At 36.8% G+C, this 288,358-nt stretch overlaps 2 protein-coding genes across 2 annotated transcripts; one reads left to right on the top strand and one right to left on the bottom strand.

The window, feature by feature from the left end:
• Positions 1–63,504: 63,504 nt before the first annotated feature.
• Positions 63,505–150,490, bottom strand: SPATA17 (spermatogenesis associated 17). Its single transcript, XM_063152219.1, has 10 exons — positions 150,384–150,490; positions 146,609–146,698; positions 144,333–144,414; positions 138,701–138,751; positions 132,875–132,978; positions 115,742–115,865; positions 97,609–97,812; positions 92,337–92,488; positions 83,862–84,000; positions 63,505–64,209 (listed from the first exon to the last, which is right to left on the bottom strand). The coding sequence occupies exons 1-10, from the start codon at positions 150,488–150,490 to the stop codon at positions 64,129–64,131; spliced, it is 1,134 nt and encodes a 377-aa protein (XP_063008289.1). The 3' UTR covers positions 63,505–64,128.
• Positions 150,491–150,800: 310 nt separating this feature from the next.
• Positions 150,801–270,028, top strand: GPATCH2 (G-patch domain containing 2). The gene is made up of 10 exons (XM_063152217.1): positions 150,801–150,936; positions 159,004–159,717; positions 164,935–164,996; positions 172,830–173,012; positions 174,116–174,195; positions 235,033–235,097; positions 237,745–237,784; positions 240,560–240,630; positions 254,342–254,424; positions 266,316–270,028. The coding sequence occupies exons 1-10, from the start codon at positions 150,881–150,883 to the stop codon at positions 266,483–266,485; spliced, it is 1,524 nt and encodes a 507-aa protein (XP_063008287.1). The 5' UTR covers positions 150,801–150,880; the 3' UTR covers positions 266,486–270,028.
• The last annotated feature ends 18,330 nt before the right edge of the window (positions 270,029–288,358 follow it).

Genomic DNA, 288,358 nt, shown 5'->3' with positions numbered 1-288,358 from the left:
TCAGGACAGGAAGGGTGAAGTGTGCGGGGGGTGTGTGGGTGAGGAGGTGATCTGATTTATTGTGAGGAATGTTGGTGAATAAAAAGGAAGTGATCAAATTTATATTAATGTCTTGACCTATATTCTCAGTGCTGCTTTTTTCACTGCTCAACCCCAAAGTGTCTTTCCTTCTGCAAGAGATTTCAAAAAGACTTAAAAAACATGAAGGTTCAGTGTCTTGATATGCATTTACTTGCAGTAAATTCTTTGAAATTACAATGTTGTGCAGTGGTGAGAGCTCCCGGGGAGATTAATTAGTCGTGAAGTAGAAGCCAGGTTCCCAGTCTCTAAAATGGTTCATGCATGATCTGCACATCCACAACTGGATGCACACAGGAAACCAAGCACTGAACACAGTAAAACACAGAATATTGCAGAGTTACCTTGTTTACACACTCACCTGCAGATCCTATGTGTAAGACTTGCTTGAAAGTTCATTAGAGAAAAAGCAGACCTTGGTGTATACCTTACACAGGAAGTGCAATACCAAGCCGTATAGATATGTTGCACAAAGCTGATTAATCAGCAGAACTCAGAAAAGCAGAAATAAGATTTCTTGCAATCTAACTTTAGTGTCTTTTATTTAAGTCTTCCAATAATAAATTCTTTAATGCAATAAAGTTTTCATCCAATTGCTTTCATGGGGAACCTGCTCTGGGAATGAATCACAATGTTGTTAAGAAAAACCTTTCCTGTAAGAATGCCAGCTTTGTTTTTCAGAGGACATTGACCACAGTACTTGTGTGGCATGTGCTAAGTTGTCTACACTTATATACTGATTTCCAAGTAGCTCCATTGAGGTTTGGAGGTCAGGGTGTTAAAGAGTGAAAAACCACAATTTTTTGAATGTCTCTCTTCTGCTGAGTGAAGCGGAGATAATAAAGCTACCTTAGCACTAATGTGATATATAGTGGAATTGCTGTAGTTTTCTGCATCTCTTAATCTGAGAGTTAGAACTGCGTAAATAATAATTTTGTGTCATTTGCATAAATTGTTTCTCAAAATTAATAACTGTGAATCAAAAAGTGGAAAATAGTCAATTTATGGTAAATAGACTGCTTCATTTCTGACTGTTTTTTTTTTTCAAATAAAGTTCAAGTTTGTTGCTATATGAAACATTGCTTCAAAGTGAACAGCTTTGTACAGAAAGCATTGAAATAAAATTATGTACTTTGAAGCATCTGTTTCTGATATTGAAATGGACTATTTTGACCCTTCATTTTAAAGAGAGGTTTCTTATTAGTCTTTAGTTTTTAACAGTAGCAATGGTCAGAAATTGGTACAAATTCACTAAATGTTCCTGGCACCAAGAAGAGATGTTTTTCAGTATAGCAAATGTTCTGATTGTTGTTCTGGTCTACCTGAGCTTCCTTGAACCATGACAATCGTTGAGGAGAGGGTATAGCCACAGAAGAAAACCAAATGATTCTTCTTGTTCTACAGCAGAAAAGACATGACTCAAGCACCATAGTGGAACATGAACCTGCAGTCAATGCAATATTGCAATGAAGCACTAAGGCAAAAAACACCATTATGAGAACTGCCCAGTGACCCAGCAAGTCAAGATCTCTCTCCTACTCACCTCAGATGGCTGGTCAGCAGTAAGTTAATGATATCTTTACATTTCTGAAAAGTATATGCAAATAAGTCATTTACAGTCCATTAAATATATGCTCTTGGTACTTGAAATGCATGTCTTTGTAATGACTTGAGATATACAATCTAAAATCAAATGTGTACAAAACTTTCTTCCACTCTCTGGCTTCTGCCAGATTGTCACTCTTCTGAAAGGATTTGGCAGGAATGACACCATGTTTCCCCAGTTTCAGTTAGTGAAGCCATGGTACTTAGCTACTGACCTTGATTCATTTGCTGCTGTCCTCTTCTATCTGATTTCTAGCTCAGAAGGCCTATCAGTATTTGCAAAATTTAATTTTTCAGATTTTTGATACATGGGGATAAAAGAATATTTATCCCTTAAATATGATTTTGGGTGCATTCATTTGCACTTAGATTTATTGGTGATATTCAACCAACACATTAAGCATAAACTAATACCACAGCTGATTACCATCAAATCAACAAGGCATGCACTAATGCACCATAATGCCTTTTTTGCAGTTATAAAGTTTTCTATAAAATGCTTTAAAATTACTTATGTTAATTTAGTTACAAGGCTAGCATGTACTGAGCAGAAAATTATGTTGTATTAATTTCAGCATTCTCCTCTCTTATTAGCCAATCATATCACTCTTCGTCTTTCCATTTTATAATTATCATTAATTACCAGTTTATAATAAGTTTATTCAGTTAATTCAGTGCTGTTCATGCCCTGAAGCATAAACCAATAATATCATTTGAACTTGCAACTAATTAGAAAATTATACTACCATTAGGTAACTTGTTCTGTAAATTATTTCATCCTTTCAGGTACTCTAAGCTTTTTTTTTTTTTTTTTAATTATGAACAGAGAAGACAGACATTCATGATTAATTCCTTTGAAGTTTGACACATCAAGGTTTTTCATGGGCTTGTTTTGCAACCAAATTTTTACCAGCAATAAGAAAATAGACTAAGCTAGAATCATTGAATCATGGAATTGGTTAGGTTGTAAAAGCCCTTTAAGATCATCAAGTCCAACCATTGACCAAAAGCTGTCAAATCCACCACTAAACCCCATCCCCAAATGCCCCATCAAGATGTCTTTTAAATGCCTCTAAATGATGGTGACTCTGCCACTTCCTCTGGGCAGCCTGTTCAAATGCCTGACAACACTTTTGTGAAGACATCTTTCCCAATATCCAATCTAAACCTGGCACTGTGGAACTTGAGGCTTTTTCTTCTTGCCCTTTACTTACTACTTGCAAGAAGAGACTGACTCCCACTTGCCTGCAGACTCCTTTCAGGCAGTTGTAGAGAGCAATAAGGTCACCCCTGACCCTCCTTTCTCCAGGCTGAATTACTCCAACTGCCTCAGATACTTTTCAAAATACTTGTGCTCCAGACCCTTCACCATCTCCATTGTCCTTCTCTGGACACACTCCAGAGCCTCGATGTGAAATAACCAAAACTAGAAAGTAAGAACCAAATGTGTTACCTACACATTTATATTGTCTGCTTGCATAGCAGGAAAACTCAAAGACACAGACATCTTCAGGTAAAATTTGAGAGTAGAGAATTTCAGGCAACTAAACAGAGTGTTTTATTGAATAATCTTTTCTTGTACACTTTTAAATGGAACTAGAAAATGTCATTGATCAAGTACTGTAAAGGGTCATCTTGTACTGTACAGAAAAGATAGGTTCTCTTCTACCTGTAATTTCTTTATGGAATTTTTAAAGAGATTCTTTAAGAATGACTTCTTACAGTAATTCTGAAATTTGAGCTGGAATTTTGATTATGATTTAACAGCTCAACCTTGTAAAAAATATTTAACAGTAATGCTACTAAATAATATCCCTTTCTGCAGGAACAGTGGTTAAATTCCAGTGCACTTTAGATACAGTTGCAGGTTTTCATATAGATTAATTATACAGTACCTAATTTAAGAAGTAAGACCTGCAGTAGAAGTACTTGTACATTTTTCAGATGATGGAGTGAAATACATTTTCCCTTTTATAAGGAATACTTGAGATCTATTACTCTTAGCTTAGTTAATTCCACAACCATTCCCCAGAAAGTTCACCTAAACATTGCACTTTTAGTACTCCAGATGCAAATAGACATTTTTCCAGTGCTTTAATCCAAGACAGCAGGTTTTTGCACTATTATCCCCAATCTCAAAGCACCCTTGTAGCGCCAAGTCTTAGTGAGGAGGCAGCTGGTCATTCAGTCACTTTAACTAGGACACTCATAAGATGTGCACAGGGATTTAGATATCCCAGAGAGTCTCTTCTCTGTATTTTCTGCTCCTTTAAAAGAAGCATATGTCCAATCTCAGCCACAGCTTTTGGCTTCCATAACCTTAGGTTAGGCACTCCTGTGGCGTTATGTCAGTCTACAGAGTTGCCAATTGCTGCCCTACCATATATGCCATGTGACTCTTCATGATGTTGTCTCACATGTAGGTTGTGGGGCTTCCAAAAGAGTCATTGCTGCTTTGCAAGTAGGCATGGCACAGGTAGGAGCACTGAGAGTAACAAGGCGAGGTGTTTCTTCCTGCTCGTCTTGATGACACGCTTCTAGCCAGCAGGTTCAAACACCTTCCACATCACAAACCTCAAATCACAAAGCCAGTCTTGCAGGACCTGTGGTTTAAATCTGGGCTAACTCATTTGCCATTTCTTATGAAACTAGCTTGTGCCAGCTGTGCTGCTGCTTGATCACACTGCTGCTGGGAAAATTTCCTGGCAGAAGAACCACATAAGGAGTGACAGACATCATCTTGTGCCTCATCATCTTTAGGTGGTATGCCACTATGTTCATACCATGAACAGAGTGCATATGCAGAAGTGTATTTTAATCATAGCCTGAGCAAGTGCAAATCACTTCTGCAGTGTGAATGACCATGAGGCCAGAGCCCTGAACTACATCAGAGAGTGACTTGTTCACAGCATACCTGTGACATCTGAGATCCAGCCTGATCCTCTCAACCTTTCTGTTGTGTCCAATTCCTCCTTTCATAACTCCAGTCATAGCTACTTTCATAGCATCCAGTGACAGGATGATCACTCTCTTATGTGCTCTTGACATCATAGAAACAGTCACACTGATTAGGACCAGTAGTTCTTTTGAGTCAGCTTTCTCTGTTGCTAAGAAAAGACTTCAAAGAGAGTAGCAGAAAATTTCAGATGTTCAATTATGGAATAACTGATACTTCACAGTGTTTCTAGCTCTGAATGAGATTTAGATTTTATTTGCTAAATATTTCTTATAAAATGGATTTTTCAACCTGTTCTTCATATTACTACAACCAGTGCAGAGTGATTAAAAATTCTGATCTCACACAGATGGTTACAAAACACAGTTTTGATTAACCAGAAAATTGTTTTTATCTTTTGTTGCTTGGAATAATAAATCGATGCAGATGAAGTCCATACTGCTGTTTGTTGAAGTGTGAGTCTGATATCACAGACATTCAAAATGTGGAAAATTCAGAACTACTTATATGAGTAAGAATATTTAGCTGTACGCTGGGTCTTTAAGTCCTCACTGCTCGATTTTAAGTATTTGAGATGGTGTCCAGCTGTATCTAACATTTAATTTCTTTTCATATTCACAGACAGTAAACAAATATTTGGAACTAATGTGGCGAGGCATATTAATATTATTAGCTGGCATTTAGAATAATGGAGTCATGATGAAATTCCACAATGGAGAGGGACTCTGAACAAAGATAATCAATTGTCTACAAACTTTATTCCAATATATTACGACTTTCTTACTTAGGTAATAACTCTGAAATCCGTGCTTTAATAATTATTTGATAGTTATATATTGGATGTCATCATGGCTCAGCTGTACTGTGCTACTTCAAATACAACTATCAACAGAAAGCAGGATTTCACTGATGTTGCACTTTTTTCATTATGCACTACATATCACTCATATGCTTACAAGACCATAAAACACAGAACCTTCATTTCCTGCATACTTAATAAGTCAGAAGACAGGCTGAAAAAATAAACACACAGAGAGAATGCTCTATTATGGGGGAAGACTTTCAGGGGTGAAGAGGGTTTTACATGCAGCAGTATTGGTAGTGCTTGGTAGTTCTGAGGTCTTAATGTGGTGTGATTTGAAGAATGTCCAACGAATAATTAGATTTTGTACGCGTCAAACATTTATTTTCTAAAAATATGAGAGCTAGGATGTGAATCTGTAGTTGTGATAGATCATGAATTGCACTGAAAATTCTCTTAGAGTCACTTTACTTTGCAGATCAAACTGATTACTGGCAGATCACACCTATAACCTGTAGTCAGGTGAGTAGACCCTCCTCACTGCAGTAGTCCTGTGGCTTCATGTGAATGCAAATGGCAAGCTTAGACCTACTCTTTAGTTGTGTTGTGTACTCTCACTTTTAATTAATGAGCCATTATTTCATATCAATAATACAAGTGCCGCTGGGTCCTTTCTTATTTAAAACCAATAGGTTTACACACCACACACACACACACACACAAAAAAAAAAAGCTCCCTTTCAAATAGAAAAAACAGATTTCTCAGTTACTCTCAGTACAGTTCTCTGCAGATGGACTTCAGCTCTTTGGAAAATGAGGTGTATTGAAGAAAGGAAACATGTAGCACACAGAGCTCTCACCTAGATAAAAGTCAGCTGTCAATATGTGAGTACAGGGTCTCAGAAAACTAATACCAACTGTAGTCATATGTCATGTACCTTTATTCAGAGTTCTGCACTTCCTGTGATGGGTCAGCTCTGTAGAAAAAATAGTCAGAAAATCAATAAGTAGAGTAAGAAATGAAATAAAAAGTAGATCTTTTTTAGGCAGGGTGTCTTCATCACTGACATATGTAAGCATTTTGTGACTTATACCCTTCTGCTTGCTGCTGAATATGTTTTCTGCATGTAGTGTGAAGACTTTCAATCCCAGAAGAGGAAACCGAGTACAGAATTCACTACAAGGTTATTCTGAACCAATAATATTTCATAGAGTTTTTGTGTGTTTTACACTAAGATCTATCAGAGCATGAGAATGATCTGAGTAAAACTTGCATTTCCACATTACAGAGACTTGAGGGGTAGTGTGGCTCATGAGTCTTCTATTAGTTTGTGACACAAACATTCTCTGATTTACACACTTGAACCATTTTTAGCCATGTTCTGTGCATAAACAATGCTCAGCTGAATCCCTCTCTGCAGAGAGGGGAAATCCACTGACACACTAATCTCTGAAACTGTTAAATTAATTCCTCCCCTCTATTAGTTGTCTCTTAGATGTACTGCATCCCAGATGTCCTAATCCAAGTGATGATAACCAGGGTGTGAAGCAGCACTCCAGCTTCTTGGAGTGACTGGTCCAGCACAGTAATTTACCAGTCCAGCTGGTGAACTCTGCTGAACTGAGCTCTCATCTCTACCCTACAAACATGGAGCTTCAGCCCACCCATCATCACAGGCTTATCTGCAGCCCTCCGCCTTCAGTCTGTGCCTTTCTGAGTGGGCCCTCGTACCTAAGAGATCTGTGTGTGTGGAGGGATTTGTGTGGAGTAGTCTAAGGACCACAAAGGATTTAAAAATATGCATGTATGTAAATGCACTTAAGAAGGAGAGTGTGGATACAATTTATTGTGTGATTTAATTATTCTGACTTGATTGATAAACACAGTTTAGATTTCTATGGGGAATTTTGTTAAAATTTCTCAAAGTCCTTTCCAAATAGTAATGAGATAGAAAAATGTTATTTGTAAAGAAAAATTTATAAAGGAGGAAATTCAAAGATAGGTTAAGTTACTTAATAAAACAGAAATTCACAGCAGAATCAAGACTTGATGCTACATCACTACAATTCAGTCACTCTGGTAATAATGATGTTAGTGCTCCTCGATTTCACTTGAACATTTATTCTATTCTGGCAAATTTCTGGCAGTTTAACTTCTCTGTATTGCTGGAACCTGAGCTTCTTTCTGCACCTGAAGTTTGTCACTGTGGCTAAGAAATTCAGGCATCTTGATGTATTCAGCATCAGTTCATGGGTCTCATAAAGTTTTTCAGTTTTCCAAATGTAGGAATAAGTGGTGCTAAAAAAACCCTATTAATGTTCAATGCCAAAAGGAAGGGATTTTAGTGTTCTTATACAATTTCTTTTTTTTTTCATCTGTCAGTGGTACTGCGATGAACTTTTATGTTGTGGATTAAAATAAAAAATGTAGCTAAACAGATTTTGTTTCTGGGTCCAAGACTTCACAAATATGCCAACTTAAGTGTGTTAGAGAGATGTGTTTCATCACATCCATTTGAAAACCAGTACTATAAAATTTGACAGACATGAAAATAATTAATTTCAGATTGTGGAAAACGGAGAAACAGTAAGTGTCTTAGAATAAGCAGCAGGACAGTGATATCAATTTACTTTTTGTGCATCAAAAGAGAGAGGTGAGCCAAAATCCTAAGCAACGTGTCAAGAACTGAGACACTGGGGATAATTTATGAGAGTACAATCAACCAAAAATAGCTAAATATTTTGATCTTCGATATCCTTCTATTAAAGTATGTTCATTTCCATGCACTATTTAGTTTACAAGTATTGATGGAGTGAATGAGTTTTAAGAAACAGCAGGGGATTTATGGCCTTCTGATTTGTTATCTGGGTCATGAATATAAGAATTTCATTCTAATGTCCTGGAGCCATATCATGCCATTGATTTTTTTTTTTAAGCAGATTTTGCAATTGATTTAAATGGGGAGTTCTGCTTAAAAATCAATGGCACAATATGGCCCTGAGACATTAACGCATTCAGAATATTGACGGAAAAGGAAAATAAAACCTTTTGTCAAAAGCTCTTTCTCTCAAAATATTATCCTTTCCCTAGAAGGCTAAGGCATTCTACTGGATGTTCTAAAATTAAGTATAGACGCTGTTGAAGGCAAGTTAACAATTAGATTTTTTTCCTAAAAAACCATATGACTGTCATCCAACCTTTTAATCAAATAATTGACTAATCACACACTATAGTGCAGCTTCACAATCAAGTCTTCCAACTAAACTCATATCCCCTGACCCACTCCTTGCCACTTTCCTCTGCACTTCACTTCAGAAAATGTTCAGTACAGCCCATTAAGGAACACTTTAATTCAAGAGGGTCTGGCTGATCAAGAAAAATTAAGCTCCTAATAACAGCAAAATCGAAAGAAATTTGGACAAAATGACTCTCCGCATCACAGATTTTGTTTACTAGTGGGTAATTAATTCTCCACATATGTTGGGAACATCTGTCGCAGTGACCTGCCACCGTATCTGCGAAATGACTGCTGTGCAGCTCCTCTGCAGATCATTAGCAATGCTCTGAAAGGAATCTTCCTCTCTCTGCCCCAAATGGCCACTGCTCTCTGGGGTGTCCACATCCCAGGAGCGGCCTAGGTCTCTGTGACCCTGCTCCTCACCTGCCTCCAGCACCTACATCTCCTTCTGAATGATGCAGTGCTCAGAGGAAGATCTGGTGCCTGGTAGAAGGATGTGCAAGTGAGACATTACAAGAAAAATCAGATGGATTTTGTTATCTGCTGCATGGGTTAGCTTCCTTCTCGGCTAAGAAATCATCCTAATTCAGTGTTTTAGCAGCAAAACTGCTTATTCTGTTTCCACTTGGCCAAAGGGCTTTGGTGAATGGAAAAGAGAAAGGGTGCTTTTCTCTCTTTCTGTGCAAAATTTCCCTTTCTGTCTGCATAGGGACACCAAGACAGAACGAAGATGTGCCAAAGGAAGTAAAACAGAGGCCAAGTTTCCAGGCTTCATCTTCTATGTCTGTATTAAAATATTCTGTAATATCCAAGGGATGAGCTGGTATAGGAAATCTTCCCGATTAGAGAAGGGAGATATCAGTGAATAGTGACACATGTGCAAATCCCTTTTCTACCATAAGTAAAGCAAAAAGCATAACAAATAAAGGCAAACACTAACGGAAAAGCCCAGCATCTGCACTTGAAAACCACATTTAGGTCATATATTGGCCAAGTACTGCTCACATGCCAAGGCATAATCACATGCTTCAGAGCTTTACACATTATTTTCAAGGTCATGCAGAAAATATTTTTCTGGTGAGACAAGTTGCCCTCCCACCCTCCCCCATACCCATAGGGACTAGAATAAGCTGAGGAGGGTGAACACCTGCAGCTCTCCCAAGACACCTGTGTTTACAGCAAATGCCACAAACCCAACAAATCTTCTTTCACATGAAACAAAAAAAGATGCAGACATCAAAGAAAATTAATCTGATATATCATTATACACAAAACAAAGCACCTACTGTAAAAATCATGTATCTCTCTCCCTCATATTTTATTATCTACAGGGATTTCAGATCCTGCCATTCTCAGATTTCCTTTAATTTTTAAGTACCTTTTCTAACCTTCCCCAAATGTGCATCGTACCCCAAATCTATGACTAACTGGTACCTTTAAGTAATTTTCTAATTTTATTTTTTTCAAGGGACGTTGCCACATTAGAATTCTGGATAGATCTGAACTAATGATGAACTCCACTGGCATATGAGCAACAATGCTGATTTACACCCACTGAGATTGCTGAACCTCTCTATTTATTAAAAAACAGCAATAACAAATCTTTATCACTGTTATCTGTAACAGAAAGGAGAAATCTGAGTTTAAATATTTCCTTTGAAATTAAAAAGCAATTTCTATCTTCACCATAAAAGCTGATCATTTGTAGGCTGAAATAAAGTATGAAGAAGTCAATCTGTAAATCATAAAACATATATAAAAATATACAATAAATGTCTTGCTATTGAGCACAATTGGTTGTATTCATTTTTCAAGATGCATAGTTTGTTCTATGAATCTGTTTGTTTGTTGGAATGTACAAATCACACCAAAGGAATTGTATCCAGAGCACAGGGCTGGGAATTGGGAGATGGGAACTACTCCTTACTTGGCTGAAAACTACCTGTGTGACCTTGGAAAACATCTTGGGACTCATAGGACTGATGGCTACTTAATGAGATAATCTGCTATGAAAAATGGGGGTAGGGGTATCAGGTAAGAACATATGTGTGCTCATGAGAAGAAGAGAAGGCTTCTGAGGCAAATATTTTTTTAATTGGGTCGGTATTTTTAAAGGTTTTGAGACATCTTATATACAAAGTCTGAAATTATCAAGACTCCAGGAATGAGAGCAAATGGAAGAAGTACAGCAAGAGATTTGCCTCATGGAAAGTGACAGGGTCAGGAGGCAGTTTGGAATGAAACCACATTTAATGCTGGATTTGGTCTTGCACATAAGAAGAGAACAGGCTGCCTGGGCAGCACAGAAGAAGCTTTGACAGCAGGGGAGAAAGCAAAGTTCAATCACTGATCCTTAACAATATGAGAAATACTGAAACACTTTTATGAAGAGATGCAAACTTGTTGATTTGGTTTTACCGTGGAGATTTATTACAGAGGAAGTGTTGCATTTCTAGCAAGAATAAGATAATGTGTCTGGGTTCCCTACAGGCCTCTGGGGCTCAAGGAGACAATTTGGAGGAATACTGAGAAACAGAAAATCTATTAGCAATGAAGGGTCTCTGAAAAAAAATCTCAGAAATTGCAAGGCCTCCAAAATACACCATTCTCATGTATTTATGTATATTCATAACTTTTCAATTCTTATGTGGTACTAGTGAGAGCTATATCAGATGTGTTACTGCAACATGGCAAGGTTCACAGTTGTTAAAGGACTACCTGCACTGCATGCCCAGTATATTTCCAGTTAGGACTTTTCAGCAAATTCCCCAAAGCAGATCTTCTCCTCATGGATCACAAAAATAGCAATGAGAGGAAATTGCCTACCAGGATCAGCATGAGCAATTTGTAAGTATTAAGTAATACAGATGAGTATCATCCCCATCTCCTTCTCTCAGTCCAGTTCCATAAATTCAAGAGGATCAGGGCAGAAGGGAGACAGTATTATCTCAACCTTTATCTTTGAATTTCACAACAAATCTACACACAAGCACTGCACCTTGTACTGTCTTTAGTCCTCCTGTAATCCCTGGCAGTGTAGATTCTTCTGCATACTTTCAACCTAGAGAAAGCATAGAGAAAGTTGTCTGTGGAAAGTCATAACAGCTTTGGAAATTAACAGTGCTCCAAAGATGTGGGGATGTCAAAATGGCTGTGGCCACCTGTAGACAGTGTCTCCAGACACCTTTTCAAATGTGATCCAAATGACCGATTGATTCTGCAATAAATCTTGCAAGTTAGATTTTTGTGAAGAGACCTCCTTCATCCTTGCATTGCCCTCCTTTCCACTTCTCACCATTCTTTCACCCACTTCCCCACACTTCCCCCTTCCTTCAAACTGGAAGAAGTTGGAAGGAATTCCTAGAAGGTTTACTTCCCACAAATTCCTCACATGTAGCATTCCCCCATCCCCTCCATGGCAGACCCTGGCCTGAACCAATATGATTCACTGTTCCTTCTGCAGGCTGTAATATCCAGCTCTCCCAGGGGAGCGAAACCAGCAGCCAAATATCTACTGACAGCTTTGCATGTGTAAATCCATAGCAACTTCATTGAAATCGCTGGAATTAGTTTGGCTTGACACCAGTAAGAAGAAGAGCTGGATTTGACTCATTAGCACAATAAGGGAGAAATTAGTTAGATTACACTAAGGATTTCTTTGATAAAAAACATTTAGTTTTCATTTAACCAGTGCAAAGGTAACAGCACAATTCCCTTAAGGAATGTTCAGAAATAGTGGCCTATATGCAAGGAAGGAAAACCCTTAAAGAGGAGTATGCTGTCAGGGAGAGTGATACTGATGCCCAGGAGAGCTGTATCTAATTAGCTGTCATCATTTACATGGTTAGTTTCTTCACCACATACAAAATATACATAATTACAGTTCACTTACAAAGGATTCATTTGCTGTTTTCCATATCTTATGAATTTTTATGGCACATAAGTCAGTAAGCATTAAGTTAATATCTAGGCCAAAATTTCTAGAAAACTTCCAAGCAACAATCTGTTGTAGATTGCAGGAGAACCAGCTATGACTGCTTGGTATTACACTAGCTAATCCTTCTAAAACTCAGTGTTTAGTTATTTATAACTACATCAAATATTGAGATTGTTGCTCATTTGACTAAGTTACAAACAACTAAAATTTGACACTCTTGATACATGTTAAAAGCTCAGAAAAGGCTTCAAAAAACCTTAGTCAAAATAATTCAGCTATTTCAATTAACATTAATAGGGAAAAATATATTTTATATATTTGAAATTATTTACTGAGAAACTGTACTGAACTGGAATTTTTAAGGCCAGTCTTCTTGTCAGGAATGGGAATGCACCTTTAGGAGAGCTATGAAGTTCTGCCAAATTTTTGTTCTTCTGTAATCTGCAGAGACTCTAGCAGGTAAATGGTCTGAGGAGCAGAGCACAATAAAAACGTTCCCAGGAATTAGATATGGGGAAAAAAGCAGTACAAAAACATTCCCAGTGTTACAACAGACCCGAATATTTCTGAGCCTGATCATGCCTTTCCTGCGAACAAATTATTGTGATGTTCACTGGCCATTTGGAATTTTCATCTCCCCTCTTTTTATGGATTTGGAGTTGCTAACAAATTATTATGAGTATGAAGCCGTTTGATTTTTAAAAAAAATAAATCAGCAAATGAAGGAGCTGAACTAATTTCTATCTGTAACCTCTGTGAGGAAGGCGAAGTACAATATTTTTATAAATAATGTTAATCAAGGTCTGTTACTGTAGGGAGAAAACACCTCCTCATTGGCCTATGTATCTCTACACTAATCAACATGAATTTCTAAACAAAATTCTGTAGAATAAGACTGACTCTAGAGTGATTGACTAGAAATCAAAACCTAGTTATTAGCATGGCATAAAGTGCTGGCTTAGTAGAACCATTCCCTGTTGGCTCAAATTCGTTTTAACAGCACTTAAGAGGGGGAATATTGTCTTATCAAAAGCTATACTGACTGCATATACTCTGTTATATCCCTACTAGCGCAAGAATAATTGTGCTTTATGAGTAATAAAGTTCCTTCTTTCTGTGTTTTTCAAATTCTTGAGCTGCAAGACTCTCACCTTCCTCAAAACTTTGGTTATTGGAGAGGTTGATCTTAAGTGAAGGTTGAGAAGGGGCCCAATACTATGGTAGCCCTCTGAAGAGAGAAAAAGGTGAAACCTGGGAAAAAGGCACAAGAAAATAGAAGTAGGAGAACATTTTTACCATGTCTAGAGTAAATTTAATGCAAGTTTATGAAATGTATACATATGCATATATTTGTGGACAAAGTACTTTCTGGAGCTTGATCTGAAGCCCATTAAAAATGACAGCTTAGAAACAGCAGTGAAGAAGCCAGGAACAATAAACGCAGTGGATATTCCTGGAAAAAAAAATGCTTCACAGTAATTTCCAGACAAAGGAAGAGGAAATAGTGAAAAACACACCAACCATCTCTGGAAATAATGTTTAGACTCAATGGGTAAATGCCTCCAGGAAATGGCTGAAGCTTCTAACATGTGTATGATGCAAAGGAAATGGTCTAGAATATGCAATTGGAGCTTCTTTTAAAGGAATTAACCAATATAAAACCCTCTGTGTACTCATGCAGAAGAATAAGACTGCAGACTGCCTGTTTGCCCCAGAATTTGACACTGGCTTGAGGGCAATATTCAAATTCCATCCACTGTCATTTCTGTGCTCAATGTCCTTCAAATTTCTCAAATCTCTTTCAGCTTTGCCCTGCACAGTGACTGTCAGTGCCCTTTCTGTAGACGTTTGTATGTGAACTACAATCAGGAAGTAAGAATCACTGATGAATATAGATATATAATTTTTTAAATTCTGCTTGGATATATTTTGGACTGGCATTTGGATGCTGGTAACTGTGGTCTACTGGGAGCAATTGAGAAACATTGTTTTAACTAAGCTGTCTTTCTGCACCTTGGTTTGCTAAAGCACCCTTGGTTTGCTAAGCACCCTTGGCACATCTGGAGGCAGGTCTCTGCCTTGGGAAAGACAGGAAAATAGAGGAACTGTGAATTAATTATTTTAAAATCACAATTAAATATTGGATTATTTTCTGAGAGTAGTAAAATGTTTGGAAAGTTTGACCACAGGTTGCTGCTAAATTTCCCTGTGTGGTCAAACACTGAAGCTTTAGCAGAGCTCCAGCTTCTTCAAGCAAATGTTGTGAGAAACTAACATCTGCTCAAAAAATGTGACTCACATGGCGCTTCAATAATGCATTGAAATTGCTGAGGGACATGGTTGTAAAGACTTGCATGTACCACACCTTCCCACACACTGTGTGCAAGATTGCATTCAAAAATTTGCGAGGTCTAAGCAGATGCTGTTACCATGACAAATGACTTTTTAATCAGTCATAATTTTGCACTAAGTGCTGTAAAAGTGCCCTTTGTTTCACTACTTAAACTGTCAATGGCTAACAATGGAAGTCACAGACTAGTGCCTGTCATTAAAAGCAATGGAAAAAAATCAATACAATTTTTAATTAAAGCTGCCCAATGACTTGAGCTTTTAAGGAAGGCATTCTCCTTATCAGTACATCTTGCCTTCAAGCCCTTTCTGGCACTTCAGAATCTAACACACAGGCAAATTGTGATATTTCCAACATGCTCCTGAAAACAGGGAGAGAAGGGAGCATGAGAGGAATCCAGGGAAAATATTTTCCATTTGATTGGTACTGGTAGGGTAGGGATAAAGTACATGATGCCTGTGGAAACCCTAAAGCATGCTTTTTATTAGACCTTTGAAAATATGGAATAATATATAAAGAGATACCCCTGACAGTAAAAGTTGCAGTATAGATTTTTCTGTATAGACTTGTGAAAAAGCAGCATGAAAAGGCTTCCTATTGCTGTCGTTATTATTGGAGTATTTGTGCTATTGACTGCCTCAAGCAACTTGTCTTTGTTTAGTCTTTTCTTACCCCTGAGTGCTCAGGTTTTTTTCTTGTTGTGTTTTTTTCTAATACCTTCTGTTTCTCTGTCATCTGCAAATGTGTTTCTGAAGAAGCAGATGTATTTTCACTCATGGTAATAAAATCTTTACTGGTGTACCTTTAATGGCAATAACATACAACTGTAGAACTGAACTCAATTTCTCAACAGAAGAGGAATTTCACAAGAATAAATATAAGGGCTGGGGGAAACAGATGATCTTTTTGGGTACTTGCTGGATGAATAATACTTCTAAATGAGCATACTTATTTTGAAATCAGAGAAAAATTTTTGGACTAGGTAAACTTGTATTGAAAGGCATAGAATATGAGGCAAGAGGACACTTGAGTACTATAGTACATGTTCACTTATGTTACTAAATGTTGTAGGATATGTGAACTTGGCATGACCTGTGAAAACTTGTATTCCTTTTGCATTCTAGAGAATGTTATAGTCTCAGTAAATAGAAATGATAAAGAGTATGACCTCTTTTTTCATATAAACAACACTTTCAGGTTTTCATAGATTTAGATTGTGATTATTTTGTTTACAAACTGAAGGCTGTTAGATAATGAACCACAAAATTGGGTGTTAAAAATTCTCTGTTTCTAGGACAAATAGCTGGAAGTTTCTGAATTATACATTTGAATTAATACTGAAGCAATAAAAAGAATAGAATTCAGGACTTCTGCAACACTTTCACCAAGCATATGGCAGTATGAATAAGCTGATCCTGTGAGTATTATGCGGTTCATGGTTTCTACTTTCTTACATGATGTTTTCATAAGCAATACTTAATTTCTGACATAAGTTGTATTTCCACTTTATATTTCTGATTTAATCACCCCTGCTCTTCTCCCCTTTTATTTCTCTTTCTGTGATATGTAGAGGGTAGAATTTTGTCACAGGAGTAGCATTTGGAATGTAGCATTTATTTTTCTTGCTTAAATTATAGGACTTCTATAAGAAGTAATGAAGAAGAAAATGGCAATGGGAAAAAAAAGCACCAGCTGTGCACAAGATAGATGTACAATTCTAGCAAATGAAAAAGATCAGAAGTAATGCTTTGGGATTTGACAGTGCATTCAACATTCTTGGATAGAACCAGCATGGTTTACCTGCCCTGACTGAGCTCCAGGGACTTCTTACTCTGCTTTTGTCCAAGTCAGTCTTTCAAATTTGCTCTCTGATCAAGATTCAGATGTCTGGACTTCTTTAAAGGGAAGCTAGAGATGTGGAGTAGAAGTTCCTGAACATCATCTTCCCTCTTCTCTGCTGGCAGCAGCAACAATCCACAGTGACTGGTCCCTCAGTGCAACTCAGGAGCACGTTAAAGTGTTCTACTGAGGACATGGCATTTCTTGAGCTAAGAGGTCCTATTCAGCCCACTTTCCACAACTGCCAGACAAGGTGCGATTGAGATGTGATGAGATTGAGATGAGATTGAGATGAGATGAGATGAGATGAGATGAGATGAGATGAGATGAGATGAGATGAGATGAGATGAGATGAGATGAGATGAGATGAGATGAGATGAGATGAGATGAGGGGTGTAGACTTCACTCTCAGGACTGAAGGAACGACATCAGTCTGTGTGGATTGAAGTAACTGAGGGCAACCATTTAAGCTGCCTCTGTGATCACTGTGTCCCCATAGAACTGGTAAAGGAAGGCTGCTGCTGGAGGGTATTGAAGTGGACTAGGCTGTTACTGTTTTATAAGGCAACTGGCGCACATTCCCTTGTGTTCCTTTCCCAGGGTATCCCTGCTGAAGCAGAGAACTCAATCGAGCTGTTGCTTCCAAGCTGAAAGGTTTCCAGAAAAAAAGTGCCTATGGAAAAGAAAATGGTGACTGAAGCACTAGAGCTCTGTAGGTAGGACCTGTCTGGCACTTGGAGTATCGTCTCCCCCATGGTTCTTTTGGTGTCCACTTGCTTACACTTGAACAAGTTGCTTAGTTTCCATCCTGTCTCTGTGCATTGGAACCTAGACTGGCCTTGCAAACACCAAAAGCTAAATAGGCAAAGTTCAAAGAAAAAAATTACTGCCCTTCCAAAGTGTGTCTGGTATCTACCATGGGTCTGTGTCCTCCAACAGTGCACTTTTCCCATTCCTGTCTCAGACAATGAGCAGCAGCATTTCTGGGGAGTTTTTGCCTTTTGATCTCCTCTCTGATCTAATGCAATTGTCCACTGGCAGAAGCGCTGTGAGGTGCAGAATAAAGTAATGAAGCTAATCTGATTTCCAACCCCCAACCCCAGTATCTACATGCCCTTATTATATTAGATTCCTAATGAGATTCTCTGTCTGCACTCCAGAAACCAGGCTGGAAATGTATGTATATGTGGGGAGGGGGGGATGTTGTGGAAGGTTGCCTCCATTTACATCCCATCTTTAATGGATAGAAACTGCCTGTCCTTGAGTTGCAAGGAATCTGCCTCCAAGATTTCTTGTGGGAGAAGCTTTTAAAATTGCCAAGAAAAAAAAATATATATTTAACACTAATATGTCTTTGGTATGGCAATAAATGTAAGCACAGGAGAAATGCAGGGAGGAATCTTCTTGGGAAGGTCTTGTGCACCTGCCTGATAAAGCTGGAAGATTTCCTGAAGTGAGAGTGAGTTGGAGAGGTGCACTTGAGCCAAAATTGCCATAAAGAACTAAATAAACTCTGGAAAGAACTCTGAACAAAGTAGATTTGTGTTGCTGAGCAGCTAACATAGTTACTTTTTTGTGAGTAGGGAGCATGTACACTTTTAAAGGTCCCATCAAATGTGGTCATCCAAGTCATGCAACCCACAGTTAATCTTCACAAAAAAAAAGAGTTCTTATCTTTCTCAGTTGTACAGAACCATTTCCAAGCATTTTTTAACAAAGAAGGTGGGAGCTGCTGGATATTGCAGAGCTGGTCAGTAATTGGGCCATCCCAGGCTAAAATTCCCACACCAGAACCATGTTTGGTCATAAATAAGCCTCTCCTGCTATACTGAATTCAATGCATCTTAGAAAACAAAGATCTATGACCACCATACCCTCTCTGAGTATTACTCAGAGAGTTTATGGTGGTCACAGAAGATTTTTACTTTTCTTAGAGGCCAAATTGTAACTTCAATTATGTCACTGAAATGTACCTGCTGTAATGCAGTAACAGAATAACTGTCCCCTAACAGAGAAAAACCTCTGGCCTCCCCTCAGTTCAGTGAAACTAGATTCAGCAAGGCTTGGTGGACCCAAACTTGGTCACTTGAAAACTGAGTTTGCCACTTTGTCCTGAGGAAGAATTTTTTTGTTACAAAGGACCCTCCTGACTGCTGAGTGTTTATGGATAAAATGCCTTTAAAAGCAGTTTAACAGCCTTGTCTGGCTCCTTCATGGACAAAGGTCCATATCACAGAAGCACTATACATAATTCACCACAAGAGAGCCCCAGAACTAAGCAAGAAAGCTAAATTACCTGTCACTTCCAGAAGAAGTGTTCCCTTTGGGTCAAGGTTGAAATCATTGGTAAACCGATGTGAAGAAGATCACGTTGGTCTCCGCATGGATTCCTTCCCTGTGTCAGGACTGCAGAGAAATAAGGGAGGCAGAATGAACACCAGCTACAATTTCCAAGTTATTCTCAATTCTTATTCACAAACCAGCGAGCCTGTCCCTGATCAAAGTTTGAGGAATGAAGCAGCATTGATTCTTCCTCCAAAGCCAAACAACGCGTGTGGCAGAGCACGTACTCTGCTCACAGGGGTGTCCTGTCAGAGGTGCGAGGCACCACGGCTGTGTCTGAATACAAAAAACACCTCATTATTACCGGGATGGGAAATGCTGCTAGTTACAGGGAGCGACTATGACTTCAGGAGTACAGTTCATGAGAAGTAGATGCCATCTGGCTATCATTAAGGGGCTGATTGTGGCTTTCTGTGATTGACTGGTGGTTGATTGACAGGTGGCAGAGAGGAAATGGATATAGCGTGTCAGCCAGACCCACCAGCCTTTTGTTTCAGTCCTCTAATTTTTGTGGTGTCTGTAGCTATCAGGGGGGCAATTTTTCCTTCAGTCCTACTCGCATTGCAGCCTCCATGTCAAGTAGACCTGAAGTCTGTAGAGAAGAACAGGAGAGTGGGGAGAGCATTCCGCCAAACACATTTAGACTCCTGCAAAGCTTCACAGTTTAATTCTATGAAAAAGGTGTGATTTAAAGAAGATACTTGGTACTATCTTCCCTTTCCCACATGCTCGTATTTCCATAGCCTGTAAGAAATAAATTTATGCTGTGTCACATTAAGTTTATAACAACTTTAAACATTTTGACAGTTTAACTTTTTAGTAACTTCAGAGATTTTAACCTTTTCTATATGTTAATTTGAAAACCTGAAGCTTAACTGATAGGACACAGAAAAATATAGTCAAATTAAGCTTCCAGTGGTCCACAACAAAATATTTGTGACTGAAGTATTTGTTTCCCCCTCAAAATTAAAGTGACTTAGGCCTATGCTGTTCCAAGCAAGGTTTGACTGTTATATATACCTAGATTAACTGGTTTATGGGAGTGTAAGCACATGGCAAAGGCTTTATTCAAAGCTGGATCATGAACAGTCTGTGTGCAGTCTCTACAAGGAGTGTGTGCCATGGGAGTGGGTGGGAGTTGCTCTGCCTCCCCATAGCACTTACATGGACTATCACTGCCAAGCTCCAAATGGCTCAGGTTTATGGGATCCCTGTTAGAGTCTGAGCTTGCAGCCTAGGCAGTGCCATCCTGAGGCTGGGAAGCATCCCAGGAGAGGTGGTGGTTGCAGTAGGGGCTGCAGTAGGGGCTGCTCTGAGCTGGGTGGGTGGAGCAGTCTCTGAGGAATACTGTAAGGTCCATAAATGAGTGAGTAGAGTAAGAAATGGGAATGCAGCTCAGGATGGTCAGTGGTATCTAGCTGACTGTTCCTCAATTTTCAGAGATTAGCAATGTGTCTTTTCATTTGCAGGGGGATCAATTTTGCCCCAGTGAAGGCTTTGGGAATGGGCCAGTCCATGCTTGCAAAGGGACTTGACCATGCCCAAGTTAGGCCTTATCAGGTCTGCTTGGTTACAGTTTACTCATTTGTCTGATATGTTTCCTTGGGCAAAATCTTCTTTGCTTTCAGCACTAAGACTGTTGCTTCCAAACAAAGAATTAAACTAACTTGTAAAACCTCAACAAAGATACTGGACCAGAAAAGTTGATTGATATTAGTGTTGATATGTCACTGTTGATATTAATGGGGATTTCTGCTTAAAACTTGGAGCTGTGCTTCCTTACATTTATATGCAGAGATTTTACTGAAATCCAGGTTTCTAATATAGCTGAGAGAGCTTTCAGATGAGAAATCATTTTTAAGCAAGTTTCTAAATATGCTTAGTAATTTTGAGAGAAAATAAAAGAAATAACTTCCTCTGCTCTGATTATCTGGAGTAGAAAAATAATGCAATATCACTTAGTCTGGAATAGATTTTTATCTAAAGCTCATTTCTTGCAGAAATATGTGAAACAAAAGAACAATTAAAATTACAGTGATTTTCAGGTGCAAAAATATCTATAATACAATGTATAATATCTTAATATATTTAGTAAGGAATTGACTACATAGGACATAACTAAATCCACACAAACAAGTTTTAATAGTTCCCATGGTAACTATATAATGTATAAGAATCACCTAAGTAGACAAAAAATGAATTCATATTTAGAAGACTTGATGCCTAAATACCTATTACTTTACTAATACAATTAAATAGGAGGAAATTTTTCACAGGAAAGAAAAACATAAGATCCTTATTAGATTAAGACTGAGTTAAAACATTACTGTTTTGTGGGACTTTTTTGCACTTGTTATGCTTGTGCACTGATCAAACAGCTCTAGAATACAGTGCAATCCTTTCTACACAAAAAACCGAGCTTGCATTCCAGCACACACCAGCAAAGAGTGTGCTCTTACAGGAAGGAAAAATGAAGTACATAGGATTTGCAAGTTCATGCACGCAAGATGGTATTTTATTCTGGGACACAGACAAGACTACTGCTGCTTTAAGGAAAGATGGTCTCCAAACAGTTTATGAAGTGATAGATCATATATAAATAGGTTGTTTGCTCTCAGTACAGATGCCATCATTACTAACTACTTCCAGGCTCTTTGAGAGCTAAATAATTTCGTAATGCATCATTGAACATTTAGTTGCTTCGATAGCAGATGGTTTCAGGGGTCCATCTGCTCACAGCAATGTTTTCAACAAGCCCCCTTCACCTTCACCAAAAGGTTCAGAAACATTAGAATATTCATTCCTCACCACAGGTGCCTTTCCCAGAGCCTCCCCATACACAGGCATAGTAGGTTGCTCACTTGGAAAGACAGAGGTGGTTACTGAAATATGTGACTTAATCTATTGTGTGTAGATTACTTCTGTCAGCAAATGGAGACAGCAACAATATTGGGGAATATGAAGCATCAGGTTACCTGGAACACAGCTTTCGTTTGTCAGGAGTAGCTTTTTAATAGGCTTGCATCTAAATAGAAGGAGTTGAATAAATTTTAATAGTATTAATAATTTTAACTTGCACACACAGTTAACTGTAACTGTAACAGTGTGTTCACAGAGTTATGAATACTATTAAAATATGTTCAACTCTTTACATTTAGATGCACTCACAGTTAAAAAAATCAGTGCACAGCATAAATATCCAGGTACCAGCTGCTGAAGAGAGAAATCTGATGCAGTGGAATACAAATACCTCAAGTATGTATTGCCTTGTAGTGCTTACAAGTGTAATAGCAAAAGAATAAGTTATAGTTATCCTTTTTGTAAATTGCCTGTCTTGTATTAACTCTTATAAAAGAAATGCAGTGAAGAAACTCAAGATTGATCTGTTGGCTCTTTGTTACCAACAGAAAAAAATAATTACCAGGCTCCGGGCTTATTTTGGCGGAGGAAATAAACATATTTGATCTGTTGATTAATAGGAGATTCATTTCTTTAACTTCTGTTTTTACAGTGGTTTTCTGAAGCCAGACAAGAGGGCTCTTTGAGAAGGAGAGCACTTCACACAGGCTGATCTGTTGAGCACAACTGGGATACAGGAATTAGAAGAGTGTTTGTATCTGAATTACTGTCTCTGTAATTCCCAGGAGAGCTATCTAGAGTTGCTTGGTTTTATCCTCTCCAAAGGCATATATTTCTACATAGATTTCCAATTTCATAATGTGTTTAAAAATAGAAATTAATCCTGAATTACCTGAAAATAGCTTTGAGCATTGAGCATCCTCCTAAGAGGAGCTAAAAGATTTGGTTTATGCAAGTGACAGAGTTTATTAATGATCTGCAAGAAATAACATGCTACATGGCATGCATACACTGGGATAGGGAATGGTTCAGCTGCTGCACTTATACCAGGTTGCTAATTTTTTTTGCATATAAATCAGGGTACAAATACACAGCCGTCATTCAGATGTTCCCTGCCTTAAAAACATGTAGTATGTTAGGTATACAAAGAACCTAGCACAGCAGTGAGCTCCACTTCATCAGTAGCTTGAACCTGTTTTGATTGCTGCTCAGGACTTCCTTTACCTGTATAAAGCTGAAGAAATTCTCATTTCTTAGCAGAATGATAGGTTTGACATAACAAAGCAGACAGTAAGGGTTAAATTACTTTTGGTGTGTCTGCCCCCTGCAGTTCCAAGGCTCCTGAAAATGTACATTGCTAGGCTATCTCAGACCACTGAAGAGCTGTTTCATGATTTTATTTTGGCCCATGTCATAGACTCCTAACCCTGAATATGTATGTTGGTAGAAGTGCCTACAAGCAAAGCATCTGAGCTGAAAACTTCAATTGTCATTTAGCCTCACTAACTCCATTCTGTGATGAAGAGTTGAACAGACACTCCCATCAGTATTTGAGACAATCACTGCCTTCTGAATATTAGCAGCAGACCTAGAAACCTGAACAAAGGCAAGTCAGCTGTGTCTCCTTGGCTGAACAGAGACACAGAGTTCAGTCTCCTGAAAGATGAACTCTGAATTTTGCAAGTTGTAGGATCATCTTGGTGGCCTCGTGCAGGTCAGCTCCCAGAGAGGTCGTTCCTGCACTTTTCAGGCAGTGAAGCAGGATAACAGGATAACAAGTTTATAGGCAGTGGTTCCAGACAAATCTAGGATGGGTTCCTCTTTCTTTCTCCACAAAACTTGCTTATTTACACAGAAAACTTTCATATTTACCAGACAGGAAACACAAGGGCTCAGTCTGGAGGTCAGAGAGTTCAGTTTCTGCAGCAATCTGGGCAAGAGAAGTGAATTGTGGCTTCCTTCTAATCCCATGACCAGTGAACAAAACATCATCACTGCCTTTCCATGTTTGTCAGTGGCCCATATGGTTGTTTTACTTATCTAAACTCCTTCCATCCCTGCTGCTAAAACTCTGCTGAGTGAGCTGTTCCAAAAACAGGTATTTATTTTGCCTATCCAGAGTTAGGATACAGAGTCAGATTTGAGGGGAATTACTTATTTTGGTTAGCTGGACAATAAGGCTTTGGTCTCCTATAATCAGCATTCTGATAAAAGGACCTGTATTACATGCATGCAGATACATCAGTCATTGAAATACCAGTTGAATCTCAATTGCATTTTGAGACATAAATGCTTTTTTTCTGCATAAATATACAGTTGCTTTTTTAATTTTTTACCATGTAATATAAATCACAGCTGCAAACAGCAATTATAATAAAATATCTGTCATGAAAAGTTATTTTATGAAAGGAGAGGTTTTATTTGCACTGTGATTAGGAATTAACATGTCAATAAAAAGTTACTTTTCCTTAACTATAACCAATGGACTGCGTGTGCCAAAGTAAGTGTCACATCCCACCAAAAAACTGGAATTTGTGGAGAGATATTGGCAAAAAGGAAAGTTCCAAACATTGAAAAAGCATTCAAAATGAAAAATTAATACTTAAAAAATATAAAAGACTCTTCAGTAGTGCTTACTAGCAAGGGTACTGTACACAGTACATGCATATACATCCACAAAATAATAAAAGCAAACATTAATATATTCAAAAAGAAGATCAATGAGAAATTCAGTTTTATTCTCAGAAGTAAGGGATTGGATTTATACTGTGGCTGTCATTCCCATCTATACTGTCTACTTTGCTTTGTTATAGCATCACATTATTGTTTTAGATGGCTGTGTAAGGTTGTGATGCTGCAATCTTTCTCCAGTGAGTAGCATCACTGACATTTTATGGGACTGCTCATTTCATGAGACTGCTCTATTTTGCAGCTGCAGAACCTCAGGCTTGATAGCAGATGATTATTTTTTGTCAGTTATCACATGCTCATCACAACAGGATTTCATGCTACGGTGGACAAAAATCTGACAGTTACCAAATAATTAGTTCTAACTTCTCTATGCCCATTAAAAGTAAGAGGGTCAGAAGACCACAATCTAATCAAATATTTTCTCTTCACACCCTTAAAAGATTATGTCAAAATCTGTTTCAAAAGTGCTCATAGTGCTTTTCCAAAACAATAGGGAGTTGTCAGCTCTCTCAAGTGTTTGTTCTGGTGCACTGTCCAATCAAAATCAAAAGTCCCTGAAAAAAGCAAAGCCTACAGACAGGCTGTTACCTTCTTCTCTTATGTGTCACTGCATCTCACTCACCAACTACTCTAAATCCATTTTTCATTCTCTGCTCTGGAGTCCTTGAGGTGCCTTACATATATGTTATCTAAATTATGTGGTCCTCACAAAAAAAAACAAACAGTGTAACTCTTGTGGATTTTTTGACACTGCAAGCCCAGAGGAACCCCTCTCTTCCCTCCTCTGCAGTGTCTTCCAGAATTAAGCCTCTCTCAGACCCTGATTCATTGATATAAAACATCAATAGTCTCATCCTCTCAATACCTTTCAAGCAGTAGCCATGAACATCAACCAAAGCAGGAGAAAAAAGGGATTAAAGCCCAATAGTGTGATATAGTTGGTCTAAATATCACAGGGAGTAATTAAGAATAAGAAATTTTAATCTAAATATGTAAAAGTGAAGTGGTGGAAGTAATGTAATAGATCTTTTAAAACCATTCTGGAGAAAATTATTTTAAGTTTGGTATTGTGATGGCAAAAGAATGGTTATGATACTTTTTACAGTTCTTGAGCATCTCCTCACTTCTGTGTATTGAACTTACTGATTTATAATTCCATCACATTTGATTGAGTTTCTGCTGGATGGCTCACCAGATGCAGCTTGCTTTAGGATGGAGCTTAAAAATTTGCAGCATGAGTATGGAAGGGTTTTAAAAGAGAAAAGGTACCAATATTAGAACATGGCATTTCACTAGAGTTAGGAATCCACATTTACACTGTGGATCAGGTCAGCTCACACTGGTTGGTATTGGCTTTATGAAAGACTTTCATGCAATATAGGATGAAATAGTACCAAGTATACCCACACTACTGTATTTTTTGAGATTTACCAGTAATTTTCCTCTGGGCAGGAATTTTATAACACCAGTGGAACAATCTGGCTGCCTTTAGATCAGAAGAAAATAAATTAGGTTTTTTCCTCTCTATAGAGAAGGAATGATGGCCCAAGCATTGATGTGATTTCAGAACCAGTTCTGCAAGCCCAACTGCACTAAGTACTCCTAAATTTTTATCTTATCTTGCAGTGCAGAATGCTGGACTAAGGGGCACATGAAAACCCCAATTAAAAATAAAATCAACTAAGATTTTTCAATTTTAACCTTAAACTGACTTGATCTGTAGTTAGGATGTTAACAAAACTCCTAATCACCCCATGTTAATTTGGTGTCAGATTTATATGGTTATATGAAGACATCTAGCGAATCTTAATACCCATTCAAAACATGGGACAGCAAGTGTTATATTTCTCATTCTCTTTTAATTGCATTTCTCACTTTGAGGCTGGAACAAACCAATTGCAATTTAAATACAGACATTAGAGGAATAATTTTCTGGTGTTTTATAAAGACACTGCAGCTACTTAACAGCTGACCCATGATTTTAAAGTGTATAGATTATAATAATTAAATCTAAGACAATTTAAGCATTTCTCTAAACATGAAGGTTCGTTCTGGTATCCATGTGTGTTTTCTATCCACAGCTAGCTGAACTTTCTTGCTTTCCTACTACCAGTCATAGTACTCATAATTCCTCTAGTTTAGACTTTCATAAACACCTATTTTAGTGAACACTAAAATATCTGACTTTACTAAATTATGTTGATAAGTGTATTTTCTTATAGGAGATCTTTTAGATATTTCTCTAAAATTTAAACCAGAAATATAACTGGGAGAGCATGATATAAAAAATAGTATAAAGTAACTGAAATCATAAAATCTGAGCAGGTAAAAGAGAAAGAAGGCTGGAGAATGAAAGGGAAATGCAGTTACTTATATATACAAGGATTTATATGCACATGCACATACATACCTCCATATATTCATACATATACATACTTTTTTGAAAAATTAATCACCAAATGGATGAATTTTCTTTACAGGAACCTTATACCATGAGACTCTCCTCTATGCTTCAAATACAGAGCAAGATCTATGTAATCACTTCTCAAACTTTAGACTTACTGTACTAATTTCCTTTCAGTGGATGTCCAGTATGCCTTGACTGATAGCTCTTCCCTTCTGCTGCCTTCGTAACACTTCTAACATTATTTCACAAAGGATTTGAGCCATTTCCTTTCCTCACTGCTATGCCTCTCCTGCTATCCCTGCTTGTGCATCTAACAGACCACAGGATTCTTCTTCTCTCTCTGGCCCCTAGGCTTTTCTTTAAAAGAAAAAGCCAACAAACATGCCAAGTTGTATAAAAAAGTGGGATGTCAGTGCTCTAGTGAAATAATGACATTCCATGTCTGCAACCCCAGTTTTTGAGGCAGTGTATAAGTTGGAAAACCACCAGTGGCAAGAGCAGTTGCCATTTTGAATTTCACTCTGACTCTCCCAGTAATGCTGTGGAAGAGACTATCAAGCTTTTAATTTCTGTTTACAAATGCAGGTAGACAGTGGTCTGTGTTGGAATGATACAAAGTATGCCAAATCAATTACTATGTTAAATTTGGGGCTGCACATCTTTTATCTGTATAATGAAGGCTATAAGCCCACCAGATATCTTCTTTAAAAATATGTTATAAATAAAACCAGAGAAGTTAGCAAATGACTGAAGGAAAAATTTAGTCTTTATCAGTTTGGAAAGTTTTGTATTACAAGTGTTTAATTAAAAGTGCACATCAAGCATGTGTTTTGTGAAATAGATTCCTGATTATGCCGTGTTTAAATTCCGTCTTCAGTTTATCAGTATGCAGCTGCTTTTTTACTAAGGAACAGATAACAGTAAATAATAGTAAATTTAGCTTCTCCATTACTTGAAATATGAAGAACTTTCTTATATTGTTGTGTGGATGAACACTCCCCACAGCTTCAGATTAGCAAGTATTTAGTTTGTTTCATAAGACTGGGAATGATAATATCATATTTTAAATTCATTTTTCTTTAGTCTTTTTTCAAGTGTGCGGTAAACTAGTTGTGCATATTTATCTAGCTAAAGTGCAAGTCCAGTGCAGCACATTAATCTGCTCTGGAACATTAATATCTTCAATGTCTGTGCCTGAATTTTAAAAGTAAAATTAAAATACTAAATTTAAAGTGACTTCTAAATGTAGTTACAAATCTGTATACCATTCTAAAAATAGCATGTTAATTTTAAAATGAAGATGCAATTGTCTGTAGATAAAGAATTAGAGGGTAATCTCATTATTTCATTAGTAGGACTCTTACAATTAAAAGATACCAAAACATTCCATAAAAATGATTCATACAAATTGAGTAAGTTTTATTATTCTTACAGGAAGTTTGTGGCGGCAATAACTTCCAATTATGTTCCTTTTGGTTTGTTCAGGTGCTGAAACTCCATTCTTGTTGACCATGGAGTTTTATTGATGTGGTGGGATGTATATCAACATTTAAAATCAAACAAGCAAGCAAGGAAAAGCCAACAATAGATAATCATTTTAATTTGATTCATTTATTATTTCAATGTATAATTAGATTATGGCAGACTTATTTATTTGTGTCATCCCTGCAATAAATTAATGTATATAATTTTTTTTATTTGAGGATTTGGCCAGGTTACATAAAGTTTTTTTCTGAATAAAATTGATGAGATTCTTTGCATAGAACTAGGCACAAGGGGTGGGGATTTGGTTTGGTTTGTTTTTTCTTTCTTTTCTTTTCTTTTCTTTTCTTTTCTTTTCTTTTCTTTTCTTTTCTTTTCTTTTCTTTTTTTTTTTTTTTTTTGTATACCAGCAGGATTTTCTGAAAAATCATCAAGAAAATGTGTGATTTCTAAAATGGCAGATTACAGTGCAGTATATGAGAGTATTCACTCTTCCTATTGTGAAAGCTGATATTCTGGGAAATAATTTCCTTCCCTCTGATGTCTTTAAATCTTTTGTGCACAAAAAATGGCTCTGGAGAGGAAAATATAGTGTGCAAAAATGCACTTTGCAGAATGGTGTAGTACACTTAAATCCCAGATGAAGATTTTGGACTGACCAGCAACGTGGCCTGTATTCAGTTAATTATTTATAAGGACAATTATTTATGAAATCTTAAATGTGTCTTCAAGAGGTGTACACCTTAATTTGATTTTTCATCTTTTCAATATAAACTTGCCTGCAGACTTTCCAGTTTACAGACAGCACTTTTGTTCAGTTCAGAACACAAATTGTAAAGTTTATGATTTTCCAGAAGAAAGGGAGACTTTCTTTGTTTCTTTCCTTCTTACCTGGAAGAGACATCTCACCTTTGAGAAGGATCATGGTATGCTGAAAGTGTTACAGCAACCCTGTAAGCACCATCTTTAACTGGTGCAGTTTTCCCTGTTTACATGACTGATTATTTTCATCCTTTGGAATCAGATGATTCCTAATGTTGGCCACGTGAGAGCAAGCTTAGTGCTATATTTTAAGAAAGGGTGCTCAATTTCACCTAAAAAAACATAAAATAACATCATGTTATTCTGAGGGAGAGGAAGATGGAAGAAGATGGTTGTTCAATGATTTAAACAAGTGCCCTGTGCTTATTTTGGAAAAAGACAGGGCCTCCCTGCACCCATTTCTACTCCAATTTAATGAAGTTGTTAAAGTAGCAAGACTGACAGGTTAATTATCCTTTATAAAAGGGGGACAAATTGAACTGTGTCTTTCCATCATTTTTTGATATATCAAGAAGCTCCTGAGGTGCTCAGGTGCCACTCTGGTGAATAGAACAACTAATCCACTCTGCTATTCTTTGCTGACCCTGGTCCCCCCATCGGGGCCTTGCAGTATATTGCAGTTGCTTTTTGTTTCACATTCAACAGATTCCACTTTATTATAAATTCAGAAGGATTTTTTTTCCTCCATATGTTGGCTGACAGCTCCCCTGAAATAACTGATGGCTAAATTTAAACTCTGATGAAAATTAACCCGAGTGTTAAATGCAAACAGGAGCTGCTTGGAAAGAAAAGAGTTATCATGGTAAATGCCAAACAGTGGAAAATGTGTGTAAATTAATGGAGTCTCACTGGTGACAAGCTGTCAGGCAGTTTGATGGCTCTCGCTAGTGCTTCAATCCCACTGAAGTTGGCCAGAGGGCAACATGGACAAGTCCTGCTTTTCAAAAAGACCGCGGGATGCTTGACAGTAACGCTAACTAGATCATCTAAAGTTCATGGTCAAATAAGATATTTTTTTTTCCTTTTTGCAAAGCTTTGCACTAAAAAGAGTTCCTGCACAGCTGGGCTATGAATGAGATATCAAATCACAGTTTCGCTACAGCGGTCAAAACAGAAGGATGATTTTTAGAGACCAGAGTTGTGGTGAAAGGAATTCAGAGAAATTTAATTTCAAATAGATATTAATATGGTTTTGTTGCTGTATCTGCTGAACACAGAACAATGCTTGAGGGATTTCTGGATGAAATCTTGTATTTCTAGATGTATTTTAAAAGATTTTAAAAATTTATATTAATTTTAGTCTTTTATTGAATCCTTCAATTGAATCATCTTCATTTCCAAAGAAAGATTTTATATAAATGGTAAGATACACCTTATGTCCTATTCCTTATCCTTCTCTGTTATTTTATTTTTCAGCATTTGTATGTTGTACATTTGGAAAATTAATTAGTGGAGTGTTGTTTTCAGGTCTTGTTATTTACTTCTATGGAAGTAATGCTGAATCTTTACAATGTCTAAATAGTCTCCTATAGTATGTTCTATAAATTTTACCATGAGATAAAGTAATTTAGTGGAAATTAAACTGAAACCACTGTAATGTATCTGAGCATGTACTAAGCTCTACAGACATGAAGGAGTCTGTTTCTGGCTGTGTTTTTGACAGCACAGTCTTGCTTAAAGGATCAGTTTTAATATTCTAAAATTAATATTTTTAAGATACAGTCTTAGTCCAGTTAGCAAAGCTGTTACCTAAATCGTCTCTATATTGGGCATAAAGTGTAAAATACAATAAAAAGTCACTCTAGTTGATAATTCACAATTTCCACGATTTACATGAGATTAAAATAACAATATGTCGTATGAAAATATCTGTCCATTCTGGTCAGGATAATTTCTCCTAGGCCAATGCTCAAAGGCACCACTTTTAAAATCTTAACAAATGTGACACAATGTACAGAGGAATTATATTTGAATAATACCTTGGAGAGGACAAAGGACAAAGTGCAGATCTACTCTCCATGATCCATCTAACTCAAGTGACCTCACTATTTCACCTCCTGTGACTGATGTCATCCATCCATTCTCTCTTTTTCAGCATTTCAATGCTATTAACAGTTCAAACAGCACCAGGTTCTCACAATTCTCCTTTCCCCTCTGCAGACCACTGGCTTCTCTGTGCAAATGATCTCTGACAGGGGTGACAAAATTATGTCCAGAGTCAGTAACCTCTTTCCTCTGTAGGAAAGCATCTCTGTCTTGACTCTTGATGTACTGTGACTCTGGACAGGTGGATGAATTCAGTGTGTATGCCTTGAAGTTTGCATCTAGCACTGGGAATTCTTAGTTGGTTTAGGTGAAAACCAACTAATTGTCTTGTAAATTAAGATGCTTGTCTTCCACTGTATTTTCCTTTCCTTGAGCCCCGTGCACGAGGAAGGGTGATAACTGATGTCTCATTACAACCAGGTATTAAAACATGGCTTATTGATTAGCATACAAGTGGTTCAACCAAATTCTGTGGGGTTTCTAATATAGCTAAAGTTAGTTCACTCTGTGCTAGAGGGTATGTGCATTGTGGTGCATAGTTAGGGAAGAAGGAAACTGTTCAAATAGTCTGAATTCTCTGCTTCCTTCACTTGTACAGGTAGATGAGGAGTAACACAGGAATCTTCTGTAGGTAAGTCAATACCACACTGCATGAGTCATTGCTCTGTATCACACCCTCCTTACAATTGCAGCTCAAATGAAATAATTAAAATAGAAATTAATATTCAATCTCTGCCTTAAATAAAAATATAAATGTCACAAAACTCAGAACCGACATAGCATTGGTTACTATTTAGATTTCTCTCATCTTCCTGCAGTATATACACTCTTGCCTAAATGGGGAAGATTTTCTTCTCTTTAGCTGCAAGCAGTACCAGAACTTATTCTTATAGCTACTATTTAATAGCTAAGTATTTGCAGATTTTTCTCTGTTTTTCACAAATATCCTGTGTGGTGCTGCCACAGATAAAACTGTGTGGTGCTGCTTTACCCTTTCATAATTCAATTTCAAAATTTAAATTATTATATAGAAGGTAACACTCTGGTCATGTTCATAACTGTGAGCCCTTTAATGAGAAATCTTTTTTTCTGTAACCTATACAATTTAATCTGTGGAGTTCATCAATTTCAAGAAGTCTTTTGATTGCACACTACTATATCAGAGCCTGGAGTAATTTCTCTTTTTTCATTTAAGAGAATGGGCTTTTTATTTCTACTTCACTGATTAGAGGATTTCATCTGCAAAGTTTCCTGGTGTGTAAAGGCCAGAATTTTGAGCTAGACCTCACAGCACACATGTGGCTACAACAACACAGTGTTTACTCTCCTGGTGTGCTTTCACCACCCTTCATTTACCACTGGGAAGGCTGAGAAGAGCCTTACCCAACTCTGAATACCCAATAGTTTAACAAAGAGGGTAGTCATATGTGATGCATTAAATCCATTACTTCTGGTTCCTGCCCAAGGGGCTGTGGCCATGTATGTATGATGTATTTCCTTTCTTGTGCATCCCTAAGTGCTGACATGAATAAACACTGGCATTTGTGCATTTCTGATGCATATAGAGTTTGCAAAATCTTCTCTTACGGTGGGGTTTCAAAATAAATTATGTTTAGAAATTGTTATGCTATCCTGATCTTTGAAGGTTTGGGTGATATTCAAGTCCATGAATTTGCTGACAAGAATTCTTGCCAACTGGAGTTGAGCCCAGGCTCAAGCAGGAGTGACTGCTGCTGCTAAGAAACACCAGAAGATACACAATCAGCCCGTTCCCTTTTCTAATTTTATGACATGTGCTCCTGCTCCAAAACAGTGAGGTTGCTGGACTTCTACCTTTGGGGCTTTGGCTACACATAGTGTCAAAGAAACTGAACCTTGGCTTTTCTTGAAGGAGGAGAATTACCTTTCCAGAGCCTGTAGCTTCTACTGAAGCTTCAAGGAGACAGAACAAGAGCTGATCTGTGTATCAGCTCCTCTTTTCCTCTCTCTTTTCAAGTCAAAAGTCTCTTTGTATGGTAAACAGCACATTTTGCACTGCCTTTGTCATACCTTGTAGGTTGCATGGAGTGGACACCGAGGAGAGGGACTGCAAGAAACATGATTTGAAACCAATGTTAACAGCTCTGTGATTCAAGAGAAGAGCCATTTTCTATTTCACAGATAGCACCCTTTATCTAAGGATAGTTTGTTTCCTGACAAAAACCCAGGTCTGCGAAATCAGAGGGTAAAATGACGTGAAGTGCTGGAGAAACTGGAGGAGCCAGCTCAAGGCTGGGTGAAGATTTCAAGCAAGCCATGCAAGCTGGCTGTGCAGCCAGTGTGGGAGTCAAGCAAGTCAAGGTTTGAGCAGAAAGAGTTTTCCTAGAAGGGACTAAAGCATGGGGTCCAGCAGCAGTAATGTGAAGCTGCTGCCACTGCAGGTGTGCCTCTTCAGGGTGTTAAACTGGCAGCAGGTGAATATAAATAAGGTGCACAGACGGTGTGTGGAGGGAAAGGGGAAATTAATGAACGGTCTAACTGCTGAGCTCAGGAACACAAAATGAAAACATGTTGAACTTGACATGTCTGCACTGCTGTTTTTGTAAATGCTGATGGCCAAACAGAGTGTCTCTGTGACTTAAAAAAAAAAAAATAAACAACCCAAAAGAAGCTTCTATGTATTTTAGGAATGTTAACAGATAAATTTGTTGCGCAGTCAATAAAATCTTGGTTGATTATCAAGTGTGACTTTGACCCTATTCCTGAACAAGGGCATTTAAAGAGAAAATATTTTGTAGCTATGCAGTCTTTTGTTGGGGAAAAAAGAAAAATTTCTCAACTCCTTGGGGAGCTGTAATCTTCAGTGTCCAATATTATGCTACATCTTGCAACTCAGGGCTGTGCAGAGTCACAGCAAGTCTGTTAAGCTATCTCCAGAACAAGAAGCAGTGGAAATCTGTCAGCATGGTCCTGTGTGAGTGTTATTTGCACAGCTGGAAGCGTAGAGCAGATCAGATTAAAAAACTTTTAGTCCTCAGCTAATGTCTCTTGCACAGGGCTTTGCTGTGCTATGCCCCAGCCTCACTGGGAGCTGGCAGAGAGATTGCTAATGCAGCTCATTTCTGCTTGGAGCTGACATGCCCCTGTGTCTACAAGCAGAGTTCCCGCAGTATTTACCACTCTGTTGATGCTTCTGCCCAAAACTGCTTCCAGTTTGGCAAGATTTAAACATGTCAGTAACTATGAAATAACTAAATCCTGCCAGATATATTCCTTAGACTGTTTGCTGGTCAGTCTTCCTCTTTTTTTAGTGACTGTGGAAGGGAAACTCATAATTGCTCCTGGAAGGGGGACTCAAAGATGACCCTTATATCTGAGATGTAAAATCCCACTCCTTTCCTCAAGCAGACTTGTAGCTGTTTCATGCAAAGGACTTATCAGTAGCATGGTGGGGGGTGACCCACCCAGAAGATGAGGCTGATTCTGACATTTTCCACACTTTTCTTCTATCAACAAACAGATGCATGAGCAATATTGTTTATTTCTCTGAGTTCACCTTTTGGTGTTGATTTTTACATTAGCATAGCTTGTTTTACTTAAGAGCTGTGAATCCATTAATCCATAAATGCATGGATTAAAACAGTCTTCTCCCAATTCTTGCGTCTCTGTCTCAACATAGGAAGCAGAGACAAGATGTGGATACAAACAAAGCAAAATGGAAATACAGCCTGAAGAACAAAGACTTTTTAACCCATAGGAGAGCTTGTGGTGTAGATACATCCAAAATCTCTTCATTGTGTTTTTGTTCGTGCTGCAAATGAGAAATATATAGGCAGTGAAATATGCATATGTAAGGAAAGACAGGAGTTCAGATTGATCAGATGTGGGACTCAGCTTTCCACTTAACAAGAGATGATGGATAATTTGTGGAGAGATTCTGGAAGTGGGCATAAGTGATGAATCTGACACAACAGAGAAAATAATGTGGCAATAATCAGTATATGAAGTGAGCAGATACTATCCAAAAGTTATCTTTATATTGATTGACATGAAAATCTATATAATGGAGATGTTACACAATAAATATCTCCAAGGCTTAGACACAGTCTTCTATCTATGCTGTGTAGTAGATAATGCCAAAGATATGCACTAGAACAACTGATAACGACAAATGGGAGAAAGCAAGGAAGTTTGCATAGGAAGTCATATGTCAGAAAACATAACAAAGTTTGGGTTATTGTGTCATACTGGGCTAAGGGCCCACGTGGCAAACCACTGGCAAATATGAAAGGCATACACAAAATTGCTGTGGTTACTGAGAATCAACTTAAATTTCTGCAAAATTTAGACAGGGATTAAGAGAATCCCAAGCCCTGTGCTAAGGGAGGTGAGAGGAGAATACATGTGCAAATGGCAGGTGTTAAGACAGGGAAACACAGCTGCTGTTCTGCTGATCCTTCATCATGGATGCTGCAGTGTGAGAGGAAGAAGGATGGCTGGAGAAGAGAGAAGGGACTGTCAGTCAGAATCAGAAAGAAGTAAGGGGAAGAACTGAATGAAACAACTGGGGGCAGCAGACTTAGATGGGGACTGAGAAGGAGAGAAAGGTTTACTGCAGCCTCAAAAAAAAAAAAAAAGGACACAGTGAAAAGTTTGGAGAGGAATAGGAAAAGTCTTTTACATTCATGGGACACAGCATCTAAGAGGAAAGGAGTGTGGGCTGGGTCCTGGGGAGGAGCTCTTGTGCCTGCCAACATTGTTTACCAGAAGGAAGGAAAGCTGGAAAGGTGTTGGATAACCTTGTGTAGAAAGAGATAGAAGAAGAAACTTGGAGGAGTGGAGGATACACATGACTCACACATGGGAGAGATGGTCAAGTAATACAAATTAGGTAGGTGAAAAGCTGACAGGCTTTGTATGGATGTCAGTGAGGGGTCAGTAAGAGGGAGGGAAAAAGGAAGTTCTTCCACAGCAACAGCCCTCAACAGCCCTTGGCACCCTGCACAGAATGGGCTCTAAAGCTTGTCTTTGCCTGGGTATCTCTGAACGGATGGCCACAAGATTTACAGGAGCAGTTTAACTTCAGATCTGTATCTTAAAAGTACTGGGAACCAAGTCTCTTGAATCCGGTGTTCTTAGTTGTGAAGGCAGACACCAGTTATTCGGTTTGTGAGGAGAGCATCACTCATCTTCTCTGAAGTCTGTGAATCTGCTTCTGTGATAAAATCTGAATCTGTGATAATAGTGACCCTCTGCTTACTCACCTAATGAATCAGTGACTCACTTTTATAATCAATTGGTATTTTATTACAGTTTCTAGTCAGGTCTGAGTAATTATTAAACAGAGGAATCTGAGAGAATTCTGTTACAGACATAGGGAGGGTTTGTAGTTGGGGAGGTTTATGACACAGGATACGTGTGAAGTCTTGGGAATTAATTTGTTAAAATGTTTCAGAGGACAGGGATATATATGTTCAGGAAATTAGTTTTCTTGCCTTTTCTAACTCCTTCTTAATGCTCGAAAATGCTGCTCATTCCACTTAACCTCTCCAAATAATTTTTTTCTTTTATTCTTTTGTTTAAAAGATCTACCTATACCACCTAGAGAGGGAGAGAAAGAGACTGGGAGAGATCTGCTCCCTGGAAAGCACTTACCTCTCCAATTAATATATTAAAAAATTCTACACTTGCTACTTGCCTGCAGATATGTCAAATGAAAAAGGATTTTAGACCTCTCCAGAAACAACTTCACTAATAATAATATTAATAACAACAACATAAAAACTCATACCAACTAAGATGCCCCTGGTGTCGTTACCTTTTTAGGTGTCAGGGAACATTTCTGTGGAATGTGTTGGTACAAGTTGGGCTGAACTGCTGAGAAACACTAAGCAGTCTCTGCTGAGCTGCATTACTCTTGCGGGCCTCTTGTATAGGTGCTTTATCAGACAGATTTTTTATAGGCATGATTTTGTTTTCCCTTCCTTCTTCAATGAATAATTGGACGAATTGATTTTAAATCGCCTCTTCTTGTGTATTTGGGAATATATTTTTTCTCCAAGTCTTTGCCTACTCTTGAAAAGGGATTTGAAAAACAACCTCTGAACCTGCTAGGTTTAGATAGTGTTTTCAGGAGGAGTTATCAGTCAATTGGCCAGGGCTAGGAGCAAACAGAGGTCCTTGCTGGTTTAAAGCAATATCCTAAAATATCCTGAATCCAAGGCCACTGTGCAGCACCTGACTGGCGACCACCTTTCATGTCCCTGCCGAATTGGAAACAAGATGCCGAACCGTCCTGTGAGGCTGCCCCAGCCCACAGGTAACTGACACCCCCTCTTCCTCCGAACGGCTCTGGCCCCTCTTGCTTCTCCATCTTCCTACCTTCCCCGCCATCTGTTCCTGCTGCTCCCGCAGCCTCCCCGCTCTCCTCCCGCCAGGGCCTGTCTGAGCAGACGGGTAAGAGAGCCTCTGATGAGGTAGGCCTCAGGCCCCTCCATCACTCCTCGCCACGAGGAAAGCACCAGCTGTCTGGCTTCATTTGCATTTTCTCTCCAAAATAATGAAATTAGCCATGAGTATCCTGAGGTGATGCGAGACGCAAATTTAGGCTGGATGTGTCAGCGTGTGCTGGGAAGGGAGAGGGAAGGTCACAGAGGATGCTGGCAGCATTGAAATGGAGGGCAAGGCTTCTCCTGCCGGCTGCCAGGGCCCTGTGACCTGGGCAGAGGCCTGACGGGTGCCTGGCTCTCCTGGGCCCCTCAGCCCACACCGCCACCGCCTCACAGAGCCAAGACGTCCAGCCCGTGTCCCTGCAGACACCCGGAGAGGACACGAAGGTGGTTGAGGGTGGTTGAGGTGCCCGAGGCCGGCAGCCAGCCCGGAGTGCGGCTGGGTGCTGCTGCAGCGAGCAGGAGCTGCGCCATGGCCGCGTCTGGCCAGGCTGGCCTGGTCGCCCATCGTGCCTTTGCCACAGCGCGACTGTTCCTAATTATTTCGGTGTTTGCTCAGTCAGGGCTCGTCACAGGTGCTGCTCAGAGATCCTCATCTCCTCTTCACCTTCCTGAATGCGTTTCAAAGTATTTGCTGAAGTGTTTCCCGCAGTACAGGGAATACATCTGAACACGCTGGAGTTCCGGCCTCACAAGCTCTTGTTTTTATGAGGATAGTCACTGCTTCTTCTGTTTTTGCTGTTGTTCATTCAGGTAAACAATTATTTACTGCATTTGTGTTTATATAGAATATAATTGTTTTTAAAGCACACAGGAAAGCTAGCTTTTCACACGCTACTGCAGTTTCTTTGTCTTAATTATTCTCCAGGTATATATGATAATCTATAATATATATCACAGCTCTTTAAGACAACTCCAGAATAGCACTACCTAGATGAAGAGTTAAAATACTTAGAGAAAAAGGCATTCTGAAAAAGAAAATTTAAAAGAAATTTACCTTATTCATGCACATATTTTCTCAGGTAAGATTATTAATTAGCTTATGAACATAAACAACTTCTTTTGAGACTATATTGTGGAATAGTCTTGGAAAGTAGAATTTTTTTTCTAAAAAATTAGTGTTGTCACAACTGGACTCTATTACAGACTTACACCAAAACTAATCAGTGCATTCTGATTTCGCTATCAAATGCTCACACGAACCTCTTCATGAAAACAAAAGATTAGCTATGCAGAAAAAGAAAATTCCAGCTACCAGAACAGATTTTGTCACTCGTGGCATCTTCAGGCTAGGTGAAGATGCACTTACTCTTGACCGTATGGAATGATCGAGTTTCCTCACAGGTATTTTTTTCCTCTGTTTCACATACATAGCGACAGTCTAGGTTTTCTACCCGAGCTGGTTTATGGGTCATGGGGTCTTGAGCTGAGGGCCACCAAGACAAGACAGGGTGCTCTCCATGTGGTCTAATGTGTGCTGGGGTGCACCCATTAGGTAATAATTTAATGAGCAACTTCCTGTGCTTTGTCAGCATACAGGTTGTGACCTATAGACACCTATAAGACCACAGATTTTATAGCAGCCCCCTGTTATATGCTATCAGGTTGCATGCTCACATTGTCCAAGAGACAGTGGGAGGGTCGGGCCATACAATGGACTAGCTTGAAAAGAGGGTACATTTCAGGAACTGAGAGGTTTGTGGCATTTTCCTAGGTACTTGAGGATGAAGGTGCTTTTTCCAGTTTGTTCATATGTAAATCTAACCTGTACTCTGTAGGCAATGGAAATATGTACTAAGGTTAGACTGGGGATAAGACACTCAATTCAGTTGATCAGATTAAGATTTTCCCTCATATATTTAGAATTTAAACATAAAAATGCATTATGTGGTTTGAGTATAATTTCACTTGTTTTGCCCTAATTGCCAGGTTTTAGTTATATCTTCAGCTTTAACTAATTCCTCACTTTCATCTTCAAGCATATTCTACATTGTAACCTGCTCTATCACTTTTCTCCACTTGTGGTTAAAAAGTAAACGAAGGCAGAATGAGCCAAGATGGTCTTGTCTAAATTTTGTTGTCTTCCCTTTACTCTGAAGTGAAAACAGATGCCATCAGACTGGAACAAGATATTTTCAAGTTCATGGGAGTTTCCAGTGTTTAGAGCAAAGCAGGTTTTGCTTTTGAAGTCCAGCATAACTCTTGCCAAGAGTGCATCTACAGTGGTTCTCAGATATAATTTTTTTACTTAAAAAATTATAAGGGGCAGGTAAACAGACAATGGCAAATCTCTACTATGTCAGTCTTGTCCAGACCCAAGTAAAATTACCTTCCTTTATTTCTTAATTTATTGCAGTCTGGTTCTCACCTCTTCTTCTATGACAAGTTATTCTTCCAAACACAGCAGTGGCTCAGATCTATCTCTTCAGTGCTTGCTCACCACTTAGAATGATGTGCCTTGTCTGACAGCTCTTCATGTCAGTCAAAAGTCTGGGTCAGTCACTTATCAATTGACCCTGTGTTAAAGGCTGGCCCTCATTTCTGCTCCCGTCAATAGCAGCTTTTGATGCATTTTCAGCCAAGGCTGTGTCAGTGGAGCTATTTGTAAGTTAGCATGTATGTACTTTAAAGAAAGGGAAACGTTGATAAAACTGTGAAAGCAGTTTGGTGTCTGTCTTGTTGGTATTTAATGCATAGATCTTCTTTTTGTCTTTGTCTGGAGGACAATTCTCATTACACCAATATCACTGGGAGATGTGCTGATAGTGAGAAATGCAGCAAGTCCTACCAATGTACACAGCTAAAGCCCTTGCTAATCTCACATCCCTTTTCTAACACAAATTAACACAAATAAAAGGCTGGTCTCTTGTACTTTGCTAATGTGGAAGGAGAACCTTTTGATTATTAGCTGCAGTTACCATGAGCTCCCAACCTGGGATGGTGTCTACGCTTCTTCTGAGGTGTTAATCACAAATCTGCCAATCCTGTCCCACTTACAAGACAAGGAAAGAAATGTGAACATGTAAAAATTCACAGAGGGGCCCAGGAAAATTTCTCTGACACACTCCTGCTGTGACACCACAGCAATTGAAGAAGGCCTGTCATTTGGTTGTCAACCTTTGACCTCAGCCAGACATATTTTGAAATGATGTGAAAAGAATTGCTGTGCTGTACGCCTGGCTCCTTACAGCTTTGCATGTCTGTCCTTGATGTCAGTCAAAAGTAGTTAACTGGCACCCATGGAGTCTAAAAAAAAAAGCTCCTTTAAAATATCAGTAATGACTTCTGTTAGCAAGACTAGCTCTTGTCAAGTAATGACTTTATGACATAAGGTATTGTTTATCTAGGCATCGTTCTCTTACTTGCATTTTAATGAGCCTAATTAATAATAAGTTAGAAGTCCTCAGCTATTTCTTCACAGCTGGACCATATGCACTAATTACACTGAGTGTGCAAACTTAGGCTAATCCCTTCGTCAAAAGAAATATTTTAATTTAAAAAACCTCAATGTACTTTTTTTTCACCTGATTGCTAAAGATGTAATCTTTTCATTCTGGCAAATTTGCACAGAATCAAAGTAAACCTGGGAGTGGGAGAATTCTATAATTTATAATTTTTCTAGTGGTAGACTTCATTCTTAAAATAATTGAGAAAGATCATTCAAGAGCAGAGAGGTGTCAGGTTCATTTCGGATGTACGTTAGGTTCCATAAAAGTAAGGGATAATAATTTTTAAGTTGAAGGATAATCACCAGTCTCTATGAAGAGATCCTTCCTGAACAGCAGTATAAAGGATAAATATACTTTGGTACAAACAAGTTGGGAGTTTCTATTCTCAAAGTGCAACAGAATACATAATGCCACTCATACAATTCCCCAAAAGTGATGAGACACTGTTACTTCCAGTCTAATAATAATAATATAGCCAATATTAGATCAAGTGTTATTGTTTGAAAAGAAGCAGGGTGATTTTGCCATAAATGTGTACATTTTCAAACTAATTAAATACAATGTTTTTTAATAATAATAAGTTCTAGGTTTTTTCTTATATGGTAACTTGCTTGACTTATATATTGGTGTTTGATTCTTTTTTCAACCAAAGAAAGACCATACAATATTTTTACAAACCTTGGACAAGAAATACAACTATATAGCTGTCCACAGATTATAACATCAGGGCACATAAGGAGCTAGAATCAGGAATTATAGTTAACTTCAGACTGATTCAATCATTATGTGAGATCATAAAGTACCTTGATATCAAAATAGTAGTGGTATTAGGGATCTAGTTACTAAAAAAGGGGTATTAAATAAAAATTCAGTAGTAAAATCCTGTTGGCAGATATGACAATACCAGTCATCAGATGCCTATGTTTTCTAGCTCCATACCAGTTCAAAGCCACATTTGTCTGTCTCCACAGGAGAAGCACAAATCAAAGAACCACCTTGGATGGCAGCATTGTTAGTCTCTTCTGACCTTTTTTTTGTTTGGTTTTTTTTTCCAGTTCCAAGTTGCTGTTCAAATGGGGTTGGCCTGCTGACTGAAGAACAATGCTGGTGACTCTTCTTCAATAAACAATGACTTCTTCTCAACAGTGCTGGTGACTTCCTTTTCAGGCAGCCAAAAGGGCAAACTGCAGTTCTGCCTCTTCTGCATTTTGCCTATAAGGCTTCTTGAACTGGACAGTGACAAGTTTTCCTCAGCAGCTTCCACAGCTGTGTGTGTAGACATGTGAGCATGTGCCTTGGGAACACATCCTTAGTGTTAGATTCTGCTGATGGAACCAACAACTCTCAACCTAAAGAAAGCATTTCCCTATTTGCAAAAGGAATAAAATGCTCCTGCACATGATCCCACATGAAGCCACCACAGAGCTGAAAAGTCATCCCTTATGGTATTATCCCTACTCCTTCATATCTTCAGCTCTTACCACTGTGCCAGGCCCAAAACAGTTTCAGTTGTTTCAATCAGCTCCCCAACTCCTCAGCTGAGTTCTTTCTTAGTAGCTATTCTGTGTGCCTGAGCCCAAATGCCTATTCTTAAAAAGTTACACTGCTGTGCATGGCTAGCAGCCCTATTAGCTGAGGTATCCACAGGTATCCTATTTATTGGCAGATGGTTTTCAGTGGCAGAACTTGAATGAGAAAATTGGAATGAGCAAATGTTGCTAGCAGAAGGGAAAAACTTTGGTCATAAAGTAAACTTACTCTATGTACACATTGAAAAGGTCTTTTCTAAAGTTTGGTTATAAAGGAATCCTACATTGACAAGACCATTTTCCAAACAAAATACGACAAGGCAGTTACCTTAGCATGGGTGTGCATAAAGAATATGAGCCCTTTAAGGAAAGGAAAAATTGACCTGAATGTCATGAAATTTGGTTTGCCAGACAGAGACCCAGTTTCAGCCTGGAAATTTACTGATGTGAACTAAAAGCAGTTATTTGTGGAATTTCTGCCCTTTTGGGCTGGTCAGGGGCCACATATTGTTCAGAAGATTATGAAGGAATTTCAAGGTTGGGGATTTTTTTTATATGTATACAGAAACAAAAACTACATAAATTTGGATTTTTTTTTTTTTTTGTTTGTTTCATCTTCTTATTCTGTTCCTCCCACCTACATTTTGGGGCTTTCACTGCAGTGTCAGGCCAGTGCAATGAATTGAAGTAAGCAGGTGACCATAGGTTGACACTCCTTCCTCAGCACCAATTCTGACACTGCTCTTGCCACCATGGTCTATTCTATTGTATGAAGGTTCATTTTAGCTATTTCAGAGAATTTCAGCAATTCCAACCTATCTCTTGGGAGGCTGTTTGGCAATGTAACAGATTTTTCCAATAAATTTTTTTCATGATGTGCCCTAAGTTTTCTATTTCTTATTTTCATTCCAGTAATCCTTGTTGCACTTTACTGTACTTTTATATAAATCTTTATTCCTCCAGTTTATCCGTCCTACAGACCATTGCAAACCATTAGCTCATCCTGCCTTCCTTGTTGTTTAGCTAAGCTTTCACTTCCTATCTTCAGACCTTTCAACCTTTGTTTCAGTGAAGTGCTACAAACCTTTCAAATATTGACTTTGCAAATATAATAATTCTTTCATAATGAGTTACTCCATCCATAGTAGTTTGCATGAAAAGTTAATAATGATGCTTTATCTTCTATTTAGAAAAACAGTCACAGTCAAAGAATATTTTTTACCAAACTGTAACAAGCTATTTCATAATTTGGAACAGAGTGAAACTTTCCAGGAAGACAATTAAATGAGTGTGAGGTTTTTATTCTATTTTTTGTTCTCTTTGAATTCTGAATGCAATTGATTACTTGTCTAATTAGTGGTATTTCCTGGTTCTTATCAGACAGTCTCCCCTCTCACAGTTAAGCACTTACAGTCTAATCCTTTGAGTCTCTCCATGCAGAGAAAGCCTCTGCCTGCTCTATGCAGCACCATTCTCTATGAACAGAATTCACTGCCCTAAAAGGCAATGTGCTGCTGGCATAGACATTTTTCAGAAAAGACAGTCCTCCCTTCCTGTTTGGTATTGGCCTACATTCGCCCTCTTTCTTGTGGAGATGCACATTTTTGGAGTTTCTACAGTACATCTAAGAGAAGTCCTTGGTCTCTGGAGCTAGATGCTGTGAGCTCCACTGAACTCAATGAAACCTAATGCTGAGCAGAGAGAAGGCAGAAAGGACTCTGAGCAGAAGCTGAAGCTCAGGTGAAGTTCCTTCCTAAGGAACCTATGGTGTTCAGGGCCTGACCCAAAGCTTCTGGAAATCAGCCTGCTTCCCTTTTTGATGCTGTTATTATCTGTGACAGCAGAGGAACTCCAGTCTTGGACCAAGGCACAGGCAGAAAGAGGCTAACTGTACCTAAATTACCTTCTCTGTACTTAATTTATGCTGATGGTAAAGTTTGTTCTCTGAGGATCTTCCAAATATAGACATGAGCCCCTGTTTCCTTTGGAAAGCTGAGAATATCTCCCCTCCAGAAGGTTAGTGCTCCAGTTTATAACCTTGATATATTGTCTGATCCTAACCTTGTTATTTAATTAAGTCTGGGCTCTGGAGCGGTGCAATTCCGAGGTGCTAATACCGTGTTCAGCGAAGACGAGGACATTGCTCTGCTTTTTTCAAGGGAAAGCAGCAGCGTAAGGATGAGTGTTTAAACACAATGCTAATTATCAGCCACAGGAATTACTTTTAGTGTTATAAAGCCTTTTATTCTTCTTTGCTTCTCATAATAAAAAGATTCAGCTAATTTAGGTACCTACACAATTATCTTTAGCAGTGATTAATGGATTAATCTAACCATATGGAATTAGTGTATTAGTCTCAATATTGCATCAGATGTCAGATTATTTTTCTGGCTTAGAGTTTGGATAGTTCATAGAACTGTTCTGGTGAGTAGGGAAGGGTATTTTCCACCTTTTTTTCTGTTTTTGTTGTCACTCTTTTTTGTTTAGGCTTTGGATTTTCATTTTTTAGTATAGAGTACTATTTTTGGATTATGATTCAAGCCTTACCTCTCCTCTCAGTCCCACCATACAGATTTTTCCAGGGATTTTTCCAGTAAGATCTGGAAAGCTGGTAAGAGCTATGGGAAGGGCTTTTCTTGTATTGTTCCACTCTTTTTTGCCATTTATGGCCCTTTAAAATGACATGAAATAGGTTAGCTGAAGGTTGCTGACATATCCAGCATTTACTATGCTTAGATAAACCTGCTTTATGTATAGTGGCAAGTTGTTTTGTGTTTTTTTTTAAGGGAGCTATTTGATGTTGATCAGATCTTTTAAATGATAGAAGTGGTCCCAGTGGAGATGGATTAGTAAGCAGAGGGTAGATGAGGCAGTCAAAAGCACAAACTGCAATTTACCACATGGTCTGTGTAATTTATCACACAAACGTCTCTGACACATACATGGTACGTGTGTATCCTACAAGTTTGATTGTGTCGTGCTTATCTACTTATTTAAGATGCTAGCCAGCCTTCTCCCAGTCCTGGAAAAAAAGCCTAAGTTGCACTGGAAGTTGGCTACTATTTGGTCTACAAAGCACAGTGTAATTAAGAAAATATTTAAAGCAGAAATTCTTTGGGCTGAGGGTCACAACAAAATTTATATTAAAACAGATGTTAAAAAATAGACTCTCCCTCAGGTTAAATAGAAATGCACAGGAAAGAAAACATAACCTTAAGAACCTGACATAGGTTAATTTAATCAGAAAATACTCTGTATATGCCCGCACAACCTAAAGGCAGTACTGCATAGAGGTATCTGTGCTAGCTAATGCATAGAGATGTATTTTTCGTGGTCTGCAGATAGCTGCATGGATATTAATGAGATTCAGTCATTTGTGCTAGAGGCAACATTTCTCCTAGATCATTTTATTTGTTCCATATTGTTATCTAGTGCTGCATCAAAAGGGTTTATTTTGCTGGAGTTTCTTCAAAAATTACATCGTGAAAACAGTGCAGGCATCATGCTGTGTGCACCTGATAATGTTCTGCACCATCAGTAATTCCTATAACACTTTGTCTTATTATAAAAACACTGAACCAGAATCAATTCTTTCATAGAAAGAGCCTATTGTTTAAAAAAATAACATATATATGCTCTTTTTTTTCTACTAGGATTATAGATCCCATATAACTCCTTCAACAATGAGAATATTACCAGTAAATTGTGAGTAGTCGCTGCTTCTTGTTTTCACTTATTTTTAAGTGAAAAATACATTCTCTACATGCTAAGACATGTGTTCACATAAAGAAAAACATGACAATAAGATACAAGTTTAAAGATAGATTTTTAGTGATGACATAATTTAGAAGAGGATTAATAACATTTTGCTATTTGTTAACATTGCCCAATTATTAATTGTAAATGTTTTTATGTGCAGCAAGGAGGAACTACAAGTTCTAGGATGAAAAATATAAAATATTTTTATTGTCTGAGGTTTGACTAAAGGGCTAATACCCAAGACAGATCGAAACAAAATAGCTTGAAAAATGCATTAATTACTACAACTCTTTAAATACTTAGAAATACAATAGCAAAAAAGAGGATGACTCCCAAAACCTCAGTGGAGGCCAACAAGAGGATTTGTTACTCCTTTCTCTGGGTACATGAGCAATAAGTTATTTATCATCCCAGCTAAATTGCTGCACCTCATTCTATTTTGAAGGAATTACATTTTGCATAATGTTCATATTCAATTTTGCAAACCATGGGAAAGTTGGATTTTAAGAAAAAAATTCACATTTCAGATGAGTTTTTCTTTGTGGAATGTTGTGAAAACGATGTATGCCAGTCATCATAACTGGATTCCACTTCAGATTTCTGCATAAGCCAAAAGATAGATTCCTTTATGAAAGTACTTTTTGTTAACTGTGGTACAGCTTGAGCTGGGTGCTCCTTAAGAGGTAATCCCCTCCCCCCCCCCAAACAAACAAACAAACAAACAAAAAAAACCCTGGGCAATTCTACCTTTACAATCCAAGTTCCTTGCCTCTCATGCAGTAAATTGGATGAATAGTGATATTTAGGTCTGATCCTATATTTATTTCCTGTTTTGTTCCTAAACTGTTCTGGCTGGTTCTGTAGTTACCTATTCAGTTGCAGTATGGTTGCTGATGAACTGGTACTTAAGAAACCTACTAGAGTTGCCAGAGGAAGCCTGTGACATGCTGTAAGTTTAATTATGTTCAATTCATTAACACAATTAGAGCTGTGAACAAATCTATCGACACAGCCAGAATCACTTAGAAACAGCTAGTAAGTCATAGATTACAGGGACTTGTTCTCCAACCCTACATGTCGAGCATGATTCCCTGGCAAAATGCATCAGTCAGTCATTTGGGAACATAGATTTGATGCCAGAGGTTTCCTCTTTTCCCTGGATTAGATTAGTCATGTTTCAGCAGGAAGGCCTAATAATGAAAAACTATGTGAAAGCAAAGTCCTTAATGGGCACTGACATCATGTAGTTGTGAATGATTCCTTTGCTGGATTTACCTAATGATCTGTTTGTTGATAAGGGGGAGATGCATTTCAGGTACAGTACTTGGTGGAAATCAGAATTCATGCATATTTTGGGGGAGCCCCCTTGAGAGCTTTAGTTTTCTTCTGAGCATGCGTTTGTAACAAAATCAGTAAGGTGACATATAGGGGATTCAAGGAGAAATGTATAGGAGAGGCGTAAGGAAAAAAAAAATCTTCCTGAAATTTCTGTTCTGTATGTTTGCCACAGTACTAATCCACTCCCAAAAATTTCTGCAAGGTCAGAATACTCTTTGTGAAAATCTTTTGATGCCATTGAAACTTCAGCTACTTCCTAGCAACTGGACTGCTCTTGGGCAGGATTGCTTATAAATCCCCTGGTTGTTTTCCCAGGCCCACTGTGATAAGTGAATCAAGCAGATGGAAGGAACTTACATGAAGTATTTTTGGGCTGTCTTCCCCAGTCTGTAACACCATTTCTCTTCTTTTCCTCCACCTCACAGGTTAGGAAATTTAAGGAAGTGAAGTAAGGTGGAAAGTGTATCTTCACTTTTGACTGGGACAAGCTTGTGTGAGGGGTCTCTTGTAATCACATATTTAGGAAATATGTTCAGGTCAAGTCTGTGTAGTACCAAGTTATTCCTAAAGATTGTTGAATGGTCCCACTTTTGTAACTTGCAGATGATGAAAGAATCGTGTGCTTATTGATCTTTTTCTTCTATTTTCTTTAATATAGCTTTAAAAGCCCTTTCACTTGAGCTTCAGGGTGTGGAATAATATGAGCTAAAATAGTATGTTTCACACAGGTTTGCTTTTATCAGGCAGCTAGGAACAGCCCAAAATTCATAGCCACTGGAAAAATCTACTTACAGAGGTGTGTAGTGGGACATTGCAGGCATAAAATCATGTAAACTTTTTGTAGGCACTTACAATATGCTAATTGCAGAGATGTATATAATAATATAGTGGAACTGTCTGATCTACCTTAATTGCACTATTAAAAAACATATATACTGTACATACACTATTTCCTTAGCAATCCATAGAGCATCTGAGGGCTTTTAATAGCTATCATAAAAATAATAATAAAATATGTAAAGGATAAGCTACCATGAAAATTGCAGAGGAAAATGATGACCCGTGTATTTTGAGATTAAGTATCTCACATGTATGTTATGGTATTACTTACATTTTACTAAACAAGTTATTGAAAGGATGCATTTGAGAGTTAGGTAACCTGGTGGGTTAATGCACAGCCTTTCACATCAGAAGAGTGAAGCCAAATTTTATTTTGGCTCTAAGTGGTTTGGGTTTTGGTAGGTTCCACTTCTTAATGAATCTTTCAAGCAGCAAAACTATGATGGATTTTGGTATAATTCATCAGAATTAATCTTTCCTGCACAGAAGAAATCCAGGGTAGGTGTACCTGATGAAAGTGGTTGCAGTGGAAAAGCTGAACTGCAATCTGACCAATCTGACCAACACCTTTAATGTTATTAAGCAAATAAAAAATAATTCACTGAGTTGCTGCTATGAGCATTATCCCAGAGCCAGTAATGGCCTAGTGATAACAGGCAGCCCTTTTTAGCATTAACTGAGAGACTGGAGAATGTGATTATCTGTAATCACACACACATCTCACTGTGCAGTTCCAGAAAGAGGTCCCAAGCCAACCCCAGGCTAGTTGGACCTAGCACTTTTAGGTACATATACTCTAGTGTAGGATACTCTAGTGTAGGTTCATGTGTCTAATCTGGGAAGCAAAGCCATACTCTGTCCATGCCATCTCTGTTTGGCACTGCACTGCACTCTGCTTTCTTGGACACACCTGCCTGATTTGTTCATCTTCAGGAATTTCTTCTACAGTGCTAAAATGCACCAGCATAAATCAGTGGTGACTCCAGACACTGCTTTACCTGGTTTCTTAAAAAACAGAAAGCTAAAAATGCTTTATATTTCTAAAAAAACCAAAGCTTTCAGTCTGTAATTATGCTTTTCACTGTCTTAACTATATTTTTTTTCCCATTAGCTTTGTGCTTCAATCTGTCAGTGCAGAACAGCAGAAAGTCACTGTGGATCTCCCACTGCCTTAGCTGTGGTATGAGACTTCCCTCTCATGATCAGGGATAGAGCTCTGCCCCTGGCTGCCCAAATTCAGGCTAACCAGCCTCTTGCCTACAGCACAAGAACTGTGTCTGCTTGGAGTTTGCATCAGCAGAGTGGCTGAGACCAACTCGCATGCACAGAAGCTGATTGATGAAGCATGATGCATCCCTTAATTAAGCAGAAGCTACTAATAAAAATGAACTTACTGGATGATTTGTGTGATTCTTGCAAGGCAGCCATATGTGCTGCACACTGGTAGTGGGAAGGGGTGGTATGCAGCTGATGCTGGGAAACTACAAAAGAGGAAACTTGTTAAGGGAGGCAGTTTGGGCGCTGTCACTATTCAGGGCAGTCCATAATTAATGCCCTCCTCGCTTATCCTTGTTTCTCTGATAAGTTGTCCTTTCCTCTCTCTCTCTGCACCCTCTCAGCTTTAGTCCTTGCCATCACTGCTGCTCCCACAACTGCATCTATTTTTACTTCTTCTTTAGCTGTGACTGAAGCATTTGGGGGGGATAAAATTCCTTGAATCTGCACATCTGTTCCCCTTACCCTGAGCCATAAGCATGTGTGTGTTTGTCTCAGCAAACCTTCACAACAGTCGGGGTCCAGATGCCTCTTCCTGTGCTTCTCTACAACACTTCACTACAGCATTTTCCAAGGGAGCTGGAATGGGAGCACACTTGATGCGTGGGATCAGGAGGAGGCTCCTGGAAGTCATTCTCTCTGCCATTGGCCACCTGCAGTTGCTTTTCCTAAGTATGCTGTTCACCTCTAAGATCCAAAGTGGTTTCAGTAAGATGGTACAACCTTGTAGGGTTGTGTTGCCAACTAATCAACTAAGTAACAGCCTAGAGGTCAGGATGTTGAAAAAACATGGCGACACTTCCTTGGTTACTGTCCACGATCCGCAAGAATTCCTGCTACGCACCAGAGATACGAGCGCAGAATTTAAAGGGAGAAGTGATGTGTGACGCTCGTATCCTCAACCTCCCCACTCCATATGTCTGAGAATTAAAATATTCCTTCCAGATGTGCGTTCCTCTAACAGGCTGAAGAAAACTGACTCTTTCACCTCATTTGCTTGGGGGACATGATCACATCTTCATGTGAATAAATACTCTTTTTCTGCAATTGTCTGCAGTAAAAAACAGCAAGGAAATCCTTTCTTCCATATAGTCGGTCAACTTTTATTAAAAGCAAGCTGGAAATGAGCTGTGTAGAAAAAAATGTGAATTTAGCACAAAACAAGATATGCTGTCCTTAACACATGTGATAACAGGCCTTTCACTCTGCAGGTGCTAAGGGTGCAGCTGCACTGTTCACTTTCCAATGCCATGTTTGACAGAGATGTGGTCCTAACAAAAGGAAACCAAAGGGTCAGAAGTCTAAATGGCAACAAAATGAAAGAACTGGGGTTCATTGGTCTAGGAATATTTTTTTTAATTGCAATGATACATAGGACTCATCTTTCCATTTGTAAAAGGTACCTGATTGGAAAAAAGAAAAAGGAATAAAATTATCTCCATGTCCTTGTTCTATAGAACAAAAAAAAAATAGCAAGATTAGACTGTAGCAGTGTTGATTCAGAGTTAAGCATTAGGAAAAACTTTCAAACAACAAGGATAGTTAAACACCAGAACAGATTGCCTAGGGATGTTTTGGAATCTCTGTGATTGGAGCTTTATAAGAACAGGTTAGACAAACATCTGTCAGGAATGATTTAGGTATAGTTGATCTTGCCTTGGGGTAGGGGGTTGAACTAGACGACCTCTAAAGGTTCCTTTCAGCCCTCTTATGATTCTATAAAAAAATATAGGAAATGATTGCATGTAGAATTGAGTTTGGCACCTTTTAGTAAATCTCATTGTTTCTGCTTTTCTGTTGTTCGCTTTGCAGCTCAGCCATGCTGAGGACTCCAGGTTCTAACAAGAATCTTAAAAGGCTGTTTGATGCCAAATAGTACTCTGGTTCTTTTACACTGTTACATTTAATTAGGGTTTCTAATTAATCTTCTCTGTGTATTACACTATATCCAGCCATCGATGTTAATAAAATCTTTGCTTAGTTTAAAGATTCTCTGAAAGTTTTCATTTGGAAAGTAAGACCATCTGGCCTCTTTACCTCACTAGGATTAGATTCTGGGTAAGGCATACTCCATCTGTTTCTGAGATTCACATACATATTACACAGGAATGTGTGCCGGGGCAAGGCTGCGGAGGGATTTCATTGCAAAGATAACTAAGATACAGTCAGATCTGTCTAGAGAGTCTCTTTGATACTCTTGATGCAAAAAATAAGCAAACTTCCTTTTCAAAATGTTCTCAGCATCTCTTCAGAGAAGGGTTATTATTGCTTCCCATTGTGTGAAGTGAAGTCCTCCACTGAGGATATACTTCAACCCTGAACATATGCAGCACAAAATACTGAAATGGTAAACCCTGTTTGGCAATCACTGGGGGTCCCAGGAAAGATTCCTCAGCCTACCCTGGTGTCACTGAGGAGTCCCTGACATACTGAGAGCTGCGGAACCGTTCTCCTGGCCAGCAGTACAGTAGTGCAGATCAAGCCCATACATTTAAAGCCTATATATTTAAACACAGTTTGTGTGCTAGCATGAGCCTGATCCCACATCCTTCTTCATTCATTCAGGTCTTCCTAGCACCCATATGTAGTGTCTGGTGTTTTAAACAACCAAATCAAATGCCTTGGTCTACTAAACTACTTGGTCTACTAATCCTGTATCTGATTTGGTATTGAACCACAGACTTTACATTGATATGCAACAGGAATATCACTTTTCCAGGTCTTTTAATTCAAATTTGCCACATTCTATAGCCTGTATTGTCAGAAAAATGCCCATGCTATTGGATTGTCTTCCTTCTTGACTGAAACCCACTGAGAGAAGAGCTTTCAAAATAAAACCACTTCATTAAAAATTGCTGTCAGTGTGTGGAATTTCTTCCTCTTTTTTAGCATGTCCTGGTTTTCTTCATGTGCACTTTACTGAAATACACAGCCAAAGAAGCAAACAAAAACTAAACAAGAGGCAGAAGAGTTTTGAAAGGGGAGAGTATGCCAATCTAGCTCCTGGATGCAAAGAACCATTGCCTATGGCTTACCTTCCTTAGCACGGCCATTTAGAACCTCAGCAGATAACAGTGACTTTCATTGATACTGGCAGATTTATGGGGCCATCATTAAAAAAGAGCAAAGTGGCCTTGATCAATGTTTTCAATGGATGAGGTACATACTTGCTTTCCATCAATATCAGACATGCATCACTACTTTTCCTGCCTGGTTTTTTTTTGGGTTTTTTTTTGGTTTGTTTGTTTGGGTTTTTTGTTTTGTTTTGGGGGGGTTTTTTTTTGTTTGTTTGTTTTTTGGTTTTTTGGTTTTTTTTTTGTTTTTTTTTTTTTGAGAAAAGATATAAATTGTGGCCAAGAGAACACTAGATTTTTTCTTGAGGCTCCCTGCTATAGTTTTTCCATGGAACAGACAGAGATCCACACAAAAATTTTCTCTACTCTAGATGTAACTCTTTTCTGATAGGTTCCTCTTCAGGTCCCCAAGCAAAGATTATTTGGGCATCGATACTGGTATTTTGTATTTTGGAAAAAATCAACACGATTATATTTGATGCATAAAAACAGAGAGGCTATCTGTCTTAGAATCCATCACTGACTAACAAATACAAGCAGGCTTCATGATCAGAAGGGGCATCCCTGGGATCTAAAGGATAAAAAAAGTATTTTCAGCTTCTGATTACAGTTGACATGGAAATAACTTTTTCATTTCCATAATACTGGGGCATAGGTGCACTTTTTTTAAAGTTTGCTCTGTCAAAAATTGCAAAGTGTTAAGAATATCTAATTTTGCAAACACTTTCAGCAACCCACCAAAGCATTATTATGGAGAGCTGTAAAACACACACCTGCTCCCTCTGAAGTCCAAGGTGTTGTTCATAGCAAGGGGTGGCAAACAGTGCCCAAACAGCCCAGTAAACCAGGGCAACCACAGGACTGGGGCCACAGACCAGGGTTAGCCCCATCACTCTGACATCCCTTCTTAGATGGATTTTAAATCTCTCTTGTAAAGCCACTTTTTACTACTATAAAGTTCTGAGTAGAATTAAAATAAATTTTGAGCAAAATACTTTTGCCATCTTTAACTACTTTCTCTTGTTAGTGAATATTGCTCAGTTGTTTCTAAGAATATTCATTTAAAAATTCTGCATAGCAAGTGCCAAGACTGATCCCTCTAGTCCTTGCTTCTAACTCCTAGATAGCAATAAAATTCTTAATATTTGAATTGATTTGCTAATTCTATGTGACAATCTGAGTAACAGATGTATCAGCTAAATGTGTTCTTGCTGTGAAGAGACAGTTTATCAACATATTTTGAGAAAACAGCATGGCCAGACTCCTTTTATCAGTGTAAAAACTGGGGCAGCCTACTAGTTCTCAAGCTCAGCAGAAGGTTAGTAGTGACTTGTTCAAGGTGAATCTTCTCTCCATCTATCTTTATGTACATATAATGAGGACAAAATCTGAGTCTTCCAAATTTCAGCTGTTTCTATGAGCTCTTCATATTTATAATAGAATCTGAGATTGCCCAGAAGAAAAATTCTCAAGAATCATTGCCACAGACATTGTTATTTTCTTCCCAAGTGGACATAAACCTACAATTATATTTTAAAAAAAAGTAAATTATTATTTCTGCCTAGCTACTGGACTTTGAGAAAAATCTAATAATAAAAACATTATATCAAACATTCACAAGACTGAAACACAAGTTTCACTTTGTTCTAATTTCTTAAATTATCAGAACAATTTTTTTCACCTGTTAATATAATCAGCTTTTTAAATAAATACTTGTACATCCTTTGCCATCTCTGCATCTGCTCTTAAAAAACCCTATGATGTAAGAACATATTTTTCCAGCTTGAATGTTCTCAACAAGAAGAGCTGTGAAAATCTTTGTATCTGATCCCCTTTACAAGTTCATCTATATCAGTCAGATTTCTGCAGAGCAGAAGCAACCACATGTAAGAGGTGAGCGGGTACCGTCTATATCTTTTGATATTTGGAGAAATCATTATTGAAGAAGAACCAAAAAAGTGAAAGAAAATTACAGGAGACAGAAATGAAGATACTCCAAAGAGCAAGATTTTACATTTGTCATTTGTGGGGATCTCAAGATGGTATCAAGGCAGAGATTTTCAAAAATTGTAATATTGTCTGAATTCAAGAAAATTGTTGATGTTCAAACCCCCCTCACATATACCTTCCCTTACTCAGAGCTTCTAAAACCTCCCACAAAATGTCTGTGCTTGCACAAGGTGCTTCTTTGCATTTTTAGATAATAGATAAGTAGATAAGTAAACCTGCCACAAATATTTTCAGACAGTGGAGATACTCTCCCAGCCCAGATGTGACTAACAACCAGGCTGCTACTGAACATCAGATGAACTTCCACATGCTATCCCAAACAAAGCCAAGAACTTTTAAGTCCATACACGTGGAACTATTGCAGCACTGCTAGCTCCTAGTCGGCCACAGATTTATAACCTTTTCTTTGTTATCATCGCAGAGATGTAAATATGTTAAATTTTGGTGCAGCAAAAGTACCTTGTCCCTTTTGGTACAATTATACTGGAGAAGAGATCATGCTGATTCCACTGTAAAAATAAAGTACTGAAAAAGAATATGTAAAATTGGAAATCTTTCAAACATCTGAAAAATAATTATTAGACTGATTATTATTAGGTGATTTTCATGCCTTAAGTTTTAGCTTTCATATATTGAAGATTCTGTACTGCATTAGTATGTAACTGAACTTTATCTATAAAGTCTCTTCTAAAGTTTAGTTGGACAAAATAATCCTTTTCCAGCCCAAGAACCAAAGGCACTGTGGCAGCTATGGGCTCAAAAAGTACAAACAATGGAGAATTGAGGAGAGCAATCTGGGAGGATGGGAATTCATAACCTGAAGCTGTAATTGGACAATTAATCCCAATATGTAAATGGAACAAAACTTATAAAAGTGTGAAAACTCCTGACTGGTTGTTCACCTTGCATCCGTCTTGGGTCCATCTTGGGTAGAGCCACAACCAGGCTCTTGTACTGCCCAGGATGTGTCTTTTGAAGTCCTTTTAATTAATACCTACTTTATTCCTTTAACACTGTTTAGCCTCTGTTCCAGGGAGCCTCTTTAGGCATCAATTTCTTCTCAACACATAGGAGCTGTGAGAAATAAGCATATTGACAGTTTTTACAAGAAATTAAATTCACCATTATAAACACACCATCTCTGTTTTAACATTTCTAGAATGTGCTGGTGATTAAAAAGAAATAAAAACTTCAGAGCAACAGGAGCTCTATTTTTTTACAAGAATCAAAACTTGTTATTGTAAATGACCAGATCTCACCATTTGATGATGCATTCGTATAGAGTCATCAAAAGCCTTTCCTGATTCTTGGTGTTCAGCAACAGCTGTGAGATATATGACCATGAATAGAAAAGAATGAGAGCTAAATCATGTGTTAATCATTGCCAGAAGTAGGTCAGACAGAAGCTCTGTCTCGATGCTCACAGACACAGCTGTCTGTCACAGTCATCCTCCTCAGCTGTCATTAGACTGCTAGTGACAAACTAACAACTTGCAGGAGCTGTGGCACCAGGCAATGGAAAGTGGTATCAGTCAGAATTCCTGTCTTCTCATGGGCAGCGTGACTTTACAGTGAATTCCTTACTCCAGAGATCTGGCTTTGAGTGACTGTGCATAGAATGAGAACTTTATTCTTATAAAGGCATTACTGCCTTGCACCAAGCACTCAGTGACTCACACCACTGCCCAGAGCAGTCTTTTCTCTTCCGTTTTCCAGTTTAAAGCCTAGATAAAGTGTTCCCAGTATTTCCAATAAATGTCACTAGCTGGGTCTACTTGAGCAGGATGGTTTCTACAGTTCTTCCAGTCACTACTTGCTTTGCTCCTTTGCCATGGCTCTCAAATTTCTACTCTCTTTTCCCTTTTAATTTCTTTCCTTTTTCTTTTAATATCATAAATAGGAGCAGCAAACAAGAGGCTCTATTCTGAATAAGACACATGAAGGTTTGTGAAACTGTAGCAATGTCTATCCCTATAACAGACCCCTGCAAAAATGTAATGGGCAGAGAACTGGACAAGCGTGTATGGCTATAAACATATATACAGACACACATGTAACACTAAACCAAACCATAACCCTAGCCCTGACTCCCAGTACATCCCAGGTGCTCTCAGCATGCTCAGTCCAAATCATCCCAGTTGCCCCAGCATGGTTCCAGTTGCCCCCAGTATGATCTCTTTCACTCCCAGTATATCCCAGTTGCCTCCAGCACACACCCACCATTCCCAGCTGCTCCCAGTATCCCCCAGTATGGTCCCTGTGTTACAAAAGAGTGTTTGAGCTCATTTAAAGAATCACCAATGAGGGGATTGGTAAAAACCTGATTTAATATTAAGCAACAGCATGACAGAGCTCGTTGGAAAGGTTCGCTCTGCTGCTTATGAGATGGTTTAGGCACTCGGAGGGAAACAAAGCAACAAAGAAATTCCAGTCAGTCGAAACAGAAATAAACTGAGAACTCGGTGGGGGTGTGGGTGTGTTTAGGTGCATGTGACAAAAGGATAAAAAGGACAAGGACAAAAATGAATACGGCCTAAAGACTTAATGGCACTCAAAAGTACTTAAACTTGACTTATAACTTAAATTTAACAGTTTAGCAAAGAACAACCCTTAACAGCATTTAACTTAATTTATAACTTAAATTTACCTTACCCACACGCCTAACTTACTTAGATAACTAAGGTACTTGAAAAATAAAAGTAATCATCTGGACTAAGTAGGATTTAGAATTATTCTAAATTTTAGAAAATATATAATAACATACATTGATATATTCTGAGTGGAATTAAGATATAAACTTAGACTAAGGGTTCCATAATGATTATGTTTATGGCACCGTTAAAGGTTTTTTCTGGGGGAAGTCAGAAAGCCCCTTCTGTTCAAAATAAATGTCCAGGTTTTATTTAAGAGCCACACAGACTGCCTCAGAGTACTCCATTTGCTCTGCTGTCCAGAGCAAAAGATTGATGGCAAACCAATTCTCCTCTCATCCACATATGGCAACACTTGGTGGTGGAGGAGATACAGGATCTTAAGAGGGAGAGAAATATTGCAAACAGAAATATTTTTAAAAATTGAGCTTTTTACTCCCAGTTGATTTTAACTAACTTCTGTAGAACATTTTTTATGCTGTTATTAGCATATAGTAGGAGTATCCTATGATGCAGGGGAAATGGATCTAGTGAGACGATAAAAGCAAAACTCAAACAAAGAAAGAAAACCATGGGGGTGGAATGATCCCTAGCAGGTACACAAGAATCCTACCTATCTGACATGGATTTGAAAAATAAGAAAAATGAAGTTCAGAAATGCTTTCTGAACTAAAGAGAGACCCGTGTCAGCAGCTGTTCGGTCAGCACCAAAACACAGGTGACTACTAGGCATGAGTGAAATTATTACTGCTGCAAAAGCATAAAGTATGAGCAGCCCATTTTATTTTTTTTTTTTACAAGCTGTGCTTATTTTCTCCTTTTATCACTCATTCACTGGCCCAGATTTTGGTAAAAATACCAATGAGAAAAACCAAGAACAATCCTACTTGAGCAAGAGAAACTACATTAAGGGCACATTCAATAGAAATTTAGCTCCTGTTCTGCTTATGTATGAGTGATCCCAGCTTGCTTTCTTTCCTTTCCTTCTTTTTCTTTCTTTCTCTCTCACTCTTTCTTTCTCTCTCTCTATCTCTCTTTCTTACCACCGAGTAGCTCAGACTTTTTAAATCTGAAGAAATGTTAATAGAAGTTGACAGTAGGAAACGATCTGATGGAATCAAGTGAAGCATGTGGATGTGGAATCACCACTGTAGCATCCTACAAACTTTGAATAAGTGAAAAGGGGACTAAACTTGGCCTCACCTTCTTCTCACAACAGTATACAAGATGTATCTCTCTCAAATTTATAATCACTGTCCCTTCATAAAAACTGGGCCATTGTGAGCATGTCCAGACTGCAAGTACCCCTTATTTGTACCATGACATAGAGAATGTAAAAGGTTGGGATTTGAGATTGCTGAGTACTTTCAGCCAAAACAAGAACAACTGTAATTTTCATTAGACAGCAAAAATAAGTTAAGTGTAAGAAACAGGGTTCAGTTTGGGGTAAATCTGATATAGTTTGTACATGTTTTAGCTGTTAAAATAATATAAACTTGCATTTGAGAATGTGGCCATGTCACATGTACAATAGCACCAGTAAGTGGATTTTTTTAAACTAAATGATGTATACATGGAATCTCAACATTTTTCTTGAAGTGGCTGAGTGATTTATCTCAACAGATTTCTGCACTTGGGATTTTCTTTACTCAAAGATGCTCAAAGGAAGCAGTTTAATGCAAACTCTCAATATGTCACATTTTGGCAGTGATTGCTTAATGCAGCAGTGCACAAATGAATTGCTCCACTGCATCCTCTGATCATGAATATGAATCGGAGTACTATAAACTGAACTCAATGTACTGATAAGTGACTGCATCTGATTGTGCCAGCAGCCAGATGATTTTCTCATTAATGAGCTGAACTATTAAAAGATGGAAGAATATGAAGCCAAGCCAGCATTGCCTGAGCCTCTTTGCTGACAATTTTCCAGGCCTACCAGAAAGCTTTGCCAACCAGTGAAGAAAAATTCATCCCAAAAAATGTTTTATGAATGAAGACATATAAAAGCTTCAAGGCTCAAATTCTGTTTCAGATTACATGGATGTGACTCCCTTGTAGTTGCAGTGTTTCTGTTTTAGTATGGGACAATCCAGATTTTGATATTAAGGAATTACATTCCTCCTTTGCTTTTCAGCCTCTGCTATTTGTGTATGGCTCATGGCTGCTAGGAAAAGACAGACAACCTCATTCAACTAAGCAGAGCTTCTAAATTCGTTAAACTGAGCGACATAGATTTATGGAAGGCATGTAGCAAACACATCCTCTGCAATAACAATAATATGTTAGAAATATTTTTAAATTGGATATTTTCAGAGTGTTATTCAATGTCAAGCAGTGATGTATAAAAATCCATTATTGTTTGCAAGCATCACCATGTTGCTTTGCAGTTTAAATATGGCCCCATCTCAGTTGGAAGCACCTTCAATACAAGTCCAGAATGAGGTATGTAAATCACTTGGATCTTTTCTCCTACAGAAATGTGACATGTGGCTAAAAAAAAAAAAAAAAAAAAAAAAAAAAAAAGAAAAGTAAAGAGCAGGTCTGCAGGCACCACCACTGCTACGGCAAATCTGCCTCTAGAGGGCATTGCAAGCCAAATGTTTTCCCTGACAAGTGTTGAGAACCTCTTGGATCAGCCCAGAAGGCAGTCCTTAAATTGCCTAAATTAAAAGATTTTGCTGTGTTTACAACATCAGCTATGTAGCAGTCAAAAAAACTATTGGGCAGCAACAGAGAAAGATCTTCAATCCACTGAGCAATAGAAAATATTTTTGGTAAGAATAGATGTTACCAGACATTTTCTAATATACCTGAAGCCTCTCAGGACAAGAGAGGCGGTACGCCAATTTTTGCACATAACTGTTCCCTTTTAATGACTTTGTTTTCATCCTTGTACGAGTGCTGCCATCCCCACAGTGGCTGAATCCAAAGATCATTCACTGGTCATTAGCAAGGAGGCGCAAAGAGGCTTTGAATGGTTAGCACCTGGAATGTAGGCCAGTGCATCTGATACAAACCAAATAACATTATTATTTGACTCTCTCAAGATCTATGATCTGTAAAAATTGCTCAGATAAAATTATGTTCCAGGCTTTTTGTATGTAAGACAAAAATATCTAAGTGACACATCATGAGATGGTAGGGAGCTGGTAGGATGGGCTCTTCCCAGTATGGGCTGTTTTCTAAAGGACTTACTGAGCCTCTGCAGACATGCAGTAGGAAAAATCCAAACTTTTTTTTTTTCTCCTCTGTACATGTGAACTAAACCAGTTCAAATTACAAAAACTACTTTTCTGCTGCTGAAAACCAAGGAACATCCTTGTCTTGCTGCATGCTGAAGGCAATATTTTGTCATTGCAGAGAACAGCAATCAGGTCCTTTGCTATAGTTTGGCTATGGATGTTAAACTATTCACATTTGTTCAATTACAATCAACTGAAATACATTCAATCCATTCTTCTTTTTCTGAAGACTGATATTTGTCTATTTCCCTACCATGACAGTGATTCTTTTTGATTTTTAGGTATCACTGTGAGAGTTTTGCTAAATGTCATAGCGAACTACATTCCTAAGAGGCTACAAGTCTTGCAGACTCTTCAAGGTCCAAGGAGTCCCTTGCAAATTTTCTGAGTGCTCAGCTCATTTCCTGGTGCCATGCTGTGTGTTAAGATTTTATACAGTGAGAATAGATATTAACATCCCTTAAAAGGCAGAAACGTCTTCTCGGAAACACATAGCATGCTATAAAACAACAATTTTAACAATAAGAAAAAATTATTGTTAAAATATTATTGTTAAAATAATAGAATAGTTAAATATACTAGAAAAAGCAATTTGATAATTAAAACAGAAGGGTAAGCTATATCAGGAAGAAAGTTATACAGCAGTAAAGTAAAACCACTTACACAATCAGTATTTTTACTGACAGTTGGTTACACAATGATAGCATAAAAATTCTTCCTGTCCTGTTCATTATATCACTGCAGTGAATAGAAATATCAAAATTTCAGCTTTAATGGGCTTTGGCTGAAACTGCAAGTTTGCCACTTGTAAACATTTTGATTTAAGCAAGACAGCAGAAAAAATGGTCCCTCTAGAATAATTATCAAATGGTTTATGTAAATATAAATAAATGTTTGATGCACTTAATGAGAAATGAAAGGACTCTGGGATTATACTGTGGCTACACAAAATAGTTTGGATGCTATATATCCATGAATGACCTAAATTCTGTTTGAACTCCAGATACAGAATATTGGATTCCCTGTGAAATGAAACTTGAAAAAGACACCCAAAATCCAAACCTCACTTTGTGGATGTTTATTTGTCAAATAAAGTAAACAGATCTGGTTTTGTGTAAGAACATTTCTGGTTATCTGCTTAGAAACAAAAGTTTTGGGCTTTTTTTTGGCAAGAGGAGGAAAAGTGTGTATGTATCAAACAATTCCCGTTGGAAGCATTGGGTTTAATCTCCCTCTGTGCTCTGGCCCCTCAGCCATGAGCACTACCACCCTGCAGTACAGGCTGCATGGGAGGCTCAGCTTTGTCCTGGGGGCAGAGACACTGAAAGGAAGAAAGAGAAAGAAAGATTAATCTGATAAAGGCATTGCCATTTCCAATCGGACTGATGGGAAACTGTGGTATGAAGTTAAAGAGGCAACGCAGGGTGAATTACTGTGATGAGCTACCTTAAAGCTGAAGCAATCAAATAGATAGCTCTCACATATAAAAATTACTGTGCCATCTTTATTCATCAACAGTTTTGCACAAGTGTCTCATGTTCAATCCCTTCCAGGAACAACTAAAGCACTCTGATACATTGCATCAGATTAAATCTTATCTGGGAAACTCAGCCACTGGGGCTGCTGCTTCCCGCTTCCCAGACTTCATTTCTCATAACAGAAATAAACCTTTTAAAGCTTGAGAATAACAAACTCCAAAAAGTAATACCAGTACAGCACAGTGCCTGCTCTTGCAACCTGCTCGAATGGAATTGGAAGGGCTTTTACTCTGGTGTGTGGTAGCAGTAAAACTTTTTCACATAGCCTGACAGGTGAAAACCTAGAGAAAGGAAATTTGTGACTCCTAGTTTATAGAATCAGAGAAAGGCTGGGGTTGCAAGGGACCTTTAAGATCATCCAGATCCAATGTCCATGCCATGAGCAGGCACACCTTCCACTAGACCAGGTTCAGAAAGTATTCATACAAACACTCATGGAAGTTTTATTCACATTTATAGGGGCCATAAGAATCACATTTAAAAATTAGTACTAAAAAGTACTAAAATAGTACTAAAAAGCCTACCATTGAGTAACAGATAAACAGTCAATATTTGATTAAAATATAGTCAAATGACATGAAAAGCAAATATGGTATCATAGAAAATTCAGCATAAAATTCCTGTAAAAATCCACTCACATGATTTTAAGAATTAGCTTGTAATTTGATCTTTAGATATCAAAGTGATGCTGAATTCTTTGAGCCTTTTGAAGTGGATGGGCTCTGAGGAAACTCAGTATTTTGCAGGAATGAACAGAGGAAACAAGGATAAGTTTTGTGTGCTCAAATGTGTTCTTCTGACCAAGCATCACACAATTTTGTAGTCACGGCATACAGGACAAGGAGTTAATGCACAGGTACTGATAAAGACAATTAAATGGAAAAAGAAAAACTGACCTAGTAATAAGGCATATGTGTTATCAGAACTTTTATTTTTTTAAAACTCAAGTTCTTTCACCCACAGAAATGCTAACAGGATTTAAAATATGTTATCTTCCATTTAATGCCTATCCTGCACTTCTGAAGTCACGGATCAGTCAAGGATACCTAACACTGAAGATGATGAACAACAGTGATGAACCAGATACATTTATTGTTGTGAGGGGCAAAAAAAGAGATAAATTTTACACTTTTTTCCTTTTTTAGTGTTAACGTCATTTACAAATGTGTAATAAATAAATGTGATTCTGAGTATTTCACTTGATGACTCTGATTTTGTATTCTAAATTATTTATACTAAATAAAATACAGTTTTTTTCAGAAATTATTACTTTAAGATAAAACTTTTTTTTTTAATTCATTTTTTATAATTCTTGGAAGCCATATTGCCTAAAGTTCAAGCAAAATCAATTAAAACAACTTCAGACACAGTATCCATCACAAAAAGAGTATTTTATGCAATATTTAGTCAACATACGGCTGTATATTTGCTGAAATGCATTTATTGACTACTTTTCATGTGTCTCCAGGACAAATATAATGCTGTATATTTGCTGAAATACATTTATTGACTACTTTCCATGTGTCTCCAGGACAATTACAGTATTTGCCCAGTGCTGGAGTAAGTTTTTCCAAACTTTTCGAAGAGAGCAATTGATGAAAACAGTGTTTCAAAGTCCTAAAAAAAGAGAGAAAAAAATTATGTTAGGCTTCGGTGGGTTTGGCTTTTTTAAAAGATATTTTAGAGTTCTAAATATTGTCTTCTAGTTACATTTCATTATATAGATAGAATGCAAATTATGCAAAATAGTGAATATTAAATATACAGTTTTTACATTGTATGAATATTGCCTTGAAGAGGAGCAAAAGAATGGATTTAATTGAAAGCAAATATGTATTTCAAACTCTCAGCAACTAGAAGAACTGCAGAAATTTCCTGCTCCAGAAATTATATTTGCAAAATATAATGGTATACATGGTATACAAAAGTTTATTCTCTTCCCTGGAAACCAGGCAGGGTAAAGAAAGCACAATAGTCTTGCTATATTTAAACTTTTCTACCCTGGTTCACTTTGAAATAGAGGTATTAAAACAGCTCCGTAGGAAATATTTTCAAAAAATTTATATCTATTAATTAAGCACTAGTTGCAACAAATTGTTTAGGAGAAGCAGGGTGATTCCTGAACATGTTTTTTCCCCCAAGGTAAATTTCTTGCTTATTACATTCAATTTTTTAGTGCAAATGTTTGAAAATCTAAATTGAATAAGGGAAACACAAGTGAAGCTGTGCCTTAAGAGTACAACATAAATTCAGCCAACAAACAAGATAGTAAAACAAAGTGTTCTAAATCATATTTTGATTTGTCTACTTAGTAAAAAATACTCATGGTAAATGATTAGCAAGTTCATGGTATTTAAAATAAAGGTATTAAAACCTTCTTAATAAAATTATTTTCTTGAACCTGAAGTACTGAGGATAGTATAACAATAGAAAATACTTGGTTTGCTTTAAAATTGTTTTTACTTTTAGAAAAATGCCACAGCTGAACTCTCAGCATTCTAGGATCTGATTATTCATTTTTAAGGAGTTGTTCTGAATATTTTGTACTGTTTTCTACTGCCAACATGTAGCTCTGTGAAAGTGGAAGAAATTGAAACATCTTCATGGAATGTCTGAGGCCATGAGTTAAAGAAAGGGAAAAGTTTTATCTTTTCAACACATTTCCCAATCTGAAAGGTTTCATTTCATCTCTAAAAGAGAATAATTTATTTTTTTTAAGGACATGAAACAGAATTATCATTCCCTGGACAATTTGGATTTAGCTACTTCACAGAGCACAGTTCAGCTGTATAGAGCACCTCTGACTTCGAGTAAGCTTCATGCAAACACTGACTGGGCCCACCTGCCTTTCATCTGCATTGCACTTTGCCAAACTGAGAACATATAATTTCTTAAATCTCACACTTAAATTTGTTTACTATGATTCCTCCAAATTTCTGGTGCATAAATCTTAAAATAGCAAGGTAGGCCTACATTCAAAATTAAATAATTAAATAATCCGTGTAGGGTGTGAAAATGAGTATCCCATTCCTAAAGGATTCACAAGATTTACTTTTTAATGCTTCTCTATGCCTTATACTGGCCAATTTTTTATTCAGGAGAAATAGCCTATTTGCATATTTTGATATTAAACTTTTAGAATGGCACAATATTCTAAATTTCAGTGTCTATTCAGCATCACAAGCACCTTCTTACCATAGGAAACTTTGTCCATATAATTATTCTAATAAATATTATAGTATCTCCAATACAACTGCAAATTGTTTCCTTCTAAAGCAAAGCTAGTTATATTTAATTCAGTAAATTAACCAGACTAATTCTGTTCATGGGAAAGGAAAAATCAACAAACCAGCTCTAGTTGCTGAGAAAGCAAGCAGATAATCCAGCAATAATTTAGGATTAAGCAGTAATTCAGAGCAGAACATGGTATCTATTATTTTTAAAACAGAAAGTATCTCATTAATTTACATGCAGGACAGTTACATACAGCTTAACAAATTGTGAACAGTTTAGCAAGTGGTGAGCTTTGGGTGAGACAGGGAAATCAGTGAAACCTGTGCAGCCCCTATCAGGATAAAATCAGGAATGGGAAGGCTGATCATGGCAGAGATCTTTATTTGCTGGAGCAGACGGCTTTTGCTATTAGGATTCCTGGCCAAACAAAAACAATTGGCTGCCAAAATTAGCTCCTTGGGACGATTTAGGAGCCTTTGAAGTGAACAGTGGTTTTGAGCTGGAACTAAGCCCAGGTCCAGCTTCAAACTCAAATCAAAATGACAAAGAGGAAATTTCTTGTGCCACACACCCCCTCAGTGTAAGATTACTTTGGTTTGGCAGCTGTACTGTTTATCTTGTTATTTAAAACTATTCCACTAGATACTCACAACTGAGCATTTAAACAACTGGCTCTGATTATGACGACAGCAGTTATGTTTGACCACATTTAGGGAACATTACAGAGTCTGGTGGATAAACAAAAGCATTCTTGTCTTTAGAGTTACATTAATTAAAGAAATTTAGGAAGTATACTAGGTAAAAATTGCATAGCACACATTTAAATTCCAAATATATTTTGGGAAAAAGATCTTGTTTCTATCTTTTCTGTATTTGAAGATAAAGATTTTAATCAGATTTCAACAGAGAAATAAAGTAAGGCCTGAAATCACCACCTGGCCTTGCAAGATCTTCCTCACATCACAAAGGGAAAGGAATTAGAGGCCAGGTTCTTACATCCATCTAATGGAATGGTGAAATGACCACTGAAAACATGAAGAGAAGCATAGTGATGCACTGCTCATTGATTCTGATGGGAATCATCTTGAATTTAGGCTGTTTGGTACATAGCATAGAAGTTATGAAGCTATGTAAATAATCCTTTTGAAGAACACAGGTTGTGAATGGAGAAAAACAGGCTTCGTCAAAATTATTTTCACCATAAGTTCCCGTCTGCTGGCAGTTGGAATGAACAGACTTACAAATATGAATTCACACATATTGGTGAGCTCAGTCTATAGTTTTGCTTTTGGGAGCACAGGAGCATAGAGCTGAGCTTTATGAAATTTTTCCACAATGCATTCTTAAATCATGCCATATAACTCTCAGGATCAGAGAGCTGAAATTCTCAACACTGAGAACTACTTTGAAGTTCCCAAACAAAGTTGATATAACACTTCCTTTTTAAATTTGTCCAGCTTTGACTCTTTTCACTCTAGTAAATTGTAAGTGACTCAAGTTCAGCTGACAGAGCTTCACAAGACCCTTTCAATGTATTATATACTTAAGCTTGTGAGCTCATCAGTTCGAAACAATGGAGTCAGAAAAGGTGGCATAAAGCCACCAAAGATTTGTCTCAATCAGCACTCTGATGTCATAGATTAGACTTGCCAAATGGTTACATAGTCTATATTTGGAATGTTATTAAAGCAAATTCCAAAGACATTTTTCATCTGACTATGCAGACTTACATAAATACAGATCACGTACAAATGCTGGCAAATGAACAAGACCTTGTAGACCTTCAGATTGGTTTGGAGGCCCTTGAAAATGACTTCTGTGATATTCTAGAAACAAATTTGTACTAACAGTGTTTCTTTCCAAGCAATTTTGAGAGTATTGTACAATATCCTGTAATATAAAAATGCAGTTAAAAATGAGATGGGAATTATCATTGAGTATCTTCTTGGAAATTTAATGAAGTAGAAAGTAGCTGCCTCAGACAAAAGCAAGAACAGACAAACAGCAGTAGCAGATTGACTCTCAGATTCTAAGGCCAGAGAGCACTCTTATTATCATTTATTCTGAGCTCCTGCATACACACTTCAGGGTAATTTCACTTATCAAATCTCTCAAGTCCATAATAATTATGAAACCGTTAAGTGTGTGATAAACTTGGAAAAGTAAGTGTACAATAAACTCATATTATCTGGCTTACAGGATAGGACAGTTTTTCCTTTCTCTGTAATGACAAAACTTGTGTTTGCTGAACAAGTAAAGATTTGGTTGCATGAAATTGAGACTAAATTTGTGTTAGGCTGTACAAATATAGAACTCCTTCATGGGTTAGTAGAAGCAACTTGTGCAGAAGTTTCAAATATAAATTGCATAATGACAAGTATTCTCTGAAATGTATAACATTCCATCAACAGCAGATATTCAGAGCAGTGATTCCTCTTCTGAGTCAATCGAAAAACACTAAAGGGACAGTGTATAAATGCATTTATCTCAACCATGGCACCATGTGCTGTGTAAAAGGCAAACCAATCCATGAAAAGTTTGCATCTGAGAAAAACTTTTTTGTAGTGCTGGAATTGTATCTGTTGCTCTTATAGAGACATTAGGCCTCTTCTGTTCTGCTCTTTATAGAATACCTATTCTGAAAGTAAATTCTGTTAGGAATTAATGGCAGAAGGAATAACTGAAAAACAGGCACAGTTGCTGGAATAATAATTCTATCTTCGTGCTACTGGGGAGCAAAATCAGGAAACAATACTTTGGAACTAATATCCACAAGTACACACCAAGACCTTATAGGATGGGAAATTCTGTACAAATGTCCCTGCAGCAGGAATGTTCTTAGTGTAGGGTAAGTCATTGAGCAATCCTGCTTTCCCACAAAGTCAGGAGACATCTCATGTGCACAGCTCCTTTGGAAACCAGGCAGTACTGCCAAGTGTCACTGCTCAGCTCTTGTCCACAACCCCACCTGCTGAACACTAAGTGGTCATATTTAAGAGTTTCCTATGATCCTAATGCTTGTAATAGTCAAATAAAGTTTTAAATGGAGCTGTCATAGTAAGCCTCCTGATCTGCTAATATCCACAGAGGTCTCTAACAAGGAAGCAAACCAGAAACAGCAAGCTCTTAGACAAGTAAAATGTTGATCCAGCTAACTTTTATTCTCAGCAAATTTATCAATACTGGTTAACAATACTTCCAACTAGTACAGGGCCCTCTGACATGATAAAATGAGTGTAACAACCCATTCTGTCAATACAACACAAATGTCATTTCAAGTACTCAAAACCCACTAAGCTACCCTAAAAAAGATTGATTTATCTGCTCCAGTGTTTCTTTGGGGCAAACTTTTCTCACAACTGAAACCAATTAGTGGGCCTGGCACTTGTAGTGCAAAATGTAGGTCAGCATCAAGTAATAAAAAAGTATTGACTTTTCTCTGTCTGTAAGCAGCATGAAAGGGGTGCCATGGCCTTGTCGTATATGAAAAGAGCTCCATTAATTTCACTTATTTCAACCAGGCCTGTCAAATACTAATGCTTCTATTGCACTTTTCACACAAAGTACATTGACACCAATCCTGGCCCCAGTGTAACAAGTTTACAATATTTCAGTCAGTGAAAGGGGTACTATAATTTTTAATTCCCTGTTGTACATTTAGTCCCTTTAAGCAGCACTGCTCATAAGACTTACTAAGAGATATGAGCTGGGACATTAATAACAGCTTCACACTACTTCCCATGGGCAACAGAACCTATTTCTTGGGCACAGCTTAAACAGCTAATTAGCCATTAAGTTCAGGACACAGTTGTTTGGCATAACTCTGTTTCTGTGGCTGGTGAGCACAGACTGCCAATTTTACTTTCTGCTGTGAAGAAAAAAACCCAAAATCTAGGAAGAGGTCTTCCATGACTTGAGGCCATAAAATTGAAAAGCTAATGTGTTAACCAATTGGGTCAACCAGCCCCTTCATACACGAGATAATAACAAACGCCTGGAGCGTGCCTTAGGGACTGGATCTCACTGTGTCAGCACAGGGGTATTGACTCCCAGGGAAAACCCTATCAGGGCTCCTGCCCCACAGCTGACAAGTGACCACTGCTGTGATGAAGGGAGTAGAACTGCACCTTTCCCTATTCAGCTGACCAACACCATGCAGAGGAGGAGAAGGAGGAACTAAGCTCTGCCTCCTCCTTCAACTGTCCACTACTGCTACCAGGATGAAAATCTCTACATTTTGCTCTTTCTGGTAGGAGCAATAAAGTTTTCATGGAAGCATACATGCGTTTCTCCATATTGTGGGTAGACACAGCAAAGGTCAAACTGACTCAAAATGCTATGATCCTGTTTCCCTCTAGTCTCTACAATTTGTCTTCTAACACTGATTTTTCTTTTTTTCAAGTGAAGTTTTATGGTTCTTGTTGACAAGCTTGAGGGCTCTGAGTGTGATGCCTAACTCATTCCCTAATTACCTCCTGCAAATGCAAACATCACCACCAACAATAAAACTCTTTGATTTAAAAAGACTGGGTGACTATGGTAAAAGGCAATTTTCTACTTGCTTTAATGACTTTGTAAGCCTTACCCTTTGAATCAACTTGCTATTAGATCTTAAAATAAAATGATATTGTATAGCTGTCATAAAAGGCAAATGTATAACCTTCTGTGTTACACTTACATCAGGCAAGTTTCTTTCTATTTGTTAGTTTTAGTCTTTTATTGACATTATGATAATGTGTTGTAAAAAAGAATCAGGAAATTATGTTCACAGTAGGAAATTTAACAACACTGTTTTAATATCCTATCTTCCAAACAGAAAGAGAAAACATTAATTGCTATTTAATTTATGTAACAAACATTTCATTATTTTTACCCTTAATTTTTCATGGATATTTATAACTGTCACTGACTCTTACATGTTTTTATTTTATGAATTAAAAATGAGGAAGCCGAACTCAAACAGTGCTTGCTAGAAATTGTGAAAGATTTCTAATGATGGCTCATGAGTTTGAAAAACCACTGACTTGATAATCACATAGGTTTAAATGCTTTTTTGTGGGATGTGTCAACTATGAGCAGCACAGCCACGTGTGCTCCCTTGGGACAGCCAAACATGGAAATTATAACTCCATTCCTCCCTTTCTGGAGTATTGGAGAAAGGAGTGTTCTGCTGCTCATCTGTGCTCACTGAAGTTTCCTTTCATTGCTCTGCATCTAAATTGTGCTAATTTGTGCTTTGGAGATAGTTGGAGGCAACTGACAATCAAGCTCTAAAACTTGTCCTCATCTGTGCAAGGTAGGAGAGGATGTGTTCTAGGCTTGAGAAGAGCCTATTTTAGCTCCTGCATGGTTAGAAGCAGTTCGGAGAAAGGAACAAAAGTGTATCCCCTTTCATAGCTGCACAAATTAAGCTATGACATGTCAGAAAATAATGATGCTCTTCAAAATGCAATAGTTTAAGCCACTGTACAAGGAAAGCACAACTATTCCTAAACAAGTAAGGTATTCTGTGATAGCCATGTTCATTAAGGACTACAAATGTGTCAACCCTTAATGTCCTTTCTCACAAGCAAATTATCTCTGGGATCCAATGAAGTTCTGCGTAAGGAAGGACAAAGGAAAAGAGAGGAAGGACTTGGTCCAGTAAATTATTTTTTCCTGTAAGTATTGCCTCTGTAAAATTAACCTGGGATCTGAAACTAGGCTGTCCTTTTTGTCATGTGTAATATAACCAGCAATGAAGATTTGTGGTCCAAATTTGCATTTGTTACATTTACTTAGTACCCTGCAGTCATTGTGGTTGCCAAAGGGGAAGGAAGGGTGGAATTCCCAGCTGTACCCTCTACGTTCATTGATTCCATTTATTAATGATCTGCAAGCCAAGGCACTGTCTGGTCCTTCCTCTCAAACATGGACTAGCTTTGCAATGCTTTAGAAAGAAATGCAGTCTCCCTTATAAATAAATGTTCGGTTAATTAATTTCTTTAAGTGTAAAAAGCTAACCTACAGAAGAAGAAGAAGTCACCTTGATGTAGACACTTTCCAGGTACTTTGAGACCTGTTCAGAGTCAGTTTCAACATTACAAGTAGAGTTTCCTGCACAAAGATACAGTGCATGCTCTACCACACTTTAGGCAATGTTATAAAACAATATCACCCAAATTCTATTCTGAATGTCTGTATATGAACCAAAATTGCCGAAGATAATACTCTATTTTTTCACTATGTAGCCTTTTTTTTACAAGTAAATTAAATTAAGAAACCAATGTGAGTTTCCCTGCAAGCTATTTCATACTTGGATACCCTTGAACTTTACTGAATCTGGGCTAAAAAACAAATGTGCAGTTGAAATAGTTCAGTAAGTATTCAGAATCCCAAAAGGCGTTTATTTGCTATTGTCATGCAAATATCTACCTCTTACAGTGTATTTTAACAAAATATCTCTGAAGAGGGGAGTAGAAGTTCATCTTAATCTATTTAAGATTTATAAATAACATTGTCAAGAACAAAAACACTCTAATAAGAAATATATAGGCCTTTAAAGAAGTTGTTAAATCTGAGGTGGAGCCTAACACACATTCCTGTGTACAAAAAACCCACAGACTTAAAAAGCATCTGATGAAAAAAGTAAAGGACATATTCTTACGACAGTATTTTTAAACCAGCTTCTTGTCCTGACCGTCACACACAGTCCACTAGCAACAAGACTTGCATGAGAAACTACTGCACTTAGGGATGAACATCTTGACTTAGGCCATTTGTAAGCTGCCCCCTTCATTGTCTAATCTGTTCAACTACCACATTCTCTTTTCAGCTGAAAATAAGCCAGTGCCAAGTGTTCACTGCCAAGAAAAACTCAGAACCACTTTTAACCTGCTAGACTAAAGCCAGAAAATATTTAACCTGCCAAGATCAAGTTGCAACTCTACATGACTTGACAAAATCGTGCCACCAGGAGTTAAGGAGGAAAAATTCTGAGTTGAAATCCTCAAAGGAAAGTATTTTTTATCTTATTTGGCTTCTGATATGTGACAAAACCAGTACTTCAGCTAGACTTAATCTGGTTTCCCATGGTTCTGGATGACACTTTCTAACCTGATTATTTTCTGTGATTAAATTACTAGATATGCAGATCAAAGGAGAACAGTGGATGATGCTGTCTGGCTGAGCTTTAACAAGGCTTTCAACACAATGTCTCAGTGAATCCTTTTAACCAAGCTGGTAAATTATAGTCTAGATGTGCAGACTAATAGATGTAATTGCTGCCTGGAGTCTCAGATTCAAAGGGTAGCAATAAATGGCTTCTCCTCAACTGGACCTGGGTACCAACATATTTCCTCAGGCGCTGTCTTGGGGCCTATCTTAATATCTCCCTCAGAGACCTGGAGGTGGACATGGAATGCACTCTCCTCAGGTTCCTGGATCACACCAACGTAATGGGTGCCATGGAGACACTGGAGGGCTGTCACTCAGAGCGATGCAGACAGGCTGGAGGAATGGCCTGACAGAACCCTACAAAACACAGGATGGACAAATTCACCTGGCACAGACTCATCCTGGAGGAAAGCAGGCTGGAGGCTCACATCCTGGGCAGCAGCTCTGCAGAAAAGGAGCTGCTGGTCCTTGTGGGCGAATGGCTAAACATGAGTCAGCAGTGTGTCCTAGCACTGATGAAAGCTAAAGAGAAAACCAGCTTTTCTCCTCCAGAAATACAAGCTACCTTCAGAAGAGATACAAATTATCAAACATGAATATTTCCTCATTTTGCAGGAAGCTTACTTTGCAGATGGGCTAACACTAGAGAAACTACTCATCTCCCATCCAGTGTTTACACATGCTCTCATTAATCAATAAAATGGGAACAAAAGCTTTTAGACTAATACCTATTGCTATTTTTTTCTGTCTGTATTTACTCTTATATGATAACATATCTTCTTTATGCGTCATGTTTTCAGTGGCACTTTTTCTTCTGTGTAAATCCACCAGTTCTTTGATACAGTTCAGGAACAGCATCACCTACAGTGATTACTCACTCTGGTGCCGCAGACTTGTTTTGGCATCGACATGAAGTGAATTTGGACAAACTTGCTGACTAGAAGCTTTGGGGAGAAGAACAGCTAGTATTTATAGCCAAACATTGCTACAGATTAAACATTATTCAGAAAAAATTACATGGATTACACTTATTGGCACAAATTTTAAAAATAGCTTGCTAAGCAATTCAAAAACTAAAGCCGTGCTGCCTTGGTTCTGACATGAATACATGTTACGTGGATATTAAATGCAACAACTTGTGCAGCAACAGTCTGTGGGGTGCATAAGCAAAAGTTTGTTTCATTTTTCAGCTGGATAACTTCTGAACTAGATTCAACTCTGCTGGCCATGCTGAGGAAAGAATTTAACCTGAGACTTTAATATCTATGCCTTTAATGTCTATACAGAACTTTGAATGTATAGCTGAGTATGATTATATCTTATAAGTGAAGAGGAACTGGGAATTTTTACAATGTTATATATGCTAATTTATTCATTGACAATGTAGTAGCAATGTAAGTTATACTGTAAAGTTTCCCATACTTCTCTGAGGACTTCAGATTTGAACTGAAGTGTGGAAATTCTTTAAATAGCAACACATTTTGGCCTTCCTTTTGCCAAAGGCTTGGGCATCTGCAAAAACTACAAATCATGCCAAACCCTTTGAGTGATATATGAAGGACCACAATCCACTAGGAAATAAGCTAAGACGAAGTCATTCATTTCATTTAGATCTTTCAGTGGGATTTGAACCATCCAGCCCACAAACCATGTCTCAGGAGATTGCAGTGTACATCCAGCCCACAGTAATAATGATTCATATACATATATGTGTATATGCTTTATTGCTACCTTTAGCTGGATTAAAAGCAATATATCAAATTTTATATTTCTGCTTCTTTTATTAGCTTTCTAGCACTTGATCAGCTGATAGAGGCAATAATGAGATGTTTTTTTTATAAACTGGAGTTTGTAAGTCCTGTCCTGAGAATGTAATATTTCAAAAAATAGCCTAAGCTTTGGGGAAAAAACCAATTACAGAAACAGCATTAAAAATGCCAAGCACTGGGCAGAAGCAATTCTGGATCAGTTTAAAAAAGTGATTGATGAAACTCTAATCTGAGCTGAAGGAACAGTTTCACGACAAGCTGTGACCATTCCACACACTTCATTAGCTGCCATAATTAGCCTGGTGTTTCAATTTGTTAGAACTGGTGGGGACAATTTTACTCAGAATGCAAACATCAAAAAACAGAGTGCCTCAGACTTCAGAAGAGGCTGATGAGAAGCTTTTCTAGTCTTTGTTAACTAAAAGATTAATTACAGCTGATGGGAGGCTGTATTCTGATTGTCACTCTGTCTATGTGCATTACTTTTAGCATTAGAAGAAAGACATGGTTGACACTACACTGCTCAATCAAGCAGCTTTGCATTAGTGCACAAAGTCTGTCAATATGCAATGTTTTTATTATTTCTCCTTTTCCTTCCCCCCACCCTCTAAGTTTAAGGCTCTCACATCTAACAAGTTATTCTTTAAAGAGCAGGGTGTTTGGTTGGTACATGCTGCCATTCCTTAACATGACTACAGGTGAGAAATCCTGACATGTCTCAAAGCTATAAGCCAGGAATATTATTACTTTTTATTACCACAATCAGAATGTAAATACCTTCTCAAATAATCTCATTATGAGAAAAAAACCCAGGACAGTTGTGAAACTGGTACTGTGTGCTTCAGCCTTTGTACCCTACCCCTCTACCTCAGGTGTGGTTACCTCTGTACATTAACTCATCAAAGCTTGTAAGGTTGTTATATGGATGTGAAGTTCGAATTTGAACTCGAAAGGTTAGTCCTGAATAATTCCATAACTTTCATTCTAGAACATTAACACATGGCAAATCACCTACTCATAAAAACACTCCTCATGTGGATATGCCTTTTACTTTCCCTACAAGTATTATCAACAAAAGCTGTAACAGAAGAAAAAATACAGCTTATCATGGTAGAATATCCTTTTAACCTGAGTTGGTAAAGGGCATGTTGAACCCAGCTCTTCATTGCATTAAATGAATAAGCACTGAAGTGTATTACAAAGTGGATATCATTCCATGATTTAAAATGGGGCAAATTAGTCCAGAACTGATTCATAATATAAATTTTGAAGAAAGAAGCAGTAGAATCTTACGTCAAACCATTAAGACAACAAACAGTCTGTGCTACTTCCCATGTCTCATTCATTCCAACATAACAGCACAAAGCTGTTATTGTGGTTTTTCCTGTACAAGGAATGCAGGTTCCTCTAAAATCCATTTTTATGCACTGAAGTCCTACTGCTCTGAGAATAATGTACTTTTGCTCCCTAGAGAGAGCATCAAAACAAACAAAAAACGCACAAACTTACAGACTTTCTTTCAACCTGGGCCCATATCTGGCATAATATCTTAGAACACCAGTAGGTGTTATTAGCATTTAAATTATAAAACTATACAATCATAATGAGTCAGTGTAGCAAAATCTCTAATTCAGACATCATTTCAACAGTCTGAATTCCTATGTGAACCTGTTGCAAGAAAGTCATCCAAATATGTGTCTCTCATCTTAGACCTCAATTTTCAAACTCACCAGCAATGTATGTTTAAAGATGAGATTTTACAAGTCAACTTTTCTGAGAAAATAGGTAACACCATTTTTCCTAGAACATTCTGTCTGAATGGCATGAATTTACATGTTGATTATGTTCATTATGGGTCAGATCCTTATCTCATGCCAATTGGCCCAGCTCCATGGATGTATCCCAGTTATGCTAGGGCTGAGGACCAGCTCTCAAACCTGAAGCTTTCAACAGTTGTATGGCCCACGTAATTCTCAGAGGATTGTGAAAAGCTTTTGGCTACTCTAATTTCAACTCCATTTAACAAGCACAAACAAGGTCTCGGTGAGTATTATCAAATAATAAGTAGCTTGCTTTTGCAGATAAATTCCATAAAGAATTTTAAGTGATTTCAAAATATAGCCTTTTTAATTCAATATTTTGGCAAATTGAATTGAGTTGAAATACATTATGTTTGACATACATATAAAAAAACTACTTAATTCCAAGAATACTGAACAGTCTATGCAAAACTGATATGAAAAGGCAAGGGCATGGAATTCCCAGTTTAGTGTATGGATTTTGAACTCCAACAAACAAAATCATGTCCAAACAGTCAACACCTAAAACCAATATGAATAAATTAGGTGTAACCCCAGTATCTACTCTTTCTAGATTAACTGATTTTTTTGCAATTTAAAGTTGTGCCACAAATTATTGTAATGCACACTAAGCATATATTGAAGGAATTGGGCAAGATACTCTATTTCTAAAGTGTATCTGATTAAATAAGAGGCTTTAAAACGTTTAAGCAATGTGTACAATGGGAATTATTTATAAAGCTTAAACATACATACATCTCACTCACAGAAATACTGGTTAAAGTTAACTCTTACTAAAAAATGCGAGGTTTTCTTTTATAACACTAAATGAAAGTTACATTATTAAATGAGGAAGGTAGGCAAAGCAAGACATTTATCATCCAACAGACAAATGACAGAGGATTGCTAGTTAGACAGAATAATAAGTGCCATCTAATTTTCCCCTTCGAATCAATTTATTCTTCAAAGCCTTGGATCATCATCAAGGGACTGCATTTGCCCGCTGAGAAATTACAGAACTGAAAATCAGGTTTTATAAAATATTCAACTAGTTGCCCACAAACCCTTATAAATAACCACTAGAATGGATTTGATTAGACTAGTGGTGACAGTATCTCTTCCTATGCAAAAAATTGAATGGTTTGACTCTTCTCAGATACCAATTTGTAGCATTACTTCAAAATCAGACCTGGGTCTGTTACTATGCAATGTTTATATTATTATTTATTATTTTTTTATCATTACAAAATGATATACATCGGACCCTGTGACTCATCAGCAACCACTAGAAAGTTTTCTCAGCCTTCCAGTTATGCACAGATTCTTTTCTGCATTTAGTTGAACATTAGCCAAGGGTACATTTTGTATGTTTTTATTTGCTTCACAGTGTTTACCATCTTTCTACAACCAAGAATATAATTTGAAAGCTCAATGATAGTTAATAATAATTATTAATTTTATATCAATAATAGCATTTTTCAAAAGCAACACAACAGTGGTGATTTTAAGGATTTTCTCAAAGGAAACAATCTACAACTCAGAACCTTTCCAGTGAGAGCTCTGAAAGTGATCTTCACAACAAAATGTAATTCTGGAAATAAGTCAGAATCACAAGGAACCTGGAAAGATCATTATGTAAACTGTCAGAAGTAGGAGTTGTCGTTTGCGTTCCTGAAAAACGAAATGGGCGCATCTCATAAGAGAGACTTCATTCTAGCCTGTGAATGAGAGGTAATGTCTGCTGTTCCCATTTTTGAACATGGCACACTCCCACTTCTGCTTTCCTCAATACCTTTCCTTCTCAACAGTACATTATGACATTTACAAAAAAAATTTAAAAGAGAAAGAGATCAGAAGTAGAAGTTGCAAAACTGACTTTAAGATACTTTTTGTTACCCAGTTTCAAGGACCGCCTGCTTATTAAGTTCTTCTGTGATATTAAATTGGGCAACACTGCTCTTTTTCTGTACTATCTAATCAGAGAGCCAAACACCCGAGCTCCATAGAGCTCACAGCTCTAAAGAGTAATGCTGTTGAGGGAATCAACCTATGTGGAGGAAGGTAATCACTATTTACAGCAGCATTCCGGCTCCAAGTGGTTCTTCTGAGAGCAGAAAATATATGTTACAGGGTAGAACAGACAGACTTTTCATTTATAGTACAGTATATATTGTTATTGGACCAGATCCTTAGATTTAAATTATTTGTTTTGGTTCAGAACTCAGAATACCAAAAGCAAAGTGAGAGAAATCAGTGTTTTGTTGGAAGCAGATAGTTGATAACTCAAACTAAGGGTCCACTTGGAGCATCTGAATAGATACCTCAACACATGCCAGCAGTAATAACCATACAGGAGCCATGTCATGGGCTGGGGGCCACTGGAGTGCATCCCACTTTGGCAACAACCCTTATTATCCCTGACATGGCTCATAAGGAAACGAGGACTGGGACAAGCAAACTTAAAGCCCATCTAATAATTCCCTTCTGGCTGCCACATTGTGTGAGATCTGTATTGCCTAGGAAAACACACTGAGGTTGGCTGGAGAACTAGGAATCTGATATTCCAAATATGTGCTAGCATTTCTTGTGTACATTAGTAACTCCTGTCACAAAGCACACTGGTAAATATGGCCTTTAAAGTTTAAAAAGGTAATAAAGCTGACAGTTCAGATGCACATTCATTAGCCAGTACCACACCATACTAGAAAATGTTCTTGGATAATAGCTTTTTCTAATTAAAATGAAAACAACCAAATTCCTTTGATAAAATGAAGTCACAGTCTGAGCAAGAAAGAATTTAAGACTTCACACAAATCATACCTATGATCTCAAGTCAAATGACTGGGAGGTTAGAAAAATGGAATTAAGGTGGAATTTAAGTAAATTTCAGTATAGACAGGGATGGAAAAGCAAAAATAGTGTATCAAAAATTCTGCCTCATAATGAAATCATCCACTAGACGTGACTGTTTTATGTGTTGGCCTTACAAGAGATAAAACTAATTTTCAAACAGACAAAATCTCTTTCCCCCACTGTAAGAATTTTTTTCTGTTTTCTCTATTAACCCAGATTGAAAACCTGTCAGTTTTTGGACAAAGAGCCAAATTTATGCCTAGTGTAAAGCAATGAAACTATACTTTTCATTATACTTATGTTGTAACATTCTTTATATGAATTCTGGCTTGGAATATATAGTCATTTTTATCTGTTATATGTGTCATGATTTAATTAAATACTTCTGCAACTTCATGCAATCACAGTTGAAGGCAATCACTGTTCAACAAAATCGACTGAAGCTGTTGATTGTGCCTTTATCTACCCTGGCTGAATCTGAGCCTGTAATTCACTGCCTCTGGTGACAAAATGGAAGAGATATAATTTATACATGGAACAACTATTGCCTGCTCTAATGGCTACACAGTACAGTGTGAAAATGCCAGCAGTGTTGACCACACTCCTGCTTCCATTGCTCCACCAGAAGTAGAATTGTGTTGGTGGTGAATTACAAGAGCTGTGTTTCCTAGCCCAGGCAAGGCCATGATAATCAGAATTATTTGAAGTTGATATTTGATTAATGCTGGCAATATTCTATAAGTGGTTTCCACTAGACAACATCTAATTATTTAATTATTTCCCATTACTAATGGAATGAAACAATTCAAAACAAACAGCTAGAATGAATGTTTTGTTGGAAGCTCATAAACATCAATTCATACATGTAGAAATCTTACTAAAATTATATCAAGCTGGCCTGTTGAACTTGAAAGGCATATTTTATCCCAATCAATGCATAAAAGTAAAATTATCTATAACTAAGGCATGTTTCTCTGCTGTACAGTTCAGCTGTAATGATCCCCACACACTGCACTTGCACATCAATTATGATAATCATAATCACGGTCGTTAAGCTGAATGTTCATTATTATCAGGATGCTGGTGACAGCAGATTCAATCACTGGCTGCAATGGGCAGGCAGGCACAGTCCCACCCAAGTTTCTGCAGACAGCGTTGTGCCACATTAAATCTACGATGTGTTCCACATCCCACTCCATTCCAAAAGCTGTAGACGGTAAAGGTCAACTTTATGTTCTGTGCAATATGCTTAGGTTCTCTAAATTAATTCTTTGCAGTCCTGGGTATTTTTATGCTTTGTAGATAATAAAATCCTGTTTCGGGCCAAAATGCCTGTGCAAATAATGAAACTGTGATTCACTTGTACTGTAATTCACCTATAATAAGGCATCAGAGGGAAGAATCTATCAGAATGGAACATCTTAAACCATCACTTCCTGATTTTTACAAATAAGAAAACATTAAATGCTGTCATTAAAGTCAGTTTTCTAAAATGCATATGCAAACTAATTCCAATACCGATTAAAGACTGTAAGCTATTATTTCTGCCTCAGCAAATATGAACATATGTGAGTGTTTTGATAGCTGAAAGACTATAGTTAGTGTATTTGATCCCTTGGCTGTCCATCTACACTGGAACCTATCATTGTAGATTAAAGTCCTAGTGACTAGCAAATTTTTTATATTGAAGCTTCTTACATAAATCCTATCAGAGGCATTCCAATGTATTTAGTTAGATGGTGTAAAACTTAAAATATATAAGCAGTTTTATGTTTTAAACTGATTTACTGAGGAAACGAACTAGATTCAGTTTCACTAAAGGGATAGTATTTCCATTCCTTGTTCATTTATAATGAAGAATTAGAACAGAACACTTTTTCCCTTAACTCAAACTTCTTTGAAATGTAAACAGAGTGAGATAAAAATTTTCAGATTATAACTAGATGAAAAAAAACTACTAACTTTTCCTCACATAGATATGGTAATTATTATGTTTAGAGGAAGCCTATGCTAATATCCTTTCATTTTCTGGAAGAAATGTAACAAGGTAATATTTTTCATTGTTGTTCATTTTGCTTCTAAAGTAATTATATAATTTACATACTAATCTTTTTGTGACTTGAATTAAATTGCATAGTTATAAACACATGAAAACCTCTGGAAAATACAACTAGGATGTGCTAGTGCACACACACACACAAAGAAATTTTCTGTATTTAATATTAAAAAAGCCACCCAATATCAACATTAAATAATACCTCAGCAGCTCAGACAGGTCACTGATCGACTGACCACTGACTTGACTCCTAGGAAGAACTGACACAGCCTTACCAGCAACAACACAAGAAACTTGTGTAGCATAAGACTGTCAGAAGCTGAACAGATACCATGGCAGTGTTATCAGTTATTCAGGTTGTAATAGAGGCTGCATCCACAAAGATATAACCTTGTGGTAAACTCAAAAGAGGGTTATGTTCAGTAGACAAGCTATTAAGCAAAAATCCTTTTTGTTTTCTACTATTTTTTACATGCCTGCCAGTCTTGTGATTCATTAGAACAGATAATTTTGTTCATAGCATTGATATAGGCAAAGGTTTCATAGAGTTTAGAAATAAAAAAGTGACACAGAGTTCTGTCAAATTTAACAGTTAGGAAAGCATGACCTCACACCTGCCTATAGGCCTTTGTCCATTAAACTGCCATGAGGAGCTTGAGGTTTTGAGGTTCTTTTTTGGATTTTGTCCTGATAATAATGACCCATTAAAGAATTAGGTATGTCATAAATAGCCCTTTACTCCTCTTATCTCTCTGCTGGGGCAAGGGGCCCCTAATGGAAGCTTCATATTGATTTAGAATTGGGGTTGGAATGCTCTGTGTCATGTTGGGTTAATGTATACAGCTATTCACCACCAGAGATTTAGGCTGGTATCTATCCAAGATCACAAGTAAAGTGAGTTTTTTAGTTAAGCCCATGGTTTATATATGTGGGATATGATATACAGTATAAATATCGTCATCTGAGCCTGAGCAAGAACTGCTAAGAACTGGAAAACAGTCTTTACAGGACATACAAGTACCAGAAATAAGACATGTAGATAGTTTTTTTGTATCATACTTATACTGTGGGACTTCAGCCAGCCATATCTTCCACTCCTTGACTTTAAAATTCGGAAATATTTTTGTTTGATTTTTGTCGTTTTATTTGCAAGGAGATACAGTTAATGCATGTTGAAATACCAAAACTTTACTCTGAGCTCATTTTTAAACCTTAAAGTTTTGAGGAAAAATCTTTTCAAAATGTTCCTTTTCAAACTAAGATTCCTTGCAACTTTTTGTATATTTACAAAGGTTAAACTTCTCTCAAGGAAATAATTAATTATATCTTACAAAATTCCATAATTGTTTAGGTAGGAAGAGACCTCTTGAGATGACCCTCTATCGCCCTCCTACTCAGCTAGAGCAGGTTGCCTACACCATGGATATATCCAAAGATAAAGATTATCCAACCTCTTTGGGCAACTTGTGCCAGTCCTCTGTCACCCACACAGAAAAAGAAGAATAAAAAAAATAGTGTTTTCTTGTGTTCAGATGGAATTTCATGCACTTCACTTGTGTTCATTGACTCTTGTCAGTGGACACTATGGAGTCTGAGAGAAGTTTGGGGTCCTGTTCTTCCTTTGCTCTTATCAGGTGTTTATGCACTTCAATAAGATCTCCCCTGTGCCTTCTCTTTTCCAGACTGAAGTGTTCCAGCTGTGTCAGCCTCGGCTCCTACAAAAGATGCTCCAGTCCCCTAACTGTATGGGTAGAGAGTGCAGCACAGAGCCAAAGTCCATTACCGTTTTTGTACTCAGAAATTTTAAAGTGAGATTAAGATACCTAATACAAATAGGAGTAATGCAAACACTACACAAACTTGTGCTCCTAGAAAAATTACCTCTTACAGCACTACAAAACCAGACATATATGAGATGGTCCTGACAAAGCAGGCAATTTAACAAGGTCTTCTTAAAATTAAAAACACCTATTCACAAGTTTTAACATTTTCCCAAAGAATGTAAGCACTAAAATATTGTGCTGTTTTAATCAAGTTTTCCTATAATTTCCTGAAGTTTATCCTAATGTGTAAGATCAAATAGACAACCTCTCTTAAATCAGAAAAGGCAATTCAAGCAGAATGAAACTTAGGAAAATGCATGTAACTGAAGCTTTACTTAATCAGGGTCTGTCTTAAATCCTGATCTTGTAGGACCAACAGTTGTTGAATTTCCTCAAATTGAATTTACCAGAGAGTCAAGAAATTTCACATCTCATCACAGCTCTAACTACATGATTTTATAACATGCTAGAAGGAATCCTGTTGGACTCCATGATCACTGGATCATACTGAAATTCACTTAGTTCTAATAAAACATCAATGTAAAAAAGTAAATAAATTCTCGACTTTGCAGTGACTTACCTTGTCTGCTATCCACTTCTTAGGATATACTTCTCTGAAATATTTAGTTCCATAAGCTTCTTGGCCATATTTGCCTGATGTAAAAAGTGATGGCTCATACTTCTCATGATTTTTATGATATGAAGAAAATGGCAGAAACCTGAAATTCAAGAATATTTTAGAATCAGTTATGCTCTTCTCTAGATGCCACAGGATTCATGTAAATCAGTTCTGCAGGTGTACATATGCTCCTGATATTTTTCACTATCTTCTTAATGTTCCCTCTCAGTATTGTGAGAGGATTACTGCAATTTCTCCTCTAGCCTTTTGTGGCATAAATTTGGAGCAAAGAGACAGTGAGTTTCAACAGGATAAAATGAAGACTTTGTGCACAAGGATCTAACTTGGTTCACTTGCATGAGTAGATTATTACTTTGTGTGTATCTGCACGGACAGCTGGTGGGATGTGTGCAGGACGACCGGGGGCCCCTTAGCTGGGAGGTGCCTGCTGATGCCTCAGGTCCTAGCAGAGAGTGCAGCCTGTGCCAGCTGCACTCCCCATGCACGGGGACAGACATCACCTCTGGAGACAGGCATCCTTGCTTTGTCATAGCCAAAGATAAATAAACCATATTCTCATTAGCAAAAGAGAAACTTGCTCGTATTTGTAAGCCACCAAACAGAGAAATCGTTTCTTCAGAATTCACAGACGGTGCACTTTACTCTTAAGTTATAATTATGTCCTAATTAGCAATCTTTTTGGGCCAGGTTCTTTCATTTTTGGTAATAATGATGATGGACTTGCTGCTTAGATAGTGCCAGCGAGCAGTGCAGCTCCAGCTACCTGCTGGATGGGGTTTTCAGATGGATGTCCCTAACTTCTAGGGACAACCACAGGGTTTTTGGGTAGGTTCCACAGCAAAATGTATGAAGGAAAGTGAAAAAACATCTTATATATAGAAGATCTGCAAGACACCCTACAAACACATCTTAGTTCCATCTATTTCAGTTTCCAGGAGAGTCATGAGAGCAAACAAGTACATGTTACTATAAAGCAAAACACTGGAAATGAAGTTTATCATTGCTGGTATTCTGAAAAAAATCAGCAAGTGTTCTTAATTTTAGAAGTGCAGGAAAAAATAATTCTTGGTAAAATTAGAAAGATATGCTTCAGAAGTCAAAAATATCCCTTTTAAATCCTATGACAAGAAGTGTAGTTAATTAGAACCCTTCCTCAGCTGAACGCTTTTCACAATCCAGAGTCCCCATAAGAGTTAGGTAAACAAAGTTTTTATAAAAATGAGGATTAAAATACTCTTCTTTGTCTCTCAGCTGATACAGATGCAGAAAACTATTTATTTTGATTAACTGATTTATCAACAACTGTTTGAGTGGTTTTAAAAATTATTTTTCTTTCTTTCCACCTCATAAAAAGAAATGGTTTGAGAATCTGTCCAGCTCTATCAACTTCTTCTACCACGTACCACAAACAAATGCCATGTAAAGTTAGTGAAAGGAAAACCCTGAGTTAGCAGACTTTTAAATAATTAAAAGCTATAGTAGCATGTGTATACCCATGGGAAAGGACACCCTCACACAAGACAGATTAGGGTACTTGTAATGCTAATTTGCACATGGGATGGACATCACACACACACAAAAATTAATGTGGCCCCAGTGTCCCAGAGAATACATCGAAGGTGCTGTGAGCCGGCTGCTCCACTTGCAGTTTTTATCACTTCTGAATTGCATTTTAATAGTACATTTTTCTTTTGTTCAGACATGAAAGAAAATTGGCTTTCTCAGGGGATTGGATAGCTGAGAAGACAAGGCTTGCAGTTTTGGGATTTACCCATATATGCACAGAATTTAGTTGAGCCAGAGCATTCATAATTTAATATGAATACCATGTCTGTAAAATGCGTTACAGACAAAATAATTTAAATCTTAAGGAAAGTAGAAGTAAATTATTATCATTTTCCTAAAATAAAAAATTCTACATAGAGGTTTTGATTTTACTGTGAATCAGTTAAACTTTGTCTTTTGGCAAAAAAATTCTCAGAGTAATATAGGTTCTATGACTCAAAAAAAACATCCCAAAATTACCACTTTGAGACATAAAAAGCAGTATTTTCTTTTAAATGAAAGAAAAAAATATAATAGAGGATAAGGGTATCAAGTAGAAGCTTTTTCTTCTGTTTACAGTTCTGCTCTCAGAGTCAGGGGGCAAATCCTTAAAGTGATGATTCTCTAACAACATGCTTGTAAATTCAGTGTCTGCTTAAAGTAAGTGAGAATTTACCTTATGTGAATAAGTAATTAAAAGAATTACAACAATTTTTTGTCTTAAGTAGGGTAACCAAATTAATGGGAGTGATACCAAAGTCATTATATCCCCTCAACCAATAATAATAACAAGAAGTAATAGCACTGCAAAACACTTCAGTAATGTTATTATGTTCTGTACCTCTTTGTATACACCTGATACAGCTTGTCCCAAAATTAATGACAGTGTGTGCTCTGAAAGTGACAGAAGAGAGTGATGGAAGAAGAACATTAAATTCAGACCAGGATACAATTATCAACTGTACAAGTTTAGATTTCCATGGTTTAGATTTCAAAACATTCACTCATTATTCCTACATCTAGTTTTCAGCTTTTCCTTGTGATTTAAGTGTAAATTCAGAAATTCTTAAATGTTTTCAGTTAACATGACAGAGACAGAAGTACCAATCAAAGAAGAATTAAATTCTGTATTGATGTTTTATTGGGCTATAAGAAAAAGTCAGTATAAGCTGAGACTTCTCAGAAGATGACTCAATGGAAGGTGAACCTTCCCTAAATAAATATATTGAAAAATGAAAAATTATTTCATATCAGCCTGAATGACAAATATGTCAAAGAATACAATCAAAATGAGGAAAGGGTTGGAACCAAAAATGAGAAACTACAAATGGCAGTATTACTCATACATAACCTGAGAAGGATCAGGACCAAGGCTGGCTGTGCCACTGGTGATGAAGGCCAGCTGCACTGCTGCCAGGACCCCAACCTAATTAGCCTAAAAAGACTTAGAAGGCTTCACTTAGTAGCTAAACCAGGACCTGACAGCTGCTAGAGGCATTTAAATTTCAAAGACACTACAGATATTTGTTGCTAACAAAAATAAAAATGCTTTTATCTCTCATCCTGTCCTGGACCTTCCTTCTACTTTTAATTTCATCTTTCTAAACCTTTTTTCCCCTCACATGTTTACACTCCCCCTCCACAATTTTTGTTCCTACATTCCTCACCTACCATTTCTCCCCTTCAGTCTGCCTCTTTTATTGCAATCTCTCTTACTACTTGGACAGGAGATGGAAAAGGCCTTTTACATGCTGAAGGTTTGTGAACTGCGTTGACAGAGATGACAGGAGCAGCAGCAGGAACTGGCTTCTGGTGTCTGTGGCAGTGTGAGAGGAGCACAGCAGTGCAAGCAGGAAGGAGAATTTCCCAGGTCCATCACTGACCACTGGGCAACAGTGTCCCAGTGATATATGGAACCTACCAATAGGACACAGGACAGAGGCAGTCACTTTTTATTGAAATATAAATGGTCACAAAAAAACAGAGTGGTCCCTCAGCATGTTCTCTGAATCTGCCCAAGAGGCAAAATCCCAGCAGTCTAGTGGAGCAAGCAGGTAATCCTGATCCCAGAAAAGCTTCAAAACATTCCCAGGGTTCTGAGAAAGATCTGCCAGATCTACTGCTGGACTGCCACACATGCTGCACTGCCAGGGCAGAGTTAGAAATATAAAACAGAGTATTGTTACATGGCTTTTCAAACTTTTACATTTGTATGTACTGTAGATTTTTGTAATTTAGTCGGAAAAATGCCAGCAAAGTATTAGCTCTATGACATTGCTAAATTTTTATCTAAAGTGTTTTTATACAATACCAATTCAATTCTTTGTTGTTTTGATTTAATTCAAATTCATCTCGCTTTGAAGAATACCATGAACAATTAGCTCCAAACAAGCCATGCTTCTCTATCAGGAATCTGTGAATATTTTATCTTCTTCTTTTTCTTTAATAAAACATGACATTAATTTTAAGCTTTCAAAATTGTATTGTATACCTGAAGTAATTTTTTCATCAAATCCAATCTTTTCACTTTGGGAACAAAGAAGGAAGCATAATGGTTTTCCATAGCAAAACAACTGCAGCAGGGCAGACATTATTTAGTTTATAATGCATGTATATTAAAATCAAAGTGTTAGATACAAGAATAAAGATGGAATATTTTATTTAGCATATCTAGTGACATTATCTTTAGTGTACTCATTTTGCCATGAGAAGTCTATTTGGGTGTCTTAGTACAAATATTGTTTCTGGTAATATACTAAATGCACAGTTTATTGAAAATGTATCAATCACTTTGATTGTAACATCAGTAAATCTAAAAATTCTCTGGCCATTTTTATTTAACACCTGTCTGCGATAATGTAATGTGGCAAATAAAAGCACAGCCTAGTTCCTGTAGGAAGTAAAAGAGATCTCTCCTGCAGCAAATTCCGGAACTTCTTAATTATACACAGACTTATTATCTGCATTCCCAGTGTTATAAAGTACCAGAACTTCATTAGAAAAATTAAGATGGAAAAATGAAGGCGCTACTTTGTAAATTTCCAGTGGAAATTAGCTGGAAGAAGCAGAGGAATACTGGATCAAAAGAGGGTAATCATGCTTAACTGTGCCCTAGAGCACCCGCATGTATAATACGATTTGCACAGTAACTACCTCTCCCATTACTGCTTGTTTGGAGTATTCTGTGTTAATGGGGTTAGCTAATTTAGTATTTTAACTTAAAAAGACTCTGCTGATTAATAAATGTTGCACACTGTGCTAGTAATTAAAATAAATGGAAGAGTTACAAATAGAAGTTGAATTGTTAAGAAAACATTATCTGAAAATATATGATAATCCCTGTTTATCATAATACAGTAACAGTCCGGAAAATATGCAAATTGCTGAAGTTGCAAAGCATATGACAAAGTAAGTATACTTTGAAAAAAGTTTTCAGATGTGCTGTCTTTGCATGACAAAAAAATGTAGTAGCCATTTTCACTGCAGCTAAGTCAGAGATACAGTAAAAGATTTTATAACTCTAGAAATTAAAAGATTTTTTAAAAACTCTAAACCTTGAAGTGGCTTGTATTTTAAATTTTCCTGCAATTAATACCAGGCAGCTTATAACATTGGTGCTTTCCAAGTACAGAGCTTATTTAGGTCACTAATTTCTCTGCAAGTGTATCTGTTCTGCCCAGCACAGGGCAGCACAACAGCACCTGAGCTGCTCTAAAGAAATCCACAATCTTGCTGGAAATAAGTCCATGAGGAGCTGGGTGCTGCTGTATTCACACAGCACGGGAGAGGCAGGATGTGCAAACCTTGCTGCACACCAGAGGGCCAGTGTGACCAGGACCAGGCTGTGCATCTTCAGCACAGCACTGAGCACAGACACAGCCAGAAGCTGAGGTCATGTTTCTGATGTCACACCAGAAGCCTACAATAAATTAGGAAACCTAAGCCTTACACTCTTGCTATCACCACACTGCATTTTGTTCTGATGTTTGCTGACTTCAAAAAGATGTTTAATAGTATACTTCGAAGTATGAGGCATATTATATGAGACAGATTTCATCAAAGTTAATGAAAATAATTTACATTTTTGTTCTCTGGAAAATTAGGCCAGCATGCGCCTGCACACAACCGAGGAAAGAACTTTTTAAGCTTCATCTAAATCTGCTGGATCCAGCAGTTGTTGTGTCAAACTAAACGCTATATTAAGTGGCCATCCCAAAGGAATGCAACTGTCATTCTTATCCAAGTGGAGGGGGAAATCACTTCATTTGTATGAAAAATAGCCCAATAAGGTAGTAACAGCTTCAATTATATGAGAAAAAGGAATCATTTTTATTAGGCTGGATTACTCAGTTGCTTTTCCATTACAGAAAAGGAAATTCCAACAGTTGCTTTAAGTGAGAACAGTATATTCTATTTTGGTTTCATTTTTACTGCTTCTGCCTTCCTCAAACTCTCTTTTCCAAATTTTTTGTGCATTTTATCAAAAGCAAGAACTTTCTCAGAGCTTGCAACACTCATCCTATCATCCTGTAAACAACCACTGATAATTAGAGGTTTGTGAGAATTCTGAATGTTGCTGAAAATTTCAGGTACATGCCAACAATGTTTCTGTCTTGAGAGACCCAACACAATACCTACTGTGGAAATATACATATCAATGCAAATGTCATTCATGCAAACACAAACTTTCTCAATAAATGCCACATACTTCTGCTGCTCATTCTCTCTTTATTTTCTAAAACAGAAAAATAATCAGCATAGGAAGCACTACCAGGAAGAAATAAAGTCCCAAAGTACACAATTACATAGCAAGAAACAGAAATTTGTCAATTCATAATAGACACTGCTGAGAAAAAACTACTGTAGAATCTGAGTAACTCTTTGCTGGCTCCTCCCTGGAGACCAACATCCCACGCAGCAGCTGCAGCATTACCAGTGAGCATTAGTCCTGGTGATGACCTGCAGCTCTGTCATCACCTTTTCAAGGTTACAGATGTGACCCTTGCATGGCTGGTTGAATAAGAAGCACAAATGGAATGATCACAGCCTGAAAATGTATAATCCACTCTGCATTTAGTGTGCATGAAGCTGAGAATCATTGATTGTTGGGACATTGCTTCTGTGCATTAAGGATGGCATTAAATGCTTCCTTACCCATAAGGTAAATAAAGACCCACATGAAATAATATCTACCAAAATTGGAGGCTTCAAATTTAAACTGTACAAGACCAAATCTTCACAATTCCCTCACGGAAGAGTCAGTGAAACATTTATTGCAAGGTCTGACCTTCTGAAAGTGTTGACACAGTAATGTCTGGGGTAAACTTCATCAAATAAAGACTGGGCAATGTAGTCATGCCTATAAGTGAAGGACATCATCTAACCTAAGTTGAAATGCATCAATCACAACTAATTCAGTGAAGAAAACACTTTAAATGAGAAGTACAGTATTAATTACTACCTAGTAATAGGGGTTCTTTGAAATTTCACCAGCAGAAATTTTATATAAAAATGAAAATTAAAAAAACCAGAAATTTATGTTCAGATGTGAAAATTAAGCTGTTTCCTCCTCCACACAGCAGTACATGAAAGAATACAGAGAGAAATAGAAAAGGGGAGTACATTTGTACCTGGAACTGAACTCACTTATGATTTTAGTATGAAATAAATAGTGTTATCTCTCACTAAACAAATAAACAAAAAAACCCACAAAAAACCTACCAAACAAAAAAAACCCCACCAAAAATGTCATCCAAAAGTGAAAAAGTAGTCTAAATAAAATATATTTTGAATTCCAAAACTGTTTCTAAATAGAATTTCCTTTCAAAGTTACTATTAATATTAAATTGGGGGAAATGGTCCAAAAATAAAAACACAGAAGTTAAACCATGTAAACACAATTGATTCTGGCACTCTTAAGTCCCAGTCCTGAATCTGACATATAGCAATATGGAGCTGATAAAAAGGCATGAAACAGATCAAAGATAGAAAAACATCATGTGCCAGTGACCACAGGCTGCTCATGAGGAAAAGTGATTCCCTTCTGTCCTGAATTTTGTATTGAAGGGCCAAAGGATTGCCAAGAGCAGTGAATTCAAGGAAAAGTTTGGCAAAACATAATTCTTTTTCTAGTTAACTATAAAGGCAGAGGAAGTGACTTAGCAGGCTTTTATTATGATTGGATAAAACAGTGTTTAACAGTCATCATGCTAAAAAAAATTTAAAAAGGAAGTATTTTGGCAACAGCCTTAAATCTTTTGGGACGGAAGCTTTAATCTTTTGTAATGGATTATGTCTGAATTTGAGATTTTATGGAAAAGAACTGGCCTGTCTGGCACTATTACAGCTGCCATGGCTTAGGAAATCAAACTGCTTCAAAGATTATTCTAGTTTCTATGTCTTGTTCTAACATGCAACATATGCTCCTTCCCCTTCCAAATGAGCTGTGGTAGAGAAAACAAGTCTAATTGGCATGCAACACTATTTTTTCTTCCCATAACCAGTAAGTTTCCGGAATATGAAGACCGAAACAGTGTTTTTTCCTTGGCAAGGTGCATGTGGCAAGACAGAATTTGCATTTGTTTTCTTATTCCCCATTAAAGCCATCTGTTGCATCACATATTATTACTACTACAAGTTCTTTTAGACACTCATAGATACGGATGGCACATGTCACACAATTACAAGATAGGGTCTCTGCCCTGAGCAGTTTATAATCTGAGGACAAAGAATTTAGAAGTACATACATAAAATGTTTTCTGGTAAGCTGTCAGGTTTGACATTTCATTTTGTCAGGCATGAAAGGTTTCTGAAAGCAATGGAATAAAGAAAACATTCTCACAACAATATAAGAAGAGCCAAAGAACTCACTGATTGTCATGGATGGGATCTCTCCATTCCTGCCCTCCTGTTGGCTCTCTGGCCTTGGGGGGTGATGAATACATGGACTCTCTCACTCGCAGGGTTGGTTCCATGGGCTTGTAGCGCTGCTGCAGCACCTCAGCGGGATCGCGGAACGGCCCCTGAAAGGCGCAGGAGAATACAAGTGCTCTGTTTGGGCTTACACTTCCTCTCTTTCCCCTCTGTTATTCATGACATATCACTGATGAAACAGGACACAGAATGTTTGGGAAGTGTAGCAAGACTCTTCTCCCAAAATAATCAAAGCTATTCCTTTTGATAGAGCCTTACACGTAGCATAAAGGTTGATAACCTACTCTAAAGCTTCAAAGAGAGTGCACTCCAAATTTATTTACCTACTAGTAAATACTTAAAATTTTAAATAAATATATTGTTAGAACTGATTAGGAGAACTTTGTTTTTACTTAGAAAAAAGTATTGGTGAAATAAAAAACAATCATTAACTATATCTAAATTCTGCTTAAGCAGAAAACTGAAGTATTTTACTTTGCATAGAACAAACTTTAAAGAGGATGCTCTTTTCAATGTAACTATAAACCTACCTTGAAGGGAACTTTATGCATGGCTTAAGACATAATTCTTCTACACAGAATTCAAACACATGACTTCAGTACTATAGACACATAGTCCATTTCTAAAAGATCTAATTTCACATTAACTTTGTAATTCTAAAAAAAATACACATATGCATCTTTTTTTCCAGAATATATTGTTTAATAACTGATTGTATCAGTATCTACCATTTAAAAACATAGATAAATAGGAGGAAGTCCTCTCCTGTGCTGCTGAAGTCACATATCCTATATGTCACACTTCTAGTATTAACCCTTAAGAACTTACCTGGAATATAATTAGTGCTCATGTCACTCATGGCAGTTTTATAACAAGCCTGAACTTAGAAGTATTAAAATTAATTTTTATTTTCATCATTGTTGATCTTGCAATGAACTAGTGAAACCTTTTGAAACTATGAACAGACAAAGAATCCTAATCACAGCCTTTATTCTTAAAGATATCCTTCTTTAAATAGGTTATCACTAACAAGTCACAGCTGGAGTTACTGCAAGCAATGAGTGAAGACTGTGGGGCTAATAAAAAGAAATGATTCACGCCTCATTTATGTTCACTTATGTTTTACATTAATAGAAACCAATAATAGGAACCAGTTACCATAAAAGTCATGGACCGTAAATAACACAAATGGCAAATAAGTATCATCTAGTACTTTTCACAGCTGGACAGGAGGATTGCTATATTTAAAAGTAGTTAATGGATTTTTATTGGAACTTTACTTTTTAAAGGCACAGCACCAGATTTTGAGATCTTTTTAAAGGTCCCAGTAAGCAAATGAGCATAATATTTACACTTCTTGCAGATATTTTCTTGCTTCTGTTTTCATGGTCTGCATGAAAAATATGTTCATTTTAAAAGAACACAAAAGTCTGAAAACAGAATGAAAAGTGCTACTGCCCATGAGAGACTACTTACTATTAGAATAGGTCATTGAAACTAGTCAACAGTGTTCTAGTAACACATAACCTGATGATCAAGTTTAAAAAAGTTTAAAGTTTATAATAAAAATTGAATATTCTGCTACAAGATGGTTGCATTAAGTGGATATATAGAGGAAGGAAGAAAGACAAGTACTATTACCAAATAATACCAAGAAAAATATGTTTAATTTTAAAAGTAGTCTTTAAAAATATTGTATTGTTTCTTCACTGAAAAGTACTGACTCATATAACCTCCAGGATAAGGGCCAAATCAGATATCCAAGCAAGGGGTTTTCTCCATCTTTAATTTCTGAGACTACTAATAGAAGGAGAGGGAGAAAGGATGTAACTAAGTAAAGGTAGCTCAAAACAAGGCTATGACATCACTAATGAAAGCAGAGTATATATATTAGAATACTGAGATAATTCTAAACATTCCCTGAAGATTTTTGTGTTCCTCTGAATCATGTATTTGAAGAAATTTAGTTAGTAATAGGGACCTCAAAAATGTATCTTAAAAAAAACCTCTACAAATTCCACGTATCTATTCCCATTTTACAAGATTAAGATTCTGGAAACTCCAGTAGATTGGTGCTTAAAAACCATTTTCAAATTTACAGTGCTTGTAAGTGTTCCAAGTGTCCTGCTTCAAAATGGAAATCTTTATGGGGAGGTCAGGCTTAGAAAAGAATGGTAGGAGTTGACCAACAACGTTTACCCTGAAGGAAACTCGCACAGCTCTATGCTCTATGTTTGGACTTAGTACTGAGCAGCATAAGTCTACTTGATGCCAACTGGTTTGCCAAAAAAAGATTAGCAGATCAGCATTCTTACTACTTTATCATAACATCAGAAACTCATAATAAAAAATACAATCTGCATTAAATTACACATTCCTCACTTTCCCCATTCCACAACAGATAACAGCATGCAAAAGATCTAAATGGTAATGTGCATTCTGTTATTAACGCCTTTTAATGAATAGATGACTAATTTTAGCATTATCTGTTTCTATCAAACTATAATTCTAGTTAACTCAGTAATAAAAATGATAGATCTAACTGATGTAGAAGCACCATTAAAACCTTTCTTTTAAATACACTATCTTATATACACAGACCTTACCTATTAAATGCTAAATACCCATTTCCCTAAGAGAAAACTGAAAGATAGTTAATTTTTTTTCTTTTAAACATATATAATTGACATCCTCATATAAAACATCCAAACCTAGGGGCAATAAAAATTTTAGATACCTGAAAAAAAGTAATAAGTGAGCCAGGCAGATATTAGAAAAGGAAGCTTGGTGCCAAAAAGTGTTACCACAAAGAACGAGGACACAAAGTATATCTAGTAATTAAATTTCTTATGGTCACACCAGACAACTTTCAGAATGATGTGTTCTGGTGGGTTTTCATTTCCAGCTGTTTCATCAGCTCAAACCAGTGTCCTTTTCTTAGACATACAACCCTAAATTGTCAAAGTGTTGTGCAGGGATTTAGCCGTGTGACTCCCATTAACATCAATAAGAGTCGGGCAGCTAAATCCACGCGCTGTGCTTTGAAAATTTACCCCACAGTGTACATCCCAGGGTGCTGAAAGGATTAAAGTATTATATAGTAAATTCCCTCTTTGAGGTGCAGAAAATAAACAGAACTCTTCTGTTTGTTCTAAAAGGCTATCTGTGCATGACTGCTGTGTGTGCATCTGAACTTAAAAAGGTCTATAAAATATTCCAAATCCAAGCAGAAGCTCATAAGATATTTTGTGTAGAGTAAAGCAATTTTGCAAGAGCACCTTAACAATGGAAGAACTGTGAATTCCCTATTTAAAAGCCTGATTCCTCACCATGCTCACAAGGCAAAAACTTTCCGCTTTCCTGAGAGACAATGCAACCAGCCACATCCTGCTCAAGGACTGTCATAGCCCCTTGGTCCCAGAAGGTAAAGCTATAATGTCATGTTTATGTCAACTCCAAACTCCCTGATCACCCAAACTGCCTGTTGGCTCACGCTTTGTCTCAATTCTAATGTGAGTCAATGAGGTCATTCTATGAGAAGCCTCAAAGCAGTCAGGATAGGGATAACACAAGGAAGGAAGGACAAAGGTGGAGAACAGCCCTGAAGTTGATTCTTACTGTTACAAGCAGTGGGCTCACCTCTGCTTCTCCAGACGCATTCTTAGAATTACAGAATCATAGACCTTCTTAGAATCATAGAATCATAAAGGTTGGAAAAGACCTCCAAGATCATGGAGTCCAATCTTTGACCAAACACCACCTTGTCAAACTAAACCATAGCACCAAGTGCCATGGGCACTCATTTCTTGAACCTTTCTGGGGATGGTGACTCTACCGGCTCCTTGGTCTGCCTGTTCTAATGCCTGACCACCTTAAAGTGAAGAAATTCTTCCTGATGTCCGGCCTGAACCTTCCTTGGTACAGTTTGATGTTATGTCCTCTTGTCCTGATGCCTGGGAAAAAGAGGCCAGCCCCCACCTGGCTTACAGCCTCCTTTCAGAGACTTGTAGAGAGCAATATTGATTCAGAGGAGTAAAACACCATTAAAGATATTTGTATATATACATTGCTTATTGCTCAAGTTGTTACATTTCTGCAGATAGGTGATAGTTTCACTGAAAGTTGCTAAGAAGGACTCATTTAGAAGTATTGTCTTTCTAAGCAAGATACAAATAAGGAAATTTAAATATAGAATGGAGTACTAAATGGAAAAGTGTCAGAGGTTCTGAAGATGTTGTGTCACTCATGATGAAACCAGCATGGAAAGTCTATGTGTGAGCTAAGTAGAAGATTCAGTAGACTGGGAAAACTGAAAAATTCTTCAGAACAGAGGGAAACTCAAAATATTTCTACCCCTAAAGTACTTGTATAAGGCACCTACTCGCAAAAGCTACATTTCATTGTATTATCAAGTGTGGAACACAAATTTCTCAAAGTTTTTTTCCTGCTGTATATATTTTTAGTCACATTCCCAGCAGGTTTTGATAATATGGGAGCAAAAGCGGTTTTGCCATCTTGTGAGACATTCGCTTTAATGCATTATCCCACAGATGTCCATAACTCTACAGAAAAGGAAAAAATCTACCTGCCAGATACAGTGACATCAGCTGAAGTTAAAATTGAGACTACGACAGTTAATAATGGAAGGTGGGCAAATTGGTTGTGATGGAGCAGAACACGTAGAAATCTTTGTTACTAAAGCTTTCACAAATCTAGTGGACACAAGAGAGTAGGAACTATTCTGAACTGAGAGGATGCCTCAGTCTTCATATGGAAAAAATTGCAAACTGAGGACAAAGTTATCAACAGCTGCTTAATTCTTCCTATCACCTTTAATTTCTCCCGTTTTAAAATGATTTAAGATTGGAAATTAAGAATTCTAGCTCTAATTAATCATAATATTGATACTCAATTATATTGGGTCATACCTTTGAAATATCATAAATAACACTTTTCTTCCAAAAGGACAAAAACAACATACAAAGAATTAATATTTCCCTGTTTCTACATAACACCTAGATTTCTTTTTTCTTTAAGTCAAATCTGTGTCAAAGACTTTATATCTTCAATGCAAGCACTAGATTTATATTTTAAAAAAACATTCACAAAAGGGATATTCAGACTTGGTGATCCAAGTCAAGATATTCTGTGACAATCTCTGATGAAAGATGAGAGCAAAAGCTGCTGCAGAGTCACTGGAAAGTGTTACCTGAGGTTTCTGTCTGTCAGCAGGTAGCACAGGCAGTGATGTGACAAAAGCTGGAGGCTCTTTACAGGTTGGCCAGCCATAGAGCTCATCAGCAAAAGGACTCTTCCCTTCCTGCTTCCTGTGGGTCAGTGGCTTTGACTGCCGTAGCAGCAGCTCCATTTCATCTGGGGATTTCCTGAATGGCGAATTGTAGACACCTGGAATCTGAGCAGAAAATGGGATCGTCTTTGACTTCAACTCATTTAAATTTCTACATAAACTATGATCAAAATCAGACAGTGGCACCTGCTGCATTTTTAAAAGTAAATCAGTCAAGTTAGGAGAAATAGTTAAGGAGAAATAGAAGAGAATTTTTGGAATATCAAAACCGATAATTGCTTTTTTCTCAACCAAATGTCCACAATAAATTCCTGAATAGCTATTACAATGTGTTTACACTTAAAGGCAGAAAACATGTAAAAACCAAAAATTTAGCACAAAGATTTCTAAATTGTGACTAAAATAGAAAGGTTCATTTGCCACTGAATTTGATTTTTTTTTACATCACTAATTGTATGACTAGTGTGGCATAATGTAACAATTACTGATATAAAACACATATTTCAAATTCTGTTTTAGCAATCTACATCATTAAATATCTGAATATCTGGCAAGTCAAAATTATGTGACAACTGTTCCCAAATCATATCTATATACGCAGGCATTTTACCAGTTGTATATAAACAATTCCCAAATAGACATATGTGAGTTTACTGAATTAATTATGAACTGTTAAATATGAGAATTAATTTTCCATATTGCACAAAGTCACTAAATTTCCCATAAAACAGATGACAAATGATTAAAATATACAAAAATTAATTTAAAGATACAGGCTTGTTTAAAGATAATTATATTTTCTACAAAGGTACACTAAAACTTTTAAAGTAGACTTGCTCAATTAAAATATATTGTCCTTTGCACTTATCATAATTCTAATTACTAGAATAAACCTTGAGTAAAAGTAGTAGGGAAAGAAATTGGTTTCAAGATGCGGGGAAAGTTAAAGAAAAGAGTAAATGTTTAAAATCTTGTATTGCTCTTTTGGAGGACTACTGAGGACCCATGAGAAAATTGTGTAGGGCATCAGCCTCTACACAAAGTATTAAACTCTTGGGGCTGAGAGGACAGAACTCTCCCCAATGACCTCTAATGCATTTTTCATTAACATATCCTACTGGGAACTTCCAGTTTCTTGTGTCAAAGAATTAAATAAGGTACATATAACACATATGGTCTAACAGATACTTTTTTTAAAAAGTATTCAGCTTATTCAAAATAGTGTTGGGCTATTTAGAATTTTAAAAGCTACATTCTTCATCTCTAAATTATATGAGTCTAAGGACAATTTATTTTGGTCCTCTGGTATTTGTTCCCCTCTTATAGTGTACACTAGAAAATACTTTATTAATGGGTAAAATGTACAGTGGGAAAGAGGACTTGAATAGAGGTAAGTGGTAGAAACATAAGTATGCCAAAAAACCACTGGCTGTTCCTTCAGCTCCTCAGGATGCCAAATTGGAATGGCAGGGATCCATGCTTCAAACAGGAGGCAAGAGAATCACTGGAGTGAACAGGAAATTCCAGGTCTGCCTCTCTGATCTGTAAAGTCCAGCTGCAACTTAATCTTTTGTTCTGCAGATCTGGCTTGTACTCATATAAACATCTCATAAAGTAACAGATTCTCCTCATGCTGTTATTATTTTCATAGAACTTCATGCATTGTTATATTGCAATTTTCTTATCAGCCCAGTACAGTTTTGTCTGTGACCACTCGGTGATCTGTAAGTGCTACATAAAGAGAAGTTCCATGGGCTGTCTTGGAATTTATTGCACTCTCCCACAATTGCTGAATGCAGTTGCATCACATACTTCCTACACAAGTTCTCTCAAATATAAAATGCCACAGTCAATACAAATTCCATACAAATGGAATGCATTAGAATCACACAAATAAGATCCCTTGCTGGAGATACACAAACCATCTCTATGCCATGGTCATTATACCACTGCACTCATTAGTCCTTCCACAGCCCTTGGGATCTGCCTACACTATGACAAATTAAGTTTTTCATATATTTCACTGAACTGTTCACTGTGTTGTTGCTTCATTTTTCCACCCCTTCCTGCACCATCCATACTCAGCTGTGGAGATTGTTTACTAGACATGTCACGAGCATGCAGAGGTTCCCAGCCATGGAGAGAGACCCTGCTCTCATGGTATGTCTGTGAAACATATTTTATAGAAAGTGACAGTGGCACTGAAAATTCAAATATTATCCAGAAGAGAAACATCTCCATGCTCATCACTGAGAATCAGGGCGATCTGGAAGAAAACACTAAATCTCTCTAAAGTTGGCAGGAATGGATTTGTTGATTGGTAACAAATCCTGATCAGGGCTGAGTCTTCCCAAAATTTACACATTTTTAAAGCCTTTTCTTAAAAAAAAAAAAAAAAAAAAAAAAAAAAAAAAAAGAAATTAAAATATGCTGAAGAGCAAATTGAGGAGCAAATATTTAATTTTTTTTAACTGAAAAATAAAATTAATTGTTCTATTATTTCAATCTACATAACACAGGTTTGGGGTTTGGGTTTGTTACTCCAAAGTCTAAAAATACAGTATCTGAAATAATTTACATGTTCTTCCTCTGGAGAGTGAAATGCAAGAATAACTTTAAATCAATGTTCTTTCTAGGTTACTTCTTTTAGTCACACTGAGAGACAGTGTGTCTCCATGAGTAAAATGGCTTTCTGAAACTGCATTTTGCAATCTCTATTAAAATACTGTGTATATTCTATTTTGTGCTTCTTTGATTAAATGTTTGGTAGTAATAAAAAACTATAGTTCATAAAGTATAGTAGAGGTGGCCTTTGAGTCCTAGTAAAATATCTGTATTGTACTTAAATATCTGTAAGTAAAAGGAAAGGGGGAAATGTAGTACTTGAATATCTGTATATAGGCCTTGCCCCGGTAGGTCCCAGTTGTTCTTGATGGGCTGCAGCTGTGATGTCCTTAACTGGGTGGCAGCTGTGGCTAATGAAGATAACTGGGATAAAAGGGGGTGGGTTGCCTGGTAAGGGGGAGCCCTGAGGAAGAAGTGCCAACAGTGCTGTGAAGAGCTAGCTTGTGAGAAAGCCACCCAGAAGGTACAGGACTTTAGAAATATGATAGCAACAATAGGATAATAACAACTGGTGACCCTGATGTGATAGAGATATGTAGGCTGAAGAGCTGTAGAAGATAGGACAGCCAAGAGCTGTGGCAGCCTGAGAGCTGTGAAGGAACATAGCCTTTGAGCTGAGGAGCTGTGACAGCCAGGAGCTGTGAGAAATCTGGCCTTTGAGTCAAGAAGCTGTGGGGAAACATGGCCTTTGAGTCATGGTAAATATATATGTTGTGCAGCCAAGAGCTGTGGTAGAATATATGTAGTGTGTTGTGGCCATCTAAATATGTTTCTGTAAAAAGGGGGAAAATGTAGTAGGAGTCCTAGCTGTATTGTACAGTTGGGAGATAGGAAAATATATGTATTGTACATAATTGTAAGTAGAATATGTAAAACCTGTAAGAAAAAGAAAAGGGGAAAATATAGTAGGAGTCCTAGTAAAATATCTGTATTGTATTTGGATATCTGTATATAGGCCTTGCCCTGATAAGCCCTGGTTGTTCTTGATGGGCTGCAGCCAGTGAAGATAACTGATAAAAGGAGGTGGGTTGGCCAGTCAGGGAGAGCCTGGAAGAAGCCCTGACTAAGAAGCAGCAACAAGCAGAAGAAGGAGTCTGTGCTGAGAAGAATTGCCCCCAAGAAATATCACCCAGAAGGTATGGGACTCTAGAAATATGAAATAGAGCAAGATAACAACAATAAAGGGTTCAAACACTGTGAAATGCTACTGAGTATTACCAAGAGCACTAATAAAACTGGCTTTTAGCACTTTTAATGAAACCAAAATTAGCCATAATAAATGTGGAAATCTATTGATTCGGTGTCTTTGGAATTATTATTGCTGAAAAGGTGTCTTAACAAAGAATCATCTTTTGTTCCCCTTTTTTTACATACTCTCATGTTAAATGCATACAGATACTATATCAACAGAGAAAATGGATTTGTAGTTTAGAGAGGCCAACCAGACACTTTAAAAATTTTTGCTTCTTCTACAGGTGAAACTCTTTGTAAGATATGGGTCAAAATTGATTACAAAGTGCATATTTAAATAATGATTTTTTAAGCAATCCTTGTTAATTACTTTATATTTTAATTATATATGTTGAAGTATTCAACAAGACACAACAAAGCAATCAACAGAGTTAGTATCTAGACAGATAAAATTAATACTAATTTATTCTAAACTCCCCAAGGTTTGTGTTAAGGTTAGTCCTAGATTTAAAATTGGTAAAGTATGATAGGAGAGACAAGAGGATGAGTTTGATTCTACTTTCCAGTTTAGATCAATCACTGGAAAAATTGCTTCCATTCTTTCTTAAAAATATCTCTCCAAGTTTGTCTTGTTTTTGGAATTTTTTGTGTTGTGCAATGTGGTGATGAATACCCTATTCATTCTGTCCTCTGCAGGGAGCTGGCAGTCTACAGAAATCTAAGAATTTCGGGGAGCAAAGCCTTTGGTACTTAATATATTTCTATATCTTCTTGAGACAAATACATGTATTAAAAGCATTACTTCATTTTCTTTCCCTACTTTAATAAAATACTCTCTCAACCACAAAACCATTGTACTTAATTCTGTGTTTTCAATGGTAGAAAAGTATCTGTCTTGGATATTACTCCATACTGTGATTTCAATGTTTTCCGCACCTTTAGTCTGTAAGAAAATATGTAACGCTCCAAATTACCATAGATTACAAAAAAGTACCTCTGGTCTGCAGGGAGAAGAATATATTTTTCTGTACCCATGCTCTTCAACACTAAGAAGGGCCTCTGTCAAAGCCAGATTTCAGGACTTCATTTCCAGGAACAATTTTCTAAAATGACAAACACTATGGGGAAATCTGTGCTAACTGTTAAAAAAAAACTTACAGCTGAGTTATTTGCAGTACTGTCATGCTAACTTCCACCTCAATAAGACCAAAGAAATCTCAGGAGGGGATTCTGCTAATAGCTTCTTACTGACCTCCTTACATCAGGCCCTTCTGGTCAACAGTGGCCCAGTGGTGAATATGGCAAATGAGGTGTGAAAGCAGAGATATATATATTTTTTTTTAAGATGATGGTTCTGACTTGTCAGGGAAAATAAAAAAAAAAAAAGGCAAAAGAAAGAGTGAGAAAGAGAAATGAGTTATACAATAGATATATTTTCCCCTAGAATTCTCTGCCTCAGACCTTCCATCATGGAAACCCAAGCGTGACCTGGAATATTAATTGCGTCAGGTCAAGCATACTGGCAAATGTACCATTTGTTACGCAGTCATCCTTAGCATTACATTAATATTTTGAATCCTTCTGCGTTTCTAACATTCTATTATTTAGTTTCCTCTCAATCATTTTCTTATCTTTATAATTAACGCTCAAATATAAAGGAAGAAAAAAATCATAAGGACACAAATATTGATTTAATAAACATTAGCAAGAAAAAAGATTTAGGGATTTCATAGTCTGAATTGGTTCCACTACTAATGCTGTACTTACTCAGTGCTAAAGAAGATCCATTTTTGTCTTTTCCTGCTTATCATTTTGATACAGAAAGCAAGAGTTAACTCTTTCTGTCTAATTTTTTTTTCCAGTATAAAAGAAGAAAATTATTAAGGAGTTGCCTTGAAAGCTAACTATGAATTAAGGCAGCAGCAAAAGAAATTGAAAGAAGGAAGTAACAAAGAAAGGAAAGAAAAAGGTGCAGGTAGAAGGGGAAAAACAAGGCTGTGTCAACTATGCTGGACAGTACATCGGAAAGGAGGTGATCCCAAGTGGTATAATAAATCCTGAGCAGTTTAGATTCTGCAACTTCAATTTATTAATTATTTTTTAGTCCTCTTTCCTACTTCTTGGCTGAGCTTTTGAAGTCTATGTAAAAAACTGCAAACCAAATATGTTCTAAGATACAGCATAGCTATTGTACTGCAAATAGTAATACACACACAAAATTAAAAATTGACAAAGTTGAGCTGAAGATAAATTGCAAGGATTAAATCAATAGAAAGTGTATTCTGATATATTTACATATTTTTACTGTAACTTAACTAAGCAATAATAAAGACATGCTCTGTTTAAATTACTTTTTTCATACCAACTCTGAATGACTGAAATAATCAACATATATCGTGAATATAAATGTTTAATTTAACAGTCATTTAATCTTGAAAAAAACAGCTTTGAGGGAGGAAGCTTGTGCAAGTGGTTGTCATAGTAAGAACCTAAATAAAGTGCTACTTTCTCACTCTGGTCTTTTAATTAGGAGTTAAATGAGAAAGAAAAGGCTTCAACAAAATAGGCACTTAACTTGAAAATCCTTTCTTGCTCCATTGTATTTTGTAAAAAAATCTAAGCAAGCTGAGAGGAGAGGTAAGAGATCTTTAAAAGCCATAAAAGTAAAAGCATGAAGGAGAGCTGTGAATGAAATATTTGCTAGAGATGGGATTGCTGAATCAACACTGACCAGTGCACTTCATCATAATTATCAGGACATACTACTGCCAGGGGATTTATAAAAATCCCACTCAGCAAATAATTGCCCTGCTGTTAGGAGATAGTTGGAGTGTTAACACATTGTCACAGTCCAGCGTTTAGTAAGATATTCAACATTCAATTACTCTTGCTGAGAACTAAAAGGAAACATGATCATTTCTCAGCTACTGCAGTTATGCTTCCACATGAATTCCAGTGAACAATCCTGTTAATCCCCAGATATAGTTTCTCTAGCAGGGAAAAGAAATACCCTGAAACATTAATGATTCACAAGGAAATAAATGTTTATATAATGCTGCAAAGATGTCTGTAAAAGAGAAGGAATTTTAAATTTCTAAATAACTAGTTTTTTACAGACTTTCAGAATATTTCATATTTAGTGAAAATAAAATGCCAAGACTTTATATGAGATTTGTTTTAGAAAGAATATCTATAAAAAAATCTGTAAACACTGTTCTAGCAACAAGTAAAAGACTATGTCCATGAATTCAAATTTGAAACATCAAAATATTTAAGCTTCAATATAATGTATTCTACTAGCAACAATCTGCAATTCTTTAACTAATGTGAACAGAGTTTTGTATTAACAATTAATAAATACATTGTAAAGTTTATGCAGATGTTGGAAAAATATGGTTTAACATTTTGGTTTGAGATAAAACTTCTTTACCATGCCTGACAAAAGGAAGAATTTCACCCAGCTTTATAAATGTAGGTTCAGTTCTCACTGAGCTAATGCTACTCCTCAGGCCTGATCCTCTAATCCCTGAAAAATATACTCTCAGGAATTTCATCTAAATAAGAACCAGAGGACCTAGCCTGTTATTGCACCTAAGGTATTTTACCTTTATTTGAGATACTGCTTTTATGAAGAGACCAAAGAATTCATAAATGAGTGATGAGTAGTGTATTTTCTTTCAAGTGGGATTAATTACCTGTCTTCTGCTTAATATATATTCTGTTTAAACAGTGTAATAGAAACATTAATTATTGTTATTCTGCCTTCAGAAAAGCTTGGTTCCGTCCTTTTCATCTGTGAAATGTTTGCTTGATATCAAAATAATAGTGAAGTCACAGTTTAAATGCACTTGTATAAGTAAACCAAGCAGCAATTTTATGGACTGTACAATGAGGTGTTAAGGAAATATTCAAGTCCAGTATCCTGGCCACAGACCATAAAACCAACCTCTAAACATGCAAGGCACTAAGTTCAATTGCAGGAAACAACACTGCAATTGAGTACCCAAACAGGTACCAACTGCTGGGTCATTTAGGCATCAAGAAAAAAGAGAAACATAATCTTCATTTACTGCATGAAATATTGTGGCACAATATCCAAAACACAGTAGCCCAGCAGATGCATCCCAAAAATGCATCCACCTTTCATTGATTGTCTCTCAGACTGAGGCTTACTCTGTCAAATCTAATTCTAACACAGGCTCTTGATGACTTGACTAGATCAGGGATAATAACTCGAATGAGTGAGTGATGGCATGGGAAACAATACTCTTATGACACAATACAGGGACAGCACATTCAAAGTTCTCTTACTGTCTTCTCATTTGACTTCTGGTTTCAAAACAAGCAGAAAAACACAATTTAATTGCTGAATGGCTTTATTTTAAAAACAGGAACAGGAAATTTCATTTATTGTTTAAATTTTCTCTTTAAGAAGTGCTATGCTGAATATGGGATAACATACAAATTATAAGAATCTCTGAAAGAAAGCTGCTTCTATAACCACCTTGAGTAAGTGGGAATTAAAGATCTTAGTCTAAAAAATAATCTCTGAAGGTGAATTTATTCTTCTGTGTCTCAATAACTGCCTGTAAACACACAAACAGTATTGAGGCTACAATAATGTATCTTGTGAGAAGTTTTCAGAGCCTTAAAACACATACCTACATGTGTGATATTACTTACATCCTTAAAATTATAATTCCATCCATTGTCACAATGGATTTTTTTTCTACAAAAAATCTACTTGCAATTCACTCCTTTTCTAACTGGATTGAGAAAAAATCCTTATAATTATACCACTTAGACTCTTCTAATTTGTAACATCAGAAGTTACCTGCAACATATCAGAAGAGAGGAGAAGCTCTTTGTATCAGGTAAAGATGGAAATCATATGGAGATTTCCTTTGTCAAGGACATAATTGCTAAATAGAGAATTGTTTTACTTCTCAAAACTGCATAGGTGCAACCAAAACAATGTAACATTCTTTTCCTTGTGCCTTATGTCTCTTGCATTGTGCTTACATGTGAGTATTCCCTCACAGACATATATGCTGACAGATTTATTAAACAGTAAATCTATGGGATTAAGCAATGAGTAAAAACTCAGAATGTGGTAGAATGTTTAACAAAGCAGCCTGCAATCAGACCAATAAACAATGAGGGGAAGGTTTAATGAACAGTTGTAGTATTGTATAGGGAAAGAATAATCAGGGAACAGAAGCATGTTAGCCTGATTACTAAAGGTAGTCAGAAATTAGTAGAAAAGACTGAAATAATCAGAAAAAACCCCAAAGATGAGGACTTTATTAAAAGATTGCTGAAATGGAAAAAGTGAAAAAAAAGCAAACAACAGATAGAGGGAGATGTACAGTGTTTGTGATGTCCCTTGCAGGACAGACACAATTCCCAAATTAACAGTATATATTAGATACTAAACAAAAGCATGGAATATTGAATAAACAGTGGAAGCAATGAAAGAACTTTACCATTATGCTATTCTGTTGCCTAAGAGCTGAAAAACAAAAGAACTGCTGTGAGCATCACTCATCTTGAAGTCTCATTAAAGCAAGGATACCATCAGCGCCACTTCTTAATCAACAGGAAGGTTTGCTGTTGAGACATGCATGGTATTTTATCTTCATGACTTCTCCCACGCCATTCCTAACCTCTCTCTTATGCAATTATCTCTTACTTAGCATGTACTTCTCCTAATATAACAGGAGAAAAAATTACCTGAGCAAGACCATAGCTCACACCAACTTGGTTAAATACCAGATGAACTACTATGCATCAACAAAATTTACACCAGTAACTATTTCAAGAATGTCAGTGGAGTCCATCATTTCTGAATGTAGCTTTGTGAACTATTTAGCTGATGTTGTGCTGCACTGTGATTTCCTTGCAGTATAGATTCTTAAATGCTTTTACTAGTTTTTACCATATCCTACAAACAGCCAGCATTCAATATATAACTCATTCTTACCGGCTTTCTGACCCTGCAGCAATCCAACCCTTTTGCCACCCCAATTGACAGTAATACACAAAATGTGGTCATGTTTTTCTAAGACCTCAGCATGTACACTTTTTGATAGATCGCACAGCTTGTCCTTTAAACTCTGCCATTAATCCTACCCACAGGAATTGAGTACAAAGTTTGTTGTCTAGAAAAAATCCACACAAATAGGGATTAAGCAATTCAGATACCGAAAAAGACTGTTTGAATGCAGGGACCTTCTAGCTAGTGGATTTTTAAATTACTAAGGCTGAAATGCTCAATGCTATAATACACGGTAGATACAGAGATGTCACTTTGCTAAAATATCAAGCTTTGTGTGATATGGCTAGTAACAAGCTCTTCAGAAGAATCTCAGAAATATTGCCATATCTACTGGGACAAATCTTTAAAAACTAGGTTTTCATAGGATCAATCAGAAAACAACACTCAAACTTTACATTTTATTGTGTATTAAGCTCTTTCTAACGAGAGATTAATTTTTTGTGTAAGCTCTCATTTCTTTGAACAGTTAACCAGTTACGAAAAAAACTGAAATTATTTTATAGCAGGAAGCCTTTAGGAAAAATAGAGTTTACAATACCGTCACAGATAATGTTTGAAAGTTCATTCATGGACTATCTTTAAGGAATAGGAAGCGAGTATCTTGTTTTCTAGGTAGTGAGACAAAAGGAGAAATTATTGAGTTCTGTTGGAAATATTTTCACTTACCACTTGTGCTAGGCTGAGACTTCAGAGAAGAGTGAATGGGAGGGAAGTACTTTTCACTGACACTGGGAAGAAATACATCTGAAATAGTTCACATCCATGCATTTTGCATAGGAAATAGGTTATGGCATCAGCAGACAGCACTTCTTCCATCCTCTAACCACAGTTACCCATTTCTGGGCAAGAAAATTACCACACTTACAATCTTAGTTTTGGCTTTGACTGTACTTGTCCTCCCTAGAGAGATAACCACTATTTCCTGGAGAACAAAAATGTCTGAAAAGAATATGAGCAAAACTGGAAAATCTATGGAAGCTAAAAAGTTTGTCACTAAATTATTTTGGCTGTGGGAGCACCAAATGAATTCTGAAGGTGTATTTTGGCTTTCAGCTCTTTCCCTCTTTTTTATGTCACCATGATAGTGTGTTGAGTAGCAGAATTACAGTTCTGTGTTCTCAAGATTAGTTATCCCAAAGGGCAAGAGCTGGACTCAGATTCTAAGAGAATGAGAGATTTTTGATTGTGCAAATCACTTAAAGGTCATTTTTGGAATTTTGAGCTGGCATTCAGGTACAATGTCTTCCAGAATCACAAACAGCTCAGTTTCTGTCTTCTTTCAGTTTACCTTACTTTGTCCTTTTTCTGAGAGAAATGTTAAGCAACACGAACTGAGATCCCTTCCAAGTGAACTGAGATGGTGTGGACAGTGCCCCATGAGGTACAAGATTGGAATGATTTTCCTGGAGTGAATGCCTGTGAATAGACTGATACATCTGGCTTCCAATGGGAAGTGAATACATGAGGAAAGCTTGCTAATTGAACATACCTGTCACAAGTACTGTCAGAAGGATATAATGCAAATTGTGAACCCTTTGGAAATCATATTTTATAAAAACAGAATACTGCAGCATGAAGTGCCTCACATACAACTCCAATTTAAATGTAGCTGCAAGCCTGCCGGAGAACTAAGAAAGCTCATCCTCTTTAATTTAAATAGGATTTTTCATGGTACAAGCTTTGGAAAGTACTCAGAAACATCTGACTACTTGGCAGAGAAATGATGAGTGGATATTAAACACCCATGGATAGGTAGGGATGTTCATTGATTGGGGCACCTAGAATAAAAAAAAAATTGACTATTTTAGTTCATCTTCAAGATGTATTAGTACTTATAATGAATGATAATTTCATCCCCTGAATGTTTTAGAGACAGGATAATAAAATTACAACAGTAAAGAGGGAGGAAATAAAATGTAAAAGGTAAGAGCTAATTCATTCTTCATGCTAGCTCAGTCCTTGGCCTTTCCTGAACAGACACTGCCAATAGTAACAAATTATGTATAATCATTTTGTGATGTGGACTGTTCACTCGGGACTAAGCTCAAATGACCAAACTTGCAGCCTTGTCTCTTAAACTGTGGATCTGGAGATCAAAGGCTAGGGCTTTATCCACTGAGTCCTCACCCTTATAAGAATAAAACTGCCAGCTGTCCAGAGACAGAGTGGATGTCAAACAGTGTCATTTCAGACCAATTGTTTTTCAAGTTCTTACAGGACAGCACATTAGGTTAGAGGCATATTAATCAGTTGTGTCTCCTGAATATTCATTAACCTGCTCCATGAAGGATTTTGTGGCCTTTTTTCTTTCTCACTTAGAACATGAGACATTTAGACCTGAATAAGTGCAGTAACTTCAGCAGAATTAACTCCTGATTTCCAGTAATGTGAAAAGAGGACAAAGGCAGTCAGCATAATGCTTATGAATTGCCATCTCTGTTGACAGGAAAAATTCAATATATGACTACTTTGGCATTGAATAGAATTTGAATTTAAAATATTTTACTCTAGGAACTGACAAATGCTAAAAAAATATGGAAACAATTGATAAAAGTGGTATTTTGAGTTCTACAATAAATACAGAAAATCAAAATGAAACTGTTCTTAAAAACAAAGGAGATTTATATTCAAAATCCCTAACACAGAATCCAGAGAAGTTTGCTGAATGGTTCCCCTTAAGCTAAAATGGAATTGCTTGTGGAGGTACACAGAGAGAGTAAAAATGGAAAATTTTGGTTCTCATTGCTGATATTAGAACTTTTCACTGTTACTCCCTTGGAAGTAACTCATAGCAAACATTTCCTTCTTCCTCACAGAACATTATTCTTAAGGTCAGGGTTTGGGGCTTTTTTTTAATGTTTTATATAGTGCTAAACTATTAAAGGGGTACTTTCTCACATATTTATATCTCCCTGGAAAGGATCATCTCAGTCAAGACTAGTTTCATTCAAAATACTTTCTTATTTTACAGCATCAGCTATCATATCCTTACAAGTAATTCTTTACAAAGCATTATTTCAATGGCAATAAATGTGGGCCAGTATCAGCCACATACTACCCCTGACTCAACACACTGATGGTGACACACTCAAGCAGGCACTGAAAACCAAACTACTGTGATCCAAAAAGAGAACTCGTGTCTTGCCGCTAAAAGGAATGCCATGGTTTCTAAAACTTCTACAATGAAAAGGGCCTAGTATTACACATGGACTTTGTTGTTCCCTTGCAGGTCTAAATTACCAGGATCTTATGAGCAGTATCTGTTCACAAACTGCCCAAGGACATCAGGAAAAACTGTCACCTTGCTAAAGAGGGCTGAAAAGTGATGGACTTAAGTGTTGCTCAGAGTGGCAGAGGCAATCCCCAGAACCAGATGAAATTGTGGAGACAGAATAAAGCACTTCACAGTTGCATATTCTCCTGTGGCAGAATATCAGAGACAGCAAAGCTGTGAAATGAACATACATGAGCAAAACAACACTGCAAGCAGAATGAGTGAACCTGATCTTCCAAGGAAGCACAACTTGAGAGCTAGTGTTAGCGCCAGATTTCTTAACCCACTCTCCCTGTCTAGGTTATTCCTTCTCTTGGTATTAGGAGAGGCAGGAATTGAAGTAATATGGAGGCAAAAAAAAAAGCAGCTAAATATTACAAAAATAGAAAGTTGCACAGCTAAGAACTACAAGTCCTTCAACTACTGTTCCCTGTAAACTGAGAGAGTACTCTTGACAGTAATTATATTGCCCCATTGCTCCATCTTATTTCTCTACCCTAGGCCGTGCTGTTGGCCACTGTCAAAAATAGGATGCTTGGCAGAAAAGCCTTAAGTCTGATTCAGTCAGGTCTTCTAATTGGGCCAAGAGAAAGAAGATGCTATACAAAAGTCAAGAGTAGCCATACACACATAACAGCATGATTAATTTTCTAAGGTCTCAATAGTTAAAGCATTCAGACAGAACAGAAGCTCCCAGAGAATGGAGGAGCAGCATTAGCTCATCTACTCTCAGCATGATTTATCCCAGAGCAGGAGGTGCAGCCTTAGAAGAAAGGCTGTGACTCAGTCTACCAGCCACAGCAATGATAAGCTTAAGCGATGCATGTATAACATCCCACTATGAACAATGTACAAGTATGTTCTTCAATTGTGTGACAAAGCTTTCAAGTTTTTGCAGATCAAAAGAAATTTGGCTTCCTGGACTAATTGTACATTTATTTTGTGTGACAAAAAGTAATTGTGTTTATCTGTTTAGAAACAAAAGAAAAGAGAAAAGAGAATTAAAACTCTTTTACATCACCAGTACTGTTTGCTATACAGTAAAAAACTATAAAGGGGAAAACTCTGTTGCTCTGCTGATTCTCCAATCCTCTCCTAAGTGACAGGAGAAAATGTAATAGCAGAAGGCCTTTTCAGCTGTGGCACTTGGAACACAGTTTCCACAGGGCTCTTCTCCTGAACTCAGTACTTCACAGGACACAACTTCTGCTCCGTATTTCAGTTACCTCTGGCTTCTGCTCCCCGTCCCACTGTGGACTTGCAGGTGCTGATGCACCTGCTCCCACTCACAGAATCACCTCAGCATCACCTCAGCTTGCTCTGTCAGCAGATACTGAAAACAACACAGGTCTGCATGCTAGCTTGATACTGGATCTCTGGATTCAGACTGTCATACTCCTGACTCTCATCACATTGTAAGACAAAAACCAACTTCAAAATTTCTTGAAAGGCTGAAAATATCAACGACAGGAATCATGCAACCACATATTTCAACACAAGTGGGCTCTTCATCCCCATCTCTGCAAAGTGCCATGAATGTATTCAGTGCTTTTCTCTGTCATTGACTTTAAAGGTCATTTGTCAGCACTTGGCAGGGGATGGCCCTCACTACAAATGTTGGCCTTGAAAATATGACAAAGAGCAGAAGTAAGAACCTGTTCAATTATAGTGAAGGTTGTTAATACAGAAAAAAGAACTACAAGGATATAGAATAATAATCTGCATAGGTAAACATGTTTATAATGGAAAACCACATTTAATAAGTAGTTTATTTATTAATGACATATAATAAGTAGTTAATTTATTAATGAGTTTGGAAAAAAAAAGGGATCATTACCACTGTAGTGGAAATAGCATACTGTGATTCTGGACTAATAAGAAAAACTTAATTATTTTAGGTTTCATGTGTCAATAAGAAATCACAACTCAGTTCATGATAAAACAGGTAAAAATGATGAAAACAAATTTTTTTACTGGTAGGAAATTATGAGATATATTCTTAACAAAGACTTTTTTTATTATGTTCATCATAAAGTCAAAATTTATCAGCCTGATAAGGTAAAAAACACATAAGAAAAGGATTGAGTTATACAAAAAACTTAAAACCAGAAATACAGAGAATCCTATTTTTAAAATTGAATTTGGTTTGGAAGTCACAAAGTTGAATTATTCCTTGCTCTATTTTACATAGGAATCTCTTGCACTAAGCAACCCGAAAGTGGGTTTTCTTTAGAAAGTAACAGTTTATGAAAGAAATAAATTCTTGAATAACAACTTAACTCATGAAAAGGACAAAACACTAAATTAATCATAGGCCATGCTATTGCATCCACACCAGACATCCCTGTACATTCCCGACATTCACATTCTTCAGCTTTACTTCTTGAAAGTAAAACAATGTTAGCAATTAGGAATGGGCACACCTTGTATATAGATAAAGATATAGACATAGATATAGATAAAGATATAGATATGGATATACAGATATATAAACATACTTCTGAGATGTTGTTGTGGGCTTCAGCTTGGGAGGGAAGAATGAAAACTGACATGGCTTTCTTAACAAAAATTGAGGAGCAACAACTCCTTAATTATTTTCTGTCAATAAGTAAGCGCCCTTTTCTCACCCTTTTTGCCTCTATTAAAACAAGAATATTCCAAACTGTAAGACATATTTGAAACAATTATTGCAAATAGAGATTTTTCAATGCTGTCTATATAACCTGCCTGAACACCTGCAGCCTTGATGCATGAGGAGGCTCAGCTCCATCACTGAATCTCAGTGCATATGGCAGGAAGGGGAGGAGAAGCAAACTTTGGTAGGCCATCTCTATAGCTTACTGGGCTTTAGGGAATGCATGACTACAATAAATCCAGCTTATCAATGTCCTCTTTTCATTTGCTATGTATCCTGCTTACAAATGATATGTTTTCTTAACTCACTCAAAAGTGTTGACTTTTGCTGCCTGTTTCTACTGAGATGTGAATGGTCCTTGCTCAGTAATCCAATTAACTGTTCTTCAAAAGCAGCAAGATGTAGCTATAGCTAGGTCAGAAGACCAGACATTTAGAGAGCAAAATGTCAGGCACGAAGCATCAAACCAGTAAATTCTGCATGAAAATAATTTGCCCTGTATCTTATCAAGATATCAAATTCTACAACTATGTGGACTTCTGGAATACAGACTTTATAGTAAGTGGTTAACTTCAAATATATCTTTGATGATTTTCAAGTTGTCTGTAGGTGTCACATTGATGTACATTTACTTATGTTTTGAAATACTACCTGCAAAAGAAGACAGCTCTTGGAGTGCAGTTCTCTCATAAAGAAAAACTTCTGTGCGCTCTGAGTCTCAGTATGCACAAACCATCTCAGCAAGCAATACCAAGAATTTTTTTGTTCTGCTAGCTGAATTCTAATTCTGTCAAATTAGTAACTGAAATTCATCAGACCATAAGAGTTACTGCTGCCCTCTACCAGCAGTCCTCCATGGCTGAAATGAGGAATGCCATTCCTTTAAAAGTGTTACAGCTTGCTAAGCCTGTATCATTGAAGGTGAACTGAGCTTACTAAAATCTTACTAGACCACAAGTCACTCCATGTCTCCAACCTGACAATTTTTGTACTCCAGGTAAGCATATTAAATGCATGTGTTTATATAAATTGCACTGTTCAAAATAAGAATTCTCAATTTTCTACAGTTTAAAACAATATAAAACGCTGTACAGGTTATTCTTAATATCCTAGATCTACATGTGGAAAAATAAATTATAGTGAGCTAATTTCAGTCATTAACTAGCTTCCTTGTCTAATAGCCATTAAGAAAACTTTTTATGCTATTTTTTAATTATATTATGCTATGCCTTAAAAACAAACAAAACTTAAACATAATTTACACATCAAGTTTTCATAACTGAGATCTAGTTAATCAAACCACATTTCTATCTACAGAATATATCACAAATAATTCTCAAACAGAAGGGAAGACTAAATATTTTGTCATTAAGTGTAATAGTATTTTTCCTGCATTCTTTAGGATTAGCAGTTGTTAAACACAGATTATGATTAACAACTTTAAAAAAGCAAGCATTAAGTTCATACTAATATTTCATGTTAATTTCATATCTGTACAAAGAACAATCAGCCACCAAACACTTATGGAGACAAAATCCTTCTGTGAAAGTTTACAAGAGGGGACAAAAAAAAAGGCAAACCCACAAGCTTTACCAATCATATCAAATTTATATTAGATATATCTACTGGTATGTTTACCTGTCTGTTTAAAGCAGCTTCCATAAGAAAGTTTGGAATAATATACCAGTAATACTGATACAAAATGAATTAATAATAATATTTAAGATGTATTAGACTTTTTTGAGTGAAAACAATCATGCTAAATAAGCTGATTCAGGGAGTAATAAGAAAAGCTTTAACTGAAAACCCACATTTACAATCTCTCCTAAAAACAAGCAGAACACTGCACCAACCTAAGCATTAGCTCAATTAAAAAAGGGGGAAAAAATGAAATCCCTTCTCAGCTTAATAACTTGTTAGTTCTTGACAAGTGCAACAACACAACAATAAGCCAGTCAAAATGAGTTTCTAAAGCGAGGTTATGCCCTTCATGTTGTGTTATCACAGTGGCAGATCAAACTGCTGACTTGGACTCTTTCTGCCAGCAGTGCTGATGCTGCCTCTATGAGCTACTGTCACAGAATAGTCATGGTACCTGCTCTTGCCTATAGAAAAGCACTAAATTGAACTCGAAGTAGTGTCTTTGTGATATCTTTTCAACAAGTCATGTCCCATTCAGCCTGCTAGTTTATCTCTGTCAGGCTGGGGGCCCAAGTGGTTTGCATGAGCTGTCAGGGACAGGTCTACCAACCTGCTTAGTGCTAAGGAGGTAATGCATCTTTCGGGCTTGGTATTTCTTTTCCTTTTCTTTCTTTTCCAGGTCTTTCATTTTCTCTTCATTTTCTTTCATATCTGCAAATTCTTGAAGTTCATACCTGTAATACAATAAGTCTGCTAACTATATTATAACAACAAAAGACATGCTAGTCTTTTATTTTACTTTAACCCTTTCATAGCTTCACAGTGTTTTGTTCTTATATATTGGCAGTATACTGACACCACTGGAATGTAAAATTACTGTTCTTTCAGTTCCACGGCAGTAGGATATTACATGGATACAACTAAGAAGAAACAGGATTAAAAGGATCAAAATTAGGAGCAGTATATAAGTTCACATTGCTTACAGCTTGATGAAATAGTATTCATGTAAGTCCTTTATTTGCCTTTAAGTGTCATCTTACTTTGAATTTCTCTAAGTGGAAGCTATTATAATATGAATATGGGTTGTTCACTTACGTTTCAACTAGTGCCTTGCAACACCTCCTGATCTGCAGACAGGGGAGATTTTATGGAATGGGAGAGGATAGCAGACATGGGATAGGAGATGATATTCACTCCTGGATCCTTGAGTAAGGCTGAGAAAAAATGGCACAGAGGAAAATGGGATGGGAACCTTTCATGCACTCAATGTCCTTAGGAGGAGTTTCCATGGCATTGGGCTCCTTGCACAGGTAATTTCTGCTCTGGTTTGATGGGAGCTGTAGAGGCCACCGCAAGAGCCAGGAACTGAACTGCTTCATGAAGCCCTTCACAACAGAGGTGTGCAAACACACAGAGCCGTCTAAATGTGTGAGTCTGTGCAGAAAACCCACTCAACATAAAAGAAATATGGAACTATACCCAACACCAGGTTTCAAAGAATGGAGAAAATTCATTATTTCAACTGAATGTTTACAGGAAAACTTGACCAGAGAATGGGCATAGATTTCCAAATCGATGGTGGTTTTTTTTTGTTTTTTTTTCACAGAGCCAGGCTTGCCATAAATTATGCAAACAGCAGAGTGAATTAATGTTCTATAAGAAACAAAATTCTGTGCTATTGTGCACAGTGCACGTGTATAGCATTTTGTGACCCAGTTAAAAAGGGTTAGTTTGATTAACATTTGTTGATTTTGTTATTACAAAATGGCTAGTTCAAATTAACCTGTGTGCCAAAGAAACCAAGCATATTTAGTCAAGCATTTAGATTGCTAAAAGGTTTAATTAGGTGAGTAAATTCTAGTCTCTATGTTTTCTAGTGTGTGTATATACAATAAAATAAAAAAACATTATTCACATAACTAAATATTCATAATTAAAATATTCCAGCAAAACAAATTATTTAGAAGTCCACATTAATAGTCTCAGTTGTTTCAATGAGTACCAAATAAGATACTGGGAGGATATGGGTCAAATCATGTCAAAATATGCACATGGGCAAGTTTGCTGATATGAATGTTCCCATGTAAAACTAATATTGCACCCAAAAGTCTTTTTTAAAGATTGTTACTCAGACTTACTTTTAGTATTTTAGTTATCTTTAAATTAGTTCATCAAAATATATGAAAGAGCAATAATTGGTTTACAAATATGAACACTTTGAAATCACATTCTCAAATACAAGTTGCAGTGTAGAAATTATATTTGTTTCATGCTATCTTTCAGGATTTTATCAATTAAAATAAGTAAAATATTAAGTAATTAAACATTTTATTTCAATTGTAAAAGAAAAATAGAATTAAAAGGAAATACAGATCAGAAAAGATGCACAGGTATTTTTGAATCTCTGAAAATATTTTTTGTAGCAGTTTACTGTTAAAGGCTGCTAATACAATATTTCATACAAGGTTACTTATGAAGCACACTGACGTTTAAAAATCACCATGCTATGCTTTTGCAGCAGTGTAATTTTTTTCCAACATAAGATTAAATTGCAAAATAAATGAATTACTTAGAGTGGCATGGCCCCCATTTTGCCACCCTTCTCTTGAAAATTGCTTATTAATATGAAAAAAGAAGTTGGAAAATAGCCTGTTTTACTTTATGCATAGCGTTCTGGGGCCTCAAAGCCTGCAGAGCCGGAGTAGCTGCACATTTTAGATTGTGTTGGCAAGCAGGGACGATGACCTTTCTGACCTGCATCTCAAGGCTATTATTAATCGCTAAGTAACCTGGTAAAGCCAAACAAATTTGTTTCCATTGAAAGGATCTCTATCTGTGTCTGAGAATTTGTGCTGTACCAAACAAACCTCATTAACTGTGTCCATTTTTGACAAAGAACTAGGAGTTGGAGAGATTGGCGACCTTTCTTTGTCCTCGAGGTACAGATTTCAGAGTCACTACATGTAGGTACATAAGCATTTTTTACTAGGAAACTCTTTGTTCTATATCCATCAATCACAAACAAATGAATAAATAGACAATACATATGGTCTCAACTTTGTTCTTTTATTTTATGCCTCTTTACCTTCAATGTCAGAGTGTATGATCTGTGGTTTACATATTTAATACTATTCCTTTTTGATTAAAGAGCCTTCTATTCAGCTTTAGTACCCCTATCTACAACTAGTGAAATAATAATCAACGTTCTTATATACTGAGGTACTTCTTCCTAACAGTGAATATGGAAGCTTTTTGATTTAGAACACAACTGGTGATAAAAACCCACAAATAATGTCAAAGATATAGATTTGTATTGCAGAAATAATGATAATGGGATGCAAAATGTTTCCCGTTGTCATCAGTGGGAATTTATCAGATTGCTTTGAATGAATTATTAATAATCATTACTTGCTCTAATTAAATGAAGTCTAAAATACCTGTTGAAGTTCCATGTAATTCATGATCTTTTTAGACAGCGCTTTCACGATGATCATTCCTGAATATCACATATCCTCAGTAATATTTGTACCATAATCCATGTAAAAGTCTGAGATTTTTTAAGCAGTTACAAATAATTTTCAGCATACTTTTGCAGCAGACACATTTTGTCAGTTGTTCTAAAATATCTCTATCAGGCACTATACTGCCCTGTACAGTTGTACAGAACATGCAGACGATTCTGTCACAGGGATAATAGCTCCCAGGATGATTCCCTCCTGAGAGGCAGTACAAAATAAGTGGTATGTAGCAGTTCAAACATTGCCTGACTAGAAACATAGATATTTTAGCATAAATATAGTTTCAAGCCATTTGAACCTGAAACTTTCAATTCTTTTACCATACTTTCAAGCATTTGAAAAGGAGCAACAAAAGCAAAGAATCTAAAGCAGTTAGATATGAATATACTATTTCACACATTAGCAGATTAATACTAACATGTCATGCACTGTGCAGGGGTTTCACTGTTGCCATACAGAAAATGTGTAGAAGTAATTCTAATGTAAACTTAACCTTCCAAATACAGCTAGAGTTCCACATAGCTTACACGGAAATGTGTTCATTGGGAAGTTTCATGCTTGGGCTCTTCTACACATATGCCTCCCCAGAGAAAATAAATCCAAGTTCTATTAAAGTCAATAGGAAATCATTGGAAATTAAATGATTTTTGGATTAAATCAGCACATTTCCTGCCAGTCTTCTCTTTGTTTGCAAATATGATGGGTTCATTGAGCAATATTTTATTGGGATATAGGGGTATCATCTCTGTGACATGAATACTAGCTGTTATGCATGACACTGTGGATTCTGGACCAATTTTGCATAAGGATGAACCTTTCTTGGTTCATGGTGAAGTGGGAAAAGGCAAATTGTTTGACCTGCTTTTTTAAAGCTTCAATAAATTTTGTAGGAGAAAAAGAGTTCTGTAACTGCAAAACATGTTTTAGGGTATTTGATCATCTTGTTCTATTTTTGCAAGCAATCTGTTTGTTGCATAGTTCATAATTGCATACTTTTACAGAAGTACTGGAAAAGTGCTGCTTATTAAAAAACTCAAAAAGTGGGTAATTATTTTAGCACATAATCTTCTCTTTATCTTAAAGCCTGTCTCAATATATTTACAGCAACTATTGCATCTTCCTACAAACCTGGCTTTCCATTTAAGTTTAGTCCAATCAGGCTTTTTTCCACACATATTTTTATGGAACAGCTTTGTAGGAGAATTACGTGGATATTTTAACAAATGTAATGTTTTATCATGGTCCGAAAATTATTAAAGAAATCAGAAGAATATCAATGTTTACTACAGCAAATTGAGGATGCATTTTTTTACCAAAAACATGAATATAGTGGCTAACACAAAGTGTACTGTCCTTGTCATAGGGAATGTTTCATGCTTTTGAAAATAGGGATAGGATTATCAACACATGTGCTCAAAATACAAAATTAAAAATGATCTTGTGTAACAAATCTGTTAAGTACCTACTGAATTGTTAATGATAAAATTACTTGCTCTATATAGTTCGAAAATAAAAAAAAAATCATCTGACAAGGTAACTTATTGTTATTCTGACTCTTCATTATGCAGTAGGCAATGGTGTTGGTTCCTGCTATGAGATGCAAATTCAGTTGACAGTGCTCCTGCTGTCTGTATAAAGGTTAAGAATACACATATAATATTGTTCCTGGCACTTTTGGAAAGGTCTTCAAGTGATGATTTCAGTAGTATACAGATTTTAATAATTCTGCATGGAACTTCATCAGTTTAGAAATTCACATTGACCTATATTTATTAAGTTTATTGCATTCTGTTTGCATTTCCATTGGCATTCTGTAGTCCTTTGGCCAAATAATATTACAAAATTATTATATTAACTAAAGGAAAGGGCATCCCATAAAAACTAATAATCAGTATAGTTGCCTAGAGTATCCAGAAAAAGTATTAAGTTATTGTGATTTTAAACAGTTCAGACACCAAATCATAAAATTCCTGCAACAGAAGCAGTAGGCAACCTTAGCATACAAGGAGATAACCTAAATGTATTTAATCTTCCTGACTATATATCATTCTCCCTGCTCAAATACAGAATATGGAAGGTAAAATAAAATTAGTGAGACAATAATTTTTAGTATGCCACTGCATGCCATTGGATTTAACGTCATATTGGTGTAGGTGAGAATGGAATATAACCTGCCATGATAATATTGTTTGACTTAATCAATTAAATTTAGGAAAACAATGAAATATATCTACAGACCAGCCTAGGATGTAAAAATAGTTTAGAGAGCTCTGTACCTTGAAGGCAAAATTTTAACAGAATAGACATACTACACACTTACGTTAGCTAGGTACCATCAGTCAGCTTGCTCATCCTCAACATTTTTCTCATGTTTTAAATGAACCCCTTAGATTTAGCAAGCAAAACAGGTAACTCTCTTGTCCTCTCTACCATGATGTATAGTCCTGTGTGTATCCTGACAGAACTCCTTGACCAAAATATTTGATCTCAAGTTGCAGTTTGATAGATGCTCAGAGCAGCAGTCAATTATTAGTGGTACAAGGTATCTTACTGCCTATGAGATCTACCACAAATAGATGTCCAAAATTCTTACTAATTTTAAATCTGAATGTTTACATGAATTTATTCAACAAATTATTCCTGACACTCTTTTCAAGCTCTGGATGAATATTATTGCTCTGCAGTGGATGTTCCTGCAGTGCAGGGACTATGACTCCTTAATATGAAAAAATTAAAATAAATAAAGCCAATGTGTAGACATATGAAAACATCCTGTATCTCCTATTAATATTAATTTTACAGAAAGAAATTCATAACACCTTAAAATGCCATTATAATTAGTGCATAGTAGCACATCATCTGTCCATCTCCCCTAGTCACATAGCGTACAGTGCCAAAGGATTAAGTGACACACCAGTTCCACTGTCAAGGTCCACAGTGGTCAATACACAATGTCGGAAATGTGATGAACGTGGTGGTGAAGGGCACAGAGTGAATGAATGCCTTGTGCAGATCAGGAGATCAGGGCACAGCATGTACCAGGCGATAGGGAACAGACGGATGCATCCTTCTTATCCCTCCAATTTCCACGGCTGCACAGTTACTCAAGAGAGTGCAACAGCCTTTCAAGCCACTGATTGCACAGGCAGCTTACAACTAAAACCAGACTGTTTTCCTAACCCACTATGCAGAGTCTTCTAATTAAGATTTCAATAACTACAGAGTTTCTTCCTCACCTGTACTAAAAACCTAAATTGTTTCATATAAAGTCTCTTAAGATTATCCTATTTCCCCAAAATGTGCAAACTTCTTGGTTTAAATGCTTTTCCCTTGTGTATATATATCCTTAAGGCAAATTTACTTTACCCTCATTGGCAGCAGAAAATGCTGTGAAGTTAAAAAAATTTTTGTAAAAGGTCCACTCTAAACAAAGATTTTTCAGCTTAATTATTTCGATTTAATTAAACTGCAAACCCCACCTGTTATGGATGTGGCATAAAAGTAACTAATCACCAAAGCTTCTGTTGGCAGAGGAACCAGATCCAAGTATGCTGGTTCAACTTTATTTATGCCCAGGTCTGTACTGAAAAACCTAACAGGAAAAATGTTTTCACTCAATGTCTGTTTGCTATTGACCTCCTAGTGAAAAATCAGCCTGATTGATTAGTTTTAATAGTGAAATTAGTATTTGGTGATTAGCTTAAACAGTGAAATTAGTATTTGAGGGTAACAAAGCCGATCTGGGCCAGAATGGATAACAAAGCCCCAACACAATTTATTCTGACAGCAGTTTAGCAGCAGTGGTCATTTCCTGCACAGCGTCAGTGCTAAGCTGCTAAGAGAGCAGTCATGCTCCTAATTTTTCCTGCAACATATAAAAGAGGATGTCTAACCACAGCCAAATACCATTGGTAGTTTTCTAGTGAATGTCATGTGAAAGTATCTGTTATCTTTTGGCACTGCAATTCCCACAAGACTATATATGCTACCATCTGCACAGTAATAACTAGAGGAAAGCTCACTGCTATGTTTTGCTACAGTTAAGCTGTTCCCAGTACTGGAATGAACTCATTTAAGCTAACTGTTATCTCTCTGCTGCAGTGCAGTACAATGTAGACATATCTGTACTTCTTTTACTTTAATATATGGTACTTGGCAACATTTACAATATTCAACATTATGTGATTTAGAAAGCAAACATGACGTTATAGCTTCTAAAGGTCATCAGCTAAGTTGATTTTCCTTCTCAGAGTATTATGAAACAATTTGACTGAGGTCTACTCACTAACTCACATCCCTCACTTACTTTCACATAAAAGTCTGCATACATTGATAAATAAAATGGTACACTTTGTCTATATTAAAAAGGTTTTACAACAGCAAGACATGGAGAGCTTTTATGTAATGACCTATTACGTATGGCAGAGCAGCAATGCCAAGACTCGCAACTTCACAGTGATTTTTGTGGTACCTCATGGTTTTCTTATTTCATATTCATGGAATGGTGTTACCACTTAAACATCTATGATGTCATTTTTACTGAAGCATAAAACATTATGACAGACACAGTAAATTAATAGTTTTATTACATAGCAATTGTAATTGTTTTGGGAGAGATATGACACATTTTTTTTAATACAGCAGTACTGCTTGTTAGTATGTGATTTCACAACAATGGCTTATTGCCAAACTGAAAATATCAACGAGATCCCAATTTGCAGAAGTGTTAGGAAATCTTATCTCTTACTGTCTTGAAAACTTCAAATTAATCAACACCAGAAAAAAAAATCAAGCATTTTTAGTATGCTGTGCAAGAAATTACACTTGGAATTGAAGTCTGTTCTCTGAAATTTTGGTTCTACCTAATAAAATGAGACTACACTTAATTATAGATTTCAACTTCCAATTATACATGTCTAAAGAGTACATCCAATATATTCTGTAGCCTACACTCAAGCACATAAACTTCTGGTGAGAGTACTAAATCTTTCCTGAGGGGCCAAACACAATGCTGTAGATGCTTGTGAGGCCTCCCCACCAAGTACAAGTAGGCAAATGAGTGCTGCATGCATTTGGGTGCCATGCAAACTGAAAGAACAAATTGCTTTGATAGTAAGCAGTTCATTAATTGGACAAGAATAGAATAGCCTACTTGGAGAAAAGAGGTGGAAAATACTGTTTTCTTGCAATACTTTGTTTCTTGATTTGGTTTGAAGGTAGCGGGAATTGTGAAGTTCAAGGTAAAACATTGGGACTTAGCTTCAGAGTCAAGGATAAACCAGTTAATGGACTCCTGCAATTATCCCTACAAGGTGAAGAGTCTAAGGAATTTGAAAGGGGTATAATAATAAGTAAAATTTTCTCACAGTTTAAGGAAAGTCATGCTCACAATGTGAAGAAATATGGCTTTTAAATCAGGAGTCATATATATGAAGAAGCTCTTTCACGTGATAGAAAGCATTCATACAAATGAATGCATAAACTGACAGAAGAAAAGATTTTTTTTTTATTTCCTAGTCATCATAACTGAGTTCTGATGCTTAATACTTTAAAGGACTTTTGAAGGTCTGTGCAAAATGGTGATAAAAATTATTTTAAGCGGAGTCAACAGCTTTTACTGATCTCTGTTGTTGATGTCTAGCACACTTTTCAGTCTAGTAGAGCTGAATATAACAAGAAGTAATGGTTCAAAGATAAAATGAAACTGTTTCAGTGGGGAACTATGGGACATACATTGAACACCAAGGGTAATTAACTCCTAGATTAGAATTAAAAGGGCACTTACTAAATTTTGATATATTTTGATGTTCTAAATCAAGACTAGATTGTTCAGTCAAAGCTTAATGGACTTTTTATAGATACTGGTATAAACTGGATATTGAAAGATATCATATTGGTGATAGATCTGAAGTCAGACAAGATCATCTGATTCCAAATAACATTGTTTTCATTATTACTAGGAAAAAACCCCCCACTTTTTTGTAATTACTAACTACTGTACTAGACTGTAAAAACAGAATACAAATAGTCTTTCTGTTTTCTTCTCTGAGTGACCACTTCAGAGAGTTAACTCTCCTTAGATAACAGAAAAGTCTATAATGATTTAGAGAATCAAAAAGCTACTAAGACAGTTTTTTATGCCCTTTTTCCCCCCATTTTGGACACTTTTTCTTTAAAACAAAACAAAAATGTGCTCATAAGATACTGTATATTGCTTTTTATCTCATGCAATTCTATGATATCTCATGGGACATTATAGGATACGCCAATATAAAGCAAAGGAATGTAATTTTCCACTGTAAAAAAAAAAACTGAAATGCCAAAGAAAGATCAACAAGCTTTCACATCCTCAGACAAAAACTAAACCATGAACTTGGAAAAAAAGCAGTGTATAGTCACCACACTTCCAATAACAAAAACCACTGAGATGTGGCTCATTTTAAAGGTCTTCACTGCTGTAGTTTCTATCTCTCTAACATAAATGGGAAATGATAAAGGGAGTCTAATCTCAAAAGCCTTTCACTGCCTACAGCAGTGCCAGAGAACACTTTATTTTGTTTGGCCTTCCTTAACATTCTGATGTCTCGGAGCATTTTGCTGAATTGTGAGTAAAGCTACTTATTTGATAAAGAGTTATGAAGTATGAGAACAGTAACTGGCAACTTTCTAGCAGCGCTCAGACACAGGATTGTACATTATGATTAAAAAACAAAATAATGATGTTAGATCAAATAGGCTGTTGTGTGCCAACTAAGGAAAAAGACATTCCTGTCTTTTGATTTTGATTTTGGTTTTGGTTTTTTTGTTTTTTTGTGGTTTTTTTTTCCTTTTGTTTTGTTTTGGTTTGGTTTTTGTTTCTTTGGAGGCCTCAAAAATAAGCTACATTATAGCATGCTCTGGAAAATACAAATGTGTAAATTAAGTACTCAGTGATGTACTTACAGATAAACTCACATATGAGCTGGAATACTTGGATAGCATAGAGCAAACTTAGTTATATAATTGTATATAAAGTGCTTCTACAAATAAATTAAAGATCCAGTTTTCTTATGTAACACCTAAATGAATGCATTTAAATTTTATGCTTCATTATTAAACTGAAAATAGCACAACAAAAAGAACCATCACCTCATTTTAATAACAATAGAACTGCTTAAGTGAGTTGAGTTAATGGCACATAATATTTCTCATACTTCTAATGACCTAAACAGCTGAAGTGACTATGGCACATGAAAAATATTTATATACTTCTTCAGGAGTCTTTAGTCTTCAAGTGGTAGAGCCCTTGCCTGATAACCTCGTATAGCCTGTATATAGATGCCCTGTCATGTCTCTACAATTAGATAAACCAGAACTGCTATAATGTAATCAGTTACAACCTGAAAATTATATTTTGAAAATCAAGTTTATTAATATGTAATCTTTAGGTAATCATATTTATCCTCCTAATTTACACAATATTTATGATAGTCTACATGTCCTTGAAATAGGGAACAGGGACACTACACTATGAAAAAGTGGTCTAGCTGCTGGAGTTCATAAATTTTGTTCAGCTTTGGATGAGTTCAAAGAATTGCCATGTAAGAAAAGCCTTACAGAGGGAATTTATCTGATTATGGCAGTAATAATTACCCAGCTGTTTATTGCAGATAGAGAAATAATTCATGTAGGCAATAGGCCGTGGTGGCAATGACACTCCGCATTTAGTAAATATGCAAACTGTTCATTTCTAATTAACCAAGCTAGAGGATGCCCTTATTAAATGTATAAACTAAAAGTGCCTTCCTGACAAGTGATGAATTGTTACATTGCACAAACTCTTGCCACAGAATTACTGGAGTGAACTTGGGGCTTAACTTCATTAAGAGATCTTGTGGGATAGTTAAATGAGGATGGACAGCATAACAAGACCTACCTGACAGTCAATGATATGTTAGAGCTTAATGAAACTGTACCTCTTCCCCTTTTCTACTTATTTTACAGTGAAGATTCTTCAGACAAAACAGAAGACTGTGAAGTCTGTCTCTGTGAGACAGTTTAAAAGGCCATGATTAGTCAGTCTTTGTCCACAGAAAATTTTTTATGAGCTGTCAGTAACTCTAACAGATCTCTTACAAAATAAGATATCTACAGCACCTTCAAGGCTCACAGGTACAGAACTATTGTTATCCTACAATACTGTGTTGTCACACCTGTTTTATTCATCAAAACTAATAACCTACACCACAGACTATTTGGTCCAATGAGTGCACAAAGTGATCTCAGATTTCCTTCTACATATTCAGATTCAAAACCCAAATTTCTTTGGATACAAATGAAACAAATCTGTTGATCCTAATGGTGTATTTAGTGCTATATAAAAATTCAGAGAAAATTCTGCCTTCATGTCATTGAAGACTTCCATTTAAGCAGCAATTTATGTTACTTACAGTGTTCATGTTTACTGCAAAACTTCAACTATTTATACAGAACTAGCTAAAAATATGGTAAAGGCTGCTTCCAGTCCTTGCTCAAAATAGACATGGACAGAATAAATCTCATGAGGGATGTGAGCTGAATTTGTGTTGGAAATTCAGCTTCCTGTGTAAACATAATGGTTCCTACCTTAACCTCTCAGTATTCAGAAAGTTAAAACAGGCCATTGACTGCTCTATAACTTTAGACACCTCATTTCCATTTCATTATCAACTCCAAAAGCTCATTTTTTATATCTTACCTATCCTAACAGCAACAGGTTTTTGTCTACAGAAGTACTCCAGGATCCTCAATAAATTGCAGTTTTAAGATTCCTAGAAATCTAGCAGTTATGCCTAAAATCTTCTGGAAAAGGCATGGATGTCCTAAATTATGTGACCTACCAATCCAAATGAATATTTAAACATGAGAAAGCATATTTGGCACTTGTCTCTCTTTCTGAGGCACACAGAGAAAGCTGACAGGGTAACCTTACCTCCAGAAAATTCAAATTACAGGTAAGAAAGTGAAAAAGCATAATGTATTTCCTCTCCATATCTTTGAAGACAAGTAAAAAAAGATGGGTTGAAGATAACGTGGCTGATTAAACATCAAGTGAAAGACAACATTACAAAAATGAGGGTTCTATTTTTGCAAGAATTCTAAGGAGCTCTCTGAAAGGCTTTGGCACTAATTGAAAATAGACTACAGAATCAATTGCTTCTGCAGTCAATGATGAGGAACACTTTAATTGAATTATAAGACAATATATACATTCTTAAAAACACTTTGACGCTTGAGAAAATGGCCAGCTCCTGGACTTGTCACTTCCTTTTTGATTGAAAGGAACTGACAGGTGGAGGCTGAGACAGTTCTCCTCATATTACTGTGACAAAGAACAATTTATTTCAAGCCCACTCCATGGAAAATACCTCAAAAGTTTTAAGAAGCCAAGTACTTGCCATGTTACAAAATACACTTCAAAAATGGTACTGTAATCTAGAACAAGATAGATAATATTACTTTTTTTTCATACTGCATCCTCAGGCATATTTACAGAATAGGTAAACATTGGAATAGATCACCAGCAACATGGAAGTACTCTTTCATTTCACTCTTCATTAGGGTTATAAAAAATCAAGCTGCACAAATGATTCATGAATACACATATTGCCAAAGAAGTGATTTTTATTGCTTTGTATTATCTATTTCCTGACGTGTCTTGAAGACCTGGAGGTTTTAATGATGGCTGTGAAACTAGATCTGCTGATAGAATAGCTAGTCAAACTTGGATCAAAGCCATACTCTGCAGGGCCACTCACTGCAAATGCCAACAATGGAAAGAATAATTTGGTGTTGATCCTGCAAGTGTGTGAAATTCCTGATTTATAAACTCAACAATGTTTCCGTAAACCATGATGCTTATTGAAGTTAGACACAGGCCTTTAAGTCAGTATTTATTCAATAGCCAAAAAAGCTGAACTACCTGCCTTGATTACATAAGAACCCCAATGCCAGTACTTTGCCACTGCTTTGTTAGTTTTCTGATACTGCTTTCTTTACCCAGTTCTGTGCCTAGGGAAAAAATTTAAGTGGTGCCATTCATCAGTAAATGGACCAATACATCCCAAAATCTTATCTCTACTTGCACACCTGACATGTAGCAAAGTTCCTGTACTATAGTTTGTAAAGGCCAGTGTGTAGATAACCTCAGGCAAAGAACTGCAAGTTAATCACACAGTTGGGCGACTGACATCATCCATAAATTCTTCAGATATAATGGCACCAGCATGCTAATTTATGTGAACTGATGTCCATTTGCTTATCATAGACTGGAAACTGTTTCACATAAAACAAAATTCTAATGCATCATATGGAGTTATAGCCTATGCTAATTGCTTCTGGCATATTTTCCCTTGTAACCATTTAGCCAGCTCTTGGAGATGGCAAATGCAGCTTTAAGAATGTTTCAAAAGAAAGTATTTTTCCTTAAAGATAAAAACACTAATTGTCCTGAGAAGTAATGAAATTTACTTTCACGCATATATTTATAAATTAAACCATCCAACTAATCTATATTGAGATAGAATACAGTATATATTGGTACTTAAATACAAATGGATGCTACAGATGAGGATTTATTACTAAAATCTAAATAACAAAATATAGTCAAATAAATATTTAAGAGCAAGGTTCTTACTTGCTTCATTAAGAGCTTCCTATATCTTTTAGGCAAAAGACAACTCAGGACTAATTTCATCACTACACCGAACTTAAACCATACAAATGTTAGAGTCTGAGTATGTCCTTATGTAGACAGAGTTTAGGGTTCAAATTGGTTCTTTTTCATCTCTGAAGGGATTCTTTCAAGCACTTCTCAACATAACTCTTAGGGACTTTACTGGGGACACAGCATCCATCAGACCTAGTGGTTCTGTAGCAGTGGGAAGTAATAGGAATGCTGGAGGAATTTAGCCAATCTGGGAGCTAAAGCCTAGAGTTACCTTCAGTTTGTACAAAGGCATTTCCTTAAGTCTGTTAAGTCTAACAGTGCCATAACCAGTCTGTTAAGTGAGTGGAAACTCACGCATAATATGACTATTATTATTTAATTATATTTTAGGTCAATTTCTGTTAAATCAATTTCTGTTAAACTTAATTACATTCCTCTATGGCTTTAAACTGGGGCAGCTTCTATTAAGTTTACTTTCTCCTGGGTTTTCACGCTAAAGACAAATGAAAAAGGTCTGGCTACTAAATGAGGGCAGCTATTAAATAAGGACAGTTTGTATTAAGGCTGAATGGTAAAGATGTGGCTACTGGTTGAGAAAACCACTTAGTACAACAAGTGTCCTTTATTTAATAAAAAATAGCGTAAAGAAGGAATGAGAAGAAAACAAACTTTGGTCAATAACTCTTATTCTCACAAGAAACTTAACAGAATGTCCATAGTTTCATGAGAACTTCCTCCAAAGTTTCTCTTAGAAATGAGTGAGGGCTGATTTGATATAGGCTCCTCCTTAATGAAAAAGGAGAAAATTAGGTACAAATCCTGGCTCTGGAGTCCAAAAGTTGGAAGGACTTGCAATATGATTTTAGATAGGTGTTGACATATAAAAATTCTGCCAGTGTTACTCTAGAATAGATAAGACAGAGAACTGTACAGTGTAGTTCAACTAAAAATTACATTATAATTCTGGAAAGAACAAATTGTAAACAAATTTTTGAAATTAAAAATATGCTTTCTTTGTGTGAGAGACAGGGGCCAGTTTCATGTATTCATGGGCATTATGTCATGTTCCACATTGTGCTGCTTTATGGAGTTCTGGAGATGTGAAACACTCAAAGGCAGTCTAATCTGAGTGCACAAGTGTATCAATCTCTCTGTCCATCAACAAGTAAATTTCCATAATGTTGATGTTTTAATAAAACCCAGTAATTTCATAAATACATTCCTTCTATTTTTGACAATTCTTTGTGTTTTTTACAATGCACAGTTCTAATAATTTTTATCTGCAAAAATGTTTATGAACAGTGAGGTTATACTTGTCCACACACAATGTGATGGCTAATGAAAATATGAGGAGAATCTTTCCTCCACTTGGCTCGACATTCCACATAAGAAACACAGTGGGCCACCTTGGGGCCAAAGTAGTTGGCAGCAACTTAGCCCAATGACAGGAAAAATCTGTTTGGCTGAGGGCCTACACCTAATCCTCACTAAACATCTGTTAGGTTTCATAAGAAGAATGTTGAAGGTGATATACATGTTAGTTTTCAAATGTACCCCAGTAAAGGGATTACTGCAGCGATTCTTGATTGCACTTGGCAACTCATGTGTTTTAAAAATTGAAACAATAATAAGATCCATTTGTCCAAATTAGCTCAACAATTAATTTTTAACTTTTTTAAACTGAAAAGATGGATTTTTTTTCACCTGAAAGACACATATTTCTGTGAACTCTGGAGTATAGGGCTCAAATTAGCAAAATATCAATATATCAGTTGCCAGATAAGAGCTCACACAGACCAACTTTGACATATTTTGATGTACCTGAAGTCATACTGCTCATCTTACCTGTTAAAGAGCACAAAAGTATTTCTTGGTTAAAATATCTACGCAGTGCGTAAGCTTTATGGTTTTCGATGGTTTTTAACCTAAACTAAATACTAGGGAATTTGATCAACATGCCAAAGTACTGAAAACCAAATATTTTTGTAGTCTTCCAAAGTAAGGTATACCCAGAAGACATCTATAGTGGGTGTGGGGAAAAAAAATACAAAGCTCCAACCAGTCCATGTTCACAGTGAAGCAGGAATACCACTTGCTATCTTGTTTTGTTGGCACACATCAAAGGTCCATCTAAATAACAAGTTATGAGCCATGGTTTAGGTTTAGGCAGGGAATGAAGAGTGATAGAAGGATTATGAACAGAGAAGCAGATTCTGTTTTTGCAGTTCATCCAGTGATACGGATTTTAAACCAGAGAAGCTATGGCTTCACTTATTTTCCAAGATTTAGTCTAGTCTTCCTAGGATTCTACCTTTTCAAGAAGAGCAAATATTTCAAGGATTTCAGATCAAGACACCATTGAAGATATTATAGAATGTTTAAGTCTGGCTTTGCTGAGTTGTGACCTAACTTTCTGCACAGAATACACTTAAAGGAATAATAATGAGAGATTAGAGGTTGGTGACTATCAGTATGGTTCATTATAGGTGACAATGTAATGCACAAGAAATAATGTTATGAAAAAGAGGATGTAGTACCAGCTGTACTTTGGAAGAATAATATACTTATTAAACACCATAAAAGAAGCTTGGCAATCCTGGTTTTTTTCATGTATAACTTGCATATGCTGCTCTATGTAGCAGTCTTTGCCATGTGATTAGACAAGATTTCTAGAAATACTCGTTTACTAGACTCCCTTATATTTCTGTGCTTGAGAAAGCAAAGATTTGTCTGAGATGTTCTGAATGGCAAACCCTGCATGGATTTTGTCCAACAGCTTTCATTTACACTGAGAGAGTAATGATCTTGGTCACCCAGCATTTCATCTGTTTGTTTCCACTGTTACCTGAGTAATGGTCATGGATCAGGATATCAAATTCACTAGAGGGAAATAATTACCTCTGTTTTAGAGAGGTTTCAGATTAAGTAAAGGGAAAGACAACAGATGTATAGAAGAAATAGAGTAAGAACACAGAGTAAGAAAAGTTCTAGACAGAAACCTGACAAGCTATTGGTTCTCTTCTGTAACTATGAAAAAGATCTGCTTTATTGTATCCACACCAGTATCTTTCCCAATTAATATTCTTAGCATGGCTTGCGCATGAAACTGAAATCCAAATTTTCCCTTGCATTCATTGTCAATAATCCATATTCAAAACAAAGTATAAAAAGAAAATTTTGGTTAGCTCATGTATACTGGGGGGAAAAACATCTAGTTCAACAAACCCTATTTAAGGTGTAATAACCTACAAGTTCTGAGCATAGATGAAGAGCCAAATCTATTTTTCTTAAACTAGAATAAACCCAGAACACACCTAATGAATTCAAATAAATTATTCTGAATTCATAACAGTGTAAATGAGAACAGAATGTGGTGCAACATGAATAGGCATAGGATAAAGAGAATGATAATTGATAAATATATTTGATAATGGAGGGGAACCTACACTTAAAGAAATAGTTTATTTAGTGCCACAAACTTTCTGCAAATAAAAGAATAGTAAATGAATGCTTTACCACATGGAGCTTTTATCTTTACCTGACAAGCTCGTTATTCACAGAAACAGCATCCAGGTATTTCTTCAGTGCATAAAAATTATGGATATACTTCCGAACGTAATAGCCTCGCCATGTTTTCTGGATCTGGAGGAAATAAATACTTTCTTAGTATACTTCAAATCAAAATTTTGCATGCATATCAGATATATGTACTAGATCCCAAGTACCTCTTTCCTTAAAAGTGATACCAGGTAGAAACACCGATAAATTTCAATGAAGAAATTAGTGTAGGTTGTAACATATTGTAGCACTGAGTCACCCCTTTACCAACATCTACTGCTACACTTCACGTTTGTGCTCTACAAAGGTCGAAACAGTATAAAAGCCTTCCCAGGAACTCAATGAATCAGACTTTCTGGAAAGTTCATTTATAAATTGCAGTTCTTTCATCTCCAATGTAAAATTATTCCTTTCTATTTGTTCCACATTAGTTTCATTCTTCTCAAGAAATACTATTCTCTTGCATAACAGAAAAAGCCTAACCTAGAGAAAGCCTAACCTGGAGAAAAAAAGCTCTTTATCTGTAGCTAGTTATAAAGTTGCATTATGAATAGAAATTAGGCAACATCCTCCAACAAAAAGGGTTAATATTTTGGTGCATTTTGAAAAGCATCATTTGAAAAAAAAAAAAAGACAAAGAAAAAATAAAAGAGGAGAAAAAAAATACTAAGTCTACCCAACTTTCCCCAAGAACAGATTTAAACTGAAGGTTTAAATGTTTTTAAAACTTCTGATACTTGAAAATTCTAATCATGATGCTTCTGAAATCATTACCTGTTTAACAGCTATCTGCTTTTTGGCATGGCAAAGTGAGCATTCAGAATAGACAATTAAGCATTGGAATGGGCTGCCCAGGGAGGTGGTGGAGCCACCATCCCTGAAAGCGTTTGAGAAAAAAATGAATGTGGCACTTAGTGCCATGGTATAGCTGACAAGGTGGTGATCAGTCAAAGGGTTGGACTCAATGACTTTAGAGGCCTTTCACAACCTAAATGATTCTGTTATTCTGTAATTAGATAAAAAGCTAGCAGGACTGCCATTTGTTGAGTTATATTTATCTCTGTGCCACGACATGCAGAGCTGAAAGATGTAACTTGCTCTATTCAGCCATGCTGAGGGTTGCTCTTGCTCCTGATTCTCCTCGCCATAAGAGGTCAGTGTACTCTGGATGTCTACATCTGAAAAACAGACTAACCATCTTTTCCTCTCTTCTCAGGGTCTAGCTCCTCCATATTTAAATCCATCCTTGAGTTTATTATTTATTTTCCGGCAAAATATTCTTTACTTCATTGCATTTTGTCTCCTTTTTTCTCAATATTTTTCTACTTTAATATCTCAATTTCTATCTTCTAGTCTGCAGTAGATTCATTTGCCACAATATCCATCTCTTTGACCTTTATAGCTTTGAAATCTTAAAAGACATAGCAGCTGAAAGGCAGAATCTACATTTAAAAAGCAAGACGTTGGAGGTTTTACTATCCAGAAGCAAGTATCATCTGCATCCCCTTATTTAAATGCATAGAAAAGTAAAATGTTGCAATGTACTAAGCTCTCCTTTTCCTGTGAGCCCCTAGCTACCAGACTTTTCAAGAAATTATACAATTCGTTGTATCTATAAGGAACAGTTTTTTTTACATCAACCTTTCTCTTTCCAGAACCAAGGGACGACTTTTTAAGTGGAGTGAAACCCATGTTTTTGCTATTTTGCTTTTTTTCTTAGCCTACCTCTTTCTAAATATGCGCCTTTTTAAAAAAAATAAAAAGGGGAAGGAAAACAATGTCATGGGTTTTGTGTTTGATTCAGGAAGAAGGCAAATTAAAAAAAGCTGCCAATTGCCCAGATTATCAGTAACCATTGCACTCAGTAATTTCAGAATATTTATCATCAAGTCTTGGGAGTGCTCTTCAGTAACAGGCAAAACTCTCTCTGCTCCTACCAGTTCCAGCACAGTCCAATCCTGTACCACTGTGACAACTGACAAAAGCATGCAATTTTTCCACCTCCAGACTTTTACCAAAGCCATCTAAAATGGCAGGGCTGAAAATTTCATACTTTGGCACCATTTTGCATTCTCAAACCCCCAAACACTATTCTTCAAAGTAAAAACCAACATTTGGCCTCAATTGATGGCACCTTGGGGTACAGTTATAATTATCCTTTTATGCGAGATTTAACAAGAGAAAAAGAATTACAGAAAAGCTCTCAGTAATTCTTTATATGTTAGTTATTAAGAATAACAAAATATTAACTTCCAGTGTTAAAATGTTCTTCTATTTCCCCTTTGTGCATCAGCATGGAATTTCCTCCCTTCCCAAATAAGACTTAAAAGCAATTCCAAAAGTTGGGGTTTTTTTTAACTATGTGTTGTTATTTGTTAATGATTGGCTTTGTTTGGTTTGGAGGTTTTTTGTTGTTCTGTTTCATTTTGTTTCTGGGGTTTTCTGGTTTTTTTGGTTTTGTTTTTTTGTTTTGGTTTGGTTTGGTTTTGGGTTTTTATAGTTTTGGTTTTTGGGCTTTTTTGGGATTTTTTTTTTTTAAGTGAAAGGGGTTTGGACCTCTATTGTTATATATTCATATTGCTATAATATGAACATATTGTTCATATTATAAGATGTTATTATAACATGTTATAATGTGAACACGTATTATAACATGTTCATATTGTTATAATATGAACAAATAAGAGTTCTGGGAACAAGAAAGGTTCTGGACATGCTGCTTTGCACTAGGTGATAGTAAATTTCATATTCTTTGCAACACTACTTTCTCATACACAAGCATATTGGGTTAAAAAGGAATAGAGAAAGAGCAGAGAATGAGTATGCCTTCAGAGATCTGGGATTAAGCAAAATCCTTTGCATGTGAATAAGGATCTTAGCTTTATTTTTCTGTTTGGCTTCAAAATTTCTCAACAAGAGCAACTTGGCTCCCTTATAGCCATGTGCTCATTAATGCAGGATTATGGTCCCTTTGAAACTCTTTCTGACAGTCTTCACCTCACAGTTATAAATGCAAAATTGGATATTTCTGGGTTAAAGGATCAAAACTCAAACTGAAAGACAAAAGGCTCAAATAGTATAAAGCTATAATTACCTCCAATGGGCTCAGTGTACCAATTAAATGCTGCACTCTACCTTTATTTACACCACTCTCTGTTTGGAATGAACTCACTGATTTCAACTGAATGAAACCTAAGTAAGAAAAACTACATTGTGTATCAGATTATTTTATGCCTGATTTCTGTTTCCCTAATACTGTTTGTCAGTAATCCCAAAACTGAAGATTAATCTTTTTAGAAAAGACCATTTTTAAAAAACCTTCTGATGACGCTCATATTTTCAATTTGAAAGTTCTAAATGTTTGCTTTTATAAAGAAGTATAATGTTATGACGGCATTTCTTTTTAATTCCAAAGTGAACGTTTAAAAAATTCTTGAAAAAGAAGAGACAAGTGTGTGTATGCCCTTCAAAGTAATTAGCAAGTTTCAACAGTGATTGGTACAAAACAATTATTGTCATTGATCAGCACTGAACAGATAATTTTAAACAAAGTCATTGTGTGCTCAGCAGATTACAGCTTGTTAACGGGCAAGTTCTAAATGACCTCTTAAGCTAGTCAAATCAATGATGCATATTCCTCATTAAGTAACATCAAAATGTAAGTGGTCTTATAAATAATGTTTATTTTAAGCACTAAAACAAATGGCAAAACCTTGATATATCAAAAGCCATCTGCTCGTGGAATTTTTTTTTTGCCGTAGGATTACTTTTGTTGCTGAAAATTTACAGGAACCTTAAATCTTCTAACAGAGAGAATCATATTTTGCCTTGAAACTGAAACCAATTTAAACAAGATCTCTGATTTAATTTTAAAAGGTTAAACTGATAGCTCTGATTACAACCAAATGCAACCCAGAAAGACAAGACATGTAGACAGGCTTCAAAACTATGAGCATGTGTATGCCCTCGATACTTCAAATACCAAAATTGAAACTGCCTTTCTAAAGAGTGACTATAAACTGAAATAAATATCAATAACACCATGAGACAAAACAAAGTGCTTAAATAGAAAAACATGCGCAGTTATATTTTTAGAACACTGAGTTATATTAATCATGAATCAAGCTCATGATGAGTGAACATAAGGAACTGTTGGCTTAGGAAGCCTGAAGTTTGAGCACACATGATCTGTGCAGAAATACAACAGGCCTGATTTCCTATTGGACCTTGATTAGCTCTTCAAGAAACACAGGACAGAAAAAAACACAAAAGCATTCAGTGTTTCAGACTGGTACCATTTAATGTTTCCTCTGCAGAAATGGCTGCACTAGATTTAGATAGAGGAAAATCAGATTCTGACATTTGCAACTAAATAAAGATCTGTTCTATTGTTTTCTATTGATTTAAATTTCCATTAAAGAAAAGGACACGACTGAAAAAATGGTACTTTGAAGATTTATATCACCTAATGATTCAACATTATATTTCCATTACAAATGAATGGGAACACATTCAATTTCTTTTAAAAATGAAAGACCAAATGCAAAACTCCGTTTGACTAGAATACATAATTAGCTCTGAAATTTGGTCTTCAAATATCTTCTGGAAGTACAGAGGCAACTTTTAAGAGCTGGCTTACATCTTACATTTTCTCACTCATCTCAGCTGCATGAGTAAATAGCACTTATCCACTGAGGAATACTTTCAAACTAGCTAAGTAAGGAATGAACTATAACAACAACAAAAAGGTACATTTGTGAGGTATTAAACTGCTGTTAAATACCTTCAGTTCTTTAACATGTACCAAATGTAAGATTCTACTTTGTGCATTTGAGAGAACTAGAACTAAGTAAAACACCTGATGAGTACAGGTCTCTTAACTATGAGTCATTCTGGACTCAGAGAGGCCACAAAATTAAAATCCATCCCAAGAATCTTCTTACTCTACACGAGTTTCCCTGTGTTAATCCCTGGGTTAATCTCCATTGTCATCATATTCCTGCATTTGGTAGAATTCAAAAGGTAAGGTGCCTGGCTTAAAAAGATACAGGCTTCTGAAGTAAAGCACTTGTATATCACAAAATGAAAAAAAGAAGCAACATAAAAAGACTTAATCACAAAAATTATTTTATGTTTTCCCAATATTTATTTTACATATTTGTTCAAGCGCAGTTTCAAAGTTCAGGAAAAAAAGCTTGTTTCTAGTTAAATATGTTTTGCAGTTCTGCCCACAACAAACATAATTTGCTGTAGATTCATTGAAGTTCAAGGTCTGTTTATACACTTCTTCATCTAGCAAAATTCACTCTTAATATCATCAATGAGTTCAGTTCCACCTCGGTGTTTAAGCAATAAAATTGTCCTGTGCTCTCTAACTCTTGAGATCCAATACAGCAAATGCCATACACTAACAAGAGAAAAAGCACAGCCACATCAACAAGCTTAAAAGCCCTGTAGTTTTTCAGAATTGCAAATACATATCTACTTTTGCAGAACAAATGTTCTTACATTTGTAAGAACACTGGCAGATAGAATGTTGGAGGGTTTTATTGGTATCATACATGATAAGGTCCAATGGGCATTTAAATGGGGCAAAGACACACTGATGTACCTCAAATTCAGCTACAGTTTTCAAATACAACCCGGACGACTCAGTGAAACTTTAATTTTTAACTATGTACTATTTCCTGCTGTTGCCATCAGCATATCAATCAAGTGTATATCATTCTGCTTTGCTCATTTTATTAAAAGCAAATTCGGAGCACAATTGACTTTTCATTTGTTTAACAAGTGAAGAAATATTTACCCTGACAGCCATTTCATTGTAGAATTTCTCCTTCTTAATAAAATATGCTCTCTGTGAATAAAAAAAAAAAAAAAAGATGGCACATATTTCAGTTACACAAAGACAGTCCTGCTATTTTTACATATAAAAGATAAGAATCTTTATACATAATACATAATAAGAGTTCTAGGCTAAGAGAGAATAAAATAAAACTTTGTATTGAAGAGATAGGCTTCCTAATACATAATGCAGGCTTAACCAGAAAAATCTATGGTAGTCAAACTAGGAGCTAATGGAGATATATGATCATAAAATGCTCTCCGCTGAGTTTGATAATCAATGGTGCTCTACTGAGAGTAGAATAACAAAGCAGAAATATTCACAAGTGCTGGTGACATGTAGTATTGTATGATTTATTCACTGGGGTTCTTTTAGCCAAAACTCACAGAAACATAAAAGGAATTCATATTTCAAGATGTCTGGTTTAATGAAAAATTCAGAGAAATGCTGTCTTCAGTCGAAATCGTTCAAGGATACGGATGCAGTGATGGAGCAAAATTGTGCTTTCCAACCATCTGTACTAAATGTTATGTACTTAGCTGCCTCCCGAGTAATCGTTAGGAATTTTGTTTCATTTAATATGCATTTCAACATCATAAAATCATAAATACAATGATACCATGTTACAGTGAATCCCCTGATATAGAAAACAATTCCTGAAGTCCTGGTTTCCTTCCAATAAAGTAGAATTCCTCTCATAGTGAACGAATCCCCTATTATACTAAGCAATCACTTGGCAGCATAGGTTATTTTAATGGATACATCACTTTAAACTAAGCTTTCACATCTGTTCCGCCCTCTAATTACAAATGCAAAATGAACATAATTCACAATTGTATCATAAAAAGTAAAATATAAGTACTTTGAATGCAAGAGTATGTCCTTTATTTAGCACAACATGCAGCTTTTATGTGTTTCTCATGTTTTAGACACAAATCAAAGGCAAAAGTGCTTTCCCCTGATATAGTGATTTTCTCCCCCATGGCAAACAGGAATTCACTATAAAAGGGTTTCACTGTAATTAGTGTTATTTGAATTGCCTAGTCTGATCCAAAGCAAATTGTCTGTGGAGAGCAGCAGGACTGGATTATTTATCAACAGTCTGGGCAATTAAGAAACAGTTGGCTGCAATATGTTATTTACAAATGAACACAATGATGCTACTTCATTTTAAATTCTCTTTCTTCATTACATTAAGCAAGGCATAATTCCTGCAGTTTAATTAAGGTGCATTTTAAATGCTCACTTTAATATCATACCAATCTACTAATAATGGAAACAGTACAAAAGATATTTCTTATATGAAAGAAAATTGCAGAATTGTTAAAGTTCAAAGAAGTTTCACATGTGCATGTGGATGTGCATATATACACATAAATATATCCATATATATATATATGTATGTATTCAAAGGAAAATCTACCCCAAATGTACAAATTAGAATAAATAATGGACTGTCTCTCTCCCCTTTATTCTCCATAGGTATTTACTGAGTGATACTAACTGTAGATAGCTAATAATGGACTGAAATAATGCTTGCCTGACTTAAGTATACCCCTAAACTGCTTGATTAAATTGATGCAATTTTGGGTTGCAGCTCATCTTTTCTTTCTTTGGAAGGGAACGTAAGAGTTACCACACTACCAAATAGATAAAATACATTTTAATGGAAGCTTAAAATGTTCCCAAGCTTAAAAACATTCATCAGATTTCTGTCCATCAGTGATTAAAAGAAACAATTTTACACCTTTTTGTTTATTCTTCTCATATTTGAAAGCTGCGAGCACTTAGGTCTGAATGCATACCATTTCACTGAAGAACATAATAAATAAATTGGACACCTTACATCATTAATGCTCTTTATATCATTCATACTGAGAGACAATGTGGGACCACTTTGACTCTGAGCTTGGCCAAGTATTGAAGAACTCCCCCTACTACTTACAAAAACAGTCAGGGGCAACCAAGGTTTGATCTTGCACACCCCAAATTCCTCACACTAAGGTGTGAGGAATCCAGGCCTTACCCTACCACCACTTAAGAGGGTCACCCAAAACAAGAAGGAAGTTACACATTCCTGCTTTTACTCAACTCTTGCTCTAAATCACAAGTCTTTCCAATGCAGAACTGCTCATGCAACTGTCCTTCAACTTTATTCTTGCACCAAAAGTCAAAGGCTGTGTCAACATCTAGGTTCTTTTGCAAATGTATTTGCCCTTTGTTTTCTAATCCTGATTGGAAAGTTCTACTATTACAAATGATAGAGAAGGTGTTCATTGCTATTCACAAAAACAATGTGTCATAATTTAGTGTCATAATTTAGTGCTTCAACACAAGTCTACATTTATGTGCTCTCCTAATAAGCAGAAGATTCTTTCCAGAACTGGGGCCTGCTTGTCCAGAAGACACTTTTCTTATTTTTAAGTGGAATTTCATGCAGTTCAGCCCATGCCCTATGGATTGCCCCTCATTTTTCACTAAGTGCCAATTCAAACGTGACACTGCCTCGTTGACTCTCTGGAAATAATTACTTTCCCAAATCATCCATGTACCATCTCTACTTCTGAGCCAGGATGTCTTTGTCGTGAATTCTGACATTAGTATACAGGCCTTCCTACCAGCTTACCTTAAGTGTAGGTTTTCAAAACATATTTGAAGCCTTGGATGCACAAACTTTTGTATACTTTCTCATAGTGTATTTAAAAACATGCTTGGGGATCATCTACAAATGATGGTGTCTTCTTTAAAGAGTTAATACAAAATGACAAATTCAAAGAACTTGAGGAACCAGGGATCTGATTGAGTTTGAGAATGAGATCGAGGTTGAGAGAAGGAAGCAACACATGGTCTAAATTGTGAATGTGATCATGGTGTATTTTGGAGGGGTTGTAGAGCAAATAGGTATTTGCCTAATTCCTATTGGACTGGAACTATTTAAAACTGGTTATTGACTTGAAGGTAAATCACTTAGGGTGGTGCCAAACTACATAACATAAAATATTCACTTTTCTCAACTGCATCTCCTTCCAAAGTAAACTGAAAATACGGCCATCATGCATTCCAGCTTCATATAATAATGAAATATTACAATTCCCCTTGCTTTAGCAAATAATTCCTTGGCATTGAGAAAACAGTAATAAAGAAACAATGATGCATAGTGTGTTTCATGTTCTGGTGTTTGCCTGGTTCTAAAATTCATACCTTCCTGCAGGTCATGCAAACTTTCAGAATTCAACACAATCAATGTAACCAAGTTGTTAAGAAAACTGTAGGAGAGCATTTCTTAATTTTAGCTTGAGATTAATTAGGAAACAAAGCTTTATATCAAATCACTTTTATTTAGAATAGAAAGGCACATAACTTTAATCATATAAATGCCATCAATACCTGCATGATTTTTTAGGTTTTTTACCAAATATTTCTCTTAGCAATCAAAGGAAGAGGCTCTGGAGGAGAAGCAAATGAAATACTAGTGGTGATGCACATATGGACAGCCAATCTGATGAACCTCAGCCTTTGTTATTTTCCGCACCAGTACCATTCACATTTCACAATTTTGAATATAATCATTAAAATGATTTATTATCAAGCAATCATGGGTATTTTGTGCATATGCTTTGCCTTGTTTGCTGGCAGCAGAAACCAATCCAATCATTATCAGCAGACAAATTTTAAAGTGACCATTGTATTTAAGGAACTGTCATGCCAAAGGCATCATTGTCTTTCATAGTCAGGAGTCATTTCAACAGTTACTAGCAAGAGTTCATTGCAAACATTGCCTGATCTTTTAACTTGAAAATTATATTAAGCTGCTGAGATTTTGCTTTTTACATATTCCGTTAATTGAATAAAGATAGCAAAATAACAAATATAAGGTATTAACTCACACTTTATATTTAAGTCCGCCCCAAAACACACGGAATACAGCAGTCCAAAGGGAGTAGAATTATCTCATACTTGTGTGGTTCTCAGGTTGGCTTCCAATTAAGCTGTTCTATTTAGTCTTCTCCAATCAAAGTGATGGCAAAACAAAACAAAATGTAGTGTTTAAGAGGAAAAGATCATTTCCTGTGCTGATTGCTGTAAAATTTGTAAGCTTTCTAATGAGATTCTCTTCCTCTAGAGCCCTAGCTAGCACTGGATAAGTACTGGAATCCAGAAACTGGATGAATTCATCATCTGATTTAGAATGTGTGTATTAAGTTGCAGAATTTTTTGTCCTACATTGTTCCATAGACTTCAGATTTGACAAGAATTTCAGTTATGTCTTTTTGAAGAACTAAATATTCATAAGTCTTTATTGATTAAAGACAATTTTACTTTTCAGAATTATATTCAAGAACAGAAAGCTGAGGAGAGCTTTATGATGTTAGCTCTCTCAGGTCTGTGAATTACAGGCAAATTGTCTGATCATGTTGATTTCTTCCTTCCCTTGTCCCAGTGACTGCACAGATCCTTTCTTTTCATTAACAAATTTTAATATAGATTATCATGTCTCTCTTCTACAGAAACTTTCCTAGATTAAACAAACCTTCCTTGTACTCAGGAATAATATTCAGCTGAAGTCCTACTTTTTTCAAAACAGAACCCAATGCAACCATGCAGCTACCTGCTCTGTATTCAAGAATTACTTTTAGAAGATGAGTGAAAACCACAGACTGAAAGGATGGCTCATCATTTATCAGTTAAGCCAGCTAGTAAGTTGAAAGAGAGAAAATTTTTACATAGATTATTGATAGACTAGGGGAAAAAATAAATGAACTTTCAGGTAAGCGCATCCTGATACTTGAAAACATAATTTAGTAGGGTGTATGAACTTTGGTTGGAAATATATGGTTTATTTTAGCTCTTTTTTTACTTCTTTAATCATCTGTTTTGACTTAAAAGCAGCAATTTAACAAAATTAATCAAGAATAAATGACTAACAAGTTTAACAGTATTGTAAAACATTAGAATAAATTGATAAATTAGTGAAGTAAATCACATACTTTATGTTAAATTATTTTCTTCTTAGTCCCCTAAACCTTATAGCAGAGGTTTTAGATTGTGTGCTATCACACACATTCACTCTCTTCAGGCCCATCACAGGAATTAGACCAACTACAATCTGCTTTGTGCCTTAAGGCAAGACCTCAAATACTTCTAGGTTCATTAAGTAAGAAATTTAAACCACCAAAACATAAAATAGCAATGTGTAGACACATTGGCTTATTTTATTTTCAAAATTAAAAGTTCTGCCAGAAAAAAAAAGAAAAAAAAAAAAAGGAAAAAGAAGAAAAAAAAACAGAAGCAGCATCTTGTAAATCTCCAATCCTGCAATTAGTATCATGTGGGCAGACTTCTGCATGAGCAGATCTCATTGCTGGTTTGGGGACCAACACTCCAGGGCTGCAAACACTTAAACACTGACTTATCTTGATTTTTAAGTGTAGGCTTGCTGAAATTAATGATGCTTTTCATTGCAGTACAGTTAAGAGTGTGTCTGTGTGTATAAAAGATGGAGTTTCAGCTTTTTAATTTCACGATGAGCAAATGAATTATTCATATTTATTCTACAAAAAACCAAACAAAATTTTAAAAAGTACTTTTCTACCTCCACTACTTCTTTGAAGCTTTTTCTTCTTAGATAACCTCTCCACCACTTCTGTATCAAAGTCGCCATTTTGCTCAGATATCTAAAATGAAACATATTAACAAAGTAATTAGTTTTTCAGACTTAAGACCCATTAAAATTTCATGATAATAAAAATAACATAAAGTGTATTATGCATCATACAAATGACCACTACAAGCATACTTTATGCATATACATGTATATATATACATATACATATATACATTTGCACACACACACAGACACACACAGACCGTTATATACATATATTTATTCATACACACATACTTTTGTTTTTGGAAAACATGGGTTACTGTAAACTTACCTGTATACTATTAGAAAAGATCAATGAAAAAGCCTTACAAATTTAATTTGCATAATAAATTGTTTCATTTTCATGGTTTTAACCAACAAATCTGACCAGTTCGGAATTTTTTCTGTCACACGCAACATTTTCACATACCATTATACCATTATACTATTTCATTATACCATATACCATTTTTAACTATTTGACAAAACCTACTGACACTTGAATTTTTAGATACTTTTTCACTTTTAGACACCTTTATGATTTATAAAATTACGCCTAGCTTAATTGTGAATGTTTACTTTGTCCTTAATGAATTAATTTTTATATGGACATATATGTTGCAACTAAAAAGTTCATAATTGATGTCGCATAAACTTTTGCAGAAAATTATTGAATCATTACTTTGGGAAATGGAAAAAGCTGTACAAGGGATCATTCATACCACCTAACTATGGACATCAAACTTATAATCCTGCACTGCACTCAGTGAAGGCGGTCTTTGGATAATTCAGAACACTGAGAATTGGCAACATTGAGCCTGTGGTCCTAAGTAAGCCAGAGACAATCAAAGAATTATAGAATCAATCAAGGTTGGAAGAAACCTTCAACATGATCTCGTCCAATTGTCCACCCAACAGCACCATAATCAGTCCTAAATCATATTCCCAAGTGCCACATACAGATACATCTTGAACTTCAGGAGATGGTGACTCCGCCATCTTCCCATGCAACTCATTCCAATGCCTAATAATTCTTTTATTGAATTTTTTTTCTAATATCTCATCTGAACCTCCTCTGATGCAGCTTAAGTACATTTCTTCTAAGTGTACATAATGACTGCAGCCTATGTTCCTATGGGGGAAATATTGACCATTAAGTAGCAAATGTTATTTAAGCTAATAATTCTTTAGGTTTCATACAGTAGGTCTGGATGATGTACAATTAATTCCAACAGGCAAGAGGTCACACTAGAAGGTGTAACAATCCCTCTCCCTCAACCGCCCTGTTTTATGAAAATACAGAAGTTTGAGCAGATGAGTTTGGCCAGCTTGGCTTATAACATAAAAAAGGAAGAAGGCTTTCTGGGAGAATGGACCAACCACAATTTCCAGGAAATTTCTAACAATGTTATAAAATCATGGAATCACTAAGGTTGGAAACTACCTCCAAGATCAAGTCCAGTGTTGATACAGCATTTCCCAGAACAATGCTGGTGAAGGGCCTTGAAGGTCACTTCTGTTCAGCCTGAAGGAGACTGAGGAGAGACCAGTGCAGTTCACACCTTCCCAACAAGGGGAAGCAGAGAGGCAGGCACTGATTCTCTCAGGTGACCAGTGACAAGGAGGGAGTGGCCTGAAGCTGCGTTGGGAAGATTTATGTTGGATATTAGAAAAAGTTTTTCACTCAGATGGTGGTTGGGCACTGGAAAGGCTTCCCAGAGAAGCAGTCACAGCCCAATTCTGCCGGAGTTCAAAAAGCATTTGGACACTGTTCTCATGCACATGGTATGACTCTTGGGACTGTCCTGTGCAGGGCCGTGAGTTGGACTTTGAAGACACTTGTGGGCCATTGCAACTCAGGATATTCCATGTTTCTACATGAAATGTCTCTGAAACAGCATATCCAGGGGACATCTAGTTACGTCTTTTTCTCCCACTTATAACAAGATTTCTTAAACAATTCTGTGTATCTATTCTGAAGATAATTTCCGTGCTTTCTAGCATCATGACTTTTTAATTGTATACAGTTCTAAAAGCCAAAAAATTGTTATTTCTTACAATGACACAGCATATATTTAGTTCTGTTGAAAAACTGGGTAACAGTTATTGCTTTTTTTCTTTTCCAAAATGCTCCAATTTTATTAAAATCAAGTAATACCATGAGAAATTTTGAGGAAAAATTCAGTGCTGAAACATGGATTACAATAGGCTTGATATACTACCTCAGATAGGCTCGGACACGGCATGCTCGAAACCAGCGCTGGATCCTGACAGCAGCTTTGTACTTTATTATTCTGTCTTCATCTATAGCTCTGAAAAAATATAAAAGTAGTAATATTTCTCAGCATGGAAATGTAGAACCAAAGCAAAAATATTATTCTAAATATATTTTATTGTTGCAGCTTGGGATCATTTTCACCAGGTTTTTCACTTTTAATTCTACATCTTTGCTAGTGCAGAAAAATTTAATTTACATTAGTTGCATAGTATGCAGGTAACAAAGAATATTGCAGCTTGTAGAGGATGTAAGTTTTGGGAATGGGCATTTCTTATTCCCATACAATACTTAAATACATGTCAGCATGTAACATGGACTTCTTCCATTGTAGGTGATATGTGTGGATAATGCTTTAATGACAATTAGGCCTGAGTTACAATAAAAATCACATAATTGTATAAAATTGTGAATCTACAGTGTTTGTGACAAAGCTAAAAGTCATGTAAGGAAGACTATGAAACTAAAAGAGATTAAAGAAACGTATTGTCAGTCTGGAGGAGACTTTTCAGAGAGTTCAGAAAGAAATTGTTACCATTATGAGTTTCAATGCTGAGGGGTAGAACTCAGCTATGAGATTGCCTCTAGCTTTTATTCTTCTTTAGTTTGTTTCAAAATGTCAGTCTGACAAGTCTTTGAACTTAAAATTAAATTTTAATTTTCATTGATTTTTATTCTTTCCCATTTTTATTAGGAACATAGTCACCAAATTCTTTAATTTGTTACCTGACAAAAAATAATGTTTAGGTTACTATTAGTTAGTTTTCTTAATTAGCTCTCCTAACAAAGTTTCATGTCAACATTAATTGCCTCAGTAAATCCAACAAGATTTTTGCTTATCTGATAAATTAGGATTATCCTCATTATATGTCAGAAAATGAAATGAATTGCAGATTTACTACCAGAGATCAAGAAACATTAGCTCCACTCATTTTATATCATCTAGTGCAGCATGGGCTCTCAATCACATTAAATGGGCACAAATTTTCACTGTCTGATCTGCTTCAGACATTCTCAGTGCCTGAAAACTCTGGGAAACAAGCTTCTTTACCTAAAAATGAATAGTTTTCAAAACTAAGAGAGTTTTCTTGTTCCTTTCCTGTGCAGCTTCCTAGTCTTCAACAAGAAGCAGACACCTGCAGAATACTTTTCCTTAGAGGAAAATTATTTTGATCAAAAGGCTATGAGCGATTTGGGCCTGGACAGGCAGCCACAATTACAGCTTGGAAATGAGGGGGATATGGGACTGGCCACGTCAGAGGTGCCAGCTCCAAACCCAGTCCTACCCACTTGGCAGTGACAAGAGTCTTCTGAAAGAGCAGAAGCCTTCTCCTCTCTTACTCCCTGATAGATTTTTCCTAGTTGCCATTCAGTCTTGCCTGGCCAGGACGAGAGAGACGTCCTTGTAAAGTTTATTGAAGCAAACCAACAACAGAGTTGTTTTTCTCACAGGATAGTTCCACAAACACTCCCAGCTGCCTTGCCAGCAGAAGTGTTTTGAGGTGGAAGTTTCTCAAGCAGCTATCTGCCCTTTTGATCAGATTGCCCAGTTGTCATACTGCTTGAATTAAGCTCTTGAGAGTCACAGATACTTCACAAAGGCTGTACTGAAAGTTTAAAAGGCCTACTCAAGCACCTGACATACAGATACTACAGTAAATAAAAGTAGGTTCTTGAATGAGTAGAGTTATAAAATTGTGTAACACTTAAAAGAATGAATTAATGGAACTTGTATAATCTTATCGTTATGCTAAGGGTATTTCTCAAAATGCAGGCTCATGGTGCTCTTGCACTGTGGCATCATTGGGGAAGTTCTTCCCTAGAAAGGTGCTTTCCCTAAATAGCCAGCTTAGGACACCTTATACATCTCACATAAACAGAGTTGTGCATAAAGCACAACAGGAATGTTATTAAAATCAGAAAAACATTACTAAGACTTGTTGCTCTGCTGGACTCTTTGAATGCTCTCATTTGCATTCCCAGTTGCAAATCTGAATTTTCTGAAACTAACAGATCATAGCCCATTCTTAAAAGGGAAACAATTCATTTTTGGAGAGCTCTGCCAAAAAAGAAATCCCCAAACAACAAGCATGCTGCCCTCCAATGGATTTCCAAGTCTGGCTCAGACTGCTCTTTCTAACCTGAAACATGTGAAAAACAAGCATAGCCTCCTGCAACTGACATTTGTTTAGTGAACTGCTGTGTGTACAGCCACAAGACTATGAGTGAAAGTTCAGGCAAAGAGCAGAAAAACACAACACTGTACATGCAGGCAGGACTTGATCTCTGTAACTTTCAGTGATGTTCAGGAGCTTTGTTATTCATGCTAATGATGTTTTAATTAGATTCAAAAATAAATGATTCATTAATTAGTGAAGAAAAAAAACAGAACTGTGCTAAACCTGTTTGGTGGTTTTTTATGTTTGAGCTTTTTCATTACACATACAGGAACAGTGCAGCTGAATAAAAGGATTTATGGGACAAATCTCTGCAATATTTAAGTAAGTCTTACAACTTTCAATTTCCAAAAACCTGGTCTGGGAAAAGTTGGCCACCACCATTCTGGGAGTCAGAAAACTCGGCAGAAACCATCCCGGTTGGTGAGGACAAGGGTAACAGATCTGATCTGATCTCTTTCTATTAACTTAAAAAAAAATTTTATATATATATTTAAATATTAAAAAATAAGTAGTGTCTTTGCAAGAGGACAAACGTCCAGGCGCAGTCACAGATGTGAGCCAAGAGAGCAGGGACTCAGCGCTGGGCCCGCATCTCCAGGGATGCTCAGGGAACAGCAGCACCTCTAGGGCGGGACAGAGGCGGGAGGCTCCAGAGGCGGGACCGGGGAAAGGAGCTCGCCTCCCGAGGAGGGAGAGGGCAGAACTTGCGAGGCTCGGCGGGTTTCAGGATTTTACAGAGGCTCCTTTTCCTTCAAAATTATCGTGGGGCGGGGAAGAGTGGGACACTCAGTGTTTTCTGTGTATAAACGGGCCACCTTAAAGAAGCTGCGCTGCGGCCACCAGGTCTCATCAGATCGCTGTGGAAATATTGGGGAAAAGGCGATGGGTTGGTGCTCTCGGGAGGGATTTTAAAGCGAAATAGTTTCACAGAATCTTATAATCACAGAGAGGGTCAGGCTGGGAGGGACCACAGTGGGTCATCTGGTCCAAACCCCCTGCTCAAACAGGGTCACCCCAGGGCACAGGGCACAGGATTGTGTCCAGACCGTTCTTCAGTATTTCCAGTGAGGAAGACTCCACACTCTCTGTGGTCAACCTGTCCCAGTGCTTGGTCACCTGCACAATAAAGTTGTTACTCATATTTAGATTCAACTTGCAGTATATCCAGTCTCTACCCATTGCCATTTGTCCTATTGCTTGGCACCGCCGAGAAGAGCCTGGTTCATCGTCGTCACGCTTTCCCCTCACATACTTAGAGACACTGACGAGGTTCTCTTTCACTCGTCTTTTTTCAAGGCTCAACAGGCCCAGCTCCCTCAGCTTTTCCCCGTAAGAGGGGTGCTCCAGTTCCTTAATCATCTTCATAGCCTTCCACTGGACCTTCTGCAGGAGCTCCGCGTCTCCCTCGTACTCAGGAGCCCAGAACCGGACAGTTTCCAGGGGGGCGGCCTCCATCGCGTTGCCGGCGGAGAGCGGGGCCCGTCCGCCCCAGCCCGGCATAAGGCGGTGCATCCCGCCCCACCACCGGCACGGACCGAGTACCTGTTCGTAAGGAAATACTCCTCTCGGAGTCCCGCCAGCCTCTCCTGAAGCCGGGCCAGCGCGGCCATGCTGGCTCGCTCCTCCCGCCCGCAAGACGCTGCCGCCATGGCAACGGGACCGTCCCAGTGCGCTCGAGCGCGGGGGTGTCGCTGCTGCCGGCGGCCCCGCGACGCGGCACGGGCAGGGCTCCGGGGGCAGCGGACGCTCCGCGGGGCTGCACCCGATCCGAGCCGAGGGTGCTGGAGGGAGCGCGGCGCCCCTGGGCAGCGGCCGGGCCAGGGAAGGGAAGAGGCGAGGTGGTCGCGTCCGGCTTCCTCCGGTGTTGCGGCTGCTTCCGGACTCTCATCATGGGGGACTGAGGAGCAGCGCCGGCCGCCCGCGCCCTCCCCGCCCGGCCCGAGCCCTCCCGCCCTCGGCCCCCGCCCGCCTCCCCTCGCCCAGTCTCTGCGAAGCGGCGCCAGCCTCCTCGGGGAGCGGCCGGGGGAGGCGCCGGGTTCATGTTCCGGGTCGCTGAACCTACCCCGACCCGAGCTCAGGCGGCGAGGAAGAGCTGGTAAGCCCTGGGGGGAACAGACGTGCCCGCCGCCCCTGCCCCGCCGCGGGGCCGCCATCTGCCGGACGGGGTCCCGACACCGCCTCCGCGCCTCGGGCGGGCCGTGGGGCCGAGGGGGGGCCCCGCTCCGGCCGGGCCTCCCTCCCCTCCCCTCCCCGTGCGGCCCTTTGGCCGGGGAAAGGTGATGGAGCCCGCCCCGAGCCCCGGGGACCAGGCGCTGGGGCTCCGAGGAGTGCCGCTGCCGTGTCGCGGCGGCTGGACGTGTTTGTGACCGAGCAGCGGGCTGCAGGAAGAAATTTCCTTGTTTCCTTGTTTCTCAACGCCTTGTTGAGAAAGGGAGAGTGGGGGAAAGATGAATCAAAACTTTTGTCCCAAGCTTAGTTAGGTTTTCCTGTCTGTTTGTGCTTTTCCAGTAGTGGTAGACTCTCTAAGGCCCAAAGCCCTCGCAGCGTGTGCAGCTGAGCATCCAGGGCCGTGTGTGTTTCCTCCTCTAAAGCTTTCCTGCTGCAAACCAGGAATCAACAAGTGCTGCTGTAGCCATCGAGCAGGGAAACTATGGGTAGTTCTCCTGCAAAAGAAGTTCCTAGATTTACTGTTTTATGTAATTCCTTATGCTAGCATAGCGACCCCAAAAACCTTTTTTTTTTTTTTATTGTAGCACTGTAAAGAGGGAAGGCTGAGTAACAAAATAGAAAAGCTCCATTCTGTTAGGCTGTGCAGATATAAAGTCTGGTAGTGGAGAGACTTGATGGAAGCAAGATGTTCCAAGCAACCAGCTGGAAACAGTTCATTTTTTTTCCTGAAATCTTTGGTATCTTGTGATATATTTGGTATGGACTGGTGTATGTAGCTTCTCTCTTGTTTCACTTATTAATGGGAGCAAGGAGGATTGTGATGGGGTTTTGTTTGGGGGTTTTTTCCAAAGGCTGATAACATCTTTTAGAGGCTATGTTACCTGCACAGATACCTGCTGGTAGATTTCCCAGCTGAAATAGACTTGAAATAGATTTCCTTTCATCTTTTTCTTTGTGCTTTTCTGGGGATGGGGAGGATGGGGGGAGGGAAAGGTTTAGTGCTTCATTTCTCCTCATCTTTTGCTGATACCACCTTTTTTTTCCCTGTGGGTATTTTTTCTATGTTTTTCTAAGTGAGAAAACTTTCAAAGAGAGGTTTTATTTGCCCAGCTGCTAATTGTTTGCTAGAACAAGTTTTCTGGTGTTGCTAAGCATCCAAATTTGCCTGGTGTAAATATAACAACTTCTGTTGGTGCAATTCAGAATGTTTCAGAGAACGAGGTATACTCCAGTGGCACAAGTATTTTTTTTTGAGTATTAATGCTGCATACAGTGGAAACATTGCCCAAGATATTCCAAACACATATCTGTGTTCTGTCAAAGTCTTCACTATTTATTTGACCTGTCATTTGTCTTCAAATTTTAATATTTTGTGTCTACATAAAGTAATTTAGTTCCAGAGGCTTCTAGAGTAGCCCTCAGCAGCATGAGGTGTAGGCATATTTTTCTGTAATTGTCATCATACAGTAATGATATTACTTATGCTAGTACACTGCTCAGAGGAATTCACTACAGAGGAAAATATTGAAATTTTGTCCATTAAAAATCTGACCACTCCTCAGAGCTGCTCTCTTATTTTTCTACACAAGTTATTTCAGAAGCTGTCTGTTAAAGGACACCTGTTTGAGTGGGATGCAGGAAAATACTTTTTACAGTGTCTAATATTTGATGTAGAAAATTAAGAACTTGTGCTTTCTAGAAACTTAAGATCCTAAAGAGGTGAGTAGTTTCAGAACAGCCCCAGAGTAAAATTTTTCACTTTGGGTGGTAAAGCTCCTTCAAAGCAGAATGGTTTTTTTTTTTAATTGTGAGTTCACGTGGCAATTTAAGAATAGTTTGCAGTTTGATAGTTGCTGGGCACTCTGATTCTTTTGATAATGACTGTGGTGCTTTAGTGTATTACCATGATTTGACAGGTCATGTGGTTTGGCACCTTGGCAATTAATTAATGAAGTCATACTTCTGAAAAGGGCAAGCATATCAGTAAATGGCAGCAATGGGATTGCAAGAATTGCTCCCTCTCATGATAAATTGCTCCAAATCTCATTTCTGGCTGACCAATTCATTTGTGTTAGAGCCTTGTTAAATGTAGTTCATGTCAGCATCTTTCTGACTGTATGCTATTGCTCTGTACTGAACACTTTTTCACTGTTTAATATGGGTAGACTGATAGTATTTTTATGTTGTGCCTTCTGAGATCAGCAGCAGTTTCAGAAGAGTCAGATGTCATTACTGCAAGTTAGCCTGGTCTTAATTTTTAGGGGGATCAGCAGTATAATAGGTGATAAAATTCCATCATTCCTGAAATACTTTGTATTGTATAGGACAGAATTACAGACGTGGTCATCTGGTCCAACCTCCCTGCTCAAGCTGGGTCATCCAGAGCACAGGGCATAGGATTGCATCCAGATGGTTCTTCAATATCCCTGGTGAGGGAGACTCCACACTCTCTGTCAGACTGTTCCAGTGCTCGGTGCCCTGCGCAGTAAGGAGGTTCTTCTTTGTGTCAGGAAAATCCACAAATGCCAGAGGCTTATGTCCACAAAGGAGACAGAGGAGTCCTGCAACTTCATTCGAATAAAGAGAGAGAGAAAAAAAATGTGTCCACCAGGGCACACACCCATGGCTTTTTCTAGAGGTTTTGGAGGGTGCAGCCTCCTTACATCCTCAACTCCCTTGCCCCCTTCCTTTCCCCATTGTCTGAGGCACTAGGAAGGTACAGCCTTCCCAAACTGCCGACCACATATTCCCCCCTTGAACCTACTATTTTACCCCAAAGTTCAGAAACTCAGGCTTGTGCAGACCCCACTTGTTTGGTTCAGTAGCTGAGCTGTCAGGGCTCTGCAAGGAACCTGCTGCCCACAGTTAGCAGAGACATTGAGCCCCTTTTCAAAGATGTTAGCGTCCACACCTTCACCCATAGAATTGTTTGTAAAGACAGTAACTTTCCTCTCAATCTCTCCTCTTCTTATTTCTCAGTTTGTCTTCACAAACTCTAGTTATTATTACCTTAACCCTTTCTAACAACCAGGAACATTTGAAACACACCCTCCCAACTTTTCCATGTCTTGTTTCTGCATCAGGTGTGGCAAGTAAATACAGGTAGCTCTTATGCCCTGCAGTGCTGGTTGATATAGGATGGCAAGGATGGCTTTGCATGCCTGGTGGTCCAGCAGATAGTGCCAAAGGACATAACTAGGTGTGGATGTGGAACTGGATGCTTTGTCCTCCTCTTAGTGATGGCTTTTTAATGACAGGGAGTTTAAATAGTCTAGGCACAGCTTCATTTTCTGCTCATAGAATGGTTAAGTTTGGAAAGACCTCTGAGGCAGAGTCTGTTACTGCAGCACTGCCACATTCACCACTAAACCCTGTCCTCAGGTGCCACATCCACATGGTTTTTGAACACTTTCACCAGTGCTTCGACCACTTCTCTGGGCAGTTTGGTTCAATACCTGACCATTCTTTCCTAATTTTTTTCTTTGTAATGAAGAAATTTTTCCTAATATAAAATTTTTCTAAACTTCCCCTGGTGCAGCTTGAGGCAATTTCCTCATCTTGTTACCTAGGAATGAGGGAAACATAAACTTCTGTGTAACAGAGGTTTATCAGTGACTTCATAATCTACCATAGTCTCTTGCCAAGTTTTTAATAATTTTTACTTAATTGTGTTGCTTTGTTTTGCTTCCTCCTTTGTGTGTCCCAAGAACCATGATAAGTCTCTTTTTTGAATATGTAAATTCTTCAAGTAAAGCAGTGAGATTTGTCATGTGCTACTCTCTTCCAAATACTTTCACCTCTTCAATCCAAATTTCAGTCACACTCATTAATAAAGCAGAGCTCTCAAAATCAGTGCTTCTAGCTAGGGCTTTGTGAAAATAACTTCTGAGGTGGAGAAATGGGATTTAAATTAGTGCCTATGTGAAGATAAAGGTACTCTGTGGGTACAGCTGAGACATCAGAGAGTCTGTATGGGAAAAGATTATTGGGAGTCAGGTTTTTTAATCCCAAGGTTGAAGGAACTATTTGATTTCTCTTGTGCTTTTAGCTTGTGATCAAGGTGGTTTGTGAACGAAGCAAAACTCATGGTTCTTCTTGGAATTGATGAAGCACAGATGCAGCATGAATTTAGCTGCAAGAAGCCCCAGTCCTGTTTAACAGGAAAAGGTGTAGAACTAGAAAGTAAATGTAAATTCATCTGTGGGTTTGGCAAGATGTAATGCCTCTTAAGAGTTGTGCAACTAAATTAACTTTTCCATCAGTGTGTGTTTGTTAAATATTTTGTAAGCAATCAGAGCTCAATTGTTATGTGCTTTAGGTGTGAGGTGAACACAAATGATTCTTAAGTTTCACTGAAGAAGTGAGTGCCCATTATTTCCATTAGGATTTTCGGTTTGAGTATTACACTGAACAGAAGCTGTGTGATCTGTTTTGGAGCAGCTGAAAGCAGTCATGCTGTTCCCTGCAAACAGAATTTACATGGTCTATTCTGGTAAGGGTTAGAGAGGAAATGGGTCAGCCTTTGGTGAACTACATTAAAATTGCTTCAGATAAATGTAAAGGTCACTGTAGGCAAACTAGATTTTCTTGTAGTAAAGTAGGATCCTCTCCAAGTGAGGACATTACAGTTTATTGCTAGCTGTGGGCTGTTGCTGTAACAGCATTTTTATAGCCTTATGTGAGTCGTGCTAAACTGTGGCTCATCTTAATATTTTATGTACCTCAATATGTTGTTCTACATTCATTGTTACAACCTTTGAAATTTCTTATCTTACTGAACACTGCTGATACTCACTGGTCTTGTCCTCAATACTTTTTGTAGTTATTTTTCAACTTGTTTCAAATGCAAATATTTTTGTTACAGTCCCATCTGCAGCAATGATTAAAATTGCTTCATAGGCTTGACAGCTGGTTTCAAAACTGAGTTTGTCTGATAAATAATGCTATAATAAAAATGTGCTCCTGAATTTTTGGAGATAGAACAGTTAATCTGAAATCTATCTGGCTGCTGCTACCTGTGGGGTTTTTTTTTTTTCCTTCAATTATAGCAGGAGAAATGAGGGCACCAAAAAAATTAAGCAAAAGAGATTTCTTTGGGTTTTCAGGAGGAGGAGTTTTAATGTGGACCGCTGGCATGTTGAAAGTGGAATGTGAATGGAAACCTGAAGTGGTTTGTATTTGCATTCTCAATCTATTGCAAAGAAGCTTGCACTGTCCCAAATTGATCAAGTAATTTTGTAATCATCCTAAGGAAGCATGTTGAAATAATTAAACTATTAATTTGTCTGATCTGTGTAGGAGGTGATGCAGTTATGATACATTTATATTATACATTGGACCATGGCTGCAGTTTTTAGGGCAAAGAAGGTCACTGTACAAACCTTAATTCAGGAGTTTCAATTAAGAGACTTGGTATTCAGTAGAAGAGATTAATGGCAGGAATGCATAATATTCAAAGTCATAGTCTGCTGGAAGTGAAGTCCCTTTACTGTTCAGAGTCATTTAAGAATCTTGTTATCCCTTAACTTCAAAACACTTGAGGATGTTCACTTTTCTTGAGTTTTGTCTTTTGATCTGAAACCATCTATATTGCAGTATTTTGGGAAGAATACAGGGCAAGTTTCATTCAGGTATAAAACTCAGAACTGCATATATTGTGTTTGATCTTGAAGTATTTTGGAACTGAGGCAATTTTAACCACCATACTCGTGCCATTATCTGGAGTAAATTGGTATGTCCACTCTAGGAGCTACATTGATTTTAGTGACATAGTTATCCATACAGATTAGGGATACTGAATTGAAGGAATTAATCATAAATTATGGTGCAAGGCATTAGTGTCCCTGTCTTCTCTTTCCCTTTTGCTTTGTGCTGCAAGATGACTAAGAGAATGGGCAGCAAGAGATTTATATAAGCTAGTTCATATTCTGGCAGGTTAGCAGAGATCTGTTCATTTGGTGAGCTAAATCTGGGTTTAAGCCTACAAGTTCATGTTTTAGTGCACCTCCACTTCTATCAGTTTGCCATAGATGCAAAAGTGTGTGGCTTTTGCAGGAAGGGTTGGGCAGGTGTTTGAGGGAATTGGTGTCTCAAGTTAACCCAAATGTGCTGCCATTTGTTCGTTGAGGTGTTACGGTTTCTGTAAAATGAGTGCAGAAAAGCCCCTTACGTCTCTAGGGCATGTCACTTCTGATACAGCGTCTCTGGGGATTGCCTGTCCTCATGGGGATCTAACAGGAGGGCTGAAGGGGTGAGTGCCTCCCACTGCAGCCACAGCCATGGGGAAACATGGGCTAGTGCCTCTGGTTAAGCATCTTGCGAACCAAATGGATTAAGGAGAAAGTGTCACACTTTTCCAGAGCTGTCTCACCATTTACAAGACAGTATAATTCTGCTGTACCGAGAGCCGAAGAAAACATTAAGAGGGAGTAATATGACTAGAGGTTACATGAGGACAGGAAAAGAGGTATGGGAAATAATGCAAGTGACACAGCTGTTTCGAGAATTCAAAATAAACTTGTATTTCTACCACTTTCTGTGCTTTTATTGTTCCTGCAATTGAAATCTTTAAAGTAAGTATTTCTGAAAATGGTTTAAAAGGAGAATATATAACTTCTTTAGGTAAGATATTTCATGAGCATTTGGATTTCTTCTTAAACGTGTTCTTCATTTCCTCCATTAGTATTTAAGACTGCCCATCACCATTAGTACCTTTGATGGTGGAGTTTGTGCTAAGTGGCAGAGGGAAGCTGTCTGTGATCTGTCTAGGTTTTCTCCACAGCACCACTGAGTATGTGTAGAAAACTTGTTATTATAGGTTCCTCCAGCCATTTATATTGTAAAATGAAGTGAAGGGTCTTGCTTTTAAATGTCCTCTGCATAATTTACTGAATGTACAATGTGTTCCACATATATAATTTTGTGCAATGTAGTAGCAAGCATGAAAATTATTCTTTGCTTTACCTCAAGGAAAGGGGTCTTCTGATGTTTTGATATGAAAGTCTGATAGCTGTGTATACGGAGAAGGTTCTCAGCCTTCAGAGAGGGATTAGAGTTCAGCAGAAATAATTTAATGTTTTTGTAATTACATTCATGTAATGCATGGGTGAACTTACTGAAGCATACTGAGTTAAAGATGTGCTAAATGCTAGTGAAATTTGAAGAGGAAGAAGCAAAACATTAAGGCCTTAAATTGACACTGTGTCTTTAGGAATTGTTTTCCTTATGCGAGCATGGGATTCTATGGATGCAAGTGCCTACATGTGGTAGGAAACTTTTACATTCAATACTCTAGAATTACCTGTAGTTGGGTATTCTCTCAACCCAATATAACTTCATTGAATTGCTATTTTTTTAAAATCAAACAGATGTTAGCCATTTGGAAAGACAGACTTATTTGCTAGTAGGAAAAAAGTCATATTATCCAAGAATTGCTGTCTTAACTTAATTTTAGCATTTAGGAAACATTAGGAGATAATCATCCTTAAAAATATTTTCTCATAATGAAAGTCTTAAGCAGAAGTCATTGTTATACATAGATACAAGGAGAATATTATGTATTTCATTTCCCATTCTTAAATTTAAGATGTGTCCCTTACCTGCAGTTAGAGTGAATGCTCACTGTTGATGCTCTTGCCATGTGGGATTCCTGGCAGTCTTATAAGTGTGATGAAATTAGTTAAAACCAAACAACAACAGTGAGGCCACAAACCAATGGGAGGAAGCCCCTGGCTGCCTTTTCTTTCCAAGACAGAAGTTTGGGAAGATACCTTTTAAAAGGAACACATGCTGGTGTGCTTCAGATTCTGTAGGACTGGTTGGCAAGGTTTTGTCTCTTGGCAGAAAGAGTCAGTGGCCATCCTATAAAGATTATTCTGCTTTGCCTAAGGTGTCTAAAATTATTTTGTCCTATGAGGTTGTTGTAGTTTATGCTTAGCACTTTTAATTAATTTGTTGTTTTCTTGTGTGCTTTTTTTCCCTTTGAAATCTATAGGCATTTCAGTAGGACTATGGAGGAGCTGGTTCATGATCTGGTCTCAGCACTGGAAGAAAGTTCAGAGCAAGCCAGAGGAGGTTTTGCTGATACTGGAGATCATTCTCGAAGTGTGTCTTGTCTTCTAAAGAGGCAAGCAAGGAAAAGGAGGGGACGGAAAAGACGTTCATTTACCACCCATCACCCCTGGGAGACTGGGCACTGCCTGAGTGAGGGCTCTGATTCCAGTTTGGAGGAATCAAACAAAGACTACAGAGACAATCATGCCACCAAGAAAGACCACAGCGATTCTGATGACCAGCTGTTGGTTGCTAAACGTAGGCCCTCCTCAAACTTGAATAACATTAGAGGCAAAAGGCCTCTGTGGCACGAACCAGATTTGGCTGTGGACAGTTTGGGAAACAGAACTTTGCGCAGGAGGAGGAAGGTAAAACGCATGGCGATAGATCTGCCGTCAGAAGTCTCTAATGCACTGACAATAACGCAACAGCAGGATAACAGCAGAGATCAAGAAATGGACAATAACAATAAATCATACCAGCACCAGGAGTTTTCCAAGAGCAAAGTGAAGAAAAGAAAAGTATCTGCAGCTCGACAAGGTCCAGAAATCTTGGATGAAGGAGTAGTTATAGAAAATGAAGAAGTGAGTCAAGCAAATAAGGACAAAATGGAATATGAGGAGCAAAAAGGCTCAGATGAGAACATGAGTGACAGGTTATTCTTCCTTTTTCTTTTTACAGAAACTTTGGATAATATTTGTTTGCATTTATTATTGTTCCTTGTATTGAAAATCTTAAGATTTTTTTGTTGATTCCAGAGTTTAAATTCTTGCATCAATAGTACCTGTTTTAACAAGTTACTCTTACTTTTTTTACATCTACTATTTTTTATGTATTAGTTGATCAAGTTAAGGAATTCTGCATAAAATAGTGACGTAGCAGAGGAATAACCAAGAAAACAGTTTAGAGAAATAATGCATTCTAATTGTTTCAAGATCAAGAGTGACAAAATACACATATGAATGACACAGGTTTTTCTGGATATTTCAACTGGTAACAGTTGTCAGATAAGAATTTAGTGTTTTTCCAATTTCTAGACATTGGTACTTTGATTGTTATCTCTATTTGTCAGAAGGGTTGTCAGTGTTTAGATTCACCATTTAGACAGTATGTTCTGGTGTGTCATGGGCATAAAAAGTCTGCAGGTTGCCAAGGATATACATCATTTACGAAATGCAAAAACCAATTTACAGTTCAGAAACACCTGAGCTTACCATTAGAAAAATGGAGGAATGATGACCCTTTGGCAGTACACCTCATCCATCCATTCCAGACCACAGTCATACTACAGTGGTAATTGTTTCCAAAGTACTATTTTGACAACACAGTAAGGTATAAGTCATTTTTCTACTGTACACAGGGGATGTTAACTGCAGGGCCTAGTAAGGCTGGTTTTGTTTGTTCCACATGCCAGGTTCTGAATGCAGAAGTGTCAGCAAGACAGACACGTCTTCAAAGATATTATTTTGATCAGTTCCTTGATGGCACTGTTGTCCCTGTTGTCTTTGTAGGAATTTACCTATAAACTGTTAAGCCTTTTCCTTACTGGACAGATAGAATTGAGGTGCAGAGAGTGGTTTTGACCAGAGCAGTCAGATTGGTTACTGTAATAACAGCAGCATTGGTAAGTGACTAACTCCAGTTATGGTCAGAAAAGTCCTAAGTCTTTCTGTTATGTACTAGCTCTGTCCCTCACCTGTGAACAAGAAGGAGCTGGAAGAGCTGAATAAATCCCAAACCTTAAACATTTTTCCTTACATGTTAATTACTAGAGCAGAACTCATCCTTCAGGGTAGCCAGTGTAGACATCTCCCTTTGACATGCAAGTTGGAGTCTGTGCTGTTAGAAAGCCTTTAGAAAACTTGTCTTTTCTTTGACAATACTTGGAGTGTGTTCCTCCATGTCTGGGACAGATGTTTAAAAATTTCCCTCGCACTAGGAACCATTGCATAGCTTTTCATATGTCCATATTCTTGTTGCATTTCTCATTTATGAAAGACTTTCTGTTATGCTATAAGGTTAACAATTCTTCAACTCAAAAGTTCTATAGCTAATTTTTGGATGGAGAGAAGAGTGTTCTATAAGGATATTCTCTTTTAGACTCCAAGAACCAAACTAATCAGGTCAGTCTGAATCTTCTTTCTCAAAAGAAACATTATTGTTTTAAAAGCTGATCTTCCTCTTCAAAATACTTGATGTTTTGTTACCCCAAATGCTGCTTTTGTTCAAGTCATATTCCAAATGCTTGTTGTATATGGCCCCAGTAAATAGTCTTTAAAACCGTTCTCATCTTCATAGGGTTTTCTGCTTATGCACACAGTTGAGATGGTCTGTCATTCTACTGAATAGAAAGCTTTGAAATCACTGAATTAGAAAACTTGCATTTCATAGTGTGGCTAGAAATCTGCCTAGAAAGCTCTCAGGTGATACAGTATCAGAATATTTCGTATGTGCATAATTTTGTTTTAATCTAACTTTACTTAGATGCCACGGTGCCTTTATTAGAGATCATTTAACTAGAAGAATTTCAAAGAACCAACAAACTCTTAAGAAAAGTCTGTTCTGAAAGTGAAAGCTTAGATTTTAAAAGGGAAGATGGGATTGTGCAAGATGCAGAGAGCTAACAAAGCATCTTGGATAACACTTGCACTTCAGCAGGGCTTGCTGGAAGAGGAAGAATAAAAAGTATACAAAGTTGCTTTTGTTTTGTATGCAGTAATGTGTGCAGTAGTATTCAGTGCAATAGTTCAGTAATTCTTAAAAATAGGACTAATTTTTTAGAAGTTTGTTTTTTAGAGACAAAACCAAGCTGATAATTTTTAATGGGAGTTAAATTGATTGGCTCTAAAACCAGTCAAATGTTTTCAGAGTATACATGACATTATTAGAAAATAACACGTTTTGGAAGTGCACATTAAAAATGTTAAATGGCCGTTCTTTGGCAGTCTTTCATCTCTGCATGTGTGTGTTCAAACACCAAAAACCAGATTTTAAGTGCATGATTCTGAAGTTGAAAGAGGAGTCTTCAAACTCTTGAAATGTCAGCATCTAAATGATCCCAAAGATGAATTCCTGGGAGGATTGTTTTAAGCACTGGAAATGAGATTTTTGTGATCAGAGCTTATCCATCCTTAGCCTCAGTGTACAGCTTTTGGTCAGTTTCAGCCAAATTCAGCAGTGTGTGATGTTCTGGGTGCTATTTAATTCCCACAGGCTTTGGCTCTTGTTTGTGTTTGAAGTGACCAAAGAGAGGTGAAATCTCAATTGCCTGTTTTGAAAGAGAAGCAGCAGTGAAGCTCGGAGGCACCACCCACTGTGTCTGGGGGGAAAACAGGAGCTGGTCAGGTCCTGGGGACAGCACAAAGCTCCCATGTCTCATAAAACCAAGGCACCAGGCAGCTCGTTAGTCATAGGAACTGCAAATTACAAGTATTTCTTCTTTATTTCCAGAAATACAGAAAGAAGGATGTGAAAGCTTTTTGGATAGCTTAGCTATTCTTCCAAATTTTTGCTTGCACACACTATTTTATAGGACTAAAAAGAGTCTCTGGATTTTTCTGTTTTCATTGAAGTCTTACTGGGAGTGGAATTCTCATTATAAAGCAAAGGAATAAGCAGTATACTCTGCAAAATTATATTAAAACTGGAAATATATTCCATCATAATTTCAGTTTCATGTACTTATCTATTAATGTATTAATTCCAGAGGTTTTGAATTTATTCAGTGAAATGACTGCCATCTAGCAATTATCTCAGCTGTAATCCCTGCCCAATGTGACTGTGGTCTGAGGAGAGTGAGCACTGTGGCTGCCATGGACAAGCCAGTGTTAGTTTGAATTCTTAAATTTTTTTAGAAGTTTTTCAAAAATTTCAAGTGGTTATGTTTTTATGTGCTGACTAGTCCTTCAGTGAGAATTTTTTCACAATTTAAATATCTTAAAAAGGAGATCGAGCCTGTTCCCCAAATTGGAATTTTTGGTTGGGAAATTGGCTGAAATATCAGGGTTGAAAGGATTTCCTGTCTTTATTTTAAAACATGCAATTAAACAATAAGTGCACAAAAAGAATCTATGAGGAAGGGATGTTGTTTCCTTTTAAATGGATGATGTAAAATTATGCACAAAGAAATCTAGGGACAGTAAAGCCATCTGTGTTATAAATAAAGTGAGGATGTGATGTTTGCTAAAAGGCAATTACTAGGACTTGCAGTATTAGAAAGTTCAAGTCTTGGTGTCCCTCACAAAAGATGGTTCTATTCTCCTTGCATGCATATTGCTTTACTTCTGCTTAGGGCAGTTGTGCAAGTGCTGAAGTCTGTTCTGATTTTATTATGTGTAAGATATAGTGTAAGTGTTGCTTATGCATCAAGAATTTGGATAAGCCTAAGATACATAAGATACAGCAAAGATTAAGGCAACTTGATCTTCAAACACAGAGCTATGTCTCTCTCTATACATATATGCTTTAAAAACCCAAACACTACTTTGTGTCATCTGCTACCATATTGTGTTTCAAATCTTGTTGGGATGCGTCCCAAAGGAAGATACTAAAAACAAATATATATGCTTATAATTAAATATGAATTAGATTAATTTTATATAGTTCATATATTTATATGAATAACTAATATATTAAAAAACTCGAGACTTGCTTTTGTAAGAAATTAGAATTTAAAAGGAAATAATTTCCTCAAGTGTACTAGTTATTTGATGTACAGATAAAAATAATTTAGTATTAAAATTTAAAAATATTTGGAAATAGTTTTTTCAAGTATAGGACAGCATGCAAATTGTAATATGAATGAGTATACAAAGGTAAAACAGACATGAAGTTCTTGTGAGTGACTTGTATGGGCACATCAAGAGTAGCTGTAGTATTTATAAAATGTACTTGAATTTTTGTGCTGAAGTGTTTGAGTTTTTTTCTCAAGTTGTTCTACATCTCAAACTAAGTAAAACGTGATAAAAATTTTGGTGAGAATATTACCTCCATAACATAGCTACTCTCTTGATAAAAAGTGAAATAAAGGGTTTACAGAAAAGTCCTTTCATGTGAAACTCAGCCAAGTCCTATTTGTGTTATTAAAAGACCAGTCTGATTCTACTGTTTAGGGACACATGGGTTATTGTATGTAACAGTGTGCATACAGCAAAGAACTAAATACCTGCTCATGTCTTTTCATTTAGAGATGTGTGTGCATGTTGTATACACACATTCTAATTTTAAGGCCATGCTGGAAGTCATAGCAAATAAACTGTGCCTTGTTTTTTTTGTTGTTGTTGATGATCCTGAATCATACTTACTTTCTTCAGGGTGACCTTTGTTTTGATTTAATTGGTTACCTTTATTAGAAACTTTTTCTGTTCTCCCTGAGTGGAACATCATGAAATCTTAAGCAGTATCTTTTCCAGAATATTTGCAAATGATGTTCAGAAAGGTAATTTGATTTTCAGACTCTTATATTTCATGTGCTGAAGGAAGGCTTAGGCTGCTTTTGATTGAGACTTTTCCTATTTTATTGAGCAGTGGTGTTCCAGGATCAAGCTGAATTGCTCAGTATAAGAAGGGAGCAGTGAGCATTTGATGGAAGGAGATAATAAAATGCATCAATTGTGTCAGCACCTCGTTGCAGTCACATCTGGCTTACTGTCAGGGTACCATCAGATTCCTATGGTTTTATGTGCCAAAAATAATACGCTTTGTAGTTAATGGAACTGGGATATTTGCAGTTTGATTAAAAAAAATCATCCTATTTTCTCTCCGATCTCTGTTGGGCTTAAGTTCAATCTGAGCACAGCCTTGTCTCCTTAAAATTTTACGACTGAAAGATCAATTGTTCTTTTGATCTGTTTCTCTCTTTCTCTTATTACAGTGAATCCAGCAGTCTGAGCAGCAGTGATGCTGGTTTGTTTACCAATGATGAGGGAAGACAAGGTATTGAAACAATCTTTCCCTTCTCCACCCCTCAAACCACATCAGTTGAAATTCTGTAAGCGTTACAAGTTATTTCATAGGTTAATTATTGTATTTCAGTTTCTATTACTGTTTTACTGAGTGGAAGTATAGCTTGCTTTCTGTTTTGTTTTTTTTTTTTCAATGTTAACAGAGGGTGTCTTGACTACATGACTTAGTCAAATGCTATGTTGAGAAACAGCCCCTGTAATATGATAAAGTTACTAAAAACTTGAACATCTCCTAAAAATCCTCTATATTAATTGCTTAGTTCCTCCAATTTCCTGACAGGACTCTGATTATAGTACTACTTCTCATACTATTCTTTTGAGATGGCTTTTTTTCTTTCTTTTCCTCCAAACTGGTAGAGTTTTTTAATAGTTCTTTTTCATTCACTAATTTGTTTGAAAAGTAATTTCAAAGTAATTTCAAACAAACTGCTGTTTCTGCAGTCTAAGACTGAGATTTGAGCTGTTTAACATCTTCCCTCTAAAAAAAACTAAATTTCTTTAATCTGAAATGCGGTGAAGATTAAAACTTTTGTTTTAGTACATGTAATGCTTTCACATGTTTTTCTGTGATAAAACTGTTGAGGATGGAAGTAAAAGTTCGGGTTTTTTATCAGCTTTAGTCTGTATTGCAACAAATTTACCTGTATTATGCTATATTGGAGTAGAAACTTGCTATCTTTGACAGGATACAAAAATGAGACAGAAAGTAGTCTCTCAAGTATTTAAGACTTGCTTTTCTCTTGGAAATTTTAGGTTAGTGGTAACAGAGGTATTAGTTTGCCAAGGACTAGTTGAGTGTGTGCAAGGAATAAAATCCTGACCCATTCCACAAACCTAGGTTAAAGGAACATTTGGGGCTTTTTCTTTTTTTTTAATTTCTCATTCCATCTGTTTTTTGGGGGGTTGGGTTATCTTCAGTAGGGAGAGGATTTTTCCTACTTAAAACAGAAGTGTTACCTTACTTGTTCAATGATAACTTGTGCTACACAAACTGTACCTCCCAGCCTGAGTATCTGATTTTGGTTGTGCTAACTCATGTTTTTTTAAGAGTTTAGGTTCTCTTTGAAAATTTAGATTGGTTTAGGTTGATTTATGTTTAGTGCCACAATGCATTAAGTCTTTAAGTATGAGTCAAACAGATTTGCTTTTACTTCCCTATTTGAATTTCTCCTCTGACTTGGAATTTTTAAAGCATTTCTTCTCTACATTTATATGTAAGGTGACCTATCACACTTCCCAATTGCACATGTTTTTCCAGTACCTTTCTGATATATTTCTATAAATATTTTTATCCTTAAATCCTGAACTATATTATTTAAACCTTTGAATAATATGACTGAAAACATATTGGTTTCTGGTTTTCATATATATTTTGTGGGAAGAGAAAACAGGAGGGATCAGTGACCAACTGTGTTTTCTCAGTGGTATGGTGTTACCTTTTTAGCGTTGATTCATTAAAGCTGTAGTCCTTAATTTTGTCTGGTATTTGAATCTTGTTTCAGTTTTCAATTTTCAAGCAGAAAGCATTAGACCTGAAAATGTATTCTCAAACACAAATAAAAATAAACCTTAAAAGGATATTGTCATGACAAAACATTTTTTCAATCTCTCCTTTGAACTAATAATTTTGTGGGTATGATCAGAAGACTGTTAGCTTCACAGTGGAACTCAGACACATCTGCATTATACCTTTGGTTTTGTGAGACTTTTCTATGAAAGTACTATCAGAGATCCTACTTCAAAACCAAAATTGTTGATTTTCTAATAATGTTTATTCCCCCCAATAGTAAATACTAGTAATTTGTACTCTCCTTAATTGAGGTGAGGTTATTTTATCTCTGAGTTAATTTGTAGCTGAACTGAGACACATACTGAATTGACAAGAATGAAGGAAGAAGAAAGTCAGTCTGATAGAAGCAAAGGAAAGGCCTAGGTGTGATAAACAAAGCTGGAAGAGGACAGGATGTAAATGTATTAAGGGAAGAGATTGCTGGTTTTATTTTGTAGTTTTAAAGCTAGACTCTTAATTTCTGTCTAACCACTGTCCCTCCTCCAGGATATCTATATCTTATATCTATATCTAATCTTTAACATCTCTATATATCTATGTTCAGAGCATCAGCATCTTGACCTCATTTGTAGTTCAAATTTTCTGCACTTCTGACTTCAGGTTTCTGCTAAGTCAAGTGGAGAACCAGAGATTGATTAATGTTGCCTGGTGAAATACTTGGTTTAAATTATGTCCCTGCCATCACTTGCAAGTTTGGGTAGCAAAGGACAAGAGGTTCCTTTTCTTCTGGGCAACATTTGTTTGTTTTGTGTTTCTGAGATCAAGAACCACATCTCATTTATTGCAGACAAATAATATCTATAAAACTTTATTTAATTCCCAAAATCATCCTTTGGGGCACATTCTAGGAAAGTGACTAAAGCAGCAATTTCTTGGAGCATTTGACCAGTTAAATAAATAGTTGAGTATTTAATTATGAACTTTGGAGTGCCTGATCTAGTGACCTTTAATGTTTTCCAAAATTTTTCAGAAAGAATATGGAGATAAATTTTGTTACAGTATCTAATTTTCTGTGGACAGAATCTTAGAAGAGTTTCAATTTTGATAATTTGATTCAAGAAAATCAGCTGTAGCTTTAATTGGGATAGTTCTAGATACATTTTAATTCTCATCAATTATGAGATATGATAAGAGAAATTGTTGAGACTTGAAAATCCTCTCTTCAACTCCTAATATGTGCTGTACCATCTAACATTTTTTTAAGACTTCTGTACTCTTTTCCTTTCTCTGTTCCAGTCTTCCAGCTTTGTTTGATTTGTTTGGTTCCCATGGAGTCCTTATCTGAGCCCAGCCTTGTTTGCCCTCCTTTTCCAAGTTACCCAAGTGCTTACATTAAGTCATGTGAGAGGGCACAAGCAGCTCTCTTGTTGTGCTCTGTCCACTGTGGTAATTCCTTCTGGCAGAAGTAATTGTTGCTCAGTTTTGGCAGGCCCAGTGTGGCAAATGTTTTTATTCTGTGAAACATTGCAAACCCTGAAGAGTTAGTCAGCAAAAGCTTAAAGATAATGGTTTGTGATGGTACTGTCAGGGATGAAGGTAGCTGCTGAACTGTTAACAAACCTCAAGTGACTTTTTGTGGGTTGTATTTTCTTCAAAGGTTTTCAAATGGGGCATTTTAGGGGTAAGATTTAACAGATAGAATCACAGTATTTTTTCTATCAAGCTCCTAAGTATGGAGGTAGAAGAATCTGCCAACAAAGTAATTGAAAGACCTAAGCAGCACCTGAAGCTTATGTATGAGAAATCCTCATGACTTCCCTTTTTTTTCCTCTTTTTTCCTTTTGTTCCAGGTTGTATTTTCTTGGCTGTTTTGCATTTATTAAAAACTTTAACAATAAGCAGGGTCATGTCTGGTGTAGGAAAATTTTAAGAGAATCTTGAGCCAAAATGTCTAGTTATGCATTGCAGCATAAAATAGCAAATCTGTGATAGGCCTAACTAGTAGCATCTCCTGCAGTTTCAAGGCACTGCACAGGTCAAAGACACTTCACAAGTTAAGCTTTCAACACAATGTTAACAAAACTATTGTTATTCAGACGCTAGATGATACCCTGTTTTGGGTGAAGAAATAGTTAAATTGCAAGGATGTTCTTTAATGAGCTTTATAGCTTGGGTATAGCAAAGAAAACATAATGTGTGTTCCTGGTTCATCTATACTTGTACATTTGGGGAAATTCAGAGTTGACTTAAGACTTCTTAAATCATGGCATGCAACACTTGAAATGTCCTGTAATATTTAAGCAAGTAGGAAGGAATATTATGTTAATAAAGTGTTAAACAGTTAAAATTGGAGAAGGTCAGAGAATGTCAGAGTTCCACTGTGGATATGGCTAAGTGTTTAAAGATAGCTGTTCATTATTTTACCATTAAACATATATTAATTACTGTGTCCTTTATGAAGATGACCCAGTACTGATTCAGTAGAAGAATTCTAGTGAGGAACTAATTTGCACCTTGTACTGCATGTAGCTGCAGGTGACAGGGTGTGTTTCTTCATATAGAAGAGAATTAGAGTGTGCAATGGAAAGTGAAATCACACCAGGTTTGAACTGGTGTGGAAAATAAGTTTATAGTCTTCACAGATGGAAAAGAAATAAGATGAAGCTGTTGCACATGACCTGAGTGGTTGAAATCCTAAATATTTCTATAGTGTACCTTTTATGTGTATATCTTCTGTCAGGGTAGTTCTGTAAAGCACAAAGAGCAAGATGCAGTGTTCCTCTGTGAAGGGGTAACTTCAGTTTCTGTTTTCCTGAAACTCCTGGGATGTGTTACAGTGAATATCCTGATATTTCCAAATGATTATTACAGCTTAGCAGTGGGGTTTTTTTTACCTAGAAGAGATACACTGGTCCTGGAAATGACACTGAAATCCCAGGGTATTCACAGACCCTGTGCTCTTGTTCTCTGTGTGTGGGTTGGTGGATAACAGAGCAGCACAGCATCACGTGGGGTTTGTAGGACATTGATGCCAAACTTTTCACAGTAACCTCTCAAAGTGTGTTGTGATTGTTCTAGGCAAGCACATATAATGGCTGCTGGTGAGCCTGATCTGGCCATTTTGTAATAAAACAGAAAGGGAGGTAGGACTCTCTCTTAATGTGTGGTGGAAATTTTGTTGTAAAACTGCACTGCTTTAGCTAAAGTATGATTCAGGTATAGTTTTTCTGAACATGAAAGTGATAGTGATGCAGAAGGGGTCTTCATCCATAGGAAAACCACCATAAGCTCATATAAAATAATTTTCTAAACTTCTTAAAGAAGAAGGCAAGGAATTTAACATGGGAGCAGTAGTTACATAAATATATAGACATCATAATACGGAGTGAACTTTAGGGAAGCAGTAATTGGAGGGAGGGGATGGCCTAAAAATAACTAAAAAAAGTGTGTTAAGCCAGAAACTGGCCTGAAAATTTTAGGATTGAAGTTGACATTTCTGAGCCTCAAATTGACTTTATTGTACTGTTCAGTGCAGTTCTAATTCAATGTAAATTACTTTGAAGTAATTCATTGAAGCATTAACCTTACACATAAACAAGTTTGATATATTTTTAAAATGTGTTTAGGAGGATGCATGGGCTCTATTTTTGAATATCTGGTGATTTTTCTACCTCTCCTGTACCTTGGAAAAATATCATAATTTGCTGTAGTCCTGTGCTGAATCAGCATCCTAGGAGGAAAGGACAGTGTAGTGAATCTTTGGAAGGCAAAAATATTGTTTTCAGCTTTTAGTATGCCTAAGATCACATTTGCTATGAATACTGTGCTGCCTTTTGAGAGCTGCAAATTAAAGTAGGATAAAATCCAGATGTTTGGTTACCAAACTCTTTGAATGGGGAGGCCTCTGTGTTTTATTGCCTCTATGTATGAGGTAGGGAATGAATTAAATGCAGTGGTCTTCCCTGGCTCTGAAAGTGGCATCCCTTCAAGGTGAAACAACTGGTAAGTAAAAGACTTGTGAGTGGTATCACCTGGATAAGAATAGTAGTAATAGGCTTATACTTGCCTCAAGGTGATAATATGATTTAAAATATTCAGAGGATTCAGAGTTGTTTAATTTCACAGACAAGGAAGCTAAAAACCAAGTATATCTGGATGCTGCTGTCATGTGGAAAAAGACTAAGAGGTTCAGATCTAAAGTCTGCCTTTGGCTGTAAGCAACAGAAGTGCTTAGGGAAGTATGTAATAGTATAAAAATTAAGGTAACTTAACAGAAGATTGTTTGACATACTAATATTCCTGTTGCACAAAAAGGAAAAGTAATTTCTTTTTTTTTTCCCCCAAGAACTGCTATTGGGTATATAGCAAAGATATCTGTTTCCTTCCATAGCTGCTGTTAGTCTTATTGCACATTCCACCACCCCAGTCTGAAATTGTAGCTTTCTCCCAAGGCTGCACTCCCTGCCTCTTACAGCTTCTGTCCCTGAACTCATCATGGACCCCCATTTCAGAATTCTGTGCTTATCTCCATGGATGAATTATGAGTAAGAGGACAACTTTTGAGCTCCTGATAGTATTTCTTGTTAATGAAGGCATCTGGAGCTCTCATGACAAATATAGAGAGGAAGTTTAACAAACAAAAGTTTGGAAAGTGTTTCCAAACATAAAGGTTTGGAAAATCAAAACAAAGGATTTCAACCTTGGTTCTGAACCACAGACCAATCTAATTAAAAGGTGTGGTTCTCCTTCCACCACCACCAGTGTCCCTATTAAGTATTCTTAGAGTTCCTCCAAAAAGCCCATACCTGGCTGTAATAAAATGACGATGGAATTAATGGTGAATGCCTCTGTGAAATGTCATAGCTATAAATGAGGATTAGAGTGAATAGGGAGAGCAGGTAGAAATGCTTCAGGAATGCAAAGAAATTTATATCTTTTTTTGACCTATGTATCTCTTCTCACCTTTGTTTTCACCTTCTTCCATCTAAAAGTTCCTGTTCTGTAGCCTCTGCTAATTTTGCTTTTAGTAGTCATCATTTAAGGTGTAAGGATCCCATTTCACCTGCAAGTGACCAGTGAAGGCCTTTAATTATTCTATATTTTCTAGAAGTACTTGTTCTGATTGAATGTTTACAGACATTTTCAGTTGTGCTTGATTTCAAATATTATTTACATTGTAACAGTTTGTTTGGAGAAAGTGTGTTGGATTTTATTTTTCATGAAATTTTGGCTTTGGTTTTCATCATTTGTATTTCCCCACTATGGCATTGAGTGACAGTGAAACTTTGCACAAGTGCATTTTTATTCTTGAAATCTGTGTCTCACAAATGTTACATTTGTATCTTGCTTAATTTATTTCCAAATAAAATGGAAATGTCAAACAAATAATTTATGTGCAGAAATAATGAAACATGGTTGGATAGTTTGAAGTAGAATAAAATGTATAGCACATACCTAATCTAAGTTTTGGGTAGAGGAAAGAAAATTTCCCATGTCCTTTGAAGCAGTTTTCTGTTCTTCTGAAACTAGATGGTGTGTATGAAATAACATGTTTTAAAACAAACATAAACATTTCTTTTTAGTTGCCAGTGTGGTTATGAGCTAATTTTAAGATCAAATTTTCAGTCTTGTATTTTCAGTCCTGACTTATTTCTTAATTTAAATCCAGGTATTTAAATTCTACATAGATAAATATTGTCAGTAAAAATTACCAACTTTGTATTATAATGCAGTATAATTCTCAATCATGTGGTACTGTCAGTTTTCATTTAAAATCAACTTTTTCAAAACTTATTTCTAAATGAACTTAATCAGATTAACTTCATTTAGTCACATCTGTTCATGATTGTTTTCCCTTTTTACTAGCCATACAAATCATGAAATTAAGCTAATTATATACCATTATCAGCTGCAAAGAACCAGTTTCAGTTTTATACCTTTTAATTCCCTGCAGGAGATTAAGGCTTGTTTTTTTGTTAATATGTAAAGTGCAGTAACTTAAATGGATTTTCCCACAGTTATTGCCAAAAGGATTAACTAGTTTATTATTGTTTTCACTATTGTAAATTGGTTTTAAAGCATTACATTTTATGATGTTTCATTGATGGCAATGTTTGTCATGCTATTGAGAAACATTTTCCAAACAAAACTGCTATATAGGAGTAATTGTTATACAACTATAAAGTGAAAGAAATAATAATCCTGTCAGAGTATTTATTGATGGTAACATCTGATTTTTATTTTCTCTGCTCCTCCTTCTTTTTTGGGGGTTTGGGGGACCCTGCCCTCACACAGGTGATGATGAGCAGAGTGATTGGTTTCATGAAAACGAATCAGGTGGAGCATGTGGAATTACAGGGGTCATTCCATGGTGGGAACAAGAAGACTCCACAGAACTGGACAGAGAATTGCCTGACCCAGTCTTTGAAAGTATCTTAACTGGTACTTTCCCTCTTATGTCCCGCTCGGGGAGGAGAGGTAAGTAGCAAATCAAGCAAATGCAAGCTGTAGAATGACTTGGGTACAGTAGAAGGATATCTGTGGATTATAATAAATATGTAAAATGTGTACAAGTCTTGGAGTTACCTGTTTGTTTCCTTGAACTGTTAAATTTTTAAGATAACGTTAGAGAGAAATAACTCAAAGTCAATTATTAGGAAAGTCAGAAGATGCAAAATGGCTCATTTTGATGACCTGCTGTTTTTATTTCTCTCAATGTTTGCATTGAGAATTTTTCAACATTATTTCAAGTGAAACTTGATGTTCCATTTTGCTCCTGGCCTTTGCTGTAATGTATAGAATACTATAGAAGTTCATTAATTTAAAGGCTGGAAAGACTAATGTGACCATTAGCCTTGCTTTATGGCCATGTTGTTTGTACAGAAGAGGGAAGGGTACTTCTGGAGCATGGATTGAGAGTGTAACTTGGAAAATACCCTTTTTCTTTATTTCTAAAGTACTTCCCACCACTGTGGATCCAGTGTTACCAATGGTAAACTCTACCAGTGTTGGACTGCATTTACAGCTAGGAACACGCTCTTGTCCACAGATTGAAGCTGTCAAACCTCAGCTTGCTGCCAAAGAATTTTGTTGTACCTTCCTCTGCCACAAGGATCTTCTTTCCCATTCAAATACAAATCTGAGCAGTGGTCAAATCACTTTTAAACTACTACACTGAATGTATTGAATCCTTCTGTGAGGATTATTCTCTAGACACTTGGATTGCTTTGAAGGACTTAGCCTCTGCAGATTGGCCAGATTTAATGTTTCCTAGTGATAAGGAAGTTGTAAGTGATGCAAAAATCACCTTCTACTATAGTTCTGCTATGCTCTGCTTGTGCTGCCAATGGTGCATCGATCCAGGATGGCAGTAAGAATAGCTGCAGAATTTTAAATTTTCTTGATAATTTATTCTTTCCCTTACTTTTCCCATTCTGTGCTCTGTTTCCACCAGTAAAATGTTTGCCAATAAAATGGTTTTGTTTAACAGAGTTCATATTGATAGATTGGTGTGTATTGGTGAATTTTATTGGTTCTATGGTCGAGAAAATATTCTTAAACAAACTTGTATTTTTTTGTAGGTTTCCAGAGTAGATGTAGTCATCTTCATGGAATGCCAGCAAGAAACATAAAAAAGGCTTCAGGAAACCAGAATGCACTGGTAGGTGTTCTCATTTTTGTAAGCTCGTGCACTGTTCTCAGGGGTTTCTAGAAAAGCATATTGTTCTTATGCTTGTTCCCTGACATTATGGATGGATAATGGAACTGGAAGACTTGCTACCACTGCTCCCTGAGTGTATGTTTACTCTTTTTAAATATTCTGACATTCCACTGCAGAAGAAAGAATCTGATACTGTTTCTCAGTACTTGTTTTGAACTAAGCAAAGGAAAAAGTTTTCAGTGCGGTTGTGTGTATATATTGTGTATAAGTTACTATTTTCAGTATATGTCTTATGTCTATATGAAAACATTTATGATGAAAATCAAATAAATTTCTTTTCTGATAATAAAAAAGCTTTCTGGATGCATTGTAGTGCAATTCAGGTCATATTTTTTCCCAAAAATCTGTTTTGAAAAATATGTCCCTGTTTTCTTTTGTTTGGTTTACACCTGTGTGGTCAGGCGAAAAGGGTGTATACAAAAGAAAATTAAAACAGATTATCCAAGTGCCTGCCATAGACATCATGCATTTCTTTGTACTGAGCCTGTTCAAAGCTGGCACTACAAATGGGTTGTTTGGGGTTTTTTAGTACCTACAGCCCTAGGAGCAGTGTTTATAAGTGGAGGAAAAAATTCACCTGTCTTTGCATTTCTGTGCAATCTAATACCTGGATTTTCCTACAGCTTTTGTCTAAAATAAGTTTCTAATAATTTTTTTTTCAATTTTTCCTTGGAGAAGGGCATAATGAGAAGAGAAATTTGACTTTTTAAATTTAAATGCTAAAATGTATTAATTATATCCCAGTCTATTTCTTTCTTATAAGAAAAATGTTTGGAAGGGCATGTTTGAGATCCTTTATCAGGTGTAATAAACATAGGCCAGGACAATAAATACTGCAACATGGATATTCTTTGTTGTTTGACAACATTAAATGTTTTCAGATTTAAGTTGCCTAAACAACATAAGTTGCTTCTGAGAAATGTCAGAGTTATTATATGTGGAGAGAATAGAAAGGACCTGCTAGAAATTTAATTCATTTTGAAGAGGCAAGTTTTTTGTAATTGAAGTTACTGTCCAATAATTGCCCTTTGGAGCTGAATAAGATGCTTTAAAACCTTGGCCTGCGATCTCTGCTGTTAGTGGTCGTGAATTAGATGAATGCTATCTAGTTCTTGGTTTCCTATCTACCTATTTTTATTTTTGGTTCAGTGCTTGCTTGAGCATATCTGGGATTTGTAGCCCATTTTCTAGGCTTATTGCAATTTCACTCTGGTATTTTATAGGAGCTATTATAACTGATAGGTTAGCTTCATGGTACTGATGATACATGGCTTAACTACCCTAAAATCTTCCTTTTCCTCTAAATTGTAAAAAGGTGATTAAATTTCAATTGATGAAGATATACTGTGAATGCATATATATAATAAAAAATCCTAATGTTTATTTTCTGCTGGATTGTCCTTAGGAGTCCATTTTGTCTTCCACTCATGGTATCCCATATATAATGATGGTATTATAGTTCCCTTTATAACAAAAATCCAAGCCAATCTACTAAAGACTGATAATTCAGTTACCTCCAGTTATTAAATATGTCATTTGCATGGTGTTGTGGAAGAAGGTTGGCATGTGAATGTAGCTTCTGAGTCACTATGTTTAGGCAGGAGTCACAAATTGAGGGGATGTGCTGTTAGCTCTGCAGCTGCAGCTTTCTGACCTCCTTAATGACTGTTTATGTTTGTGGTCACATCTGCTGCATCTGTCTTTGCAATATAAACCAGAGCTCATGTGCTTCCTTTTGTCAGTGATTGCTTCTTAAACAAAATCTTCTTTAGATACTTAAATTCAATGACAAAAACGTCATTTAATACCTGTGACATCTGATAACACAGAACAAGAAGTAATTACTGCTATTAGATAGTAACAGTGAAGAAGAGCAAGAATGCTGTAAGAAAGATTAATATCCTGAGGAAAGAACACTGCAGACTCGAGTTATTGAGCAGAATTGTGGTGTGAATGAATTCTCTTCTAGCAGGAAGGAGTCTGATGTCTGTATCACTGCTTTTACACAGACCTGAAAGGGAGACAATGTTAAAAAATAATAGATACAGTACGTAAAAGATACACATTATATCTTCTGTTCAGTCTTAGGGTTTGTAATTTGTATCCACAGAATGTGAGCATGCAGTTGGCTTTTTGCCTGCAGTCAAGGCTTAAGGTTTTTTTGAAAAGCTTGGTTGAAGGTTCACAATTATAGCAGCCAGCAAAGCCTGGGTGAGATCACAGGTTTGGGGAAGGCAGAGAGAGGAGCTATGATAATGGCTGGATATACCCTCATCCTCTCTCAGAAAGTGTTTAATGCCCAACTATTTGGGTGTTTTCTTGTAAGAAGAATAACAGGCTAAGAGTGGGAGTATTTCTTGCTGCAGACCAAGGAAACTGCCTGCTCACACGTTCACAGCCCGGTGGGAGCTGAGGATCAGAGCACCAATGCTGCTCTTCATGGACCAGGCAGCAAACTTGAGGTAGCCACAGCTAGCACTTAGAGTCTCTCCAGAAGCTCTTCCTTTGTTTCATGGATGAGTTGCTTAATTTGAGCAAACTCATGGGTCTTTCTTTTATCACGTGTACTGCCTTTGAGTCAAAACACTTTTTTTATAATCACACAACACTGGACAAGAAAGAGAGAAATAGAATACCTAGCATGCATGTACTTTGAAAACCCTTACTTACTCCAATGTCCAGGTTGAATGAGTTATACAGCAGATGACAACTGAAAAGGCTGAGCAAGAAAATAAAAAAAAAAGGAAATATTCAATGCAACTGGCAGCCTTTCAATTGTCCAGTTCATAGATAGACAAGTTTTTACTGGGATCTGTAATTAAGTAGTTTGTAATGTATATATTTTGGGTTGCAGCTATAATGGTGGCTTTTATGTCTTCATTGCTTGACTTTGTGATAGCATCGACTGTAGCTATACATGAAAAGAAATAGAAAAGTACATGGTTTCTCTAATACCATGCAAAGTTGATAGTAGTAGCTTTGTAGTTAAAATTAGGACAATTATGCATTTGCTTTCATGTTTAATGTATTCTTTTAATAAGGTGTATATTGCACCAAATCTTATTGTGGTTGAGTTGAATTGGTTGATTCTGAAGTTACAGATGACCTGATGAAGTAGTCCCAAGCCTCACATTGCTTTGTGTTAGGAAAATGCAGAAATCCTGACATTTAGAGGTACTGTTCCATGAATGAAACACTGATTTCTAGAAGGAATGCTTTTTTCTTCTGGTCTTTATGTATGTTTGTAGACTTGGCACTCATCTAGTGACATATGATTTATATACATGTTACTTTTCTAGTACTGTATCTGTGTTGATTCTAGCAAATTGCAGGTGAAGCTTTGGTATTTCGTAGAATAAAATCTGAAATCTAACCCTTTAGATGTGTTGGAAGTGTAAAGGTTTGTTTCTATGATATAGAATACTAACTTACCTCTACCTAAAATGATTGAGGTTGTCATTTTTTTCACAGATAGATTCCTGGGGAGAGCATAAAACCCCTTTTTAAGAAAATAAGAGTTAATTATAGATAGCAAAAACAAAGCATGACTATTTTCTCATTTTCTTCAAATTGTTTTGCCCAACTTAGTATTCAACTGAAAATTTTGACTTTCATTCGCAACTCCTCCATACAAATGTGGAAATTTTAATAAGTTTGGAAAATGAGTGCTGCTGTTTTAGCTACTCCTTGTGTGGTTCTAGGCACTGTTTCTTCCCTGAGACAGAGAGAAACATTGCAAGGTTTTGTTCAAGAACTCTTCTGTGTCGCCTCTTCCTGCCTGTATTCCCTGTCTGGGCTGGAAGCTGGTAAGTGATTTCACTGAGCTAAAGTGCAAAAAACATGACCAATAAAAAAAGATGCTTTCTTTGACTCTGCCAGTTTTTCCATCCATCACCTTTGTGTCATGGGGATTGGTTTCATTATATTAAAGACAGCTTGTATTAAGTCTTGCACTCCTGGATTGATTTATTTTTTTGCACAGCTGTGCTACTGAGCTTGACTATACACAGTTGTAATTATTCAAAATGTGTTTAAAGGATGAAAGCTACATTTCCAGGACCCGTTATCTGAGGATGTCTGGGTATTTCTGTCAAATCCTGTGACTTTTATTTTAAAAGTTCAAAGATAAAAGCTTTTCTCAAAAAAATTGTTGACAGATGAACAGTCTATTGACATTAGGAGAAAAGATGCTTTGAGCACTCGTGCTGTTTTGAACAGCTTTCAAAATGTAAAGTCAAATCAAACATTTCTGCATCTAAGTTTTTTTTAGCTGAAGAAACAGCCAGGTGTTTTCAGGAGCTTTTTTCTTGTCAAAATATTTTGGAAACAAAGTGAAATATTACTAGGAAAGAAACCTTGCTGTAGATCCAAAGAATATTTCCTTAAAGAATAATTTGGGCACTGTTTTTACAATATTGGTCATAAGCCTCTTTGTGGATACTCTGCAACATTTGGAAGAACACTGCTTCTCAAGTTGAAGTGTATTTGGTGGTATGGAGAATTTGTTTATGTTGGATGAGTGGTATAGTCAGATAATATAGTAAAATATAGTATCAGCAAGGTGCACAAAAGAATTTATCTGTGGTGTATTAATTATTTTCTTCAGTTAATGATTTTCTGTCATTCGGAGCGATAGTCTCTATATCAAATTCTGTGGAAATGTGATGGTATTAGATTATAACAAAACTAAACTCTTGTTGAATTTCACACTTTGATTCATTCATGATGAGGAATATTAAGCCTCTGCCTGAGGGTAGCATTTTGAAACCTTATGCTGCTAAAACTGCAAATGAATTTACCTTTAAACAAGTAGGAGAGTAGGGCTTTTTTTGTTTTGTAATGGTTTTATTAAGATTTCCTGTCATCACAAATACTCTGAGCTATTGAAAGCCTTTCTTAGTATGCTTTTCCCTTTTTTTTACTCGTAATTACCTTAAATTGATACCTATTTATGCAAAAATCCAGTCAATGTCATGCTCTTTTAATCCTGTCTTTTACTCAATACCTTAGTTTTACAGTGTAGAGGGATAAAACTTCCTTAAGGAGTGGATAGTTTCCTGCACCTATGTGCTTCTTGCAGATATGTTTTTCCAGGTAGAAAAATTCAGATTGTTAGGAGAGGAGATGCTGCTGGGATGTTGGTGTAAGCCCCACCTTGGATTCTTCTAGTGTTCAGTAACTATCTGCAAAAATACTACAGTTTTCCTGAGGAATGAGTCAAGTGACACACTTCTAGACTTCAAAAAGTAGTCACATTGAAATAGCATTATTTTATGAGAAAGCAATAGTTTCACATTTAGCAGAAGATGTCTCTTCCCATGGCAGGGGGGTTGGACTGATGATTTTTGGCTTCCAACACAAATCTATGAACCAAAGGGAAAAAAAGAATCAGTCAAATGTCAAAACCTCATCATAAACAATGTAGGTTTCAGAATGAAATGTAAATGTCACAGACAGCTTTTGTGAAAAATCCTTTCTTTAGGATTTTTCCCCTTTCTGAGAAGCTGTGGCCTCAGCAACAAAATGTAAACCATGGTTATCTGCTGCTGTGGAATGCAACAGGTGTGTCCGTGATTGGTCTTGGGTGAATGTTTGGATTTACTGACCACTCACGGCAGAGCTGTTCTTGCTTTCTGCCTGGACACAGAACTTTGTGATTCTTTCCTTTTCTATTCTTAGCTTGCTAGCATTCTGAGAACTTTTCTCTCTATTCCTTTTAGTATTGTCATAATGTAATATATATCATAAAATAATAAACCAAGCCTTCTGAACATGAGGTCAACATTCTCATCTCCCTCTTCACCCTGAAAGACCCTTGCAAGCCCTGTAACAATGTAAATATTCTGGAAAATGCTGAGGTACCTGTGATGTTTCTAACTTCGTGTATCTATGCATTTTTGGAGGAACTGCTCACTGTTATTACACCTTTTAATCCTCACCATGTATTCCACATCGCAAGAGCTTCTTTTTTCTACAAATTAATTTTCCAGCATTTTTTCTAAAGCTTTCACTTACACCAGTGCAAGCCTAATGTAACTTCCATCTGCTATGGGAAGTACCTGATGGAGGACTAAAGCTGCTTAGTGGCTTTCATAATGGGTTAGTGTACTTCCTCATTGAAAGGATCCTAATTACACCTGCATCATTTTTCACGGTAGGTCAGTTCTCAAAGTGGTTCTCATCACTAATAGCACCAGCAGTGGTATCCGTATGTAAGGCACAGTTGGTTTGTATGTGATTGTTCAAGGCAGAGCACTGCAATTAATAGGTCAAGTTTGTCAGTGTTGATATCACTGTTATGAAGGGTTGTGATTTCTACCTATCACTTTTGAGATTTGTGGTTAAATAAAGTCTGCCTCACAAGGTGTTTGCATTAAGTGACAGTGATTTTTGTGTGACCTGAAATTGTCTAATGAAAATCTTCAATTATCATGGTGTCATCAAATCAGTAAAGAGACACAAATAATACCACAGCATTTGTCTCACTTGAAGCTGCACTTTATTAGCCAGAAAAAAGTTACTGGTGAAGGTGAGACATGTGTCTTTTATTCATTCTTCTGTACCGCTTACCTTGTAAATCAGAGTGTAGAGTCTTGAGTTGTGTCCTGCCTTGATTCTTACAAAATCTGTGACTATCAAGAAAAAAAAATAGTTTAGATGCATCAGCCAATTAATAGCTTTTGGAGATAACAATTGTACTTTGTCGACAAAATGTAAGTATCTTTTAGGTATAATCAGGAAAAGAGATACTATGTGTCACAAAGCTCACAATGGTTTTTTTATTGGTATAGTTGACCTACAGTGACAATCAAAGCATACCCTTAGACTATCAAAGATTAACTTCTGTCTAGCTGAAGTGACTGTGGTGACTTAGTCTCTTCTTGGACTCTCAAGTATAGTGTCAAAACCAGCATCCCACTTCAGCAAAGCAGTTGCCCTCCAGCCTTAGTCTCAGAAATGCCAAATGTGCTGCTTAGTTTTTTAGATGCGTTCTGTGGTTTATTCATGGTGACAAGTGCTATGAACTGTTAGGCTAAGCAGTATTTCTTGTAATTCACCTCATCCCAACCACTCCAGTGATTGTCATCTACAATTTCACTTAAGTTTATTTTCAAAGAGGACAAATAGCGTTATGATATCCCTTTCATTCTTCAGTTAGTGTCTGTCTTGAAAACGCATTTAATACAGTTTTACAGCAGTCTTTACAGATAATAATGATTTTTAAAACCTCTGACCTCAAAATACGAAGCAACATGATTATTCCTCTTGTTTTCTGCAGCTTTAAAAGAAACCCCACTGTCTGGTGTGTGACTGCATAAAATGTTTCTTCTCTAGACATTTGGAGTTTGCTTATTTTGACTTCCCAAGTGCCTATGGGTTCTTTGATGTTTCATGTTTTTGTGCAATTCTAATGGAAAAAATAAATCCTTTAATTGTTATTACACTTAGTATCTTCCCTGCAAGAATCTCACTGTTGGATCTCTTTTAGAAACTTCTTAATGTCTCAAGAGCAGCATTTCAAATAATTAATGGTAGAACAACATGCTGTATCCAGAGTCAAGTTAGATTTCCTAAATCTAACTTGAAATCCTGAGCTGGATTTCCTTGTACTGAACTTGCTGGGGGGAGTTGATCCTTTAATGCTGAGAAGAGATAGTAAAACATGTGTAATAGGCAAGGAACACCTGCACAGATACTATGGTTTACCTGATAAGCAACATCTCATTTATGTTGTAATAACATCATAAACATTAAATAAATAATGAAAATCATGCCAGTGATTTCAGCTAACATGTTTTTTAACATTTTTAAACTGAAAACAAGTACAGTTCCTAAACACTTGGAAGTTTCTTCTTATTCAACCCATAGTAACTCATTCACATGAATAGGTTTTTCCATCACGGCTGCTGATGGGTGGAACAACTTGAAAATACATTTTTATGTTGCTCTTCATATGGTGGTCATCTGTAATGAATGCAGCCGCTTTACATGTCTAGAGGTAAGCAGAGTATTTCCATCAGATATCCAGATTAAGCCTATTAAGTGACCACCTAGATTTGTTCTAAGATAAGCAGGTTCTATTCAGATGTACTCATTTGTTTTGTTCACTGGTTCTGTTAGAATTAGTTTATGTAATTCATATTCTAAAAATCTTGTGTGAAGTGATGGATAGCATTAATGGCTTATCTTTCTAATCATTACTGTAAGGCAAGGATGAGAATATTTTAATGTTGTTTGATTTTTAATAAAAGCAAAACCACAAACCCTAATTTAAACTGTGGGGACGCGGAGTGAGGGGGGAGGTTATATGTTCAGTTTGAGTTCATATGTCTTGTACCCAGAGTAAGAAGTACTGCAAAAAGAGTGAATTAAACTGGATCTGTAGTATTCTCTCCAGGAATTCATCATGGCAGTGCATATATCAAATTACTTCAAAATACAGGACAGAAAATCAAGTAGGAAACATACATGATGTATTGTATTGAAGTTGAGTCGACCAAGAAAATTACTTGGCTTCTTTTCTGATGTGAGAGATTATACAGGAATGGAGAGCTCCTCTTCTGCCATTCTCTTTGATTGCTCTGACTTCAGCTGGATGTAAAGACAGTGTTCTGTAACATGTTAAACACAACCAGAAAGGACAGGAGCAAACCACAGTTGTTGTACCTACCTTACTTCTGAGTCAGCTGGAAAAGTGCTTGCTACTGTTTGGTTTCATGAAATAAGACAATCAAATGTCCATACTTAGAGTGCAGTTTTGAGAGGGCAAAAATTACTCAAAACTACTCAAAACTCTTCCGACCATTACCGCATGGTATTTACAGCAAGTAAGTATATAACTGAATGCAGAACCTTTTCTTTACAGAAATGTAGGCTTTGTTTATGTTTCTGCAACATGTTGAATTTGAAAACCTGTTGGATGTGGGCACTTTATAAAACATGTTTATCCAGAATCAGAGACAGCAGTGCTAACTAAATAAAATGGTGGTAAGCAATCCTAGATTGGGAAGGTTATTCCCCCTAGATAATCAGTACTTAAAAAAGTTTCATGGGTTATTCATGTGGCAAAGCCCTACATAAAACACTGGTATGATGTTTTCAAAAACATAATAATTATTGTTTTTTGTGTACTTACACCATTTGTCCAGTTGCTGATTTACATAGAGTATCTAGGAATAAAGAAGACAAAAAGAAAAGGTTCATTATCATTAGCACTTGCAGCTGGAGTGGTCCAAGAGTGTATTAGTCCTTGCATGTTAATTACTGTCCCTTCAGCTGCAACATAGCAGTGCTTTTTTAGCACTTCTTTTGGAAGTCAAGTGTAAATGCTTGTAGCTGATCAAGTGAGCACTTCAGTCCAACAGTTTTGGTAACAGCTCCAAATCTGTCCCACTCAGCCCTTGCAATTAGACTCAGAAAACTTTTATACTTACTCCTGATCTGATTTTTGCTGTGGATAGTTTTTCTCATTACTGACTTGGGATAGGTAATTTGACAGGTGGTTTTAAACAACTGCATTTACAAGTAGGAGACTAACTTTCTCATTCTGTTGTTTCTCAGCTCTGACTTAGTATTCCTGCAGATCTTGGTTTTAAAGGTCAAGGAAGAAACTTCTCAATTCAGAGATCTGAAAGTTGTTTATTTAGGGAGTCATCTTTCCTTACTGTTAGCTGATGGGCAAACTCTGTTTCAACTGTCTTGCTTTAGATGTGTATTTCTTTAAACACTCATGTAGTTCACTTTAAAGAGCTTTTTAGAGAAAATGTGCCCCGTTTTCCCTTTGCCCTGACCTGTTTGCTTTGGACAAAGCTTCTAAAAGCCTTTTTTTACAAAGACCTAAACAGATACATACAGTATGTTCACAGTAGGCTGCATTTTTATTCCCTGAAGAATATGGTCAAACTGGAGAAAACCCTTTTTCCGGTTTTCTGTCACTGTTATGCTATGGGAAAGAAAGCATTGTACATGTCACAATTGAGGTTTTGTTGGCATACTGCACCTCTTGTGGTTTTTTTTAAACCTAGGATCTACATTTTAGTATAGCTATAAGGCATTTTAAGACTATTTGTACTATCTAAAAGAATTCTAAGAATATTGGTTCTGAAAAGTTATTCTAAACTCACTTTTCCATGCAGCAAAATATAACATTAAAGCAAAACGTAGGCAATGACTCCATAAAAAAAAGGGAGGGAGGGAGTTTGTTTAAATAGAAGCTACCATTTCAGAGTTAAGTTGGGCATAAATATTATAAAATATATTGTTATGCCTTGTTCAGGGGAACGTTTAACTGTATTTTTTCTGATTGACGGTAAGTATTAGATATTATGTGACTGTTAAGCTTAAAAACTCTGAAGGTTTTATTAAAGTTTTCTTTGTACCCAAAGCAGTATCATTATAAGATTTCTTCCCCTATATCAGTGATGCAGATGCATATTTTCTTTAGCATTTATTGTGGGGTATTTTTTGTTTCAGGAAAACAACTTCATTTATATAGGATGTTTTACTGAATCTTATATTAAATATTACTAGAATGTGGAAAATATTTTTTAAATATTTGGAGGTTGATGGATTGGTTCTCTTCAAAGGGAAACAAAACACTAAATATTTCTAATCCTGCATTATTTACCGCATGGATGGTTAAATGCTACTTTAAGCCCCATAAAATTAAAACGGAGAAATCTGCCAACTGTAGCAGGAATTGGATTTAGGAAGAGTGGTACAGAGCCAAAATATTGCTACAGAATTAAATGTCAAAAATCTTCTTTAATAGTAGATATATAGTTCACAGTGTCTGGTTATGATTAATACATTTAATCTAAATCACTGAAAGTTGCTCTCTCCTTTTCCATAAAATACAATAGGACACAAATCAGTTTTACTGTAGGTGGATAACAATTGGAAAATAATGCATCTTCCCGCCCAATAAATTGTCAGTTATACCTTTTAACTAAAATCGATTCATCTTTCCAAAATTTATTACGATTTCTAATAATAAATCTTTTCAAATGTTTATTCATTTGCTTTTTGATACATTTGTGCCACTTTTGCTATGGTCTAATGTTTTTTCTTTTGATTCATTGTAAATTAGAAAATCTATTTTGAGTCAATTTTCTAGTTAAGAAGTTAAAATCTATAACCCAGCCATTTTTTCATAGTCTCCTTTGCACATTTTAATACCCTTGAACTTAGATCCAATCCAGTAAATTCTGATCAGAAGGTGATTAAAAGACTTTTCACGGCAACTTCTTGACTGAGGGCCAGATTCGTAAAGCAAGTACTTATGGGATTGTTAGCTGGGTTTTTCCTGCACATATCTCTGAGTGAAAAATGAAAATTGAAACAATTATAGCAGATGAACAGATACATACATAGGTTTTGGTCAAAGGTTTTTAATATGAGCAGTCAGAATTGTCCTTGCGATTGAGAGCCCAAAGATGGTGTGATAGAAGCTTCCTTTTGTTGTCCCTTTATGGCAGCAATGCAATGGCAAAAGTGGTGATTGCTAAAGCATGCTCTGTGCACCATCATTTGGGGTGTCTGTAATTATCCAACTAGCCTCTTCAAGTGTGGTCACCTGCTGTGTAATGTTTGTAGAAGTAACACTTTTCTTAAGAACATATTTTAAAAGAAATTTCTCTAATGTTTGATATTCTAAAAATCTGTGAAATTGTGTTCACTGTTCAGCAGTTTCCTGCTCTGTATATAATAAAATATGTCAGAGTGGGATAGTCTTATTTTTTTACAAATCTCCCAATAAGCATATTTCCTGTTATGATCCAGTTAAAAAATGTGATCTTAATCAGATTTCTGACAAGAATTATATATGAGAAGGTTAATTGAGTATGTAGTCATCTCAAATCTCTTAAAGGAACAAATATGTTTTGTTTATAATAGAAATGTGAACAATGGCAGAATAGAGGAAGAAGGCTAGAAAATGTTTGAAACATAACAATAAGAAAATTACAGTTGTAATTTAAACTTGATCTACAGTATCACGTTTTGGCCAATTTGTGTAGCTGAAGGCATCTTAGGCTTTAAAGTGATTGATTTCAAAATAAAAAAAATCATTTGTGCGGATGGATTGGAATTCATTAATTTTACTAATTACACAGTGAAGAAAACAGATGTTTTCTTAGGCAAAGATCAGGCTTTAATTACAGGTCTTACCTGCTTATCTAAAAATAGTGTCAATATGTTCATGTCTCTCAAAGTTAGTTTCTTATTTTTATATGGAAATATGATTTTTTTGCCCATTTTAAGCCTTACTCTAATTATGTACAAATACAAATCTGATACTTAGAGTACTTATTGAGGGATACATATGTCATAATCATCTATTAACCTTCTTCAAGAGTAAGTTAGGTGAAAAATGCCCCTTTAAAATTGTCAAAATCAGAACCACCTAGTACTACTCTATTTCTAATTGTAATAATGTGTTATAGAAAGAGTCAAAAACATTTGCAACAGAGCAGTTTCCAGCAGTGATATAAATCTCTGTGACCTCCCCTTAGGACTTTTTATTCTGAGCTATGTACTGGGTAGGACTACAGCCTACAAGAGAAAGGCAAAGACAGCTGCCACAGAATTAGAGAAACAACAGAGGGTTTATGTGTGCTTGTTTTGCGCTTTAGCCAATCACTATAAATGTTGTCTGTTTAAATTGCTTTAAATGTGTATTTGTCACTGCCTTGGGGAAGTGGAAATTACTTAACTAGTGCTAATAATTGGCAAGATCCAGAAAGACATGGTCTTCGAAAGGAACATTTGCAGCTGAAGATGCATGATCTATTACAATAATTCTTCTTGTGCCATATTTTTCTGTGTTTGGAAGAAGCACATGAGCAAACAAGCATCAGTAAGTGTAACTGGTAGAATGAATATTTAATAATGTATGCTGATGCAAGGCTGTAAACTAACTCTGATATGTAACAATTGTAAAATTAGAATCATGTGATCATTTTAACTTTGTGTAAACTCTTTTAAGCTTTAAAATATGATTTTCTTTGAACTACATTTGTACTGTCATTTCTCAGGGTTTATAGTTGCCAGGACACTTTAGTTATTTCAGAAAGTGTGTATGTTGCATGGAAGAGAATTGTCATGTCCTTTCAGAAGAAATGTGTTTTCTTTTGGATTAGAACAGTGAGCACAACTTCTAAAACATAAAAAAGTATTCATATGTGTGTACTGTAAAGCAACACAAAATAACAAAATATAAGCAGTATCAATAATAACCCATTAGTAGCAAACTCCACTGGTTGTCCAGATGTTCAATGACAATCTTCTCTTCCTTTTAGATGTTATGGGATGGGGAAAGGTACTTTCTGAAAAGCAGTCTGCTTGGGTGTACTTTCAAGATTTTGGTCCGGGGGATTATTTTTGGGGTTTTTTATTATTTTTCTGTGGAGGGAGGTTTGTACCTCTCTGCTTATTTCAGGGGAGTTACTGCTGGAGGTGGTATGATCAGAGCTCTTCAGCAGTCTTAGAGGGCAGCAGGCCCAAAATCTGTCATAAGCATGGAAAATTTCATTATGACTACCTGTGTCTAGTTGTAGTGATGTATTGAGTGGTTGTGGGACCTCGGGGAAGAAGTTCCTTAATTATTTGGTGACCTTTTAATTCTAGGTTCATAGATATGAGACTGCTGTTCACAAATTTTGGTCAATTGCATCCATTGTATCTATAGTCTGCTAGTTTACCATGTAGTGATGAGGGAATAGAAAATATTTTCCAAGGAGAGCTTTCAGTAAAATGACCCAATATTGTTGCTAACAATTGATACATTCTTTGTTGCTGGTTCTTTGAGAGAAATTGGTGACCCTTCAGTTAGTGTTATTGTGTGGTTTTTTCTGTTCAAAATATTTGGATTTCTTTTGGATGTGTGTCTTCTACAGTTTTTCCATTAAATCAGTAAAGAAAAGAAACTTAATCTCAAAATAATTGAAACAGGAACATCGCAATGTAGAGAATGTGCTTGAATGAATAGCCACAAACAGTATTTATGGTAGCTAACTGTTTTGATGGGATACTGAATGTTGTTACACCAACTGCTTTTAAGTTTCACCTTTGTTGCCATGGAGATCAACTGTACAAGTATTATTCTTGAAAGGAGATTAATTCTTGCCTCCTGTGCATAGAAGTGTTTAGGGAACAGGTGAATGTTTAGACACTCTTGCTTTGGAAGGTAAATAATATCCTTGAGGTATTGTACACTGCGGCTTTCAAAATGTGTTACCAAGCGCAACTATTTCTTTCGCCTTCAGAAGAAAATAAAACAGGCTCTGGTGTCTACCTTAACCTAAAGGGAGACAGAAAAGTGCCTGGAGATTCAGGTACGTCTGGTGTCCCTTTTATTCCTGCTGTCTTGCTGGAGGAGCTGGAAGTGGCCAGCCGTGCTGTCAGCCTCCACATAGCCCAGAGGTCTCAAATGGCCTTGACTTGCGCAAAATAGATTGTTCCACTAGGGTGACAGAGCTGGTGGGCCGTTAAGAGAGTTAATCAGAGCAGACACAAACCCAAGTATAATACTGGTTATTAGAAACTCTGCTGGCATCAGACTAATTAAATGTAAACACCTAAAGCATTCATTTATTTCATTATCAAAATTATCAAACTGGTGAAGTGCCCACAGCTGGGGAGAGGTGGGACTTTTTGACCTCACTTAACCTCTCTAGTATAACTAAGAGGATTTGTCTTGGCAGCCCCCTCTCCAAGGGGAGATCATCAAAACCATTAATGATCTGTCCTTTGGCAAAATGCCTGGCACAAATTCTCTCAGAGCAGACTTTTTAAAGCTTTGTGTGCTTTTCTTAGCGTACATCTTCTAACTGAGAATTCTGAGGAAGCTGGTGGTACTTGTCCAGGTTTGTGTATCGGTCTTATTAAAGTTTTTTTAGTTGTATGCTTTATAGAGATCAGTCTTCTTCATCCATGTGTCCAGTGTTGTTTAGTGTGATCTAGATGTTGTGTGGCCTGGAAAACTGTATTGCTTGTTGTTTGATCAGCAGCACTTTAGAACTTGTCTGATGAGCAATTTGGAGAAGGCTGGCTAACCCCAGGCACTTTGAGTTTTCTCTCATGAAGGTGATAACCCAAAGCAGCAATCCTCATTAATTAACCTAAAACAGGAATCCTCATCAATTCTCCCAGTTCTGATTATTCCTGATCAAGGGTCTCCTGATGTTTGGCAGGGTTTCATCTGCTGTGCAGCAATAGTGAGATAAGGAGGGGGTTTTGGCAGGCATCGCCATGAGTTTTTGTCTTGTGCAGCAGGATGATAGGTTGTGAAAAGTTGAGACTGGGGAGAACGCATTTGAGATTTTCCTGTGTCTTGCCATGTGCCTTCTTTATAATTTGTTCAGCCTCTTTCAGGTGGAGCAATTTGACCTAAGAACTATGGATTATACCAATCCTTGGCTTGTTATGTTTGTTTCTTTGTCTTCCAAGAGATGTTCTGGCTAGGTATTGTGTGCTCTCCTGGCTGTGGATGTCTCTGAATTTTGTATGTATTTTTGTTACTATTGGGAAGCACTGGCTTGTTTTTGTGGGTTAGAGTGTTTACTGTGCCAAATTTCATATGGCAGACTTTGAACATACATTTTCAACAGGTTGAAGATTTAATTGAGTGCCAAGTTTGCTTGTTGGCAATATACAAAATGCAGTTGGCAAATACAACTATTCTTTACCATCTCAAAGAGCTTTCGTTTCTTAAGAATTTTTTTGCTGCCTTTTGACAAAATTTTTAGCTGCAGGAACTTTTACTCCCCCTTCCCATTTTTACCTAACTCAAGTCTTGTTTCTGTTTTTGATGATACCCATGGCTGTCTTTTCAAAGCTATTTAAACCTGCATACAACATCATAACTGAACTGCCTATTTGAAGAGGGGCAGTGTGTGACATGAATTGTTCCAGCCTCCACATGTGAGTTGGCTGAGTTTGTGCTGATGTCTCCCAAAACACAACTTCAAGTGCCTGATTCTGTGTGGATGTGGAGGGAGTAAGATCCCTTCCACTCTAAGCAAAGAGTAGATTCAGGATCACTGATGAAGCTGAGCAGCCACAAGTGACCTGATAACACACATCCCAGGGATGGGGGAACTGACAGATATTGTTGCCAAGGCACTCTCCATCATATTTGAAAAGTCATGGCTGTCAGGCAAAGTCCCTAGTGACTGGGAAAAGGGAAACATTGCTGCCGTTTTTAAAAAGGGGAGAAAGGAGGATCTGGGGTACTAAAGACCAGTGGGTCTCACTCTTGCATTCTCCTCTGTTCAGCATTTGTCCCCTTTCTGGCATCTCCTTTCTGCATCCTCTTGTGTGTGTCGCCTTTCGGCTTTTGCCTCCCATTCCTAAGTACTCTTTTCACAGAAGCGGCAGGGACTCCTGGTTCCATTCTTGTGAACAGTGAGTTGATTTTGTCCGTCACAGAGCCAACTGGTACCAAATGTGACTGGCATGGGCCAGTCCCTGACCACCACCTACACTCTATTGACACTGTTAACAGGATTCATAGAAGCTAATATTTTTCATCCAGTCAAAGCCTAGTATCGTCTAATAGTGAGGTATCTCTGAGTAGTTAGTGCTAATGAAGTCTAAGGAACAGAGATTAGGGTGAGTTTACACTCATTAAATCTGGATTTCTCTCTATGTGAGTTTTTCATATATCTGGCCTAATAGCGAGTAACACCCTCTCTTTTGTTTGATAGGAATGCAAGAAGAAAATAATGTGCAATGCAAGTTGAAATTAATGTGTATTAGGGTATAGATTATAAATATGGAATCATGCAGCTTCTGTTGTTAATTTCAACTGTATCTGTTAATTTCTAGTAAGACACTATAGGACCAACTTCTTAGTACTGTTTGCATGGATAGCAACAAGCTCTGTTGAAGTTCTTATTTAAATGTATCTGATTTTAAGCTTTGATTTGCAATAGTTTGTGAATTTACTAAAATGGATTCAAGTAGCATCTTGGAAAAAAAAAGTCTAATACTGTCAGAAGAACCTTGAAATTGAATTACAGCTTTAATATTCAAACTGGGGCATGTATTGTTATTTGTAGTATATGTAAAATGACTTTTATAGATGAAATTTAAAATCGGTGGCGCAGAATAGGGTTTATAGTGCATGGTCTTTAAGAAGAACAAGGAAGGATCTTTGATGTAGAGCATGTAGCAGAAAGATGCATATTTATTAAATAAAGGAATTTTTAAATGGGGGTATGGTAAAAGAAAGGGTTGTTCTTGCCAATGTGCTAGTCAGATTATATTATTCATTGCCAAAGATAAATGCTAAGTGTTTCTCTGTGCTTATGTATTTATTAAATAACTACTATGTAGATTTATTTTAAAAATTAAAATTGTAAAAGATTTGTTTTATAAAACAATGAGAAAGATCCTTTTCAAGTCTTTATGCCCGAGACTCTCATTTCTAGGAGTCTGGTTCTTTGTGCTGTGCTGTCAGTATCCCCTGTGCTTCTAGCAAGGTGCCATGCATTTCTTGTAGGCACAGTTTGTGGTCATTGGGAGGGGGCTGTAGCCAAGCCTCATCCCTACAGCTGTGAGAAGCAGGTGAGCAGCATTGAAGGTAATGGGACCTGGAGTGCCCAGGTGCACTGACCAACCATCAAAGGTAACAGAGGGCACGCAGCATGAGGGGTATAAAAGGCTGGGCTAAAGAACAAGAGGGGTGGATGCTTGAAGCCTTCTGAAGTGATGTTACTCTGTATGGGCAAATGCCTGAAGCCTTCTGATGTAATATGGTGTTACTCTGTTTGAGGATGCTTATAGCTTTCTGAAATTTTATGGTGATTCTCTGTGTATTGTGGCTGTCTCAATCTTGCCATCCTTGTCATTCTGCCCAAATTGCCAGACTTGGCCAGTTAGGCCTCTCTCTATCTGACTTAGATGTATGAATTCCAGATACGACAGGAAATCTGTGTAGTATTCCTTAGGACTCAGGAGACACAGGGGTGAGTAGAAGCAAGTGTTGGCAGAGACGCTGCACAGAGTGGCAGCTTGCTGGCTCCATCGTGCTCTGTCTAGTTCCTGTCCTGTAACCCACTGCATGCATTGATCACCCCAGACCATTAAGCTTCATATATTTAATGAGAATGTTAAGAGTTCTGTGTTGTCCAAATATAAGCTAAATATGTCTGGTTTATGTTTTGCCTTAAATAATTGTCTTATTTAAGGCAAAACATAAACCAGAACCTCCCTTCTCTCTTGTATCAGTCCTGCCTGGGAATGCACTTAGTGTCACTGCAAGGGCAGGTCTGGAAGAGGATCCAGGGAAAACCTCCTGCAGTATTGTCATATATTGTTTCCTGGACTCTCATTTCTCAGAAATGTTTCATGGCATTTTCTCTTTGTGTTTTTTCCTTTGGCATTTTCATGGCATTTTCTCTTTTGGCCTTTTTACAGTATTTTTTATTTATCATTTCCTTCCTTACCACATTGTTTGTACTGGTTTTGGTAGTTATTTTAAATAAATTTTTTTGTCACAGCTAGCCTAATGCTTACTTCTGCATTATCAATGGAGAGTGGTGACAGCAGAGACTGAAAAGCAGTAACAGGCTTTGCTTGGCAGTGCATCAGTGCTGGATACAGCACCACAGCTGCTTAGGAGCATTATGAACTCTGGCCTTCCAGAGACTGATTCAAGGCAGTCATCCCAGCAGAAGGAATTTACTTGGATTGCAGGGGATAGAGTATTGTAATCACCAACCCTCTCTCATTCAAACGGGAAAATTCTTAATACTTTGATAAAAATCTTTGGCAGTTTTCCAGGAAAAGGCAGATTTATTTTTTTTCCCCTACTACTCAAATTACTTCAAAAACTTTGTTATAGGATAGGTATACAGGCTGAGAGAGGAATGTGGTTTTGAAGATAGAACCCAAATAATCAGGAAAACAGTGCAGTTATTTCCAATATACTTCTGATATTTTGTACTTTTCATGTCAAGTGATAAGAAAAAGATAAATGTTCTTTCTGAATTATTTAATCCTCTATTCAACTTAAAATGTCATGAGAACCCTTTCTAAAGAACAATCATGATATATTAAATACTCTTCTCACTGTCTTGCTCAGGGATGTCAAACTGGCTTGCTGGGGAGTTATAACAATGTGAAATTCTATTACTTGACAAGTATATTTGGGAATTCTCATATTCCAGTGGAATATAGAGGTATCCTAAAACCACCTTTTCATTTTGTTATCCACAACCATTTCCCAGAAGCCATTTATGAATTTAGATTTTACCTTTTGATAGGGGTGAGCTATTAGACATTAATGTATTTCTGGTTGCTGTTTATAGGAAATGGAAAGGAAGAGAAATGAGAAGTATTTTCTCATTCTCTTTAACATCCTTATTGTTGAAATTCACTTGGAATGATTTGTGTTGTCTCTTGCTTCTAATCTTTTCTGACTGTAGTCACAAGTAAAATAATAATCAGTCTTTTACCATTCATCACAAATCTAGCATATCACCATGGTGAATGAACAGTTGGCCTTATTAGCACTAATTTGTTATGATCAAATTTGTAGTCCAATTTCAAATTACTAGCAACTTGATGAATTCATTTGCAGAAGCAGCTGAAACTTTGATTATATTCTAGGCCATAGCAAGTAGGGCAAACACAAAGAAGAGCAGTAGCCACTGCCAAGAAAATTTTTGGTCTATCCGAGTGTATGCAGTGAAGGTGACATCATGGATTCTAATATATGCTATTATACCTTTATAAATTTAAGACTATTCTGAAATAATATCTACTGTTTTTTCATTTTTTTAAGACTGGTTTGTCTGCCTTTATCCTTAATCACTATTGCCTTTCCATTGTGATAAACATCAAATGAGAATGATAAATAAGTATTATGGAAGAAATTAATTAACACTTCTTTAACTTGGGAAACTTGAGACTGTCCCAGATTGCTTACTCCTTCTCAAATAATTACTCTGTCAATACATAGCTAATAGAATCCTACCTCTTCCCCTTTTAGTAAGGATATCCTACCAAACTTTTATCTTGAAATTTGCTAAAGGTATATTTTGCAGACTTGAAAGCAAACTCATATTTTCTGTAGTATATTTTTAATAGTAATAATTATAATAATAATTCCTGGATATTTTTTTACGATATGGCATACTTAGGTCCATGTTAAAATGTGAAACTGAGTAATGGGTTTTAGATTAGCATATTTTTATTGAAAATTTTTTAAACTTAGTAAATTTTAAAATTTTTTAAACTTTAATCTAAGAGAACATGTACTTAGTAAAGGTGGTGAGGCAGTTTTGAAGTAGCATGAGGAGAATGTATGGGGGCAGTATTATACCACGAGAAAGAAACAAGGTATCTTTATTTACATTTGAGACTTCTAGATTTTTTTAATAACTCTTCTTCTTTTCTCATTCTGATACTTATTTTGCTGAGAGCTGCCTGAGTCTGAACTTTATGACAGTAACAAGTAGTTGGAATATATTGCAAAACAGAAAACTGGGAGTTTTTCCATGATGTCTTTTCCTTGACTTCATTAGGTAAATTCAAGCCAATGGTAATAGAGTTCAACATATACTACTTTTAGCTAGTATATTTTTCAAAATCTTTATGATGTTACTTGCATCTGAGCTTTGCATAGCATCCTGTCTTATCTTGTCAAAAGTACCCAACAAGCAAACCCCTCTGATTTGTATGTGCTAAGTGCATAGATTTACTGCTGCAGTTTGAACATTTTTAAATTAAAATATATTGCTTGTTCCAAATGTATTGATTTACACATCTCTTTGTCAATATTAAGTAGAGCAACTTTTCCAATAAGTTAAAAAAAAATCTGCCAAGACAGGTTACATTTAGTGGATTGGTAGAAGTTTATATTTTTGCATTTTACTTGTTTGTGTGTTCTTGCTCTTTTGCCCTTTATTCTCAATCACTGTTACAGATACCTGTAATGTCCCTTAACTGAGAAGAGATGCTGCCAGTTGCTCTCTGAATTCATACAAAGTTGTAGTCATTGAAATGTGACCCTTCTTAAGCTTTCAACTCCTAACAAGTGCTTATATATGAAGGTTCTGCCTGAGGTTGGGTTTTTTAAAATGCCTAAAAGATCCTTACACAGGATCAAAGTTCTCAAGCTTAATGGTGGTGTAATAGTAGTGAATTGTCAGAATGGTTGTTTTTACTGTAAGTGCTCCTCAGTGCAGTGTTTCAGTTGTATCATTTTTGAGGAGGCTGTGTAATCCCCTTTTTTGTCCATTTCTAGCCATCAGCCAGCTGCTTGTGCAATAGTCATTTATTTTTAGAATATGTGTACGAGTTACCAATGCAAACAATCTTGCTGCTGCTCTCTCATCTCAATTCTCTTGCACCTGAATATGAAACTATTCATTTGTTCTAAGTAAGCAAATCAACAAGTGTGTAGTAGTTCATAGGCTATAGGAGCATTCTCTGACTGACTTTGTTAAAACTTTTGTCCATTTTTCTGTCTGCTCTGCCTATCCTGCTGATTGCTGATCTGAAAAGCAGCTGAGATGTAAAGATGGGCAATAACATCTAGTGGGCATAAGCTTGCTAGGGGAACATGGGTCTGGTGCAGATTTAGGAAACATTGTAAATTTGCCTGGCTGTTTGCCTGTAGACTGAGGTCACACTTAAGTTCATAAAAATCTTTCCCAATGCCAGGTAGATCCATCTGGAAACTGACTAGTTTCCTAAAAACTGTTGTGATGTTTTTTTTTTGTTTTAAGTACTGTCATTCCAGTTGCTTGATCTCTAGAAAGTCACTAAGAGATTATTTTTGAGGATGATGGGTGCTGAAAAAGAAATCAGAGGTAATTTTCTTCTCACTTACAAAAGGTCAAAATTCTCTCTGTGTGGTCTGGTTGGTGTGTATCTATTGGTATTAAACATGCATGTAATTCAGGAAGTAAATACCTGTTTAAATACAGTACTGATTTTTAATCTGAATACTTGCAGCAAGTTGAAAGAATGGATTATGATAGCAGATGGTTTAGGAGTGGAAATGGTAGATTAAGGAAGAAAAGGAAAGCTGTAGAAAAGTTTTCATGTACTGTTACGAAAATCTTGATTTGAGTGACATTGGGCAGCTACATGGTAGAGACACTTAGGAAAATTTGGTGAGTAATTTCTGTGTTTAGGACTAAGTTGAGAGTGATTGGCAGAGCCTCATAGCAGTGGAACATGTGAGGTCCATGCTGTGAGGTCTGCAGTGCTTGCGCTGTACAGAGGCAAAAAAAATGTTTGTCCAGAGATGCTGTATATCAGTAGAGCTAATATAACTTTGAAACAAAAAAAAACCCCAACAACTTTCTTTGTCTCCCTAAATGACATTACTTTGAACTTCTAGGCATCTTATCCTATATTTTCTCTAATAATTGAAATGTACATCTTGATTTGTATAACCTCTGTTGTTGATGATACATTCTGTGGAGTTGGTACCTCTGTTTTATCCACTGTAATAAATCTGTTTTGTCAAGAAGAGGGAGAGAGGTGTGTTATCCATTGTCATTCTCTAGTGGAAAGCCAATTTTTTATTGCATTTTTTTTACCTGGGTTTTCTATGGAACTCATGTGAGCTGTCATCACTTTTCTGTCTTCCTTCTTGCCTCATTCCAATACCTTCAGGAAATTCCAAGTTAATTTGACATTCCACTTAAATGTGACAGTCATTCAGATGTAAATGATTACTAAATACCTCAAGTTTTGTGAAAAGATGTAGCCAGCTTAAGTGACAAACCTAAATTTATTAACTCCCCTGAGGAAAGGCTTTTGGCATAAACTTAGTTATTAGCATGAGAGAAACCCATATGGGAGTAACCTTATAAATGCTTCAACATTTGATCAGTGTTTGTGCCTTTGTTAGCCCTCAAAGTCACTTAAATGTCAGGTGTAAAGTTATAAGAAACCAGGCAGAGTTGCTTGATTTTTATTCCCCCCCCCCGCCCCCCGTTTGCTTTATCTCCCTTCAGAATGCATCATGAACAGGTAGAGACAGTTAGAATAGAAACTTAAAAGCACTGATTTTATTGATTTGTTGGCCAGGTCATTTATGTTTAGTAATTAGTATCCTCTGTTATCCTTAATTATTTTAGACAATGTTATTTATATTTCAGTTAATTAAACTCAAAGCTTTGCTCTGAACAGAAACCTTGCTGGTTTTTTTTTTCTTTTGTTTTTTTTTAATGTCTTGAGCTATGACTGTAGTGACCTCTAAGACTTACTTTAACTTTTGTCTGAATATTCTAAAAATGTTGTGTTTTCCTGTTTTAATAGTGTCTAAGGTTAAATTTCCCTGAGGTACTGATAAAAGATAATGTCAAGAAAATTCTTGGCAAATTTTCAGGAAGGGTAAGTCCTTTGAGTTCCAAGAATGATGGGTCAAGGTGGAAGCAGACATTTGCTTTCTGGTAGCCCAGAATAAGAATTGGGTCTCTGCTAGGTTTAGTCATGTGAAGCACGAACAGAAATGACAGCAGACTGATTCTTTAAATTTGTACTGTATATAAAGCACATTTACATCCAAGAGCACTATTAACTAATAAAATAAATACTGTGCATGCATCTCCATGCTACCTATGTTCACGCGTCACTTGGAATTTTAATCTTCAGAAGCTTGGTGATTTCATTCCTTCCAATTTCTTTTTCCCTTATACTATGTAAACTGCCAATCCTGATGTTTATTTGGACCAAAAAAGCAAAATAATTATTAAGATGCTAAAAAGTTGCTTGAATATGCTAAGTTTCTTCCTTTGGTTTGCATAGAGGCAGAGTTCATGGTTGAGTGCATCTGAAGGAAAACTATGTTGTAGCAGTGTGATTCTGCAGGAACTTAACACTTTTGCTGGAAATAAATGCTTTTCATTATTTAAAAATAATGACATTCAGAGATAATAAGGTGTTTACTCAAAATAAAATTTGACACAATCTGAGGGTTTTTCCCCTATATTTTTCAGTGTTACTAGCATCCTCAGTAAGAACTGCAAACAGTTAAAATTTGTAATCCCTTCACACGTTTGTTCATTCACACTGGTTGACTTATGTCCTTTATATTACATTTAAAAAAATGAGTGTTTGGGCAACCTGGACCACAGGAGGAAATTTTTTGCCAAGTTTTTGTGTAATATTTGTTCCATGTAAAAGTACACTCTTTGCATGTGTGTCTGTGTTTAAAAAGAAATTAATGGGGATTGTAGCCAATACTGAAGCCAAATTGCAGCCTGATAGATGTATCAGCCAAAATGAGTATTCAGTAAGAATTTCAAGTCTGCCCTTTCTCCCATTACTAGGAGTATTTAAAAAGATTTACAAAACAGCTGTGAAGTTAACTTCTTAAATGTCAGAAGTCCACTGACTTCATGAAGACTGCTTCATTTAAGTGAGAAATTTTTATGGTTTCATTTATTACACTGAAAGAGTTCTTAAGAACTAAGAAAAATACCTCTAACATAATTTAATTGCATTACTACGTGGCATTCAGATAATTGAGGTTGAAGTGAGCTGTCAAGTTAATGTCATGTCAAACTCTTGCCTTAGTGGACTCCAATACTGGGTTTGGCCTGGTTTGTGATTGGCTGGAAGGCTGATGTTTATAACTACTACTTCAGGACATGATCAGAGCTACTACACTGGATTCTGTATACTATATTCCTTTCCCATCTGGGGTTTTTTTAAGGCTTTCTGTAGGGGGGAAAAAAAAAAGCCAGAAGAGCAATGCTAGCTGTATGCTCTGTCATCTGCTTAATCCTTATCCCCTTCACATTGTCAATACTCATCTAATTCCACTTTAACAACAGTAATTGGCTGATGGAGTAGCAGATATAGATTTATTTTCCTGATGACTCCTTGACTTTTTTCCTCTGGTAATACTAATAGAATTCCAAATCCTTACTGGTGTGATCATGTCATGAGTAGGTCAACAGTCATGTCAAGGTCCTATTGGAAACTTCATAGCCAACATCTTAATTTAGACTTAGCTATCTTTTTCTCTTGTATGTGCAATTGTTAGCAATTCTTTCAAGTATCACACTCATTCCATTATAACACAGTTTGTTTGATGCAAAGGGAGGCAGTTCTGCATGTGAATTGTTTACTAAATGGTAGTGGGTCACGCAAACTCAGTAAGCCTCTTCCAGATGTGATGCATTATCTGAATTACGTGGGAAGCTTGAAGGAAACAAAATATTGCTTGTTTGTTTTCAAAGTTATTTCAGTCTTACAGTTAATAAGAATTGAAATGGATACTGTGGCTTTCTAATATTTAAGGAAAACATGTCTGAGAATTTGAAATGTCAAGTCGCTGGGTAGCTGAGTTGATCTAGTGGTCTCCTGCCACCGGAAGGCAAAGGCTTGCTTAGTTTCTTGCTTTCTTTAATTCTATCCTAGCTCATAACCTACCTGCTCTAGGCCCTGTGATTCCTGTCCTACATTTTACCAGAGTTCTGAATTATAACTGACTTCTGAGTTGTCTCGATCCATCATAGCAAACAGTAAAAAACCACAGACTTTTCTTTTGAGGTTAATTTTGCCATCATATTTGTGAGCTGGAAGTGATCTGGAGAAGGGGAGAAACATAACCTGTGACATGTGAATGTGGAAGAGGGTATGCAGGACAGCCCATTTTAGCAGTAATGACTTATTTAGTACAAACTGTTTCCTGGTGGGATTTTACCTTTAGTTTTTGATTAAGTTAAAATTGAGAAATATGACTATCAAGTTGTTTGGAAACCTGTCTAGGTTTGATGGACTAATGACCATCCAACTTTACTTGTCTTTCCTATTTATCTGAACCTTCTTTTTTTTTTTGCATCCAGCCTGGAAATGGGAAGTATGCTGTGTTGTCTTTCTTGGACTTGAAGTAATACTGCAGAAGTTTTGGGGATTGACTTGAGTAAGAACAGAGTAAAGTGCATACACTCAAGCTGTCAGAAAAATCCGTAACAACTGATTAAACACTTTTTGTCTCTTAAAGCATGTCAGACTTAATTGAGTGGTTAAGAACCGGTTTTGGCAGAGACTTAATCTCACTTAGTCTTTTGGCTAACTGAATAGTACTCAATATTGAAAGGGTGCATGCAGTCTCTTGATAGAGATTTATGCACTTGACCAAGTGCTTAAATTTTACAGGGAAACATTTAAATTCAAGTGCTTTGGTAGTCCTACATCAGAAGCAATGCCTGTCTTGGGAATTACCACTATTAAATCAGCAAGGAATATTAACCACAGTCTACAGCCTGGCTTGACTGCCTTATCAAAGCTGCTCTTTTTATCCTCTGTCCAAAATATTTATTCTATGAAGCTGTTGACCAATTACAGGGAGCTCATCTACTAACAATGTCAATGTCTAGTGTATTAGTTTGGCCTCTTAATATTTCTGTACGAATGATAGGTAGAAAGCAGGAAGGAACAAAGATGAGAAGAAATACCCCCAAACAGAGCATTTTCAGTTTAGTGGGGAAGTTATCTTCAGTATAAGGCTTCTTGTTGCCAAGCCATGCAGGAGTTTCACCTCCACTTTAAAGTGAGGGAAGGTCCCAAAATGGTAACACTTTCTAGGAACTTGGTCTAGTATATAAAATGTGCTTATGGAAGTATTCCTTTAGTCTAAAAAGCAACAGACTGCTTTTCTGTAGATAAAATGCATATTATTTTTTGAATTCTTGATTATATCAATTTGCTGCTTCTGGAAAAAAAGCCCAGAAAGCATAAAAGTAGTAATCTACACTTAACTACCTGTTTTATTAAGTTTTCCCCTGATGTGTAACTGAAGCAAAATCCAGTAGTTTAGGATGTTAATCTGTAGTTATAGAAACATGAATTGCATCAATATCTAAACTCATAATAGCAGTGGTACTGTGTTATGCTAAGTTCTTGTACTGAAATATTTTCATTTCATAATCTTGTGTGTGTAATAACATATATTCTTAATGTATGAGCAGGTGAAACTGCAAAATATTTTGGAAGTACTGGCAAATGCCACATCCTTGCTCTGTTCTCTTTTTAATATACAGTAGCTCCCTAGTTAAATTAATTTCATCCAGCCAGTTGTGAGATGGACAAGAGAATGTAACTGGGGCTTCAATAAAGTGACCAAACATATCTTTCATCCATATCATTTATTTGTATTTCCTCATTGCAAGTAAGTCAAAAATTAATATTTTTAAAAGTTTAGCTTTGTTTTCCCTTAAAATTACCATCTTTCTGTCAGTATATTCTCTAAAACTACTTAATGTGCATGAGGTTATTTAAAAATTTATTTTGAAATACAGTTTGAAATTAATAATACCAATAATGTAAAATAATTTAAAACTTTCACTATAATAATTCATCTAAACTGATTTATAATGTCATTCTTAAGGGAAATGTTTTGTTGGATTCTTTTCCCTAGTATACATTAGGTTTTCTTGTGGTTAAGCTTGTTGGCTTTTAGATTTTATTTCTTTTTTTGTTCAAGGTGGAATAGTAGGTAAAGTTAGCAGCATAGGCTTGTTTCATTAAAGAATTTGAAACATTTTTATATTGTAATCTCCCCCTCCCAGCACCCTGAGGGTTAACAATTTATTCAGTGTCCTAAGTTAAATTGAACTGCCAAACTGGCTTAAAACAGCTTGCTGTCCCTAAAGGAGGGGAGGGTAAGAGGATGCATATCCTTGGTTGATCCTGGTCTTTTCCACCTAATGAAGTAGTTGAGCATTTCACTGAAATTTCTCAGCTTGAATTTGTCCACTTGCTTGCACCATCCCATCCCACTTCTCAGCATTTGGGTGTGTTGAATCATTTCACTAAAAAAAAATAATTGAAAATTGCAAAGCTAGACCAAGCACTGTCTATAAAAGATAGAAAAGACCTTAGCAGATTTAATTTTTACTATTTCAGTTGGTGTTTATAAGTCATTATAAACAACTGGGGATTTTTGTTCCTTGTGGACTTAAGTCTCATGTACTTATACTTCTTTTCTGTTATTCTCACAAAGTAATAGGTACTTTCCAAATGTGAAAAACCACTGTTCCTGCCACAAGGAGATAAAAACATACATGCAAAGGAGATTGAGGGAAGTAGTATGGCAGGATATGTGACTGTTGGCTGGTAAATAAGAATAAGCTGTTCTGTTGGGGGTTTTAATTAACTTGTCAGTATAAATCAGCTGGATTTCCCATGGGCAGCACAGCAGATGAGGGTCTTCCAAAGGGAATTAACTGGAGGAAGGGTGAAAGCTGTACAGATGAGTTTGTGAAAAATGTTCTGTGCACAAGAGACAGGAAGAAGTCAGAGAACTGCTAATGATATAAACATTAAAAAAAATAGTTTAAAAAACATGGAATCTGGTTTCTCTAACAAGGGAGGAGGAGATGGCATGAAATAAAATGGATAAAAATGTCTGAGGGGCATGAAAAATGATGGAAGGCTTGAATTAGATTTCTTGATACTGGTGGTAGAATTCAACTAATACTGTAATCTTCACATCTGCAATCTTTTGACTGAGATGAGAATAGCAGGCAAGGAAGCAAGGCTGGGCCATCAGTATTGCTGCTAGTCACAGTTCTGTAGGGTTATTAAAAGCTGTCTGAACAGGAACAAGAAGCAGGTGATTTGGGGTTTGGGTTGTTCTTTTAGAACTCTATTAGTGTTAGACTGACACCGAGACACCAGCGTGAGGCTTCAGGAAAGGAGTTGGGATCTGTGTTAGATGAAAGCTGACAGCTGGAAGATGAGCACACTTGAGGACCATCAACCTGGGTGCCCTGTGCTGCAGAACCTCAGCTGCCTCTGTTTTTCAGGCTGCAGACCTAAACATCCTCCAGCATGATATAAAGCCAGCAGGAATTTGGAGTACTTCTCCATTTTATTATACTGCCACAGAAAGTAGCTGAACACTGTTTGGAGAGAATTTTGAGTGTGTTGTTGAAACTACCTCCCATTTCAATCAGGCAGAGCACAGGACCAGTCATGGGAAGACAGTGTTTCTCCAAGACTTTCTGCCTTTGAAGAAGTTCAAAGACAGTGGGTGTTTGGAGCTCTCTGTCACAGTGTAGTCGAGGTTATTGTATGATGTGCACAGTCAAGCTTTAACTGCGTTGGAGATGGTGTCCAACAGTAGTGGAGGAGCTGGATCTGGGGAAGCTGTTTCATAGGGTCTAACCCTTAAGAATTCAACTCTGAAACCTCAATCCTTAAGCACTTGGTAAGCAGTGGGATTCTAAGAGTGACCTACAGCACTGTATGTTTCAGCAATTTCCTTTCTGTGTCACCATTCTATCCCAAACAAACTTGCCTCTCTCTGTTGGCAGGGGCTCTGCATTCTCTATACAAGTAGATAGTCATGATATGAAATACAACCCTTGTGTTTTTGAAGCAATGCTATTTGGTTTACAATATTAAGATACCAGCATGAGCAGTTTCACTTTGCATGTATTTTCCAATTATTCTATTAAAAGAAACTTCTATTTCTGTGAAGCTGAGTCTTACAATCAAGTGAATTTAGGAGCTCACTTATTTGCCTGCTTGAGCCTGAATTTGGTATTTCCTTCAGAAATCTCTTTATGAGTTTTCATACTGTCATAACATTATTCTGATTTCAAGCCTGATTTTTATGGTGGTATAATCAACAGACACAGTATGTTGATACAAAAAAAGACATCTACTGCTTTTGACACTGAGAATTAATTATGAAATAAAAGGCAGATTTGTGCTCAGGCTAGCATTAGCCTAACAGTTCAAAATATAAGCAGTCACCTTGGAATCATGTAACAAAAAGTGACACCCTTTCTTTTACTATAGGCTAAATATATCTTGTGAACTTTAGTTAGATAAATCATCTGTGTGTCAGTTCTATTTGTTATTCTATTTAATTAATTTGGAAAGTAGTTGTTGCTTTCCTTTGACAAGCAGAAAGTTCATGTTTGTTAAATACTTTAAAAATGGGTATGCTTTTTTATTGCTTTAGATTATTATCAGAGAGGTTGTTCATTCTTACTAGAAAAAGGTGACATTCAGCATATCATTGGTAGCCAGTTTTAAATGAAGTTTCAAAAGACTACATATAATACAGTTTTTCAACCCCTTTAATTAGTTTTTGTATGGAATGCATTGCCTGAAGTGCTGGCATCATCTTTTACTCTTGTCCCCTACAAGTGAATACAATTTGGATGCCTTTATGCAACTTCCCTTATTTTATGTCAACAAAGACTCCTCCAAATATCTCGTGCTGGTTAATACAGAAGAAAACATTGTGTTGGTGTGTTAATCTTGAGTGCACAAAGAACCACCGGAGGATAAGAGGAGGGCATCTGTTGGATAAGCTTTCAATATGATGGGAATGATAACAGACCTAAGACTAGTGCAAAAACCAGCTAATCTTTTACAGTATGTGATTAAAACCAATGCATGTCTTCTCAAAATTTGTTTATTGATGCAGATGGGAATAGTAGACAAAGAAGGACCTTACTTTTGAAAAGCATGGTCATTCCAAGCTGCCCCAATTTGTACTGGCTGCAGTGACCATTTCAAGTTTTTAGGCCTATATGTTCTGGGTGGGTTATTTTTGTGATGGATTGTCACTGTGATGGACGATCCTCTACTACCTCCTCTATGTATTTGTCAGTACAATTCTAGTTGTAGTAGGTTTTAGGCTTCTATAGTAAGAATTCTTGGGAAGATCGAGAAGTTACAAATCATCTTAGAGTTTTGCATAACTCATGAAAAAGCTTTTGTTGCAATGAAGGCATGGTTATGAGAAAGAAAATGAAGATGCTAAGAAATTTGCCTTAGAAATGTGTAATTAATTTCTTCATTTGCTTCTGAGTAACAGGAGAGACAGTCCTTTGTGCATTTTATAGTTCCAGTGTAATTGACATTCTGATGCAGATTGGACCTTTTTTTAAGAAGATTTAGAAAAGGCTTCAAACTATTCATGTTACTTTCAGAGAAGAGTTTAGCAATTGTGTCTCTTATAAAGATGATTAGTAATTTAAGTATTTACAAAATGGCGTGTAGTAGTATGTAAACACCTTCCTAGGCCATGAAGTATGGCAATTTTCAGACGTTTATGCTACCTTCTGCTTAGTTGGCAGTGAAGACACCAGCAGGTGATTGTTGATTATTCTCCAGACTTACAGAAACCACGTGTAGAGCTAACTGATTGCTGCCAGGAAGGGTCTTCTTAGGTTTTGCACATGAGGGTTTGGTATGTGTGCTAAGGAGCTCTTCAGAGCTATATTCAAATGTTATCTCTTCCTATAGGTTGGCAATAATTAAGGTAAGTCTAGAAATTAAGTTAGTGCCTATTCAACTTTGTGGGAAGGTAGTTCTGGCCCACAGTCCCTTCTTAAATGCCAATTAAGAAGCTGCATGCATTACAAAAAAATTATTGTGTGTACATGTTTTCTGAAGGGTAACCAAAGATAGACATGGCAACCTGGATTGAAGTGTTTGGGTCTCAGTTTTGTGCAGAAACTTGTTACATTTAATAATACTTCCATTTAGCAATGTGTAACATTTTAGCTACCAGTGCTGCTGAAGTTTCATTTGGACTTGACAGATATATGTGAATTCACATATTTTTCATAAAACAAAGGAAATTCGTGCTTCTGGTGTCAACTACAGTAACAAAATTAACATGTAAAGGAATCAGGTCCTTGCTCATTAAATTCAAAAGGACCTGCTGTATTATTATTTGGCTGTAAACCAAAAAAAGAATGGTTTAGTTTAGGCTGACGGGAGGGAGGAAATCACTTAATCAAATTTATACAGCTTTCAGAAAGTTACTGGAACTAAAGTAGTTGGTGATGTAATGTATGAAGTCAAAGACTGTTTTGCTAGGCTGGAGAAAACTAATGGAAACATTCACTTGGGGTAAGACAAATGGTATTAAATGAGAAAACACACCATGAATTGCAAATGGAGCTGAGTTAATTTGTTGCTACAGTAGTGTTGCCCTACTGTTAAATGAAGGCTGTGTAATTATCTTGCTGGCAGAGATAATGTCAAAACCTCATTTCTCCTTACATGCCTCATTTTTACATGAGGGCTAATTGAGCTGCAAGGTGACAACTGATTATATATAGCTATCATCAGGTCCTCTTGCTCAATTTGCAAATAATGTTATCTTTTTTAAGTGATGATTTTTATCACATGTCAAATTAAGGCATTAAAAAACTTTTTATAGCTATTTTACTAATTTGTAGCATTGCATTTCTGTCACCATTTTATTTATTTTTTTAGTATTACTTGATTCTTCTTTCAAGATTCTTGACATCCATTTACTTGCTATCCCTTTATTTAAAGCAGAGACATGTACTAGTCACTTTTTCATGCCTCCTCATCATCATGAATGAAAGAGCACCTCATAATCCCAGATAGATGAAGTTTTCCTAAAGTTTCTGTTGTGTTTTCTTATTTATTGGAAATGCTGCCAAGTAATTTTTGTTAATAAATTTCAGACTTAACAAATATATTTTCCTTATGCCCAGAGAAGCCAAACAACACTGTAGCAGCACCATTACCTGCCTTGACACAAAATCACAGAGTGGGTCAGGCTGGAAGGGGCCACAGAGGGTCATCTGGTGCTACCTCCAAGCGTAAGCAGGATTATCCCAGAGCACAGGGCGCAGGATTGTGTCCAGATGGTTTGTGAATATCCTCAGTGAAGGAGACTCCACAGCCTCTCTGGGCAATCTGTTGCAGTGCTCAGTCACCCACTGTGAGGAAGTTCTTCATATTCAGGTGGAACTTCTATGCATCAGTTTCTGCCCATTGCCTCTTGTCCTGTTGCTTGGAACCATCAACAAGAGCCTGGCTTCATCCTCTTGATACCCTCCCTTCAGATACTGACAGACACTGATGAGATCCCCTCTCAGTCATCTCTTCCTAAGGCTGAACAGGCCCAGCTGCCTCAGCCTTTCCTCATAACTCCAGTCCCTTAATCATCTTCATAGCCTTCCACAAGACTCATTCCATGTTTGTCGTGTACCAAGGAGCCCAGAACTGGACACAGCATTCCAGGCCTCATCAGGGCTTAGCAGAGGGGCAGGATCACCTCCCTTTACCTCCTGGCAATGCTCTTCCTGCTGCACCCCAGGGCACCACTGGCCTTCTTGGAGATGGGCACTGCTGGCTCAGGGATAGCTTGTTGTCTGCCAGGACCCCCCGGTCCCTCTCTGCAGAGCTGCTTCCCAGCAGGTCAGCCCAGCCTGTGCTGGTGCTGGGGTTATTCTTCCCCATGTGCAGCACTCTAAGGATGATATGAGAGACAAAAGCCTTGAGGTCAAGGTAGACAATATCCATTGCTCTTCCCTCATCCATCCCGGTAGTTTTCATTATGGAAGGCAATCAAATTGGTCAAGCTTCATGATGATCAAAAGGCATCTTCACTTTGTCAGCCTGGCATCATTTGCCCTGCAGTTTTTTCTTGATCTGTTCAGCCTCTGATTTACCTGTAGGTGCAGTGCAGTCTCTTTCCAAGATCTTAAAGTTTTTTCACTCTAGCTACATTCACAAGTACTAAAATAGAAGCAGTTAATTTTGCATTCCACAGATGTAAATAAACCAGCCTGAATTTCCATGTTCTTGCCCAGCGGTGCTGAGCTACAGAAGCAATATGTGAAATGAGCCTTAAGAACATGCTTGGAAAAAGAAAACTTTCAAAATCTGGCACTAGTGCTGAAAAATAAACAGTTTTCACAACCCTTCACTAACTTCTTGCATTTTTTGGAAATGCTATGCATAAAGTATTTATGACATATCTGAAAAATAGGCGAGCCTGAAGTCATCTTACTATATTTGCTCATTTTCGCCTTGTACACACAACTTGTATTGAAGTGGGACATGGAAAGTTTGATATCCTTGCAATGACTATCTTGTGTTTCAGAGTAGTCACAATCTTAACAGGGAGTTGGTTGTAGTCTAAATAGTATTTAAGAACAAATTTAGAACAGGAAAATATTTTCATTTGTAAAATATAAAAATGGGCTCAGATTGTGTTGCATTAAATAAATCTCAAAAATAAAGCATCTTATCTTCTAACTGGCTAACAATGTGGGACTCTCTTATTTGCTAAGGTCCTGTACTTAGGATTCTCAGATCTTTTATTAAACTTCAAGATGTGGGTTTATATTTTAAGTAGATATACTTCTTCATTGGACATGAAGTACAGCCATGACTTGGCTTTTAAACCGATGACATAATTATGCAAAACTATCTAAATATAAAGTCTTTTATCTTACTGTATATTAGACAGTAAGAGAATAAAACTTTGCTTTGACATGAAGAAATATTTCCTTATACTGACACTCTTTTCCAGATTATTTGTGTCTTGTCAGGTAGGAAAGATACCCTTCTTTATTGGAAACCTCATGACTGAGACCTTAAATCATTTTACTTTTTTAGATCATTCTGCATTTGGAAATTAAATAATGCTGCTCAAAAAAATAATTTACTCCAAGACAATTCTGTCTCTTGCTTGTCTGACATCAGGGGAGAAGAGGAAAAAAAAATCAGAGCTTCTCTTGGATGAAAGGAGTTACTTGAAAGTGAAATGTGCAAATCCATCAGTGATATTTTAATAATGCTGGGTCATGTTGAGTTCTGAATAATTTAATCATTTGGTGTATGTTTGCACTTCTGTATGAGACTTTGTCAGAAAATACCTTTTTAATGACTGACTTGAATCCTGAACTATTTTTTTAATAACCTCAATGTTCGTGTGATAGTTTTATAAATCTGAGTGTATAGCAAATTTATACTTATTAAATTCTTCATAAATATAGCACAGTTCTCCCTCATCTAGTATAGCTATTGTAGCAACTGAAGGATACTGCTGGTCTAACAATACCGGAAAAGTTAGGTTTTTCTTGGGTGTAGGCAACATATGTAGCCATTTACCAAGTCAAACTGGCATTTGATTTTATTTTTTTGAAAGTTTTACTTTTTGAATGACTTTTAGGTAGAAGCATTTCTGCTGTGTTTGTGTAGTACTTACTGTGAGGTCCTGGTTAACTCTCTTTACTGGTGACCTTCAGCCCAGTTTAAGCCTGAAAAGAATTTCTGGGTTTTTTTCCTTCATCAAGCCACTTGACTAAAAGCTTGAATTTTTTGCTCCTGCCCTAAATGATTGCCTGTAATGTACAGTAGAAGCATTACTCTTGGTTTCTATATATTGAATTCTAGGGGGTTTTAAACACTGTGGATATCAGACAAATTGTCAGATTTTCTTAATGATATATTCATGATTGCCAATAGAAAATATATACATGCTTCACTAAATTTTCACTTGGATAAAGGTAATTGTTTTAATAATGGAAAAAAAGTATTGAGAGTATTATAATAAAACTGGGAAATATTTTTAGACAGCATTTGTCCACTTAAATATTTACCAGTACTGAAGAAAACATCAGCAGTGAGTAACCAGTTTCCCCTTTTAAAATATTTATATAATAAGGAACCTGTGGTAAAAGTACATTATTCTTTGCATGGCTTTATTTTCCTAAGCCACTTATTTTTTATTTGCTTAACGTTAGCACATTACTCATCGTGTTCTTTTGTAGCCTGTCTGAAAGGTACACTCCCACTGTACTTAGATAAAATTATTTCTTTACAGATACATAAAGTAAATATTAGTTTACAAATACACACAAGTTCCAGCACTGACTCACTGGATTCTGAAGCAGGTGTAAAGTTTTGCTATGCTGTTAAAGAATTGGAACTTCAAGGATGCTCTGAGGCACAAGTATTCCATAACCACAAACTAAGTCTGACGTTGCAAAACATTCATGATAGTTGCTAATATACCAGGAGTAGCATTGCTGGTATTCTCTGCAGGTGCTTGTGGGGACTTGCAGAGCTCTGAGGATGTGAGGCTGCCCTCCCTGGTGACCTCATAATTTCCAGAAGCAGGTGGAGGTGGCAATTATCGCTATGGCCACTATCTTGAACCTTCTATAGTAGGTGATGAATTGTAAATGGCTGGACCCAGTGCACAACAATAAACTCAAATAAATCTTCAATGTGTAATAATGACAAGACTGAAAGACTGGCAGTTATAACAAGGCTGCTGTTGTCACCCACTTTACTGTAGCCTTGATATCCATCATTATCAGCTGGAGCTAGCTCAAGAGTCGGACAAGAAGGTCTGAAGAAGGATGAGTTGTTTGCGCTGAAGCGTCCAGTAGGTCCCATCTGGCAGAGTGTAAATGGGATTTTTTTGCCTGTTCACTGGGCCAGAGCTGTCCATCATTTTGGGCAGATATCTGATCACTTCATGCTGTGGGACAATATGGCTTTGTGCTGTTTGGTACAGCAATGGCAATTAAAATAACTAAGTTTTTCATTTATTTCAAGCTTTTGTTTTATGTTAGCCAAAGGTTATCCGAAGAAGGGATATTTACATTAGAAGAGCTTTTTATTTCTTTGATTCAGGAAGTCAAGTGAGACCAGTCAATGCCAAGGTACTGGAAACTTTAAGGTAATAATGCAAAAAGATTTATAAATACATGCACAATGGACTTTTTTGTCTTTGTTTTCCCAGTCACATGCTTTAGAGTACCTGAAAATATCAAAATAGAATGTAGAAACTGGCAGAAATGCAAAATCATCTTGAATGCTTGTACAGAAGTAGCAGGGTTGCTTAGCCCCTGGCAAGTTTCTTGTAATTACTATAAATCCTAATTGTCTTAATGCATCTTAACTTGATACTTTTCTCTGCTAAGTAAAACTCTGCTGGGTTTACATCACATGACTAGCTTTCAAATGAATTTATCAGACAAGCATGAAGGATTATTCCCAAAAATGTCGTGCACAAGAAATAAAATGTGAAAACTGAATACTGCTTAGTTTAACATGGCAGCTTATCTAATATTCATTTGATCTTTAGACTTTTCAATCAGATCATAGGATTAATCAACGTAACATGTTAATCAGCAAATCCCAGATTGATTCACCCTGCCTTAGAGGTATAACACATTTTCAACAGAAGACAACTTAGTTTATTGAATATTAATTTATGAAGTCAATATAATTGCACTTTGTAAATTTGTTTTCTACTTTTTGTTTTAAGATACTTAGTTGCAAGGAAAAAACCCATCAGATGTCATAATTTTAAAATGAAGGTGATTTTCCTGGAGGTTAGAATTTTATAGTATCTAGATTGCAAGCTGCTTAACATCAGTTTGTTCTGTAAAGCTGTCTTATTTTGCATTCAGGGTAGTTCTTACAAAGCTTAATCCTGGCTTTAAAAGATTCAGAGTTGTGAAGTGATGCATTATAGATATGCAGATCAGGTGTTCTTTTAATTTTAAAAGTATTAAGTGTGATGGGAAAGTGTTTTTCAAGCTTGTATGTTTTTTGTTTGTATTTCATAAGTTTTAAATTTTATACAGCCTCAGCTGCGCGATAGTGGTTATTTTACAAACATTTTAATGTCTGTGATGATTAAAAGTCTATAATGCAGGTTCAGTAACTGATGTCCAGGCCGACTGACATACCATCATTCATTTTTTCTTTATTTTGTAATAAATCTTGGAGCCTAAAGGCATTAGACCCATGCAGATTTCCCTGCATTTTAGTGTCTTGACAGAATAACATCTTCCAAATTTGAAGTAGTGGCATATTGTATTCCATCTCTGTAGACTTAGCTCAAAACAGCGGTAGCCACATGAAAATATATGTCAAGAACACTGTTTTCTCATATTGGAATTTAGGCAATTTGTTTTCAGTCAGAGAGCTGTTTCTAACCTATTTTTGGAGCCCCTCTGTGGCCTGACCATACGTTCTAACATAATTTATGGTGGCACTGTAACATATGGACTTTTCATCATTGTCCAGCTGAAATCCTCTGTTGGACACGGATGCAACTCCATACACAGGCTCCCAAGGCGGGTATTTCAGAGTACTGTTTAGTTTTGTGTAAGCTGAATTCATCAGTGTGTCTAGCATGCTGTCAGGGTTGTTTTGTGCTCTTTCTTTTTAACAGTAGTAAGAAAGTTTTTTATGTGCATTTTATCTACAAATTGTCGATTAAATTTGGAATTTTTAGCAAATAAGCTAATTCCTGAAGAGCATAATTATCATGAGACCCCAAAACTTCAGGTTCTTATTGGATTGGGCAATACAGAAATAGAAAGCAAAAGCAGTCCTAAACCCAGGGAGCTTTGCAGTTTTAAATACCCAGAGCAGTAGAAGCAGGAAGCAAAAATGTTAACTCCAAATACTGATACCTTGTGACTGAAACAATATTGTGTTTGTAATGGGTGGGGGGGGTTTCTATTGCTTTTTGGATGGGAGAGCATAAGTTAAAGGAGAAGGAAAGACACCAAGGGACTGGTGCTGGAAAAACAAAGGAAGGACAGTAAAATAGAATGGCAAGAATTTGGAGACAGGTGACAATATAAATAAATTGAAAGGCAGAAGGGAAGGTCTTAAGTGCTTTTGTTATTCTTGCGTGTAGGAATTGATATGGCTGATACTGAGACTTGACAGAAACTGGGAACTGTGAAGTGATAAAAATACTACTAATAAAGTAATACTTACTATTGTTATCTAATAGTTGTCCTTTAAAAATTGTTTGAAAATCTTTCTCCATACACTTGTGCTTCTTAAAGTCTGTGTCCAACCAAATAGAAGAACTAAGATTAAAAATAACTTACATTTACAGAAGGGTGGTTCTCTTAATTCAATTTTTTTTCTTGGTGTCTTTGTTTTCCATATCTAGTAAATCTTAATGGTGCTAATTGGAAGATGAAGAAGATGAAGGGTGGTTTTTATCAACAGTGTGTTTCAACAAAATGAGTTTATTTTTCTTTTAACCAAAGACATACTCGTTTACCAAGAGGATATCAAGCCAAAGATGTCAACACCTATAAACTACACTTCAGTAAAAACTTAGCTGGCTTTTGCTTGCTACAGGAAAACTGATGTTGTTTTCTATTAAATATTTTTGTGTGTGTTGGTCATTGGGCATTTCAATGCCAGGTCAAAAAGAAGTTACATACAAAAATATACAGAATTAGCAAATGTACAAGTATGACTGAAACCCAATTTTTTGTACTGAGCTTAGACATTTCAGGATTGTAGGCAAGTTCTCTCTCATGCTGTTTATGTGTCACTGAGCAGAATGGAAAGTAGGACCTGTAGGCAAGAACCAAAGCAAGGGAGGATGTAAACTTTAAACTCTTAGATTTCCTTTCTTTGACTACTTCAGGGTTTATTTCCCATCACTCTCTATTGTCATGTGCATGAACTGTTTGTACAGTTGCATACATAAATTTGTATTGAATTTATCCTTTGGTGAAAGAAATATGTTTTTATAAATACTGTAGTTTTGCACACTAATTCAAGAACTGGAAAGGGTCTGTGTAACTGCAAAAGATCTAGCTTATGATCATGAAGGTGTGAAAATTTGTGATAGGAAGATATTCCCAAGTTCTTTTTCAACCAGACTTTGAGCACACTTTATATCCAATTTGAGAAATAAAAGTAGTCTGGATTAATGCCCTTAAAGGAGTTGCAGGCTTTCCTATAGCTAGTGCTCTGATAGCCCTGCACCTTTTTGTTATCTGGCTAGGTTAAAAAAATGAAAGAAAAAACCCCAAAACCCTACAAAGAAAGCACCTCTAAAATACTGTAATTAATTTGTCATCAGAGCACTGAACTGTAGTACTATTTATTAATTGAATCAATGAGTGTATTTAGTTTGTAGTGAAATTGTCTTTTTAACTCAGTGGAGTTGAGGTAATGCAGTGATGGTTTTGAGAACCTGTGTGTAAAGTGTCAGTATTCTCAGGATCAGCCCAATACCGATTGTTTTAGCAATGTGTTTATCACCTTTTGTACTAGAACAATGTTTTTTCTCTCTTCTGCAGCTGCAGTTACGTGGTTTTTTACACAGCAGGTCTTTTATTGTGTAGAGAATTAGTACAAGAAAACCTTAAGAATTCATAATTTTTTCATAGACACCTACTGTTTAGCAAAAGTTGCAGTGGGAGCAAAAGTCTTTTTAGTCTGTTCTTGGTGTTACAAGATATACACTTAAGCTTGTAGCAATTGCCTCAGTTTTTTTCAACTGTTCTCTGCTTGATCATCATACTGTAAAAAAAAAGAAAACAAAAACAATCAGGGTTTTGAAATGTGATAACCATCATACCGATCCAAGAAACTTCAGACAGATGCAGTCTTGCTTTGTTTGTTTACTTTGTTCCAGTAGTATTTGTCTTTAGAAAGTTAATAATTCTAAACAAAGAATATACGGAAAGAGTTATGATAATACCTTGTTTGGCCCAATTTGTACAGATGTATTGCAGCTCACCTTAGTTTTTATTTAGTATGGTAGAGTAATGTCTCGTTACTAGGAACTGTCTTGTAAATCTGAGCTAGTTTTATTATAAAGCTCAGACTCCTTACTCAGATATCATTGCTGATATTTTTAATTCCTAATTGCTCTGCCATTTCTACTGTTTGCATTTGCAGACAGTTTATTCTTGAGACAAAACATTCCGTCAATTAAATCTGTGATATGAGCTGATTATTTGGATGTAATCCACAAGATAAATTCTGAAAGACTGTGGAATCTCTTAAAATGGTCATTCATCATTTTGAGGAAAATTTTTAGAAACCCTGTGTAATTACAGGATAATTGTATAATTGCGTGTCTTAATTATTATATTTCTTACTTAACAAGTTATATATATTTGCACTAGTTATGCTACCAAAATTTTAATTACTAAATTATAGTTGCATGTGGGGAAGACTAATCTGCCGCCTGAAAACAAGTTTGTAGCTTGTATTCTGCAAGCAAAGTTTTGTTAAAATTAAACATAGTTTGGAAGAAAAGCTTGTATACTATTGTGGTGTTCTCAGGTTGAACAGAAATAACAAATGGTTGTCTGAGAGAAGTATTCATAATTCTATAGCTGAAGACAGAATAGGGATATATCAGCAGATGGAATAATAGAAAGAATTTAATGTGCTGGTTTGCTGTTTAATTATTATAGCAAAGAATAAAGAAAACCAGTTTTTACAACAAGTCATCTATAACTACTGTTGATACCCACATCACACAGTCCTTCACTCTCACCTCTAGTATTTCAGTATCCCATCTGGACTGTCATTATTTTATTTTATTTTTTCTTAATATATATGGCGCTCGCTCATTTAATCACTGTGGAGAATGCTCCCAGCCTTTGTCATATCAGTCAATAGTGAGTGTCAGCTTTGACTTAGCTTTCTTTCTAAATCATGTTATTTGGCTGTCTTGCTAAAGAAACAACCTTTCTTTTTCTGTCTTTCTACACAATTTTAATCTTTGGCTCAGGCTCCCATCTTTCTGTATTTTCTGTTACAGTTTCTTGTCTAGCCTTGACAAAATCATTTTTGCCTGTTTATATCCATTTAGAATGTGGTGACAAAGATGGTTTTCTTAGGTGTATGTCTTTCCAGTATTATCCTTCTACTGCTTTCCCTTTCCCAATTTTTTTTTCTACATTTAAGGTGCTTTTCTTTTTCATAAGATCCTTTCAGGTTGGTTTGTTGCAGACAACAGTCCAGTATGGAAAGGTTTCTGAATTTAAATTGTAGTTTAAGATTCATAGCTTGCTTTTAGGGCTTTTATATGGGGTTTGGTTTTTTTGTTGTTTTCTTATCAGTTGTGCTGTGTAGCTCAATATACAAGGTACTAAGATGATAATTTAATCCTCCTACATATTTTTTTCATCAGTTACCCTTAATAATGAATGTAGTCAAACTGACACCTTAAAGCAAAAGCAAAACCAGTTTCTCCAATATGATGATATAACAGTCATACTTCTTTGTACTGTCACTTTACCTTTGGTTTCAAAACAAAACAGTTCTTGGGTGTTTTTCTATAAAGCTTAAAAACCTCCATCATTGCAGTCTCCCTATGCGTTTTGCCACATGGTCCATGATCTTATCCTAGGAAAGTTGTTTTTTCATGTATATGAATCTACCTTCTTGCAATCCTGAATTTATTACATTATTAGTAGAAGATTAAAATGGTTTCTTACTGTCTTTGAAGGCCTACATGTTTCCCTCTGTGTCTTTCACTCTGAGTCACCAATGTGGTGTGTGAGGAAGTTGTTATATGAGGAACCAAATTCCTTTCACCACAGTTCAGTCAGTGTGCTCCCAGAGCACAGGTTGGGTCAGGCTGGAAGGGACCACAGTGGGTCATCTGCTCCAAGCTCCCTGCTCAAGGAGAGTCATCCTAGAATGATGCCCTCTTGGTGAATTCATCAGTTGTTCCATAGCACACAACTTCCACTGCTTTTTATAAGAACCAACGGTGAAAGGCTGGAGAAAGCCCTCATGGGGGTAGTTTTACAAATGTCAGTCCATACCCTTGAACAGGGTTTTGATAAACCAGAATTCTCTCAGGAGGGGCGATGGGAGTTTAACAAAATAATTCAGAGTTGGCAAAACCCAGCAACCTCTTCCAAAAGGACAGCTTTAGAGCTGTGAAAGCTTGATTTGTCTGCACTTGCCAGAGTTAGATTGCCTATGTGCTAGTTGCTGTAACTTAATGGGGTTTTTCAAAGCTTTGCATTCTTAGCTTTTTGCTCTTCAGTATCTTAATCAGGCTCTTTGTGGAGTGCTGCAAGGAATATGTCTATTGGAAAGAGATTCCCCATCTGTAATTATTTCTGAAGATGATCAGCTGTGATTTTAATCCATTATATATACTATGTGGTGTATTGATTTTTGACTAATGATAACTTTTAATAGACCTGTCATGGAGTATCAAGTCAGATTCTTTAGAGAATTCTTTAGGCTTAGCTGTACTTCATAACCTCTATATGATGCAGCAAGTGTAGTCACCTTAAAACAGTTGTGTTATCTCAGTTGATGAGACTTAAGACATTCGTCCAAGCATGTCAGGAGGATCATTGTCACAGATCTGTTTGTTACCTAAGAGATGGGGTCTTGCTCCAAAACCAAACAATAAGACTCACTTTTTTTTCCCCACAAACACCATTCAGTTTCAGTAATGCTGTGTCTGATGGTGTGTTTGCTCAATTTGTTTGATTAACACCTAAGAGAATTCAGAGTCGGATAAAGGAGAGTTTTATTTTTTCCAGAGAGATGTGTATGTGTTCTGTGAGAATAGGAGACTTCTGAGTAGGGGAAGTAACAAATGGTCAGTTTTATTTATCCTTCAGTTTCACTGAATGGATGTAGACAAGTGATATGTCCTGATAGTGAGATTCTTCGTCACAGTTTCCATGGATGAATTCTTGGTCCTTCCTGTACAGTCATTGCTAAGAGCTGCTTACTCTTTGTTTCTCTGAAAATCTATTTTTCTTTCAGTTCCTAACCTAGAGCCTATTTTCACTCTGCTACATGAGTGTATGTTTATGGAACGTGTTTTCTGACACCAATTCTTACATGTCTCAGTTTGTGGTAAAGATGTTTTTACATCTTTGAGTGGTTAGGTAGTTATCTGATTATTATCAAGAAAACTTTAAAGGATCTGAGAAAAAAAATAACCTTTTGTTCTTAAGTATTTCCTCTTATGACTACTGACGTTTTAGTTTGTTTCTATGATTGCATGTTCCAGTTTTCAACTGAAATATTTTTGTCTAATAATAATCTTTTGTTCATAAGAAATATGACATACTTTACATCTAAATACATACTTTCAGAAAAAGGAATCTTCCTTTTTAGAGAATATCTACAAAGACATATATACACACCTAATGCACAAACATCTTAATTTCTTTTTTTCTTTTTTACAGTTAACTGAGGTAACATCCTAGTATATGAAACAATAAAAATCTCAATATATGAGATTGTTGTTAAATTCGCAAATTTTTGCCAAAGCCATGTTTTGTGGAGGATACAAATCTGAAATAGAGTGTTAGAAAAGCATTGTGAGACTCTTCAGATACATTGTGCTTTAATTTATAATGTATAATCTATACATACTGTATAAACTATATAAAGAATCAAGCAATCATGTCTTTCAGTGTTATCTATTGCCATCATTCCCCATGCATTGAGGCTCTCACTATAGCTATTACTATAAAACGTTCCCTAAGTACATAAAGGCTCTAATCGTTAAGATTTTTATTACCAGCCACACATACAGAGCTGCAAATTGCCTTGTTTCAGATTTATTATGTATTACTCTAGAAATTCTATAAAGATCAAAAGAACTGATTACAATGTTGACCTTTGCATTAACTCATCTGAATTTAAATTCAAGTGTTTGATTTGGGAAAATAAGTCCATTTATCATAGGTCTGCTACTGAGGGGATTGTGCGGCCCTGATTGGGAGTGCTGAGACCAAATTTATTTATTGAGCATGGGCTTGAAAATTGTTTGTAGGACAAGAGGAACGAAAGTTTGACCTGCCATTGTGTTGCACCCAGGGAACAATGTGGCAGCTGCCCTTTTCAAATATCTAGCAGTTTGTTTTCGCTGAACAGCAAACAGATATTTGTAGTTTAAATACATTTAACTGCTTCAAAAAAAAAGGAAGCCAATAAGCCTTTTCTCCTCATGAAAGAATTGATTGTTAAATACAAATACTACAGTCTAACTATGTGGAAGGGAATGTGACATGCTAGATCTTGGCATTTCCTTTTTCAAGTCCTTTTGAAGTTTGCTGTCCTGGAAATATAAATATTTATGAGTGTACATTTTAGAATCGACTCCTCAGCTAGCAGAAGGATGGTAGCTTTATCAATTAATTAATTGTAGCTCATTTAATGTGCATATCTATATCAGCTGAAAGGCCAGTCCCTTCAGAAAAGTAAATAAGTGAAAGAAATTAGAACTAACAAAGCTGAAAAATATGTATCGACAGACTCTCTGTAGTAGTGTTCACTTTCTGAAGTGAACTTCTAAATGTGGGGATTTTGTCAAAGAACTGCAACTTACACATTAAAAGGTTGGAGTTGGCAGTTTGGTGGGATTAGTCTGAGGTATTCATGTGTGAGAAACATAATTTACTACTTAAAGATATCTCCCCTCTGGTTTGGAAAAATTTGTTATATTCAATATAAACTTAAAGTAATTAAATTTTGATAAAATGCAAGTCCTTACTCGTTCATAAGATAGTGACAGCAGGTGTACAAACAGGGTGCCATGATGCACAAGATTGTCTGTAAAACAAGACATTTGTTGTTTGCATGCTTGCATTTTTACTCAAGAGCTGATAAAAGCATTGATGCCACAGTGATAATGCCAGTACATTTATTACTGTTTAATTTGGGGTTTTTTTAGTTTAATCTTAAGGGAAATGTGTAATATAATCATTTCACCAGAAAATGCTTTAGTTGAAACTTCAGTATGTCAGGAATATGTTGATATCCCACCTTTCTCCTCAAACTATTCAGTTAAAAGGAGAGACAAGTGGAGATGAAATACCATTTCTGGCATGAAAAGAGGCTTATCTTGGTATGTAAACTGCAACACTTTAGACTAAAGTCACTCCAGAGAGTCAGCAGGAAAGGAAAATTAATATTTGTTACCCTCCTAAAATGATACATCCACATCTGTTTAAGATGCCTAACAAAGTCTGTGTTAGGAAATTATTGTTCAATGAAGGCATTTTTATTTATGGACCTGAGTCATAAGGCTGAGAAATTAAGTACATTTAGTGGAATTGCATTTTTTATTTATTAGGAACAATCCAGCATTTAAGATATGTATATCATACGTTAACTAAAAGTGACACTGCTGCTTAGGGTTCCTAGGGCTTCCCACTTTCAAGCACTTTAAAGTTTACCCACCCTATAATTGTGTTGCTGCATGGCATCTTTAAAACTTCATGTTGTGAACTTCAGATTTTTGCTTCTAAGAGCTGAATTTGAGTGATGATCCAATAATAGATGAGGATTGCTGTAATGCATGCAAAGGGCTGTAAGGTCTGTACGTACATCCTGTCCTAAACAGCCTTGAGTTTTATGGTTTCTGAAGTCAGCAAACTTTAAAAACATTTGTGAGGGGTACTGTCTCATCTCCAGTGTTTATTCTCTTTTAGACACCTAATGAAAACCTGAGTGCTCTATTAAAATAAATGGCTGCAGCCTTGGGGAAATTAGTGGGCTTTTTGTTTGACGTTTGCTAGGTCTTTTTAGTCTACTGCACTGCATGTTATTTGCACCATGGTCTGCAGGCTTACATTTGTGCTATGTGAGGAAATGTATTCCAAAGTTGAAAGGAAAGTGCTCGATTGTATTAGGGGTAAGATTTCATTCTGCTCAAAAGCTGATAGACATTTATTTAATAAGGATTCCTGAAGGACTCTGCAAACTTGAACTTTTAGGAGCTTCTTTTCCAGAATTGGTAAACTGGGAGGCAGTGGGAAACTTAACTTATCCCAAGTGTCCACTTTCTTTACTGAGGCCCCGTATTTGTAATGTTTTACTTAATTTCATCAGTAGGAACTTTGTAACTCAGCCATAGATCTCTCACAGTATTTTATCTGGTTTAAAAAAAATAAGTATCTTTTAATAGAAATCAAAGCCTTTTGAGAAGGATGCAAAAAAGGTTGTTTATTTCTGTATTGATCAGAATCCTAAAGCACTTCTGGGAGAAAATATTGTTCATACAGAGAAGGGTGCTCTTTTGTCATGAAGGCATTCATTGGTTGACTCTGTCAGATGAGGGAGAACACTGAAATGTTTGGCTTTTAAAAGTGGCTCCTTCATTTAAACTGCAGTGATTTCCAAGCATAGTTTGAAAACCTGTGTTACTACAAATGTACCTACAGAGTCAGAACAGAATCCCTTGGTCCTCCTGACCCTTGGTCTTTTAAATTGTAAAATGGTAAGCTTGTTGGCATGGTAAAGAAAACATACTCCAGTTGCCTGAGGATGTTCCGGAAGGATGTCGTGTGTCAGTCTTAATGTAATCAAGGGTTTTTTCCCCTCTATTCTCTGTTTCTGTGTTTACCATTTGACTAAACCTTGAAGATAGAATTCTTCCTAAATATTTTTAAATGGCAGAAATAGCACAAATATTCAGGTTTAACAAACCACAATGCTACAGAATTATTGAATCAGCCCAGAGCACTGCCTTGTGTGATTTATTTATTATGCCTTTCAGTAGATATGTTTTTAACATAGTGAACTATAGTCTTACCTAAAGATGAATTAAGCCTATTCAAAGAATTCCAGGGGCATGGAAGAAGCCCACTATAAAAAAGAGGATTTTTTTCATCACAGTAGAATGGTGCTGTAATGATGAATTATACAAAATTATAGGAAAAAATATCAGAGTTCTTAAGGTAGGACAAAAATGGAAAATGTATGCTTGCTAATTTAGCCACAAAATGTCTCTTGAATAGTTTTATATGAAAGCTTCTGTAGGTGATAGGCTTTCACTTTGAATCAAAGAAAACAGTAGTACAATCCCCATATCTATGATAGAAGTAAACAGGTATTTGGTTAGAGCAGGAGCTTCCAGAGGTGGTCTCTCAGATCTGCAAGTAAAAGCAGGAAATAACTCTGAATTCCTGTAGTACGCTGAAGGCAAATACATTTCTGGAAAGGTTTTATGGTAATAGTAATTTACCCTGTACCAGAGATCAACTGTTTAGCTGTGTAAGGAGATGAGGCATATATTTCTAATGGCGTCTTTAAAAAGAAAACAGAGGATTTCTTTGTGTTCCAAGTTAGATGAATATGAAATTTTCAGGGTTCAGGATATTTCATCATGTTTGAACCTCTTTTAGTTGACATTATGGGTGATAAGCTAGGTAAATTATGTATATCTGCATCCCTCAATTTAAGAATTGGAATGATGGTTTAATTTTTTTTTTTCCCTGAAGATTGTTGTGTGTGAATGTTGCTTTTCCAGGAAGGTGCCTTGAACCATGTGACTAATGCCATATTTTCCCCCACCCCACGGAACAGGCACTCCCTCACTATGCACCATCTTTTGATGGGCAGATGACCTCTAATTTAGTAGTAAGATGTTTGATTCCTAATGAATATGAACGGCTTTGATAACTTTCTAGAATTTTCTGTAAGTTTTCCCTTTTTTTCATTCAGTATTTTCCTCAGTACATGGCTATATGCCTGAAGAACTTGAAAATGTTCCCAAGTACTTCATGGCACTTATGGCACCTTTTCAGTGAACATCTTTTTCTTGCCAACAGCATTCTGCTTAATTAATATAACACTGTATTTTTATTATTTTTAAAATAGTTTATGAAATGTCAAAGTTTATTTTGTTTTGTGCTGCTTAAATATTTGTGGGTCATAATGCCAAATTCAGATTACTGTTTCCCTAAATTTTTCTTCTTGGCAGCCTACACAATTTAATGCTGTTGGGCATATGATACATACAACAGAGTTTTCTGCCAATATATACAATTCAGTGAATGCTACCATCAAATGTAATTTCATAAGAGATTCTGCCAAAGTTGTGGATGTGCCTGGGTTTTTTTTCCCTTGAATTGAGCTGTTTATAAATTCTTCTTAAACTCAGAGTTCTTCTAACTCTTTATAAATGTTACAGTTTCCAGTTAGTTTTGTGGAATGCAATATTTATACGATTGGTGTCCAGTTAGTGAGTGAATAGGTGAGCTTTATCTTGACCATCAGTTTGATATTTTTTATTTGGAGAAATCTGAGCATCATATCAATAGTTTGAAGCATACCATGTTTTCTAGTGTTAATCCTGCCTGCAAACTAAACCAGGCTTAATAATGTGCCAAGTTACCTCGATTCAGCCTTGCTGTTTAAACTTGTGGTTGTTTGATAAGAAATGGAATAGTCTATCAACATAGTATTGCTTCATTAGCTAAATTAAAGATATCGATGTAAAAGTTGCATTTAGTAAGCAAACATCACATGTATGCTTTGGCAGCAAATGAAATGAAAACTTAATAACTCACTTCAAACTTTTGTACCACAACCAACTTGAATGGCAAGTGGTGGATTCAGCAAGGCTTTGTGTTGGTGCTATTTACTCAGCCATCTTGGGGATGGTAGAGAGCATGAATCTGATTATAATGACCTGATGTTTTTGACCCTTGAACAAAGCAGAGAGATTCAAAGAATTCCTCAAACATCATTTAAAAAGAGATCATTATTGTTATCTTTAGACAGTATATTAGTTTTTATCTTACTGACAATTTCTGTGTAGGTGTCCTTTTCCACATACTGTCATTTTTCTTAGTAATATTTGCACACTAAATTCATTCTGGCTAGTTTTCCTATTCCTTCCCTCCCAAACTAAAATCAAATATGTATTCCAGCATCCCATAGGAGAATGCATATTTTTTGTACTGATGGTAAAAATACTTCCCCTTGACTGAAAGTGAAGTTTGCATCATGGAGATAATCAGATTATACCATGAATAGTCTATGAAAGCCTCTGGACATGTACAAATTTCAAGCAGTAGGGCTGTCCCTCATAAATAGCTGCTGAACACAATGTACTTCCATTTCCCTGTCTTGGATGTTGTTTTGGTGAGTCATGTCATACTGCTTTACAAGTTGTAATTTTTAAGGACAATTTGTCTTTATTAGGGACTAAGTTAGCTTGAGGTGTTTCTGTCATAACATGCCCATAAAAACATCAAATGTTGGGGTTTGGTTCAAGATCTTCTCTGTGTAAAGACTCTCTCTTTGGTTTCTCTGATTTATTTTTTTTTTTCATCCCGTAACAATAGAAAATATAATCTTCTAACTCCTCAAGAGCAATTTAGGTTTTCCTAGGTTTTGCTAGGAGTTGGTGATAACCAAAGGCCAGAATTCTGTGATGTATGATGTCTGTCCTGAGGTGGGTAGAAAGGCAGCCCTCTCCAGGTCCTGGCAAAATGTGCTTTACATCTTTGTGTCTGAAAAATAGTGTCATTCTCTGTGCCCTGCAACACATTAAACACTTGCAACAAAGAGAAAAATGTTATTTACTTGATCCTCAGGACCCAACAAGCCAGGTACTCCTTTTGTTCTTGTTTCTACAGTGATGTTTTGTAAGTAGAAGATATGGTTTTGGTTGGAAGGTATTTTTTGTACCTGGTCAGGAATTTCAGAAGCCTGAGGCAACTAATGTGTTGTAGAGTTACCAAAACCTATTCTCATGGATCTGGCCAGAAAAGTAAAATTGATGCTGCCAGAGTCATAGGGAAGAGAGAATTGTCTTTCCCCCATGTAATTTCCAGGAATAGAAGAGCTTGTAAATGACAACAGTGCCCTGATTTCTGTCCTGCAACAGAGGCAGCCTCTGTCCTCACTCACACAGACACACATCTAGGGAGTACTTAAACTCTGTTTTCTGTACATTGTTTTAAATTTTCTAGGAGACCAAAAGTTTTTCACATACTGAACACAACTTTATGACAGAAACGCTCCAAAACTCCATTTCCTTGCACAAAACCAGCAATGCTGCTTCATCTTGCTGGAGGAGAAGATAGCAAATAGAAGCAGCTCTCTGCTCCTGGAGCACAGGCTTCCCTTCCTTTGTGAATTAATATTTTGGAATAGTTGTCACTGTAATGCATTAAAAGTTTAAATTACTGTAAGGAACTCGGCTCTCTTAAGATCATACTGTGATGTTTTCCATCATACAGGGCTTGATACCATGCAAAGAGAACTTCAGAACACTCTTACCGATAAGGAGGGATTTGAGAGTAAGACAATACAGTTTAGTCTTTAAATCAAAGTTGATGATGACTTTGCACAATCCATCCATGACTTTAGCCATCAGTAGGACAGATCTTTGGGATCTGCATTATGTTAGAAATTAGGAAATGCAGTGCAACCTTATTCAAGTGTTGATACCTTGTATGGCACAGCTGTTAAACCTAAAAAGCTTGAGAGTTTATTTTAAAATGTATGAATGGAATTCCCACTTTTGATTCTTTTTTCCTATTAGAACCTCCTGGTTTCCATTCCTTCTATAGCAGAAGTTATGAATATTTATATTTGAAGACAAGGGAATGGAAAAGCTAGAGAATGTCTTGCTAAGAAGAATTATATTTATTGTAACATGTTTTAAACTATGTTTTATTTGTCATTTTGCTTGGTGAGAAAATTTGAAAATATATCTTAAGCCTGAATTTAGCTTGACCTTAAAAATGCCCAATGAAAAGTTGATTTCTGAGCTTCTGTGTTCTTCTCCTGTTCATCTCTACTGGCATTAACAATCTGAAACAATGGTTATAGTTATATGTTAGAAGCTCAGATGGCAGAAGTGGCAAATCCAGAAGGATTTCTAAAATTTGTTCTTGTAAGCTTGTAGTGTGAAGCATTTATGTACAGATCAGTTCAAAATAATGAACTGATAATGAGATATGATAATGAGAAATGTCATCCACACACAACAGTGAAACTGCCCACGTTTGTGACTGAGGCTCCCCTACAGCCTTCTTCCTGTTGTTTTACCACTGTCATGAGCCCTTCTGGTGAGAATTTCACTTGAAATGAAGAAAAATAGTTTTGTGGGCACTAATTATTTAAATGTCATCTAACCTGAAGGGCAAAAGGTCATGCTTCTATTTTTGCAGTTCAAATGTGTAAATTTCACAGCATCTGTTATTGATCAAACTGTATGTATTTTGAAAGGTATTTTATTCCAAATCTTAGCAAAGTGTAACCTTTTCATCCACAATCTTCAGAACTGTTTTCTTCGCATGGGAAATTTTTAATACTGCTATCAGCATTCTCATGTGCTCAGTCTTCTTATCATGTTTTTCCCCTGATAATAGTTCGGGTACTGCCTGGTTTTTGTTGTCCAGGCTGTAATACATCTCATTGGGTGCCCTTTGGCAAAAACAAAAGGTATTAAGTTTTCCAAGCAAATGAAACTTCAACAGTTCCAGACTTTTAAATCCATGCAGGACTGTGGGTGTTATGACAGGAAACCATTTGGTGGCTGAGGGGAAGAGGAGAATTATCCTAGCAGGTCTGTTAAGGGTCAGTAATCCTCACTGTGGTATGGAGAAGATGGGATCTCACTGTTCTTCTGTTTGCTACAAGTCCTTTTTCTGGAACACTGTGGGCTTCAGTGCAAAACAGGCAGTGAGGCAATCTGTTTAATTGCAGCGATTGGCCATTTGATTTCCATTTCATTCATAAGCCAAAATCCTTTGTCTTTTTTGTAAATAAAAAGGCATTCCCTGCAGACTGCATTCCCACCAGTATTTTTCATCTGTTTTCTGATGATAGAATCTAACATTAATACATCTATGTCTGAATATGTTCATAAGTGTATAGATTAATGGAACTCATGTCAGCATGTTTAAAGTGAGTTTTAATGTGTAAGTACAATGGAAAAACTTTAAAGCAAATTATTTGGCTCAAAGCTCCATTTATATGGTGTATGTTTCAAGCTAATAATCAGGGCTTGCTGTGGGTCAGCATGTCATATCCCAGTGGTGTCTAGTGAGATGGAGGGTTATCTTCTATGGCAGCTAGATAACCCTGTGAACAATTTGGAGCAGAGGAGATAATGGGACTGAATTCTGAAATGAGGTGGAACTCTGAGATGGGGCACAATTCAGAACAGGAGCTGGAAATATCAGGAAATACAGGGCTGCATGTGAGCACCATGCAGCTGCTCGTGAAGGCAATCACCTTTTGGCATCAGTAGTCACTTGTGTTTGACAATAATCCTTGATATCCTGCAATTAAAATGTGGGGGAATGGCAAATCAGGTACATATTCCTAGGAAAAAGAAAAGTAAAGTTAAAAAAACCACTTCCTTGCTACTGGCTCTATCTTTGTCTTTTTTTTTTTTCTTTTTTTTAATTTTGATACAGAGATTGCACAATAATCTAATAAGTATATTTGCCATGTTTTGGACTGCTTTTCTCTAAGCTGTGTTGTTCACAATTATTGTGGTCTTTAAAAAAGTTAGAGTTTGTTCTCCTTTTATTCTTCACAAAATATAACTTTTATGTGCTTGGAGGAAATTGTAGGTCATCTTTGTGGTAATAGACACATTTTCATCCTTCAGATTTTAAATTTTTTTATTTCTCTGTATTTTACTGATTTTAATTTTATGTATAAGGAAAAGGTCAAACCTATTTTACATCTATGAAGAGAATGGTTATGTAGTCTCTGGTTTCATATGTTTCAGATGATGCAGCAAGCTTTCTATTTGTGCATCCAAATCAAACAGTTGATACTCCAATTGAAGTAATTCTGTTCAAAATATGTAATTTATATGAACAGATTATACACTACTTGAGTTTCAAGTTTGTGTCTACCTTAAGAGCTAGCAAAGTACATCCTGCTGAATTCCACTGCCGTTTTGGAAACTGGACTGCTGCATGTGTCTATTTGCAGCATGTATTGGACACGTTTGGGAGCAGTGGTATTAAAGGCATTTTTCCTGCTGCCTGTTGTATCACCCACCTTGTGTTTGCCGTTCGTTTTTAGCCCCAGCCTAAGTGAATGATGTAGCAGTGCTGAGCATGTTCCTTCTGTTCCATTTCTCCCCACACTAAAGGGTAACCTCAGCTGTGACTCGGAGCAGGAGCTTGGTGACTCCTGTAGCCTTGGGTCAGCCAGCAGAGGCCACTCACAGCTTGCGACTGACGCCGGGCGCCACTTGGAGCTGGGGGTTTGTTGTGTGCTTGGGGTTTGAATCCACACCCAGCCAGCTCAGGCTGCCATGAACTGGCTTTGTACAACCTGCAAAGGGCTCTGCTAGGAGCAGTTCTGCTCCAATACGGGAATGAATTAAATAATGACGTTTTTCTGTTTCCTCTAAGTCCCACGGCAGCAGGAATAAAGATCACCTTCTGTACTTCAAGGAGACTCAAAGCAAATGCTTTGATGACAGCCGTTGTTGTTGGTACAATCTTTACTGTCATTATATTATATTACTTTAACAAAGTAAGGAAATACTGTTACAGAACCCTTATGGAGCAAGGGAAAGGAGGATCTGAAGTGTTTTTTCCAAATGTAGCCAGCATCTCGCAGATCAAGGCTAGTTGCCTAATTGCTGCTCCGCTACTTCCTCCTCCCTGTATTCCTGTTTGGGTAACTTACTTATTTATGATTTTACAAGGTAAAACATTATTTCAACATTGTAGATTATTCTTAGCTAATAAGGGTACTGTCCCAACACTACTGAAATCAAAATCCTGTTGATTTAGTGAAGATTTCAACTAAGAATAAGTTTTATATCTAAACGGACAGCTAGAGTATCACCATAAAGATTTTATATATGTATATATATGTTTATATCTATATTTATGCAACATATTATTGCAGCATTTAATTAGTGGCTCCATTTCCCAAATTAGGTAAATCTGGTTTACTTAAGATTAAATTTGTTAAATACTAGCTATTTACAGCGTACTGAAGTTACAAACTTCTGGCAATTGTTTTGTTTCACAGCTGCCCTGAATATTTCCCCTTTCCTGATGTAAAATATTGAAATAATGGTGCTGTCTATTGTGTTTTTGCAGTCAGGAGAATCTTACATTTGCCTTTTTAGAAGGAGTTGAATTAATTTGAATATTAAAAACTACAAATTTCTGGTTTATATTTGCTTCTTGAGACTTATAAGTCAGTCCATTTTTTGCAGTGTTGTGAGCTATTATTGGAGGCATAGTGCCACACAGTAATATTTCATATTAAATATTAGGAATCTCAGAAGAAACTCCCCTACTGACTTCCTTGCAGATGGGAGACTTAAAATTCTCAGTTTACCATTGCCTGCCCCATAGACCAGTTTTTTCTGTTACATTATATATTAGTATTATTTCCTCTAATAGCTCCTCCAGTGTTACTGTATTACACACCTAAAGACAGCAGGAATGCACTAATATAGATCATTACAGTGCATCATTAAACTTACTCTGCCTATTCTATAGTGTGTAAAAACTGGTCCATTTGACAAGGATTCACAACCAAACATGGTGTGTGATATTTTCTCCTAATGTTACAATTTAAAACAAACAGAAAACATTACACCCAGGCCAGTCTATTTTCAAAAAATTACTTTTTTTGTTTTAAGCTTACATTTATTTAACTTCAAATTCAGATTTTGTCTTAAAAGTAGCAGACAAAAACTGTGAAATAGCAAAAATTTACAAAGAAATTCTGTTCTTTGCTTTTATATGTGGGATTTAAATTTCCCATTTTTCTCTGAAGTAGCTAGGTTCAATAGTAGAATTTTCTTCTTTTAGTCTCTAATATTCTCATGGTATTCCTTTCCATCTGTTAATCATTCAGTTGAAAGCTGTCTATCAAAAGATAGAGGCAGTTTGATCAGTTGTGTGAAAAGAAATGTAGAGAAAACTCTTAACAGTGTGTGAAATCACTGGGAGAGACTGGGGAGCTGGGACATATTCTGTCATGCCAAGAAACTTACTAATTTTTACTTTTATTTTTCTTTTTTTTTTAATGCGTAAGAGAAAACAGTAAAACATGTACAGGGAGGTACCTATTTGCTTTAGGATAAAAATCCATGTCTTTTGAACTATTTTTCTTTTTCTTTTTTTTTTTCTTTCCCTGTCACTCGCATTTATTTTGTAAACAGAATGGCGACGATCCATTGATTTTTGCAACACTGTGCTAGTAAGAGGCTAATTTTAAAGAAATATGACTAGGGTAGCAAGAAACTGGTATAGAAATACTCTGCCAGTGAGCCATATCTTCATGGAGACTTTGTAGAGTTTGACTGAGCATCACTTAAAGGTAATCTGTACATTAAAGAGATGCTTCTCTGGAATGGTCAGTTTGGGCCCTTCAGCAAGAGTGTGCTTTCAGAGGGAATAACAGTGTAATGGTAATGTCAAGGATTATAGCACTGTTCCAGTAATGTACACTGTGAAAGCTATTTTCGTTTTCATCATTTTCTATATTGCTCCAAGTCAAATGTGCATCTATATTTTTTAAAGATGTATTTTAAATCCAGAACTTTGTTTAGTGTATGTACTTCCCAAGGTTCCTAGTGGAGAAGGGGTAAAAAATGAGTAATACTAAATAGGTGCTGAAAATAGTAAGGTATTGCTTTTAATCAGTGCAATAAAATGGGGAGAACAGGTTTTACTGTATTTTTTCCCTTTATATAGTTTGATTTAATTTCCTATAAAGTGACAGTTGCAGATCTGTGAATTATGAATTTGACATTGTCATGCTGTAATTTCCTGCAAAATCCCATTCCCCGGGATTTAGTTGCATTTCATTTTGGAAAACAACTTCTGTGCAGAAGTCCTGCCTGAGAAAATTTGGTTTGCTATGGAACTTTTTAAGCTGTAGTTGATCATACCAGTTAATTTACAGAGCAGAAAAAGCAACCTGTTCTTTCATTTAGGACAGCAGCTAGCTTATTTGTGTAATTAGTGTCCAGCAGAATTTTACTGAAATTTTACTGGTTTTTCTCTGCTATGAATGTGACATATTGTGACAACTAAGCTAAGCTTTCAAGTACTTTTATAATTATTTATGTGACTTTTTAAAGCACATCATAGACTCATTTAGATTAGAAAGGACATGTAAGAAAGATCAAGCCCAGCCATAAACCCAGCACTGCCAAGTCCACCAAATCATGGCAAGGAAATAATATCCTGTAAAACATGAGCTCAGTAATATCTTTTCATTGCCCATGCTATGGAGTGCTTGGCATAAAATCTAATTCAAAATGCAAAAATACCACTTTCAGTGTTTAAAACCTATTTAATCTGTAATAAACTTACTTTTTAAGTAATGGAAAATATATCTCAGGAACAGTTATGAATAGGACATCGTCTGTGTTTTTTCAAAAATATTGTGCCCTACGATAAACATAAATTATGAACAGGGAGTGTATTTGCTCACTTGATTGTGTGGTAACATGGGAAAAAATAAGGGACAAGAATGGATGAGCATGCATATTAGGGTTGTTTATACTGTTTAAAATACTAAGAAGTTATTGATTCTTGAAAATATCCATACTTGAGAGCTTTGCATCATAAATGTCTTTAAAAGTAATTCATGACTTTTCCTGGGCTATTCAGTAACTGAACATTAAAATATACTTCAAGTGAAAAGTAAGCAGAATTGTTAAGTGCAGTGTAACATTTTTGTTGTGCATTAATGTTTTGCAGATTTTTCTTGGTGCCTGGTAGTAACTTTTTCTTTAAACTACAGCACATGTAAATTAAAATAGCACTTTCATATTTAATTAGGAGATGCATAAATTGATTATTTTTTTATTTCTCCAGTCTTTGACACCGTTTAGCCTGTTCATATAAAGTAAGTGACGGTGTTCAAGCACCCTGTGACTGAGCTGTGGGCACTTTGCTCCCTGTCCCTCAGTGGTGTGAGCCTCTCAGAAGGGGGGATGATCTCGCAGGATCCAGCACTGGTGCAGCCTCCCCCCCAGTGCTGGGTGCAGTTCTGGGCTCCACAGTTGAAGGAGGACATGAAGGTCCTTGAACATGTCCAGAGGAGAGAGCAAGGCTGTTGACAGCCCTGGAAGGCATGTCCTGTGAGCTGTGGCTGAGGGCTCCAGGCCTGTCTGCACTGGAGGAAAGGGGACTGAGGGGTGACCTCTTACAGCTTCCTGAGGAGGGGAATATTGATGGCCTGATCTCTTATCCCTGGGGCCCACTGATACCATGTGTGGGAATGGTGCAGAGCTGCTCAAGGGGAGGTTCACACTGGACATCAGGAAGCATTTCTTCACCAAGGGTGTGTTCAAACACCAAAGCTGGATTCTGAGAGACTTGGCTGATGCCCCAAATCTGTTGGTGGTTTTGGACAATTAACAATGTGCCCCTTTGTGCCCTTAACAATTGCACTCTAAATTGGTCAGCCGAGAATTGGTCAAGATGTTCGCTGTAGGTTCCTTCCAGCCAAAATGGTCTATTTTCTATTATTTGCATTTTAAAATGACAGTTGAGGTGCTTAATATTATTTTAGCCAGAGTGAAGTCCTCTGACTTTCTTGTCCTTTTTGTGTTTATTCCCACCATCTTTCCTTGCGTCACTTCTGAAGTTTGTCACGTGTAATATCTTGCAGGGGAGGATCAGGTTGCATATAAGGAAAAATTTCCTCACTGATGGTGGTTAAGAATTAGAGCAGGCTGCAAAGGAAAATGGTGGAATTGCCATCCTGGGAGGTGTTCAAAGAATGAAACGTGTCACTTCTTGATAGAGGCTTAGTGGGCATGGTGGTACTCAGTTGAAGGTTGGACTTGATGGTCCTGGGGGCCTTTTCCATCTGTGATTTTGGGCAGCAGTAGATGGTGTTGTGTTTTCTGAGGCAGAACCCCTTAGTGTTGAGTACTTTTCTTTTTTCCATGTCCATGAGTTTAGGTCATAATTTTGCAGGCAAAGAAATTTTTGCAAATCAGGAATACTTTGTCTGATTTGAAGTACCTGTGTCTCAGGGATTCTATGAACAGGATGCAGCCATCACCTTGTCTTCTTATTCAAGCAGTGGTGAAAGGATTTGTAGCCAGAAGAGAATAAAAGTTTCAAAAATGACCCTGAACTTTATTAATATTGAATATTTTTGTAATGGTGAGGTAGCAGATGAAGTTGGGCAATGAGGTTTGGTTTAGTTTTTTATACCCTCAGTATGTTTTGCAAACAGGAATTAATTTGCATTAACATATTGGGAATCTTAGAGTAATTAGCAGCAAGTTTTATGCAAAGGTCTGTATGTGTGTACCTTGTGAGTTTAGTTTTACAGACATTCTGTGGCTGTGTGGTAGCTGAAGCCATCTGGGGTGTGCAGGAGAAACCTGAACACTGTGATCACTTGTAACTGTATTCCAAGCAAGTTCATATTCTCATAAAAATTGGTGGAAAAACCTACTTCTGTGCTTTCTGTATTATTTTAAAACTGGCAATTTATCAAGTGAATTTTCTTGAAATTTCCATGCTTATTAAATTTCAGATTATGTATTTTGAGTAAGCTGGAAACTTAAACTTGTTTCCATAAGTATGGCTGCAGGTAAACAACCAATTTTAGTCCAGAAAATAGCTTTTGCTTCTGTCAACATGTTGTTTATTTTCTCCCTGAGATAAAAAGTTCAGTTTTCTGATATTTGTACCAAGATAAAGTCTGTAAACAAGATTAATATAGTGTGGAAAAGGTTGTCAGCAGCCCTGGCAAAGGAAATAAGTTGCCTGTACACAGAACATACTGTAAACTGAATAAAAGTGTCAGGTCCACCATGAGATAATGTGATCATGAACCTCTAACAAAGCATGACATAGGCACAGTCCGCTTTTCTTATAGCCACAGTGTAGAAAATGGATTACTATATTCCAGGGATACCCACTGGAATAGCATGAAAACCTCATTTTGAGATTAATGCAGGATATAACTCTCAAGAGCTGAGCTGCATGCTTACCTGTAGTTTTAAAGTAACAGTTTAGTTATTAATCTTAAAATTTGGAAATTACATATTAAAATACTGGCTTATATTTCCAGGTCTGTCTTTGTGAATGACCATTTCTCAGTTTTAGTATTAGATGAGCTATGACATTGAAACAGTGGCATTTGGTCAGTGTTTTATTATCATCCCATGGCTGTGTAAGGTCTTGATCAGTCTAGTAAAACAGTAAATTCCAAAAGGGAATAAAGCAGCAGGTGCTGTTCTCCTATGTAGCTGTCATGATTTCCTCTACTATGATTTGTATGGTTGCATAGATTTTTCAGAGGTAAGGTATTACCAATGCTTTTTTATCCCCCTCAGCCAGAACAGTGACAGCACTTTATTGTTTCTCAATTCAGCCCAGAGTGACATCATTCTTCAGGTCAAAGAAGCAGATTTTGGTCAAATACTTTAACCATGTGGAACTCTCAAATTATTCAGTGAGCATTCTTTGAAAGTCTTCCAGACTCGGAGCTCTGACTGCCCTGCCTTTTCTCCATTACAACACCAGATTAATAGGGAGGTTTTACTTAAAGAGTTGAGCTCATTGTTCTTATAATAATGAGTGGGCTGCTTTTATCCATGAATCTCCAGCTTATGTACTTCTGGCAAGCCTGAGCCATATAAATGTATTACCATTGAGTTTTTGTGGTCTCCTGTCAAACCTGAAGAACATCTGACTTCATTCCCTCCTCTGGTCATCTCCTGACCGTAAAATTATCTCCAAGGACTGGAAAGTTTGCTGCTTCATTCTTTCCATCAGGAATAGTTTGCCTGCTACTCTAATTCCTTGAGCATGTGTATCATGAGTTGTCTCTTATTCTTCTGCTTTTATTTATCTACATAGGCACGTGAATTAAGCATTTTGCAAAAATAAAAGCAAAGCTGTTTGAATCCTTTCTTGAGCAATATCAGTATGTCATCACCTGCAAAAGTCTGCACGTGCTCTTGTGCATTCTGAAGATCATTCTTCAGCTGAGAATAGCACATATTTCAGGTTACAGTATGTATAAAACACTAGACAAGGACTACGGTGCATTTGGTAAAAATAATTTACCTTTGCTTTCTATCCCGTGTACACTTGAATTTCAAAAGCTTTGTGTTGGGAGGGTTGTTTTTTTAATAAATGTATTGCTGTATGAGCCATATTGGCTATGATTTTCAAAACATCTAACTTTCCTTTTTTGCAGGTAAAATGGACTTTACAGAAAGGTAGCCTAGGTCCTTGAAATCTGTAAATGACTTTATGTCTGATGTCCAATCAAAATTGTTCATAAAGGGTTTTCCTTAATCTCATATAGTGCTTCCTGCACTCAGACTTTACTGAAAAAATGCAGATATTGCTGATTGCATTTACTATATCTAGTATACTGTCTCTATTTTGTATTTAATGTTTTTTGATGTATTTTCTTAGTAAGCAATCATTTTGTGCATATGCTGCCCCATTATTCAAAGACTTCTTTTTTCCTTCGTGTTTCCATTAGATAACTTCAGGACCAGGAGGTAGCAGGAAAACAGTTCACTTGTCCCAGGATTCTCTTCACCATGAGTAAGTATCAGTGATGGGAATTACAATTTTTTTTTTTTGTTATTATTAGCTTTACAATGGTACCTCTGCCCCAAAGCCACATTTTACAACTGCACAAACATCTCTTGTAACCTCAGCTCAGTTATGTGATGGTCTTTATTTAGTAAGAGTACTTACAATCCTTTTTACTTAATTTTTTGTTTCTTAAGGAAACATGAAAATCAGTGCTTTGTAAGTATGTTTTTATTAACTTCCTAAATATCCTTTCCTAAAACACAAACTTGTTTAAGGCTGGATAGCAAAAATGGGATGTATGAAAATACATAAGCATCACATCTTCTAGTCTTTCATGTGAGGAAGAAGTTTATCATACTTTTCACAAAAAGATACTGAATTCATTGTTTAAATACCTGTAAATAGGGAGTGTAATTCACTTTGTTTAGTTACTTTAGTGTGTCATTATTGTAAATTCTTATTCTCTTCAGCTGACAACACTTAACAGCATTATTTATTGGTTGCATCTTTTGAATACTTTGAAGATTACATTTCCTTTATTTTTCAAATCAAAACTCTAAAACACAGACATACATGATGAGGAAATAGGATATTTGGAGATACATTTATGTGTTCTAACTGCTGCTAAATATATCATCCACAGTTTAAAACAAAACTTGCCAAAGCAGAGATACTACAGACATCAGCTCCTCAGTACCAACTTTTACACCACTGATCCACCTCTGCTTCATCTCATAACTTGATAAAGTGTGTGTAAATTCAAGAGGTTTTGATCTCATAAGTTATTTCTACCATAACTTTTTATTACCAAGTAATAATTCAGCTGGGCTTTACTTTTGCTTATTTAAAAAAAAAAAAGCAGACAAATAATATTGTAATTAAGGGAATGGGCAAAAAGTTTAAAATGAGTGTGATGTGTCACTTTCCCATTAAAAAAAGTCTTATTCTCTTCGAAGTGTTTTTAATATCTAAATATGAGGTGTATTCCAATTACTTTGATGTACTTTTTCACTAGAAATATGTTTTTACTGATCATTTAGTCTGTAATCAACTGGTTTGGCACAATCCACAAGAGTTTATGTGGAGGATGCCCCAGTTTGCTGCTCCTCCTTGAGCATTTGCTGTTCACACTGATCAGAGACAAGAGAAACATCTATGTAGAATTTAAATCTAACACATTATATTCTGATTTTCATCAGCACCTGGACAATTGTGACCTTATTTGTTGAATCACTTGCAAATGTGATGTTTTTACTTTCCATCCACTACCAGCATCAAAGTTGTGTGTGTATATAGAATCTCCCAATTTTCACCAGATTTTGAGCTATTGAATGCAATTGATGAATGTTTTGTGTCCAAAATATATAGATGTATACTTTGTCTCAAGGTATACTTTTGACTTCATTGCTGTAATTCCTTTTTTATTTCCAACTCCTTTTCCTTAATCACCTTAAAAGTAGAAAAAGCAGTATGGATGTTCTGGTGACAGCTGGTCTTTTATGCAAGAATTAGAGGGTTGACTGTTCATTATCAAACTCTGAAAAGCTGAGTGACAAAAAGCCACAAAATTTTTAGATTTGTGACTTGAAAATAAAAGAGATTTAAACCAGACAATTCCATGGAATTGGAATCTTCTCAGTGTACTAATTAAAGTAAAAATTTAAGTGTCATTATATGGCTGCTTAGAGGAGAAAATTGGACTAAATGATATTGAATGGAAATGTTTCAGAAGAAGCATGGCTAGGTTAAGCTGTAATCTTTGGTTACACTTCTAGAGGAACATGCAAGCATAATAGCAGATCGTGGGGATGTTCTTTTCTGTGCAATATTGTGATGGATGGAATTATTTTGTCCTTTGTTTAAAAGCTATTGCTTGCTTAACCCAAATAGTACGTAGATGCTACATGTAACTTGAGATCCCCCTTGTTGTATGGGTTTTTTTTCTGTCTTCTTTTCATTTTGCAAGCGTGCAGGTTTGTATGATGCTTGCTACAGCTCCATTCAAATGGTAATTCAGTTCTTTGTGACCAGTGTGTATGTGAACCAGTATTATGCTTCTACTGCTGTTGAGGGAAGAGGCACATTATGGCAGCCCTGTGTGTCAAAATCTTACTCCAAATTTCCATCTCTGTGAAATAAGGCTGCCAGTAGTCACAGTTTTGCAGTTGTATGGAAATACAAAGCCACTGGGTTTTCAGACTTAGCATTTCGCTTTAGATTCAATCTCAGACCTCAGTTTGTGAAATAATACATTAACAGGTAGCAGGTAGTCCAAACTACTTGAAAGTCTTTTCAGCTATAATCATTAATAAGTACCACTTCAGTACTAAATATGGAATTACTCTAATTTATGGCATGTGCATTGTAGTATATTAAAATACCATCATTTACGTATTATTTTAGCTTGTTTTACAAAATATTATTACCTGCAAAGCCAGCAGCTATTCAGAAGTAAAATCGGTGATGCATTCTTTCACAACTGTTACAAACTTAGGGAGTTCAATAAAAATAGCCCATTAAAATAAACCATTGCCAAAGGCTGTGTTTTCCTGGCAGGCAATAAAATACCCAAAAGCACGCACAGACTGGTCATATGACAGCATGTGCTTTGTTAGTTATATTGTTAAAACTGTCTTTTCTTTTTCTCCCACAGTCACTGGTTTAGCCCTGGGGCTAGGAAGGAACATAGCCAGGTAAGAACTGCTTTGATCAAGAACAGTTTACTTGAGATCTATAAAGGACTTTAACTACCTCTACTCCAGAGGTAGTGGGCTAATATTTTAAGAAATTTCAACAAAGGAGGTATAATTTCATATCTTCTTGGGAGCAAACATACAGCAGTGCATTTCCAAAATTCTCTTAATTAAAACTCTTTAATTTGCCACTTAATTTCACTTAAATATTCTTGAGGTTTTAACATTCAAGTGAAAATTCTGATTTTTTTTTTATAATTTTGTCAATGGTGGTATCTCCAAATGTTACCTTTTTCAAAAAGCTGGAAAGCAAAACATTTTGCTGCGAAAATCGACAAACACAGAACGAGTTACACAAGTGGAGAGGCTTCTACAGGAAGATCTTCAGTTCCATTTTTCTGCATTTCATTGGTTACAATTACTACAGCAGAAAAACAGGAGCTGTTAAATCTCCATCTTGGTGCAGATATTGGTGAAAATACCTTATTAGTTTGTCTGCTGAGCCCCCACAGTGCAGTCCCTGGGAGATCCAAGTCTAGAGATGTAGTTGCAGGAATGTGAAGCTGTATTTATTATTTGATTGGTAGCATAGCACTTAGTTCTTTAGCTTGTCTTCAGAGATGGAGGAATACCTTTATGAATGGTAGAATGGTCTAAACAGAACTTACTGTCCAAAACTATAAAATGTGAAAATAAATCTGGTTTCATTTCACAAATGTGTAGTTAACTTCACCTATTCAGTTAAAGTAGCTGAATATATCATCCATGCGTTGAAATTTAACACAAACGTTCCATTTCTTTAAGTTGGAAAAAATCTATATAACAGTTGATTTCCTTAGATCTGTCCCAGTTTGCTGGTACTTTTGCAGATGTAAATAGATTTGAAACTTCAAAAGGAAATAAAATCTGAGGAGTCCTTGGAAGGTTAATTTTAGGATTATCCATCATGAATACTTGTAGCTCCAGTAAGTCATCGTTTAAAACTTTCCTGTTCCCTCCCCTTTCTTTTGAACTCCAGAGCAAGCAATGCTGCTTCTCCAAAACTGCCAGAGTAGATAAAACATAGCAGTTTTAGCTGTAAATTGTGAGATTCCAGCATGTTACAATAAGCTGACTGACACTTAAACCCTAAGTAGACTGCTTTATATAATTCATATTTAACAGTCATTATTTTGAAATAATTTTCCTAGTTGAAGAAACACCTAAAAAAGAATTAGATTACTATGAGTTTGAGTAATTTTTTAAATCTTGATCGTGTCATGTAATGGGGTTAATTGAACTTGTACTGTTTACTTCCGTAAAAGATTCTAAGCTGAAAAATAAGGAAATTCCCAAATGAGAAGTAACTTAATGTATATCGTACATGCCAGCACTGATTTTCAGCCTAGAAGATGAGAAATGTCTGCCTAGCTGGTATAGAATGAATTAATCAATTTTTTTCGGATAATAGTAAATTTTAGGTAATTTTGTATTTTACATGGTTTTTTTCATCTTTCCTAAGAGCTGTGTTGTCAGAGGTTGTTGGAAGTTAACTGAATTTGTAACTTGCAGATTAATAAGGACTTGTGAACTAGAGCTGATATTATGAGTTATAGATGTTACCGGTGCATAAGGGGGTTGAGCTTTTTGGTAAGACAGAAGAAAAGAAATGGTGTAATGGTGGTGGAATGTAATTTTGACAACCAGTGAAATTCTCACTAAATTTATTTAAGTTATAAACTATTTTACTGCATCTGAGAACAAGATAGTTGAAATGACAGGAAGCATTCCTTGTACAGGAAGGAAGCTGCAGAAAGTGGGGGAAAACTGTTCAGTTTTTCAGACTGGTAGCAGTTTTTGGAGTCTGTGCTCAGTTAAAACATGAAGGTGAGGTTGGCCGAGTCTTGAAGTTGATAATTTCCTAACTTCCATGGGATTTTGAAGTGTCTTCCTGTGAATATTAGGTCAATTTATCTCTACTTTGTTTCTCAACAGTCTTTCATTCTGTTTTTTCTTCAATATATGAGCCATTTCAAACATTTGAGGAGGTTTTATACTGTCCAATTTTAATTTTTTTATTACAGTATTCTGATGGTTGTTTTTTACTTAGTGCACCTGACTCATCTGACAAACATCATAATGCTGGAAATAGACTTTAGCGTGTTGGAGATAGTCTGAATGAAAAGTCTTACTTGTCTAAAAATAAAGGACAGCTTGTTTCAGAAACTGAGTCATCATTTCAGTTAAACAAATCCTTCACTACTCCTACTTCCTCACTATTACAGGAAACTTTAATACTGTGTTTTTGTTTATTCTGCAGCTTGCAAATTACTAAAGCTCCTGGGGCTCAGAAGAATTTATAACTCTTTCATAACTGCTTAGACACGAGTGCTAACTTGATTAGTTTTTTGTAAATTAAGTGTCCTCCAACACTTCTAATTATACAACTTCAAAAATTTAAATTGAAATTGTGAAAATCATAAAATTTTACACATAAGTTTATTGTGAAATTGTGAATTGCATAACTTTCTATTATGCTTTGAAAATGCTTTGATTCTTACAATTTCAATTATTTAGGCATTTTAAATTAGTGGATGTATATATTTTTGCATATATATATTTACATATTAACTATTATTGTAAAATTCTATTAATATTCATCTCAAAAGTCATGGGTGAAAGCCATTGACAGATTACTCAAGAGAGGAAATAACTGCATTGTCCATATAGCAATTCTAAAGAGCAAATAAAGGCATTGTTTGTGAGAGTCTTCTGAATTTTTATTTTTTTTAACAGCTTCAACTCCTGCGAGACAACCGCTCAGACAGGGGACACAAGAAGAACAGCTCTGTAAAAACAGCCAGCAGGTAACCTAATGTGGTATTTGCCTTTAGTACAGTTTAGGAATTTATTGATTCCTTAAACCTTTATGTAAAATTTACACTATTCTTTGGGGGTATTTTCAAAGGTCTGGGATTTTTTGTGACTTACTTTCATGAATTTTTTGCATGGCATAATTTTTGCCTTATATATGAGTATTAGACCTTTTTTGTTGACTATGCAACTGCACTTTTATCCAACTTAATCTCTTTAGAACATCAGAACTAAATGGATGCCAAAGTAAGGTTTGTGCTTCTGGCATGTAAGTTAAGCACTGGAAATATATAAAATTCTATTATGCATATCTGAAATCAAGAGGATAATTTAAATGCTATAATACTTAAATTGTTCTTGTATTTTGACAATAAACATTTCATTGTGAAGACTTAATAAAAACAAATCTAATTCTATTCTCCATCTTCTTTCCTTCCTCTCAAAAGACAAAAATTTCAAGACTGAACTTGCTAGTCTAGGAGTCTGTTTCTAGAAGGGTTTTTTTAGGTACAAGTCACCTGCTGAATCTATTCTACCAAATAATTATTTTAATTCTAGTTTTTCTCAAATGAAAATCTACAGAAATGCTTGTCTTGCTATGCACAACACCTTACAGAATTTTTATGTTGTCCTGTAAAGATGACAATGTGCTATCAAATCACTTTCATCAAAAAGTTGTAATAAATTTATATCGGTATGTAATTCTGTGGTACCTCTTGAGAAAATTTCCTGTCAGGCAGTTGAATTTCATTATATATGTGGTCACCCAGACCACAGTTTTTAATATTTTTAGGTACTTACCTTGATGATTACCTGGAAAAGTATACCAATATTTTTTTAATATATATATTAAATAAGAACCTGTTTCATTGTATGCTAGTTCTGGTTACATGCTCTCAAACATAGGTTACAGAAGTGTCAGTCATTCATCTATAGGAATTTTGATTATCTTTGTCTACCAAACCTCTTATATTAAAATTCTGAAAAATTCTGCACAGATTTTCTGGCAAGTTTACTTGTTAAATGATATTTTCACTGTGAATTTTTGAATTACTTAAATTTAGATAGAATTTTCACCATAAATGCAGTCTTACTATCAGACTGCTTGCACAAAACTGAGAGTTTAAAGTGGATTTAAACTGAGCAGTGAGAAACAGATTATATTCTGAGTCTTTTAGGTTCTTTTTTATGCTGTAGCAAAATAAAACAGAGTTTGAGGAATTCAGAATCATAACTTATGTGTTTGTTATCCTGACCAGTGAAGCTCTTGGGAACTGATGTTTACCTGCACAAGCAGTTAGAATAGAGACTTGTAAAATGGCCTTGAAAACCTGAAGTGATCTTTAACCACTCTTCACATCCAGTTAACAGTACCTTAATAGACTCTTATCCCAATAAATATGTGGCAGGTTTGTGTACAGGTAATAGGTGGTAAATTCAAGACTGAAGATTGGCATTTTCTAAAAAATATCTGTATTGTTCAAGTACAGATAAGTAAGTTCAAGTAGAGCTTACATAAGAAACTAATATTACAATGTACATAAAGATTCATCCAAATGAGCCAAGTTATTTCAAAATAATTATTTGTGCTCTTTCAGAAAACCACAATTCTCTCTGTCTGCCATGGAAACTTGAAGCGACTTTAAAAAATATTTCAAACTACAAACTCTTGTTTTTAATAGGCCATCTGCTGTCTTAGAACCTCAAAGCATGCAGTCTTGTTTACAAGATAGATAATAAAAATATATGGACACCTCAAGCTAATTCAGATGAGTAATCCCCTTAAAAAGATGCATATGAAAAGCAGTGGCTGTGACCTTATATTGCCTTACTCTTTGTTGCTAAATGCAGTGAGACACAGCGGCAATGGAAAAGTTTTGGACATTCTATAAAATTAGTGTACTTATCCAGAATACAGTCTAATCTGGTTTTTTAGCAAGACTGAATTTCTCTGGATCTTTTTTGTATGGTTTTCAGGTATTTGTATTTCTTCTTTGTTTGCCATTTTGGAAGAGCTTGTTTCTGGTTTTCATATGTGTATTGAGATATGTACATATACACAATTCTCTATGCTTGCCTTGACTTTTCTTACCCCTTCTGGATGGCTAAACACAGTTCTTGTTTAAGCATGTAGACATTACGTTAGAACAGTGACTTGTGGAATCATTTACTCTGTAAATACATCAGAAAGGTGTGGAGCTCTAAGCGTGGCAGTGGTCTGCAGCTGTCTCGTTGTGGTGGAATCCTACTGTCTGGGATGAGCTTTACTGCACTTGCTTTAATGTCTTAGATTTCTTCTGTCAACATTAATGATAATTGTCTAATCGTGTACAAACTGTTACTAGTGGCAAGATAATCAGTCTGTAGAGAGCTGTTGGTATGGCTACTGATGGACAGATGTTAAGGAGGGGGAAAGTCCTGCACCACAAAACTTAGAACCAGAATAGATTATATTATCATGATGATACAATTCAATATATATGTCTATTCTGTTCTAAATACTATCTATACTATGTACAGATAGTATTTAATCTGTGAATACGTACTTTTCCCATTCATTTTTTAAGTTATTAACAGTACCAAAAAATACTCTTTTAAAAGCTGCATTTCCTTCTCCTGTAGAGCCTTGAAAAAGTTCTCTGTTTACATTATCTCTTTACATTAGGATGGGAAGAGTCTCCTCCCCAAGGCAGCTACCCTGCTTAAAGGTGATAGATAATTCTTCTGGCTGCTTTTTTTTGCTCCCTATTCTTTTGCCAGTAAAGAAAGGGTTTTTTTTCTGATTTTTTTAATATGATTTGGGCTAAACCAGCCTGGCTAGCTCAAGTCACCTATTTAAATTAAATTGGCTGGTTTTGTACAAACCATATTAAGGCCTGCTCACATGATTTTTTCCTCCAGCAGAGCTGTGGAGATGATAATCTCCAGCAGATGTGTGATAACAAATAGCTTGGGATAGTAATGTCTTCATCTGGCGCAGTTGTTAGCAGACCAAATGTCTGTCTGTAGCCCGAGGCAGTGGGCAAACAATTGCACATGATTGAGTTACAGGGAGTTAACAAGTTGCTGCTTGGCAGCTGAACTGCCAAAGCTGGTCATGGGCTCTTTGCCTGCTTCCCTCATAAGGTAAAATATGTTTTCTTAAGTCACTTCCTTAAAATTTTACCAAAAAAAAAAATTTACCTGAAAACTTACCTAAAGGAGATTTTTCCGTGGCTAAGAGATTCCTTTGATTGGCAATGGGGACAGTGCTGAAGGATATTTTGCTGAACTGCTGTAACATGATTTTGAACATGTATTTTCATTGTTTACTGTGGGGGTGGACCTCCATCACACAACTGTCTCTGTCTTTAAATACATAATGTACTTTTCTTCACAATACCATTATGAAGAGGGGAAGTACCTTTGGCCTCATTTGACAGAATAACCAGAATACTTAACCACCTTTTGCCTTTGGTCATACAGTTGCTGTGATAACTAGGTAATTTATCCTGAAATCTGGAAGCAAGAGAATTGCAGGTTGGGAAACCCACGGACTGTGAATAAGTTACTCTCCTGTAATTATTTCCTTTACATAGAGGTCTTGTGTTATATTTCTTTTGTAGTGTGCTCCTGTTAACTACCATGAGTTATTTCATCTACATATTTATTTTTTCCTACTGTATTGTAACTATAATTTGATACATGCCTGAATCAAGAAACTGAAAGGAAAATAGCACCCAAATTCTTACCACTTAGTAATTTTTTGGAGTTGAATCTTGATAATTCTGTATTGGCTTTCCATGTGCCAATGTTCCCCCAAAGACCTCTGAAAAAGGAAAAAAAAATCTACTTTTAGTTCCTATGCAGTTCAATCCTGGCTTGAAAGAAGGCTAAGTCACACTCATGAAAGGTTTCAAGGTGGAGTAGAATTTTACATGCCAGGTTTCACCTACCTAACTGAAGCTGTTTTAAGAATTTAATCAATGTGTGCCAATCCTCCAGTGATCACATGAGCTGGCCAGAAGTCTTTGAAGTCTTCTCTTGCCGTGGTGAACAGCACAGTCTGAAATTCTTCATGGTTTTTTTCTACCCTCACTTTCCCTCCTTTCCCTAGTTGTTCTCAGTCCAGTTTAAATTTGTGCCTTGTGCTGATACAAGAGGATGACTCTCACATGTTTTCACTTCTTATAACTGTGTTCTCTGTGAATTAGTATTTAAAGAAAGCTTGTAAGAGAAAGAATTACACCAAACCTGAGGAGAGCTTTTCAAAAGTGTGTCATTATTTTGGTTAAAATTGCAACTTTCTGTCTTTCTTGGTTTTAAAGGATAAACCCTGTTTGTGTGTTTGTACAGCACTTGTTCGTCTCCATCTGATGATACGGAACATGGTAGTTCTTTACACAGATGTGACAAATAACATTACAGCTGCTCTTTATTTGATCTTCTAAAGAGACAAAGATGTGCAAGGATTCTGCCTGCTCCCACTTTCCCATCGTGTCATCTGTTGTTTGGGAAAGAGTCCTAATTTGCAACAGATACAAAACTATTTGTCGAGGTGCAGGTTTGCCAAAAATAAATGAAACCATTAATTACTACGTTTTTTGAGCAGCTGTTAATGGATTGGGATAAGAAAACTGTACATTAGACTACTGGTTAATTACAAGAACTGTAATTGTTTAATGTGGCTTTTGCGGAATGAAATTACAATACCAGAGGAGGTGAATTCAGCCAGTTTTTGGAAATTATACACCAAGATGTGCACATACTTACACTGCAGAAAAGCAAAGGAATGCATAGCTGTTTTATTAGGTGATTTGCTTCTGCCATTACATGAATATTATGCCATCATATTCTCAACAAAAATACTTTATTTTAAAGTCATATTTAAACATGCCTTTTAATTCAAGTGTAAAATTATTAAAGGTAGTAAGTTAATGTCTTATAACCCCAGAGCTAATAATGCAGGAGATTCAGATGCAACATTAAAATCCAAATGTGTTTACATCATTAGAAATTAACAACTAAGCAGTTTTATCTCCTCTTTGGAGTGCCATGAAGCAGTAACTGTGCTGTTATGATTGCTGCTTAATAATATTTGCAGTTCCAGATTAAATTATGTGAATGTTTGAGGACACATTGCTTCCCTCCCTTGCTGTCACCCTCAGGGACAACATTATTCCATCAGTTTGGTATTCTTCTTCCCTGGAAAGGGTAAAAGATGGTGCTGGTTTGGGAGAGGGCAATTCCTGATTGAGTTTTCTCTACCGTGGCCTTATTTTTAAGGTGCTGAAAAGATTTTCACATGGGAGAGGAGGACAGGGCCATGACAGTTTAATTGTTGTTTCAAAATGTAGCCAGTGTGTGATGCTTTAATTTTATGGAAATCTTAGAGCCTCAGTAGTGGTTCATGGATAGATTTAAAGTATCTATTGAATAAATGCTGGTTAGTCATCTAATGTCCTGAAAGTATCACCTTTTAATTTGCATAATGAGAACTTCTGTAAAAATAGCAAAAATTTTGAACTGTACTCTGTTTTGCAAATACGTTTCTTCGTGTGATCTGAGCAGATTATTTTCCATCTTTAACATAAAACTACTAGCTGAATTTTGTTGTTCTGGCACTAAAATCTTATATACTTTATAATAAGGTACATAAACAAGCTGCTAAATGGTACTGAAAATTTGTCATTTAAAATGGAGTTCCAGGTATATGATTATGTTAACTAACAGGAAGTTATGTTTTCCTGATTTTAAAAGCATGTAAATTAAAAAGCAAAATCAGATAACCTCTAGAAATTATGTAACTCTGGATCCTTCTGATGTACTATCTGGATTGAATTTTCAACCTGAATGAACTGATAGCAAATCTCTCACTTTGAAGTGACCAAATTTTAGCACATGGTGTGCTTGTTTCTCATGTTCCGCTGCGTTAGATGCCATGTCTTGCTCTCTTGTTGCACAACTTTGTGTTCCAGAGCTTAAACTTTGTCTCATCTTGCCTGTTAAAATATTAATGGCATAAGGATAAAGTTAGTTTATACTTCAGATGTCTGAAGACCCTTCCTGCTGTGTAAGGTCTGAGGAGGAGCTGTGCACAGGGGCTTGCACTGTCATCCCACAAACTGTTTAAGCTGTGGTTGAGCAGCTCTGCAGTGGAGGTTGTTTTGCACTCTGGTTTTCCACCTCTCATTTGTCCCATCATCTCCCCCACCACAAGAAATTTGGTTTTGTCTCTCTGCATTTCTCCACAAAGGCACATAGAAGCTGGCTATTGTAAGGATGAAGATGAATAGCCATGCATGAAGGAAGGGTGGGTTTCCCTCTTTCTGGTTTTATTGCACACTAAATTCTGCAATTTTTGCATCAGGTTCCTACTAATCTCGAAAGGATCCTTGAATATCGTATGTGTAAATCATTATCCCCTGGTGCATGTTAGCTAAAATTCTCAGGCATAAGCACACTGACTACTATTTAGACTGTGATTTTGTGTGGTGAGAGAAAGAGTTGAGAAAAAAATATAGCTAGTTTGCTTCAAATTACATAAAAATTCATTTTCGTCTCCCTTTTTTGTGCTACTGTAGTATGTACTTGAATTTTTAATGTTGCTTCTTATTCTTTACCTATTTTAAAAGATGTTGAACACAACACTAATGCTTGCAGTAATTTAACTTAACTCTATATGGCTGTAATCCAGAACTTTAAAATGTGTATTTTTAAATCTTTCCGGAAAAATACATTTGTTCCATATTTTGGTTATTTTCATTCTTGGTAAACAAATATGTATTCAGAAATATCTGGAAGAAATAGTGTAGCTGAGTACAATAGCAATTCCTTCCATTAAAGAGTCTGTTCAGATCCATGTTTATGCTCAAGTCATAAAGATATTTTCTACATCTCTACAGAGCTGGACTGAGGCCCAAATCTCTCAAATAGCAACAGTGTTGTTGCAAGATGCAGAAGAAACCAAAGAATATTTGCTTTAGAATTTGTGAAAAAATAATGTCCTATAACAGGTTGATGTTCTGTTACTGCAACCTATTTTCAAACTACATTTCACCTTTGCATGAATGTGAGCTTTATTGTTATAATGTATTTCTTCACACAAAACAATAATGGAACTTGTCATCAAAAATGTTTAGAAATATTCTAGATTAATATGAAATTTATATTCTGAGCTACTGTAAATATTAATTTCCTGTATTGAAAATGTGAAATCATGTCATTTGTTGAAGAAAACGGAAAGTTATTCCTATCTAATTCTTGACAGAAGTGTATTTTTTGGGTTTATTCCTTCAGTGTTCCTTGGTGACTTGTTTGTACACAAAGATATTGGTTTGGATTTGCCTTTGTGTAATTCATATACTTTTGATCAATTCCAACTCATGCCCAATTATATTACACTAAATTAACATAATTCAACAGATGTTGATATTTAAATGTTTTCTGGCATTCACATCTTGGACAGCTGTCTTTGAGCTTGGGGAAAAGGCAAGCATTTAGAGTTAAATGCTGAACATATGCTTAAATTACTAATTAGAACCAAGAAAAACAATGCATTATCCTTTCTGAGGGCAGTAGGCCTCTACTACTGAACTATTTTTTTAGGGTCTCTTTTCACAAATAGAGTGCTTAAGTGACTTGAGTATGGGTGTCAAATCATATGGAGTGATGCAGGTTTTTATTTTCCATCATGTGCACTAAAATTATGCCAGTGTGGAGTTGAATGTGTCGATTTGTAGTGTTCAGATGAATTTTGGACACCTACTGTGTCTGAATGACAAAAGTCCTGCTAAAGACAGCAGCAAGGAGTGTGTTAGGATATAGTATTTATTAAGCAATGAGATAGTCTCATGGGCCAGGGAAAGATTGTATTCTAGCCCTAATGGGATTGCACCAGGACCCTCAATAATACAGGTATGTCACCCTTATGTTTGAAGTTATGTTGTGAACAGATTGAGGTTGTATGAAAGGAGTTTGATGAAGTTGTATGGGCTTATCACATCTTTTCAAGATGTAATAAAAGGGAAATAAAGTGCACAGCTCTTCTGGTTAATGTAATGGTTTTCACTCTTGCAGAAGTAGGTGAAGCAGTCTGTTGTATAGATGATGTCTTCCTTTAGACAAGTTTGAGGAAAAGCTTTACTGTTTGTAAAGGATGAGGAGGAATCAAGCATGGAACTGATTTCACCTGAATGTTGTCTGAGAAAATTGAAAAGAAAGCAAAAGAGTAAAAGAAGGCAGGTGAACAAGGAACCATCCTCTCTAACTGTCCATGGGACACATGCATTACTGCACATGCCACGCTTCTCTGGATGTTCAAGTAGACACTAGGGGCTGCATTCATGCTTTGACAAGCTGTGTACCACAAAGGAAAAAGGATATCTTTCCTTATAAATTTGCTTAGCCATTGGTTTTCATGTATTTTCCTTAGAAACAAATGTGCCTTGCATATTTCAGTGTACTATTATGAAATCATCATGCATCTTTTCTGTGGCTATATTGATACTCATGCCAGAGGCAAAGATTAAGTATTCATTATACCTAGATAATACATAATAGTCTTCCCAAATTTACAGCCTCAGTTGCTTAGTACGTGTATTTGGAGTGATGCATTTTAATTTAATCCATTATTCTGGAGACTCAATCAAACGGGAATGTAGAATTTCATGTTCATCTTAATTTAATTAGGTATTAGTGTTATGAGATGTTTAAAAAGACATATATAATAGGGTTTTAATGGTGTTTACCTCTAAACATACCATAAACTGTTCCGTTGACTCCAGTGCTCCTGAAGGCATCTGTCTGCCACTTGTGGTAATTTAAGAATGATCAGTAAGAGTTAAAGTTCTCCAGACTCCCTTATTTAAGCAGCACTAATGGATGTGTTCCACTGGCCACCAGATACAGCAGTGTCTGCATTTTAAGCCATGTAAAAACAAGATAGGCTTCTGTGTAAGGAGAATCATTTATGTGATATTTTTGTGTAAAAGATACTTATATAAGAGGAGGTTTGTTCAGGATATTTTTGGATTTTCATAAAGTTGAGCTGTTCCACACATTCAATTTTTTAATCATTTTATTAGCTTGTTTCTCTGGGTTCCACAGAAACAGAATTGAATTCTGCTTTCTTCATCCTTATCTGCTGCTGTGAACATTGCTTCACACTCTCCCTCTCGTTTCAGCTTGTAAGAAATTGTCAGGTAATTTCAAGCTTAAAGTGAGTTAAGTTGTCCCTACCACATTCTCTCTGCAATCATATCCATATGAATATCTATTTTTTATCTATATTTTAGGACTGAAAACTGAGAGTTTCAGTTAGATTTCCCCTTCAAAATAATTCTCTCAAATCCCTTCTAAAATACAAACCAGTTAACTTTTTCCTTTTCGTGATGTCTTGCGAAAAAGTTTGCTTAAAAACTTTGATCAGGCCTCTCCATTAGCTGAAGCATCCAGTGGTGATAAACTTGCAGAGTTCTACAGCCATCTGCAGGAATGCACTGATACTGTGGCAGAACGGGGTGTCACTGTTTACTGTGAGTTTCTTCCTCAGGTGGGAGATGTTAATAGCATTATTATGGATAGGCATGTATTGATCTTTACCAATTCGTCTAATTATAGAATAGAAATCAGTCTTCTTGAAAACATTATTCATTATTACACCATAATAATGTGCTGTATCCAATTTTCCAATTTAGTGTACAGAAATGTGATAAATGCTGTTAGATAAAAAACACTCTTCCACACCTGCCTTCATTAGTAAATTTTGTTTTGTTTTTTTTTACACCTGAGATGACAGTGAGTACAGAAGCAGGTAATAAATCAGAGAACTAGAACACGTGTTCAGGAGTATCTGCTGTCAGATAGCCATCCTATTGTGCTGTTCTTAGTGACTGGTCAACTTTTAACTCTAATAGTGGCAAGGGTGAGAACTACTGGTGAAAGAGTGAAGAACCCATTGGGTCCTCAGTTGCTCAGTAGGTTTACTGCATTTAAAGCACCTTGGCTTGGCTCCCCCACAGAGCAAGATGTTTCTTTGGAGAATGTAACCATGTGGTCCATGGACTGCAGAGGTCAGGGTAGACATAAATTTGACATAACCTGTTACAAATGTCTTAGAGAGGTGAATGTGTGTAACTGCTGAAAAGGCATTCGCCAAAAATATTTGCCTGCGGAGCTATGAAAATTATGGAAAAAGGGATTGTGTTGTGTAGGCACAGATATGCTTTGGGAGCTTAAAGAGACAATTCTAGACATGTTACCATGGTAAGGGAAATTATCTTAACTACCTTGAGAAAAAGAAATGATAAAGAGACTGCCACTATTTAAAGAGGAAATAGCAAAATTTCTGTCAGAGGGAATGTTTCACAAAAATGCATAAATGCTTGTGAATTTCTTTGCATGTTATCGCATCTATAAAAGTGTTTGCTCTATCAAATCTGTGGGATTTTTTATAGGATGTAATAACTAAACTTTGTGGGGTTTATTTACTATTTTAATAGCTTTTTTCAGTTATTTTTGTTATTGCTGCCTTCCCAGTCCGTCTTCATTTTTGAGACTCTTATTTACCATGTAGAAAGCATAATCTTGCACTGTGTGCAAGATGAAAAATGAATAAAAATTGACAGCAGCTTTTCCAGTGTTTTGCTTAATACGTTGAGGCATGACACAACAACAACAACAAAAATTCTTGGCATGCTAGTGTAAGTTCACACCAGCCTGGCTTTTGCAGCCCTCTTATTTCCCTCTGCCACAAGTTTGCCGCTGCTGTGACACTTGCAGGCCTGCTCGGCCGTGGTGCAGCTGATGCCCTGTCCATGCTCATATTTTTCCTATTGACAGTGAGTGTTCTTGCCAAACGCCAGGGACCATAGTCACATCTGTTTGTCTCCCAAGCTTGTCTGAGGCTGCTTGGGAACACTTTTTATCCAGAGGGCAGCTTTAACTAGGACTAATACTCTGAAAAGCCTCTATTTGTAAATGCATACAATGAGGCGACAAGTTCCTGTTGTCTTTCCTTAAAAATTATTCCATTTGACACTGCTTGCTCCAGTCCCTGTCACCAGCACGTCAAAAGCCAGGTTTTCAGGCAAGGTGGTCTTAACAAGTTTTATTTTTTTCCTCATAAAATGCCTAGCTTCCCTCCAGAGCACTATTTATAAATGATAGCTGGAAGCAAGCTAGGGGTAAGTAGAAAGAAGGCAGGCAAATAGCTTTCTTCCTTTCTGTAATCCACTCTCTTCTGATTTAATGCTAAGAAACATAATGCTGAACCTAGCCTGATTGAGGGTCAGAGTTCTCCCTACTTTATAATACCCCCATTACAGGCATTTCAAAATGTGCTGTGCAGGTTCACAACTCTGCTTCTTTTTGTCTAACCTGCCAGTTCCAGAGCAGTAATAGTTCTTATCTGCTCCTCTCTAAATAAATAAATTAATAAATAAATATGAGCTTTTTGTTTTGCTGTGATTTACACTGGCAGAGCATATCAGATGTTAAGCCCTGGTGAAGGCAAATGCAGCTTTACAATCACAAGCTGGCCGAACATTTGATGGTAGCCAAAACCAGACCGGGCTTGACAAAGCTTAATTGGTGCTCCAGCATATTGTTATTTATTTGTGGTGTAGGGAATTTTTGACAACAACAAAGAAATACCCACGCTCACCTTGGCTGGTGATGGGGTTGTTGTGATCGGCAAAGGCAAATGATTCATTTATGCTGAAGGAACAAGGCTGCCTTTCAGACGTTCATTGATTTTAAATTAAAAAGTAACTGCTGTGTTCTACATGAAGGGTGACAACAATAACAAAGTAGTCCTTACTTAGTGTTATTTGTTGCAACTCCATTCCCTGTGCCTGGAGGAAAAGTGGGGAGACCCCAGTACCATAATCTTGCAGATCAATAATCTAGATATCTCAATGTAGTGTAACAGATAATCGATTCTGGTAAAATAACTCAAATGCTGCTCACTGTTACTGCTGTGGCTCAGGTCTTCAGGTTCAATTGCCTGACTTTATTAATTTTTATCTTTCATCCTACTTGTATTCCTGCAGACTTTCTCCCTTTTTCATTCAGAAAACAAGAGTTTCACACTGTAGAATATATAATTTACGACTATCACACAACTTATTCTGCATGTTTGATACCATTGTTAAATACTGATCCACTGCTGATCAAACATCTCAAATATATTTTCTGTAGTTAACGTTGCCCCATATTGTATTTAAATATTCATTTTCTTTATCATACAATCAGTTATGAAAGGGTTACACTTTTTGATTTCTTGCTACATTCAGAACTGAAAATTATCATCCTGTTAGTTTACTAGTCCAACTGTGTTGAGTTCCTGATATTAAATTGGATAAAATTTTATGTTGGAATTGGAAGGAAAATGTGGCTTAAAACAAAGAGAGAAAAGTGTTGAAATAAGGGTTTACTAGGTGAAGCTAGAGTGCACTTCTCTGTGAAACATAAGTTTCTTGGAATATTTTATTATTTAAATACAAGCACTGTGCTACTTGTTAATCTACTGTATCTTCTTAGAAGAAATATGCAGAGCATTGTACATTGTCATCTTACTCATCAAGGCATTGTTGTCATTCTTTTACATTATTGAGCAGATCTGAGGTCTCTCCACAGTATATGACCATTTGTTATTCATTTAGAAGTAGCCCAGCTTTAAAATGTTTATAAATGCCATAAAGGGTAAGTCATATATCCACACTGAAACCAGATCCCATGAGTGACAGTGTTACTATACTGCGGTGGATTGTCAGATGCAATTTTCAGCTTGTAACTTTATCAAAATTCACTACACTTATGTAGTAAGAAATGCATTTCTCAGTAACATTTATAGATACATATTAAATTTACTGCATCCTCCCCCCACCCCATTCTATTCTGGTTCTTTAAAAAAGAAAAGTCAGTTACATATATTCAATTCTGCAGGCATTCTATATTGCTTTAAGAAAAATAATAACTATAATTGTCCTTTGAGATTCTATTCCAAAAGCCAACACTTGAAAATTCCAAATTTACCATTTCCTGTGGTACTGACTTCTAATAGCTGGGTTTAATGCAATAGCATTTGCTTGTTTGCCACCCTCTGCATCTCCATCAATTTTCCATCCTCCAAGTGCAAGCTCATAATTGTTCAAGAAGCCTAACAGATATTGTGCTTCCGTGATATTCTCACAACTTGCCAGTGAATTAGAAGAGGATAAATTGTTATGCTACAAGTTTATTTCATGCACCTTTGAAGAGTTTACTGTTTCATGTTTTCTCATTCATTCTTCATCTTGCCTTAAAAAAATTGATAATATTTTCCATGTAATAAATGCTGCTCTGACAGTAAAGCATTACCAGACAATTGATAACCTACAAACAGCATTGTGATCTCTTTAGATAATTAATCTTAGCTATTTTCCTGTCAGGAGCAACAGTGTTTTTGTTTTATGTCGAGCTAGACAGATTGCCAGTTTTGAAAATTAAAAAGCATTCCCTTTATATTTATTCATTCCAGTAACAATTTATGATGCTGCATTTAGATACTGAGCGCTTGTCAACAAACATAATTATGTTTCGATATAAACAAGATTGGTGGCTTGACTGTGCAGCTTCATCTTGGTTGAGAATGTTTTGATATAGGTTCAGATTATACAAGCTGTGTATTTATGTGGCAGTTTTCTTCCTTTGTTAATAGTTTTCTCCTATAATTACTTGCAGGCAAACCAGTGTACATTTAGGATCATTGTGCATGGGAGACATCAAGCGGAGAAGGAAAGCTGCTCCCCTGCCAGGACCCACAGGTAACCAATTTCCCTGGGACAGAGCACAAACCACAAGATGTTAAATCTCTAAACACAAAGCAGTAGGTCAGTGACCTGGGGAAAAGCTTGATAAATTCAATAACTTCCCATATAACTTCAAATATGTTCTATTCTTATTTATTAATAAAGATTAAGAAATAAATAGGCTCCCTCCACTCTCCTGCAATCATTGCCAATTTCCAGTCTTTTGTAGCACAGCACTTCTTTAAAGACAATAAATCTTTTTTCATATACTGAGACAGCAAAGATTACTGCTTATGTCCCTTCAAACATGACAAGGGAAGAAACCTGAGGCATCTTGTTTTCTGCATATGAATGCTCTAAATACCCTGCACAATAAAGTTAGGATGTGAATTCTTGGGCAAACAATTGAAAATATGATGATGAAGCTGTGAAACACAGCTTTAAAATTAGTGCTGTAGATTAACAGGAAGCCCTTGCAAGCACATTTCTGAAAGATTTTTACAGATGCGACATCACAACCATTGCATGCATTTTGCTGATGTCACTGCTGTGAAATTACTTTTTCAATACTTAGCAGTGATTTATAGGACTCTCATCAGTTTATTGTATTAATTATATATGTGCATACTGGAAAGATTAGGTTGTATGTGAGCCTTTATATATATTTCTAACATAGAAATCTGGACTGCATGTCCTAGTCAAACATAAACTATAGCAGCAGCATTTGCAATACATAGAATTTTCAAATATATTTCAAGTAGATGTCTTTAGAGATGCCTAATACTTGTGTTTTAACTGAATCCCCCCCCCGAAACTTCTTTGTTTCAAACCTCAGTGGCAGAAACAGACCAGGAATAATATTAACAATGTTATAAAAGTACCTTAGTGGCAGCAGTATAAAAAAAAGAGAATCTATGGGTCAGCTTCTAAGACTCTGAACATATGTGAACCGAGAAAGAAAAATACTTAATGGCTGAAGAGAGAATAATGTAATTATTTCTACAAGGTGATTTTCACTTCACAACTTTCAAGTACTAGAGGATGTCATTTTGTACTGAGAGGTTATCAAGTATTGTGAAATTAATTTTATTATTCACTTTACTTAGGGCTTTCAATGTTCAGAATTTTATTTTACAAGCTAGATCCTCTGCGTAACTTTACAAAGCCAATATTTTGATACTAAGGCAAATATGTGGTCATTCAATGTTATGTGTCCATGAACTCACAGTTTTAGAAATTGTTTTGCCCCAAAGTTTGCCTTTATATGAAGAGCAACAGAGAATAATGGTGGATAAAGGTATCATATAAGGTAATTTTTAACTGATGTGCCTTCTTTTCTTTTCAAGTTCAAGGTAATCTTTTCAATTTTCTTGTGATCAAGAGGATTGAGAATTTTTTTTGTGGTCTTAGAAAAGTTGTTGTTTTTCTGCACTTCATCCTTGTAAGTTTTTAAGCAAATAGAACCTTTGGTAAACATTGAATAGGCTTGTAACTGTATAGCATGCTACAGATTATTATAGTTTTCTCAAAGGCTAACCTTTCTACAGCTAAATTATTGTTTGTCTGTCGCACGCCTTGCTTTTTGTCTGTGTTCCATAAGGTTTTATGAAAGAAACAGGGTTTTCTTTTAGAATGAATGTACATTTGGAAATTGGGATTAAAATAAGAGATTGCTTATTTGATTATTCTTCTTTCAGTAGTTTTAGTTAGCTAAGATATGGGAAGAGAAGGGTTTGTATTTATGTGGAAGAATTTGTGAAGAAAAAAATAAGCAGTTGTTTAGATGAGCAGGAGTTAGAAATAAAAAAAAAACATTCTCGTCAAAATTGTTTGTATTTGATATCATAGTGAAACCTGAAAGGCTGTCTGTAAATGACTCCTCTACTGCAAGTGTTTTCTTACATGGACTCCAAATTGGCAATGTTTGGTCCGAGTCAATGTGTTGGTAAGAGTGTTTCCTAAATTCCCATTTGCATTTGGAAAAAACTACTTTGGTAAATTAACTCTTGTGAAAATCTGCACAGTGCTGAAAATGGTAATTTGTGCCTTTAGGTCCAGTAGTACTGATGAGAATGATCCTAACGAGGTGTTGGAACACGTTCCCTGGGTTGGAGTCTCACAAGGGTAGCGCCTGCTACTTTCAGACACCTTACAAAGCCACAGACTTCTGTAGCAAGCAGTGTGATTGGTTAAACATTTATTAATTGTGACAAGAACACCCAATTTATTTCAGTACTCCAGCTTATTTACTGCTCTTTCACCTTTGTATTTTGTATTGAAAAAGTAAAATGAATATTGATAGAGTTAGATATTGATTTCTAAATTTATAGCCCCTTCTCAGCCTGCAATCAAAGTCACATACCAATATGTTTGTGTATATTAGTAACAAAGGATGTAGCTTTACTTGTACAGCATTGAAGCAAGAAAGTTTGAGCAGCACAGTGCATTTTATTGTTTCAAAAATGTCATTTGTAAAGGTGAAGAAAAGATGTGTTGAATAGCAGTGAAGAAAATGGGAGATAATATAGGCATGGGTGGGTGGGAACTGACAGTACTGATACAGGAGTATCATATTCTGTCTTTTTTCCTAGGATGAATTTTCTATTTTGTGGATGTTTCATATATCCCATATGTGTATTGTTAAACCTAGATAATTAATTAATAAAAAAAAACTGATACTAGTAAAAATTGATTACTTCCCACAACTGAAGTATGAGGTATTGTACCTCTTAAATACTCTTTTGGATGATTTCTTACATGAAACCAATATTATTCCAGTGATTCTGTTCTCATGTGAGAACAGGTCATTTTCAATGACCTTCTCTCCCCTCTGATTACCTGAGTGGTAGAGCTATTTCATGTGACACCCTGACATATTTCACTGCAGCAATACAGTGCTCTCAAGTTTGTAAAAGGACCTCTAAGACAAACAAATTCATTGTCATGGAATTAGCCCTTCTAATACTGGATCCAGTTTAATGAAAGTGATAATAAAATAGCAACAACAACAAAAATTTTGCTAGAGAAAGAACATTCTTTGCAAGGTAGTATTACTACTTGAAACACATGCACTGAGAATATTTGCAGCAATTTCAGTCTTAGATTATCTAGTTTAAGTCTCATATCAAACCAATAGGTGCTACATAATTTTAGATACCATACACTGAATATGCATTTATCCCAGTTTCTTTCTAATTGGGAAATCTAATTCTTTCTAATTGTACAAGATTTTTGATTTTTACCATCTCCTGTTAAATCTCAGAGATATTTTAGATTTTTTTTTAAATAACAAACCTCTAAGTCTTAAATGTTGGGGAAAAAATCCCAAATTCTGCTTCACATCTCATATTTGTATGCCTTGTAAATAGTAATTTCTTTCTATTTCAAAACAATCTTTTTTCCTCTGGTATTGCATAGTGTGGTTTACAGTTTGAAGCAGTGTTAAAAACCTGCAAAAACCAATTATAAGAACACAGGAAACTATTTTTTATTTAAAATGTAGAAAATGTTTATATAAAATAGATAAATTACTATGCATGTAATGGGCACTTTAATGCTTACCTTTTTACAAAAACAAATTCCAGATGTCATATTCTTTACCTAGTTGGCATGTTGCATGCACATGCTACACTTCAGGCTGGTCCTGATTGAAATGACCAAGTTAAAAGTCTCATTTTAAAGAATGTGTTTTAATGAAAAATATGACAGTTTCTTAATTACAGCAGAAATAGTGAGCACTGCTATAATGCCATCATGACTCACTTTAACAAGGTAATCAAAAGGGTACATGTTTTCATTCCTTTTTAAAAATTGCCGGTGGAACAGCTAAGCAAACTATTTTGCTGATGCTTAATATGTCAGTGATTAAAAATCAGACCTGAATATCTGCAGAACCAAAACGATGATTTGAAAAAGATTGTGATTACAGTGTGATAACAGAGGTGGCTGAGGCTGAGTTTGTGGTGAAGGTCAACTTAGTGCAGTAGTTTCAGGGAAAAGGTAAACTTTGCGGTACTTGGATGAACTGACCATAAATTTCCAAAACTCTAGACAATAAGCCTATTTTCTTTTAACTTAATTCACTGCTTTTCTGTCTTCCAAATGTACAACTCTATAGGTAGAAATCCCTTGTCACAGGGCAATTCACAGCATTGGCATGTTGTGAATCCTTTCCCATATTGCATCACACCATTTCTTACCCTCAGTCTGCCCAAGTCCTTCCTGGCATGCACTTCATGCCTGCTTGGTTGTGCAGCCCATGGACTCTCATTTTTCTTTGGTTGGTATGTAACTTGGCAGCAAGTTAAATTTTAGGGACTTCTTTCTTTTTTTTGGTTCTTCTACCATATTGTCTCACCAAACTAGAAGTTAAAAGATTGCAGAGTGCCATCCAGTATTGGAAGCTGCAGTGCCTTCAGAGCAAAAGGCTTCCTGTGTTGAGCTTGATGTTGCTGGTTCAGGCAAGGCATCTTACATACAAGGACCAGAGTTCAGAAAGTTCAGTAACAAACTTCAGAAGACCTGCAATTCAACCAGGACAAGCTTATCCTGCAAAATTGCTGATGGGTTTCTTGTGATCTAGAGAGAAGACAATATTCTACAGGCTGTACACACAGCCACTATAAAGTCAAGAAGAAACATTCAGATTGATAGAAGATGACTGTGCCTGTCTTTCTAAGGGTTCTTATCTTGTGAAATGTGAAAGCTTCAAGAATGATTCCCTGAATAACTCTGGGAGTCTTTCATAAGGTAGCTGTTTCTGGTTATGGAAACCGTTCAAATTGCCTCTACTGGGAGCTGAACTTTCTGGTGCTTATGGGTCCCTTCCACGTTGAGATTTCTGTGATTCCATGGATTTTTTGGCTTCACTTTCAAGAACCATAAACCAGCTTACTGGAGAATATAAACAAAGAGAGTACCCTTAATATAGTGGAAATATGGGGGGAAAAAGGCTAAACCAGGCATTATTTTCAAGTTTCATTAAACAGTTGTATACTTGAGGACTGGCTTTGAGTGAGGCAGAGATGTCAGTAGGGAGACTCATCCCCAAGGGCAGTTATGTGCTCTGCAAGTTCTGCACATTCTCTGCAAGATATCATATTAAAGTGGTTCCCCATGGAGAGGAGCCACCTCCTTTTTATGTGCAGTTTGTTAGAACCATCACCTTCCTCAGATGGGCAAATGGATGTCCTGTAGTTTTCCTAGAATTCAACCAATAAAAGAAGTACCTGATATTTCTGTCAGTCAGTTTTAGGTAATTGCAAAGGATTTTTGTTAAAACATGGACAGTTTGGCAGTTAAAACATGGACAGTTTTGCAGTTAAAACATGTAGTTTTCTCTCAGTCAACATTATTTCTTATACCATCTCTCTACAACAACCTCTCAGTTGTTGGTGACTAGTTTTTCCTTCTCCTGAGGGAATAGGGAGCACTGCTGCAAACAGTCCCTGGTATTATGCAAAAACCACTTTTCTTAAAGGTTTGTCAGCATATGATTCACTTTCTGAATAAGGAAGGAGGTCTGTGCATAAACCTGATAGATTTATGCAGAAAGTTTTGACACTTCAGAGGAGTTTACCATGCGAGGAAATAAAATTCATTGATCAGGTTTCCAGTGCAGGCAAGATTTCTGTCTTTTTGTAAAAGCCTTGCAATTGGTGGAAAATTTCCTAATAAAATCTGTTGTATATACCTCTGGGTTTCACAAAGAAAATTTTTGCTTTGGATTTCCACTGGGTTTCATTGTAAGGCTGCGAGTCTTTCTGTAAAAGTGAGGGAATGCTTATCAGATGGGATTCATTTTGCTGAATTTTGGGGGAGTTAAACAGAACTTTGCCATGTCCCCCAGTGAGAATGCTTCTTCCAAAGTGCCATCCAGTGACAGTGTTTCTGTCATCAAAGTCAAGGCATAAAACAAAGACTTTTGGACTGAAGTGAAAAGACAGTCTTGGATATTCAAGAGATTCCCCTTACAGAGGGATAAATTGCAATCTAAAAACACCAACTCTTCCAACCAGTTTTATAGCAGCAAAGACTGAATGGGCATGATGTTTTACTCCACATACAGTGTAACGCAGTAAAGGATGGAAGGAGAAGAGCACCTGCAAATCCAATTCCTAGTGATCTGTGTTTCTGGATAACCAGTTGTACCTAAAATTCAGTGTCACAGTCTTCATTGGTGTGTGAATTTATGTTTATATATTCAGGAGAGTTGAAAATAAATTGAAATCTAGAGCCTGTGCTTCAAGATAGGGTGTGTTTACCCAGGCCCTTGAGATGGAGTCGTAGGAATGAACTATGGCAGTGCAGACATCAACAAAACTCTGCTGTGGATATGGGATAAATACAGAGGCATCCAGCACCTGCTGAAGTCCTAGCTATGTCCTCTCTGCTATTCTTATCTCTCTGTTAGAATAAAATTCAATGCAAGCAGACTTACCTGAACATAATAATTCTAAAGTTATTCTTTAGATAGTCTTAGATAGCTCAGTGTGAGGGATGTGTTAGTCTGGTGAAATAAAACAGTCTCAAATATTAACCTAAACAATTTTCATAGCATTCTCATAGCTGAGTTGTTTTAGTTTTGGTTTGGTGTTTTGTGGGTTTTTTAGTAGATACACAGCCATATGTACTGAATTTTGAAAATCACTGCAGGTACTGAGTTTTAAAATCACCATGCAGCTGGTGGCTGTGCTTCTGAAGCTGTGTTTGTGCAATTACCCAAAACAATTTTAAGAACATAAACATCTAGACAGTCTGATTCCCATTTTGCTAGTTAGAGAGAGCTGGCATAAAAAGACAGACTACAGTAATGTATTTTTCTGATTGGTTTCCTTGTGTATCAGGATCAGTCCCTACTGCTCTGAGCTCATCTGTCTGGTGAGGAGTCAGAAAAGAAAAAGAATAGATGAAATATTAAATGCTTTCAGAAAATGAGGGGGAAAGTGCACCAGCTTTTAAAGAGAATCAGCATGTATCATTTCTGCTTCCATTGGCTGTTTATCCAACATCAATACAACACTTTAGGAGCCAAATTACTAAACAAGCTGCCAATTAGGCTTGCAGTCAGCTGGATAGATTAGTGGCTAAGAGAGGCAGATACAAGATTTTCATCTCTTGAGCCAATTACGCAAGTGAATTACCATCCTCAATGCTCCTTGGAAGATTTGAGGTAGAAAGACTGACTCTGCTGTGATAGACATAAGTGAGATCCAGGGTAGGGGGTAAGGGTTAGCAGGCCATGTATTGCAAAAATTACCCAAGCAAAAAGAGATCCTTCTAGGAAAGGATTTAAAGGATTTAAGGCTGCTGGGAGCGATAGAAGAGGAAATAATAGTTGTGGTATGCTCTGTGAAGGCATTGCTGTTCTGCTCACAAGTCTTAATCATACAAAAGAAAGATGAAAGGGTAAGACTATATTTATGTACAGTGCCATTTTCTCAGAACTGTTTAAAACCCCGTTTTCTTAACATCAGAAATAGTGTGGTGACCAGAGATGAAATTGCTTCACTATGCCTTCATTTGTTTCTTACAGCTTGGGGGGGTTGAGAGGGAAAAAAAAGAAACACAACAAAAAACCCACACATTTTCTTAAGTAAGGTTATCTGAGAGCTTGATCTTAGCTGTATTCTGGTTTTATTCAGCCCAATATAAGCCAAACATGCTTGATGCTAGTCTTATCCAGCAATTGGACCATACAAATAAATATTGTGACAATAGTAGTTTATGAGGTCATAGCTCCTTTATTATTCTGTAATAAACGATAACTTCAATGTTGAGCTTTGAATCTGTAGAAGCATTTTGCAAATAAAATGGGTCTGTCAGATCAAAACTGTTCATAGACTCATTTGTTTCCTGCTGACAATGTTGTACACTGGTGTAACATTGTTTCTTAAATATGAAGCAAATTTAAAAGCTGAACTTTTGCAAGCTGCTGTATCCAAAAATGATTAAACAGATGTGAAGCCTGCAGCAGCATTAGACCTCTGATCTGATTTTAGCTTACAGATGGAATTAAATTAATTCATGGCAATCACTGTAAAATCAAGGGTATGGCACTGAATGCTAGTGTACTGTTTAACCAGGACATACCTGTCTCAACAGCTGTTAAGAAAAAATATTTTTCACTGAAACCTGCCTTTAATGCCATCATAAGGATCATACCAAAATTAAACAAATGTGATGAGTTTTTTGCTTTCCACTTCCCAGTTTTGTCACTTGCTACTCACTGACTCTATATTCCATGTATGTAAGGTCATATGCATAAAAAATGTAGACCTTGAAGTGTGTCTCTTCATATACACAAAGATTTGAGAATTGTCCTTTTTTCTTTCAGCTGGCAGTATTGCAGAGAAAAGGAACATAAGCTGAGGGTGTTTTACAGAGCTGCCTTTTCAAACAAGTTAATATACCTTAATATTTTCTCCTCTCTCATATAATGGCAGCCTCTTCTACATGCAGACTACTCATCTGGTAGATCAGGAATCAATTGTTAGGGTTGCTAAAAACATTTTCTATCTGTAGAAAAAAAAAAAAGCTGTACTGCACAGGAAATTCCTACAAATTATTAGTGCAGAGGCATCCTTGTAACTTCTGGAAACCTCATACAGCATTAAAATTACAAAAATGTATCCCCACTTTTTTTTTTTTTTTTAATTGGATTCTGCATAGTTATTTTTTGTGGGACAGCACAATGGGTTGGTTGTGCTCTTGCTCCTGGGTGGGTCAAGACTGAACACGTCCCAGAGGTAGCACAGCCCTTTTCAAGGCCGTGTGCTTGGACCATTCTCTCTAACAGGCCCTACTGGCTGGTCCAAGAAGTGCCATAGGCATGAATTAAAAACTGAACTTGAAGATGAATATTGCAAGGACAATTACTGCTTTTAATTAGAAAATAAAAGCCCAAAGCACAGGAATGGGGGTCAGGGGAATAGCTCACAGTGTAGCATGATTTTTAAGAGCTCTCTCGTATCATGCAGTCTATCAGCAATGCAAATGTTGAGATTTTTTCCAACCTGCTGATTGCACTTGAAATGGAGGAAGAGGGCAATACCACTATCCACATTCTTTGGATTCAAGTAAAATATATTGCATTACAGATAAATTTTTCAAGTGATGGGTGAGAATTGCAGGAATGTTAAAGGCAGACGTAGATAGTATTCATATAAAAACTATACTGCAATGGAATGGCCAGGGTATATTAAGTATTTTTCACTATTCAAATAAAAGCAATCTGAATTCACCTCATTTATGAGAAGGAGTAATTAGTCAATTAGTAATATAGGCAAGGTGGGTGGGGTTTTGGTTTTGCTTTATTCTTGCTGTAGTACAAAGCCTTCAAACACATTATCCTTTGGACAGTGTATGTTGTTTGATTGTTTGCCAAAAGTGGGTTGTGAAGCCAAGTTTATGGTGGCTTCTCTTTTCTTTCTTTTTCTTTTTTCTCCTTTTTTTTTTAATCTGATGATATACAAGAGTAAAACAGGTCTCTAAGGGAGAGCTTATGTTTTAATAGGAGATATAAAAGTATGTACACTGGAGGGGAAAATAGGTATCATATACACATTCTAGCAGTCCTTATATGTCTTTAAAAACAAATAATTCCAATTATCTTGTCAGGGAAAAACAGCATTGAATTGCTTCAAAAGGTATCAAAAATAGAAGCACCACTTTACTAAATAACATGTCAAAGTACAGAGTGTTGTTTCTTATATCTTCTTTGTGGGGTTCCTCTGGCTGTCTCAGGAATTGAAATTCATATAGAAAGGTACATCTGTTACAGGAAGAGCTCTGTGGGTTTTTCCCCTGAATAGACTAAAACAAAAAAGCTGTTTATGTTGTCTCAGGCTATGCCTTGCATACTGTTCCAACAGCATTGCTGCCTCTGCCTAGGCAGCATTATGAATGGTTTCATGTTTCCAGTTTTTAGGTGTCATAAAATACACTCTTGTGCTTGCTCTTTCCTTCTTGGCAGGTCTGTTGGATCTCTCTTCTCCTTGAAGTTTTCCCCCTAATTGTTCCACAAACATTTACTGGAATGATTCTTCATTTTTTGCCATCACTTTTTACAAAAAGTGGACCAAAACACAGTTCCAGGGTTTTACCTATGAGGTTTGCCAGAATTTTTGTTTAACAGTACCCTTTCTTCTTTCCTTTTTTTTTTTTTTTTTTTTTTTTTTTAGCTAGAAAGTATAACTGGGAAGGTTACAAAGCCCATGTTGTGTATGCCAGGCTGTGCCAGGGACTCATTTGTATGAAAATTGCCTCTGCCTGTGGGGGCCTGAAAAGAAAGGAAGTCTTGGACGTTGAATTTTCTGCTGGTCAGTTCAAGAAGAACCCTCTCAGGGACTGGAGGCTGCTGACTTAAAAGCCTTTATTTTAAGCCTAGCATTAAGCATAGCTTCAAACCAGTATTAAAGGATGCCTTACCTCAATGCACTCCTTTTTTTCTTTGACTCAGGAACTGAGATACTAGAAAGCAGTCTGCCTTTTATGTAGCCAGTGTTTTACTGAATATGAACAGATCTATAGTGGATAATGCTGGAGTACTATAAATTCATCATCACAATCATCATGAGGTTTATAATGTGCACTTCTCATTTTGAATTTCTCTCTGTATATGCAGTTTCCACTGTGAGACCTTGCTTTTTTGTGTGTGTGGGATAAATTAGGCTTTTTAGAAGCTCATGTTCAACTTGTATGTGTTCTTGTTTAGTAAGTTAATATAATGATAAGCCAGCTGCTTGTCAATATTATAGTCTCCAAGAACTCAAAATCACAGGCTTCTACTACAGTATTTTTTAAAAAGTAGCAGGCAGAATAAATAGGTAGAAAATCAAACAGATAGTTTGGAAGCTGGGCACATGGAGGGTTTTTTTTATTTTGTTGTTGGGCAGGGTGATGTTGAATAATGCTGAAAACAAAATCCAGCTGTCTACATGCAACTGCTTGTGTTCAAAACCTTCAGTCCTTTTTTAATTGTTTGCATGGTGGAAGTTGATAAATTTTAACACAGATTCCTGAAATAAATATCCCTTGTGCAAGATACTTACATTTAGAAGGCTTATCCATGCATTGTCTCTAAACTCTGGTTTGGGGAGTCTGGAAAAATTAGCTTTATTATTTTGACTTCACTTTTTTTTTTAATGATGTATTCATGGGGGGAAGAAAACCTTTCTTATAAAAAAATTAATCTGTTATTGTAACAAATATATACTAACACTTGCAATGTTGGTACTCTTTTCTGTGGTATGTATGCAGCATTTCTCAAAGATCTCGATGCTAAGGAGAAGAGAGTGTAAATGACACTTAGTAAAATTGAAAACACCAAAAGTAACCTTGGACATATCAAAATTCACAATGTTCAATAAAAGAGAAACAGTAAAGGTATAGCTGAATTACAGAGTGGTTGACCATCTGTCTGTACTGTTTCTGTAAGAGCTATAATTGTTTAATCAGAACGTTTTTATTGGGTTTTCTTGAGGGAGGTCATTGATAAATATTACTAAGAACAGAGTGATGGTCATGTTACTATGATGTGTCTCTCCGTAGTAACTGCATAGGACTAGAAATTCATGTGATCTTGGCAATATACTGGTAGACATCTGCAGGTGATTTATATTCATTGAATCTGATGTGAAATCCACCATATTGGAATACAATATGATACTATTTGTCATATGTAAAAACAGAATGAATCCTCAAAAGCATTAAAAATAAAAGCATTAGACTGTATTATTTAGAATCATATGTAGTCAAGAGGTCAACATGTGCAAAGGCAGCCTGTTCTAGAAACCTGTTAGATAAATTAGGAGAATAAGAAGGTTTAGAGCTTTAAAGGAGATTATCCTGCTCTTCTCCGCATGGCAGGCAGTGCTGATTAATGCTGTGTATTTCTTTAATCTCAGGGTTTGTAGGTGAAAACACCCAACCAATCCCAGAAAACAACATTGGAAACAGAATGCTTCAGAGTATGGGCTGGACCCCAGGCACAGGTCTCGGACCAGATGGCAAAGGAATAGCAGAGCCCATACGAGCCATGCAGAGACCCAAAGGACTTGGACTTGGATTTAGCTGACAGAGATAAAAATAAAGCTCAAAATTAATTTAAAAAGAAAAAAAAAAGAAAGAAAAAGGAAAAAATGGCAAACATATTATTTGTTATGATCGGCAAATCCAGTTTTTCTTCTCTCAAAGATGGCTGAAGTCAACGAGCTTCACACAGCTCCCACCAGCTGCAAGGTACAGCCGCAGTGACAGAACCGGCATTCGATTCTGACTTCACAATGGTGCTAAAATGTACAAAAACTTCTACTTTTTTATTTTCTGTGGTCTTAAGGTTTGTATTAAGCATAAAATTCAGTGTACTCACTTTTTTTGGTAAAAGCTTCTGGCACAGCAGGTTTTAGTATATAAGGAAATTTTGTTTTGTAGGTATAATTTCATCTCAAGAGCCTTGATAAGATTTGTTGAGGAAAATGGAACTTTTTACAGCTATTGTGGCTTCCCCCTTTTCAGGCAAAATTTCCAAGCCTGGTATTTATAGTGTTTAACAATATTTGAGTATAAGTTGTCATTATGGCCATAATACATACATGTTTCCCAGTGGAGGGTGATATGGTATGCAATTTTGTCTAAGAGCATGAAAAACAGCTTTGTTGTCATAGGAATCTCATCCCAACACCATTTTCTGGCAATGTATTACTGTCTTCCACATTCAAGCTGAAAAGTAATGCTTTTATACTTGTTTTTATGTTTACAAAATTATCTTTCCTCAGCAAATACTTTACAGAGTTAGAGTTTACTTCAACTTTGGCTTTCCCTTCATATTAATAATCCTCAGTGTTGCCACATTTAAGAATAGTTTGAGCTTTGAAACAGGAAATTGTATTTCAGGGATGACTGTGTTTCAGTGTTTTTCTGGGGTTTGGCACATTTTAAACAATGCAGTATTCAACATGGTGTTAACGTTTGGCTTGTGACCGAGCTGTTGCCAATGAGCCACAACCTTTAAGGATCATGAACAGAAAAAGGGCAAGGAGAAGCAGGATTAGGATGGAGGAAAGGAAGGAAAAAGATACTTTGATGGCATCTCACAAATCTAAGCTAGCAATTTAAAATCAAGAGGGATCATTAAGTGTTTTAATCAGTATCCTAATGTATCTAATGTCAGCAGAAGCAATTTCATTAAGCACCAACCAATCAAGCTCCTAGGGTACTTATTAGTCTGCAGGATAAAACAAATTCCACTTTAAAATTAAATGATAGGGCTGAAGGAAACTGTTTTTCAGATGGACTAAGGAGAAAATTGTGCTTCTCTCACCACCCATGCCTCTAGTAGCTGGCAACATTTACCCTCATTGCAGAGGGAACAGGATTTGATTCTGCAGTCTTTTTTTTTCTTCAAGAGGAGGATCTCCCTTCCTCAGCTCCCAGGCTGCAGAGAAAAATACTTAGTTCCAGATGCTTGCAAAGATATTTCTTTAGCATAAAAAGAGCACAGTTTTACTCATGCAACTGTGAAATATAGTGATTCATTTTAAGACGTGTTTTTATTACTTTCCTTTTTCTCTCAGCTTCACCAGGAAAATAGTATTCCAGGAAAATAGTAGCAGGAAGAGGAAAACCAGCAGCATTATAGCATTAAATTTGCTTGAAAGAAATGTTCATATTTTCCAGTGCAATTACTGTCAGTTTGGGGACGTTGTTTCAGCATACCACCATAGTGTAGAGATTACAGATTAGTAGCTGATGTTGTTTTTATGATAGTTGAATGCACATGTTCTTTGAGTTTCAGGAAGACCATTTATTGCTGTTTAAATACTTTGTATGATTGTGTGGTTTTACTTTTTAAAATTATAAGAAATTTTAAACAGAATTGGGATTTATACAGCAAAAGATACGTTTTATTGTAAGGTTTTGGGGCATAGCATAATGTGAGTTTGCCACTTCAAATATCTCTTGCACAACTGAACTTGGTTAAATACATTCCATATCCAAAGAATTTCAAGGCCACATAGTTACAGAGGGCCAAGAGCCTGGAATTCTGCAACTGGCAGAGGTGCCCACTTGTGTGTTATTCCAAATAATGCATTTCTGTGGCCTGCACCTGTTCTGACAGTGCCATGTGCTCCTGAGAGCAAATGAACTCTGACAACCTCTTTGTTTTGTACGCTGCAATCAGAAATCCCTTAAAATCATTTTCAACGTGTGAATTGCAAAAGTGACTCTTTTAAGATCTGTTTGTTGTAGCTCTATCTGTAAAACTGTAAAAGAATACTCAGTCTGTTAAAATTCCACTGTTCTGCTTTAGTTCCAAAACCTGCATGTCTTGGACTGGAAGTATGGCACCTATAACACTTCTTTGAAGTATTTCTGTGCAATTTATCATAGCAGTAGTTTCTCAAGAAATAAGTGTAGAGCCCCAGAAGTTCTTGAAACTGTTTCCTGTTTTTAAAAGGTAAGAGGGAAATAATGCATACATATTGAGGAAAAATATCTTTAGCTCATTCAACTCTTTTTTCATGCATTCCTACAGATGCAGTGAAGCAGCCAGCCTAGTAGACTGTCATAATGGATGAACTATGTAATCAGATTGAAAACCTTAAATTTTTTTGTTCTAAATCAGTCTTTTAGTGAGAATCTATTAGACATTAAGGTTAGTTAAACTGGTTTTGATATAGAGATAGATGCACTTTGTTTTCCCCAGGTATTATCAATAGATGCCTCTGCTGACAGTACACTTTATCTGTTAGAAGCTGTAGAACAAAGTGATTTATTAAAATATTTTAATGTAGTGTTTTGAGATATTTTTTGTGCAGTAAAATTCCCTTTCTGGCTCACACTGTGGTTTCATTTTCATTTTTCCATATCTCACAGGAGTGGTTTTAAAGATACTCCAGCAGTGTGATTTCATACAGTTAAAACTAGTGTTAAGAAACAAAACAAAAATTAATTGCAGATTTTTTTTAAAGCCATTGCAATGTTATTTGGCTTTGAAACAGGTCAAAATACTTGGATTTACTGTTTGTTTTCTTCAGATCTTTCCTGTGTCTAACCTGCAATCATACTGTGATACCTGCTATAAAGCTGGAACACGTTGTTTTAAACTACGTATACAAGTTTTTTCAGATAATAATTCTTTATGCCTGTGACACTGAAGTTTTTTGCCTACATAAATAAATACAGGATCATCTTGTATCTAAAAGTTGTCATCCATCACTTGCCAGATTCTTTCCATTTAAATATTTGAATCAGTAGCTCAGCTGTTACCATGATATTCTTCCTCTGAAGAATGTGTAGTGAAGAGAAGAGATGTTGCCTATTATCAGCACTGTGTTTTGCTACATGTTCCATGGTGTCTCCAAGTTCTGTGAATTGAGCCATTAACTGTTAATAAAAGAAACCCATGAGCAGTATCTTATATCTAAATGAATATTTGTCAAAGTCAGAGAAGCATTATCAATATGCTTGTTTAACAAGTTTGTCCCTGCATTTGTCTTTCTGCAATTAGGTCAATAATGGGTGTAGAACAGCAGTAAATACCTAAACGCTTTGTATAAAACGCTTTGCTCTAACAACACAAATGCAAGATGGAATAAAATAAATAGACTCAATTCTTCATGGGCTTTGTATGTTCTTTTCTTTAAACTACCCTTTTTCAGTAGTGCTATTGCACAGGTGAGTACAAAGGCATGCTGTTTCTGGAAATATAATTAAAGTGGCTTACCCCACGTACCAAGTAAATGCATACTAGGTTAAGCTATTACACTGCCTTTTTTGTACTTTTTTGCTAGTACTTCTTTCCTAGGCTATTATTATCCTGCTGAAGAGGTTACACCACAATATCAGGAAATGCCTCATTTAAGATGTTTGCAGTACTTTTGTTATCATATTCTTCTAAGACTTGTTACAAGTCTAAGTACAAGTTCCCTTCACTCCTTAGGTATGTGTATGCTTTGATAACCATGACAGGGCCTTGTGCTTTCTCTTCCAACAGTTCTCCAGAATTGTTCCTCCAAGGGAAAACTCACACAGTCTTTGTTTTATTTTCCCTCTCCACCCTGCTCCCAGGGCACTTTCAATGAAGGCATATCAGAAATGGGAATCCCTCCCCTCTTAATCAATAAACTTTCTAATTACACTTCCATCCCTAGCAGAGTTTTCAGGAGCAGTGGAGTAGCTGCAAAAGGGTTAGCACACATTTACTTGCAATTGATCGCATTAAGTTATTTGGGCTTCTCATGATTCTCTTCTGTCCTAGAACAAAACAGATAATGGAGCTGTTTTCACCATGTTGCTTGTATTTGAATATTCAATCATTAAGTAATAAATTATGTAAACTTGATCGCCCTCACTAATGAGAACTGGTTTTTAACAGCTATGAAAAGTGGTTTAAATTAATATGAGGTATTCTGTCTATAGAAGGTTGTTATTTTGGCCTGTTGATGACATTCCTATGATGAATTTAAACATTGGGGAGTTTGACTTCTGAAAGTGTGAACATAAGTCATTAGCCTCTGAGGTATGTATGTGTTATTGTAAATATATGAGCTTATTAAAATGTCATTCAGAATATTTCATCATAGATATGCTCATTTCAGTTGTGTCTTGTCTATAATGTTGTCTTTTCTTCTTAATACTTGTCTATTTTTCTGAAAAACTGCAGCTCTGTGTGTGTTTTTAAGTGACAATACTCAGTGTTTCCTCTCTTGAAGCATAATCTCTTGTAACTGGCAGGCCACTCAGGATTTTCTATGATTTCTGCTGCTCTACAGAAGTTCCTTTTCCATCCCCTTTCTAAGCCAGTTGCCTGAAGGGCCACATGTTGCCTTCATCAGTTGTAAGAGATTTTGACACTGAGAACTTGGGATTTCTTTGTCCTTGACGAGGCAGTTGTGTGGGTCCCTGTCCTTCCTGTGGCCCCGAGTCAGTGAGAGATTTGTCCACGTATCTGCCATTGGCTTCCAAATGTGAAGTACTGTCTAAAAATAAGCAGCATGGAAGAATTTGCAAACTGAGGCTGTGACTTTCTTCCTTGTAAAAGATACAGGTCCTAAATTTTCTATGGCATCAGAGTTCCCTCAGGTCCCAGCTGCCTGTTTGCACGATTGTGCTGGCCCATCTTCAGCACTGAGCTCTTATAGAGCTGCTCTTTGGCTGCAGGAATGTACAGGTTAGCAGGTGGGTCATGTCAGTCTGTCTATCCTTGCAGTACCCACACCAATACATTCCAGCATTGTGGGGAGTCAGGCTGCTATGTCAGCCTGGAATATCTTAATTTTGCAGAGCACAAAATAAGGCACAGCAAGCCACTCATAAACGGTTGTCAGTTTAGTATTCAGGACGTGATTCTGTAGGTGGGATGGGATCTTGTCAATTCAAAAAGAATATAGCAGAAAAGAAAGAGTTGCAGATAATGGAAGGGAACAAAGATCACTTCTAAAGCTGTGATACAGTGAGAAGTTTGAAATTTCTTAAATTTGGGGGCAGATGAGTAAGGGAAGTCATGCACCAGGTACGCAGAGAAAGAAAACGTTAATGTTCCAAGTAATATTTTCTTTAATTTACAAACAAGATGTTAGTGTTTGGCAAAACAGGCTCAACATTTTGATCCCCCACTGAAGGATGCTGGAGGTTTTAATGCCTGAGATAAGCTAAACTTCTCATGCATCTGCTACGTTGAATCCTACAAACTTTCTCTGCAAGTCATCTTATTCTACACCTGTCCACACTCCATCTTTCTCCATCTTCTACTCAAGCACTTTATTGTTTGTGCTGGACCTCAGATTGCTCCCTGCATGTCCATTCCCATGAATTTTGTTTTCTTTTTTTATGAGGTGTGATTTTTTTAATCCTCTTCCTTGGAAGTTGCCTATAATGTTGTTTTAACTTACTGTCCTACAAGATAGATTTGAGTAGTTTAAGGAGATTCTTTGAAGAATCAGCACAAAGAGGTTCTAGTTTTTCCTTCCATAAAATGTTTCTACTTTTTTTTGATGTCTTTGAAGACCCCTACTGCTATTCACCATTGCTTTCTCTCTTGCACAAACTTGATTGTTTTCTTACAGAATATTGTGGTGGAGAGTACAAGAATTTTTCTGATTGCATTTGCAAGTGTGCAGATTTTCAATTTCATGCCTTTGGTTTCAAGTCCTCAGAACTGAGTTTGAATTCCACACTTCTTTTTCCTCCAAAATTTTCAGGTTATCCAGATGTTATACCTATTGTGAAGAAAGTGCAATGTTTATCTAAAATTTTCTAGATGCCAGATTCTCAGTAAATGTGGCACTGGCTCACTCTTCCTCTAGTATCAAATATGATCTGCAACATGAACCATACATATGTAAATACAAGATGCAAAAGACTGTTGAATGAAAAATGCCAGTGATACTCAGTATGTTAATTTGGATTAAACTCAAACAGTTCCACTGTCTGGAAGAACAGTTTACAGATTTCTTTTTTATATGCCTTATTACTGAAATAAGAGATTTTGAGCGTGAGCCTGTAATGATTTTAAGGGTTTTCATAATGTGATGTAAATAATAAGTAACACAATTACCTAGTTGCCTTTATACTTACTGTGGTGTGTAAGCTGATTTATTTTTCATCTTCTTTTGTCAGTGAGCATGTGAATTGCAGTTCTGACTAACTGAATTTGGGCAATTTCTATCCATTGCCCATGAAGATATGTCAGCTGCTAAACAGTAGCTTTTAACCAGGAATTTTATAGAACAGAGATATGGACAGGAATGATAGCACTGGCAAAAGTGTTGGAATAGAGAAGATCACCTTTCAACCTCTATGTTGTACCTACCTGCAGTTTTCTCATTAAGCACTGGATCTTCCTTAGTAAAGGTTCACTAAAGAATGGTGTCAGGAATCAGACCTGCAGCCTGGAGTCCCAGGATTTGATACCTGTTTCATTGTTGTTGCTGACATCAGAAGTGTTCCTCCCACAGCTGGCTTCCCTCTGAAACCTCCAGGGCTGTGAATGGACACCACTCCAGGAGAGCTGCTGGTAGGGGCACTTTGCAGTGGGTGGGGTGCCTCAGGTGCTGACTTCATCTTGGGCTTTCCTTTAATAGAATAAATCCTGAATCTGCACTATGGTCAGCCAAATCTGTGACTTCAGAGGAAAAAGATCTGCTCCTTAGGATAAGGGTATTTTCATATGAGATCTACATCTATATTAATCAAAAAAGTAAAACTTTTTTGTGTCAGATAATGTTTATTCACCAAAATCTAGTGGCTTGTGGAATATTCTAGTAAACTGCAGCCAAGACACAGTGTATTCCATGGGTTAGTCAGAAACTAAGTTACCCCAGTGTTCTGTTCTGGGTTACTAGTCCTTTTCCATAGGCTCAGGTACAGCCTCTCTTCTGGAAAATGAAAGAGCCTGGAAGCCTTGACAGTTTGAGGCCCCTGAAACTGCAGAGAAGGTCTCCCAGTGTCTCTCCAACCTTGAATGCTCCCCACCAGAAAGCAAAGAACTGCAAAACCTGAAATCACCCTGTGGCTTTTGTGGTTCTAGTGTGGGTCAATCATTGGAGGCTGCCCTTACAGCAGTTTCCACGCTTCCAGCTCAGAGGATGTGTTTTGGGAGGCTGGGGAGGCAGGGATGGCCAGGCTTCCTGCAGGGGAGCTGCTGACTGGGCAGGTCTAGAGGCTCCAAGTACACAGCAAGGAGCACCAGCTCAATAAAGTGTGATTTGGACAACACATTCTTGCTCCTCAGCTTCTTTTGGAATTGTTGGAATGTCCTATGAAGAACAGCATCCAAGGCAAATTTCACTGCAGGTTTAAGGAAGGGCTGGCACATCTCAGTTTCTGGGAGCATTCTGAGTTAGCAGTAATGTCCTGGTAAATCAGTGTAAGTACAGGTTTGGACTTTCCAGAAGGGTCAGATGTGGTGATTGTGGAGTTTGCAGCCACTGCTGTGGGATTTTGTTCCAGGCACAGGCTGCCATCTCACCAGCCGTGTGAGAGGTTCATGCACTTCAGTGCAGATTGGTTATACATGCAGATTTTTAGGCAGTGGTTTGAGAAAGAAATCACTACATGACTTAATTATACTGGCCCATGACAAAAAGGTTGCAAGAGAAGTATTGGCAAGAGAAGTATTCTGTTATGATTTTTGTCACCATCCAGGATAGTGGATCTTTGAATATTTTTGGCCAGAACCACATCCCTTTGCTGTGTTTGGACCAGGTAAATTAAAAGAAGCAAAATATAAAAAAAAAAATAAACAAAAAAAAATTTAAAATTGAGTTTACTGTGTAATTGAGAAAATTATTTGCCTGCATGAGTTTACACAAACAAACACATCTGTATGCATAGAGGTGTAGCTCTCTGCAAAGAACAATGTCATACATAAAATAATGGAAACCATGGTTAAATACTGGGCCATTAGGTACATGGCCACCCCGTGAACCTCACAGAAGTGTTACAAAACCTCTGGTTCTGCTGAGCCTGCCTGGCTTAGAGGGGGTGTGTTGCTTGCACAAAAGTCAATAAATCTGCAATGTATTGTTTCATATTCTGCCTTTATGTAAACCTAGCCAGGTTTTTTAGTTGTCTTCTTTCTAATCAGTGGTAAAGTGCATTTAATAGCTCACTTAAGGTGTCATCCATTACTATGAGTTACTGTTAGAACTAATTAATAGAGCTGAAATTATTTTGTAATGAGAAATTGAAGTATTGCAGTGTTGAAAAAAAATTACCATTCATAGCTAATTAATGTTTAACAATGCAAATAAGCTGATAATTATTTTTCAAGCCATAGAAAAATCCTGTGACATTTTATATACTACCTTTGTGATCTTAATTGTTTCTGAAAAATACCTTTACAGATAAATAGTCTGAAGAAATTTCCCTGGATAAAAGGCGTATTCTGAAGTGCACAATGAATGAAAGCTCTCCATTGGTTCATGTGGGGCTGCATTCAGCAGCTATTTCTCCCTGTAAGCACTGATAAAGTGAAGGAAAAATAAAGGGTTCCAAAGTCAGGTGGAAGAGGAAATTATGTGGTCTTGGGGAAACCTTTCTGGCTGCTCCAAATAAGTCATTGTTCTCCTCGGCTGATACCATAAATGTGGTGCCAGTGGGCTGAGATCTTTTGGATCCTTCACAGGAGAAGATGGTAAGAAGTGAACACAAAATTCACAACTGCTTTTAGGTCATATATGTGTTAAAGGAATGCAGAAACCAAACAGAAAACTGAGTCTGACCTTGTGTGGCAGCGTGTGGCATGTGAGATCATAGTCCCCTGGATGTCAAGATGTTGGTTCTTTCCAAATTTCATCCCTTAGGATGCTATTGAAGCAGAAGTTTTCAAAGGAAGCATTGAATTGTCAGTGTCCTTTTAGGTGCCCAGCCTGGTGCCACAGGCATTGCCTGCTGATCAGGCAGGAGCCACTGCAGGCACTGAGTTTTGTTCCATTCTGTGGCATTTTTCACAGTCCCAAGGCACCATTAAAATCTGTGCTGGGGTGGCACAAGTGGTCTCTCTTGTGACTGCTAATCTTGATAAATGAAATATACTCTTACTGTGCCCTGATTTTTATCCTAACTTTGTAAACTTTACTGTATTTTAGTATGTCAGTTTAATGCACCAAAAACTTTAGTTTTATCACAAGTTTTCCTGAAAGTGTTCAGATTTTGGTGGTAGGGTTTTTTTTGGAGTAAACTGGCAATAAATGGTATTTTATTTAGCAAGTAATGTGATCAGCTGGCAAGTGAATCACAGAGGCTCCTGATTGTGTCCTACTAAACACACACACATTATGCACCTGGTGTTTTTCAGTGTATCCCAATTTCTCTTCAGCAGGATGGTATCACCAGCTGCCAAGGGTGTGGCTTACTTTTAATGATTTTTTACCTTTTTGTCTATACATCGGAGTCATCTTCTGCCTTCAAGTTGTGAAATAGCATAAATTATCCAAACACCAATCACACTGCCACAGAAGAGCATTGCTTGACAGTTCTTAAATTTTCCAACAGAACACAGGGTGGTTTTTGTCATCCTGCTCTCAGATGCTTGTTCTTCCCCCACTGTGAACTTTTTCTTTAGGACTGTCCTTTTTAACGTTGAACTGGTATCAACCCATCTTCCTTAGAAATGGATTACAATTTTTGTGTTGGTTTAGACCTCAGATAAGGCCTTGTGGTCATGCCCTGTATAATCTGGAAAGTTCCTGTAATACCAGATGTATTGCTGAAAATCACCACTCCTGTTTGTGTATTATCCTGCAAAATTTTTACCTGGAAAACCTATAGTCCAATTGTGTCTGGTGTTCCTGTGCCAGAGGAAAGGGAAAAGAACAGTGAAGGTAATGTTTTATTTTATTAAGTTGTTTAATTATTTTTAATTGAAATTATTGATTGATGAAAGACAAGTTCTGAGTCAAGACTTCCAAAAGTTTAGTGTTGACAAAATTGATCCTGTGAGCCAGGTTCATCCTTTGGTTGGCATGTGAGTCATGTAACCTATGTAACCTCTTAAAATGGGGGAAATGCTTGTAGGGCAGCAGCAGGTTACTGTGCCAAGGTTTTCCTGCCATCAGAAATGTTTGGAACAGCATTCGATGCTGTTTTCACCATTCTGTATGCTGCTTTAATGATTAATATACTAAACTCATTCCCTAGGTAAGCCTGTCTTTGGACAGTATTTTATACAAGCTCACATTAAGTGTTTAATAGCTGTTGTGGTTGAAGGGTGTGACTTTTAGGATGTGTGGCCAACTTTGATTCATGTTATTTTTTTTAATTATGAGGTCCTTCCTGGGTGGTTTCCATATCCATTTTGAGCCATCCCACGTCCTGCTTTTTGTTCCCTCCAGCACCAAGCACAGACTTGTTGGCCACCTCTGGTAATTATTTTTCCTCAGAACAGTTATTAATGATAGTTTGAGCACCTTTTGGTGTAAACTTTGTGGGTACTTCACAATTAAACATTTTTTCATATTTTAATAGATATTTGAGAAATGTAGCATGAGAGTTAAGGCTTTCAGCTGTTTTATTCTCATCAGTCTCTTGTTGTGTTTATCATCTTGCAATGATGGTGTCTGAGAGCCTTCCCCCTGTGTTACAGAGCAGTGAGGCAGTTCAGAGAGGATTTCAGGGCAGCTCGTAGCTGAAGCACACAAATCTTTGCAACCTGCACCTCTATTGCAGCCATAGGATATCAAATGTCTGAAGGTGTGGGCTTAATTGCTGCAGCTCAGAGTGCACACCACAGAGCCTGGATGCTTTCAAACACTTTAATTTCTGGAAGACCTCGATCAAAAAGGTGGGGGGAGGCTGAGAGGCTTTCCTGTAGCGGCTCTCACGCCGCTTGTGTTTCTCCATCACGCCCGTTAACAACTACACGAGAGAAACAAGCAGCAGATTTTTTTTTCCACTCCACAAGTAATTGTCTGCACAGCAGTGACAGATGTGCAATATAGCAGCTTCTTCAGGAAAAAATTAACAGTTTGTCCAGCATGTCAGCTCGCTCTTTTTAGTGCTTCGGAGGTCTTGGCCCCATTATGGATGATTTAGAAATTGAGGCAAGCTAAGACCAGCTGCCTGGGTTGAAAGCCTTAGTTAGTAGCCCTCATCTGCATTCCAGTATTCACTTACATCTAGAAATTGGTAGGGCCCCTCTGGCCACGAGATGAGTATGGGCTGACAATGCCTTGATTTGTTGAGAGAGAGAATAAATGGGTTTTTCAGAAGATGAGGAAATATCACCATTACTGGCCAATTTACAGCATTTTATCTGTTCTTCAAACATGTCACTTTTGTTATTGTTGCATGGTAATTACATAGTGAAACGGAAAGAAAACAAATTCTGGTTACATATTCAGATAGATTGCAAAATCATATAATCCTGATAAATGCCCATTTATGATACACACGGATGAAAGGTTCATTTTAATTTTGAATAGCTAGCACAGCCATAAATAGGATATAGGATTAGATCTCACAGAATCTGATTACCTAAAAGCAAATAGTATTTTTCTTCACTTTTTTCATAAGCAGGAAATTCAGTGTGTGCAGGGTATTTAAATAAGCAGGTTTTCCACTAAAATATATGAAGTATATAGTTCAATAATTTCTATATTTTAAATATAATAATTTTGGACTATTCAGCTAAGTCTTTTCTGAAGTACTTGTTTGTAAAAAGACATCAATCCGCCAATAGTGCTGAGAGAGATATCTCACAGCTGTACCCTGTAGCAAGCTGTACATTTATGACAAATGGAAGCAGCTTTGCTTCTCAGCTATCAAATGCAACAAAGCAAAAGATGGTCAGTATTGGACATTTATAGGGAATGGCAACTGTTAGACCTTCAAAATTGTTTTAAAGAAAGTTTCCAGGCAAATCATGACTTTTAAAAAGCAAGTTTTGACAAAACACAAGGCAGCTGCAGTTTTGGCAGTAGCTTTTACACTAGAAATAAAGTGCAGGAAGCTCCATTTTCCCCAATGGAAAGGCACAAGGAAAGGAGTGGTGTGAAAACACACACAAAGATTAGTGGAAACCTGTGCAATTGATTCCTGATCATTAAAGAGAACAATCTGCTTTGTAAAGCTATCTGCTTCATAGCCCATTGGTGTCCAAATTATCTTCATGAGATGAGACTTTGTTTTCCCAACTTTAGGGAGGGTTTATCACTGCTCAAGAGCAGGGATGGCAGGTCCCAGGGTTCTTTCCCTGTCTCTGTCCCTGAAGGGCAGCCAGACTCGGGGCATCCTGACAGATGTGGCACAGGCTGCCTGAACCACCTGTAGTGACCTCCCTTGCAGGAATGGCTACTACAGCTTGCAAGTGCTTCCAAGAGGGTAAATACTTGAAAGCTTCAGGTTTGGACATGTCTAAGTAGAGTGCCATGTGGTGCCAGGCCAGTCTTCGAGTTAGAGGTTATGTTCTGCAGCAGAGAGTTAATGAAGATGGTTCATCAAAAGGAATGTAATTAGGTCTCTACTAAATGTTTACATGTAGCAAAGTCTAGCCAGAATTTTTTCAGCTCTTTTTATTCAAATACATCAGAAGTGTAAGTAGGTTGTAGCAGTCTGAGGAAAGAGACCTCAATTGGATCTGGTCTCAAACGAAATTTCATCTGCCTGAACGTGTAATCATTTAAAGGTTTATAGTTTGAGATCAGTTGTTACAGTCCAGTTTATGACTGAAATAAGCCTGATGTTATCACAGGTAAATGTGACTTAAATGACTGGTATTGTTGTCTTTCTCAATCTCACACCGTATTTGTAATAACTTTTCCTTTCTCTTGGCAAGTCCTTATCTATATATAGCTATGGACAAGGCTGGTACCAATGGGAGATTTCAAAAGGAAACTTTAGTGTGGGTCAACTTTCTGATAGTGGGAGAGGGAATATATAAAAAGCCTGGATAGTTGGTCATCACCTGTGAAAAGACTGTAGTTTTTCCATAAGCAAAAATATGAAGAAATCTTTATTATTATTATTATAATCTTGAGTTTTGTAGTGTGCCTGAACCTTCCATAATATGCAGCCATCTGGAACAATTGCTTCCAAATGCAGCCTTACATTTGATTGTAGTGTCTGGAACATCAGCCTGTAGGAATATGCTGCTAAAAGCATCTTCCCTTATTGTCTGATGTGAAATAAATGTAGGATGTTGCAGTTTATTCAAAAGCCCTGGATTTTTATAGCCTAGACATATTCAAAATAGGTGGGATTGTGCAGCTGGTACCCCAAGAAGTCAAGGAGAAAGCCACACCAAATTCCAATAAAGCACTGTAAGGATGTGGATGTACTTCATGTACAATTAGGATGAAGTGCAGTTATCTCAAGGGCACTTCAAACCACTTGTTGATTAAAAAAAAAAAAAAAAGCTCTTTTACTGGGAACTGGTGTAAGGTCACTAAAATGAGATGCAGCAGCAGCAGGAGTTAAAACTACACCATCTTCATGTTAGTAAGAGAACAGACAGTATCAGCTTTCCAAACTCTGCCAGGTCCTGCAGAGAGAGGTCTGGAGTAGGCAGAAGGAAATGCAAGGCTGGCACAGTCCCCAGAGCTGGGAAACATTGATTCTGCTGCTGCTCCTCAACCTGTGCAGCAGGACAGGGATGCTGCTGTGCCCTCCAGCCCTTCTCCTGCAGCAGCCTGCTTGGAGCAGGTTGGGAATGTGTCTATATGGACAGGTAAAAGGCTGCAGAATAATTTATCTCTATATAATGCCTAAGGAGTAGCCAAGCTCACAGCATATAAGGATTTGCATTCCTGTTCTCAAAGCCACCTCATTTTTGCATGGCTATCATTGTGTTCAAGGGACTGCTCTTGAGTTGGAGATCACACCAGGCTTTCCCTGGCACCTTAGCAAAGGCATTTAATCTCTGATACTATTCTTCCAGAGAAAACCCAGATTATTCCTCTGTGTTATTTGTCTGTGTAGCCATTTGTGTCTCATTTTCTGTGACAGCTCCAAGGTGTAACCTTAATCCAGCCCAAATACAAGAGCAATCCATGGGTTTAGGTCAATTCTGATTTCCATTCTCCCCTTAAATATTTTCCTTTATATATGTCAACATCCAGATGTTAGGAGGAGATGTATCTTTGCAAAAATCAGGAGCATGGTGGTCTAAAGGAACTGGCTACACTGTTCATAGCAGATGCTTCTGCCAGGTAAGGGGTTAATGGCTAGTCCTGAAGTCACAGCTTGTTTTGTTTGGAACTCGTGCCTTCAACCTGCCAATTGCTCTTCATTTCCTCTGATATTTTACTTACACAGTTAGTCAATAGGGCAGTTTTTACTGCAAAGCCATTTTCATAGATTATGTGACGAATCCAGTGTAATATATAAAAATATACACGCGAAATACAAAACACACCAAAGAAACAGAAGTGCTGTTAAACTAGAGTAGATCATTGTGCTGCCTGGTTCCCAAGTCCTGTGTGCCTTGTACCAACACCCAGAGCCTTGAAAAGCCTTGTCACCAGCTTTGAACACAGACAGCTATTTTCCCCCAAGGTGTGGACTTCACATCCATGGCTGGCATCAGTTTGGTTACCCTGCATGCTATTCTTTCTCCTTATGTGAAATGTTTTGGTTTACAATGTGACCTGCTATTGAATGTGAGACCTAACTCCCTTCAGCCTCAGAAGGAAAGATAAAATAAACCTTCAGAAATCCCAGAACTTGCCAGGTGATCTCAATGGCATGCCTTAGAGACAAATAACAAACAACACTCGTGGGGTCTGTGGAGCTGCTGCAGTTGCAGATTTTTATCTCCACTGCTGTGCATGGGGCCATGTCCTCATGGTAAGCTCTGGCAGAGCTCAGTGAGACTCTTGTGGCAGAGGGAAAGGGGGTGCTGGTGGTGGGGGGCTCCTGTCAGCTCCCCCTCACCTGGGTGAGCACTCACTGATGGAGACAGCTCAGCAGCATCACATGCTATTTAAAAAATAAATGCTGCAGGCTCATTTTTAAGGGACTGGTGCCTGGAAGAACCCAGTTCTCTTTCCATAATAGCAGTCGTCTCTGCTGGTGACAGATCACAAAACTGAGTATAAGCAACAGCTATTTTTCATAGTGTCCTCTGCCATTCCCTCCTGTAAACAGCAGGGCCTTGTATGTTAATGCTTCTATTGTTTTAATATTCTTGTTTTCCTCATTCATATTCGAAGGTATTATTGTTAGTGCCAACTCACTTGATTTATTATTTAGAGCAAGCATTTGCTCAAAAAGTCAGCACTGGATATTAAATGATGATTGCTTGCAATGAATTTCTTCTTAACATCTGCAAAGACAATTTTTCCCTTTTCTTCTTCCACTTAACTCTAAATGAGAGATCTTAAGCATGGTTAAATAGGATTCATAATATCATGCTGACTGAAAATCATCTTGAAGTAGGAACTATGAAGGCAAAAAGTTATCTGCATATAAAGTCCTCTTCCCTCTGAATTTTAAAATGAGAGGCAGGGACAGAGTGTTTTTTCTGGTTGTACAGTGCTGCTCCTGGTAATGGATGTAGTGAAGAGAGAGGAAACTCCAGGGTCAAAGCCACGGGTGTGCTGGAGGTGCAGGTCAGAACCACTGGCATCCTGTCCCTTTCCCAGGTCTCAGGCTGTTGTATGCAATGCTTTAGTGTGTGATTAGCAATTGGGAAAACCCTCCATGAAATAATGCAAGTATTTTTTATCCTCTTAAATTACAGGCTGCCGAAAAATACAGCTAAAGCCCAGAGGATTCAGGAAACATTTTCCTTTGATTTGTGTAAATGTATCAGGTTAATATTCAGCCAAAACTTTTTGTCATTATTATTTTTTGGCCCAGAGAGTAACATCTCAGTAACTTTTTCATTAGCATCAGCATCATGGTAAAGAAGTAAGATAATGCCTCCATATTAATTATCATATTAATTATCATTTTTACAAAGCTTCTTTAAAAACTCTTGTGCAAACCGAGCTGCTGAAGGCACTTCATTTCATTATCCTTGAGAAAAAAACATGAAAGTAGCTGTAAATAAAGGTGCAGTCTCCATGTTCACTGCTACTAGTCAGGTTACAAAGCTGGACAAAATGAGAAAAAAAGATAATTAAATTACAGATTAAATTCAAGATTACCATCGAGGAGGCTGGTAAAACAAACAAGTATAGTATTTTATAAATGTCCCAACATGAAATGTACAAAGAGACTGAACATTTTGGCAATGCTTTTGGCATTTTTGGTTTTTTTAATACAACTATTTTTCCCCAAATGGGAAAATACTAGTGATAGCATCTTAGTGCATTGATGTTGTACTTTTCCATAGGGGAAAATTTTTTAAAGCAGCTTTGGTTTAAAATAGTTGGCTCCTTTAAAATATACAGCCACAATAAAACACTGAAGCAGAAAATAGTTTCTGGCATAGGATGCAGCATTGTATTTCTGAATATATTATTATGAAGCTAATTGTCACAGAATTATGTTTGAATTTTATGACACATCCTAACAACAGTGACATGAGCTGCAGAGCAGGCATTTCTTACATAAATATTTTGTCCCCTTTCCCTTTAGACTGTGACAAACAGCAAAAATAACTCCTGCTACAGCACACTTGGAAGCCACAAACAGATTGTGCTCTCACCTTAAGACTTGTAGTTTGATTACCTTGCTCTTCTGCTAGATCTTACGTATCTGCTAGAGAAGGGGGAAACATCTTCATACAAATTGATTTGATACTTGGTAATTATAAGGGAATCAAGAGGGGCACAATAATAGAATATTAGCCTAATTTTTTTCTCATTTTATTCGTAAGATGTGGTTGTTTTATTAAGTACCAGCATGCTTGATAGTGTGATGTGACCTAAAGTTTCTTTCAGCATTCATTACACATGGTTTTCTTACCAAGAGGAGAATTCAGACTTAAACCTGCCACCTATGTCTTTTTTTTCTGAACCATTATGTATTCCACATAGGCCACACAGGTTGCAAAATATTATTCTGCAAACAAATTATTCTGTTGCATTGGCTTTTTTTACATGTCTCTTCATACTCCAGTTTGCCTTATTTTCTAAAGGCCATATTATGGATTTTCAAGAAGATAAATTGATAACTAATGTATTTTAGAAGTCTCTGTGATTACTTTGGAATGGGTAATTCTCAAGACTATACATAAATGTGCATATGAATATAATTCTTCTTATCTTGATTTCTAGAGAAATTTTTAAGCTGTGATGGGCTGTCATTGGGAGAGATGCTAACAAGCCTATATTTAAATCTCAGTGACTTCAGCTGAAACGTGTGCCCATTAACATTGTCCTGAGCAGGAATACTTACCTGACCTAGGACTGTGTGGAAAAGATGCTTTAGAAGACAGAGGCACATAACCTGGCATGTTTATGCACCTGTATTCCTGGGACTTGGATATAGATCCTTGGCCCAAGGTAGAACGTGCCGTGCTGGGAAGGAGCAGCTGGATGCCCATGGAACCACCAGTGCAATTTCTGCCCAAGGCAGGGCAGGGCTGGCAGGGGCTGGGCAGGGCTGGCAGCCTGGAATGGGAGCAGAACATGAGGCTTGGTGAGAGCTCCTGGGTGCTGAGCTGGACAAGGGTGCACAGGGACACAGCTGGGGAACCTCTCTCACACGGGGGACACCAACAAGGCTACAGAGATTATTGATCCCATGGGCTACAATGGCTCCTTCTGAGCCAGCAGAGACCTGATGCATGGATCTGGAACTGGGGACCCTTAAATAAACTCTGTGAATCACCTGACAGGCTAAAACTGCTTCCAAAGTGATGCAGCAGTTGGTGGTGTAAATTCCTACTTCTCAGATGGCTGAGCATCACCTCAGAGACTGCCTCACACACCACACCCAAGAGCTGAAAACATTATTGTTAGTGCTAGGGTTTGTGATTTCCTTAGTTCATGTCACTATTGTCACACTTTTTAAACCTCTTTTTTAATATGGTCAACTAACAGCTACCAAATTAAAGAACTGAAACCAGCTGGAGATTTTTTTGTCACAGGAAAGGGAAAATCTTCATAAACCAGTAAGCCCTTTAGTTGTGTTCTGTAATTTAGAGTTTCTGTGTACACAAGCTGCTTTTTTTTCTTTTTTGTTTTCCTCTTTTTCCTTTTTTTTTTTTTTTTTGTGTGTGTGTTTTTCCCCCTGTAGTGCTTCTGGATCGCATCTTTGCATATGAAATTTCAGCCTAGAGCTAATTGTTACTGTTGATGAATTATAAACTGCTTTAAAATAGATTATAAAGAAATTCTGGCACATTCTTGAGTACAGTAGCATGATCTTGCTTCCCTGGTACCAAAATAAGCCATATTCTCCTCCTTAAATAAGTTCTGTTAAGTCATCCACAGTTTTCAAATCCTCATGCATTTCTTTCATGATTCCCCTGTGGAGTTATCCTTGTGGTTTTGAAAAGGATAGTCTCAAGTCTGAGCCTGTACTTCCAAGCCCTGCTCTCTGTTGCCTTAGGAGCATGCAAAGGTTTAGATTGCATCTTTTCAATGCATTATGGCACTGCAGCCTAAAGCCAGTGCTTGTTTTTTAACTGGCAACCTGCCTGTGCGAATGGAGGAAGCAGATTGCCTCTTTGCTGAGCACTTAGACAAGGTACTGATTTAACAACAGTGGACAAGCAGCTGGGAGCTGGGCTGTCAGCCTGTCACACACTGACAAATCTGTTGTTCATATTCAGGCAGGATGTTCCAGTTAGATTGCCATCAGTATCATCCATCTACCACGGGCGCGCCGGCGTCTCCCGCATGCCCACAGACCAAATGCTGGTGATTCAGCTTTCTGGGGAACCTCAAGAAAACAGATAATTGCCCCTTTTTTTTTCTTTTTTCTTTTTCTTTTTTTTTTTTTCTTTGCAGTGGTCTCCTGCAATAAGGCCAGGAAGGCAGCAGATTCAATTTTTGCCTCTCTCTTTGTTCCCTCATTTGGTATGCTGGAATTATGTGTGCAAATTGTTGGTTGCTCCAATTTCATGTCTCAGGCATGAAAGGAAACCTCTGAATGGAGCCTTCCCACTTTTGATAAAGCCATGAAAGCTTTTTCAAAAGCCAATTCAATAAAATGCAGTCTAACTAAACCAGAAATAATAAAACCAAAAATGGTGATTAATAAAGATACACTGAAATTTCATTGTTCTGGCTTCCAGACTAATATTTAACATATTTTCATACAGCTGCTAGATTTGTAAGACTAAAATAATACAAACTCCAGAACTGTTTCATTCTCACAGTCAGGCCTAGTCTGTGGGTGAACTCTGGGCTAAAACCTGTCTGTTTTCTGTCTCTCAATTCATGTTAATCAGTTGAAGTTAATCTCTATTGGCTTTGTGTGTAGGAGTGGGTGAGGGGAAGGGGTGATTGTCAAAGCTGTAGAACATGTGCTGTAATAATTTTATCACAGACCTATACTTGCCTTTTTCTTTTTTAATTTGGAAAAGCTGCTTTTAAATATGCTGATTATATATTCAACAGATTATAGTTTTATATTATCTGTCCTTATGTCAGTTACCCAGTTTGTGGCCCTGCGTGCCCTTCTCCTGTTCCAGCTCCAGATCTGTAATCCCAGAGCCCACAAAAAGAACTCCTGAGTTTAGCTAGGGGGGGAAAACTGCTACATCTGTGGAGTTTCATCTGAATTCGTCATCTGATTTTGCTGCTGCCCGTTCATCACCTCTGAGTGATAGAAATAACCCACAGCTTTCTCTGGGAGCTGACAGAGGAAGGACTTCAGTTAACTTGATGCTTATTCTCACAGTGGTATAGACAATTTTACATTTTTAGACAAGCACTGATGTAATTTAAAACAGCAATGGCTCTGAAAAGTGCTTAGTTGAATTCTTACTATTAATCTATGTCTCTTTACATGTTTCCTCAGTGCTGTAAAAATCAGAATGTGACATACATTTACATAGTGTGTAATTTAATCAGCTAAGATCTCCAAGTGCACTTCCCAACCTCTTCAATGTAATACCTTTTGTGGTCAAGACAGCCATTCACCTTTTTGTATTTTTCACAGTAAGGTTCAAGATCTTCTGGAAAACACCAAGTTTGTGAAGATTAGTAAAGTCATCTGTCTAAAATCTTGCAATTTTTTGCCACTTTTGTTTTTGAAGTATGGCTGTCAACAAGAAAACTTGTATGTAGAAAATCATGTAGCACAGATTGCAGTAAATTTTCACACAATACTCAAAACAATATAAAAAGTCAGTAAAAATATGCATAAAGAAGGCAGGTGGACAATAATCTGTATTTCTTATATGGTGTGCTGTTGATTCTTCATTTTTAGAATTAGTTAATTTCATGTAATCTTTCTTCTCTCCCTTAAAAGAATCTCAGTTATTATTCCACACATAAAGGTGTAAAATCTGAATTCTCTTTAAATTGTTCTTTTTATACATATAGGTATACAAGTTGTTCTCCCAAATATGAACATTGGAAAGAGTTTCCAGTTGAAGATGCTTTTAAATTCATTAAATTTGGTCCTGCTTTCAGTCATATTGAGATGAATGAACTACATAGCATATTTCACAAATGGTGAGCTACAGCATTTTGTAATTTGTTGAATTCTACTGATTGGTTTTCTAAAGCAGCCCTACAAATTCATCAGTAAGCAGGCAGAGAAAGCAAAAGTATTTCTAGATTCTTGTTTAAAAAAATAAACTCTAAGAGAATCAAGATGCTTTTGTGGTGGAACATGAATAAAAAGCACTCTTTAAAGTCTTTAAAGTACATGGCCACATGTCAAGACAAAGCTCCTACTTTTCATACACAAAGGCAACAATATCAATTCCTTGTGTTTATAAAACCTCTGGTTTTTCTTTGCTCAGAAACCTCTGTGATTTTTGATTGACAGAAAGATTACCTAATAAACCTTCACCACAAACTAATTAATCACTGTGAATACAACACTAAATTGGCAAGTATAAAAAAGCAAATGAGATGGGTGTTAAAGACCGATTTCAAATGACCTTAGTTAAAAACCAAGTACAGAGTGTTGAAAGCATCAATAATACTGCACTGCTGGTAAAGTTCTCTCTTTACCAGATCTGCCTGCTTACAGGAGGCAAGGCAGGGTGAGATTATAAATTGCACCATTCAAGATTGCACCAATCCAGACACATTTTGGTGACTGGGACCACAGTGAGAATGGGCATCACCTCTGCTGAAAGGACATGGGCAGGATGGGGATCTGGGTTCCAGTTCTTCTGCACTCCGCTTGCAATTATTATTTGCAAATATTTTTCTCAGAGAAAATATATTGTTGTAGCATTTATCCTCATGTAGAAACATCACTGCATCCTTGAGCCAAAGTTCAGTTTTGCTGCACGAGGGTGGCACATTGGCAGTGCAGCAAGCGGGGTCACAGTGGCTCCTGCAAGCTGTGAGAATGCATCTTCCCCATGCACAAGTTTAACAAAGATAAAGTCACCACAAAGTGATATTGCTGACAAGTTTATCTAAGT

This window comes from Melospiza melodia, chromosome 3, assembly GCF_035770615.1.
Source record: "Melospiza melodia melodia isolate bMelMel2 chromosome 3, bMelMel2.pri, whole genome shotgun sequence".
NCBI lineage: Eukaryota > Metazoa > Chordata > Aves > Passeriformes > Passerellidae > Melospiza > Melospiza melodia.
Note: the sequence above shows the minus strand (reverse complement) of the source record. Positions and strands in the feature narration are given on the sequence as shown.

What these genes read in the sequence shown, in the direction of transcription:
- SPATA17 (XM_063152219.1), bottom strand. Translation starts at nt 150,490, where the DNA reads ATGGCGGCAGCGTCTTGCGGGCGGGAGGAGCGAGCCAGCATGGCCGCG. An exon ending in ACCTCCTTAGCACTAAGCAG is followed by an intron (nt 97,813 to 115,741) that starts GTTGGTAGACCT and finishes TTTTCTGCTCAG; the next exon opens with ATTCCAGGTGTCTACAATTC. An exon ending in AGAAGTGGATAGCAGACAAG is followed by an intron (nt 64,210 to 83,861) that starts GTAAGTCACTGC and finishes CTCTTTTTTTAG; the next exon opens with GACTTTGAAACACTGTTTTC.
- GPATCH2 (XM_063152217.1), top strand. Translation starts at nt 150,881, where the DNA reads ATGTTCCGGGTCGCTGAACCTACCCCGACCCGAGCTCAGGCGGCGAGG. An exon ending in TCTGTAAAAACAGCCAGCAG is followed by an intron (nt 240,631 to 254,341) that starts GTAACCTAATGT and finishes AATTACTTGCAG; the next exon opens with GCAAACCAGTGTACATTTAG. An exon ending in TCCCCTGCCAGGACCCACAG is followed by an intron (nt 254,425 to 266,315) that starts GTAACCAATTTC and finishes CTTTAATCTCAG; the next exon opens with GGTTTGTAGGTGAAAACACC.